Here is a 230484-nt window from a genome sequence, read left to right on the forward strand (position 1 = left end):
CATTTGCGAAAAGAATTTTTTCTTGTTTCATGTGAACTTATTGTAGCTGTAAACACTACAGAGCAACGATTTTTGTCTTAGTTGTCTGTAAAGTGCTAGGCACACCTTTTAGGCTATGTAAATGACTGATGTGGATGAAAACATGCAGCAAGCAGGAACCACCTTGTTAAAAATGCTTGAGAAGTGATTAATGATGACTATCTTACTGACTCATAAGACTCTAATGCTGAGGGGAATGTTTGTGATTCATAACCCAAATCACTTTGGAAGTCTTGAGGAGATAAAAAGGACACATATTTCAGTGTAAGTACAGCTTTTTTATTGTTTACTGTATTTTGATGAGCACCATTCAAACTCCAATATATACTTCTTAAATGTAGTCTATTTTAACTGGAACTAATTAAGCATCAAAGAAAAGAGAAGCTACTTTTAGACTCGTTTAAAAATAGCTTTCAGGGGAAGAAAAGTTTGAGATCAACATGTTCAGACTGCTACTGAGCTGGAGACATAGCCCTAGCAATATTGTTTCCTCCCCTTTTATGCTACCAAGTGCGTGAGAGGGGAAGGACATGTCCCATCACCTCGGATCTCCTGGCCTACAGTGAAATCTGGAGCAAAGAAAGGTACTTTCTCTCTCCTTCATTGCTTCTGACTGCTAAATTCTAGTTACAAGAAATTCAGTAAAAGTGAAGAATTAAAAGAAAGGTTTTAATTCCTGATCAATTTTTAGGGTGTTGCATGATGTCTTCTCAGATCATTGATATACACGGGGGGTTTGGAGCTTCAACCAGCTTCCTTTTTGCATGACATAATGAACAAGATGTTTTACTTCATGCTTTCTCTGCCTTCGTTTGGGAGTCTCTAGGTAAGAATACTTGTGCTAGGACTCTACTTCAGGTTTGAGGTTGCTGTGTGTAGAGTAGGAAGAAGAAAAAAACATCTCAAAAGCACCTCATTCCTTAAACCTGCTCTGCTGCTTCCTTTTCTGAGAAACAATTGAGCTCCTGCTCCTTCTCATCTTTTCAGTGAAGAAGTTAAGCTAAAGGAGAGCAACAGTGAACGTGGGTATCTTACCCCAACCTACCTTCCCAGTCCTCCTCCATGGATTCTTTTGACAAGATACTGATAGGGCTAAGAGTAGTAATCTCTGCTCTATTCCAAGGACATTCCAAGGCATTTTACTTGGTTAACTGAAGTGAGGGATGGAGACCAGTGCAGGACTTGTGACTAAGTGTGCTCAGCTTTCTCAAATTCGGCATGACTATTCAGATTACTTTGCATCTCAGCCTTCAGGGTATCAGGCATTTGCTCAATGGGGTACTGAGGCAGCTTCTACTAGCCTAGTAGGTTTGTCTCATTGCCCCACTGCACTGTAAAATAGTTCATGACTATAATGCTTCTTGCCTCACCAGGAGCACGGTTGTTGGAGTAGCCATAAAGTGCAGCTGAAAGCAAGTTGTGTACTCAATAAAAATTAGGATGTATCCCAGTTAGTCATTGTGCTTAAAGAAGGTTCAGAAAACAAGTTTATATAATGTATAAAATAATTTCAGGGAATTGATTCTTTAGAGCTCTCTGTGGGGATGGTTGTGGGTACTGTAGTCTGATAAAACTAGGTAAGGGGAAAAATAGTTTTAACTGCTTTAAGGTTTCTGCTAAAGTAAACTCTAGGTTTTGGGTGGGTTTTTTTGTTCGTTTTTTTTGTTGTTGTTTTTTTTAAAATGAGGGATGAACAAACCTAGTGGAAGTGTTTAAGAGCTACCTGGGACCTGTTTAATCCTGCTAAATTTAAGGGCTAATATGCTGGGCTACATCTTTGTGTGCTCTGCAAAAAAACACAGAGGTGACTTCAGATAACATAAATACAGACTGGTCCCGAGACGTGCAAACTGGTCAAAACTTATCCCAGCTCTTCTGCTCCGCTTCTCGGATATTGGCAATCCCTCTCTACCGGCAAGAGTGCCATCCATGCAGAACATGACTGACTGCCCTTCCCTGTGCTGGTGGAGGGGGCTTGGCAGGAGCGAGGTCCCCGCTTCCCAAGAGGGTTGCTCGAAGGTTCTCTTCAAACCCAGGCAGTGCGCTTCCCTGCTTGCTTGCTTCCCTCTGCAGATAGGTACCTGCTTCCAGAGATCACTGTGACCTTCTGTTTGATCTCCCTTATGTTATTGTATTTCCTGATAATGTTTGTTCTCAAAAAGTTGTGCAAGTTTCCTCTAGAATGAGCTCTGATTTTTTGCAATTAGTTAAGGAACTAATTGGTCTGCTGCCTTTCCTGGACCCCAGAACTCTACAGCTGAAATGCCCTTTGCACCTTGGATGCCAGACTGTGCCTTAGCTTTCTGGTTGTTCAGGGCAAAGCAGGGAAAACCCTTCCTTTGTTTGTACAGCAGATTGCATTGGGACCTGCTGTGAGATTGTGCCTGTGGATTTCTGTGATAAAAGCCTGCTCTGAGAGAGCTCCCTCAGCCTCTGGACTCGGAGGGAATACTTCTTGGCGTTGCCCCACGTGAGACTGCATATGCGCTCTCCTGCTGTGGAAATACGTAGACATGGTGCAGGACTTGGAGGAGTTTCCAGTCTCAACGCAGCGCTGAGACTTGTCTTTGTTTACTCTGCAGTGGAGGTGGAGACTCTTCAGTGTCCCCTGCAGCGTGACAAGCAGTAGGGATGGCAGCTCACAGGAGAAAGGATGGTTACCTACCAATTAACCACAGCCGCTTCACAGTGCGTTACTGATGTGCGTGCTCACATTGGCATTTAAGAGATGGTTACTAGCTCTTTCACTTCTACTTCAAATTCCCGTGAGAAAGCAATTCTGACTCTTCTAGACTATTTGCCTAAAAGAGCTCTGTTCCCTTTTTATCCAGTTTCTGAACCACCTCTTCTTTTGCACCCCAAGGGGTGTCATCCAGAGCTTAGAAACCCTCCCACCTTGGTGTTCATGTATTTGGTCATGTATCTTAAAGCCCCTCAGGTTAGAAGTAACCAACCTTCCTCACCTTTTACTGCAGAAGGCTTCATGTTCTTTGCCTTGTTGTCTCATTGCCAGTGAAACTTTACAAAATGCAAGACAGTTTCACGTTGCAAGGTGTTACATTAGGTAGACTTCAGCATGATAAGCCAAATGAAAAAGAATAAGCTCAGTTCATCTTGTTTGTCTTTTATCTTTGTGGGCCTTACAGAAACAGTTTTAATTTGGGGGGGAGGTGAAGAAGGAATATGTGTTGCAAATACTAATGGGAATGAAACAGATTTTAGGAAAGCAAAACTCTACGTTTCTCAGTGCTGTCATTTTTCTTACTTCTAAAGAGATGGCAAGTGTTGGATAACTAAACCCAGGCATTTATGTATTTAAATAGAATTTTAAAGTACCCCTAAGATTTATTCATGAGAGTATAAATTCCCTCACCTGAACAGAATGTAAATATTGTATTCTAATTTCTTCAAGAAAATTATGTCAAATTTCCTTGCCAGATCTCTAGATAATTTGCTGGGGAACATGATATTGTGCAAAGGCAATCAAGTTTGTATAGCCATGCTTAGAGGATGTGTTGTATCAATGCAAAACTATGTTAACTATGTGTGCTAGCTACCGTAGTCTGAACTTGCCAGTGGGATGGGGAGATCTGGGAGTCAAAAATTTCTCCCTGGAAAGTAAATGAAAATATGTAGCTGGCATTTTTTTTGCCTGCATTTCAGGAGTTGCTAAAACGTATTTGATTCCATTGGGACATTCAAAGCTGACCTTCAGGCTGCCATTTCAATTATTCTTTGTAAAAGTTTAACTCTGCATCCTCCAACAGTATTTCTACTTTAGAGCATGCACATACTTTCTCCCTGTAAACCATTTTGCATGCAAATGTTTTAGCTTTTCTGTCTTCTCTGCACTCTTTAGCAATTATTTTGGGGGGTTTTTGATATTTCAAAGTAGTTAATGGAAAAGCTTGAACTTTTAAAAATATTTGGTTTTCCATGCTTGAATAATTTTTTTTGCCAACCAGTATTGAAATTACACATTTCCCAAACTATTTTTAATAAGTAATTATATGTAGTATATTGAATCCAGATGGCTCTCATTATGTAGCTTTTATCTATACATACATGTATATGCACATGCACCTATGTATGCCAGTGAAATAAATTAATTCCAGTAAAAGAGCAATGAATACCCAAATGAGGATAAAACCCCTTGCATTTCAGTTCCCTGTCCCGCACAGAAGATATTCCATTAGCCTGCAGCACGGGATGACCTTAGCCTGATTTTTCTTCACCGTTTGATTTCATGATGCCATCTTAGATATCTTGCCACCTGTTTTTTGTGAGCAGTAGGCACGCTTCAGCCCTAAAAAGTAAGCAAAACCATGGAGCTGCTTCACAGCAACCACTACCCTGTCCCTCCCAGAGCCACCAGCTATAAGCCTGGCATAAGTGCGTGCGCACACCCACCCACCCGCCCTCTGTTTTGTTATTGACATCAGGGAATCTCACCTTAAAGCTTGGTACCCAGACATGTGTTCAGTAACAGATTTCCCTTGGCTGTAAGAGCCATGCTCTCTCCAGATAGTCCACAAATGACAAAGCAAACAGCTGTAATAAATAACAAAATATATGTAATAATCATAGAGGGAAGGAAATTAGAAATGCACTTGAAAGTACTAGAAGGCTTAATATTTGGTTTTCTGTGTGATGTTTTTTGTGGGCCAACATTAGGAAGTTAAAAAGCAAAATGAAGCTATTTTAGTCCAATTTTCAACTACCAGCCTCTTTATAAGAAAGAAAATGCTGATTTTTCTCTATCTGCTAAAAAATAGCCTGTTTATAAGACATTTACCTGGCTAGGACATTGCAGAGATGTCAGGCAAAAGTTAACCTTTTAATAAAGTCTGGCTCTCCCTGGCTCACTGCTCCTCCACTGAAGACTTATGTAGGTAACGTAGCAATTGCCTGCATTAATATATGACCTTGAAAATACTCATCACTCGGTGTGGATTTGGACTTGAGAAGTTTTTAGTTCAAATACGCTTATAGCCCAGGAAAGAAGGGGATGCTGATAAGAATGATTAATGAATTCAGTGAAGGAGTTTTTAGGTAGTGAGAGAAGAATGCTCTTATCCCCCTCAGCCAGGTACTCCTGAGTAGATGGGGCAATTTTGACAGAAATGTTTTTCTATTTCCTAGATTGGTTACATGTCCCTAAGAGGCCGTGCTCTTTGCAGGAGCAACGTGGTGTTGCTCCACTGACTGGAAAGGAGCTGTGCCCATTTGCACCTGGGGGAACCTGGCATGATGCTCTTTGTGCCAGGATTACCCCATGGCATGAAACGTGCACTGCTGTGAGCAGAGCATGTGGGATTTACCTGGAATTTCATTGCCCGGGGAAAATCAGCATCGCTTACAAGCACTATCAGTTATGAGCTATCCATGATGAGGAGAGGGCACAGCATTTTCTATAGGGAAATAGAGATGTACAGCTACGATTAAGCTTCTTGTTTGTTACTGTAATGCAAATCATTGTGGTAAACTTTGGCTTGCAATTGCTGTCCTATTTCTAGGTAAATTAATTTGATGTTTTATTAATTTATCCATATGAGGAGATCAACAAACGCTGGCTGTTTGAACTCTGCTCTATGGCTTTACTGTAAGTAACCTGACTTCTTAGGTTGTAAAACTGACAGCCGTCTCCTGCAAACTAGGATCTGGATCTCCTGGAGTTTCCCCTACCCCGTACCCACAGGCTGGAAGGAAGACTGTGCTCCTGCCCGTTCAGGAGCGAGCTGCCGGCCACTCCCCAAGCACATGTTCCCAGGGCAGCTATGGCCCACACTGCAGTTTCTTAAGTATGGTGATTTTATTTTCATGGTAAAAAAAAAACAAAACCCAAAAAAACCAAATAAAGGATGGGCTCTTCCACTTGGACTACACTGAGCCCCAGAGAAACAACTTTCTAGGAAGCTCTCAGTTCTTTTTGTGTCAATAATACTTGGTTAAAACTTCCTTTTCTTGCGTGTAGACTACCTTTCTCCCAACAGCATTGGTGCACTTCGTCTGCGCTCCAGATTTGTGTTCAAAGTCGGGCTAATCTGCAGCCCGCAGAACTAAGGCATGCCCCAGACTCCCTCCCTACCCGGTGCTGTTGCTCAGGCATTGCACTGACCCTCACCTGTTCTGCTGAGAACTTGCAAAATAATGAAATTACATTTTAGTGACCACATGGTATTTCAAAATCAGCTGGGTATTTTCCTTGCCCTTGTCTTGGAAAGCCAGCTAGCACCAGAACAGGAACTGGTCGTGTGGTGAACAACAGACAGGTCCTGCACCGTGAGCTACGCTCTGCGTTTGCTCTGTCCTAGAGACACAGTTTGCATTGCTGTTGGAAGGAGGAGGTGTGCTGCTGGGATTCCTCTCTTATAAAGTCTCCTGAGGGTATATGCACACCAGTGATTGATTTTGCATAGCTACTTCCAGAAAGAAAAGCCCCCCAAACCTACATAAATCTTGAACTGGGATTTTTCTGCTTCTCTATCCTGTTTAGTTTCCAGCGTGCTCTGAGCCGTTTGCGTCGCACGAGGGAGGCGTAGGGGGCTCCCAGAGGCAGGGCCGCAGCCAGGCCACCCTGAACCCTCACGTCCCCTGCGGCAGGAGCCGTCTGCTGGGGCTTTCCCAGACCCCTGGCAGGGGTGAACCCCAGCTCCTCCTCAACCTAAGCCACGATCGGGTGCGAACACCAGCACTAAAACCCAGAGTGCTGCTGACAAGCTGGTCAACGAAGGGGTGAACCAGGTGCTGCTAAGGACCAGCCCTGCAGGACTTACCTACATATCTCCCTTGCAATCAAGCGGTTGCCATTTGGAGTATGCCCGTGAGCAAGATGCTCTGCCCCGCCAGCCTTCGGCAAGGCTTCACACACATTGGGAATACACCTGTACTGCCGAGGCACCCGGCCACAGCCCAGTCCAGGGCTGGACACGAGGTGGAAAATGCCACTGGTAGAAAATAACTGCTGCTCCTCTCCTGGTGGGCATGCCACCATGGAAGCTGGGAGGAGATCTACTGTGCTCCTAGGCAGAAAGGACACCTTTCTCCCAGGTTTGTACAGGGATCAAGTGAAAATAATCACACCTCAGCTCAGCTGGGGTAAAGGAGGACATTATGGTAAAGTAAGAGCAGTAAAATGTTCAGAAATCTTCTTAAATGGTGGATAAAGGACCAGATCTGTTGAAAGATTAGTGCAGCGCTATGGGAAAACGTGAATACTGGGCGCTGCAATGGTTAAACAGTGTGAAAGAAAAACCTGAGAGACCATGGAAAGTAGACTGGGCAAGGGACCCTGAGGCACTGCAGATCAGGAGGAGTGAGGAACCCTGGCTGTGAAGTACTGCTGCCTGCTTTGGGGCCTGAAGAACTCTTGCTCAGGGTTTTGACCCCCAGGAAGAAGGATGACCCAGCCATAGCCATTCCCACTCTACCCTGGCCTGGGTGCCACCTCCTTCCACCCCTTCTCCTCTGGCCCTGGAGAAGGGAAAGATGTTGGAATGGAGGCCAAGCTCCAAGGGCCACCCAAACCAGCACTGGTGGAGCAGCGGGTCTGCCAGGTCTCTCATCACCCCAACATTGTCATCTGAACTTCTTCCACCCTTAGTTTTCAGGGAGTGCCAGGTGTGCCTGTTCATGCTCTGCTGTCAGCTGTACTCCTCTGCGCTTTCAGGTTTCCCCTAAGGTTGCCCACGGCTAAGGGTGTGGGGCAAGACACAGGACTCGCTGCCAGAGCCCCGCAGGCACCCACAGACTCCATGCACATTGCTCTGCATGTCAAAAAGATTGTGGGTTTGAAAACAGAAGTCATTGAGGCTCAGATTAGCAGCAGTCCACCCAGCTGCTCCTGCTCCCCTCCGTACTGCACCGTCTGGTGGCACCTGCTGAAATGGGATTGCCACAGCCACTGGCCAGTTGGAGAGGGGTTACGTCCAGCTCTGATCTCCACGGGGGTCTTTCCAGATGCACTGCCTCAAGTGCTTCATGCAATGAGGCAGCATGACCAGAAAACGAATTAAGCAAACCCTGAGGTTTCCTCTTTCCTCCCCCCCTTCCAGTAAACTCATGCCTCCTTCATGCCTGTGTCAGTATGAACCACCCGAAGCCATCCACCCTTTGAAGGCAACAGTAGATTGGCCTCAAAAAGGACCACAAGGTCGAGATTGGGCTGACCACTGTCAATAGCTGCAGCATCTCTGAATGTGCTCATTCAGTGTGGGGAAGCTGGAGTACAAGAGCTGGCTCTTAGGTTCTGTAACTTGCAGTGTTTCCCACAGCAAAGAGAAGGAAAAGCCTAAGTAGTTTTTTTCTAAATCTACCACATACCCTGGCAAAGCTCCTCCCATAAAACCCATGGCAAAAATTACTCATTCCCACCTCTTCCTTGCAAAGAAATGATCTGATTCTTGGCTATTATCAGGTAACTCTCTTCTGCACAACTATGAAGTAGCGATGTGTCCATTTATTATAAACAGACAACTTCATTTCCATGCAAATCAAGACAAAATTTATTTATAACAGTTACTACCTTAGCAGGAAATGATGTTTTCTCCTGGGTCTGACGTTTGCCAATGAAGTGGGCTCAGATTTAGCTGCTGAAATTTGCACTGGCCCAAGAAATAACCCAGCAGAGCTCAGACTATTCCCTGGTACATCTTACAGCCCTGCTACCAAGCTCTTAAGCTCTTGGTGAACTTTCCATCCAAGCCCACCCTCCACATCCTGGTGGGGCCAGGATTTCCCCCAGGAGCCAGGGCGGAGTCACAGCTGTCCCGCTGATGTGACCAAGGCCATTCCCTCCCTGCTCTCTCCTTCCACAGCTGAGCTCTGCTGCACGCTGGGGACAGCAGGGAAATGCAGGGTGGCATTGCAAGGAGGGCAATTTTCCCTAGGGAAAGCGGTGGCATTTTCCCTAGGGAAAGCATGAAAATGGACGAGGGAGAGGAGAGTGGAGGGTGGGTGGTGCTGGATGGGGGAGGAAAGGAGAAAAGAGGAGCATAGTGGAGAGATAGCCACTGCTCACGAGATGCCCGAGAGGTTTGAAATAATCAGCTGGTAATGGCTAATAGAAGAACAAAAGCTAAACTTTCTGGTTTAGCCTGGTGTTGGGTCCATGGACAATCTTCAAAGAGGAGCTACAAAATTTAAAAGGAATTAAGCTCTGGGAAATGTTAAATCTGGCACACCTGGTTTACAAAGGGGTTTGTTGGGTTTTTTTTCTGGATGCTGCTGTGTTTTCATTTTTCTGTCGGAGTGCCAAAGGCGATTCTCTCTGTCAGATGTAGACTCTTGACCTTCTAGTTGGGATGACGAGAGAGTTATCTCAGGGTGTGTCCACACCTGTCAGGCAATATTAGGCACAAAGTAGAGCTGTCTGTCTTCTTTAGCTAAAATGGTTTCACAAATACTTCATAAATGCCTGTCTTCACAGAGCAGAGAATTGCCTGTATTATCTCGGTGCATTCAATATTGAGATTGATGACAACTGGGGTCATCGGTTAAACTGTCTAATCCTGACAAGCCGAGGCAAAGGGAAGAGGCAAGAGAGCAGCAGGATGGCTGCTGAAAATACCTGCGAGAGAGATGAGACCGGCGAGCAGGCAGGGCTACTGAGGAAACGGCGGCTCTTTGCTGTGACTCACACATCACATCCCGCCATTCGGAGACGCTGCCGCTCGGACTTGGCTGTACTTGAGGATCACCGGTTGTGACATCGGGCAGGTTTACCTCGGCTCCCATAAAATAAAAGCAGAGCTTGCATCTGTAATTACGGCTATTATAAAAAGTCTAATGCAAGGGAGCAGTGTTCAGGAGATGGGAGCCAAAGTGCCATTTACACAAAAGGCTTAGCTATAATGAAGGGCTATTAAACCAGGAATAAATTCTCTTACACCCACCCCACCACCCCTTTCACCGACTCTGTGTTGCCAAAGGGGACCTGAAAGTGAGCACCTAGCCCATCAACCTTCATATTTCTCTCTTTGCTCTGAGTGAAAGGAAAATGATGGAGGAGCGGAGCAGCTAGCCGATGGCTGGCAGACACCGTAATCTCAATGTGCGCCAGTTCTTGGCACTCGCCTGACAGGTACAAAACCAGCGCTTGATGAGCTGCAGCCGGTCCTGCCGGAGAAGGTGGCTCTTACCTCCCTCCCCATGCACATGAGCATTTGCTGGGCTATTCCACTGCCCCTCACCAGTTAAAAGAGCAGAAGGGGATGATTCGCACCACACCGTAACAGGTATTGGACTGTGTTTAAAAGTAATAATTGTTTATTGTAGGCAGCTGTAGGGTGCCTGTTACTTTCATATTTGTAAACCAAGCATGGCTTTGACTGAACTAGCTCATCAAGGGCAAGAAACTTAAGGCCTGAAGTGAAGTGAAAAGAGAGAAGGTTATTGAACAGAGCAAACTGGATGAGAAATTTCTGTAAAAAGGAAAAAGAGAAAAAAAAATCCCATGTTGGTAATTTCTTTCTCAGGTCTATGTTGTTCTTTTCCAGAGGCATCTGTATCAAGCAAAGAAACACCAGAAATTGGTATCCTGATCAAAAAAGGACACAGATGTGTTAAATGCACGCTGGTAGAATGTCAGTGGCTGGAGAAGCAGCAAGCAGCAGCAGTGAATTAAAACTGGAGGCGGACATGTTATCCAGCATCCTTTGCTACATCCAGCCTTCCCCTACATGCAAAGACCATGGTAGTGGTTAGTCCCCTTTCCCACAGGAATTTTTCCTTGCTTGAGTGCAGAAATCCTCTTCCTGCAAAGCTCTGGGGGTTGGAAAGACATGCCCTTGGTTTAGGGGAGCCCAGAGGAAGGCTGTAAGCCTGGCACGCATTTTCTGAACTGAGTTGTCGTCAGTGGATCAGCGCACAGAAAGTGGAAGGATGTCACTGGCCAGTTACAGAGACCGAGCCCGCCGACCAGCCTGTGCTTTCTGGCAGGAAAAGCAAGAATATCTTTGCACAGGTGGAGCCTCCTTGTATCGTGATTTACTGTATCTCTCTGCTGCCTATCAGTATGGGTGCCTGCCTGCCTGAAAGGGAAGGCAAAATCTCAAAGGGCTTTTATCCAAAACCAGCAACACCGGTCGCTTTCCCTTTTCCTTTCCCCAGTCAAAAAGGAGGTGCTGTCATCCAAAATGACAGCCAAATGACAGTAGAGCTTCACCATCCTGTGATCTAGGAAAACCTCCCCAGATCTGTGCCATCAAGGGGGTCTCCGAGAAGCCAACATGCATCAACTAGTCCCTCCAGTGCCCCATGCCAGCTCCCACCATGCCTGAGGGCACCAGTGAAGGTCCCTCACCCCTGCCTGCAGGGGTGGACCAAATGGTTCCCACCAACGTGGTGTTTTATAGCTCCACAGCTGTGGTATTCTTATCCTTTTCAAGCCCCCATCAGAACTGTTCAGCTGAGACTGACGCCTACTCGTCGCCCACAGCTCTGCTGCCAGGGCAGAGCCAAGGCTGCTCATAAAGCCTGTGCCCAGCTCTGGTTCCCACACTCCCATGTGCTGATCACCCGGCCTGCAGAGTGGCTAGTCGTGCAGAATCCTCTTTTTAAAATTTTTTTTATTATTATTATTATTTTTATCCCCCCCACCCCCCCCCCCCGTGGGTATTGCATTAGCAGCCCCTGCTTAAATTCTTCTTCTGGAAGAGTTCATTTAGAAGTGGTCAGCTCTGCCTACTGCGCCTTCTTGCTTAGGCATAGAAGATACTTCCGAAATTAAAGTGCAGGGTGACGGGTCACCATGTTCTCCTTTTGGTCCCCACTCTAATGGGGTCCCTACAGGAAAATCGAGCCAGTACAAGTTGGAGCTCTCGGCTATGCATGTTACATGAACAACGATTTCCCTTTACCTCACTTTGCCTATGTATGCCATTTACATTTGCATACTCTTAGGGCTATATGTATTTCACTGTAATTTTATTCTCCCGAGTGCAGCTTTGCACTGCCCACAGCACTTATCCACAGGACTTGCCTTGCACTACATGGGAAGGGGCAGTAGGAGGAAAACACATCTATTCAAAGCAGAGAAATTTCAGATTAAAATGCCAAGGCTGGTGGACACCTTCTGATCTTTTTGGGCTGACTTTGGAGTCATTAACTCGGCGATGTGAGAACCACCGGGGATCAGCCACACGCCTTTGCTTGGCTGGGTGAGGAGTCAAGCAGAGCCCCCATGCTTCAGGCCACAGGCTGTGGAAGGAAATATGAAAAAGGGCAGAGAAATAGATTTTATTGCTCTTTCTTTCAGAGCGCTCATGAAAATTAATGGCCATTTCATTCACAATTTCTTTGCATTACTGGTAGGGGAATCATAAAACCAAACCCCAGTTCTTCTGGTGTATCAGTACCTGAGCTGCCTGAATGTGTTTTCAGTGGTTCTTGCAAGGCAATGCAACAAGCATCTATTTTAGGGAAACTGGTGTGCCATTTCCATAATTAAAATTGCATGCTACCTGCAAGTATTGAGTCCTTTATGGCTTCAGTAGAGCACAACTGTGGAGTTTGAAATAAAATCCTGTCTCTGTCAAATACATTGTCTAAGCCCCCGCCTTAGTGTCTGGCTGTAATCTGGCCCAAAGCAACCATCAATATCATAGCAGATAAGAGACAATTATAGGTTGGAAGGCACATAAAAATTTCTCTGCTCTAGAGATATAAACATACCCTTCTCTTCCCTCCTTATTAAATTACAGTCAAGAACTTCCCATGCAGGGAATCTATTCTGGCCCCTTTTACCTGTAGTGCTGTGATGAGCTCTTTACCAGCTTTTTGACTTCAAAATATCTGTAAGTCATTTCCCTCCTTGCAACTTCATAAATAAACAAAATTAAAGGGCTTCCCAATCCAGGGCTTTTAGTGCAGTGTTATTTACCCGTCTAAACGTAGGCACCTGAGTTTGAATGTGAGAGAACTGTACCCTGTATTATACGTGTCCTGTGAGTAAAGTGGGAACTTGTTTTCCATGTCTGCTGGGAGGTGATTTTTCTCCTGGTCAGCGTAACTTCCCCAGTATAGGTAGGCTATTGTTAAGCAGACAATAGATAGTTGTCTACCTACCAAAGCGGTAGTCACCTCATTGCAAAGATTTAATACCGTTGCCAAAGATTTTCCTGAAGAGGAAGATGGGCACGCCTGCCATAACCAGGGATCTCCTCTCCTCCCTCGGGCCTCATCCTGCCCCTGGGATCCTTCTTGATGCCAGCAAGTCTGAGTCAGGTAAAAGCACAGAGCTTAAAAATGATGCAGTCAGCTGTTTCCTACGCTGCTTATTAGTTGGGTGTTTAGTTTGGACCTAGCTCATCACTCCTCACGCTGGAAACTCCCATTGACTTCACTGGGAACTCTGCCTGAGCAATGACTTCTGAGCAGGGCTTCTTGATGGAGGATGGCAGGACAGGACCGAGCACAGAAATACTTGGCTCCTACCAGAGCAGAGATTGTTAAACAGCCATTTCAGGGATAATTTATAATAGCAGGTCTCAAGGGACGTTACAAACATGAGAAGTACTTTCCCCGTATTATAGAAACTGATTACCAAAACAAAAGGGTAAAGCTAAATGAGGTGCTGTTTTAGGAATTCTTGGTGGCAAATCAGTGTCTTCATGTGATGCAAACTAGGCAAATGTAAAGCTACATTTACCTACAAAAGCTGCCACACTTCAGGGAAGTATTTTAAGGAACAACTACTAACACCCACCTTCCGCAATCTTGCTTTTCTTAGATGCAAGTTGCCATCACTGTTCAAGATCTCCGTTGGTTTAGAGCATTCACTCTTCTAAGATTGCTCCTGGCTTTTCTCAGGGTGTGACAAGAAGAGCATCAGGCCTGCGTGTTACCAGCATACCTGCTCCTGGCCCTTCTCCTACCTGCGCATCCGCAGCGGCAAAGCCAGAAACCAGAGCCAGTTTACATCGACTCTGCGTCTGAGCAAGTCTGGCCGGGCTCATGTAGCTCTTGACTGGGGCAGGAGGAGGGGGCAACTCTTCTCAAAATTTATGATCAAGGTCTGTAAGCTCTGGTCTCATTAGGGCTGCAGGAAGTGCCGTATTTGACGATGGCAGTCACAATGAGCTCCGTGTGTCACTGGGCCCCCAGTGTGAGTCTCCAGCTTCAGTCAGCCTTCCACAAAGGAATAAGTGCAGGTATGTTCAAAAAAAGCCCTGAGAGAAATATCTTAAAAATCTGTCCTGTAGCTGGCAGTTTCTTGCCAAACACACTTTAACCACCCATGTAACGGTAAGAGCAGCTTCTTCCCGGGAATGAAGCGACTCGGCTGGGAAGTGTGCAGGACTTTCTCACCATGTAACAACACTGGACAGACAGTTAGGAGGGAAAGTATCATTTCTTCTTGTAGAAAACCACTAGAGAGATTAAAAAAAATAGTTTTCTGGTAGGAAATACTCTTTCAAAACCTCTCGCAGAAGAAATCCTGAGTAAGGCACTTGCTGCCTTACTGCCTGAATACTGCATCTGAAGCATATCCCTTGCTGACATACCATGTACGCTGCAAAACTGCATAACTTGCCTTACTACCACCACTAAATATATATATTTCACCTCAACCTTTCTTTTCCATTCTGGGGAAATGTTCTTTTCCCAGAGAGTTTTTAATGAGGCAACGTTTGCAGCAGGCAGAGGTACCACACCTGAGCTCTGGATCAGTATAGACAGCCAGAGAACACAGCTTCGTCAGGTTTGTTTTGGCTTTCTGCTCCTACCTAGAATAAACAACGCCTTTTGCTGCAGATCTGCCACCGCTGATGCATTTCAAAGAGTCATGTCTAAATCTTTAGGGGTTTCGCACTGCTAGCAAGGTAAACTTCTGCCTTTCCAAACACTTCAGAGGCACTTACGAGTTCCGCTTGACCCGCTTTCATTACTTGGCTGTAAGAAGATTGTAGGCTGTCTTCCTGCTTTTATTTCTATCGGGAAATAACAGATCAGCTTTAGTCTGCCTATAGGTCTTGATTGCTTGGGAGAAGTCCCTTGAAGTGACAGTGAATGAAAAGGAAGGAGATACTGTTCAACCCCAAACTGGCAAGCAACAAAACAGAAATAAACCAAAATAAACCAAACCCTCCAAGATTCTGAGGCAAAAAAAATTGTCTGAAATCAGTAAAGAGATGGGAAAAAAAGGGGAATAACGAATGATGAACAGTTTACTCAGTACACACTTGTTGTCCACAGCCATTCCCCCGGTCTTTAAACAAGGGGAGTCTCTTAACGGGGGCCTCGAGGCAATCCTGGCACTGGCTTTTACGGGGGTGGCACCTAACCCCAAGCACATGGTGTATTTTGATTCGTGCCACAAGCACCGTGCTCCGTCCAGCATGTTTTGGACAAATTATAGCGTGCTCTCTTTTGTTCCTTTGCCATTACACTTGTGTGTGACATGACATTACGTGTGTGCAAGCTGCGGCGAAGGGGCAGCGCGCCGATGGAGGGAGAGAGGGCGGGAGGGAGGACCAGCCTGCGAGCGCAGGGGAGAGGCGTGAAGCAGCGCGAGGGAAGAGGTGGTGAAAGCAGGGTGGGAGAGGATTAGCAGGCTGAGGACTAGCCTTTACAGGAGAATAAGCCAGGGATAAGGAAGATGTTGACAGCCCGCAAGTGTTACTGCAAATCCCTTGCAAGGGGAGGCAAACGACTGCGCGGCATGTTTCGCCACACCAATTGCTTCAGAAACTAGTATCGAAAGGAAAAGGAGCTCAGCTAATGGAGGGAGCAACGCCGGTGCTGTGACTGAAGGCTGCCAGGCGTGCTGCGCTGAACGCGCGCTTTTTCCAGAGGCGGCAGGAGGATCACAGATTTGGCTAGCGCTTGGGATAGGGGGGCTGCAGGCAAAATGTGGGGCCCCGGCATCTAAGCGCTCAGTAAGTATCTGGTGCAGAAACCTAAGAACAGTCAAAAGGCTTAATTTAGCTCCTTTGTTCTTGCAGGTAGGAATAAAAACTGAAAACCCATCCAAGCCCTTAAGTTACCTGATGACTCTGATCAGCGGTTGAGATGTCAATGTGATGTGCTCCACACAAAGGCAACACAAAGGTGAGCCCTGCCCAGGAGAACTGAAATGCAAGTATGATGGGCAAGATAAAAGGCTGATATAATGGAGAGAAGAGGAAGGCACAAGGTAAGAATAACATGAGTATGACAAGATCATGACAGTAGTTTCAACACACTAAGACTAGCTCTTTTAACAGGCAATCAATGGCTCAGGTGAACTTTGGGAAGCAGTTTGGAGGACAATGAAGATGCCGGGGAGGCCTCTTGCAAAGCTTAGGGCTGAATGACAACGCGAAAGCACTCCTTTGAAATATTGACGGCAGCACCATCAAAACTATTGCTGGCTCAGGCAAGGGGCACCTTGAGATCTTGCTGTGCTGGATATTTGGGAAGGGGTTAGAGACGGGTGAGCCAGCGTTAACAGGCTCTGCTCCTGGCTCAAAATGACTCACTGTGATTCTGGACAATTTATTTTACCTCTAATTTCCCCTTTGGTAGAGTTTGTTTCGTACAGCTTACCTCTTCGTAAAACCCTTTGGGATGCTGGTAAATTTGACCTTCCTTGGTACAGTGCCTAGACAGCACTGGATGAAACCCCAAAAGTAGGGAGTGGGAATATCAGTGGGGCCTGACTGTTATACAGTGCCCCGGAGAAGGAAATGGATGAAGCTAGATGGAGAGTGCCACAGGATTTGAACGAAGTTAGAACCGAACGGGCGATAATATAAGGGGGGGGGCAAAAGTGCCAAGGGATGTTGATGTGAGGGAATTCAGGAGCCACAGGTAAAACACCGTAGCTTGTGCACTGTGCAGAGTGTGGTGGCTGTAGCCTCCTCAGTTACAGCTCTTAAACCACCCCGCGGCAGCATGGCCACTGCCTCTTCTCTCCCTCCGCTCTCCTCTGCCCCTGCTCTTGCTCCTCTTCTCTACGGCACAGTTTTCTTCCTTGCATCCTTTGCCTTTCTGGTGCGTTCCCACGCTTTGCCGCCCGTTTCCCCAGTGCTCTGCCGGGAAGAACCTGGGTCCCTCCACTTCTGCTCGCGCCTTGCCTATTTTTGCTGAGCTCTCCCGCAAGCCTCACGGGCAGCCGGTGTGACCTGGAGCACGGAGGAGGCAAAATCTTAAGCTGCTAAAAAAAAGCCCCTTGCAGTGGCTCCGTCACTATCAGATTTCGGTACCCCTGAGACACAACGCGACACAGGATTGCTACGGGTGAAGAAGCAGCTTATGGACGTTGGGACACGGCGGGGTCAGTGCCGCTCGCTAGGTATTTTACCTACAGCTGCGTAACCACTGGAAGCAGCAGAAACCTAACGACCGCGAGAGACTTGCCGGGATAATCTGGAAGTGGCTGGGGGGATGCTCCCGTACAGTTCCACACGGGGAAGGGGCGGGTGAGATCTCCCGAGACCGAGGGGTGCCGGGAAGCCTACTCCACCAGCCGGGGCAGGCAGCGGGCTGGTCTCGTTCCTGGGGATGGTGCTCCCGTTCCCGTGCTAGGACGCGGAGGCGGGGGGGGGCGCGGGGGGGCGCGGGCTTCCCGGCCGGGAGGCGGCGGCCGCTGCCCGACCGGTACCCGCGGGATAACGTCCCCGCCTCGCCCGCCGCGCCGGGGGTGTGCCGTGCCGTGCCGTGCCGTGCCGTGCCGTGCCGGGGGTGTGCCGGGGGCGGAGCGGCCCCGGGCCGTGCCGGGCCGGGCCGTGCCGTGCCGTGGGCGGAGCGCGGACAGCCGTCCGCGGGAGGCAGCGCGTCCGCGGGAAGGCATGCCCGTGCCCATGCCCGGCGGCGGGCGGTGAGCGGCCATGCCGCGCAGGGCGGAGCGGTGCCTGCAGATCGCCCCGCACTCCCTGGCCATCGTCCTGGGCGCCGCGGCCGGGGAGCGGCCGGGGGGCGGCGGCGGCGGCGGCGGCGCGGGGCCGGCGGCGGAGCTGGGCCGCCACCGCATCGGCTACGAGATCTTCGCGGACTTCAAGCGGGAGAACATGCAGCACTTCTGGGACCGGCGGGCCACGGCGGCGGTGGCCGAGACCTTCTTCCTGGGCTGGATCGACGAGCAGGTGCTGCTGGTGCAGGGCAAGGAGGAGCACCTGGAGGTGCTGCGGCAGGGCTGGGCGCGCCGCTCCCTCAAGCCCCCCAGCGGCTTCCACATCAAGTGCCTGGGTAGGTGCCGCCGGCGCCGGGGGCCGGGGGGGGGCTCTCCGCCCCGGGCGGGGGGCGCGGCGGCGGGGCGAGCGCGGCGGCGGCCCAGCGGAGCTGCCCCCGGAGCGCCCGCCGCCGGCGGGATCAGGCACTGGGAGGGAGGGGGGGGACCTACCCCTCCCCGGGGGGGGGACGATTTGCGCCCCCGAAAGCGGGTGAGCCGGGACAGGACCGGCGGCGTTACGAGGATGCGCTGCAAGTAATTGGGGCTCGTCAGGCGACAGCCGTGGGGTCTGGTTGGAGAGGTGCGCTCCCCCCCGTCTCCTTCAGCGGGCGAGGTTAAAACCATAAATTGTGAATTTGGGAGTATGCCCCTTGCAGGCTGAAATGCCGGCTGTCCTTCCGCGGCTCGCTCCCCGGGCACGCTTGTCTCCGGCGTTTCGCTACAGGGGGATCCCACACCCTCCTGAGCTACGAGACCTTCACAGGCTTCAGGAATAACTGCTGACATTTACACCCCGAGCCTTTAATTAGAGTTACAATCAGTTCACTAAAAAGAATAATTTCCAGCCTTAGAAATTTTAAAAGTTCATTTTAGCATTTTTAGACTTGCTAAACCAATAGTTCGCTTTGTATTTGGAGCTACTTGGTAGCTCGGACTTGTGTCACAGTATTGCTGAGAAGGTGTCTTCCATAGCGAGGAGGAGGAGGAGGAGGAGATGAATGAATACCTTGGGCTTTCACGGTGCAAGGCAGGTGGCTTTTGGAGCAGTAAATGGCAAGTCTGTCGCGCCGCAGTGGGCTGAAGATTCAAGTTACGGTGTGATCCCCCAAGGGAGTCCCGCCTGTGTGCAGCGCGGCCTAGGAAGGAGCACATCTCTTCCTGAATTTTCTTCAGGGGAAAAAAAAAACCCCTATCTTGGCATGGACAGCAAAAATTTTTGCAGCACTTCTTTTGACATAGAAGATCTCCCCAGAAGAAATAAGGCTTGTGGCTATTTGGTGTATGTGTTGGAGAGTTGTGAAGAGCAACAGACCTGAAGTTTTCCTTAGGATTTAAGGTAACTTGCAGCCTTCACAGCTTGAAACACGCAGCTTCTCTTATAGAGGGAAGACAGATTGTGAGGATTTGTTTTATTGCTGTCAAGGTCTCGGTGCTTCCCACAGCCGCTGCAGTGGTGATGGTGAGGCAAACTCTCTTTTCCCTATGCACAACTTCTATCATCTGTGTCTTATGCAGCAGGCACCTGGAACAGGTCACAGAGCTTCAGATGCTCTTTCTGCACTGGGAGTTTCAGACCCTTAAAACGGGATACTCCCAGGCATTTCTTTTAAAAAATTATCTGAGTAAAGTTCCTGCAAAGAATGGAGCGTGAATATTCAGCGTGTCTCAGTTTCCTTTTTTATAATCTTGATTTTGAGTGGTTTTAGCTGTTGCTGTCCTTCTGGAATAGGCAATACAGAATCTGATCACTTCTGTTCATCTGCAGTCTTGCCTCTCACACAGTTTTCAGACACTACTCTGTCACTCACTCTTTCCTCATCAGACTTACTCAAATATTAGCATTTCTTCATGCTGAGGGGGAAGCTCAGGACAAGTTGCCCGTTTAAAAATTAATTGATGGATCCTTTTTTTTCCTCGTCATAGAGAAATTCCCTCTGAACCTGACAACAAACCAGTGTTGGAGAACAGGTGGTAAATCCTATTCTGGTGACGGAAAAGTTCTCTGCATTCCACCAGCGTTTAGAGGAGGGTAAAAAGTTGATAGACAGGTAGTGGACTTACTTTGTGGCTGTGGTTTGGATGGAACTGCTGTTCATGGCCAGCAAACAAGGTGAGAAAACCTGCATGTGCTTTCCACCCAAGGCTGTTGAATGCTTATGCCTTTACTTTTGGAACGAGGTGTAGTGGTAAGTGTGGGGATGTGGGCAGTGGTTAGTGCCAGCTGCTCAGTATAGCTCATGTGGGCTTTTTGGCTCCAGCTGAACCGAGGAGGAAGAGCTCCCGAATGGGTGTCATCGCCTGATGGAGCCTAAGGGTCAGTGTTTGATTTTTGGGGTGTCCCTGGACCTTACCCATCAGGCAGCATTCCTCAGCCTGCTGCGCAGGAGGGCTGTTGAAGGGTGCGCTCTGACCTTGACGTTACTAAAGCCAGACGTGGAATGTAAACAGGTCTTTTGTGACCCGTTTTAAAGCATGGAAACGCAACTTTTGCTAGAAGTTCGCGTTAATAAGTAAGCTCGCTGCTGTGTAAATAATATGCATTCCTTGGGGGGTTATCTTTGCTGTGAATTTACAGAAGACTGGAGCCAAAAGTTTTGGTTTGACTTTAAAAATAGAAAATGCCTCTCAGTATTTGATTAAAGGCTATGGCAGAAGAGCGGGGACCTGCTGGAGTCTTACTTGTTGTGCAGTGTCCTTAACTGTGGTAAATGAGATGGGAACATTGATTTTTCTTTTTCTTTTTTTTTTTTTTTTTCACTGCCTTTTTTCCACACCCAGACTGATAATTCAGGTCTTGTATCTAAGTAGATTCAGCTTGCACTTACTGTAAAGTTGGGTAGATAAAGAAGAGTCAAAGTAACGGGCCTGGCCCGTGGGCATGAGCATCTGCTTAAATGTGTGTAATTGTATTTTCAACATAATTAGGTGCCTAATGTGTAAATGGCCGTGACTTATTTAGGAGCTCTCTCACACTTTATTCTCCACTTTGCAGCATTAAAGCAGTGAACAGTCCACCTACAGACAAAAAGAAAAAGTCTCCATAGTTCCAGCTTTTAAAAAAAAGTGGTGGGTATCTTGGGCTGAGAGGAAAACCTGCCTGGCTGGGAGGTGAGGAGCAGTAATATTTTACTACTGTTAATAAATAACTGATGGGGTCAAGGGGAAAAAGCAGCACAGTATTTTTGCTGAAGGTGAAGCTGCTGTTTTCTGCTGCTCTGGCCCGACCCATAGCCCCCACGCTGTGGTGGGAGTAGAGGGTTGCCATGGCCGGGCCTAGCGGTGAGGGGGTGCATGGGGCTGACCCGGGGGGGTCTTTCTCTGCACCCCAGGGCCCTTGGGGTACCCAGGCAATGCTGTGGCAGACTGTGGGGTTGGTTCTTGCCTTTTCTCTTGGGTGTCTGGCTGCTTGCAGAGAGGTGGGGGTGGCTGTCTGCCCCAGCTGCCCCGAGAGGCCGACTGGGATGGGGTAGCTGGAGGACGAGCTGCCGGCCCCAAAGCGGTGCGGGGAGAGCATCCTGACCTCCCACTGCTGGCTGGCAGGGGGCAAGGGACAGAAATGTCTTCCTCGGCTGCATGACCTCCATGCACAGGCACCTGAGAGCCTTGGACAAAACGCTTCCCGTCACCTGCACCGTTAAGTGCTGATGTGACCCAGAAATTACGACCTCAGCCTGACTTTCAAACCTCTGCTTGTGTTGCTGACATTTCTCGTTCGTTGTGGTCCAGAGCCTTGGCTGGTCTGATGAGTAATGGGTTGTGATGGCCACGGAGATAATAACTGGAGGAAAAAGTAGCTGGTGAGGAGGAGGGAATACTAAACCTCTAAGATGCATAACATGTTTTCTGCTGCTAGGATTGTAAGATGTAAACCAGGAGGAGACTCGTCGCTGAATAGTCGTTTCCACACCCTGGCTTGCTAATGCAAAGTTCATGAAAGTGTAATCTGTAGTTAACAGGGACTGGACAGTCCCAGTATGCTTGGTGCAGGCGTATCTGAGCCAGAAAGTAAATGGATTAAAATCTATGTGAGATTCCAGCGTCTGGAGATTCGACTCTTGAATTCTAACATTAGACCCTACCACAAAACAGGGCAGGAACATGAAGCACATCAGAAAGTTGCTTTAGCACCGACAGCTAAGGGCTTGAGCATACAGGGGATGAAGTGTTTCACGTGTGACTTTAAAACTCACTACTCTGGCAGTTTTCTTAAACTAAATGGTTATGCCAGAAAAGCTTGCTCAGCGTCCACTTTTGCAGTGATCAGAGTTACTCGGGTATTAGGAAATTGGTGGGTGTATCTAGGTTCTTAAGTTGGCTGAAGGGGAAGCTTTGGGAAACATAAGCAGTCTTCGAATAAACAACCCCCCCAAAACAGTACATGCTAAATACGCTGATTTAGAGGGTCAAGGAAACCTTATGCAAACCTATAGGTCCCGTGATGAAATTCGTTGTCTTTGGTAAGAGTGATTTGAAGCTTTCCTGTAACTTTGCAAGGCTTTTGCAACTTAAGTCTTTAATGAGCGTTCTTATTTTAATAAGATTCCTGTCTTTGACACACCTTCCATTTGCACCCACTAATATTTGTCATCCTGGAAACTGAATTATTTTTTTTTCCCCTTTCAGCTCTTCTATGTAAGGCGCTGCTGGTGTAGCAGGATGCTCCACCTTGTTTTCGTGTCTTCATCGCCCTTTGTGTTCCCAGCTGAGACTTCCTTCTGTATCTCTTGCACTTGATTTCTGTGTCTCGGACAATGGGCATCTTTGAGAGGTTTTCATACGCTTCGTGGAAAGGCCGTGCCCTTTTGTAACGATTGCTTGAAAGGAAGTGACCAAACTTTATAATAACCCTTCGGTCATGCCCCGAGCGATTTCTCCAATTAGAAGCTGATGTTTCAAATGGAGTTTTCAAGAAATGTACGTGCAATAATTAAACTAACTAGCAGGAGTTATAATTCAGTGAAGTCAGTGGGGCCAGGCCGTTGTGCATTGTTCCTGCTTGGCCAGGCGTGGGGGGGGGGTGAACTTTTTTTCCGGGCTCGGAGCTGGAGCTAAGTGCTCCCTTTCTTTTCTCTCCCTGCCATGTTCTCTCTTGCCACCAAAAATTAAATTAACACCCCACCAGTTTAGGTTCAGTAATTTTCACAGCGAGTTTTCCAGTCATTAGTGGATGATTATGGTGCAGTGTAGACTGTTGGACATTAAATGTTATTCATCTATAGCCAGTCATAAAACATGAATTGTCTTTTTTCCTCCCAATTATCTCCTTTATATCATAAAAAATTCTTTTCAGTGAGGGAGCATTAGGTTTCATAGTAATAAAACCTCTGAGGAGGAGTTTACCGCACACTCATCTACACCTTTTGTATACCTCGTGGTATTACCATGGGAACTTCAGGGGTTTTAAACTACAGGTTTTTTCTTCCTTCTCTCCCACCCCAACTTAGAGCCAGTTAGAGATCCACTAAGCACTTTTTATATCCGTGAGGTCGTTATTGCAGCCTTAAAAAAAAGGGGAAGGTAAACTTAAGCTGATGGCCTGGCTGAGGTGCTTATGAATTTACTCCCAACTTTGAGCAAAGAAGTTCGCTGCTCAGAAGTGTTGGGTTGGGCCTTCAATGTACTTTGTAAAAGCATCTTTTAGAAACTGGGGAGAGAGAGGCAAGAGCTAAAGGAGTATGGACTGCATATCAAGTGCTTGATTTCTCAGCAAGAGCTAAAGGAGTATGGACTGCATATCAAGTGCTTGATTTCTCAGTATGTAGTTTGTGCTTGTGTTTTGGGAGTGAAATCTTGGAGTCGGAAATGCTTTTTGCTCTTTAAAGTAAGCTGTGGATGGTCTGCAAGGCTAATGCAGGTTGTCTAAGATGTATTGCGAAAATAAAAAACACACAGGAAGGAAAGATATGACCTATTAAATTTCATTTCTTTTAATTTTTTCACTCAAAACAGCTTCTCTTGAAGAAGCAAAGTCATATACACTGATGCATGGTATTCATTTTGCAACTCAAGTGAAGGACTTATAATGTTAATGGCCAGCTAGTACTGTCTCCCCGCCTCCTTCCCCCCCCACAAAGAGTGCCACTGTATTGTAGAGAGTCCTTCTTGGTGTCAAACAAGTCATCCAGCCTTGCACGTTAAGCGTACACTCGGTATAAAGAAGCAGCGATGCTGTAAGGGAACCACGGTGGCCAAGAGCAGTCCTTGGTCGCAGGGCTCTGCCGAAGCGGAATTGGCACCAGGGCCCTCGCTCCTTCCATCTCTTTGTCTGTGCGTGAGGGTCCGGTCTTTAATTAAATGCTCCTCGTTTCCCTCCTCAAAGGGCCCTTGTCTTTGCCGGGGAGCGGCACAGTGGCTGTGCACTGAATGAAGCCCTTGTCAGGTGTTATTCCCAGCACTTAAACGGGCTCCTGGCCTACCAGGATCACATGCCGCCAGGCCGCTCGCTAAATCACTTTTCCATCCGTCCTGCTCTTCTTTTGTACATGGTAATTTTTGGTTTTAAAAAGGCTGAGGTGGATGGGGTGCCCCGGAGCCATGGCAAGGGATGGCCATGGGGCCACCAGCCACAGGCACCCCCATCCTGCCCGCTCCTCTTCACGGTTTTGTGGCATGAAAACTCAGTAATGTGTTCCCAACTTTGTTTTGTCTTTGTAATTTGCTAGTTAAAGGCATGTTGCTTAATATTTTATTTATGGAATTGTAATGATTTTGGTGGACTAAGTTCAGACGTTCTATGCGTGTTGCCACAGCTTAAAACTTAGCTTGAAATGGGTTTTTTTTGATTCCTGGAGAAATGTGTGTTCGGTGCAGAGATGCTATAGGAAGGGTCAGTCTTGTATGAGAACACTGCTACCCCTGGGCTTGAGTGGCAGGTTTTTGATTCAGCTCCTTTGTGAAGGGAATGGTAACAAAGTTGGCACACTCTCCCAGCTCTTCTGGTGCTGTTGCCTTGGGCCGTTCATCCGGATGGTGGACCTGTCCTCCTTTCTTCTGGCCAGGAGAATTACAGCTTGTCCCCCAGGTAGGGCAAGCCAAAGCTTTACCACGTTCTCATCTGCATTTGAGACATTCATTTAGAGTGAGTAGCAGAAAAGATGCAACCCAGATGGATCGGGTGTCCTCCAAGACTCTTGGCATCCAAAACTGCCTTCTGAGCAACATCACACCTTCCCTTGGCTTTGGCAAACATGTGATGGCCAGGATCCTGTTTTCTTGGTAGTCAAGTGTCGTGGTTTAACACCCGCCAGCTGCTAAGCACCGTGCAGCTGCTCACTCACTTCCCCCCGCCCCCCGCCCAGTGGGATGGGGGACAGAATCGGGGGGAAAAAAAAGTGAAACTCATGGGTTGAGATAAGAACAGTTTAATAGGACAGAAAGGAAGAAAATAATAATAATGATGATAATAATAATAAAATGACAATAGTAATAATAAAAGAATTGGAATATACGAAACAAGTGATACACAATGCAATTGCTCACCACTTGCCAACTGATGCCCGGTTAGTTCCCGAGCAGCGATCCACTCCCCCTGGCCCACTTCCCCCAGTTTATATACTAGATGTGACGTCACATGGTATGGAATACCCCTTTGGCCAGTTTGGGTCAGCTGCCCTGGCTGTGTCCCCTCCCAGCTTCTTGTGCCCCTCCAGCCTTTTTGCTGGCTGGGCATGAGAAGCTGAAAAATCCCTGACAGTTTAAACACTACTTAGCAGCAACTGAAAACATCAGTGTGTTATCAACATTCTTCTCATACTGAATCCAAGACATAGCATGATACCAGCTACTAGAAATAAAATTAACTCTATCCCAGCCGAAACCAGGACATCACGGAAAGGCTGAAGAATTTGGAGAAAATAAAAGCTGCAACCAGATGGTAATTTCCCCTGCAGAAACTGTGGCTGTGAAACCTGAGGATGGGAGGAACTTCTTAACAGCCATTTTCTACAGTAGCAGAAATTTAATGGGGTTCTGAAAATTCAAGCTCTCTCCAAACTTTGTTTCTTTGTTTTAAATAGAAAAGCATACAAGTTTTGATTATTTTCTAACGTTGTTGACTGCTGGGACCATTACTGTAGTCTCTAGTTTCCCATATTGAAACTGCTCCCTGGGTGGGCCATATTTGGACAGGTTTTTAAGGATATTATGTTCTTCTTGGAATAAAATCCCTTCACCTAATACGTAAACATTCTTTCTTGTGTCCGGTGTACTTGATCCCTCAGTTTATTACCTGGGATTTCACCTGAGACCTGTGATGAGAAATATCTGAATGTTGAGAATGTACAAACATGTATATTTTGGTGAAACAAAAGTGCTTTCCTGTTGACATTTGAGCAGGTCTTTACAGCTCCTTTTTTAATCGAGCTCCTGTTCTGGGCCACAGTAGCAGTAGAGCATGCATTCAAAGGTCGACAACTACCCAGGGAGTCTGAATAGTGGTTCTTCTAGTAGGTTGGTTTTTTTTTTTTTCTGTAGCAGAAAAGCAATGGTGTAATATTGCCGTCGGCACTTACTAAGCCTATTTTTGGTTTTCTTATGAAAGAAAGTTACTATACTGTGCACTTAAATATGCACAGTATAATGACTTCTGTAGTGTGTTTTCTGGAGCTGGATATACTTCTAACCCATGCAGTATGAGACTTCGTTGTTCTTCTTCCGTGGGGGGATGGGATGAGACACCAAAACTTCAGAGGTCTGAGTAAAATACAGCAGACTTTATCAGACGATTAACAAAGGGATATGCAGTGTATCAAAGATTGCTCTTTTAGAAAGGCAAACCAAAGGCAAACCAATTCACTTAAACTCTAGGAAATGACTCCAAACTTGGTTCTTTAGAAAATATATACACTGTGACAGTGAAAAAAGTTTCTATCTGAAAAGCATGGTTTGGGTAGCTTAATGAAGTTTTAGTTTTAAAGCACTTTTTGCTACCTGTTAATGCTTCAGAAGCTACATACTCTAGCTCACGCTTGCCTTCGGAGGAGAGTGAGGATGCCGAAAGGGCCATTGCTGGCCCTGGTATGGGGAATTCCGCCGAAAGAGCGGAGACGGGCTCTTGGAAGGTGACACGTCCCATTGGCTTTCCCAATAACATGGCCAGCAGGACTAGGCTGGCCGTGGGGGAGGCTGATTCCTCCTTCTGGTGCAGGCAGAAGGGGAAGAAAGGTGTGTTTTGGGAGGGGAAGACCTGGGGCTGGACTGTGGCTGAGCAGTGGCTCTGTCCCCGCATTGGTAGCGAGGCACTGCACCACTGTGTCCATCCCCACCAGTAACTGCAGCTCCAGTAACTCCTGCTTATCTGCTGGTGCAGTAACGTATGCTCTCTCTGGGTGTTTGGAGACTCTAAAGAAGGAGTGAGACTGCAAGGACCGTGTTTAACACTGGAGCTGTAAAACTTGCAATGTATTATGAGCATTAGAAAAAGCTGGGTGCTGCCAGTGTGTTTGAGATTTAGTGGCAGAGCCTTAGATATTATTGTGGGGCTATAAAATGAGTATTTCTTTTTTAAAAATGGGAACTTTTCTTTGTCCTTTAAAAAAAAAAGCCTATACCAAGTCTAGTGAAACTTTTAGCTTGAGAAGAAAGACAAATTAATATTCACTCTTTCAGACTGTAGTTGTATTTTCCACTTTGGTCACCATATCCATGGATATCTTTCTATATGCAAATAATATGGAAGAAATAGACAGGTTTTGGGATGCATCAGGCTTTTTCCAGGTCATTGCGAGGAAGACTTAATAGCCTAATAAATATATCATGTCTACTTCCCCTGTCTTACCGGTATCCTTGGGTTCATGAGCTTATAGAGCCCTGCAACTATATCAATAGCAATGCATACAGTTCATTACCTATGTCCCTTCCCAAAGACATCAACCCAACATAAGTGGGATTTATCACTGCCTGTTAATTTATTGTGTTCAAATTCTAGAGAGGTAACCAAAGTCCTGCAAGCTCCATGTGATGCTGCAGAGAACTTCTACGCATTTGGTGTGTTTTTTTTTGTTTTGGGGATGGCGTTTCATTTTTTGGGTGGTGGTGGTGGGGGGGGTCCCCTTTTTTTAGTGGTGGTGTTTTAGTCAAAGGATTCTCAGTGTGTTATTTGGCTGCCAGCAGTGCTCAGCCTGCCCTCGAGCCTTCCAGCCACTCCTCAGCCCGTGTGGGAGTGGACTCTGCCCTTGTCTCCCGCTCCAGCAGACCGGCAGTAAATGTTTGCTCTCCCGCTTGCGAGTATTGCACAGTTAGTGCCCAGACAAGTTCCGTTTTCATTGACAGATGAAATAACAATAGCTGGCATTACGAGCAAGCTGAGTGTTTTCTTCAGGTTTCCCTGAAGGGCCTCCTTTGTCTTCACCGTGTCCGCTCAGGGAAACCCGTACACCTTGCTTATTCCAAGGGTGCTGTCAAGATGCTCTAACTTCTGAAACCAGAAGTAGGTCAGCACCCGTGTGAAGATTCCAATCCGCTCGGCTTGCCTGCTAGCAGGAGCCCCCCGGTGAGGCTTTGCAAATGGCCCCTGTCCAGCGGGGTGGTCCAGGCTGATGCGGGTAATCTTGAGAGCCCAAAGAAGAGGGTGAAATGTCCACAGCACTGGGGAGGAGAGTAGACAAAGGAAGTCCTGGTGGACTGTCACATACTTGGTGTTTATATGGCTGTTTAAGTCAAAGGAGGAACAAATTGTGGACAGTCGGATGAGCCTGAAGACGGGTTTTCAGGTGCCTGGTGTCACATTGTGTGTGGCCCTGGTCCAGCTGTGAGAAGTCAGCAACTCGCCTGGGCTGTAGGGATGTCCTAATTAGCTGCATGTTCACAAGGTGGTTTAACCAGTTGAAAAACAGGATTTTAAGGTCTATTTTAAAGCAAAGACAGTATCTGACATAGTAGACGTTATTAGCAGGAGGGGTTATTAAAAAATAAATAAAAGGGTGGGAATTTTCTCCCTAGTTTAATTTGAGAAAAAAGAATTTACATTCACCCACTGTTTCTGAAGTGGGGCTAAAAAAAGCTTTGAGGACCCTGAGCTTTCCTCCTGTTATTGCTGATTTGTCATAATTATCCTTTTGGTTATAAAAAAAAAAAACCTTCTTCATGTTACTGATTGAAAAATCCTATGCAGTTAAAGAAGAAAATGTGAGTTTTGTGAGAAGCTGTGGAGAACAGTCATGAAGGGGTAAACAGGCAGCAGGAAAATAATAACTTCCAGTCTCTGCAATCTTAGATGCTCTAGAAACAAGAGTGTTTTTCAAACGGGCATCTTTAGACCAGGTATCAGCCTTGTATAGAAGCCTCCTTTATGAATATGAACATTTGGAAGGAGTGGGAGACAGAAAGAGGAGGGGGGACAGCCAGGTTTTTAGATAGTCTTGGATGTAGTGCTTCATGTGGTAGGGAAGCAAGTCTGATAGGTGTCAGGTCTGCTCTGTTTTTACTGAAAGGGGGGACTTTAATAGTACTTAATGCATTTTCTTAGGAGGTCTAGCTACATGGTATCATCATCTTTCAGCAGGTTGAGAGGTGCCTGCAAGGTGGGAATGGAAGAACGTAGGACTCGTAGGGCTGTGAAACTTTGCAGGATTTCTCAAAGAAATTTTCTGTGCAAAAAGTAGGCAACCTGACCTACAATCATTCTGGTTTCTTTCCTTGGGAAGAAATTAGTGGCTATCATCTTGTTATTTTTTATTTATGGCAGTAGCTTGTAGTCTTTAGTTTATAGATTTCTTATTAATTCAAGTTCTTTGGTTTTGTTTCCAAGGTATCTTCTGCTTGTTAGTTTGTCTTTGTTAGAGGTGTACAGCTAGAGCTCCTCGGTGAAGCTGATGCCAAATAGCTGTTGCAAGGTCTGTAGGGACTTGTTTCTTGGCTACCTTTCAAGTGCAGTATGGCTGTCAAATGTTTTAGTGTCAGAATCACTACATCTATCATTGTTCTGCTTTTCTCTGTCAATAACTAGTCTCATTCAGTGACATATTTGATCTTAAAGAAGGAAAGCAGATTTATCTGTGTGCCAGCTCACGAGTCTTTTTAATTTTTCTGCTCAGATAATTGTTGGGCTTCAGGTTTCAGTGGTTACTTAAATTAATCCCAGCGCTGTCTTTCCAATCTCTTCAATGTTTGTGTTGAGAGAGAGGCCAAAACATACCCTGTCTGTTGGGAGCCACTAGACACCAATCATCTTGTGAGGTGGAAGAAAAGTGAGCTACAGACTTCAGAGCTGATATTTGTGATGAGTGATGGGGGTAAAAAGGAAATAGTTTTGACCGAACTTTCTTCCCACTAGCTAGGAAAACGTTGAACAACTGGGACATGCTATTGTAATTTTTTTCTTGTTTCCATGCTCGTGAACACTTTTGCTCAGTGGCTTGTGCGCCCATTTCCAATTCCTAAGGATTTTCCATTGCTTTGAATAATTTACATTGCCTCCTGTGCCAGCGAGTAATAACCCGTTAGTGTAATGGTCCTCAGCTTTCTTTAGTTTGCAGATTGCTGAGTTTCCAGAGGAAATACAGCAAATATAAGTGGCACTCTTCACTTTTATTTTTCGGTAGACCTTTTGGAAAGTAGTTCACAGATCACTTGGGGTTCTGCAGGCCCAAAGTTGAAAACCACTGACCTCACCAAGCCCAGCATTTAACACCTGAGTACCTGTGCAGCTGAAGCTTGTGCTCCCCTAAAAGCATGCTGCAGACTCCATCAAACCTTCCCTTCTCATAGTTTACAATTTGTCATCTACGGCAGCTACTCTGAACCTCGGTGCTTGCTCTGCACTTTTTCCCCTTCTCTGCTTTGAGGACACCTGTGGTGGTAACTTTTGGAGCAGCCCACCTAACCGTGTACAGGGATGGCTGGCACTTTGAGGGCTGCCTGGCACTTCGAGGGCTGCCTGCTGGAAAGCTTAGTCCAAATGTTGCTCCTTGTCTTGTGTTTGACAGCACAAGTCCTTTTGGGCAGAGAACTTGGTGGCTCTATCAGATCAATGTTGTGCTGGGCACTGCAGCGCTGACCTGGGGCTGAAGTCTGTAGGTGCTCTCGCAGTGCAAACCTTGAGATAATTATACTCACATACGAGGTTACTTGTGAATGAGAGGTAATAACAGGCAACCAGGCAAAGAACTCTTGCTCCAAACCTGCCTGGATTTGCTTTACCTGTTTTCTCACCGCTTGGGCTGTAGTAATTACTTGTTGTGGCACCCTTCAGCCTGCTTCATGAATGAGTTTCATGCATAAGTCTTTTGAAAGCTTTAGTAGAGCTATGGTGAATTTGCAATCACAGATACTTAGATATGTGTTTGGCTTGTATCTGGAGCCATACTTTATTTGCTCTGGTTGTTCACCTAGAAAATGAGTGCAGGGCCTATCAGGACAGTAGACATAAGAGTAGGCATGTCATACTGTCCCGGTCTGTGGTCTTGCATGCTTGGTATATGCCATGAGAACACCAGCAGTGATTGCATGGAGTGTTGCCGAAGGGAACTGGAGCCTGTAATGTCTTATATGGTGTTACTTTCACTAACCTGCAAAATAATGATTCTTGTGTGATATTACCTATAAATTTCAGTACTGTGTATGACTTCTCTTAGGCTTGTTCTTTCCTAATTATGATAAGAAAAGATGAGATTTGCACCTCAAGGCAACTCTATGTCTTCTACTGAAGCATGTTTGTCAGTACTGTCCAGTTCTCTTCTCTCTGTGGCAATGCACAGAAGTACATCTGGGGAAGTGACCTACTCTCATCCTGGAAAAATGAGAGAGGGGAAGTGGTATCTTGTGAGGTTTTCTTTTCCCTTCCTGAAGCCATAGGTATCAGCGCTTTTGTAAGATGACGAAGCTTTGTTTCATCGTTGGGCTCCTCGATTGTTTCCTGCATGTGTTGCAGCTGAACATAAATGTATCTGAGCTAGTTTTGAGCTAGCCGGCTCAGGTATGGTTTTCATTCTTCAACTCCAGCAATGATTATGGTTTTCAGCAGTGGCTAACTCCCCTTGCTGCTCAGGCAGCCTGTGGTGAGCTGCTGCAGTAAGTGACTTAAATGGTTAGATTAAAGCTAGCTCAGGCTTATCTAGACTACACTGCAGCATTGGGACACTGTAACCCTCCTTTATAAACGGAGCTGTTGCAGTGAATTCCTCAGGGCTTTCTACTTCCTGCCTTTTGAATTTCTTTTTCTGTGAACTTAGCAATTGTGGCTTTTACCTTTATTCCTGACTGACCTTTTCTCAATGCTATCTCTCTGCTTAAAAGCTTGCAGCAGCATGCAGGCTCTTGTCTTCCTTTCCACTGGTGGCTTTGTGCCAGGATCACACCAGCCTGATGAAGTGTCGATAACAGCCTGTCCCTTTCCAGCCTACCTGCCACCCCGCTGCTTGCAGCATCGTCATTCTTCTCTTGGCTCTGCTCTAGCTGCTTTTACAACCTCCACCTTCCTCAGAGACATCTTGTCTCTCCTGATGGCTCCAGAAATGTCATTGGCTAAATTTGGTGATAGCTGGGGTTGAGCCTTCAAAAGTTGGCTCTTGGAATGGATATAGTGCTATTTTGCTTTGAAGTCAGACCACGCTTTTTGTAAATGGCACATTTTTGACCCTTAAAAACACGAGAAGGTTAAGGCAAGGCATGGTGCTGAACAACGTGGCAACAGCAGGGTTGAGAAACCATCTGTTGGGACCTAGTAGGGTCGATATGGAAAGTGCTTGACTCAGTCTTTACCAGTGTTGTCCCTAACTTCCCTTTTTTATCTCAGCTTCCTTTTCATTGAGGAAGGTGCAGGTCCATTTTCAGATGTTTTACTACAGGAGTGTAGTCCCTCCTTATCGGTTTTAGCAGGAACCGAACTTGACTCTGCATCTGCACTGCCACAGTGGTTTGAGCTGGCGTGGGCCAGCACCACAAAGGTCTTCCAGCCTTTGCTCTCCCTTTTGCTCTGACAGAGGAGCCCACAGTGAGCCAGCTCAAAGGCAAAAAACCTAACCTGGGGTGAGGGGAGAGGAAAAGAGAGATTGGGATAAATTGCTATGGATCTGCAGCCTTATCTTCTCTGCTTTGTAGTCTGTGAACGGATATTTGTGGGATCATAAGGTAATTTGGGTGGGAAGGGACCTCCAGAGGTCTCTGGTCCAACCTCCTGCTCACAACCGTGACACTGGGCCAGGTTGCTCCCATCAGCTAACCCGTAATGCCCTGTTGAAGCCCACAGCAGCTAACAGCAGCTCTGGTGGATCTCGTGTATGGTTTTCATATTTCCTGCATGTTTTGCTGTGGACAGGTCCTTTTGTAACTCTGGCTCCTGCATAACAGGTTCCCCTGGTCCTCCTGCCTCCAGTTGCTCTGCGTAATGGGAGACTGGGGAGCACATAGCGCCATTGGGCTGGCTTTTCCACCCACGGTGTTTGGACACTGGCTTTTTTGAGGCAAATGGGATACCTTCTTGAATGCACAGCTATGAACAAGATTAGGCAGCTGGTGCCTTCGGTTGCAATGTGCTTGTTTTTTAAAGAAAAAAAATCCCCCAAAAGCACACACACACATTCCCCCTCAAATGTTGGCCTGCCTCAATTGTATTTGTCTGTTTTGACAGATCCTTAAGGTTATCGACAGAGCCATAGTTGCCAGCAGCTTTTTATAGGAGGATCTCTTCTTACTGTGCTGCTTGTTCTTGGGAAAGACTTCTTTTTTTGCCAGTCACTTAATCCATGGTTTAATTTTTTATTTTTTTTTTTTTGCCAGAAACCCAGCAATAGCTGCTTTACGTAATTGTGGTAGATGTCTTGAAATGGCCAGTAAGGCTGCCCTTTCTGTAACTTTAAATGCTGAGAAATTAGGTTGTAATGACTTGGTGAATGGAAGTTACAGAAAACCAATTAACGAGTGCTCTTTTTTTCTGTCATAGCCTCATTTTCCCACTTCTTTTGTGACTTTTCTATCTGCAGTTGACCTGCTGCTTGTGCTACCACAGTCTTTTTACTCAGCTCATTAAATCATGTTTTCAGTCTGGCTTTAGACTCACGAACTACTCTTGTTAGTGGGCATTTCCTTCTTATCTCCTTCCTTTCATTCTTATCTCCTTCCTTTCATTCTTATCTCAGCCTTTTGGCAGAAAGCACTTAATGGAGGCTGCGAGCCTTGAAGTTGGTCTAGCTGAATAGAGGGGAGGAGGAGACATTGACCATTCACACTTTAATTTCAGTGTTTGTGCAGCCTTACGGATACCCTCTGGGCTATGCAAATACCTGCTTCATTGACTCTCAGAGAAGTAATCTTCTGAATAAATAATTAAAATAAAAGAAACCTTAGTTATGTATTTATGCATAGACTGTGATGTCACTAAAAACACAGAAAACATACAAAGTTTTAAGCTTTTTGGCCCATCTACTACAATTCCTAATACAACAGATCTGTTAATCTGCTCCTGATGCAGGGTAAGACTGGTTTGTTCAGTGTGGCTCGTCAGCAGATTTGGGTGACTACACCACAGAGGGTGTGGAAAGGGACTATTTAAAGGAAGATGCCAAATAGATGGATGACCCTTCTGCTTTTAGGAGCTGTTCCCTAAACCCGGTGGGCTGCTGGAGGAGGCAATCTTGATAACTATAGAGCTTCCCATCCCATCTTACATAAAAGATCCAACTTTTATTTCCGTCAGTAGGAATTTTCCAGTGACCATAGGAGTTAGACTGTGTTTCTAGTGACATGAGAAACAGAGCTGCCTGAAGCTAAGAGGAATACAAGAAGGAAAGAATATATGAAAACATAGGCTTTGTGATTTGTCTTATTCTTTCTTCTAGTATTCATTTCCTCTCTTCTTGCCCCCCAAAATATGTTTCGCTGTTGAATTACTGACAGATCAGCTTCTGAGGGTCCAGCCAGGAAATACTTTCTCAGTCTCCAGAATGAGAGTGCTCTTTCAGAAGCAATTTACAGCTTTCATCATGGTTGTGAAGATAACATGAATAATGACAGTTGGGTAAAACTGTTCTGTAAGTGCTGGAGCCAAACTCACCCTGGACTCAGTAAAGAGGGGAGGTCACACACCTTTTTTACTGTTATTCCAGGTTAACTATGAAGGGTGCTGGTAAAGTTGAATGTTCATGTTATTTGGTTGCTAGCAAGAGTAAATACATTATCCTATTATCTTCTGGACAAACTGTAGCTTTCTTTGTAGTGCCCTAATTGGCTGCTTTCAGAGAATTGTAAAAGATAAGGTGGGATGAAACAAAGCAATTCTCTGCTCATGTGTTCCAGTTATTCTGCTTTACATTTAAACAGTTCAGAAGTGTGTGTGTGTGTGTAAGCAAAGTTTACTGCCAGTGGAGTGAGATGGTATAACTCATACAAAATATGCTGCCCAAAGCATCGCTAGAAATACGATATAGTGGCATTTGCAAGCCCAGGCAATTATATACAAGATTTTCTAAATGTAGAATCCAGAGCTGCCTGTCTGACTAATACATTGGTAAGGGCATGCCTGACTTTATTAGATAGGAGTCTATTCTTTGGCTTTATTAGATAAGACTATTCTTTGACTTTATTAGATAGCTTTAGTGACTTAATCAAAGAATAGTCTCTTACCTTATTTGTTTTGTTTTTCTTTTTTCTTTCTGACTAGCTAGCAATGTCTGGGCAAGCTATCTTACACTGTTAACTCCTGACTCCTTGAAAGTAAAAGCATTGTCCCGTTTCTTTGGAAGTTTCTGAAATTTATTACTGTACATTGTAAACAGGGAGCGGAAAATACAGGTGTTGTGTTAAAAGGATTATTGTTGGTGCAGTTTGTATTTCCTTCTCTTGGTCCGTTTGCCACTTATTTATATTAAATCTCTCTTCCTTCCCCATCCCATCTTTGTGTTGGGTGTCAGCGTGTGTAATATTATTTATGGTGGTGGCGCGGGGCATCCCATACTCCTGGCACTTATGACCATGAGTTCACGCTGATGACTGGACAACGCTGAGAAATGCAGATGCACAACAAACATAATTAAAATGTCTTTGTTCCTTTTAAGAACAATTTTTTGTTAGGTATGTTTAAATGCAAGGGTGTGAATTAGCTTCCTAACTGCAGCTGGGGGTTTTTGGTTTTTTTTTTTTTTGAAGGTCACAGCTTTTCCATTGGAGGAGTTCTTGTGTATTTATTCTGGCTGAGAAGACAACTGGACCAAAGGTTTTTGCTCAGCCTTCTTTAGGCAGCAGCCCAAGTATTCAGGCACTTTCTGTATAAAGGATAGAAAAACATTTGAGAAACAAACTTAATTGATAACAGAAAGGTAGATAGAAAATTGCAGAAACAAAGGTAGGAACTTAAGATTCCTCTTTGATTTTTTGAAACTTACAGTGTTTTACCAGTTTATTTTGAACTTAATATATGGTTTTTTTCCTGTAAACTTACGGTTTTAGAAATTGAAAATAAAACTGAAGATGATAGGATACCAATGTATAACCACTGTGGTGCATAGGTATGTTGAATACTGTGTGAAGTTTGTTTTTCCAAGTTGGAAAAACCCACCACCAAAAAACAAAAAAAAAGAAAAAACACATGAAAAAAGCCAGACAACTAGAGAAGATGCAAGGAAAGGTAACAAGAGTGCTCCAAATAATGGAGCAGCTATATTGTGGAAGCTGATTGAATTATAAGTCCTGTGGAGAAAATGAGCAGAACAATGATGTTTTTCTGTCTTTTCTGGTGTAAGGATTTGGGAACATGAAATTAAATTATTAGGAGGTAAGCTTGAAACAAACAAAAGAGCTACTTTTTCAGAAAATATAAGAAAACAATGAGAAAGTTATGTTTTAATCTTTTAGCATCCCTTGTATCTTATATGAAAGATTTCTCTTAAAACAAAAGAAAACTAAAAACCAAACCAAACAAAAAAAAAAAAAACAAAAAACAACAAAACAACCTTTCCCCCCAAAACCTGAAAGTTCTCCTGTGAATGTATCTATTTACTTTTGAACAGAAAAAAACCTGGCATACACAAGAACTTCTTTGTGTGCTGCCAGACCTTGTCTGGCTTCCCCTGTGACTAATGCGGAGCCGGTTTCTGTAGCCACAGGTGGCTCCTAGAAGAGTTCACAAGGGGAGTCACCTGTGGAGAGTGGTCGCCGAATCCCTAGGGCTAGGGGGAAGTACCGTGCCAGTGGTCTCAGAGCAATGAGAGTTTGCCATCCATGGTTTGACTGGGCTAAGAAGGTGGGCAGTAGGCGCTGGAGACAGGGAGTCCTTCTCACTGAAAGCCAAAGAACGGGGGTGCGTTGAGTGGAAGACCCCAGCCTGGAAATGCTGCATTTGAATTCCCCATCGTGGGTTGAAGGGGGTCAGTGCACTGGTATGCTGCCTATTATATGATCTTCCTTCTACTTTTACAGACACATCATTTTTTTCATCTGATAATTTGCTTCAGGGACCAGAAAAGTGAGTCTGTGGAATTTGCCCCCGTCGCTGAAAGAAAAACCTGGGGACCTCCCAAGAGCTTATTATAGACTTGTAAGGACCTATGTGAAGCCAGGGGCTCTTGCTGTCAGGGGCTTGTTACAAAAAGAGATATTTACTACAGCATTCCTTTAAAAATGGACTTTTACTTAAAAATGCTGAGCTTGGAACAAACTGAGTGCAGCACATTAGTAGTTTTGGGGTACTGATCTCTGCAAATGCCTGAAGAGGAGATGAAATGTTTCTTCACAGGGGTAGTTATAATGACTTTGGTGTGATTACTCATGTGAATATTTTCCATAGCGTGACCATAAAGTACAAACATTTGGGATAACGTGTAATCTAGGGAGGTGGGGAGAATTCTTTTGTCACCTCTTTTGAATAGCACAAGCAGAACAAAGATAACATAGTTCATTAATACCTCCAGTAAAAGAAAAAAAAAAAAATTAATGCTACCTGTGCAATGTGAAACTATTTGACAAGTAAAAATATACCTGCTGAACTCTTGTGGAACATAGGGTCTCACATAGGGTCTCATTTAAGATTTTGGCTCATTTCTGATTGTTGCGTAGGGGTTTGGTCCCGTCCCCCCCCCCCTCCCCCCCCCCCCCGCCAATGTTCCTGGTGGAATAATTCAGTGTGGCAAATAACATAGTATGAAACAGTTGTAGTGGGCTCGCTTTCTGTTGGTATCATTCCTTAAGGTTGGATCCACCAGTGAGAATGATCTCCCAATTTTGGTTTATTGTATAGGGCTATATGTAACTGGTAGTAGGAAGGACAGCAGTGGCTGGGCCCTCTGTAAGTAATGTAGGGAACACCAAGAAGCAAGATGCTCACTAGAGAGAGGCCTATCTTACGCCCTCTTATGTGGTGGTTTGAGAAGTAGTTACTTGGAAATCTTTCTCTGCACAGATCAGCTCAAGGGGTGGTTTCATGGGATTCAATGAGCTGAACGAACAGCTCGTCAGCGTGCTCCTGCCACTTACCTTGTGTTGACATGAGCTATAACGGGGTGTCCCAAGAATTGCTTTGCTTTGCCAGCCCTAAAGAAAAGAAACAGCTGAGCCATGCACATCCTTAACATGGCAAAAATGCCAGGAGCGGTGGGGACAGAGGAAGGGCTCGTTCCTGCAGATTGGGGCGTAATGTCCAGCCCACGTAGGGTGCTGGCAATTTGTTGGGGTAGTGAGGGGGGAAGCTGAGCATGTTAGGGACTGTGCCCTTAGCCACTGTGCTTGCGTGCAAGACAGGCTGATGACAGTGTTGGGAACAAAGCTTGCTGATGTTGGTGTGGCACGCTGAGGAGAAAGAAGAAATTTTTGAACCGTTAGTCCTTTGTAATAGCTTTTCCTTCCTGTGATGGCTTCAGCATGATTGAATATTATTCTCAAAATCACACCCTTGTTTCTTTTCTTGCATCTGCTAGTGTGGCTCAGCCAGACCATGTCCTACAGAGGCAACGCACCTTGTGAAATGCTGCATCCTAGGAGAAGGCTGTAAATCCCAGCAAGTGTTTTGGGATAACCACTCCCGTATGCTTCAATCTGCTGGGCCGTGCCCAAAACTAGATTTTTGACAGAGCATTTATTGCACTGATACCTGCAAAAGCAAAGTAAGACTGTATATGGAGGGAATCAGGCCTTCAAGCCTAAGAAAACTAAAACTTTCAGAAGCAAATCCTAATGTCAGAGCTTAGTCCTTTGCGTGACCCAGCTGGCCCAGCTAGCCAGATTGGTGGCAGAGAGACAGACAGCGTCTTGATATGGGATGTGTCTAGTGTTAACTCAGTGTTATAGAGAACAGAGGGAAGAGAGAATGGAAAGAAAGGAATTGGACAGAAATAGTAAAAATGAAAAGAACGGTTGGGATATACATTCATTTGGAGAGGAAAGCCAATGTAAGTCATCCTCTGGGTCTGGTACATGTATGTGTGTATATTGTGCTGTGGTGGTGGCGGCCATATGCCCCGATGTGGCTGGGGTTTCAGTGCTTTGGCCTTCCTGTAAGCAGCATGTCGAAAAGGCTCTCTATCCTAAAGATTTAGAAATAACTTGTAAGTTTAATGTAATATTGAATATAGAGTATTTTATGATCAAAACTTGAACAGAGTAGGCAAGGAGTGGCTTCTTGAGGATCTGGGGTTTATCACTGGATTTTGGCTTCCCAGTCTCCTTCCCCTCCAAACTTTTCTTCCCCATTCAAAAGCTCAGATGAGGTAAGATGTATTAGTGTGGAATCCAGGGGATTTCCTTGCCATCACGTAGGGTTGCTCTGCTGAGTATTTTGGAGGATTTATCCCTGTGTGGTTCTGTTGACATTATGGGTACTTGCCCTCTGCTTCTAAAACAGTGGCAGAACTTCATAAAGTAGGGCCTTTATCTTTGCTTTGGGTGAGCTTTTTTATTACAGGGCAGCAGTCTAGCAAAGTGCATCTTCACTTGCATCGATCTATATAAATGTACTGGTTTTGTCTTCTCTCTTGCGTCTGTCTTTGTCCAGCTTATTAATTGCCTTGTGGAAGGAGAGATACATGTGTCTTGCTGGCTGACTGGTAAAGCCTAATTAATTTTGCTCTAAGCCATTTCTTGAGTTTATGTTACAAAATGTAAAGCCCTTTGACGCAGTGCAGAGCAGAGTTTCAGCTATTATGGGCGTAATGATAATTGGTGAAGAATGCAGGATGGTTAAGTGCTGCTGTCAAGCTGGGCTGCGTTTTAGACCGATCTGACAGGTAAGAAGGCTAAGAAATAGCTATATTTTGCTGCCCCGACCTCATTTAAAGGTGATACAGGACCTTCCTCCTCCTGCTTTTTCTCTCCTCCAAAATACTCAACTTTTGGTTAAGAGCTGAGCTCGCTGCTGTCTTCCCCCCGCCGTCATGTGAGCAGTTTCAGCTCAACAAGGAATGCTTGATGTAATCTTCTGAAATTAGGCACGTAGGTGTGTTGTCATTATTAGTCTGCTAGTGGCCGTTTAGCTATTTTATCTTAGTTATAATTAAAAGAGTGTTACCTGGAAGGGAGTGAGAGGAGGTGGGTCAGGAAGCTGGAGCTGGATCCAGGGCGGAATCTGTTTGGGCTTGTGGATGGGAAGTGTCTGGCAAAGATGGTGCCTGTGTCTTCTAGCTATCAGACTACCTTTATAATGAAAAAGGAAATTTCTGGTACCAAAACGTCCCATTTACCCTGTTGTTTGAAGAGGTTTTTTGCCACTTGGTGCAAACTTCTGCACAGCTCTCCTCAAATCACCCACATCAATGTATGGGGTGTTTCTGTCTAACTGAGATAAAGCATTTTCCTCCTATAAAACTATTTATTTTCCCCTACAGAGAGGTGAGAAGGTGCATGGAGTTTAAATATGACCAGCAAAGTGTGTCTGCTTGGTTTGAAGTATTTTGTTTTAGGATCTCGCACAACCCACAGCTTTCCTTGTGAGCTGTGACTGACTCTGCAGGCCTCAGGGAAATGGACTGTGTCTTTGTTTCAACCTCCTTCATCTACAAAATTAAAATAAAGTTGAAGTCTTTGTTGAGTGCCCTTCTATTGTTACGGCTTTCCCTTGGAGTGAATTTGACAGGGACGTCGATGGAGAGCTCTTGAAAATGGCTGGTGCTCTCTGGCTTCCTGTCTATACATCCCTGGAAGATCTACAGACAGCGGAAGCTGAGCAAGTGCAAAATCACATTAAGAGGTTGGGAGGTCCCTTCTGTCTAAATTAGTGCATTTGAAATGATGGAAATTTATTGGTAGGGGTAAAATTACCATCCTTTTAAAAGCAACTGGCAGTGTCATCAAGGGAGGGGTAAATGTTATAGCATCCTGAAGTGACGAGGACGCTAAACCAAAGCCTTCCTTGCCAAAGGTGCGCAGGAGAACAGTGCGCTTTGCTTCACAGAAAAACACCCAACCTTGTGATTACTTGCGATGGGCCAGATGTGGCTTTCTGCCAGAAATTAGTAATGATTTAGAGAAGAACCAAAGTTTGCAATAATGGTGTAAATGAGATTTTTGAAATGTTCTTATAAATTATTTTAGCAAGTGTCAAGTGAATTCTTCAAATGAAATTGTGGACTAAGTTGTTTCTGGCAGAAAATGAAACCTCATTTCTTTAGTGTGGGGGAAGGGGACTGGGACAGTAGCGACAGACCCAAAAAGATGCTGAACATCTGCAGGTCTCTGGTAAGGAAGGAAACTGGCTGTAGCTGTTGTCAAGGAAGGGATGCTGCTTCTCATAACCCAGAGGAAAGGGTGTGAAATGTGGTAATAATTGTAGGAAACAATTGTCGTTGTTGTTCTGGACTGCGCCCTACATGGTGTACGGAAATAAACATGGATCTCTCTGAATCTCGTCACTGCGCTGGGTCAGCCTCGTGGTGCGATGAGAAAGAAAATCATGAAGTAAAAGGGATCTTGGCAGGCTTTGGTTTTCCTCTGCAGAGAGTTGGGAAGGTGAGCAGAGTTTAAATGTACCCTGCAAAATATGTATGTTTGGTTTGAAGTATTTCAGAGTCAGGCAGAAGGTAAAACACCTATATAAACTCCTGACTTCTTGTCCCTGTGGGCTACCTCTGTTTGGGTTTCTGGTATTAACACCATGTAAAAGTTTTGGTTTTTTTTCCTCTCTCTAACCTATATTCTTTCTCCTGGGCATGAGGAAACCTTTCTCCTTGAACTCTGACTTACCTTCACATCTTTTCTGTCTCAAGACCCTTTCTTGGTCAGGTCAGTACCTTTCACCATCTGCGTTTGGCTGCTTTGCTTTCGGCTCTCCTCTTCTTATCCCCTGATCTTCTTTGACCTCTCTGGCTGTCCTGCCGGCACCTCCTTGGTTCAGTTCTCGCTGCCCCTTTCCTGGGCTGTCCTGCACATTCCCGTTGGCTCTCTGATCCATCAGGCCCCTTGCCTGCTGTACACCAGCCTGTTCCAGGGTCTCAGCTACCATTTCCATATTGCTCACCTGCTCTCCCTTGTTCATCTCTTTCCCTCTAGCCTTTCATTGCCTTTCTTGTGACACTCCTCTCTATGGAGCTTACTGGTGGTACGAGCCATCTCCTTACCCTCCCTCCCAAACACCCTTTCTTAATCCATCCACAATTTTTGCCTGTCCCATCCCATTTGGGCATGTAGTGAGTAGTTCTTCAGTCTCTGCCTCTTGCTCATCCCATGCGTCCGGACTACGTGCACCATCTTCAGCTACAAACTTTCGAGGAAATCTAATTCTATCTCCATGAGCTCAGACCTTTGCAGGCTGTAATTACCTCTCACTGTCATCACTGAGACCTCCTTCCTGCTAGCTCACCTGATGCAGGCACGCACGCACACATGTGTACATATACAGCATCCCTATTTCCCCCAGGTCTTTAGCCCGCGCAACCGTCGGATCACCTGCGCTGGATCTTTGCTGTCGCTGCCTCTTGGCACGCCTCCTTCAGCTGCTTGCAGGCTCTGCCTAATTTTCCTCCCGTCTGCTGAGCCAGGTATCATCCCCCACGTTACCCTTCCCCACCAAGCTGGTGAGGAAGGACTCGCTCGTGAGTGTCTGTGGTGTCGTTCTGGGTTGGCCAGGCCTTACTTTTGCCATATTGAAATACCCGCGGCGGTTTCCTCCTTTGAATACCTTCATAACCTTTGCATGGGGATGCCTTTTCTTCAGCATCTCCAGCCCCCTGTTAACGCCCAGCCTTGCAATAACTGCTCTGTTTTTGTTGTTCCCTTAGCTCTCCTGTGGTCTAAGGCAGGCAGGCACCCTTCTAGGTAAGGGTGCTTTCACGTTTCAGTCTGTCCTGGGCAGTGCACAGCATCCTATTGGGTACTGAAATACTTGTTAACACCTGTAGTGAACTCATCCCTAGAGTGACACTGCCTGTCAGTGAGATTAAATTCTTATACTGACCTTTGTAAGAAAAAAAAATATAAAATAGCACTTTGGAAATCAGTTGCAGGGGTGTCTGTGAATTTATGGAGGGCATAAAAGGAAAGTAGGCTTTCTTGGAGAAACAGCCTTATGTCAGTGTACCTGCTTTCTCCCTCCCTAGATGCACAGTCAACATTGTCACTGCTGTTCCTTGGGTTAAATGCCTGAACCATTAAAATAGAGAGGAGGAAAAGCCGCTGGATGTGAGGCATGAAGTAGCATTGCTGCATTCACTCTGGCTTGGACATGCTTGTCTGATTTCAGAGTCATTGGAACAATTGTGGTATCACCCTTTGTTTTCTCCCTGCTTCTCCTTGGAGGGCCCCGCCTGGCAGGTCTCCGAGGGCAGAGTTTGCAACCCAAGATGGTTTGATCCTAGATTTCAGAGCAGAAACCCAAGGAAGTGTCATTTTAAACATACAAAAAATCTCTGCATAACCAGCCCATCAGCACAGGGCACCCAGGTGAAGGCTTCCCTCTCCTGTCCTTCATTCCCTGGTTCATTTTCCCCATTTCTTGGTGTACATGAGGTCATATACTTTGAGCAGTGGGGCAGCAGAACAAAGCAGTTTTCAAAGGAAATAAAGATAGTTTTTATCCAGTTTTCATTTCCTTTTTCTTCTATTTGGTAAACTGTACAATATTCAATAATAAAAGACTTGCTAGTTCTTGTATCACAGATGCTGAATTATTAAATCTCAGAATCTCTGATTTTGCTAAAGTGTAATTAGTGTGTGCAGTATCTTCCTGACACGTGCTGGAGATGTAATCGGGAACCAAGGTGCTCTTAGCAAGAGCTTTGTTAAAGCATACTTTAAAACACAATCTTACCAGGAATGGAAAGAGCCTGTAGTCATATAAAAAAACCACTCCTCTCAGAAGCTGAAAGGTTTGGGAAGATGGGATCAGGTATATGTAGTGTTAGAGACTGCGCTCATCTGCTGGGTTTGTCCTTTGTTAAACTTTCAGCATAGATCCTCATAACATAGTGTCAGCAGAAACACAGGCAAAGCTTTAAGGATTACTCTGAATAATACGAGGATGCAAGTTTTGGGTTTTGTTTGTTGCATTAGAGCTGAAGGAGTCATTTGGGTGCTTAGCTTGGACTCGTGCCCACGTCTAACCATATGGCAAAGCAGTTGATGGAATGCAGATAATAACTTCATTTTCTTTGCTATTTACGTTCAAACTTGTGCTAACAGGTCCCCTCCCAAGCTTTGTTTCGACCCACTATGTGTACCTAGTAGGGAAATTAATCTCTCTGTGCCTCAGTTTCCCCGTACTGCAAATGGCAATAATAATACGCAACTTCTCTGTTAAAGTGTTTGGAGCATACGGATGAAAAGCACCGAATATGAGCTTGCTGTTTAATTATTTGGCCTATTGCTTGTACTCAATTTGTCTGACCGTGCAGTGGGAACACCCATGATTGGGAAACCTGGGCTTCCCACGTCTCTCTGGGCAGCACCGGGCAGTGGTGCTAGCCTCCCCAGTTGGGCCATGACCCGCAACGCTGGCAAAGACGTCTGGCATTAGCCAGCTGGCCACTTCAAAGGGTGAGGGTGAGAAGGGAGTGAGAACTTGCAGGGGAGAAAGCATGCTTTGAACCTGAATAAAGCAAAATTTTCCTCTTCTGACCAGGGAGCCTGAATACCCAGGCAGTGCTGCTTCCTAGGTAATTTGAAGCTGTATTAATGCTTCAAAAGAGAAGTGAGTCAAACCAGCTAATCCATGTCAACTGTTGTCATAGGTACGTGGTGAAATCCATGTCCGTCAGCCCTGAGAAGCTGTTGTGTGGGGTTGGGTCAAGGCATATCGGAGCCCCCGTTTCCCTGAGTGGTATGGGAGCAGGGTCACAGGGAATGGGAATACTAATTTCTCTTTCGCTAATGAATTGCTGATGAATGACCTGTCAGATTTGGGGTCCTAAGACACACTGTGAACATGAATAGCGTGTTTTTACTACTTTTTACAGGATTAAATTTAGCACAAGAGGAATCTGCTTTGGAAGGTACTTTGAAATTTTGTAGGCAGGCTAAACCAGCCCCTGGAGGGCTGATAGTAATGTGCGTGCTATCCGGATACGTCATGATCTTCTGAGGATAAGTATAGATATTGTATGTACATTAGATATTATATGTATATTTTAAATCTTCCCATTTAAAAGTAAATGTTTAAACCCTGCAAATAAACCAGTAGCTTAGAAAAAAGTGTAATATGGAGCGATTGTACAAAGAATTGTATTGTGATGTAGTGTTACACCAACTATACTGAGCCTATAGGCAAAGGCTTATGCCTTCGATTTAAGGAGTATATGGTGTGTCTTGGTCTCACTGTAGAAACTGCATGTAGGAGGAGACAGTTTCAAGATGCAAGACCTCTTGTTCTCAGTGATTCCTCAGTCTCCTGACTCTAAGGCTTCTTGGCCCGAAAGCAGCAGGCAATCGGTGAGGTCATTTTAAGGGGTTTGGAGCTGACCTTCAAAGTCACGTTATTTTTATAATGTTTTCAAGGAGAAATCTGATTGTGGAGTCACTCCGTGAAAAGTTTGGGGATTTGATAGTGGTCCAAAAAGTTTGCATAGATAGATATATAAGAGCATAGTTTGGTAAAATGAATATTAAGTATAAATAGTTCAGAGTGTCCCTAACTTTTAAAAGCCCTAAGGTGCTTTGCCATCTAGCAGCTGATGAAATCTTCACTCTCTCTTTCATGTTTTTGTCCTGTTGCCTTGCATCTTTTATTTGATTTCATTGTGCTTATCCAGTGTATGTAAATAGTGGTATCTTCCAGTAACAAAGTTATGTCCTTCAGATAAAATGGAGAGCCCTTATTTCTCTTTTAGGTAGGTGAAATATAAATTCATTTATGTGATCTGAAAAAAGTCTCCGTATCAGAGTACTGCTGATGTGTGCGAGCTAGTTTCAGTCTAGCCATTTTCCTGTGTAGTGTGACCTATCTGACATATTATGTGCTCCCTCCACCCCGCTACCCCCACCCCCCAGCTTTTCTCCTTTTCCAGTTTTAGTGCTGTTTTGCTTTCCTGTCGTGTGGAGATGGTGCTGATGATATTTTCTTTTCTGCATGTGTAAGCTGCCTTCTTCCCTCCTCCTTCTCTGTATCACTGCTGTTGTCTCTTCCAAGCTGACTGACCTCCACAGCTTCTACATGAAATGGAAGTTATTAAATGTATCTCAACAGCCCTTTAAAATTTAAGTACATATAATGAAATTGGTTTAGCTGTAAAAGAAAAAGGGGAAAGTGACCCTGTACTTGGTTTTGATGCCGTAAGTGATTGCTTGTTTATCTGAGTGACCTGAATAACTTTGATCTAGATTCTGCTAATGCATATGGTCTGCAGATACCTAGGTTTGGAGAATTATTTGTGCACCAAGTAATTCAGGATGATCACAAAGTTTTTGCAGGAATGGTGTTAGAATATCTCGCAATAACTTTTTCAAGCACCTAGCCTGCACACAGTGTTTTGGGTTTGTGGGGGTTTTTTTAGTTATGCTTAAAACCCAGCCTCAGAACTTGTTTTTAAATATTAGTTAAATATTTTCTTAGTGTGCAAGCTGTTTTACTAATTAAGACTAAAGTCACTGTAGCATTAAATCACAGTGCAGAAAGCCAGAAATATGCAGGATCCAGGCCATTAGTTGTACATGGTGAGGGAGGAAAACCCTGCAGTATCCCACACTTAAAAACTCCCATTCAGCAAGCCCTCAATTTAAGACCTGCTGCCCCCATTTGCGTTGTGTGGGACACAGTTTATACGCCAAGAAGTGGAGAAACTTGCTCCCGTCTGTTATTTTGACGTTGAAAAGAAAACATCACGTCTGGTTCCTCTGCATACGTTTCTCCCAGTGAAGCAAGGTGTCATAGTCTGGTGGAGCGAGTGAGAAATGGAACTGGAAGCGTCGGTCACTGCACTCCCCAGCTGGTAGGCAGCTCCATGCCTTGCTGTGGTCTAGACCAGATTTTTCTTGGCGGATGCTTCCCACTGGTGTTGGCAGTGATGATGGCAAGCATGTAAGCGAGGCTTACTGATTCCTGCCCTCATTAGTCATGTCACCGAGGTTATTACTGCTGGCCTCAGGAGCCCTCCTTGCTTGGCCCTGCCAGCCACCTCCACCTCATGGGACAGGTATGTTGGGAAGTGCTCAGCTGTAAAATGGTAGGGTAGACGCAGTCTAGGCATTACTGGTTTTTAAAATTTATTTTATTTATTATTTTTTTCCCTGCTTAATACCTTTCCAATATTTTCTGAAGGTAAGGAGCTGCAGAGTGCTTGCCGTCAAGCTTGCACTTGCTCTGCTGCTTTTGAAATCAGAGCTAGTTTTGCCTTCTTCCAGACTTCCTGAATGACTGCAGGTCTTGGAGGTTTGGTGCTTCAGATCACTGAATAACTTACTGCTACTTGTGATGTACTATCCTGACTTTTGGGCATGATTCTGCAGGCTCGTTTCGATGCCTGCTCTGTTTCTGAGGGATGCTCATTCAGGAGGCAGCTTTCGTCCTTCTCCAGTAGGAAACATCTCATGTGGCCCTTGGCGATGCTGTCAGGGGCTCGATGTGGCTGGCTCGGTATTCCTCTACAGGGAGAGTGAGCGAGGAGGTGCGAATTTGCCTTGTAGCATCTGTCATGGTTTGGAGCTGTTTGAACAAGTCCCAAGCTCGCTGCCTTTTCAGGCCCTGAGATCCTGGGAATGCTGCTGTGGTTGCACACTGGGAGTCGTTTGGCATCGTGGCAAACACCATAGTCTCTGTGAAATGCATGCAATAATGTTTGCAGCTTCTGCGTGATTGGAAGGACACAATGTCTTTTCTCTGGCCAAGCCCTACGATAGCTAGTGGCTGCAAGCAGGTCTCTTAACTTGCGGAAATAAAATCAAATGCCACCGTCAAAAGGTCTTGCAGACCTTCCTGGGTCTCCTCAGCCTGGTTGTACCTGGCCCTGTCTGAAAGTCCAGCCCAGAAAAAGCATTGGGCTCTTGAGGATGTTAGAAAGAGGGTTTCACGTCAACCCGGGACCTTCCATGTTTGGGGCTGTCCGGGGCAGCCTCTCGGGTAGACCATCACATGGAAAGGCCACCTCTGAGCAGGCTTAGCAAGCTGGTGTGGCCACAATGCCATTTTGCTGACCTTTAAGCGAGCACTCCTCAGTGCTGGCCGCAGAGAGGCCATCCATTGGAGACTGCTCACGCCAAAGACAGGTTTCATCGGTGCGCAGAAAACCAAACTGGGAGCGTGATGGCGTAAAAGCATCCCCCCATGGGAATGGATCTGGAGTACAGATTTATACCAACTCGTTTGGGTAGTGCTGTCACCATGACCCTTAAACACTGCTGTTTCCCTGCTGCTGCTGCTGGATGTCATTACCTGTCAGGAAACAGGTGGAAAAACTGTCCAGGAAAAAAGGACCAGGTTTTTGTAATAGGCAGTTTGGGTTTTGGCAGCTGGGGTAAGCAGGCGTGTTTCCATTCAGCATCTGTTTCTCCATGCAAAATGGCAGGAAATCTGGCCTTTCAATCCCTTTGACACTTTTCTGTGCATTAACTCAAATGCCCCAAATATTTCACAGCTAAGATAATATCAATAACAAAATAATGTTTAATTTCAGTGTTGCAAAAATCTGAAGCAACATTTTTTGAATATTGCTCCCATCCAAAGTGGCCATTGCCAAACCCGCACTCTGTGTAGCCCTGTGTCATGCGAAGTGGTAGCTAGAGAAAGCGTTAGCTCCTCTCCTCTACCCATTTGTCTTTGCCTCCTGCTCCCCTGTTTGGATTTGGACACCCTTCACGCTTCCCCATAACAAATCTTTCTGGTTCCCTTAATCATAGGAGTGAGACAAGGGAGCTGAAGGGTGGTTGGTGGCAATCCTGTCCAACTCCCTTCCTCTCCCCCAGATTTGTGCCTGCTTAAATGTGCTTTGTGTAAGTGGCAGATGGGTAAGTCTGTGTTCCTGTGGAGTCAGGAATGAGAGAAGCATCAGGAAGCTCTTGTGTTATGAAGACTGGTGGAACTTCTCAGGCTCTGCTCTCTACTTCTAGATCAAGATGATTGCAGAGCGCTAATGCTAACATTTTTGCTTAAGGCTCCTTGATCAAGATGAGGGCTAGGACTGTGCAGCTATGAGCCTTGAGTCATTTTAGGTATGGAAGAACAAAGCAGGCCCCTGGAGGGCAGGAGGGAGAAGGCTGGTCACAGGCTGCCTTGCTTCCTTCAATAGAAATACCTTGTTGTGTATTTTTTTTCTACCACCCTGGAAGGGTCCCTAGCTGCAAGCCTGTGCATGTGTGAGCTGAGCAGGGTGGTGTGTGTCACACCACCTAGCTTTGTCCCATTTACAAAAGTAGCATCAGCTTCCCTCTCCCTTCATGATCTTCTGCATGAAAGTCCTGGGCCCAGCTGACACCTCTGCAACCCAGGAGGTTTGGTTTTCCTTTGCAAATCACTGAGATCCTGCTGCAATGCAGTACAAACAGCCATGCAGCTTTTTCTTCCTCAGGACCAACCTGGACAGAACTTCACTTCTTAAGTGCTGAAAACCTGCAAATGTAACTTTTCTTTTTATTTTTTAAAAAAGGAAGCAATTCTAACTATGTAAAGTTTATGAAACATTGAAGTTTTCAAAATGCACCGTGTACAAAACAGGTGTACTTCCAATTTCAAACCTTTTTTTTATAGCGAGGGGGTCAGAGCTTTCCTGCAGTTATCAGCAGGGCTGTACCTTTCAATAGCTTTGAAAGGGAGCAAACGGTTCTCTCTCTATAGTGCCTTGCTAAATATTACACTAATGCAGTTTGCATACATTTAACTGGTATTGTGAACTGAAGCGATCCCCCTCCTCCACTTTTTTTTAACCTCTTTGAAACTGCCCTGGAGCAGAGATAAAAACTACTAAAATGAGAACATGACAGAAACACTCCACAAGTGAGCAATCTAGGATTTCTTTTTATTTTTTTCTCCTTGACTGACTAATCTGCAAAAGCACCTGGAATGAAAAGCATCCAGCTTCATGCTTGGAGAAAAGAAGTCTTTGGGTATTTTGTAGAGTAATTGCAGCAGCAGAGATTCGGAGCTGGCTGTAGGGCCCCTTTGCTGTTCCCATGTACCTATTAGTCAGTCTGGACTGACCTCAGTGTTTATGGCATGGGCTGAAAGAAGAGGCTGGTGGCAGAGCCCTTGTGCAGAGGCTGAGGGTGCTTGCTAAGTCTTCCTCCTCCTGCTCCTCCTCCTCCTCCTCCTCCTCCATCACTGGGTGCTGCCGCTGAGCCCGGCCACTGAGGCACCTGGCAGCCTGGTGATCTGTGCGGCTTTCAAATGAGCGGCCACTCCTCTCCGAAGAATGTGCTCAGGAACACTGGCCCTATTAATTTATTTTATTTGGCATTATTAGAAAAAAACCCCATCCAACCCCAAACCCTCTGTTGTCAGGATTTTCTTTAAATAGCCAGCTCTGGAAACAGGAAATTCCTTTACCTCTGGAAACAGGAAACAGATCTGACTATTATATATTTGTTTTAAATCTTTCAATTATCCGCTGCTGCCCCTCACCTCTGACTTTCTTTCCACTGCTCAGCGAAATTCTCTATTTATTTTTGATTAGCCAGTATCTGTGGGTATTGTGCAAGACTCAAGGGTATGCTGCTATAGAATAATTAAATGTATTTTGTTACAAAGCTGTCAGGGCTGGTGTTTTCTGTATCCACCATGTTCATTATACATATGAACACAAGAAGTTCTGTTCACTGAGGTTTGATACAGAGGTATGGTCTGATGACTCAATAAAATAATAGAAAAAGAAGGGAGAAAATGAGAATTGGCATCACAGAACTAAGTGAAGGACAAGATTTTTATTTTTTTTATATTTTTTTTTTTTAAGGCTGATAATCACAGCCGACTGACAAGAAAGGACATACCAGTGGAACTGGAGTACTTTTTAGAAATTCAGGGCCAGAAGGGACTTCAAGAGATCTTCTAATCCATCTCCTTGCCCCCAAGAAGGATAGATGTTTATCTTCAAAACCTCTGATGAGGGTGATTTCACAACCCGTCAACAACTTCTGTGCCAGGCCTTCACTCTCCATGTAGTCAGAAAGATTTTTCATAATACCCTCAAAACTTATTGGGTGTAGAGTAGGGTTTTGTTTTTCTTTGTGCAGTAGAACAACCGATGACCGTCCTTTTTGCGCAATTATCTGGTCTCAGGCCTGTGTATTCTCAGGATGTATTCGCCACCTCTGTAATCTTCTCTCAACCTTCTGAGCTTTTACCTATAGATCATGTTTCCAAATGTCTTTTGGCTCTTGTTGCTTGCTTCTTGGACTCTATCCGAAATGTACCTGCCTTTTTCTGAAAGGGTTATTTCCCAGGCTGGGCAAAGTCTCCGTCTGAAGCCTCACGGCTGCTGAGTAAAGAGAAATAGCTGCCTCTCAAGCTGTGCCTGTGATAACCTGTAAGTCTGTGCTTTGGTGGCCTTTGCAAAAGCTGTGTGTCATTGACCCCTGACTCGTTTGCAATCGTCTCCGATTGCTGCTTTGGTGTTTTGGTGGTACTGCTGCCTCTCCATGTATTCCACTTTTGTTTCTGTGGAGTCCTCCTTTCCAAGCAGAGCACGGTGCTATTAACTGTCCTGGGAATGTGTTGGCTCTTAAATAATCACAAGCGGGGCCACTGTGCCAAGTTTTGGTTTGGAGTAACTGTTTTTTCTGCTTCCAGACCTTGATGTAGCTCCAGAAAAATAAAGGTGTTTACGGATGCATTATGAATTAGCACCCTGGTTGCCAGCCCTTTGTAGCTGGGTCCCAGCTCCGGCAGGGTACTGTGACGCCTCTCGTGCTGTGAACATGCTCGAGCTGGTGGGATTCTCTCTGTTGATCCCGTGGCGTTCATGTCCAGACCCTCTCCCTGCCATGGTGCAGTGGCTTGCTTGTTCTGAAAGCCTTTTGGTAGCCTCTTACACACGTGACTCATCTTTGCTCACCCCAGACCTGCTGCTGCCCTTGACACTGAATTGGTTACCTCTTGCTCATTCCCTTCAAGGTTGGCAGGGCATCAATGCCTCGTTCCCTCCTTCCCAAAGCACTCCAAGATGCACAGAGCTGCAGGGGTTGCAGAGGATCAGCGGGGTGTATTTGCTGTCCGACCTGTGCGATGCTGGGCTGCAGAGACCCCCTGAGCCGGAGCCGGAGGGAGGAGGGCTCCCCGCTGCCCCCTAGCACTGCAGCTCGCCCCCCATGGTCCCAGGACACAGTGTCAGCATCCATCTCACGCTCCCTGTTTGTAACCTTGCTTTATGCTTAGCTGACTTCTCCTGTAAGAGTCTTGGGAACAGAGATGAATAGGTAGCGGTTAATGCTGTTTAGCAGTGACCTGCTGCCAGTAGGTGCAGCTATTCATCTCTGTACACCCCACTGGGTAGCCAAGTAGAAAGTAGTTAACCAGCAGGCTTTAAAACCTGGGGAAGCCTAGCTTGTTCAGCAAGCAATCCCCCAAATGTATGAACAGTTTTAACTCCTGATTAGTACAGAATCTATAGTGTCTCGTCCATGCTTTAAACAGCATGTTGGTGCCAGGCACAGTGTGCTGCACTGCTCAGCCCTGCAGCTTCCACCTGATCTCTGGCATCGGTCTGGTCCAGGACACAACTGCTTTTGATGTTAACTTTATTTGCTCTCAGCAAAGGGTAGCTGCTCTTAGCAAAGGATCCTAAAACAGTCACCACATTAGCAAGGAAATAAAATAAACCAGAAATAACTCTTTGTTTTAATTCCAGCGTAACGTGTTGGAGCAGTTCGAGTATGCTTTGGCATGCTGAAGCGTAATGGAGACTTTTTCTGCATTGGTTAGTTTGAAAAATAACAATTGATGGCAGCTGAAAGAAGGAAGGTGTGTGTCTTCCGGATCAATAGCTTTATAGCTCACGGACAGCCTGGACAGCCCGCTGACCATTCTGATACCTCCTTGTTCTCAATTAGTGTGATGTTTTTCCCTTTGAAACATAACCAATGGGGGAAAAAAAAAAGTGATTAGCTGCTAGTTGAAAATAAGCTTCCAAATGATGTCGCCAGAAACGTAAGGAAAAAGAAAAAGAAATAACTTTTTTTTGCATCCAAAATAGTAGTGGTATTAATTTTTTGTCTTTGCCAAGTTTCTTTGGAGCCTGTTGCGGTGTGCGGTTGAGTTTACCTGAGGTCGATGGGAGCCTTGCCGGTGATTTCATCATGTCTCAGTGCAGCTCTGAACTGGTGACAACTCATCTTTCCAGCTTGCTTGGGAAGCAAGTTGGAAATCCTGATTCTGATGTGGAGGAGCGGAGTAGCCAGCTAACCAGTCTGGCTGGGTGGGTTTGATGTCGTCTTCCAGGATTGCAGAAAGGCAACTGATCTGTGAGTTTTATTCAGTGTCCCTGAGCCAGGGTGCTGTGCTCGTGCCTACTTTTGGGTGGCGGCTCTTGTCGGTGTCAACTCACTGAGTGTGCTGAAGTAATTTTGCACAGAGGCTGAATTTCCTCCTTACACAGCAATGACTTGCCAGGGCACCTGAACACATACATGAGCTGGGCTTGGGTGCAGTACTCGCTCTGGCTGGCACTTCTTAGCAACTCTGACCAAGGATGTGGCTCGTGGCCATAGCAGAGGAGGAGGACTGCTGCCAGAGTAACCTCCCAGGCTGGCCAGATATGCCTCCTGTGTTTGCTTCACCTGGGAGTTTTATTCAGGCCTCATAATATTTAATTATTGCCATTCCCATCAATGTATATGAAGGTGCTAATCATTCTTCCAGTTCTCCCCAAGCGCTAGGCACTGAGCACAGTCTCTTGGACTGCAGCGTGTATTTTTCTCGTGACATCTGTTTTGCTCCAAATAATTTACCTGCATCAAATGATCATTATACTCCTGTTTGGTATGTGAATCAGAGTTTTGGTATAAAGCACGCTAGCATTTTGGAGCATGACTCATATTGAAGGCATTAAGTTTTCAAGGAGTTAAGTATATTCATGTGTATTTCACAGTAAGGCATGTGAAAAATGGTAAGTAGGTTCCCTCTGCTGCCTTGAAGGAGACTTGCCCTTCTTTTAAACCATAGATGATCTTTACTGTCTGCCTTTCCTTTAAACAAATGCATAGCTGTTAAGTTTGTTGCTGTTGTTTTGGAGAACTATTGAATCTTTGACCTGTGGCTTCACATGTATATTTTCACATTTGTTATTTTCTATAAAATATGAGTAGCACATCATGTAAACCAGTCAAATTGCTGGGTTTTCTGATGGCCAGAGGCCTGGAGCACATGCTATGGAAGAGGCTGAGGGACAGGGGCTTGTTCAGCCTGGGGAGGAGATGGCTTTGTGGGGGACCTTACAGCAGCCTGCCCCTACCTACGGGGAAGTTAATGAAAAGATGGAGCCAAGCTCCAAAGGACAATGGTTGCAAACTGGAATGGGATTTTCTGACAAAATATTCAAAAGAGAAAATCTCCATGAGGATAATTAAGCATTGAGAAATTGCTCAGGGGGGTTCTAGGAGCTCCGTCCTCAGAGGTTTTCAAGGCCCAACTATACCAAGCCCTGCACAACCTCACGTGAAGTCAGGGTTGGCCCTGCTTTGAGCAGGAGGCTGGAGACTTCCCAAGGTCCCTTCCCACCTGAACAACCTTATTTAGTGACATTACCCATAAACATGGGCTGTGGAGGTGAGTGAAATGCAGCGTGGCCTGAGCTTGCAGTCCCTCTAGTATTCCACATCTAAATGGGAGTAAAAAGGGACTGCACCTTGATTGTGCTAAACTTGGTGTTAGTGGGAAGTTCTGTCACAGCAAGTGTTTCCGTAAGCAATTGACTTCTACCTGCCTAATTGCATCCTCATGGGGGAGCACTGGGAGGCAAGTGATGCAGCAAATACAGCCCTGAAGTCATCCTAGCCTTCAGCCTTGCCATTATCCCCCTTTCCCAAATTGATGGGTGAACGTTGACAGACTGTATGACTTGACCGAGATTGTGTTGCAAATCCAGATTTTGTTGTAGGAAACTGGAAGAAAAAGTAAATCAAATAAAAATAAAATAAAGTCTTCCATGTGGGCCGGAGCCTGCTCACCCCGAGCACGCTGGCCCTCCAGTTGTTGCAGTGCCTCTTCCAGTGGTCAGGCATTGGGCCATCCATGCGGGGGGGGGATGGCAAGCCCGTGGCAAGCAGGCTGTGGCAGAAAGCTGTTCTACGGTGGTCCCAGGGCTGGCGTCAGCGGCTTGGGTGGCAGCTGCGGGTTGATCAGCATCCTCGCCAGCACCGACTAACGGTTTTGCAGTCGTGTTTTCACCAACTCCGGGGGCCGGTTCTGGAAAGCGAAGTCTGTGGAGCACGTGGGGACCTCGCGGATGCGTTTATGGATGATGCGCGTAGTTCAAAAAGTCATCGGCAACAGCTCGTACGTCCTTGGCGTTTGGTTAAAAGCCGCAGGGCCGCTGGCGCAGAGAAGGCGACGGTTGGGAGCGGCACTGCTTAGAGAGCAGAAATCGTGTGGAGCTGCTGCTGTTGGGGTGGGTGGGGAGAGGGGTGCTGGCGCGGAGACCCTTGCCACGGCGGTGGGGCTAGGGGGCGTGGGGCTCGGTGGCGGGGGGTGCCGCTGGAGGCCCCTCCAGGCACGGGGTTGGTGCGGGGATGGCACGGCTGTGGGTTCATCGGCTCCCCTTAGCACAGTCGTGGCACTGCTGGGCAGGCAGAGGAGAAAGGGTCCCGCAGGCAGATCCAGGTTTTTTGTGTTTTAAGTTAAAATCTTCTCAGCAGAAGGGAAGAGGGAGGCGATGCATCGTGGCTCTCTGTTTTTTTGTGGGATTGTTGGCACCGGCCCCATGGTGATCCCCCAGACAAGCCCCACATGGGTCGAGCCGAGCTGAAACAGTGGCGATGGGTGCATGTCCCGACCCAGTGGGGGAACGAGGCAGATCCCCTTCCAAATCTGATCTGCGGCTCGGCCTCAATAGATCCCGTGTTTTGCACCGTTTGCTCTGAGCACTGGTCTTTCTGCTGACACACAGCACGAGATTGCGGAAACACAAAGTTGAAAGTATTACCTTTGCCTTTTTAGCTCTAGATTATTTTATTCTGCCTCCGCGTGTCATGTTCTCTGGGAAATATGTGCCACTTTAGGTCACTGGTACTTATATTATTCCCTATTTTCTTCTTTTTTGCCCAGTCTCTCTTATCTTTCTTCTCAGTCGTGAGGATTTTAAGGCAGAAATTACTGGTGGTCTGAAAACTTCAGCTGCATAAATTTATCATACAGATTGTGTTTGGCCATTGCAAAGTGTATTTGACAGCGCTAAGCTAAGTGGCTAAATGCCTTGGTGATTTATAATTCACTTAGGGTACATAGTTATTCATTTACCTCATCAAAACAAAGAAGTTCACCATTAATGAGGATAGTTCATCACAGCTTGGCTGCCCTGACATAGTTTGAGGTGCAGGGATGGCAGTTGAGATCTGGGGAGGGCACAGAGAGTGCAGCCTGGATGCTCAGCGTGTTTGGGGAAGGTGTCGCTGGCACTTGCCCTCTCCTTGCAGCCTGCCCCATTGAGGCTTGCAGTAATTCAGAGTGAAAGGGAAGGGAAATACTTTTTCTTTCTTATGTGAATATCCCTGGATATATTTCTACAGTTGTTGGGCACTATCCTGTTAAGTGTAGTGTATATAGTTCAGATAATAGCAAGCATTTAATGCATTTAAAAACTGTCCAAAGCTGTTCTTCAAATGTAGGGTAACCCAACAGTACTGATGTACTTCTTCACATTCAGAAGCTTTATCGAATTTTGGGTGAACACTTTTGTGAAAATGGTAAGTATGGAACCACTTACAAACAAACAAACAAACAAAACAAACAACTGATGAAAAGCACGTTTTATACTGTTCTTCCCTTTCTTACCTCTCCAAAATGTGTGGATTTGGGTTTGGTTTTTTTTGTTTAGAGGTACACCAAATCAGATTTTTCAATACAGCTGAATTAGTTTTATAATCTTAAGTACAACAGCACTAGGAATGAAGTTTTGAGCTGAAACATGAGCTCCCAACATTCTGTCTCACAGCGAGACTTTGTATTTGCATTTTTAAGCTTATAAAAACTAGGGAGTTAGAAGTTCTGGCAAACCGTGCTTCAGCATGTTGCAATAACACTCAGGCTGCAATGCCTGTCTGCACAGCTCATCACCATCTGCCTGTTTCTTCCTCTCCGCTTTTTTTCCTCTTTATATTGTTTAGGTTTGAATGACTGTGTCTAAACAACAGGCTGGCTTCCTATACACAGTATCTTCTGCTGTTTTAAAGGAAAAGTTTGCAGAGTGGAAAGTCAGCAGGAAAATGTTTTAGACATGAGAAGAATGGTGAAAGGGAGGCAAAGCCTTCTTGATCCATGACTTTTAAGGGATAAAAGAAAGATACATTTCTCCTAGCTCTGGTTCCTGAGGGTTTTGACACAGCCTTTTCCATCTTCTTCTTATGATGGGAGATCTAGGAGAGAAATTGAACTCCCACCCATCAGCAGTAGCTTGGTTGTTTCTTCCCCCATCCTAACTGCTTGGTCTTCAGCAGCTGGGTTGCTCTTCCACAGCCTTTTTTTTTTTTTGTTCTTTTTTCCTTTTTTAGGGGCTAACTTCTGTTTCTACCATATCTCTTCCTTCCAAGCTGCTCCTCCAGCTTTTCACAGAGCTGTCTGTCCTCATTCTCCATCTCGTCCTGCTCTCCAGCTCTCTCAGACGTGCAGTGTCCCATGGCTGGTTCCTCCTTGTGTCCCACGGTTGCGCACCTTGTTCCCGGAAGGGGGAACGGTCCCTGGGATCTAGCGAACAACCTGAAGGAGTCAGGCCAGCACGCAGCCTTTTACCAACCCGCAGGTGAGCGCGCAGTGTCAAGGCAAGACCGCAGGAATGAAGGGCAGGAGGTGTGATGGAGCACAGCCAGGTCGGGGATAAGGACTGGCGTTGGCCAGGTTCCTGCAGCGGTGCTGCCTCCTTGCCCTCTCCTGGGGTCCCACCCCGGGCTGCGGCACCGATGCCTGTCTGGCCCTTCGGAAGCTTGCGTTAGCTTCAGCATAGCGGGCTGAGACGTAAATGTCCCTGTCCCGCAGAGGGGAAGAAAAAAGACATTTTGGAAAGCTTCTCGCTGATCATCTGGCAGCAAGTCAGAGCAGTCTTGGGCTGGGGCTCAGCTTTGATCTCCCAGTGGTGGTTACTTTCTAAAGCACTGGGATAATAAACACAGCAAAACGTGTGAGAGAGATGGAGACAAAGAAAATCTCCCCTCCCTTTCTATCTCTGTGTCTAGCTGTGCTTTCCTTTGGTCCTGGGAATGTTCCTCTTCAAGTGAAGAGGGTATAAATGATGAGATTCACTTCTGAGCAGCCTATGGCATGGCCCAGGGCAAGTCATTCCTAGAAGACACTTTCCCCTTCTTAAATGGGTCATTAATGTTTGGAGCTAAATACTGCAGCAGGGAGATGAGACAAACAAATGGGGAAATATTTTCCTGAAAGGAGGAAGAAAGAGCTGTTATTCGTATTCACTCATCTGTTCAGGATATTCTTAGATCTGCGTGGGAACAGCCTAACAAAAGGAGGAAGCTTGAGAGAGGCAAGCCAGGTGACAGTGATGTGCATGGGGACAGTCCTGAGGGAGTTGGAGCCATGTCATCCTTAGGCAGAGAGATGGTAATTCTTCCAGAAGGAGGTTTCTTCCCCATTTCCCATCTCCGTCCCCTGCTCCCAGTAGAGGGGACTGGAGGGAGGGGAGGTCTTTAAAAAGAAACTCGGTAGCTTTGATCGCTGCCGTGCAATTGTCAGTCGTGAAGTTGCTGTTACTCTGGTGCAAGGAGCTCAAGGGAGGCGTCGTGACGCAGAGCTGATCTCGGGTTGCTCTCCTGGAGATCCCAAAGTGTTCATCCGCTCCGATGCACTCTTCCAGGATGGTGGGATTTAGCCAGTGGAGCAGGGGCAGGTCTTGTTGAAGTGATGGGGGGAAAATGTGGCCCATAGAGAGTTGGACAAATGCTGTGAACAAGGAGTCCGTGTTGCCTGCAGGGAGAAGAATGAGCTCCTGCGGGGTCTGGTTTGAGGCTTGCGGCAGGTTTGCAGAACAGCAAAGGATTAGAGCTTGCCGGCTCTCTCTGTTCCCTACTGGCAGATCACTTTTGACCCCAGTCAGATTTAATTACTTTGGATAGGTAATTAACAGACACTTTTATTTAGTAATTAGGGGTGTGTGCTTATATTCCCAAGGGGGGGGAAAAGTTGTGGCTGAAAAGTCCAACTGGCAGGGCTGCTTTCATCTGCCTGCAGCATCTAGCAGTACAAGGTCCTAATACCCCTGCAGGTCTTCACTCCCCATGGCAGCAGCTGTGGGAGGTATCGCTACAGACCACTTGGATGTGGGTTTAGGTTTTGTTGTTTTTTTTTCCTGATCACCTGAAATGAAAGAGTGATAAAATAGACCTTAAGGAATGACATGCAAGAAGGGTGGTTTCTTTGTGGAAATTGTGGAGATGCTGGTGTTGCTCTGCCTGGCTGCCGAGGCTGGGGGAGGTGTGAAGGGTTGTGCTGAATTTCTGTGGCAAGAGAAAGTGGTCAGTTTGATGGTCATCTCTCCAAGCTTTCATAAAATACTAGATCTTGGACTATAGCAGCTGCATTAGGATTTAAATGCCATGTCTGTTATGCTGTAGCTAAAAGGAGGCAAAGTATATTAATGGATAGCAAGGTTTTGCACCTGCTTAATCAAATTATCTTTCCTTGCCATATTTCACTCCTGTAGATGCTTCTAATAGGTGCTGATGGATATACCATGGCAGAAGAAAATAACATTTGCATTGCCTGTTGCACTAATTTCTCTGATAAAATGAGGCTACCGGGATGACCCATCTGACTCCCATGATATTTTTATAAAGAACAAAATTGAGTAGTGTTGTTATGATTAGCGTATTAAAAGTATTAGGTTTGTTGTCTTAGCTGTGCTGTGTTTTCTCATGCTCTCTCTCATGCTGATTGCTAATGACAGGCTTTGGCAGGAGCTAGCCTAGGCAGTCTTTGCTGTGATGGGAACCAGATGGATGGTTTTGCTCTGGCTGCCCCTCCCATTGAACACCAGGAATGGGAGGAGGGGGAGCCCTTTTGGAGGGGTCATTGGTAGAAAAGTAAATGAATGGCGGAGGACCAGTTCTCCTCTATTCCCCGCTTCTCTTCCCTTGAGGCTCCCTGTTTTGCAACTTTCAGCCTCACCCTTGGCTTTGAATTCTTGGCTTTCAAGGGATTGTGCTATATGCTACATTTTCATTACTGGTACAATTGATGGAAAATCACATTTTATTATGTGAAAAATGCAGTGTTCTTGACTGTCAAAGTTCCATTCAGCTGGAAAAAATCTCTGTGAGGCACTCTTTTATATTTCATGTATTTTGTGCATTGGTTGGAATGAAAAAATAATGAAAGGCTGTATTTTGTCAACTTTTGCATCTGTCTGACTGGCAGCGCTGACTGATTTGTTTTTTAAATGTATTTATTTCTTGCACTGAGCACTACTATTCTCCACCCTTTCACGATAAATGCAAATAATATGTGGAATGTTGGGAAAAGATAGATGCAAATTATTTGGTTCCTCCAGGTAGGTCTGTGAAGGAACTGGAAATGTGACTGCAGTGTGGAAAAGTAGTGTCTTTAAACAAGCTGCAGCAATGATAACAGGGCTGCTGTCTATATGTGTTTCAGGTTTCTGTGGACACAGCTTTTTTATTTTTTTTTTCTTCTCTTTTTCACTTTCCTCTCCTGCTGTTAAACTTTAAATGGGATCTGGGGACTTTGAACATCTGAGGTACATCACTCTGCCCCTAAATCCCTCTGCCCCTCGTAGGACCACTGCTGCTCAGGCATGATGTGCCCAAGCTGCTGAGGCTATTGGGTTGGGCGCTGGGAGGGAGCTAAATAACCTTGGTGTCAACGAGAACAGGCAGATACCTCTCCTGAGATCCAGACTGGTACACCTTTTAGCGTGAATCAAGCTTTCCCTTAGGGGAGAAACGTGTCTTCCCTCCCTGCGCAGCCATGCGCCAGCTGCATTGGTACATGGGCATGAGTCAGGTGGAAGGAAGCCAGACTGACTTGGCGCTGTGGGATGCTGCAACTCTTGGGATGTCTTTGTAGCAGGACTAGCTTTTGTTCCTACCTCGCCGTCGCTCCCAACTGTGCTTCTGCCCAGGGGAAGATATCATGCCACTCTGCTCTGCTGAGCGGTGGGATGTGGCCCCAGGCGTCTCCACCATGCCCTCAAGTACCACATGAGCCGGTAGCCTGGGAAGGACTGTGCGGTGCAGCTGACAGACCCATCCTGCCAAGCGCTGGAGCGTACTCCATGGCTCAGGCATACCTGTGATTCAGGATCTCCCCACAAACTGAAAAACAGCATTTTCTTTTCTTACAACAACTTTTTTTTTTTTTTTTTAAATGTCAGAATTGTCTTTGTACCTAGATCACTATAATTGCAATTTCAAGTGAAGAGCCTGTGAAAAGAGGTGTCAGGGTGCTCCTTCTCAGCATTGTTTCATTATTGCCACTTGTAAAATTCAGTCCTGATTCCAGTTAAGATTTTAACGTGACACAAATTTTCAGTTATTCTAAATACTAAAAAAGTGATGTCTTTATTCTTGCTAGATCCATATGGGTTTTCTTTCAATGCGAAAAAAGTAAGATGAGCAGTAAAATCTTACTGCTAAAAGTAAAAGCTTACAGAGAAATCTAGAAAATCCTTCTTTATAGCTGAGACATTGTTTATCTCTGCACTTCTTGACTCCCAACCCTGTATGTGTTAGGAGCTCTTCAGTGGGGCCACTAGGAGAACCTTGCTCCAGAGATCTTCCTGGCTGGAGGAGGGTACCTCGCTCTGCCTTTGTAGTGAATTGGCCCCAAAATCCTTGCAAGGGTGTTGGGCTTCTGAGGACTTGCTGGCCTGGATAGTAAATGGTCAGCAGCGCTCTGGTTTGAGTAAGAAGGTCAAACAGAAGAGGATCCCAGGAGAAGTCAGGTAGGAAGAGACCTCAGGAGGTCTCTGGTCCAACCTCCCACTCAGGGCAGGGACAGCTGTGAGATCAGACCAAGTTGCTCAGGGCTTGATCCAGCCAGGTCTTTGAAAGCCTCCAGGGTCATGGATAGCACAGCCCTGCTGGGAAACCTGTTCCAGGACACTCTTGGTAATTTGCTGTTAATTTGCTGCTCATTACACCTGGCACATAGAGCAGTCAGAGATGGTCAGAGGTAAATACGTGCGGTCATTCTCTCGGTCTGTAGAAGATGTTCCTGAGACTCTTTTTGTTTAGGAGGCAGTGTAAGCAATGACCCCACAAGCCTGGGACACTTCTACGTGGCGCTCCCTGCCATGAAGAGGTGGATGTGAGGGATGAGGACCTGCTTTGTCCTCTTTTGGGGGCAGGTGTGGGGCAAGCAAAGCCATCCTGCCGATCAGGGGGGCGAGAACCAGTCCAACCCCTTCTGTCCCTGGTTCTCCCTGACCTTTTTGCCACAGTCTCATCTAAGTAATGGAGTAGGGACTGTGGTGCTCCTGGGCTGTCCTCCTTTCTCCCTGGTAGGCTATAAATCTGTCCTGACTGAAACAGTTTGCCCTGGATTGGTGACGTGGTAGCTGTTACTGCGGTTAATAGCAGGGCTGAGCCTTGGTGTCTGCCTTTGGCAGAAGTCATTCTCGCCATTTGGCTTCAGACACAGGGTTGGGACATGGGGATGTTGCAGCACCTCACTTGATGCCCAAGATGCCCAGCATAAGCCTTCAGAGAGGTGGGCACCTCCCGAAGCCTCAGCTGGGGATGGAAAGCCAAGCCTCACCAGGCAGGACGCAGCCCAGGAGGTGCCTATTGGACTCCCTGTGCATTTGCATTTTCTAATCTGCTGCCTAAAGCATTATCTTGCTTGCTCAGACAAGTCATTCACCACATCAGGAGCGTGTGGGAAAATAACCCAGTCGGTATAACCAGAGGAAAATAAATGATTGTGTGGTTGGCCATTTGGAGCTGAACTAGCTTGGGATTTTTTTTTCTTTTAGCAACACCCTGAAAAAAATGCAGCGTGAATGGGTGTGAAATATAAAGAGAGTTTGCTTCCTTCTCACATAGGCATACATCCAAGAAAAGGCAAAAGTAAATATACAGACAGTTACTCCTAAATGCTTTGGCAGGGCTTTAGAGGATCCAAAGGCTCAGTGTGTTTGACTGGTAGGACATCGGATCTTCTCCACTCAAATTAGCTTTGAATATAAGGGAAGCCTCTGACACAGGAGAGAGGAGAAGCCGTGGTGATCACCTGGGGTGCTTCAGTGTGCTGCTTGGTCATCCAGAGTCTACTTCTCCTCTTGATTCTCCATTTGTATTTGAAGAGAGGACCCCAGACGTAATGTAAGTATGGAGGGGCAAACCATGTCCTGCGGTGGAGGCAGCAATATGAGGCTGCAGTGGGTCAGATCTGAAAAGGGGCTGATGTTTGTTACCGGGGCAGGGAAAGAAGAGAAATGTGTCCAGGCTAGGGAATTCTGAATTCCTGCTTATTAAAACCCTAGAGTTATTTTGCTCCTGTGAGATGTAAACTGGATTTCACAGCTACTGTTTGCTGTCGCTATTTAAGAGATGGCAGCAAAACAGAACAGGATAATGTCTTCTGCTGCAACAGAACTGCCAGTGTAAATAATTTATTTGCTAATCGGTAGACATTGCTCTAATGACAGAGATCTTTAACAAGTTATTTGTATCATATCAAACCCTGTATTCTAGAGGTGGCTTTTTCCATCTATTGGGTGTTAATGCAGTTGTGTGGATTAATCACACTATAATGCAGCTGAACAGCTCTTATCCCTGCTTCACTCAGGGAGCAGAGGCTTTATGGCGTGATACACGCATGAGAAAAATCACATCCAAGTTTTACAAAGTGTATTTTGGAAATAAAGGCTGAAGTTTAATTAAAAAAACCAAACAAACCACTTTTTTTTTCCCCAATAAATGAGGTCATGCAGCCTGATTGCCTGGCCCATCTGTTGCTGTTCATAATTATGTTATTTTTTTAAAGGGCGATACTAAATGGTATTATGTAGTTATCTACTTTCTTATGCCTCTTGGCTTGTCAAGCACTGTCATTATATCGACCGCTGTTCTTAAAACAGGATTTTGGTTAAAATAGTATATACCTGCCATCTGGTTGAAAAATGTAAGCTTCCTACACAACTAAGTGGAGTTGTACTGCAGTATTAGGAATAGCTCGTGTTCTCTTGAAAATAGCAGCTGATGGCAGATTGCAGAAATCAGCCAGTTATCAGTTGTCATTAAGCTATTTGATATGTGACACACATGGAAAGCATGCTATTTATAAGTATGCAATTATGTTATAGAACTATGCCTCTTCCCCCCCCCCCCCCCCTTTTTTTTTTTTTCTTTCCTTTACTCATTTAAATGTGTTGGTTTGACTGGACTGGAAAGCAAAGTCCCCCTTAATAACCACAGAATAGATGTGCTGCAGACTGAAGGTGTGCCAGACTGTGGGCAATATTCTGCCATCAAAAAGTCTAAGAGGGATGTAGAAATGAATTTGGTGTTCCCGTGCTATATAACTATAGGTTTCTGAAGAGAAATGTCAGCTACAAAGAGCCCAGGAAACAGAAGTGCGTGGAACCAACTGGTAGAAGACTGCACGACTAGAAATTGTAATGGAAAAGATGCATTTTACTTTAATATGCATTTGCATTTCTGCTAGGAGAAAAGAACTCAAGTCTTAGGATCAACTAAAACAGAAAAATGAAAGACGTAATTATTTGCTAAACCTGAGCAAGGCGCTGAAGGCTCTCAGGGCTATAGGCTAGTCACTAATATGGAAGCTTAATGCTAACCACTAAGTAAGGGTTCATGTACAATGCAGGGCAGAGGATGCTGCTGGAGAAGGCAGTGAGGCATGGTGATGCTATGACCCGTTCCCTTGTAATAAATGTTGAGGTAAATGATGATTACAGAAAACAAGGCAGAAAAAGTCAGCTGAAAAAGAGGATTAAGTATTACTTCTATGAGTGGAAACGTCAACAAGAAGAGCAGTTAAAATAGACTGGAGTGCTGCAAGGCTATTAATTTTACTCAGAGATGGTATGAGGAAGTATTATTTTCATGTGGGTTGGGGGTTAGACCATGATTAATCTGCCTCAGTGACACTGAAATCTTGTGAGCACATCCTGCAAGATTTTGGTCAAAAATGCTATAAATAATAGCTGATTATTCTCAAAATATCTCAGATATATTAAACCAGAAATGTTTTGAGAACTATGAGGAGTTTGTTGTCCCCACTGGGAACCCCCATGATCTCTTCTCCTATATGAGGGTTGACTGGAAAATTAAGGTCTTTGCTCTTTTGGCTTCAGCACAATCCAGATTAGGTTTGAATCTGTTGGGTTTGAATCTCAATCTGAATCTTCTTGGCTTTTCAAATGACATCTGAGTTTCTGGTTGTGAAAGGTCTCTAGTCATTTTGCTTTTAAAAGTTACTTCACCCACAACCATCCATCCACGATGAAAATGCATTCAGCTTCATAATTATAAATTTTAGGGTGTTACAGTCAACAGAGGTATGTTCTAACAGAAAACTGGGTAGCAAAGGTGTAGGTCAGAAGTTGTGGTTTGCTCTTTGTTCGTTGGCTTTTCCTCACTAGAGGAGTATTTGGAAATTTTATTATGGAGACTAATCACGTCTCCCTTGCTTCAGGCTTTTGGAGACCTTCTTGGGCCATCAAAGCAGCTTCAGCAATCTCAGCTTTTTAGCAACATTGCAACTACCTTGACCATCAAAAGACTTGAAGCTGGTGCGGAGAGCACTCCCAGCAGAGGAAGGTTTGCAGGAGCGGGTGGTGCCCAGGAGCGATTATGGCTCTTAAGCACTCTTTTCTAGGTGTGTGCACACATGCCTGCTCCCTGTGCTTTCCTGCTAACCGAGCTGGTGTTCCCAGTGAAAAGCTGTGGTCTGCAGGTGCTGTGGACAAGCCTTCTGCTGGCACACATGAAAGGCTGGCGGAGGGGGACGGGGAGGGTGGGGGCAGAGACCCTTGCAGAGTGAAAAATGCAGATGTTTGACAGTTCAGGGTGGTTTGGCAGAAAATCTCTTCCTCTCCACTTCCCAGATGGCGTACAGTTATTTGCAATTCCTAGCTGCTTATTCTCTAATTTAGTAGCTAACCACTCATCTGCCCTGGTGCGCTTCTCCTTCCCTCCCAGCCACCAGCTCTCCCTGCTTGCTCACTTGCTCACCAGCTGACAGGAGCAAATTTGCTGCCTGGTTTGGTCCCCTTTGGCTCAACCTTCGCAGGCCATTTCAGCTTCCCCACCCTGGCAAAAGGTTAGTGAAAGCCCATTTATATGCTTCTCTTTCTACAGTTTGTAACTTTTTCATGTGTTTATCTGCACTAATACAGGTCCAGCAGATGGCTAATAAAAAAAAAGTAAAATCAAGTTATCTAAGTTTGTCCTGTGTGGAGGGATTTGCAGAGAAAATTGGGAGGGAGAACAAGCACTCATAGGTCAAAAGTAGCTGTGTAGGCAATTCTGTTGAAGGACGGAACACAGTATGGTGTTTTGCTTATCACAGTTGGGAAAAAAAAAGTGTTAAAAACAGTGATTATAGTTGAAGAAAGCATTTTTAAGTGTATCAAAACTTGTAAAGACAATCAGGAGTGGTGTGTGATAATTAGGTGTCAGTGTGAGAAGCAGGCAGCATCCTGGCAGACAAGGATGTTTCTCAAAGAAACTCAATGGTTTTGCAACTGCGGAACAAAGTTTTCCTTTCTCTGTACTGGAGGCAGATGCCAGTAGTACTGGATATGGTGGCGTGTTACTCCTAGCGTGTAAGGAGGTTAGGAAATGATGTAAGAACGTGGTAGCAAAAATAAGTTGTTTCTTCAGATGGGTTCTGAGAGCATTGCGTGTCCAAATGAATTCATTGTGTCAGGTGTAAATGTGAGAACTTACTCTCGGCAGTCCCAAACTGCTAAACTTTTCCAGTAGAAACTTGTCTTGGAAATGAGCTTTCTGGGACATTGTCCTGGTGCTGTTCTCAGGTTAATTATTCCAGGTCAATTTTTCTTAGAGAACCTTAAGTCATTTTCTCACCTTCTCAAATTCTGACCTCTTTGCATCAGGGGGGAATCTGGTAACACCCATACTTAGGCCACCAAATGTACTGTGTTATGAATGTTTTGGGGTTTTTTTCCCCTTATTTTTAGGGGAAGCAGGGGGTGGGGGAGAGGAACTCTAAAACTGGTTTTGTTTGCAGCCACATATAACTTGCCTTTGGCTTAGGGGAGCATCTCTTCTTCGACTCAGGAAGTTCTGCTCTTACCAAGAGAGAGCTAGAAAGTGAAAATTTTCTTACCATGGCCTACATCCCTTGAGAAAACTTTAGGCGTGCCAGAAAATACGTACTCTGACCACACAGCCTTCAAAGCAACAGCAGCCAGAACAGCTCTGGGATTGCCTCGGAAACTGTGAGACAAAGGAGGGCTTCCCAGCATCCAACATATACCCCAAGTACCTTGCTGAAGGGCACCAGGTGATAAAGGACTCTCTCATCTTCCAGCTGGGAGTTGCCCAGGAGCACCCTCCAGGCCCTGCATTTAGTGCTGGGGTTGCATCTCTCCCTTGTTCCTGCTTCCTCCCAGAGTAACCACAGCCTTTCCCTATCATCTGATGTTGCTCAAGAGGACAACATGTGTGCTGAAGTTCGGGATCAAGTTCAACAGGCAACGTCCAATGTAACATAATGTGAAGATTTTTTTGGTACAGTTTAAGTTTTTGATGAGTGTCATGTAAGTAGCTGCTGGTGCCAACAAGTATTCTGCATGTATATTACTGAGTATATTACACAGAACATTAGTGGTTTGGCTTAAAATGAAAAAAAAAAGAAGAAAGAATAACTTTTACAGTATGTAAACTTGGCACAAAGTACTCTTGGTGGCAGCAGCGGTAGCGGCAACATGAGATTAGCTTTCAATAATGAGGCCCATCAGGGCAGTATGTTCTGGAATAATGGCTTTCCACAATGTATGAAAGCAGATATTTAGGATTGTACACATATAGTGTAGGGTATGCATATGCATGTAGTTAGCAGCCTTTCTGTTTTTCTTAAGATACTTTAGGAACTTATGTGCTGAAACCTAAAGTTAAAAGCTCTGAAGCTCTCAGTTTAAGAAACGGCAGATTATAATTTCTGGTACAACCTTAAGTTTTGACACTTTCCTGCCTCTGGGTTATGACAAACAAAGTTTTGGGTTATGTGTATGGACCTTGCTATCTCTGTACCAGAACGTATATGACAGTTTTCTGTCTCTGTGATCACAGAAGCCCTTTGGGGAAGGATGTGTTACTGTTGTCATTTGACAGCTGAGAGCAGGAGAGAATATGTGACCACATACCATGTTTTTCCCCAGGACTTCTGCTTCATACTACCTACATAGTAGGTGTATGAGGGAAAATACAGCGAGGGCCACTTGAATCTGGGCTGTTGTACTAGGAAGGGTGTCCTGTGGCAGTGCACTTGTGGCATTATTGCATTGCCTCAGGTGTTCATACATCTTCTCACCAACTGGGTGTCTCTGTAAGAAGATACAGGGAGAGCTGGAAACTAATATGCTTTGCCTGAAATTACAGAAGGATCCTTGTTAAACACTGTCTTTCTGCTGTACAGGAGACTCGTTTTGTGACTGTCATTATGTGCAAAGATATGGTTGTGAAGTGCTCATTGTGCCCTGCTGAAGAGGATGGTTCTCGTGTGTGGGGTTCCTGTGGACTTGGGAGGCAATGGGCCTGTGTTTCTGGGATCCTGTACCATTCTGTGTGAAAGAGAGGTATTTCTCCTCTAGATAATATAAGGAATTAACATAGAGCTTTAAAAGAGCAAAGTCCTTTGGACGTTTTCATCATGAAAATATAATTAAAATTTCTCGTTGACTACAGGAAAGATGCAGGCATTCGCATGTACAAGCAGTGCATTACATTACATTCTCCTGTAGCAAGCAGAAGCCCACGCAGTGCTGTACTTGAAGACTGATTTGGGTTGCCCTTGGATCAAGGTTTTGCCTAGATTAAAGGCTCAGACTGAGTTATGTGAGGTGCTGCAACCATGTGCATACTCTGCTCATGACAAATGCAAGGTTATTTGACTGATTTTACATCTCAGGTAAAAGCCCTGGGGCTAATAGCACAGAGATAATGTTCAGCTGATGCCTGGTAGCTTCATTACAAATTGACTATTGAGAAAAAAGCAGGGGTGTTGGTATATATGCTACTGGCCGCTCCCAGCTGAAGCCCTACTTAGTGATGACATGCGGGTTAGCTCGTTTTAAACAGGAGCAGGCTGAATTCAACCAGCCAACACAGATCTAAAGCAGACCTGCCAAATGCTTGAGGGTTGTCTGACGTGTGATGCTTCTCAGCCCTGCTTTAAATGGATATTTGGCAACGCCGTCGCGTTATTGCTGTAGCCCAGCAGAGATGCTGTGCGTTCAGCAGAGCTGCAGGATGAGCTGGCTGGGGTGGCTCGTGACCATGGAGCAGAGGCCCAAGCAGCTCATCTCACTTTGGATCATCAGGGGGAACTCAAAGGAGGGAGAGATGGCAGAGGTCTTCCCCCTCCTCCACTGTAGTGCCTACCATGCTCTTCTTATTTCAGATAGACCCTACTGGAGCCCACAGATCTCTAGGAAAAAACATATGGAAAACTTAGGACTGGGCTATCTGGCACATTGCCAGCTTGGCTTATGGCAGAAATGAAAGAAATGGGAAGGACGGCTCCCTCGCTTTCCTCTGGGGGAGGGAAGCCAGCCGCAGCAAGCTGGCTGGCTGTACTTCTTTTTCCTTGTCACTTTATTTAAAGGAAAAATGAAGGAGAAGCCTGAAACTTGGCCAGTTACATAGATTCATACGGCAGAACCAAGCACAGCGATAATACTAGCTGTCTGCCTTGTACTTGGTCTGTGTAAGACAGAAAAAAGGATGTATGTATGAATTCTTCCCTCTTCTCTGGAGTATCTCCTTTCGTTCCAGGTTAGAGCAGAGATTATCAGTTTGGGAAAATTTTTTTCTACCATAACATCTTCATGCCAGTTTTTTGTTCAAGAACAGTGTGGAGACCTTGAATGTTTCATGTCTCATGTAAAATAAGATACCTTACATTTTCATGTCTGTGCATGTGTGTGACATGCCTGTTTCATGCAGCATGTCTGCATGCAAATAACATTTTTTATTAATGACCTAACTTCCTTGAAGAGGTTTTAGTCTTGATCAACTTTGTTGAATTTGATTTTGAGTAGAATGCTAATAAACTAGTTAAAATGCACAAGCTTTGTTTCTGAAAAATATTCCTAGTTCATGAAATGGATCAGAATTCATAGTCTGCTGCAAGAGAATTTCTGTTAATCTTCTTAAAGACAGCAGATAAGATTTCAGAATCGGATTAAATATTTGTATTCCATATTAGGAGACCTCCTCAGTGCTGTCTGACAATCAATAAATCCTCTTCAGGCTCACGGTTCCTCCAGTCTGCGTTTACCTCTTTCATGTTGTGCGTGAAGGACCTTTTATAGACTGTTAATGCACATTTATTTGGAAGTTGAAAATTACATCAGAGGTTTGACCTTCCCTTATGTTTGTTTGTCTTTGTTTTGTTTCTTTTAGCTGAGGGTAGGGAGAGATGGGCGCTTCCAGCTCACTTGAGTTTAGGAAGCACAGCAAGGGCAGTGTGTAGACCATATCCCACTGAGCTGTTTAGCCATCATGAGTGTCTCGTGATTAAATCTCATGCTGAGGATGCTGTACGCTCCCCCCACCCAGCCGCCCAGCGTCTCGGCTCACTCTCAGCACGAATTTCCCACTATGTACATGTGGGAGTCAAGTTGACAGCTTGCTCGCAGACAGAACACAGGATACTAGATGGAAAGAGAGAGTGTAAAAAACATCTGCTTTAAGCTGGTACTGAAGATGTTTGCATAATTTGTTAGTATTTTTAGAAAACAAGCGTAATTAAGGAAATAAATATTTGTCATACATACAACGTATCCTGTTGTTTAATATCAAATGATGTCATTGTTCAGTGGTGCTTCGCTATTACCTCTGTATGCAGCAGAGGGCACTACATGGTGCTTAGCTGTTAAAGTACAGCAAAATTCTGCATTTTTTTCTTCATTACCCAGAGAGCTGCCGTAAGAATACTTCTTGTATGTTTTAGTTACCATCTAGCACTTTTTTGTGTGCCTTTCTCAGATTCTTTCCATTGTGTCTTCATAAAATCTAGAGAGATGGCCCATCCAAGGGCAGTCTGTCAGCAGTTTTACATGTTTTGAAAAAAAATCAAACGTTATTTTCTTAGTTCATCTGCAGTTATCCTTGTTACTATGACTCATCATAAGTTTCCAGGCACAATCGTGATGAAACTGGGGAAGACCTAGACAGATCCCTCATCCTGCAGTGATGACGTAGGTGAACTAGAAAAATAGGGTTAGAGTTTGAAGAATTTGCCAACTTAGAGCAACCACTGCAAGATTGGAGACTGAAGTATTTTGATTATTTCTACAGGCAGGATATTTTGCACAATGCCATAACCACTTTTCAACAGAAAAAAAATCTAAAATAACTTTTCTGGAAGCTATATATTTCTATATATATATATTTCTGATATAAAAAGTGTGTGGGATGCTTCATTACAAGTTTCATAACTGTACACTAAAAAGTAGTTTATATCACTACCATCTCTTGAGTACATTCAACTTGCCTGGTTCAAAAATAAATTAAAATAAGGCAAGAGTTCATTGTATTTAAATACAACACATCAGGGATGAAAACATTCTTCACAGTAAGAGATGAGGAGGTGAACTGTTTATTCTCCAAAGAAAGAGCATATTGTGGTCAGCCTTTGTCATGCATGTTTGTGCACGCAACCTTGGTTATAAATTCCAGTATTCAATAATGCCACTGCTGGATTCTTTCTGTATTGAGAGCGATGCTATCCTCAAGAAATAAGACTGTTTGAAGTTCCCAGTAGCCACTATCCCATCAAATCAGGCAAGGTCAATAATGCTGGATAAATCTGTGCTAGTATATAAAGACAACATAATCATAAGGTGCAATGACATGATGCTTCAGCTTCTAGCCATAATGCATCATGTGATACACTTTAAAATTGTTGCTCATCTAGGTACTGCTTGTCATAGCCAAAATACTTTTTTGGGGAAATAAAAGTGAAGGGAGCTGGGCTCAAAAGGAAGAGGAGGTGATTCTTCATGCCAGAGGCAGTAACCTGCAGGACTTCTGGCTGGATGATGCTGTGGGTGCAAGTTTACATAGTCTGATGGGGAGACAGGGCAAGCCTTTGGCAGAGAGGTCTCACGGAGACTACTCAATAGAGGAATCACAGCAGGCACAGCAAATCCCTTGAGCTGAAAATGGGGGGAGACACAGAGATTATTAGGCGGAGGTATGAATGCTGCCTTATTCTTCCCAGGCTGTGCACTGCTGACCTCTTTAGGAGGCCGAATATTGGGCTAGATGTGTATTGAGGATCACTGGTGCCTTCTATTTTAATGTTCTTCTAATGCAAATTAAAAAAAATGAAGCTGTTGAAAGCAGTTCTTGTGCAAATGAATCATAAATGTAAAGCAGTTTCAGGTGCCTGATGAACTGCATTCATTGCTTGGCTATCAGAATATAAATCATAGTTATAAACCCACGCCCGTGGAAGATTTCTGCTGTATTTATTCAGATGGCTTTCAAGCCTCACTTAAGAATGTGTTTCTCTAGATGTTTTCAAATGCTACCTTCTCATATTTTTATTTGTTGAATAGCTGACTAAATTGGTATGAACTGAATCACTGCGATATATTTCCTCCCCCTGGCCTCCCATATTCTGTCAATTGCCCTAATAGATCTCCAATTTGCAGGATGTTAGAATAGTAAGTTGAATAGTTGCTTTTCTTTCATGTCTTATCCTGAGCGTCAAGGTATTTGAGCAGGTTACAAATGCTATCTGCTATTCAAATGACCAAAATGTAGAATTCTGGACTAAATAAAAGTGCGTTCATTGCAGGAGTCCTGTGGCCACAGTACTAAGTCCAGTCTTTTCTCCTAGTGGAAGGGCAGCCAGTTCCGGCAGGGAATTACAGCTGCACGTCCCGCACTTGCTGCATCTCTGTCCAGCAGAGCGTCGCCGGCATCAAAGGCGTGTCTTTGAAGGGAGTATTTCAGTTAGTCGCCATGTAATCTTCCCAGCCTGGCACTGACGGGTTTTACTGAGCGGGGGGAGCCCATCTCATCGATGGCAGCTGCGGCTCATGCAGGGCTTGGTGCAGGAAGATGAGGCGCACCAGCCTGCTGGTGGGACGCTCCCCTGCCCGAGCAGGGCTCGTCTTCCCTGCATCGGCCAGGGAGAGCCGGGTGCAGAGCAGGGTGTGGAAATGCCAGGGGGTACCAAGATGCTGTGGATGCCCGGAGCAAGCAGGCACTAGCTTCTGCTGGGTGGTGCGTGCCGTATTTTTGCCAGCCTCTGGAGGAACAGCTTTTCCCTTGGCTGGGTTTTGCTGCGGCCGGCTGGCCTGCCCGGGCTTGGGAGAGCGCTCAGAAGTACGCGCTCCGAGGTTTGATCTGCATTGCTTTAATCATCCCAAACAAGCCAGTCCTGTCCACATGCAAATACTCATTAAGTGTCAAACTGTGTCATCCTTTTGCATTTAACAGTTTCATATTTTTCTTCGTTTGACAGCTGCTGTCTTACAAGAATCAGAAACAACCCCCTTGCTTGGAGTTGGCCCTTTTGCTTATTTGCATATATGGTTTCAGATAAGCATCAGTATTTCAAATCCTTCTGCTTTCCCCTTCTTTCTAGCTCTGAGCAGAAGGTGCCAGGGGTGGGACTGGTGGGATGGTCTAGAGGCACGCAGGCATGCCTGCTGGGAACTGGGCTAAGGTAGGGCAGAACAAGTTTTCAGATGTAAGCTGATCGCAGCTTGAGCCTGGGGCTTGTGGGGCTTCCTCTAACAGGTGAAAGGTTTTGGTGTTGTAATGAGCCCTGTGAGCAGTCTTCATTCTTCTTCCTGCCTTAAATCACTGCTGCATTAAAAGTATGTTCCTTTTTTCCAACGCCATTCTTCCCCATGTCAAACAAAACTGTTTTATCATAAAGTTGAGAAAAAAAATAAAATCCTTCAAATTATTTTTTCAGGGGACATTGTACAGATAGTTTAGCATTAAAGATAAATGAAAGATTGGGATCATTTGTATCTGTGTGTCTCAAAAGCTACCCTGTCCTTCTGTCTATGCTTGTCGCTTTAGGGAAAGCTGACATGTAGCCCACAGATAATACATGCATGAGGAACGTCTTTTTGATGTCTTGTTAGGACGCAGGGCTGGCACTAGGAGATGCGAGTGCTGTTTCTAGCTGCTCCCTGCGTGGTGCTGGGCGAGCTCCCTGGGATGCTCTGGAGAGCAAGCAGCACGCTGGTGTGTTCCCCTTTAGGACTCTCAGCTGGAGCCTGCTGGGAACTTATTTTCTCCCTGTTTTTTCCCAGGGTGCTGAAGCCCAATGAGAGCCAACTGGCCACATTTGCAGTTATGGGACTTTGGACTTCTGCGAAAAATAGATTTAAAAACATTATCCTTTTCACTATGAAAGATGAGGCAAGTGAAATCACTGGACAGCTTTTAAAAACAGAGAGTACTACATTGTGTGCCTCTATCTAACTAGCTGCCATATCTCCCAGAGCACAGGGAGGCTATTTCAGTTACTTGTATTCCAAGCTACAGAAATGATGTAACTAATATATTCTATAATTAATAGACCATACTGTCGTGTGGGATTAATAAACCCCACTGACATGACAACTCAAGTACTTGGAAATTTTTTTTTCTTTTAATTTTAAAATGTGGATGTGAATAGGAAGAAGATGGGTAGTGACTTCACATATTTAGAAAGAAGGGGTTTTTCCTGGTCTGGATTGAAGTTTTCACTGTATTTGCATTAATGTATGAAATTTAGTGTTCTTTCTTCACAGTAGAATGAATAAAGATGCCATGAAAAAAGTTGTTTCCTCTGTAGACTTTACGTTCCTGTACAGTTGTCAGTATTGCGCATATTTATGCCTGTTAATTTTTATTGAAATAAGAGTTTCTAGTTAAACTTCATGCTTCCATAGCATTTCTAACCTCCCCCGCCCCCCTTTTTTTTTTTAAGGAAACAGTGCAAGCAAATTCAGTTGGAAAACTAAGAGCAATGTTTTGGGAGATGAAAAGTACATTTTTACTTTGTTTTTCCTTCACGACATATAGAAATAGAAAATGTAGGATTGTATTAGTGCACTTTGACCATCTCAGACTATTACATGCTGGAGGAAGGGAGTCAAACGCTACAGCGAAGCAGATGGTGTTCGTGAGTCTGTCTGTGTAACACTTCCTACACCACGGAGTGGGTGGAGGGATGGGGGTAGACTTCTCTGCACTGGCACAAAGACTCAGATGCTGCACCACATAGAGCACCGGGCTGTCTTGCACCAGATGTTGATGGGTCAGATGTGAGTGTTCCTGCTTGGAGCCTGGCTTTCCCGCGCTGTACCTGCTTCCTTCTTCTGGGCTTCAGTCTCTGGACTGCTGCTGTGGGATCTGCCGTACCCACAGTCCTGCGGAAGTCCTCAGGACTGCAAGGGTACTTATTGCAAGAGGAGTTTTTTGGAGCTCTAATTTATTCAGAGAGGCTCCCCTGTCCATCCCCATGGTAATATACCTATGGATGTGAAAATGTGATCTGTAACCAGCTGATCCATGCAGCCATCCTGCATGGATCTTTTCAGCACATACTGGCCTGTGAGGGCACAGATAAGCATATCCTGTATCACATTTACATCCTGGTAATTTAAAGAATCTACTGAAAAATGTCTTGCTCTACTTTTAGGACTCTTGCTAGTACATAAAATGACACTGACTGCTTTTAATCCTTTACTCACTTTAGTTGCAGTACAAGAACACAGTGAAACTTTTGCTAGTGGGAAAATAACGCAAAAGTTCTTTGTCTGGAAAACATGGGCTAGGAAGTGGTTGCCAATGGCCTTTACAATTGTAAGGCTGGTTATTAACCATAGCTGAGGGCAGTAGCATTACTGTAACTGCAGACAGAAAATACTTTCTGATGATTGTCGGGGACTTAGACGGTCACACCTTTCCTGATTTTCAGCAGCTAATTTGTCAGTTGAAATATTTTAATTCTTTTCCCAACACTGTATTTACACATAATTGGATTTTATGGGCTTAGAATGGCTGCATTATTTTTCCATGCCCAGAAGATAATGAGAACAATTAAAGAGAAGATAATGAGAACAATCCTAAAGAGGGGGTGAGATGATCTAAGAAGAATCTGTATTTTCAAGAATGGTTCATATGGCAGGGCTCGCTGATACACAAACAGTGTTTTTTGCTTCCCTACCACATGACTGTGGTTTCATCATGCATCATACAGGGTTAGCACCAGGGTTGCATCGACAGGGGGTAGTGAACAGGGAGTGATAGCAGTTCTTGGATAGTGTAAAGGGTACAGCCAGTAATTACAGGCTCACTTCCCTGCCCTGGAGGGCCTGAGCGACTTCTGTCCTATACCCAAGCCAGTGAGCAGGGCAGCTGTAAGTCTGTGATCCCCTTTAACCCTTTCTTGAGCTGCAGTGTTAGGCATACCAGTTACTTAACTCTCTGGCTGTGAGAAGGGTCAACCGTGACTTTTGTCATTGTAGGACAACACAACGTAATTTGAGGGTACATACTTGATCCCTTGATGTTGTGTGTAGGTAGCTGTATGTACTATGTATTTAATATATACATAATATATAATGTAGCTGCCGCTAACATAAGGAAAGTTTCTTTTTTGCAAATATGCGAGTAAATAAACAAGTTCAGCCCACACAAGTCATCAGACAGAGAGTGATAACTCATTGGCCATCTGCTTCTCTCTGCGACATTGTTTTCCTTGCCTGCTTTTCGGATACAAAAATGTATGACGGAGAGCTTCAGCTTGCCATCTTCAGCTAACGCAGTTGTCGCAGTCATCCTTGGGTGATTACATTTTGTTTCTGACCATGAAAATCATGATATCCAAGAAAAAGCTGACTTCCAAAAAAGTCAAGCAAACCATGAACTCATACATGAATTATGAACAGGATTTCTCCAGTTCATCAGAATAACTATTTTGTTACTGGAGTTATTTATTTTTAATCTAAGACCAGTAATTACCCTTTTCGGTAAATGTGGAACCCTACCTTGTGCAGGAATAGGTTCAAACATGGGTAAACATAATTAAGTTTCTTTAGGGGCATTCAAACCCGATAACTTGCCTCCATCACTTGGGAGGTGTTTCTGCTTGTAGTAGCTATAGTAATTTGTATGCACGTTGCTCGATACATCTCCATAACTGACTCTAAAGCTATGCATCCTGTTTTGGAAAGGACTTGTGTAGTTCTTTACATTAAAGGTGTGTAGCGTCACCTTTTTCTTCTTTGAGAGGGCAAAGATAGTCCAAATGTTCTCTGAATTTGTTCTTGTTTTGACCACTGAATTTTCTCACAGTTGGTAAGCTCAGGTCTCTTTTCTTAAACGTTATTTTATGAGTTAGAAGGTTTGAATGTCTTACATAATTGTTCTAGGGGTGGTGGAATATTGTTATTAGAAGATGGATATGGTGAAATATGTGTTTCTAGTCATGTTTTCTCTCGGTCTGTTTGTTGCGAAATCGCCAGGCTTTGCACTGATTTTCAAGGCATAGCAATCAGGGAGAATGCAGTTTTCTGAAGTGGTGCAGATAAATAGGAATCTGTTCAGACACCCTCCAAATCAAGATCTTACCACTTTCGAAATGGCCTGCTCCACATTTCAACTTGCTAAAAGAGGAATCTGCGTTATTGTAGTCCTGTGCTCGGAGATCAGTGTTCTTGTTTAGTTTGGGGTTTTTTTTCTTTAAATATGGAAAAAGTAAAATGTGTTGGAAACTTCTCTAACTGGTTACACCAAAACAAGAAGTAGAACTAACTATTTAAGTGAGTTGTTAACAGCATAGAGTTATGAAAAAAGTCATACTTTTATAATGTTAGTGGTATATGTCTCATTAAAATTGATGAGAAGTCTTACTCATCAGAAATACATAACTTTTAAAAAATATATTAATATCAAATCACTAACATTCTTTTGCAACTAATGGGTAGTTGGTTACTTTAGTTGAGGACAGAGAGTACTAGTAGTTTTGTTTCATATTGAATTTTTTTTTTTTTCCTCTTGGACAAACCTGGCTGACTGACTGTAGTTGATAGTGCAAGCAGTGTGAGTCAAGGCAAGCCTGAACTGTGTCAGTGAATCATTCCTTCTGACTCCCAGGAGATTTGTGGACCTGACCTCCTCTAACAATAAACTACCTACCTACCAGGGTTCCTCTAGGGACACTTTTCTAGCTGCACACTTTGCTGAAGCCTAGGTGCAGGTTACAACCACCTGGAGTTTGTTCTTACTTGTTTTATAGGAGTAAGGAGTCCAACAGACAGGCAGAACCACTACCTGTCTTGTGTCGATTCCTGCCATGAAGAGTGAGGATTGAATAAGAGGAGCATTTTTGCCTGCCAGGGCTATGTCCAGCAGTGCCTGTTCTTCAAAGGCTTTCTCCTGCTTCACTGGCCTAAAGCAGGGTGTCAGGGCAGGGCATCTGTTTCAGAAGAACCCTGTCTTCTTTCAAACTGTGTAGAGACAATACTGCCTGTGCAACTAATTATTGAGGCATGTTCTTCTGTGTGCTAGTCTGGCATGTTATAAAAGATGTCTGTGATCTGTAATCATAGTTTCTGTGCTTGTTTAATCATCAAGGAACAATAAATCTTATGCTTACCCTCCTTTGCCTTTCATCCTCCTCCATCCCACCTTGCCAAAAGCATGTGATGTTCCTGAGCTTGCTATAACTTTTCAGTCCTTTTCTGTAGCTGGAACATTTCTGCTTTCCCTCCTGTGAACGTACCCAAATAATATACTTATGTCTGGAAGCAGAGGACAGCAGCTTGTCAAACATGCATGTAGTCACAGCAGTGGCAGTTTCTGTGGGCTGGGCTACACTAATTTGCAAATAACCCAACATTAAACAGCTTGAATAACTTCAAACTGCAGTAGCATGGTTCTTCAGGATGACCGGTGTTTTAACCACACATTTGCTGCTGGCTGGAGCACTTGCTTCCATTAACCACTTCATCTAATTAAAGGGATTTTTCATGCTTGGTACCTTTCATGAGACTGAAGTCCAGAGGCTCCTCAGACTGCGGACATCACTGTGGCAACTGGTTACATTCCTCCTCAACTACACAATCTCTAAATCTGGACAGGGATGTTTCTGTGGAAGTCTGGTGGAGCATCTAGCCAGAAGCTACTATGGACAGGGCTTGTGAGACCTTGCGAGACCTTACGAGACGAGCAAACCAAACACAAGTTCCTCAAAATGAATGTAAAACTCATTTTTCGTTGAGTTTAAGACACCCAAATGAGGAAGTAGAGGCATTGGGTGTTCAGGGTGGGGCAGGGGCCAGAAATAAAACTCCTACCGCCCCGTTTACCCCCAGGGGAATGCAAGTGGACGGGAAAACTTGACCACTGACCAACAGTTTTGAACGACAAAGCTCATCACTTCCACCTGGGGCCTATGTCAGTGGCAGGGCACCTTTGTGTCTGCCTGCTCCCCTGTCCTGCAACTCTCGCATAGTTTAAGCTGACAAGTGCTTCTTGGCGAAGCTGGTATGCTAAACTAATTTTTTTTTTTTTTAATCTACCTTGAAAATCCCATCCTCCTGCAAATACAGTAATTACCTGTATTTGTCAAGAAAAATTGCAGCAGACAAAAGGCTTGTTAGTTTATGGGATAAGAGGGGATAAAACAGGTCTCACAATCCTCGATCCTTTTGTGTGCACTGGAAGGCTCTTGGCAGAAAGATAGCTGGATTTCCAGTGCAGCAGGGAACCACACTGGCTTCTATTGAAATAATTGGGCAGATGCTGCAGAAGATTATGCAGTAAAACCTGTATGTTACTTTTAAGTGGCTGGGTTTTTGATAATTGCTGTAGGACCATTTATTAGGTAAATAATTAGTCTTTGCAGATAAGAAGTAGGATACACTGTACATTGAAGAGATTTATGAGAGCTAAAAGGTAACACATGCAGATATTGGCAGCTGTTTACAGCACTAATTTGTGTTTTTCATTTCATTCCTGAATTTTATTTCAAAAGCTTCAGACAATGCAGGATTGAGAATACAGTGGCTGAAAGCAAAGCAACTAAGAAACGTATTTGAAAAGCCTGCGTATGATATCCATTCCTTTTATAAGGAGTATTTTCTTTATGACCTCCTCCTGTTTTGTATTTAACATTTCAAAGAACTTTGGGGGACTGTCTGTAGGCTGTGTCTTCATGAAGCCAGTAGCCAAGGATTTAAAGTATTGTCATTGCTGGCCTGAAGCTGAAAACTGCAGGCGGTTTTAATCCTGGGGTGGGGTGGGGGGGGGGGTAGCTGTTTAAACCCAACCTTTTGTGTTCAGATTAGGAGTGCAGGAGGATAGACTTAAGGGGTGTTAGTGAGAGTTTTTTCATTGGTAGCTCAGTAATAGCATCAGGCTTTGAAACTACTTTTTTCCAATTCTTTGTTATTTCAGTAATTACTATGTGGTGGGTAGAAATCCATAGGGTTTGTGTTTTTTTAAGTACCACAGCAATGACACGGGGATATGGGCAATAAAAAGAAGTACTTCTTTTTATAACTTTTAACTCCTTGGACAACTGAGGGCACTTAAATGCCTTCTCAGATAGTCTATCATTGTTTCAGTCCTGGATGTCTGTTTATTTTGTTTTGGTTCCATCAGCTGGGGTAATAGTAAGATCCATCTTTGCAGAGGAAGGAAGTCGAAAACAATTTGGCACTAGCATCATGCTCTGACAAATCCAAAATCTGCCAGTTGTGAAGGCAGATTGCCTGATCTACCTTACACTGTCTGAGAGATGGAAAGGTTACCAAACATCTCCCCCATCAAGGAAAAGATCAAAGGCAAGTTGCTGAGCACTTGCATATGGAGTTTCTTTTACTTTCTGTTAGAACCTAAGAAACATTTGTCCTGAATATTTGTTGATTCCTGGAATAGCTGGGGGTAAAGAGCACTTGAAATTTTTATGTGTGGAAACATGATGACTGCTTGCAAGAGTTTCTGAGATGAGCACCATAACTAATAAGATTTACTACAGTTTGCTTGTGTAGGTATTGAGTTCAGCTCAATAGTGATCAGTTTTAATGAAGACTAAAGACTTTCTAGCTCTTCATTTTGTATAGGATTCTTTCAAATAGAATTGTAATGCTAGGAAATGTCACACTCATGTAACTTGTCTCACGATGTTTGCTTCTTTTGAAAATGATCTTTTTAGATTTCCAAAATTTTAAGTATAAGTGGTTCTCTCTGCCTTACAAAAATTCATTATAATATGAAAAGCATTTTGAAAGAAACCTTATCCTATGCCAGTTCCATTCACATGCTTTAAAGGATGTAAGTACTGTTTTGTGGTGGGAGTGAGGAGTATACTTTTCAGAATTAGAAGAGATTTTTTCTCTATTTTTCTAATTTGATATTAGTTTACTTAATTTCACTATTTCAGTTTGGCTATTGCAACTATATTCCTTTGTAATAAGGGATATTTTTCTTCACAACATCTACTTTTCACTTGTTCTCAGCCTTGACTCTGGTAGGAAACTTGTAGGTTGAAAAATTCACACCAGATACTGCTCTTCTATCCAGTGTGATGCTCAAGTGCTATGTTAGAAGCAGTTTGCTAAGGTGAGGCTTTGGGTGCTGTTTCTACTCAGCTTCACAGAGGACTTGAAAGATCTTGCACTGACCTTCAGAAAATCTGCACAATAACAGTACTCTGCTGGCTTTACATCCCTCTATGTATTTAAAAACAAATTAATTAATAACAAAGCAACTGACAGCCACCCAGTAATATAGAAGGATATATAGAAAGAAGTAGTAGAGCTCCCTGTGGTTGATACATTTGCTTTAACAGATTGCACTGTTATGTAGGCCGTCACTTAGTAAGACAAAAATTATTTTGTTGCACTAGTCCCCAGCTGAAGAATTTTTCTTACAAGGTGATGGGAGAAGTTTGAGACCCAGTGCTGTAAAATGTTTTTTTCTTGTTCCTCTACTAGAATACAAAAATCTCTGCACTCAGGAGAAATGCTCAGAACAGCTTCTACAGAGAGGCAAGTGCAAGTGGTGCCTGCATAAACCTTCATCTGAACAGGGCAATGGGAAATTGTCTCTGGGTGCACACAGGTGGGTATTGTCAGAACTTTGAAAGCCAAGCAGAGGGTGGCAGCAAGCTGTGGTAGCCAGGAATAGGCAGAGTAGCTGTCCCAGGAGTGGAGTCTTCCTTCTGATGGGTGCTACTGTGGCATCAGAAGAGAACAGAGAAGCTCCAGGGTCCCACTGAAAACCAATGACTAAAGAGTACCACCTTCATGGGAACAAACTGACTCTGCAGCACTGCAGTCTGGTCCAGAGAACACGCAGGCAGATAGTTTTGCATTGAGTTTCCAGAAGCCTTTGGGTCAGGCATGTGTTGAGTCACCTAATTTCTGACTCTGTTTATGACTCCTCTCTAGAGTTTTTTCCTGCCCAAATACTAATAGATGCCAATGAGACAGCCTCTGAATCTCTAAGACTATAATAAAATATGCAAGGAGTAATTGAATTACTTTTCTGTGAGGTGATGAATCAGTGCTTTTTCACTCTTGGGTTTGTCTCTTGCTTGCATTCTTTTCAAACTGATGGGTGGGAACCATACATTTTCAGCGCTAAACCACTATTTTAAAGGTCTGCTTAATATAGGCAGAGCTTCATGCACATATGGAAGTAAATTCATGACAAGAGGTTGTTTGCAAAGGGTGGAGCAGCCTATTTTCAGGCCTCCCAACTTTTCTAAGGTTTTTAAGATCTCTGCCTGTTATACATGCTATATATATATATACACATCTATAAAACATACCTACTATATTGCACAGCTGTATAAGCAAGAATTTTGAGAGGGAGCTTAGTACTGGGTTGTTCAGCAAATGCTCTGTGGAGTTATAGCAGCTGCTGGGATTTAGTTCCCTTGGTGTGCTGCTTCAGTTTTTAGGATTGCCCATCAAATATGTTCATTGTCCCATTTGCAAACATGCCTGCTTTTGTGTATGGCAAGTAATTCTTCTAGACAAGAATTTAGAGTTTAATATACTGATACATAATATCCATGCAACAGGCAAAACAGTGCCCACTTGCTATAGCCAACGGCTTCCTTTTCTTTCTCAATGGATTTTTCCTTTAAAGGTACCTACCTGAGACACAGAACCTGCTTGTTGTTTTTGTTGCTGTAGCACCCAGGAGCTTCAGCAGAGCCCAAGGCCTGCTCATGATTGGTGCCATCTTCACAATCTTGTGAGGTGTTACATGAGCGTAAAGCAAAAACACAGGCTCTGTGGAGGAATGGGAAGAGACACAGAGATGTGTGAATTAGTCTTTAAAAACATAATCTGTAATGGCTTTTACTGCTGGTAGGATCTACATTGGCTACTTACTTCTCGCTCTCTATTTTTTCAACTCCCAAAGCAGAAGGATAGGCTGTCTTTCTAACTTACAGTACAGCTGGCCCCCATATATCAGTATGTTACTTAAATACCAGGGTACTAATGATATGTGACACCAGTGGAAAACAAGAAAGTTGAGGCCAACACTTTTGGCACATCTTTTACTACTATATTCTTTGGAAGAGCAGCCAGTGAATGAATTGAGTTCCTGTAAATCCACTTCTCCAAGTTTTTGAACTCTATTATATGCGAGATGTTTAATAAATACTTGACTCTGTGAAAATGTGTGCAGGATTCATGGCTTGCTTCCCTCTCCAGTTAGTTTTGTACACCGAGGAGTTACAAGCCCAGCTTCCATCCGTTTTAACTAACCAGCCCTGAGTCAGTGATAATAGGAGAGGAAAAGCATGCATCAACGCAAAGGCTGTATCCTACAGCCTGTATTCCTTCTGGTACGCTGGTATGTTTTTAGGTAGTTTGGGTACCCAGATTTAAAACCCTTCTGCATCAATTGTCTTCTGTGCAGAGGAAGCACAAATGCAGTCAGAAGGTCTCACATAAAAAAAACAAACAGGGGAGCCTTTCTTCTCATAACAGAGGCAGGTTTTTCTTAAAAGTCATGCAAGTTAAAATAAATACCACAGCGCATAAGCCAGCACACAGAAAAATGAATCAGTGAGCTACAGCATGTGTGCCGCAGCAGTACTGCATTCCTGTCATCACACATTCCCAAAGCATAACAGTGAGAGAAATATGATCCGAAACTGGTTTAAGTGGTGCTGTAATTAAGCCAGGATTACTACCATAGTATAACACAACCTGATAGCGTTCCAGAGGTAGACTGAAGACTTGCTTGTGATAAGCTCTGAAACATTTTCCTTTTTTTATATTTGGAAGTTTTTTCACTTACACCTTTGCCCTTGGGATTTTTTCTTTCCCTTTCTGGTGGAGTTTCTCAAACGCTCTCTCGAAGGAGAGAGGGTTGTTTGAGCAAGCCCAACTTTTCCCTTGCCAATAAATCCATCAAGAGAGGCTGCCTTACTTTGTGACCTGGACCACAAGCACAGAGTACAAGTACTTGGCTTCTCTTGCATATTTGAGTAACAGTGGGTACCAGAGAGAGGTGACAATACTGTTAATGTCAGAAATCTAAGGGCTGGTGTGAAAGAGGATGCGCTGCATCATGAGTTTTCTGGTTTGTTCTTGCCAGTATATCTGATTACAAAGACCTGGAAGGGAAAACTAGTGCTTCCTACAGCCAAGGACAGTTGCAGGCTGTTGCCAGACCTCCTTAATTAGTAAGGGATTGCACAAAAACATCTTTTTTAGAGTCTGAGTTCTGCACATTTGTTAATATAGAGACACAAGAATCCATGCATGCAAATGGTGAGTTTATGCAGCGGACAATTTTCTCACTTCATGGATTTATTAATATTAGAAACGCAGGCAATGTATTTTGTCAGGAAGGCTCTTACGCAGAGCTGTAGATCTAATAAAACCATATATTGCCAAGGCCTGTGATGTTATACCTGAGTTTGGTGTTTTCCCCAAGTTCTTAATTACATTTTTTCCACCTCTTCTCGCACTCAACTTTCCTTCCCCCTCCTCTGCTTTACTGCTTTTCAACTGCTTGTACTACAGGCTTTTTACCTCTTTATTTTCTACTTATTCCTTTCTGCTCTCCCTCTTCCACTTTCATAGGCCCTGCATTTCCTTCCCAGCATCTTGCAGCATCCTATCTCCACCTTTTAAAAAGTTACAGAATTTGATGGTTTTGTTTTCATAGGCCACAAAATGGCTCTCTGCTCCCTGTTTTACGTGGCTGCCGGTGACTGTGGCTGCTGTTAGGGCAAAGTCTCCTTTGTGTCCCAGTAATTCCAACGCTATTCATAGTCTTTGTTTCTGAAGCTGGGGACCAGGAAAGGACCCTTATCATAGACCTGCAGGGAGTAAAGCCACAAGGCTTTGTGCCGAGCACTCGGTATCTTGACATTATTGGTTCTTCTGGTGGTGTTGGGCGCTTGTCAGACACCAGCTCAGCTGACAGTAATAAAGCAAAGCCCTTTTAATTTCCTCACTGCAAGGCAGACAGTTGACGACGTGCAACAGGCAAGGTAGTGACAGGGTAAGGGAGAACCCAGGCTTTGAATGCGTAGTTTGAGACACAACGATTTTAGAGGTATAGCTTGTCTTAGCAAAGAGGGGGATTGCTTTCCTCCTTGTGTGTCCTATTATTTTGCCATTTTTATTTTAGTGTTTGGCTTGCATGCTTATTTCGTTTGAAAACCTCATGCAGTCAGTGCCCAAGCCAGTCAAGCTGAGGCGGTAACACCAGCCCACCCTGCTACTGAAGCCTGCTTCTCTCCCACTATGGAAACTTGTTTGTCATGGGGAGGAAAAAAGAAGTAGCCCCAACTGAAACTTGAAATACCACATTACATGAGAGCAATTACCATATATGCACACGTGCACAAGCACGCACGCACACACACATGCAGAGAAATATATATATACAGCTCACCATATTGTACTCTGCTACAGAATTCTTATTTTTCAATTGAGGAAAAATAAGCCTATGAAATCGATGCTGGGACCCTTGCATTTTAAGCGTATTTGCCACTGATTACCTACACTCTTCTGGGCCAGTGATGTCCTTTTCTTTTTGCCATTTTCCGTCTATAAAATGGGAACAGACCTGCTCAGCAAATAATAAGTGAGTGTTTATGAAGATCAAATGCAATAGAGATCCTTAGTAATATTTGTTTTCTCACTTTTTAAAAGATAATACAGAAGGTTTTCAGAAGCTAAGATTTTGAATTGCTTCTCTGAAAGCCTTCAGGTTCCCTATGAACTTGGACGGAAGCAGGGTTATGACTGAAACCTTGAACACATAAGAATCCTTTGTACTGTCTTATATGTACCTTAGCTTCTTTTTTGAAATTCATAATGTTAAATCAGTGCCTTTGAAATGGCTACTATTATGTTGCCAATTCCTGATAAGGAGTTGTTAGGTTAAGAGGGAGGCAGGATGCCTATTTTTTGTTTAGTTCAGACTTTTTTCCCCACATCTCTATGGTCTATTCATCCAGGCCTCACCTATCCCTCTAGTAATTCAAGAAAGAGATGTTACCTTTTGGACTTTAAATACCAAATGATAAAAATAAATGCTCTATCTGATTCTCAACAAAAAGCTTCTGTAGTAAAAAAAAAAAAAAAAAAAAAGCTGGGGGTGAATAAAAAAAAAAAAGACAGCAAAAAGTTTTGAAACCATCTCCCTTTCCTCTTCATCATCGATAGCAAGTGATCAGATTCCCTTAAGTTCAATTCCTGCTTGGAAGAAGTATTTTTCCTTATTCCTAGCAAGCCCCATCAGGCTATTTCCATACTTCTTTTTACAATTAGGCAAAACTTTACCAATGTGTAGCAGGCAGGCAAAGATATTTGTAAATTAAAGCAGAATTTCCCAGTGGTTTCAGCCAAAGAAAACTGGCGTCCCTGCCACTGTTAGAACTGTTGGATTAAACAGTGTATTTTTATTTATTTCAAACTGTGCTTATAAGGGTACTGTACTATTGTTCACCAAGCAGGATGCCATCTGTAGCTGGGAACATTTCTTTCTCTACCCTGCTCTAACATAGCTGTATGAACCCAGACATTTATTTTCTTGTATTAAAAAAAACCCCTAATTTAAAATGTCTAAGAGTAAAATGTTGTGGGGTTTTTTTGATAGCCCTCAAATTTTAGCTTTCAGTTCATATGAAGAAAATGATTTTATTTCAGTTTGGCCACCGAAGCAAAAAATCAATTACATTCACAGTTCTAGCTCTTTTTCCAAAGCAAACAGCCAAAACTTAAACTTGGTCTTTAATTATATGTTTGATTCATCCCAGTAACAACACTTGACTTCAAACAATGCAAGAGCAGGAGGAAACTTGCTCTGAATTCCTCTCTTCAAAGAGAAGAACTCTTTCAGATACCATGTCAGAAAACTTTAAGCTGAAACCAAACAAGATAACTGTGAGAAGACTGAATACAGTTTTAGCTGACCACAGGAATAATGTCTCAGTACCGAGAGGAGGCCTCCAAAATTGCTTTTAAACAAATCTCCCCACATTTGGGAAAAGAAAGTTGACCTTGCTAGATGGATTGCTTATTCCTCTCATTCCCTCCTCCCCCCATTTTAATATGAAAATAACTTTTCATTGTTGTAGGAGCAAATTATTATTTGCTTAAAATTATCACACAACGAAAATGCATCCTGTTCTCTGTGCCCAAAACTATGAACCAGTCTGATTCCTACAATTGATTAAGTAGAAGGTACTGTGTGTTAATCATATGTACTGTATTACTCTCGTGACCATTCCCACAAGTGTACAAATTAAATAAAACTACTTGATAGTCACCGGTTCATTACTGCACAGCAAATTACTCAAAAAGAATTGGGATATGTGCGCTTTATCCAACAGCTGCAGAGCTATCCCTTGGCTTTTTATCCGATACTTGTTACAATAGCTCTGGAACTAGACTCAAATCTTTTTATTTGGGAATAATTATGCAGAAAGCCAGCATAAGGATCACTGTGGTCTTGTGTCTCCCCCCCCCCCCCCCGCCTTGCTTTGTTCTTTCTACTTCTTGACCTCATTTTTCCTCCTCATTGCTTATTCCTATTTGTCTCATGTCTTTTTTAATGGAACAGATTGATATTTAGGTCTGTGTCTAGACTAGGAGAAAGGTTGAGTTTAGTTCAGCTGTAGGTTGAAGCTAGCTGGCCAGCTATATTCAACCACTTCTTGATAGCTGGAAATGCACTGCCGCAGTTGGTTCAACTTTTTCAGACAGTGCAATAAGAGTTTATGCTCCTGGCTAGAATTTAATTTGCTTTTACATCTGGTAAAATGGGTAAGTTTTTTAGGTTTGACTTAGCTAGGTAGTGGTAACCAATTTATCCCAACCTCAGCCTTTGATGAGAAAAGTTGAACAGTTCTAGAAGTTCTCCTTACAGTTTTTCTGGTCTGAGGGTGAAAACATGTTCTATTATAAGCTTTGCGTAGGTTGATGAGTAAATTGCTAGATGAGTAAGTTGCATGATGGAAAATATCTTATATTTTTTATTAGTGGAGCCCTAGGCCATTTTTTTTGCTCATCTTTCTTACTTTTTCCTGGTTGCGACCAGTATACAAAGTATCAATGGAAACATGTCATTCCCCGCTGGCTTCTCACACAGTTGGAAGATGAGGCTGAATGAGAAAGGACCCCATAGTATTTAATTTTCAGTGTTCTTGCTGGGTTTCATTCACATCATTTCTACTCATGTGAGAGGGATGGCTGCATATGAAACCCTGAATCATTCTTTGGCGTGTGTTCTGCCCACAGTAGTATGGCTAGCCAGGCGAGCTGAGGTGGATACTGAAGTGATTAACCCAAAGCTGTGCAGCAAGGCAGCAAAGGGGTAATGTCTCAAGGTCCGCTGGCTTTGATGTTCAATTCATTCACCGACGGTCATCCTTTCACGGGTTCACCACTACTGAAAAATTTCAATTACTGACAAAATGACAGCCCTCTGATTTTCCACGCTCTTAGAAACGTGACACAACCCACTCTAAGAAAGGTTAAATAATTATAAAAACGTGAACAGAAGTAACTTATTGGCAGCATTTTCAAATCCCTGCGTTGCAGTCGTAACGCTGGCACCACCTGATGCCAAGCGCGCTCAAAGCTGTCCCGTGGAGGAGGAACCGAGTCCCCTCCTGCCGCTGTGGTTAACCGGGGTTCACAAAACCCCGCTTCCCTGGCGGCCTGGCCCAGTTCAAGATGGCGCCCTGGGCGCAGGCGCCACTGGGGTGAGAGGGTGGGCGACCGCCTTCCCACCGGCGAGGCGGGTAGGCTGGGTGGGTGTCCTGGATATCCCTGCGGGGTGCAATGCTTTTTTAAGGCGGTGGTGTGACTGACCAGGCCCTCCTGGGGGGAGCCGGAACGCAGCGGCTCTTCAGGTGCCGAGGGGGAAAAAAGGCAGCGATGTTTGAGGGGGGTGAACCCCACCGGCTCCACGAAGGGATGCCCCAGGGGTACAAACCTCTCCCGGCCCCCTTCCCTCCGCCGTATCCGGTCGGCCCGGGGCGCGAGCGGTGCCCGAAGGGGCCCGGCGACGAGACGAAGCGAGGCGAGCGTCGCCGCCACGGCCGCCCTGCCCTTCCGCCCCTTCCCGCCGCTCGGGGCGGTGCGCGCCGCCGCCGCCGCCCCCTCCCCATTGGCTGCCGCGGGCGGCGCCCGGAGCCCGGCGCTGCGGGGTGCCCGGCGCTGCGCACCGCGCTCGGCGCCCGCCTCCCCCGCCGGAGCCACCGCCGGGAAGGAAGGAGGGAAGGGAGGACGGACGGACGGACGGACGGAAAGGAGGCGGGGCGGGCGCGGGCAGGAGGGGGCCGCGCCCCCCGCGGTGCACGGGGCTTTGTACGCGGGTGCCTGCGAGCCGGCCTGAGCCCCGGCCGGCGCCGCACGGGGGAGCGCGGAGCCCGGCGGGACCCGCAGGCCGCGCCGGGACTAGCATGAGCCCGGGCGGCGGCGCGGCGCCCGGCGCTCCAGCAGCAGCTGCTCGCGGCGCGGCGGGGCGGAGGGAGGGCGGCGGGCGGGCCGGGCAGGCGGGCGGTGCGGCCGGCGGCCTCCCCGCTGGCCTCGCCCCCCGCGCCGGCCGCCCCTAGCGCGGAGCCGGCGGTCGGTCCAGCCCCGGGGACAGGCGGGCGGGGGTCGGGGTCGGCCATGGCGAGGCGCGACGCTGCCGGGGGACGCGGGCCGCTGCCGGCCGCCCGGGCGCCGCGGGCCTGAGGGGAGCGGCGGCGGCGGCGGCGGGGGAGTCGCGGCTGCTTCCGCCGGTCCCGCGGCCGGGAGAGGCGCCTGCGGGCCGTCCCTCCTCCTCCTCCTCCTCCTCCTCCTCCTCCTCCTTCTCCTCCTCCTCCAGCCGCGCCGGGAGGTGCCGCCGCCTCCCCAGCGCCGGGCGCGCCGCCGTTGGGGTCGCAGCCGGCGGCCGCGGGGTTTCCTCGTTTGTTTGGGCCTTTTGTGTCGCGGCTCACAGTTGGCTAAGCACGGCCGGGCTGAATCGGGCCATTGTTCGGGACCCCCGAGCTCCCACGCTGCACATCTCTCATCCCCCGACCCCCACCCCCCCGTTTTTTGCCTGAGAAGCCACATAACGTGCCTTTCCTCCACGCGAATCTGGGAGCTGTAAGCCGGACCGATTGCAAATGAAGTGTAATGCATTGTGGGACGTGTGTAAAATTGGATCATTCGAGGGGAAAAAAAAAAAAAAAGGAAGGGACCTGCGGCTGGCGCCCTAGAAGAGGTAGCGGCGAGATGCGCGCAGGTTGCGCCCCGGCGGTACCCGCGCTAGGCTGATGCCAGGCAGCGCGCATCCGGCGAGCCGCAAGGCCTGACCCATGCAGCGGCGGGAGGATTAGGCTCGGGCATCCTCAGGATGAAGAAGACGCGGAGTACGACCTTGCGGCGGGCCTGGCCTAGCTCCGACTTCTCCGACCGGGCCTCAGACCGCATGAGGTCCCGCAGCGAGAAGGACTACCGGCTGCACAAACACTTCCCACCGGCTTTCATTTCCCAGGCATCACGGGGCTACATGACATCAGGTTCGTAACGTTATTTGTGTGCGTGCGGGAGAGCTTTATTGCGAGGCCGGTGCTCCGGGATGTGTGTCTGGCCGGGAGGGCTGCGTTGGTGGGTACGGAGGGGAGCCTGCGACCGGGAGCTCAAGTTGTTATGAATAATGCAGCAAAAAAAAAAAAAAAAAAAAAAAAAAATAGCATACATCCACCATTTTGTACCTCTGCAGGATTCACAGCGGGGCCCTCACAATATGGTGTTTAAAATCTATTAGTGGCGTGAAATAAACGTACGAGAGAAACGGTCACGTCTGTCGTGGAAGGGCAGCTAAAAATGACTGGGTGCGCAGAGCATGGAGCCCTTTGCTCCTTTTGTGCGTGAAAGCATGTGCTGGGTATTTACTGCTGCCCCACACGCTCCCCTTTAAATGCAGTTAACTCTAGTTAACTCGTTGGGGTTTCGTGTTTTTCCATTTTGGAAAGGAAAAGGGTCACCTGTGATTGCAAACGCTTTCGCCTTGTTACAGTCTCTCTGGGTTTCAGCTGCATGTTTCTGCAATGGCAAAGCACGCTTTGGTGCAAATGACTATAAACACATTTGGATCTGTTATTTGAGGTGTAGAAGGAGAACAGACCTGTGTATGTGGGGGAACGCACACGTGCCTGTATATTTGTTTGTCGATTGCTTTCAAGGCAGGCTGTAGGGAAATAATGGACACTGCACCAACATGTTTGTGCATGGGAAAGAGAGAGCTCAAACAAAACAAAAAACAGCGCAGGGAAAGGCAGGCACTGGGGAGAGGCTTGGCCTCCGACGGAGTGCTGGTGCAATTTTGGAAAGCCTCAGTACTGTTCGTGGAAGCTGCTCCATCCTGAAACGCATCTTAATGGCCTTAGAATTCAGACATTTCACAAACACCCGAAAGAAGACTTGGGAAAATGCTGATGGGGAGGGGGCTGGGGGCAGAAAATCCTGGAAACCTCCTTTGTTGTTCTGCTGCCTGCTTATTGTGGTGGTCGGACATAACGTTTCATTACTGTGATGGCAAATTCCAATTTATCATGAAGGCACGTTTTCCTTCTGAGGCTCAATTTAGGTTGAGTGGGCAGATTCCTTTAAATGAGAAAAAGAGGGAGAGGGAGAAAATGAAGGTATTTATTATGCATTACTGAAAACATTTCCAGTCTTGTGCCCTGTCCCATTCCCCACCTCCCACCCCCCTATTTCTGCTGCAAAGGTTGAGCCAAAGATTGTGGTTGTCAGTTATGTGCTCACTTTCCTATCTCTGGCCCTAATAAACATATCTCCTTGGTCAGGATTGGTTTGTCATGGTTTAAAAATGTCTCATGACTGTTATTTCTTTAACGCCCAAGCACAGGGGAAATAATACACATTTTATTGAAAAATCTGCCTGTGTAAGAATATTGTGCTATTTTGGCAATAGCTGCTCTGATTTTTCCCTTTCCTGGGAAGCCACATATTGAGAGAAAATGACAAGGATAATTTATGCTTGAACAGCTGAAGAAGAGGAGAATGGTGGTGGTGGTGGAGGGGTGATTTTGTTTCATTGGTGCTGCAGGACCTGGAAGTGGCTGGAAAGCCAAATCTGTCCCTACTGTGAAGATTTTTGTTCTGCGTGAATGTCCTGATATTCCCACTGTAAGATACACTGTCAGTTCTGGTGAAGTCGGTACTTAAGGCCTTTCTTACAGTGTAGAAGCCTGTATTTAAAAGAGAAGGAGCTCACGTGAACGTTTTGTGCCAAGCGGTGTGTTTTTTTGCTTGGTTTTAATTCTTCAGGGAAGCAGTCTGGCTCTGTAAAAGCTTTATCTTGGCAGGATTGGTACAATCCAATCAGACGGTCAAACACCAGCAATCTGCAAAATCAGATGTGTCACCCTGCATTTTTTTGGCAGATACGTGTGTCCTGAGGGGGGCTGGGGGGGCTAGATTTGTAATCTGCTATAAATGTTTTAAAGTAATCTCCAGAACCCCGGAATACCGTGTTTATGAATATACAGTGCATTGATTTCAGTTGCAACAACTGAAGAAGAACAAACATCATGTTTAGTTTGAGTAATTTGCAAAAGTTGTTGGAGGGAGAATACATTGAAAATTAAAATCAGCATTTTTTTTTTTTTTTTAAACCAAAACAACAAGTTAGTAGGCTTTTAGCTGGAAATGCAATTGTTCTCTTGATGGATAGTTTTCACATTCATTTATTTTTAAAGGATCCTTGTCTGCTGCCTTTCCAAATATTAGTTTTGGGAGGAATGGCTACTGTATCTAAACATTTCTCACTATTTGAAGGAAACTCACTTCCTTGCAAGAAATCTATAGGATGTCCTCTGGAATAAAAGTTGTGGGGTTCAAGAATACAAACACGTTCTTTGTCACGCAGAACGTGGTAGGGGAGAAAGTGTCCCAAAACACATGGGCTTTTCAGAGGGCTGCATTCTGTTTATCCCAGCCATTTAACCTCATCGCCATTAGCATTGTTGTGGTTCTCTTTTAATTAAATGCCGCATTGTTTGGGATGGAGGTGGAGAGTGGGAAAGAAACCTTGGGGTTTTGCCTCAATTACTCCGCTTACGGAAATATGAAAAAGCAGACAGTCAAATGGCCTTCAAGAAGATGCTAAAAAGCTTGAAACGTTAATATTCGAGTATGCCTGAATGGTGCATGGAGAATTGTATATATATTTCTTTCAGCACAGAGAAATACTGAGTAATGGTGTTGCAGTCAATGCTGTGGTGTTTTATCTGGGGAAAATACAGTCTCTAAGCAGAACTGTGTTTATAATGGAAGCGCAAACCTCATGCAAGAGTGGTGAAGCACACCCGATTTTAAGGAGCCTTTTCAATAAAACTGAGTAAGGACCAGTTTGATTAGAAGCAGCATTGGTGGCTGGCAGTCACATTTTCAATACTTGGGGAACAAACTGCCTGTAATTACAGAAAATTGATGCCGATGCAATTCATCTGAAATTTAAAGATTGTTTGACAGATGAAGGGAGATGGAAGTAAGAAGGAAAAAAACCTGGGGAGTTTAGAAAATCACACATTTTTACTGCTGAATAATCTCTTGATACATGCTATTAAATCGGCTGTACTCCAGGGTTTCTTTAGGCCTCCTAGCAACCACTAGGTTCAAAGGCCATGCAAGGAGTTCATTGTTCATGCGGAATATTAATTTCCCAGTGGAGGACTGACTTGGAGAAAAAAACACTGAAAAAGAAAACTGCAACAATGTAGAGCTTTGACCTTGCGTGAAAAGAGATGTTGAAGAGTTTGAATCCAATAAAATTCATACACATTACTGAAAAAGGGGAAATGTACTTGAAGTTTTTGATAGATTGCTGCTTAATTGAAGGGAAAATAAAGAAATAGTATGAAACTGCCAAGCAGGATAAAACTTACTGAAACTTAGGAGGGCTCCAAACGGTCACACGAAGTAATATGTATAGCTTTTGAAATGTAAAAGCTTCTTGCTTTTTTTTCTTTTTTTCCCTCCTAAATAACAAAGGCAAATCCTGGATTTTGTTTTAGCGGAGAGAAGAACTGCACCCTGTGGTTGACTGAGACATTAAATGTTACCAGAACTGAGTAGCACTCTGGAAAGAACTATTTTTTTCCGCAGCCTTTCTTGAGCTACTGTAATTGAAGATCTTGGTGTTGGAGGTAATGTGTCAGCTGGAGATGGGGGTGGTGTAGGGTAACAGTCTAGCACATGCAGCATGAAGGAATGTCTGAAGAGCTTTCTGCAACAGTAAAAACTAATTAATTCCAGAGCATGCTTATTTGAAGATTACCTTCTGAAGAATTTGCAATTACTTTATTGCTCTTTGCTATAAAATTTCCCTGCAGAGGTTTCAGTGCTCCAAAGTTGAAGGGTAAAATTCAGTCTCGGTGTTGCCCTACTGTTACGGGAGTCTAATGACCAGGTTGAAGCGGAAGGGAAAGGAGAGAAGTGTGTAACACTGCTATCCAACTGATGGCATCTGTGTGAATTAAAATTTGTAGGAGGAAAAGATATCCTCGTTCTCTGTTTCAAGGATATGTGATGGAAGGTCTAGGACTGCCTCTTCAGCCTCCTTGAACAGTAAGAAGGATCTTGGGAGTCATTTGAGCAAATCCGAAAGTCCTGAGTATTATTATTTTTTTTTTTTTTTTTAAGCTTGAACCTGTAACTTTAACAAAAACTAATATTTGGAGATAACCATCCGTGGTCTGAAGAACTCAGTTTAATGTAATTGAGAAATGACAGATACGTACAAAGCCTTGAAGCTCATTCAGTTCTCCTGTCCCTTAATTCAGTTATCCAAAGGAATACGTTCTAGCTTGAAAGTAGCTGTGTTGTGATTAATATTTAACGGAATAATCAGTATTGCATCACCTTCTTTTTCTCTCAGTGTGGTATTAAGAAACACCTTCCAATTTGTCTGCTTCACAGTAATTTGATCTATGTGCCTCTCTGAATTCTGAGTAGCTTTAGGCTGTCTTAGACCAGACCCGTTAATGGGACAGTAAAAACTGAGACCGTGTAAGGTGTCAATGCCTAGCAGGGCTACCTTCGCTTCTTGGCTCCTGCTCCGTCTCCTTTGCTTCAGTCTGTGCTGACCTGGTGAACCCCAAGTGGGTCACTCTGTTCAGTTGCTTCAGAGGCTATGCTTGCCTTATTGCTTGGAAAGTTGCTCCTGGGCTTGCTGTGCCTTCCATTCCATGTTGGCCTCTGCAGCATCCACTTACCCTGACGGAGAAATAGGAACTTCTACTGCATCCTGATCAGGGGAGGGGGTCTAAGTGTGCTCTGTCTTCAGACCATAAGCTTGGTCCAAATTCATAGACCAGTCATTCTTGCACAATTTGTAGCTCATTTCCCCCTGAATGAATACAAAAAACATTCTAAAGAAGCCTAAAAGAATACAAAAGGCAATCTTCTTCTCCTTCTGTAGAACCCTGGTTTTCACTCCTGTGGCTGGTTACCTGTGCAGTATTAACTCACATACAGGGCTGTGCCCATGCCTGTGTGTTACACCACTGTCTCCACACCTCGTCCTTTCCCCCCAGATACCAAGAGATTTTCCGCTTATCCAAGACTTCACCTTTAGACCAAGCTGCGGAATGAATATAGGAAAGAAACAGAAGTCTGTGTGTGTGCCTATCTTACCTAGACCTGTTCATGTTTCTATCTCAGTTCAAAGCACTCATCCCTGCAGGGCTAAGTTTCGGGTTATTTTTCCTCCCCGGCCTCTGTCGCTACTTGCATTCAAAGTCCCTGCGTTTTCTCTGCTGGTTTGCTTGGACCTTTGGCCGGGCTGGTGTGCATCGAGGTGCTCTGGGATCAGGTCACGAAAGGGTGTCAGTCTGAATCTGAATACACTTCTAGGTGTGTTTTCCAGTAGTCCCGTGATTGAAGTAATTTGTTATATGCACACCAGACATGGTGGTAGCCTACTGAAGATACAGGATGCTCCTCTTTCAAGTATAGACAAGGGTTCAGAAGAAACACAGTACTGATTCATCACAAATAGCTCCCAGTCTCTCACAGGCGTAGAAACTCTGTCTTTGTTGGCAACATTTGATAAACCTGAAGGGTGTTGAATATCTTGCCATTTTGGAATTGAATAGCAGCCACATCTTTGCAAAATGCATTACTTGTTGGAGGAGGCTGAAATGTGAGGATTTTGCAGATCACCTTGGTTTAGCCTAGTGACCTGCTCAGTTGTGAGCAACAATAGGCCTTCATTTGTATGCAGGAGAGTTCATCCCAGAGTAAACTACCATCTTTGTAACATTCTTTGCACAGTTTAAAGAGTTGTAAGTACAATTAGGTATGAAGACCAAAAAAATGATATTTTGCTAAGCACGTTGTAGAAATCCTCCAAAAATAGGGGGTTTCTTTTCAGTATTCTGGGGAGCTTCCTTAGGTGACTCTGCTTCATAAACTGTAGCAGATTGTAGAATATCTCTGTGAACAGCATTAAAACCAAATCATGCTATCACCTAAACTGGGCTGTGATTCAAATAAAGCAGTGCTGAAAAAAATTCGGGATACAATTACTCTTGACTCCTCCTGAGCATGTTTTTACCTGGTTGGAAGAGGCCAGACAATATTAAAGCCATGATCAAAAATTGTCAGCTAATTCAGAACTTCAGAATCGCTAAATAATACAATATTAATTGTGGGGGTTTTTTTTGCTTGAAAGGCATGATACATTACATTATTTTAAATTATAAAGCTACCATTAAATTACCAGAGCTGGATATCTGGTGGGTTTGGTGGAGTAGATATAAATCTGAGCCTAGAAATATGGGTTGCCCTTTGTAAGAAGTGTCTAATGAATACTGTATGCAATTCTGCCTAACTATTCGGTTTAATTTTCACCAGAAAAAGGAAAGGGAGTGGTAACCATTGGAACTGAGACCTGATTGCCTGAACTTAACCAGAACGTATTCAGTTATAGGTCTTTTTTTTTCTAGGTAGATTAAATATGAGGACAGAAAGACGAAATGAGGGCTAAAAGCTTCTCTAAAAGTCTCAAGGAACTGTGAGTTTCTGTACTTGTCCTTGCAATAATTTTTGGTGTCAAGGCCAGTGGCAACCAGGGTAGGCCTAGGGAAAATGCTTGAGTATTGAAGCTGCAAAACTCTCCCAAACCAAGCAGTTGTTGCTCCCAATTGACTGCCTCTAGCAATGAGGGGTATGAAAGTTGTTTATAGCTACTGGCTTGCTTTTTTTCAGCACATTTATCGAGTTGGCTTGCTCTACTGATGCTGTTTTGTATCTCACTGTTGGATGACATATAGGTGCTGGAATTATCTTGCTCAAATAGACGGGGGGGGGGGGGGAAGACCTGGCTTTACAGGAAGCATATTTGCACATGCAGCGTGATGGAATGGGTAGAGCAGTCTAGTTTAGACAGAACCCTGGGCTCTGTTGGCAGCTTTTAAGCAGTCTGCAAAAGGTAACCGAAACAAGAAAATTTGATTTTCAACAGGCTTGAATTCATTATAAAAAGGATAGCAAGTTTCCCTTTTCCTTCCTCCAAAGAAAGATTAAAATCACTGGGTTTGAAAGTCAGGAGGTGAGGAAGGTGTTCCCAGTTGTGTCAATGGTCACCTTTGTTTTCCTGGGCACTTCAACTGTTTCTGCAGTTCCCTATGCTTATATTGTAATCTGTTCAGTAGGAGAAGTGTCTCCTTTATTTTGTACTGGAATATTGCCAATCACAAAAAATGTCCTATCTCAACCCAGGCCTTGAATTGGTAACGGTGGGTAAGAGTGAACATCCAAAACCAGTGTGAACAGAGCAGTCCTCATTCCGCAGCTGGAATCCTGTGTTCAGACAAACCTTTGGATGCCATTGTGTTCATAAGAATTTTCCATCTCACCTTCCTGCAAGCTGAAAAAGAAGGCCTGCTTATAATAGCAGCAGTAAATGATGTGTTATTCAGTACTGTTATCACTTCTACCTTGTCAACCAACTCCTCACAACCCAAAGATAGTTGTTTTTTATCAAATTGTAGATCATGTGATTCCTATAATTTTTAAAGTATAGGAGTGGTTCTTGTTACTTAGTGGGAAATGCTGTCTGCAGGAGATAGCTACATATGCATGATTCATTAGAAATCTCAAGTTTTGTTGTTGAAAAAACAGATCTTGACGGTTTTATTGGATCTGATACAGTGTGAAAGCATAAGACAAAAGAGGATGAATGAACAATATATTTGAGGAACTGCTTTTAATTTGTGGACTTATATGTGGACCTATGCTTCTTGAGGGTAGGGACGGCCTGTGTATTGCACAAGGATTTCAGGTGTTGTGAATGAGAAGTTGGTTGTATTTCGACTAGGTCTTTTCATTTAATGAAAGTCGCAAGAAGAGAAACAGCAGAGGTGTCTTGCAAGTCTTTCATTTTGTATCTGTCATGTAAAGTTACTCCTAACTTTTGTTTCTCTGTGATCCATTAGAGGTATTGGTGGCTAGGCAGTACACTGCATACTTTAGCTTTCAGCTGAAACAATTATGCAGTAACTGCTTCTGTTTAGCAGTTTTTCTTTACAAGAGTTGTCCAGATAGCCTAGATGAACTGTAGCCCTCTCTCTTCCTTATGCCTTGTAGACCAGGGGGTTTGTTTTGAAAAGTATGTCTAACAGTAGAGTAGAACGGTCTCCTGGACACTAATCGTCATCTTTCCAAATGTGATGGAGAATGCAGCTGCAGTTTGTCTGGGATGCTGGAACTGAAGCAATACGAGAATCCCTTCTAGAGTTTGGGTACTGTCCTCAGTGCGGTATGCATGTCCATGAAGAATCTCGCACACCCATTCTTGAGGTGCCGAAAGTGAGTAGAAATCTGCATTTAGTGATCTCAAAACACCTTTGCCAGCTACTATTTTCTTTCGCAGCTGTATTATCTAAATAAAAAAAAAAAAAATGAATAGGCCTTTGTAGTGAATTTGACCTCAACATTTTGAGGCCCGAAGAGTATAATAGACAATTCAGAAATACTTACTTAATGTGGCCTGGAAAAGGCAAAGTTCAGTATGAAAGCCGAGTTCATCATAACACAGGAAGCTGTACTGGGAGAACCTAGATTATATAAGCTAGTTTTCTTGCCCATTTGTGTTCTTTTAATTTCCTCCATATTTTCCTATGAATTTCCTGTTGATGACCTGTGACCTAGTGTCAGAAGATGAACTTCTGACCATATGTGATAATGTTTTAAATGCCGTAAATTGGACTGTTTATCTTATAAGGCAGTAAAGATGATGTACTAAATTTCATTGTGGTACTTTGCCTCTTAAATTTTCACAGTGTTTTAGAGCAAAGTACCGTTCTTCATTTTCACAGGATGTTCTAAATTCTGCCCTCCTGAGAATTTACATTCTTGGATCAAACAGTGACCTTGTTTTACTACACGTAAACCTTAAACTAAATATTTTTTTAAACAGGGTGAAACGGAAATATTTTTTACAAGGTTTTCTTAAGATTTGTGTGCTTTTAGGAGTAAATGCTGCATGGCTGGCTGGGTGAATAGAGGGAACAAAAATTTCAGAGGAAAAGTTTTATTGGCTTTAACATTAAGTTTGAGACAGCTGCAACCCCCACGCGTAAATTGGGCATGTCTGCAGCACGTGTCTTTTGAGAGACAGAGGGCAGATACCACTGGCCGTGGGAAGTTCACCCAAGGTCCAAGTGGTCCCTTAGCCTCTGGTGTTAACTTTGGGGCGGGTTTAATGGTGCAGAGACAGGATCACAGGTGGGAGCAGCATGGCTCACTGCAGTTAGTCCACACGCTGACTTCCTCCCTTTGCAGTAGTCCAGTCCAAACTTACGAAGAAAGGAAATCCATATTTCGGGGTTTGTAATATGTTCCTAGGTCTTTAGTCTCTGCTTTCATTGTGGATAGATGTAGTTACTTTCTTGCTCTTTACATACAAATGTTTTACAATTGTACATATTATATTGGTTTGTAATGGAAATTGTGAAAAATTCTCAGGGAAATTATGGGGAGTGGTATGTATGTTTGTGTACACTTAGTCAATAGGATCATTGTATGGAAGTACTGTGAGACCAGGGCTTAGTGAAAATCATTTGGGCTTCTGTATGTGACAAGCGTCCTTCCATAGGCATTGAATTTTAGGAGTGAAATCTTGAAATCGTATTTGCGTGGGATATCTACATAAGAATGGATCTGGTTGGAATATATTCAAAGAACACAGAAGCAAAAAATGGGTTTCTACATTTTTTTCCAGCTAGCTCTAATGAAGTCTCAGCTTCTGAACAGCTCTTTAGAATCTTTCTGGAAAGAGATATAGCCATGAATGAAAATTTTGCAGAATTTTTTAAATTTTTTTTTTCTTCCTAAAATCACAAGGTGTTTTCCTTTGAGTCAGTCTTAGGTTCGGTCTGTATAATTATTTTAATTGCAGAAATGTTCTCCGGTAACCATGAGTGTAGAATTAAGGCATCTTTTGGAAACCTCATTTTAAAAAACATGTTCTTAACTACCTCTTTTCACAAGAGGGTGGAGTAGCCGTGTAAGGTATTGTTTATTTTAGAGCCATGTGCAATAGTTTTTCATCAGATACATGGTCTGCTATTTTGCCTTGTGCAGCACAGAAAAGCATAGTTTATATAAGTTTATTAAATTTTATATGTTGCAAACCTGTGCTCTGTGTGTGTGTGCTAATGGTTATACATGAGAATGCATGCTAAGTCCTCAAGGGCCCGATTCTGTCCTTTAGTGGGAAAAGCGCACAAATTTTTGGTTGACTTTTCAGGTAGAGAACCTTAATTCCAGCAGTGCTGCTTCCCAGAGTGATACACATACCCATCTCTCTTGCCCCTGTTGTTTGCTTATTCCCCAATTTCCATCAGGGAATTGGAAAGGCTGAGGAGAGCGTAGCTGTAACTGCTGAGTAATGCTCCCTTTTAATTGAAGTCTGCTTTTGAATAAGGGCCATAGTTTGGACAGCTAGAGAAACTGGGGCAAGCTTACCAGAAACAAGGGTGGGTGTGATGGCAACGAACAAAAAGAGGAGTCGTGGGCAGAGCTGCTGTTCTGCCAGAGCAGGCTTGTGTTCTTGCATCTTGGCCACAAGAAGTATGCTTCCCCAGCTCACCCTTAGATTTCAATTTAAGTCATTTAACTTGCTGGATTTAAATCAGGACCATCGCTCCTTCACTTGCATGTCTCTGAGCTCATTTCAAAGGCTAATAATTGATACAACTTTTTTCTGCCTACCAGGTAATAATGTCATTCTGTTTTCATCACAGTGCTGATTGTTCCAAATAGAGCAATAGGCATGCAGCAGTACAGTGCATTCAGCTTTTTATGGTTATCCCTTTTTATCCTAACAGAGTTCTCTTTTTCACATCTACAAGAAATGTGCTAAAGTAAAATGAGTGTTTCACTGTAGCTTGCATTTACAGTTAAATCGTGAAAAGGTAAGTTAAAAAAGTTGTGAAAAAAACTTTACCTCCCTGTGTCATCATAATTCATTCACTAGTTAATGGGGCAATTGAATAGGATGGTATATTTCAAGCAATGAGGAAGCATACAAAATGATGTTGATGTTGGATTTTACTCATGGGCTGGTGTCAAAGCAAGCTCTGTCAATACCAGGTGTGGCAAAATTGTCTGGCAGTGCAGCTGCCCTTGGGAAGTGTCATTTTATCTCTGGTAGCAAATTAGCTTCAAACCCAACTTTTCAGGTCAGAGGATTTGACCTGTGTTTTGTAATCCTAAATGGATGTTGTGTATGTGATTGCTGTGCATAACATTGCGAGGGCTGTTTTGTTATGGGGGACCAGCAAGGAGAAAAAAAAAAATCTAAAAACTGCTGTGGTATACATTGCCATGAAATGACAGTTTTGGATGATGGCTTTCCAGCAAGAGCTGGAAGGAGTGTGGAAAATTTTTCTTTTTTTACCACAAGTGAGAACCCAAGAGTGGCTGTGCCAGTTTAGACCCAGGTCTGTCTTGCCCACTCTGCCGTGTCCAACTATGACCACCAACAGGTGCCCAGGGAAGTGGAAGAAGAGAGCGAGTGCATGTAGTGCTTCCCCACCTCCGGCTGGTTCAGGCAATGTGGTTTGTTTAGCAATCCTCAACAGGTTTCTCTTGCAGGTATACTCTGTGGTACCTGTGGGAATGTTAGGGGAGTTACAACTTCTCACCTTGTGTATGAGGAGCTGTCCTGTGGCCATCCTGAGTTGTGTGCATTATCAGTACTAAACTTGTATTAGGTCTCATCCTGTCCTGTTTTGCAGCATTTCTCACTAATGAGGAATATACGCACATGTGAAGAAGGTTTTAAGGCTCTTGGTATTTTTGGTGGTGGAAGAGCAGCAGATCAGCTGTCAGGTCAAGAGGCAACATCAATCCCCTCTCTACAAATACAACACACAAATTCCAGATTCCTGTAACTGGGATATTAATAGTATTCAAGTCATCACACATTCTCTTCTGAAGTCATGAAAGAAGCATTTGTTAATTATTTCTGCAATTCCACTTATTCCTTCTTTCACTTAGTTTTATTCCCTTAGTTCCTCCCTTTCCTTCCCTTCTGAATCTGGGCATTGTGAGCCATCTCATCTTGAAGGTGACACATGCCTAGATGAAAGGCTGGCATTAAGAAGGAGTTTCTTGTTATATCAACTCTTGACATTCCAAAAAATGTCAACTCCTGATTCACATTGCAAGCAGGATCTGATGCCAAGATGTTAGTCGTTTCCAAATTTTCTGCTTATTAATAAGGTAGAACTGCTGTTTCAAGACAGAATTGTCATGAGGAACTCCTGCAGAAGCAGATCCTAACATTTCATGTCTCCAAGGTATCCCCTTTCCTTATTTTGTAGGCACTGGCTGGCTCACAAGATTAATCTTGGTTGAGAGGTCACTGTTCAGCTAATAGCTAAAGGCCATGACTTTCCAGCATGGCTTCCTGAGCTTGCGACACATTGGGTGTCTCAGTGAAAGCGCTGGTTTTTGCAGGAGCTGAATGTTCAGCATCTCTGAAAGCTGGTAAATTGAGCTGTGTGGGTTTCAAAGTGCATGTATCTGGGCCTGAACTGACCTCATCCATGTGCTCAGCAAATAGGCTGCCTTTGAAAATGGTGGTGGAGCATAGAGCTGAATAGCTGTCCAATTGCTATCATCTCTCTGAACAGCTGCCAAAGCATCCATCAAACGTATGTCCCCAAGCCCTGTTAGTTCATAGACCAGCATCAGAGAAATGTCTTCTGAAATAGATTTCAGGTGTGTCATGTAAATGTGGATAGAGACAACTGCATGTGATGGTTCTTCTAGTGATGCTGTGTGTGTGCACTGCACATGGTCCAGCCCTCCCAAGGGACTCTGTATGCACATTCAGTGATGATCATGGGAATCACCTTTTTGCTGTCTATGCGCAAAATAAATTTACTGTGCGTGCTGAGTGGCCTAATATACAGGTTATAGATCATTTTACCTTATACTTATGTTCTTTTTAAGACTGCTTTCTTTAATCTTCACCCTTCTGCTGAAGTTTTTATATTCTACTTGTTAATATAGCATCAGAGCACATCCATTTCTTATATTCTATTTGAGGAGATTATATTGTATACCAATGTGAGTGTATTTTGTTTATGCTTTGTGTACATCCGCAGGTCTTTAATTTAGATGCGCATGCTGTTAGTAATTGTAATTGATGTTGCAGGTGTGTTTCCTACGAAGACTAAAATATAAACATTGGAAAAACAATGAAAATGGTAGAAAACATAGGATTCAAACCAGTAAAAATGATAGAAAAGTGATGAAATTTTAGTAATAGGCTTCAGTTAAAAAAAATTTAAGAATTCACTCTCAGCAGTCTTTGAATTTGTCACTTCTTGTTTCATCTGTGGAAGTGTTGTTAACCACTGTTGTAGCACTGAGATTCTCACAGGAGATTGATTCGTGTCCGCTCCGGTCCGTGATCTGATCTGTCTAGTGGGTGCTTAATCAGAGTAACTCCACAGTAGATGATTTTAGAGGCTAAAGTTACTATTGCAAATTACAAAATTTAGGATTTTAAATTCTAGTGCACAATAAGAACATATCAAATGTGCCTTACAGGATCTAAAACCTTTAATTTGTGAACTCTTGAAAAAAGCACATGCTTTTAGTCTGTATTAGCTAATCTAGAAGCAATAGCAAAGGTCAAATGTTAAATGTTTAATTTGACTTCTCTAATTGTAGAGTCATTGAAAATGACCTGATAGACCATGGGGTCAGGTTATTCTTTGTATACCAGTGCAATTCTATTGATTTTTAACAGAATTGTTGCTAGTTTAGTGTAGCGTGTGAGCAAAAGCAAGGCCTTTGAGTCCATTGCTGGCACCGGTAGAGAGTCAGGCAACAAAATTGGACTTCACTTGGTGATGGTGAGGGAAGACCAAAGATCATCTGCATTATGAAAATCAACACACTTGTCCTCTGTCTGTTAGTGGTGTTGGTTTATTCCTAATTGTCTGATTTAGAGGGAGATACTGATGGGAGATACTGATGCTCACATTGAGTAGTACCGTATCTTTGCAGTAACATTATTGAAATGAACAATGTTACTAATGTGACGGTGGTCTCAGTCTGGTCTTGCATGTGCGTGTGGGCTGGTGATCCCCTGCTTGCACAAGGGGCAAAAGGGGACCTGGAGCTCTTGGTGCTCAGCTGGAGGCGAAGGAGAAGACCCTGGGGTACTTACCTCAAAAGTATGTAGGTGGGGGAGGGGGAAGAACTGGAGCCTACAGCGGTTATTGCTGAGTATTACTTTGCAGACAATCCTAAAATTAGGCCAAGGTGCCAGATTTTGTGGTAAGATGTCATGCCTTGCTGAAGCGTGCTCTGGTGTGGCACCATAGTTTACCTTTCCCTTCTGCCGATGGGAAGTGGTGAAGGAATTCCTTGTTTTGGTTTGCTGCATGTGTGGTTTTTGCTTTACCCATTTAACTATCTTTATCTCAGCCCACGAGTTTTCTCACTTTTACCCTTCCGATTCTCTCTCCCATCCCGATGCGGGGTGAGTGAGTGAGTGGCTGCGTGGTGCTTAGTTGCTGGCTGGGGTTAAACCACAACATAGTCCCTCCCCTTGATTTTACCGATAGTTTGGAGGACAGGGAGTTGGACCAGAGGCTGATATTTAAGTGAAGCAAGAGTGAAGCAGGCAGAAAATTCAAGTGTTCAAAGGGAGGTTTCTCTGAGTGGAGGCTGCAGGGCTTTCCGTGGTAGTTACTCACAACTAGCTATTAAAGCAAAGAAAGCCAGGAAGTTTTTGTGAGCTGTGTTTTCCCGTCACTTTCTTTCATAGAGCTTCTTTCCCTTGTGGGTACTCTGTTGTCTCTTTGGATGGCTGAGCTTTGGCTTCAGCGTTTCCCTTGTGATGGGTCACCAAAACTTGTGGGAATATAAGACCTTTGAGACTGCTCCCCCCTCTGTCAAATTTGCTTGATATTGTCCAAGAGTTACGATGTGGAAGAACTGACAGTGCAGGGCTAAGGGAGACAGCAGTGTCACACCACATGTTCCATCATGAAACCAGACGCCCAAAAAAGTCTACAAACATGTTTCCTAGAAATGTAGGGGGGCCCTCATTTCAGAGTATTTCGTTTACTTAGTAGTTAGATTATAGAAAAGTTATGGTTAACCCCAAAGCATTTTATTAAGAGCAAAAGGTTTGTCTTGTTAATCCCAGTTTCAGAACTCTTCACTAACAAATTCTTTTAAGATTTTCCCCCGCCTCTTCAGCAGTGGAGAGGAATAAGCTGGGTAACTGCTAGAAACCTGTAGGCTATGATCTCTGTTGCAAGGCGTAAGTGCCCCTTTCTACTTTGTGGGTAGGATAATTTATTTACTGCAGCATCAAGGGGAACATTGGATGTGTAAATATTAAAGGAATGGGCAACAAATAAAGTTGGAACATTCAGCAGCATTTCACAACTCTGAAACAAAATGTATGAAGTGCATTGTTAGCAAATGTTTATATAAAACATGCTACGGTATTACACTGAACAATTAAACTTCGCTTATCTCAGGCACTTATCTCTAGCTGAAGCCAAGTGGCTTGCAGGTTTAAATTGCTCACTATTTTTGAAGTCAGTGTGGTAATGAAATATGCTAAGCAGCTGGGTTTTATGTGTGAGCATTTGGGGTATTTTTTTTGGCCTGACTACTTTGAAGACACAAAAATAATGTAGGCAGAAGGAAAAGGCCAAAGTCTAATGAGTTTAATTGCAAAGAGCTGATGTTCGTAGTTGCATTTAAACCTTGTCTTTAGCATTTGCCTGTCAACTTTGCTGTTTTTGGAAGTCTCTTGTATAGAAATATTTATGAGTGTAAATCCTACACCCCCCTCTTGTAACCTCTTTCACAGCCGCAAAGGGCTCTGATGACAGCGGGGTTGCTGTTCCCACGGTCGGGGCAGGGTGGTGGGACTCTGAGACCCCTTGCACAAGGAGCTGATGGCCTGCCACCAAGCCTGTCTGACCAAGCATTTGTGAATGGATGGGAATAGTGTAAGCCAATTTGTTGGATACCTCATGGCTCCTGCTGTGTTGTATACTTGTAAAAGCTGCCTGAAACCAGATCAGAGCAGCAGTGAGAATATGTTGAGGCAGGGCTTGTTTCTAGAGATCTAGAAATCAGTTATGCTCAGATCTTTCTTGGTACGTGTGGGTTCGTTGTATTGGTTTTGTTCTGTAAAGAGCAAAAGGCATAACCTGCTTTTGTAGCTTGCATTCAGATAAAAAGTTCATGTTTGCTGTATAGTTTAAAATGGCAGAGATTTTTTCTTTTAGTGTGCGACCCACAGAAGTTGGAATCTTATGTTGCTTGTCCTCACTTTCATGATTATAAAAGACTATCATCTCTTGTTTGCAATAATGTCTCCATTGTGATTGCAGCTATAGTTTACATGGAGGAATAACATTAGGTAACAAATTAATGTTAGATTTATAGCTTTTCTTAGGAGATTTCATCAAACAAGACCAGCCAGCTCTTCATGTGACATGAGCAAATGCTCTGTGGCTCACCAGTAGAGCAAACCTCAGAAATACTGTGGTCTGGCTTTGGAGGTCAAAGGTGGGATGTGCTTTCTGGTGGTTCTCAAGGCATCAGCAGTACAGAACAAGTGGAGGTGTGTTTTTTGTGGTCTTAACGGTAAGTGCACATGCTTTTAAGTGGTTTCTTTTTTATTTCAAACCTAGCACTCTTTAAGTTCCTATGCTTCTCATCCTGACTAATCAAAGGTTAACTTTTTTTTTCCCTTCCCTTACTTCTCACTCTTTTCACTCTTCACTCCCCACATTGCAGTTGGGAACAAGTAGAAAGTCCAATGTCAGATTTCCTGAATTTTACTCTGTATTGGGACCAGTGAATCCAAAGAAGCAGGTACTACTTTGTAGCCAGAGACAGGAAACCCAGCAACTTGCTGGTGTTGAAGTGCTGGTTCGTAGCTTCTTAATGTCACCTTCCATGCTTACCAGTACTTTGCCAGCTTCCATGTTGTGATTTTTTTTTATTTTTTTTTTAACTACCCTTCTAGCCTTGCCTCTCTGGGCAGTGGTCAATTGGTCAAGTGGACCACGGGTCCAATATGACATTTGAGAAATTCTGATTGTGCCCCTGGCTCTTGAGAGAAACAGCTTAGCATCAGTATCAGTTTTACAAAGGCAATTTGAGTCTGCCTGGAGGGAGCTGCGTTGTGGTACTTGGAGGAGCAGTCAGACAAGCGAGAGTAGAGAAATAGCTCAGGAACCCTGAAGCCGAGAGTACTGACATGTCAAAGAGTTTTTAAGCTGCGTTTTTGCAGGATTTATAGCTTTTTTTTTTTCTCCCAAAATGTCACTGACAAACCTTCCTCACACCAAGAAAACAAGGTATGTTTCTAAGATTGTGTCACCAAGAGGAAGACTACATTTTTATTTATTTCCTTTGTTGATATCCTAATGTGTCCTTTAAAACACCTTCAAACATCTCAGGATTGTTGGTGTCCTGACAGTGAATGGCTCTATTCTGAGTTATTTCCAAAATAAAGCTTTTACCTCTTCCTGTGGACTTTGCCAGCAACTTTCAGATAGTTTCCTGTGACATTTGTAGGAAATTTGATCTGTAAAATGTCAGCAAGTATAAGGAGAATTTCAGAAAAACAGATTAAGCCACTGATTCTGAGCTACCAGCACATGTGCTTTACCTCTGGTTCTCTCAAATGAGAGTGCATCTGTGCAGCAGCAAGACATTTTTTGCTCCTGGCCTTTACCCTGAGACCCTTCTGCTTTTATTTCACCCTCACCTCTTCTGGGCTCTCTGCCCCCAACTGATGACCCTGCTTTCAGAAAAGGTCCCTTCCCACAACTTTGCTTTCTGCTATCATACCACGTAGGCAGAGCTTGGAAGTGTGAGGCTTTGAAGGTTTCAGGAAGCAAGACCAAGTTTGTTTTCACAGGAGAATCAAAATAGAGCTCTGACTAATCAACATAAGCAAGATATCAAGACCTATTGGATTTTGGGGTACAAGCAATTGCTCTTCAAGTTACCTACTGTGAATATTACAATACTGTAATTGGAGAGAGAATATTTGTTAATTTTTTATTATTAGGTGGCGTGTATATGTGTGTTGTCTCTATATGGATACATTTACTTGTGCCCAAAAGTAGTGCTACTTCCCTCATACCCAGTCAGGGTGTTTTACTGGGATCTGTACAGTGCATTCAGACCAAGCTTAATGCAAATCAGAGCGCCTTCTCGGTAAAGATGCCACAAAAAGTTGTAGCAAATTGGATATATGTTGAGTTTTTCTTGCTACCTTTTTATTAAAAACCAGCTTGATTTAAAGATCAAAACCAAATATTGTGCACTGATCATTAGCATGGCTTGTTTTGTTATTTGTGGGTAAGCTGTTTTGTTGTTTTTACTGATCTGAAGTCTTACGGTTTGGGGGAGAAATAAGGTAGTTGTGTTTATTTTTTGCACAAGCAATGTGATATTTTGGCTTCCAAGATGACAGTGGTATGTTGAAGTAACAGTTTAAAACTATTTAGAGGCAAATGCATGTTTGTTGTGTAAAAGTCACTGCTAGCTGACAACTGTAGTAAAATAATCTTGAATTTGTTGACCTAACTTTACATAGCAGATAGCAAAGAAACTTCATCCCAGAAATATAAATTCAGATGTTAAACGATCTTGGATGTACCTTTCCCCCATTCTTAAGCCATTCATTAAAAAGAAGGAAAAGAAGAAAGAAACAAAGAGTTAAGGTTAAAATACTCTGACCTTCAATCTAGTCATTCTTCTGTGGAAAAAAAAAAGATATTTAAAAATCATGTGGCTTGCTTATGTTGCACCTCTGTTCCAGTTTCAAGAGTACTTGTTCGAATTCAGAGCATTCAGGATTTTAAAGTAGTTTAGCCAGACTTTTATATTTGAACTAAAATAAATAGGCATACAGCAAGTGGAAGAACATATAGTCACTCTGCTGCCTGAAAATTCTTTTGAGGTCAAGAATTTGAAAACAGGAACCTATAGCGTGGCTTGTGGACACAATAGGAACAGCTGGTGCTCAGCACTTTTAAAAATGAGGTCACTTTATTCTTGGTTGAAATGTGCAAAATGGGTCATCTGGGTATAGGCTTAAGACAAAAGCTAAGCACGTGGCCATTTATAACCAGGTTGTCCACATTTCCAGAACTAGTTGGTTAAAAGGATTTAGTTAAGGAAACACTGGGATAGGTCTGCATTTTCACCAACTTTTCAAAGCATAGCTCCCACTAGGAAGATAAATCGCTGCCATGTATTTTCAAAGATCTGCTCATCCTAAGGATGACATCATCTGTATTTTCCACAGTCACCCCTCCCTCTTGTGCCTTTCTGCTCGTCCTTCAGATAACCTACTTTAGGAAACACTGCTCTATTGTAGAGTCCTTGGGAACGCTGCCTCTCCACCAGTCTCAGCCCTGGGACTTCCTGGTCCTGCCAGCAAAACAAAGGAGAAAATCCCAAACATGCACAAAACTCATAGCATCATCAGCAAAATCTAAAGATGCATTAGGAAAGATAACAACAACTCTGCTTAGATTTGACTGTTGAGTTTTCATTATAAATATTCTGTTCACAGTATGCATAAGTTGATAGCATTGAGGCCCAGATTCTGCACTTCTGGTTAATTGAACTGTGTGAGTCACAGGATACAGGTATATCAGAGTTTGCAGATTTGAGACCTGATACTGATCATTGTTGACTGTTGCATGACATGCATCAGAAGTTTAGCATGAGAACTGGTAAGTATTTTCAATAGGGGTTTGCAGATCTTGGATTCCAGACCCTGCCTCCAGTCATCCCAGTAGCCTGTACAAATTGGCATCCGACTGAAGACTTGGAGGGTCAAAATCATAGGAGAATTCAGATTGGAAGGGATCTCAGGTGATAACATTCCAACCTCTTCCTTGTGAATACAGGCTGTTTCTTTCAAGTGGAGTTGAATATTTGTGCACAAACAATGCTTTTAAAATTAAATTGTTAATTTAGTTGGGGAGTAGTACATGCAAATCACACTGGCCTTAAGCAAAAGCTTGAAGCCCATGCTAAAATAAACTGCACCCCTAATTCAAAGACTACCTGTTTTTGTCATTAATGATCTTACCTAGAAGTATATTTTGTTAATCTAGGCCTGTTTTATGCCATTTCTTCCTTTAATTGCAAAAATACTGATTTCATGGATTACATAATATGTATGTATCATTGTCCTCTTTTTTTGTGCAGTTTTATGTCCAGTTGATGGAATAACCCAAGAAAGGATGTAGTGACATAATCAAGAATAAACAAAGCAGAAGGAGAAAAACCTGTTCTCGAATCTTGTGCATTTTGCCTTCTGAGGTGGACCTGTGCTAGAGTTAGCTAGGGCTGCATCTCATAGCTAGCACCAGATTTCAGATGTGCTTGTGAGAACGGTTCTCATTATTTTATTATTATTGTAAATTTAATTTACTGAGGCAGGGTTGGTGATTGCCTTCATAAAAGTGAGGCAGCTTGCCTGTCTAAACCAAGCTTACATTTTGGCTAGTTTTTAACAAGACCTGTCAAAAAGAGCATGGAGGAAGACAACAAAGTGGTGATAGCAACAGTGCATTGAATTCTAGACTGGGAAAGCAGAATATAAGGAGGCAGCTCTGTGGTTGGCAAAGTGCAGCCAGGGCTGAGCTGGGATATCAGCACACATCATCACAGAACAGTGTTTTGCTTGTATGACATGCTTGTTGTAGGTTTGGTTTTGAAAAGTGTTTCTCTTCACATATATAGTTCAATGAAAGTTTCTTCAATGGATGTGATAAGTATTCAGTGGCAGCTAAGTAGTTAATATGAAGTTGCATAATGGGTTGGTTTTTTTTCTCTCTACCACTATGTCTTGGATATCTTTCAGGAGTCAGAAATACTATCTTGTGATACCACATGGCTTTACTACTTTCAGTTTCACTAGTAGAGGAAAGCACTTAAAAGGTGAAGCATAAGATTCCCACAGTGTCTTTCTGTTTCCAAGGTTTGAATTGCTGCACTGAAGAGTGATTAATCACTAGCCAGGCGGTGGAACAAGGGTGGCTGGCATAGCAGACAGAAGCAAAATTGTCTGCTGGATGCCCAGATGAATGGGTTGTGTCTGGAGGAGCAGTGGTGGTGTCTGTTTTGTTTTCATGCCGTGAATTTTGTCTCTCTTTTGACTTCATCCCAAGTTCTAGTAGATGGTTTTCAGGTCATGAGAGAGACTGCTCCAGCTTTTGTAAGCACTGTAATTGATTCTTGCTTTGCAGAAGAGGTATTTAAAGTGTAACAGTAGTATTTACTAGTCATTCCACAGTGCATTTTGTATTTCATTTCATCCTCAATTGAAGCTGTTGCTGGACTAAAAAAAATAATGATTTGTAAATTACTTCTCTAGAATTTCACATGTGGCCATTTCTGTCCTTGCAGGAGTGGCATGCTAAAGAAGCTGCATATGGTGTGGCTTCCGTTCAGAAAAGAACCATTTCTGGCATCCTTGCAGTAGCTTTTACATGACCATGGTTTTATTTTCTTACAATCCAGTGTTCTGGATTTATATATTTATATTTTAAACAATCTATATTTATCAAACAACCCCCCTGCCCACCAACTCTGCCCAATTCAAACTTAAGGTGCTTCGCTTCCTTATGTACCTAAGGTAGTGGCTGCATAACAGCTCTGATGTCTTCCCCTGTGAAATGCAGTATTGCAGCTTGCCATACTTAATGTTGGATGAGGTGTCAAACCCCTTGATTTAAACAATGTTCAGGGCATGAGTAGCTTTGTCTGCAATACTCTAGTATTGGCTGTCAATAAGAAATGGTACTGAACATCTTACCTGTGCTAAAATCTTTCTCACCTGCTCCAAATCTCACCCCCAACACTTATGTTGTCTGTAGAAGAAAAGTTTATTCAACAAGTAATGCATGGTTGCATGTATGTGTATATATCAAAAATACACAGACATATTTGATTCTGCACCTTTTTTTTTTTTTTAACTTTTCTGTGCTTTTTTTGTTCTGTACCACTTAGTTTATTCAAATGCATTGTACTGTGGTACTGAACACTGTCTGCATCTGCTTCGTTAGATTTTTGTAGTGTTTTTAGAGTTTTAAGTGAAAGCTGTGGGCTCCTATATAGAGTCTTTGTCATGCATATGAGGACATTATGCAGGCTTACTTTTTTCTATCTCCATGAGTCTTGCTTGGAGTGTTTTCTGTCTGTCTTTTGCTTTTTGCGCTATGGGTTAAATACCATATGTGATGCTTTTGTTTGTTTTGTGGACAGATGACTCCCAAATTCTGACACCCTTCATGATTTCCCTGTGAACACTGTCATTGTGAACACTTAACATGAATACGTATTTTTACAAGCATTTACTATGCTTTGTGTCTCTGAGCAAAATTCAGCTGAAATATTTTTGGAGATCAAGTGCAATGTTTTGTTGATACTACTACTAATTTTGTTGGGCTTTCATTCTTATTTCATTGAATTAATACACTTTTGCCCAACGATAATATTGAGGTCTTGAAGTATTTGGTGTCAGATACTTTTGTCTCAGCCTTTTTCAAGAGTACTTTGGCCAACAAACTTGAGCCTTTGCTGTTTTAACTTCTCACAGTAATTCGTAGGTATCTGTTGCATTGTAGAAATACTTGTTGGTTGATTCTAAGGGGAAAGAGTGGGAAGGACCTAAGGAGACAATTTCTTAGGACCCACAATGATGGTGAAATTTTGGTTTAGCCTGACCTCTGCTGGGTAAGTCTTGGGCTTGTCCCTTCCTCTCTGTCCCAACCCGACCCAGCTTTCCCTTTCTATTGACAATGACCTGCCCATGACCAGAAATGCAAGTCTTTGGTCTGCAAGCACAGAGACTTCACCAAGGTTCACATGCCTGGTGTGCAGCTGAAGAGAAAATGCCGATTTATTCTTATCGTAATTATTTATTTGTATTGCAATTGGGTGCCATTGTGCTGGGCGCAGAAAATAAAGGATTATAAATACTGTGAAGCCTTAAGCTCTAAACAGTGTACTCAGAGAGAAGTAAGATGCAAAAAGAGATGGAGATGCAAAATATATGCAGAGTAAAATATTTTCCTACATTTTATACTGCCAGTATATTCTGTCAGTGAAACAATAATGCGGCAAAGAATCCATTTATTAACTACAGTTTGCAAGAGAGACCTCACTTTGGAATTTGGGGAGTGTGGAATAAATCATCCTTTGGGAGTTTTTATTCCCTTTTGTGCAGAAGAGCCATTACCTTTCCTATCCTTGTAGTTATGTGCAGAACAGCTGAGTTAAAAAAACCCCTCCATAAATGATGCATAAATGAATTGATTTTTGTTTAAAAAATATCAACAAGAAAAAAAAAAAGATTGGAGTGATTCTTAACGTTCTGTCATTCAGCCATTGTCTGATGATGAGAACCTGTGTGTGTGTGTTAGAGAGTATGTATATAAATGGAGAAAACTGTTGGTAAGGTAGACAGAGCCCCTCCGTTCTGTAATGAATGGTCCTGTCAGCAGCAAGGATGTAGTATGTTTTTTTAGCATTTGGGTCACCTCTCTCTAGTGGTTTGATGTTAATTTCTGTTTTCCCAAGACATTGGGAAAGCAGAAGGCAAAATTGGGAATTGCCTGTCTGCCTCCAAATCACTGTGGCTACCAGTATAGCCAGAACTGTCTTAACCACAGTGGCTAGTGAAGTCCTCCATGATGTCTGCAAGGCTAGACTCAGTAATGTTTGCCTGGGGGATGTTCAAGACAAAGCTGGGTTACAGACCTGCTACCTGTCATCACTGAGGCTGGGAAAAGGGAAAAAATGGAAATGTGGGGTACCATATTCTCACATGTCAGCTTGGCTTGACTGAGCAGTGCTGTAAGGGAAATGGTGTGCATATGCTGTCGTGGCACACGTTCAATATGGATCACTGTGCTAGGTGATGGGGATGTAAGTGATACTTGTTTTATGGGGTTTTAAGGAACTTTGAGAACTCGTTAAAAGCTGTGACTATAACTTGCTGATCTTTTCTTTTCTGAGCACTGACACCCATAGAGTGTGAAACTAACCCACTTTGTTAACAAGCAAAAGAACTGGAAGGAAAAAAAAAAAACCCACAAAACTTTTGTGGTCATTCTAGCTGCTTGTACTCGGTTGTATTGTGCTTTAAATATGCAAAATAAAGGAAGTCCTAGTGCATGGGAAAACAAGGTTTCTCATTTCTAACTAAGCTTAAATTCCTCATGGGGGGGGTACAGGCCATGGTATGAGGAGGATAGGGTTCATGGTGGTAAAGTATAATACCTGGTTATGTGTTCACAGGAGATGTTATTTGTTGCCTTTGTAACTAAATATGTAACAAGAAATGGAGATTGGTAACCCATGGAGGCAACCACCAGAAAACTAATCTACTTGGGGTCTCATAAACTGTCTTGAGCTTCTTAATGAAGAGTTCTCAGGTGATACATGCCTAGATTAGGAGAGATTATGGGGTGGATATTAACAGGATGTTGAGCTAATCGCTGACACAGAGCTGGTTCCCCTTCTTTCTTCACTTTGAACCTTAATTACATCCTGAGAATGGAGAGTGAACCAAGAAAGAGGAAAAAAAAAATCAAAAAAATCAACCAACTGAAAAAAACCAACACCACCAAAACACCCCAACCCCCCAAAAAAGCCCAACCCATAAAAGAGTTCCTGGGAATCAGTTTTGGATAGCAGGTCATGGGGATGAAGTGAGAGTGCTGCTGTCTGGAAGGTATTCTGACTTCTGCAGTAACCTGGGTAGAAATCCTTCCTCTGTTCACCAGGTTGTCCCACAATTGGAGTTGCTGAGCAGTATTTGGAGGCTGTGGACTCCACCTCACTGCCAGTCCTGCCATTCCCCAGGCTAACAGTCCAGGCCTGTATCCAAATAGATGCTTGGAATATGCATTCAGGATGCTCAGCCTGTTCAGCGGTGCAGGCCAGCCTAGGGCTTCTGCTGTGATTTCTGCGCATCATCCCCAAAGAGCCATCCCTTCATTTCCCATGGCCAAGTAAAGAGCTTGTTAGTTTTATCTCTTTGGTCTGGGTAGCAAACTGTTGTGCTGACGGACCATTGTGCTGATGTTGGTTGCTTGCTTATAGGTCTCCACCGATCATAGATTTGTCGAGTTTTTCTTTGGAAAAGAAGCATTTTCCAGACACCTTCCCCTTTAAATGCCAGCGCTTCATAACAGATAGTGTCAGCATTTACTGGGAGCCCCCTCAGGATAGGTATCTCTCACTTTCTCCTTTAAATCTTTTTTGTCTTCTAGCTTAAATTTTAAAAAATTACATCCATTTCCCTAATGCTATAGATGTTTTTTTCTCTCAGGAATTTAAAAACTGGCAGTTCGTCTGTTCTCCCTAACTCTTCAGATCTCCCCTCCTGATCCCACTCCCCTTGTTCATCTTTCTTATTTCCCCTTTCTCATTATATCATGTGTGCTCTTTTGTCCCCCCCCCCCCCCCCCCCCCCCCATCAGCCCTCCCCCAATCCTTTCAGGCAGGATAGAGTACACTTCTAATCACCCTTAGTTTTTATCTTCTTTCTGAATCTTAAGCAAAGCCTTTCTGATCTCTGTGTGTGTTCTGGAACAGAACAGGATCGGGACAGGGTGAGGCTGAAAGCAAGATCATTGAAGCAACGATTCAGAGTCGTCTTGAAAGCAAAAAGTTAACTTTGTGATTCATTATCTTCTTATGAGAGCTAGAAGGTTCTTTCCGTGTTCCTATGTTTAAAGTGCTTGCATTTTGAATGAGCTCAGGAGGTTTATTTGAAGAGGTGAGGTACTGGGATGAGAGTTTTAAGTGCATTGTTTGAGCACATTTACGTGTTTTGGAGTCTGGCATTTGTCACATCAAAACATTTAAATTGTTCCCTGTCTTTTTGGGGGTGTTTTGGCTGGTTTTTTTTTTTTTGCTTTTAAGGGGTGTGCAGGGGGAGTAGTCAGAGAGTCAGGATAATGGCTTTAACAAACGGAAATAGTTTGTGTGAATAACTCCAGAAGCAGCTCCTCATTTGAGCATAATTAGAAACACATTTTAAAACACTTTCACCCATACAGTTTTGTGTGCATCCTTTGGGTTTGTAATAGAAGGTGGCACAAAATTAACTCCCAAATTGAGGGATTCTCTTCTGAAGAGGCTACATGGCTTCATCCCTGGTATTCCTGAAAGACCTTTTTTTTTTTTTTTTTTTTTTTTTTTTCTTTCCAAATGCTCAGAATCTACCTGGATTTTTGTCGCAGCTCTCTACAAGGTACAAGATCCAGTTAGATACAGTAGGAGTTCAGGATGAAGTTTCTAGCTAAAATCCTTGTCTGCCTCTTAAAGTTTAGGTGTGTCTTAGTTTGCAGCACTTTCAAAAAGTTGGTGCTACTTTTTAATGGACTCTTTTCTTTTTTCTTTTTTTTTTTTTTTTTTTTTTTTTTTTGGCTAATACCTGGTTAATGAATAGCCCTGACTGTTTCAAGAATGATGCACAATTCAACAGAGGCATGGGGAACATTCCCAGTGGTATGTCTACCTTGTTTTGTGAGATACTACCAATCATTAAATTTCCATTTAAAACAGCTGGTGTTAGGTGCTGATCTTTGTGAGAGGTAATAAGAATGTCATAGGACTTTCTTGTTTACATCTTGGTAATAGATAATTAATATTAAATGATGCTATTAAGGATCTGGGCTTGAATAAGATACAGTAGAAAGACTGGCAAATAATCTATATTCTTGACCACAGAGCTCAGGCATAAGATCACAGAGATGACAGACAAATGCCTGAATGTTGTGTCCAGGTTTCAAGAACCTGTCCACCAGTTAGATCCATTTTTCACAATGTTTGTTTATTATTGCTTTTCGATACGTTCACTAGCAGTGAGAAAATGCCAGCTTTTCATGGGCTGTGAGTGTTGATGAACTTTAAGGCAAAACCACAGCAGATCTTTAGAACAGTCTTGGAGTTTTTGCCACGCAGCAACCAAAACTTGTTTTTCAAGAGTATTTTTGTATGCATTAGAAATTGGTGACACAGAATGTTTTCATAGTATGATTTGTTCACTTACAGCAAGGTTACCGTTTCTGATCCCTTGAACATCAAAGTAGAACAAACGGAGGGCTGGCAGTCCCTTCCTACAGAAAAGCTTGGTTAGGCACTCCAAATCTTATTCCCAGGAGCAAATTGTCTGCTCCTGAGACTCCCGCCTCACTCACTGAAGTTGCTTAATCTGCAGCCTTGTACCAGGTCCCAGCCTGACCTGAAAAACCCTGCTAGCTCCACATTCTTCCAGCAGCAAGCCTGGGCTGCTAAGCTTGACAGTGTCCTTCTGAGCTGATAAGCAACTCGCAAGGTGGGGAGGATGAAATCATGCTCTCAACAACATTGCCGTTCTGGTTCCTTTGCTTGGGGCTTGTCTTTATTACTTCAGAATCAAGATTTGAAATTAAAAATAAACATTTCCAAAGCAGTCCTGTTGCCCCACAGGGGTTTGTCTTAATGCTTGCTCCTTTGTAGCCTGTCTTCCAGGTATTCAGATGCTTCTCCAGCTAACACGGTTCCCACAGCTGCCTTCTGGTAGGGGCCTGAATTTGAAGACAGATGTATTTGGGGTCTTTTGAGTCCCATCTCTTGCTGCTGCTGCAGGTGACTCTTAAACCTTTTCACAAATGGCTCTACATCCATTTAAAAACTAGATTTTGTCCCTGCTGTTCCTGTTAGAAGGCTGTACTGTTACCCTGCCACTGTCATGGCTAGCAGTCTTGGTCTTGGTTCCTGTCTGAATTTGCTGTCTGCTGAAACACCACTGTTTTCTGGGTGATGCATGGTGAGCGTCTCCCCCAGCACTGGCTGTCTGGGATCCTTGCTGTCTGTTCTGCCTGAATGCATAGCTTAGCATAAAGAGTGGTAAACTTCTGTGGTGCAAAATGAGGTGTGTTTTAAGGTTTACATTTTTAGATTAGAAGAAGAATTACTGTGACAGTCATTTACGTTGGATGCTGACTGAGTCTTTGGAAGTAATCTGTTCTGTAGTTTATCAGCTGTTTCCTTTTGGTTTCTTTTCAGTTTGTTTTCTCTGTGAGTGTGATGGACAAGATCTCTGTCTCAGACTTAAAAAAATTCCTACTTTGTTTTTGAAACATTTCTTCAAGCTCTTTTTTTTTTTCATGCATGAAGTGCTTAATGCCCTCAATCTGCATGAAAATGTTTTGTATATAACTCTAAAAGCTCCCTTAGGACTGTAGACTTTTTAAAATGGAACAATTTAAACATTTTCCACACAAATGGGCACTTGGGGCAAATGTCATTATAAAAATTGTAAGCGTATTTGTTAGATATTTTCACTGGTGTTTTGGGTTTTTTTTGGTTTGTTTTTTTTGTTGTTTTTTTTTTTTTCTTTAAGACCTGCCTTTCCAGTCACGGTGGAAATTATAAGCAGTGGAAATTACAAGTCAAATAGAGTCAGCATGTTTTCTGCTACTGGCAGAGAAGTAAAGAGTTTGTAAGGCTGGGAAGTTAGACGTTAATAAGAGAGAAACAATAGACTGTCTTCTTTGCTTCAGTCAACATGGTGCAGGTGTTGAGGCTGATGTAATGGTGTTGCTGCTTTCCTACTCTGAGTTGTACATACATATTTATAAACACATGCAAATCAATCAAGTATTGCATTCGCAAAGTAAACTAGCAAAACAGGGATTTAGATGCAGGACAATTCAAAAATGCTTCACGTTCAAATTCTGCTCAGACCGAATGAAAGTTTTCATTCTAAACTAATGTGTTAAGATTCTTAAGTTTTGCATGAGGAAATACATGATACTGGATATTCTTGTAGGGACGTGTGTTAAAACTTGAGGCTTGCATATGGTTGACTAGTAGACAGAAGCTCTATTTTTGTGGAGGTATTCAGATTCTAAGGAAATTGTTTTCTGGTTTGAAACAGAGCTCCAAAGTAGTCAAATTTCACGTGGAAGAAAATCCTAAACCCAGTATTTTTAGATCAGATGAAATACTAAATTCCAGCAGGATCAGACTGTTTTGTTTCAAATTTGACTGTTTAACTATTGTTTCACTTAATGCAGCCTTTCAGAACAAACTAATTTGAAGGGAGAGAAAGAAACATTTCATGTAGGAATGCAGTAACAGGGAGTTCTGACATTTGTCATAGTATTTCTCCCTCTCTCCAAAATTAGTATTTCACAATATCAGTATGGTTTTCTGATACATTTTAATATCAGTGGAGTTGTATTCTACACGGTAGGATGTAGTTCATGTGAAGCCATTCTTCTGACTGTGTGTGTCATCCCTGTTTTGGGGAGATACTCCAGCAGCAGGTGGAGAAATGCAGCATTCTGCCTGTCTTCTCCTGCATGTTATTTTCCACTAGAATGATCAGTATCTGATGTCTAATAGACTGTATTCCTTGGGAAACTCAGTTATTGCTGGTGATGGATTTTAACAGATCCTTGGTACTACTGATGAAAATGGGTACATGCTGTCTCTGTCAGAACAGCACTATTTTTAAACAAATTCTTGGAATGTGCGCTTGCTACTTATACCCTTGTTTATTCCAGTTATGTGTCCTTACTTTGTTCAAGTCTCGATGGTCTATTGGATATGACAAACTATGCTTGCTTTTGTAAAACTTGCCCTTTGTAGATAAAACCAGTGCTGATAGACATGAACCCACATGCCATGAAAACAGATGGAATTTAGTAAGCCTTTTTAAAGCCCTCTGAAAATTCCAGCTGTCGTGTGGACTTTTTGTCAGGGTGGTGACTGTCTCAGTCATTTTTGTGGTGAGTGGCCATATTACAATGCAGTTTCATGATAACTGAACAGTTCTTACATACAGCCAGTGCTCTCCCCCCCTAACCCCCCCCACCCCGAGCAGGAGGTCCTGTTTCTCCATAGCTGCATTGCCTGTGGGCTGCTGCCTTCTACTCTGATCTGAGACAGGGCCTCCTCTGTCTCAGAGGTGCCCTGACTCAGGGCACCCAGTCAGGGTTTGGCATAAAACATTGAGGGTTTTTTGGCAGGACTAGCCTTTTGCTGGGTTGGCTCCCTAAAGTAACTCACAGGGGAGGGTCAACCATAAATGCTGTCTGTCCTGGGGATGGGTAAAGAGGGCAATGGTTAGCCTTTAGATTGGTTAGCTCTATTGTGCAGTTAGATCTGTGACTGCTTTGGCAAACGGTGACTTGTCTGTGTAAGGGCTTCCAGTTTCCTATGAACAAAGGAGAAATACCACAAAATACCATCGGCATGGTGATAGATTCCTCATGCCATCTGAAGTAGCAGCGATGACATCCAGTCAACAGCATTTTCAGTATTAGTCTGGAGGATCTAGCTGAAAATAGTTGTTAGCAATGGCTTCGTTTTCCACTGTAGGTTGGGCTGGGATGGTTTGGTCTTTTTGAGGCTTACCCAAATGTACCTGTTGGCAGTGCAGCTGAACAAGGGTTGAATGCTGTGAGCTGATTATGAGCACCCAGGTCAGCTTTGTTTTCTCCAGAGCTGTTGAAGGGAGTTTGGTTCTGGTTGCACTGCCAACTTAGATGTTTTGCCTGATCTGCTTACCTGATTTCCTAGTAAGGTTTTAAGCACAGACAAGAGTATATAATTTCTAATGTATGCATCTGACATGAGTGTTTCAAGGGTTTTTTTTATGGCCTGTTTACCTCTCTGTTATAAATGGAAGATTTCTAGCATGGGAGAGACCATTTTGCATAAACTATTCAGTAAGGTTTTGTAGATGCTAAGATTTCAAAAAGTCTAAAAGGACCAAATATATGTCTAGGATATGCTAAGTACTAGGGGCTGTAAGCATGACTTCATTTTGTATAGGCAGGCCAGAGCTAACTCCAGCCTAGTCAGCTCTGTTAACATAAGCAGTGTAACTGCTGCACCACAGTGTTCAACACAGACCGTAAAAACTATTTGAATGGTCAGGGAGTTACCCCACATGGGTAGCATGAAGCTGACTCAGGCACATTTCCATCAGTTACAGTCACAGCACTAAATGTACCACAAGCATGTCAGATAGCTTTCTGTCTTCTTGACCACCCCTTGCTTTTGAATCAAAGCTGTTTTCCTGGTGCCGTTTGGGGAACCCTGACAATTAGCCTGCAGGAATTAGGTGTGCTGAACCTGTCCTGGAGCTTTTCCTGGTGGCTGGAAGAATCCAGGTGTGCTGTTTGAGAAACTTCTCCTGGAGTTCTTACTGGTCAGTGCAGGGCCTCAAATTTGGTTCTTGCTGTAACTAATTTGCTTAATGATCGTCTGTTAGTTCAGTCCAGGTTGATGTTTTTGAACCTGCATCTGGGAGAGGTAGGAAGTTGGAACAAATTGAGTGCCTAGCCTAGTTTAATCTTTGCCATAATCTTTCCTTTTTAGCAGTGAGGGAGAAAAGAGCAAAAACGTGTGTAAGCTTCCAGCAAAAATCCAGAATTTTAGTATCTGGGCAGATCCTGTATGTGGAGGTAGTAGTTAGATCATTCCAGGCTTCCAGTTAACAGAAACTATGTGGAGACAGCTGAGGAATCCTTTGCTTTCAGATACTGCAGAAATACATGAGCACCAGATTTTTCGTTATGTTCTTTAAACACAAACAGGAGATGCCAATAGAGGTGATAGCTTTTGATTGTAGGCTTATCATCCTTAAGCTAATAGTCGTGGCACAACTTCTATGGATTGTGCAATTTGGTTGAGCAGTTGCTAGTTTAGCTGTAGACTATTGTCAGTCATCTTGTCCTCCCTGGTTGTTTGCCAGGTTCTTCCTCCTGTACTTGAGGAAGAAGGGAATCATGAATGTTTAATAACTGAAAGTACATGGTTGGTCCCAAAGCCAAATACCAAAACTGATAAAATCATCATGAGCCTTTTTTTTCTTTCTTTTTTTTTCCAAAGGAACCTTTTAAATGGAAGCAATTGATAAGTATGTAAAGCTGAAGATCACAAGGAGGAAGTGATCTCATGCTTCCGTGGCCTCATAGATTGTATCTGAAACATGTTGGCTCTGTATGAACTAGGCTGTGAACTCCTTGGGGCAGGGCCGGTCTTCTTCCAGATCTTGTAAAATGCCAGACACTGCTGATGTCATCCACTAAAAAACTATTTCCTCATACCTGACTTGCAGAGGAAATGATGCATTTCAGTGGCATTAGTGAAGGAAAGACGATTGCCAGCATTTAAAGGTCCCAAAGATTAATGGCAAACAGAGAAGTCAAAGCAATACTATGGTAAATTGATGTATAGGCAAGAAAATGCTTTGGACGCAGTATGGTGGTACGCCTTTTTAAAGACCTTTGCACTGTCTTGGCTTGTAGCTTCTATGCTGAGCCTTGCCCTGGGATTTCCTGCATGCCAGAGGTTGCATGATCGTAGGAACCACCTGCTGTTGCTTTTTTTATACTGCCTGGCATGGGGAAATTGGATTTAGAGGGTTGCGTTCAGGTTTTTTTTTTTTTCTTTACTCTTTCAGCTATTTTTTTAGTATGAAAGGGCTGTGCCAGTGGTCTTGTGGATTGTGTGTGCGTTTCCAGTGTGTAGTTGCAGGGCAAAGGAGATCCTAGCAATTCTGCTGCCATGCAGCAGTTCTCCGTCTTGCTTAGAGTGGTAGCAGTTGCCTTTCAGAATTGGTATTACTCTGCTGCGTTAGCTTCTTGATCTTTTTTCCCATTGCTCAAGCAGCAAGTTTCCATTTCTTTCAAGTTAGCCAGCTCCAGTAATAGGTTGCATGTCAAAGTCTGGAATAAAAGCATTTGTGCAGTTTCCTTAAGTAATTCAAACGATGAGTGAGGTCATAAAGGGAAGAACATTGAAATTCAGGCTGAGTCAGTGGTTAATTGGCTGCTAGTCCAATCTTGGCTTTCCTCGTGCCTGAGCGCTGGAGGAGAATGAGGTCATGGTGCTGATTCTTGACCACAGCATGCAGACCTCCCATGTCTTACCAGGGCTTGCATCAGCAGCGTCCCAAACAGCAAGTTACGGTGACACAAATACTGCTTCAGCTTTCTCCTAAACATCCGTCAGCATGGTGTGGTTAGCCTGTACATGTCACTGATGCCCATGAAGCGTGAGACACACAGGCCCTAAAACCCAAGGTGCCTGCCCATTTACACTTGTGAAGAAAGCCTTCAGCCCAGGTTCAGAGCAAAGTTCAGATTCATCCTCAGGGTCCACAGCAGGCAGCTTTTATTACCCTGTGATTTGCCTTTATAAACTAATTCTCTTGCTTGCTTTTGATATTTATTTTTTTTAAGACTATATAGTCAGACATAATTTCATAAGCAGAACCAAGAGAGAGAATGTGATTTGTTTTAGCTTTCTGATTTGCTCTACAGCTTTGGTTTTCAGCATATGTGGGCTGGTCACTATTTTTACAAAGCATGTTTGGGTCATAGAACCTCCTGCATCTATTCAAGGTAGAGATATCGGGACTTTGTACCCTTCTTGGGCAAAAACATTTCCTTTCTGGTTGTCTTTTTAGATGATAACTTATTTTTAAAAAGGTGGAAAAACGGCCTAAGTTTCTGTATAAGTTTAGGTTTTCTACCTCAGTAGCAGCCAGAGGGGAGTGTTTTACTGTGGTCCTTTGTTTTACCTTCTTAAACTTTAAAAACAAAACAACAATGGATGCCTTGGATCAATTATGAAGCCATGTTGAGTTACAGAGTTGCATAAAATACTTGAAAGGTTTAGCCTTTTGAAGGAGGAGGTGGATTTGGTTGTGGTGACTGTTCAGATTTACTTCTGGCGTCAGCAGCACACGTCCCGTCACGCCGCCGCCCTCGGGGAGGCAAAGGGGTTTTTGCGCCTTTACCGCTTTTTTGGAGTACCAAGTCCCCGCCGCACCCTCGCTTCAGGTGGGAAGGTTTCTCATGAGGCCAGAGTGCTGATACAGGAATTGGATGGAAACCTGCTTTTCCACCATGTAAAATTCCCAACCTCAAACGAAAACACAAAGAAACCCCGCAACCCCAAGCCCAAAGAAACCAGTCAACAAAAAACTTCTTCGTTTTTGTTCCTGAGCTCCACCTGGCTGAGACCCGGGTGGTTCTTGAGGCGGCAGCAGCACCCAGAGGTGCGTCTCCCATGGGAACTGCTCCCGCATCCAAAATGGCGGAGGCGCGGGTGGCCTTTGCTGAAAGAAATCGCTGCCCCCGGTTTTGGCTGAAAACGTGAAAATGTGTGGCGCAAAGGTGGGGGTAACGTCGCGTCTTCGAACTGGGTGAATGCTGCTGTTCTGCCTTCTTTGGGGGGGGGGGGCCTGAAGGCTCGCCAGCCTTCCGTTAAGATTTGGGCAGGGAGCGGTGGGGGCCGGGCACCACACGCGTTGCCGCCACGCGTTGCCACGGCGACGGGCTGCCGCGCCTCCGCGCGGGACATGCCGGGACGGCGGCGGGGCGGGGCGGCCGCGCCTCAGCGCCGCCGGGGGGTGCCGCTGGTGAGGTACCGCGTCGCCGGGAGGCCGCCGGGCCGGGCCGGGCCGAGCCGAGCGCTTCTTCCCCGTTTGAGTCGATTGCCCGCTTTGCTGCACAATAAAAGCTTCGTCAGCAGCGGCGGCGGCGGCGCGGGGCGGTGGGTGGCTGCGGGGCGCGACCCCCTCGGTCGCGCACGGGTGTGGGTTGGTGTGCCGGGCGGGCCCCGGCTGGGGCCCGGGCGGGCCGGTTGTACCGGCGGGGCTGGCTCCCCCCCCCACCCCCACCCCCCCCCCCGCGGGAAGCGTGGATGGTGCCTTGCCCTTTGTATTCCGGATTAGCACGGGGTGTGTTGGCGGTTGAACGTGCGTGGTGCTGCAGCGGGCCGCTGGACAATTACCGTTGTAGTAAAGGCCGTGTGTTTCTCTCCAGTGCAGGTTGAAAGAGGCGGTCCGGGTCAAAGCCGGCTCTGGCGTAAAGCACACTGTTCGTTTGAAGGCGGTAGTGTTTTGCAGCACGGCTGAACTCGGCCGCTATTTACAGGCCTAGAAAGCTGTAGAGGTTAGTGGCAAAGCGAGTAAATCCGGTATATCTAAGCACTTCCTTTGAGAATCTTTATTGCTAGTGCTGGAGGGCAAAGAAGCAAATAACGTTTTTAAATGGCTTACAAAATCTCGAAGCATATTTAAAACACTGTGAAACGGCTCACTCGTCTGTCCGTGTTATTTCGTCTCACCATTTTTAACAGTCCCCCAACTGCAAAATAGAGACCTAAATTTTCCAGACCGGTGGGTGAGACTCCAGATGAAGTCTTGATCAGCTACAGCAAAGTTGTCCAATGTTTTCTTCCAGTCCTAGAATGGAAGTTGGTATTAGTGCCTACGCTCATAATGCTGGAAGTTTCTCCTTCCAGCTCCAGTTAGCTGTAAGTAGGTACTTAGTCAAAATTTGCCTGAAGTTGCAAAATGCTCTCAAGCTGTACAACTGCTTAATGGTTGCATCACAGCTCACGTTGGAAATTACAAATCAAGCTGTTTTAGGATTTTTTGATCTTAATCTTAAAATCTGGGACAATCCCTGACAGGTAAATAATGCATACATAGTACACCTGATGTGTTGGACCTGCTGCACACGTGAGATGAGTCTATATGCCTGCAGTATCCAGTTTCCAGACATCAGGCAGCCAGCGTTGCCAGGCATCAGGAAAAGTGGGCAATTACTTCAAAAATGTGGGAAAAGTGTTTTCATGTGTAAGCATGCATGGGGCATAGGATTTCTGTGAATAATGTAGTAAGTCTGTTCTCACCTGGTATCATCCTTCTTTTTGTTCCCCCCTCCCCCAGTGGACTATAACTCCCTTTAAAAGCTGAAACTAAATTAACTTTTAATTTGTGCTCTGGATAGTTGCATGGAAGCCTCAGCGGTTCCTTGAGGGGCCAGGAAGCGTTCATCGGGTGATTGCATTTGTGCTATTCTTGATTTGCTCCATGGAGGGGAAGTGGGGAGATAAAGGTTTTGGAATAGTTTCAAACAGGTTCTGGAATTCTGTGTTTTACGAAACTTTTAAACAGGGCATTCACTGGGGAGTAAACCAGATAGTGTTTAAAAAAATGAACCACTAAGAGTGTAATGAAATTATTCATACAAGTGTTTTATTCTAACAGTAATGTTCGTGGTAAAAATTCTTGTGACTGCAAGTATATTTTGCAGGGAAGGTTCTTCTAAATAATCACTGTTTCTTGCACTTTAAACAAGTACTTAAAGCACTGTAACTTACAATGCATATTTTCTTTGATCTTTCTTAGGAACATAGACTCCCGGTTTGGAATAATCTTCAAAAATCCTTGCCTAAACAGTAAAGTGGTCTAAGGCAAAATGTTTCCAGACTTCCTTTTCTCAGGTGGTTTGGTGGTGGGTTTGTTTGGGGTTTTTTGTTACTTTCTGGAACTTACTGCTAGCTGTGAACATGTGTGAATAAAATAACCAGCAGACAATTTGAGGAGAGTGGTCTGACTGCTGTCTCTGTACCTGCAAAAGCAAATGACTGAGGAGTCAAAAGATATGGATGGAAGTTGTTTCGGGATTCATCTCCCATGTAATAGCTCAAGAGGCAGGCCGCAGTTCACTCAGTTACTTGGGAGCTGTCAAAGAAAGCAATATCTTTACAGTATTATTGAAAAAAGGGTGCATGCCAGACAAAGACAATTTACAACCCATTTATTTTCAGCATTCTCCTAATTCCCATTATTTGAAGTAAAACCCATCTTCCCGACAGAGCAGCGTCTTAGTTCCCTTAATCCTGCATCAAATTGATAATCCTCTATTTGTGACCTCATAGGCTGTTGCTACGGAGAATGCTGTGATATCACAAAGTCAGCACTGTGACTTCACTGTTGGTGGAAGCCATAGTTGAAGGAGATGGTCCATTCTCTGGAGGCCTGGGGGAGAGTTTATGTACTTCTGGTATTCTGCAAGTACTTCCTAAGGAGCAGTATCTGGCAAACAGGCTTGCATAATGTCTGTCTGCGTAGGTGATGAATGGTACAGTCAGAGGCTGCATATGGGGGGAAAATTTGTGGTGATTATGTTTGGCAAGGTTACTCCTGCCCTTAAAAGAAGTTATGTTATCAGGAGGAAAATGTCACTGGGAAGTTGCACAAGGCTTTTGCATCCTCTGTCTCCAAAGATATTATGACAAAATGACTCTGAATACTGGAATTATTTTTGCTGAAACCAGGACCTCCTTACTCTGTATCCCTTTTTCCTTTTTCTTCATCTTAAGAATATCATTTTGCAAACACAAAACTTTTCTTGGAAACACTAATTACATCAAAACTCCAATCAAAAAAAGTTTGTCAGGAGGAAGGCAAAAGAGCTGTAAATCACATTCAAACGGTTATGCCCTAAAGTAGACTTTTGGGCTCTTATTTATAAATGGAAGTATGAAGGAGATGTGTAACTTAAGGCACTGTGTCTGACACGTTCACGTATTCCCAAATAGCTTACGTGCATGGAGTCTTTTCATGTTCCAAGTCTGAGCTTTTATGCCAGGTTCCAGAAATGAGTGCCTAAAATTAGGCTCCTCAGTAACTCCTGATTTGCAGAAGTACTGAGAGTACAGCAGCACTCAATGGAGATAAAGGGAAGTGCAAATCTACATCAGTTTTGGAACTCAAGCTGTGACTATTAGAAACAACATATGGCAATAGGAAGCAAATTTGGCTCCTTTAATATCTCTGCCTTTGACCATAACAGGAAGTTTTTAGAGAAATAGTTCTTGTAACTCTAAATGTCAATGGTTGTGTACTCTTCAAGAGTGAATCTATCAGAACTCAGGAAAAAATACTAGTAAAAGAAAAGGGTAATTCCTTTGTTTTAACATTTACTTCTTGAATACATTAGGGAGCATACAGTTGAACAACAGGACAACACATTCTTGCACCTAATAAAATGAGTATTTTACTTTTAATATTGATTATTCCATTTTTAATTTTCACTTTTTTATGCGTGGTATGAAAGGTCATGCAGAGGAATTTAGCAGGATTATGCATGTACAACTGTACCTATCATATAACTTTTGGAAGTTATATAAGCTAAATCAGGTTAAAAAAACACTCTTATTCCAGACTAAATGGTAATTAACATAGGTATAATTACACCAAGATAATTCTGGCAGTGAATTAGTCTTTTAGACCACAGCCCTGAGATCAGTTTCCATCTTATCCCTGCTTACAAAGATGTTCTCCAAGTTGTGTTCAGAGAGCATACCAGACTGGATGCTGCATAAGAGATCAATGCCGCAATGCCTCATTTAACTGTAGTACCAGAATTAAAATAAAAATACCACACTTTAAAGAAAAAAATCACAAGCCTCATGCAGAGGCTTTGCAGACCACACATGGCATGCAGGATGCACTTTGGGCAGTCTCACATTTTCAAGTTCTTGTGGATTACACCTTCCTTCAATGAAACTACATGCGCATGTGTATTTCAAAGAGCTTGTTATAAAGCAGCAGAACACTTCTAAAGACAGTATTGGTGATGACACGCTTAACTGCTTTCACATGTTTTGGTGTAGGCTGCCCAAACCATTAGCATGCTCCCTCAGTGGAGCAATGTTGCATGTGTGTCTTATTAGCATGCACACTAATTTACTCTCAACTCTCTTTACTGTCCTGTAAGCTCCTATCCTTCCCTGACCTTTGATCTTTCATCATAAAAGCTTAGGAGCAACCCTTTGGAAAACAAGCTAAATGTTTCTTTTTAGCTATTCTGCCTGTTCCAAACACTGTCAGGGCTCATTCAAAGCCACTGTAGGCTGCAGGTTCCCTCGGCCAGAGCCAGGATCTCTGGCTTGCGCCTGAGTTGCCTGGGATGCTCCCTCTGCTGTGTGGCACTTGGGCTCAGGCTTTGAGCTGCAGCAAAAGATAGGTTTGTTCCTTCAGGCTTTTAATTGAGACTTTGAACGGAGGATTTCATTGAATCCTTTGTGTGGCATGGGGTGAAGGTCAGCCTAGAAAACAAAACAAAGGCAAGCACCAAGTGGATGCAGAGCACATGCAGATCGCCGTCACAAAACAACTGTCCTTTTGTTCACTTCTTTCTTCACTGATATACGCAGCCATTCCCACTTTGCTTATTCCAGCAATCCTGTAGACCCTTCTATTTTCCCAGCCTTCCTACAGCTGGAGGTACTAATTTTATTTCTTACCATTTGGTTATTATTCCTCCTTCCGTTTAGCCCCGCTAAGCATTTGGATTCTTTTAACAAGTCTTTTTTCATCATTAACATCACATATGCTGCATTGCCTGCTTTAGGAATCAAACAAAAATCATCTCTTTCCTCACATTTCCTTTTAATCTTTCCTGTGTTTTTTTCTTACTTGTATTGTTTCTTGTTTTTCTCTCCAGTCTTCTTCTGCTGCTAATTCAATCTTTGTAGCCTAGGTTTTTCTTTAAGTAGCCTCTACATCAGCTCCTTAAGACTAAAACTTGTAGCTACCAAACAGGCAGGAGGAACAGCAGAGGTTTCAAAAAATGGTTAGGGCTACTTACATCCCCTGTAGGCAGCAGTTCCAGCCTCCCAAATGGGATGGCCAGGTGAGGAGAGGGGTGCGCACCATCCCCTTCACCATGTGGGATGCAGTGTTTACTGATGATCAGAAATGCTTTTGAAGCAGAGTGCCTTGTCAAGCTCTGGCTGTGACGGAGACACTTTATACCCTTCTAAATAGGAGTCATGTGCCCTTGGGCCCGTAAGGTCTGGGTGAGTCAAAGTACTGCCTATGGGGGTAGCTCGTTGAAAGAATACAGCAGTAACTGTAAGCCCTTTTTTCATATGCTGCAGAATAAGGAATGACAAGATAAGGAATGACTTCTTTTGTTGTTGTTTTAATGTGTGTTAAGAAAATATTGTCTTGCTATGAAATAAAACACAGTCATTCAGAGCTTGGATTTATATATCCCCTATGCTTTGATCTCAAAGTTTTGTTATATGTGATTTTCTTTCTGTGTCCAATGGTTGCTTGCCAAATTTGTTCAAGAAATTATCCCAAATCTCTCCTTTTGCTAGCCTTTTGGTTTAGCTCAATGTAAGTTGAGATCATCATCAGCTCCTGAGATTGTCTCAGGAATCTAGTCTTGATATTCTAGTTTAGGTCTCTCTACTGAGTAAGAGGGCAAAGACACTACTATTTTTATGTTTCTCATCTTTCAGAAAACTGGGTCATAGTGACACTTGGGGAACACAAGGACTCTTCCGTGCTCTAGTGCTTTGTAAATGCTTGGTGAAAGTCCAAGAGAAAAGTCTTGTTGAGCTCAGTTTAGAATACAGAGGAGAAAAAAAGAATGGCCAGTTCTGGTCCCTGGAAAGGGTTAACAGTGTTCTGTGCAGCAGGGATCAATACCAAATATTTGGGGTTTAATAGCTATATTAGAAATCTGAAAGATGGAATGGATAATGAAGTAGCCCCCCTATCTGTCAGATCACAGTTGTTCAGGTTCATTAAGACTGCTGAGGAGGACTTCAGAAGGCACTAGCGACAGCTGAGTAAAACAGCTGAGCAATTCTGCAAAGTGGTGACATCAGCAACGTAGTGTAAGGCAATGCAGTGAACTCTGAAAAAATCATGCTCGAATATGTTAGGTTCCATACTGTTTTTTAGGAGCATGGTCTGCACATTGCTGGAATCAGCAGTGAATTTGCTAGATGAGTGAGGGGCTGGTAATTAAAAGCCTAAACATAAGACTGTAAATTAGGAGATACGCAAGAAGTCACGCAAGAGAACTCTGTGAAATTGGTAATTTCCTCCTTGGTTTTGATACCGTGTTTGGTTTAATGGCTGCTGTACAGGGAGATTTTCAGATTCCTGCATTTTCACTTAAAAAAAGAAAAGAGCGGGAGGTAGGGAGGTGTTACTGTTGTAATAGTAGTAAAATGCCTGTTGTAGGTTTTGGTTTACTGCTTCCTGTAATAAAACAAGTGCTCAAGAAAATTAGGAAGCAAAAACTATGTAAAATGAACGGGAGGAAATATTTAATCTAGTGAGTTGTTTAATCTCGGGAACTTCTGGTTTCAGGTATTGTAATTTATTTGGGGAGGTAGGTTTTGATAGCTGCATTTGCTGACAGTCATGCTAATTGGGAGAAAAAATGAAAATCTGCCAGTCCTTGAGGATCTCAAAAGAACTGTTTTTGTCTGTAACAAGGGCATTTCCCTTTAAGATGCAGTATACATTAGTGGCAATGTGTGCAGTTGGTTTTCTAATGCTTCCTCTAAGATGCTTGACCAGCATATGAGAGGCAGCAGATTTGGTGAGCTGCTGAACTGTTCTGCCATGGCATTTCCCATGTTCCCATCCTCACAGCTGATCCTCACACAGGGGAAACCAAAGGACAGAATTCAAAAGTGTTTTGAGCCATAGTGGGAAACAGGGGCCACTACATCTACCCCATGCAGGTAGAGAGCATAGGGGCAGAATATGCTAGTATAGCTACTTCATGTATTAGGGTGTAAGATATTTTAATTTCATAAGTGTTAAAGTACATCATCTTAAACGTACTCCAGCCATAGTGAAAATTCTGCTTTCCACCACAGGATAAAAACTGACCCAGTAAACTCTCAATTGCTAAGTCTTTGGAGTGTCTAACCCTTTCTTTTTTAAACCACTTTGGCACTATTTTAATTGATTCCATCCCTGGCCTTTTCATCAGTTCTTTCGTAGCCAGGAAAAACTGGGATGGTAAAGGCTGCTGCAGTACCATGGGACTTGTGTTCAGTGTTGCAGGTTCTTATTTTAACCTGGAGTTATCTGCCAGTCATCACTATTTGTTTGAAGAGCTGTAGCCACTGCAGTATCATCTTTGAGATGAAAATCCTTCCATGGTTACAGCAGTCAATATAAATGAGAGAGCACACACTATGTCGTTGGGTTGTATTGCTAATCATCCCTTCACCTTTCAAGAATTTTAGCTGCTGACTAGTCTCTTGCTGAACATTTGCTGCAGCACCTCCAGCCGCACTGAAAATGTGTTCTGCCTAAACTGAAGAGGATAGTGAAGCCACTAGATAGTGGCTAAGACAAGCTGATTGTTACGTTTCAACAGCCGTGTTCTGTGCTTTCAGGAGCATTTGTAAAGGAATATTTTTCTCTGCCTTTATAAAATTTCCACCCTAAAAGAAAATAATCTAGATTTATCATTGGTGGGGGTTTTTTTCCCTTTTGTTTCTCATGTGCTCGCTCTCTGTTGCCAAATCCCCTCTAGTGTCAAATTTTTTAAATGCTTCTATCTTTCCTTGCATTTACTGTTTGCTGCCAGAAAACTGGCAGGCTTTGTTTTTGAGGGTGTGGGGTGGTGGTGTGGTCGATGACAATATAGCTTTAACATTAATCGAATTAATTTAATAGTAACAGGTTTCTATGCAAAAAAAAACCCCAAACCCTCCTCCCTTCCTGTCCCATGGTCCTAATTACAAAATCTGTGAGATAATTCTTCTGTGTGGTTTAAAATACCACATACTTTACAGTGAGCTATAATTTAAAGAGGCCTCTTTCAGCAGTCGAATTCTAAAAAGGCAATTGTTTTACCTACTGGACTTTTGGGGGAGGGAGTTTTGTTGGTTACTTTGTTTTTTCCTGTTAAGACTTGATGGGTTGTACTAGCAAGTATGGCACAGGGTTATGGCTCTGTTCTGCATTAGGTAACGTTTAAAAAATTTTTTTTTTCATTTTAGTTTTTCTGACTCTTTTTAGCACGTGATAAAGTGGAGATGCTTAAAAGATGGATAACAAAGAGGAAGAATTGGATGGTCAAAGATCCTTAATCATATCCACAGAGTGAGCTGTTAAAGTATAATGGGCAAGATCGTGGTCTTGGGAGTCAAACCAAGGAATATTTGCTTCAAACTCATTAGCTGCAGGTAGCATAAAAAAGATGTCTGGCACTGGTTGTTCAGTTGTGGGGTGACAGTGAACCACCAGTGTAGTACAGCTGTGAAAAAAAGCAAGTTTTGTTCTTATTGTATATAAGGCAGGGTATTTCCACTAAAAGTATGGAAATTTCCATTTCCTTGCACCTGACACAGGTGAGAGGTTAGCTAGAACACTAGAATATGGTGCAGAATTCTGGTTGTTGCTTTCTAGAGAAAAGTTACCTAAGTAACAGTAAATGTAGAAGTCCTCTAGAAAGATTGAAAGGACAGGAAGGGCAGACATATGAAAGAACATGTGAGAGTGTGCTTTTTTTGAAGCCAGTGGAAGGAGATCTGAAGGAGGGGAGGTGTGTTCTCTGCAAATACATTGGGGTGTAAGCAGTAGGAGGGGAAAAAAAGAAATAATATTTAAGCTCCTAGACAACATTAGCACAAAAATAGATGAGCATTACTTGTTGGGATATTGCTGAATTTAATACCCTGATCATGTTCCCTCTTGTGTTTTCTTAAGTCATTTCTTAAAGAACCAGGAGATTTGTTCAGGTAAGCCAAGAGGAACTCACTAGTGTACTGCAAGTAAGTTGTTAGTAGTGGAGCATTAATATGTCAAAATTCTTAGTGAGAAGATATTTCCTAAAGAAATATAAGTGTAAGTTTGTATCTTTCTGATGTTCCTTAGTCTGGTTTCTTCTGGGGCTACAGGATTCATGGGTTGTGTTCCCAGTCCAGTATTTGGGTGCTTCCTGCTTTCTGAAGTTGGTTCTTGTAGAAGTAATCAATAATGCTAGATGACCATAGTCTCTGCAGCTACAGACTACAAATGCTGAGTGCTGATGGCTGATTTTAGCCTCCAAAATTTGGGATCCACTGAAACTGGTATGGGCTAGTCTGAATTTTCTCATGCTCTGGATTACCTTTTTGGTGTCTTTTGGTGATATTCTTTTTTAACCTTTTTTGTTCTCTGCCCCCCATTTGAGCACATTCCTTTTCTCCTCTTGAGTTTCCCTCTGGTGATGGTGAAAGGGCTGTGGCAAAGGAAGGGAATCCCAGGCTCTGGCTTGGGAGGGCTCAAGGGATGTATGCAAGCTAATGTGGAGTTTGACAAAGGAGTCTGTGTTCAACTCCAACACAATGCTTGTGCAAAGGAAGAAAATGGGATCTTTACATTATCTGCTTTCTCAGTGTATGATAGAGATCAGTCTCAGGCTACAGTGTATTCTGTACTGGTCTATTTGGATGCGTGTGCATGCATGGAGTTATACAGAGAGAAGTATATGGTGTATTCATGCCGTACGCTGTCAGTAAGGCAGCTTTGGTTCATTACCAACTTCTGTCATGTGCTGGGAAGGAGATGTAGGATGGAGGAACAGAGTAGCTGCCTTGATTGGGAAGTGCATGTAGTATTTTGGCTAGGCCTTCCTCTTGTGAGGTCACGCTGCAGTAACATCACTGATGATGGCAGCACTGGTTTATCCATCAACTTCCACTCTTCTAAACTTTCTCATTTACATTTTTCCCACTGCTGGTCTCTCCTTTCACTTTTGCTCTCTGCCATGCTTGAGGTATCAGGCACTTCTTGCTGTTCTTAATACTGATTAAAGGGCTGAGTAACGGTGCTGTGAGCTGACGAATTTGAATAAAGGCATGCCTAGGTACATGTGCACACGAGATGTATGTGCACCCTAGGTACATGTGCATGCTCAATGCATTCTAGGTGTCTCTAGGACTTCACACAGGCAAGAGGAATTGTCTCACTCAAAGAGCTTGCAGTTGTATTAGTCTGTTCAGAGTGGTCAAGCTGGTCCTGAGTATATAATTTGGGTTCAAGCGCTAGAGAAATTTGTTAGAGAGAAAGGGTATTCAGGTTGTGGTATTACTTTTATCTTCTGCCAGTATTTTAACTTTCGTGATAGTAGCATGACTACTGCTGCAAGAACTTACGCATGCGTGTGAAGACAGTACTGCATGCACAAGCCCAGCTATTTAGCTTTGCATGAATGTTGCCTGGTGCAAAGGAAAAGTGGATTGGAGCTCTCATTTTTTCTTTCAGTAGGTGCCTGTTGTAATTCGCTTTTAAGCCCACAGAAATTTTTCTTCCTGGAATGAGTTTCGTTGCTGTGAAGTGGGTGTGGGCTTAGCAGACAAACCAGAGTTTCTGCAGGATGATCCTAGGGGACCCAAACGTTGCAGATGCCAAGTTAGATTCATTAGAGGCTTTGTGGTTGATCCTGCAGCCCCAGGGAAGGCAAAATGCCTGTAAAGTTGAAGGAAGATTTCCTGGAATGAGGCCTTTCAGGGAACACGGAAATTGATGACTTTATGTATAGTAAAAGCTGAGCTTTTAATGTTGAGATCTTAGCTACTGTGTAACTACAGGTGTAGCAAAGCACCCAGCTTACCTTACACTTGTAAATTAGCCTGTTTATAATATGGCTTTGCTGCATAACAATCACCATAGACCTGTAAACAAAAGTGGTGTTTGTTAGTTGTGTAACCCAGCTATTTACTTGTCCTCTTGAAAGACTTACATAGACCTGTTTTAGGCTGCATTTGACTCTTTCTCTACCAGGGTAGTTGTAAGGCTGAGGCTTGCAGCATAGGGAAGTGGTGACCTTTTTACTTCAATCAGTCCTAAATACCTGGTGTGTTCATTTAGGGGAGAAGCTAAGAGAACTGCTTGTTCCAGCACAGCACAGGTGAGCCCTAAAGTGCTGTGTTTCAGGATTTTATGTATTATGTGCCTACTGTGCTTCAAACTATTTCAGAGTGCTTAGGAACCTTTAAAGAAGTGCCTCGTGGCAGCACTCCTTTTTTTGTTTATCCTTCCGTTTCTGCATATCAGGTCTTCTCATTTTGATGACTAGATCACGGCTAGAAATAGTTCCTTCGCAGTAAAGGCAATTTTAAATGTTTCCTTCTCTTAAAAGAAAATCCCCCCCAAACTAAAAATGCTTCTCCAAACCAGCAGCATCTGTCTCTCATCACACACTATTCCTACCTCTTCTTCTGTGTTTTCCTGATGCGTTAGCTTAGCATATCCTCAGCAAGCAAAGGAAAACCTAGCACTGGGAGTGAGATCCTGACACAGTGACCTCGTTCTGAGCATTACCTTCTTTGTCAGTAGCAGCAGAAGCTGAAGCAGCTCCACTGGCTCTCGGCACTTGGAGCAGTTTGACATTTTCTGTCTGGCGTGGTTTCAAGGGCTCACTTTGTTGTGAGCCCAAACAGTGAATGGGGTGATGAAAAATGAGCTTGCAAGAACTTGTCCACTGCTTCTAATTTTTTGATAAACAGTTTGTAGCAGCACAACTTTGATCCAGTGTACAGCAGAGCTGTTTGTTATGTGCAGGTCTCCAGCATTCTTCAGGACTGACAAAGGAGAGTAAATCTTTCTTTTTAATCAATAGAGTAAAAACTGGTAAGTGTCATGGTAAATAGTGAATAATTTAAGAAAATATTGCTCTGTGTAAGTGTCTGTGTGCGCACTTGTGTCTGTGCATTTGTGTGTTTGTGTGTTGGGGGGGTTGTGTATTACAACAGGAAGATATATTAGGGGTAAATTTTTTTGTCTTGACTAGAGGGTTAAAGCTTTAACTTGTCTTTGCTAATGCATGTAAATAGCGTTCTTGTCCACTTAATGAGGAGGCTGGCTTGTCATCCTGTACAATGCAGCTGGGCACCGTTCCAGAAGCAGAGGCACTTCGTTTCAAAGACAAAGAAGCCAGCGCAGACGTAGGGAGAAACCTGGAACGTTGCGCCGTGGATTTTTTCAGAGCGATGACTCATTTCAGTTCACAAAGGATTCTGGGCAGGGTAGTGAGAAGTCAGGTTGGCTGATCCATTCCTATGACTTCACTTTGCAGAGAGCCAGGGAGAAGAGGAGTGACACTGCAGAATCCTGAGGCACTGCAGTGGAGAGGTGCTTTGCAAAGACTGTGAGTGCCTTCGGAACAGGGGGTGGTGTCAGAATGTGATTCCAGCCATTCCGTGGAAATAGGGCGAAAAGAGAGAGATGTTTTCAAAACACTGTGTGGGAGTTATATTTGTAGTCCCTTTTAGATCATTACCTCCGCCTCCTCTGTCATTTCTTAACCATTTATTTCTTGTGCTTATGTGAGAATTATGTGAAATAGCATTCCTTTAAGTGGACCTGCATAGATACTGCATTATTTCTTATTTTCTGGAAGTCCCGATTTCCAGCTTTAAGAGGTGGGTGTTCAGCATATTACTGCTTAAAAGCATGCTTTGTTTTTCTTCTTTCAGGTCCTGTGGCACTGACCTATGCTGCAGCCAGCCAGCTGCCACAGTGATATAAAGCCCCAATATGCACGTTGTTGTTACATCACATTTACTCTGGACTGTAATGGAGCATGGAACCAGACCATAGGGGTTCAGGTAAGTCCCCCTTTTTTAACATATTGTGTGCCAGGAATACAGACATGGACATTTATTAAAAGATGCATTTAGAAAATATTGTTTGAGAAAACACATTCTAAAGCACACAATATGTTAAAAAACCACAGTTCCACCCTCCTCCTTCCCAGGATAAGCAACGCCACCAAAATCTCGTCGACTGAATCCTCTGGGAAAGTTCCATGCTCCAGCAGAAACTTTTTGTGGTCATAGTCGTGACATGGGCTGGGATATCACTTTGGATCAGGAGGCAGCTGGCCACAGGACATGAACAAAGAAAAGGAAATTTAAATCACAGGAAATACACAGGATGAATGCATGTAAGACAAGTCTGCTGACTGTGGGCAATTTAGCACCTGTTTCTGAAAGTTAGTGCCACTTGGTGAACCTGGAGATCATGATTTTTAACTGCGTCTGAACAATTTAAAAGATTGATTTACATGGTTAAAGTTAATAACTGGCAAGGAACTAGAACTTTGTTCAGAGGCAAGTGTTTGTCATATGGTTGGTCATTATTAAGGTTGCTGTGTTTTCTTCAGGCTGGTTAGAATTGGAGTGGTCACATTGCCAGGTCACATTCTTGAACGATTCATGATCTGTGTCTGCAAGGGAAGGTATGTTTTGGTGTGCATGCATTTCAGATGTGTAGAAGGAGTTTGCTGGTTAGCGAATGTGTGTTATAGCATTTGTTGAGCCTTTGTTTAAGCTGCTTTTAAACAGGAATAAATGGACAAATCTTTAATGTATTTTTTTGTATTATTATTGGTCCTTTGATATGTGTAACTGTCTTGTAAACACAACCTGCAGCTTTGTTCATAAAATACTCCAGGAAATGTGGTTTAAAGGAGGATTTAGCTATGGCTGAGAACAGCGCAAGCAACACACCTTCTAATTGTCTTTATTTCAGATTTTGCTAGTAAAATGTGTTCTTTGCTGTGTTGGTGTGCTAGTGCAGATCCAACATATTTCAGAGTAATCTGGGTATTACCACAGAGATCTACATATTCTTCCTGTTCCCTTCTGTTGTTTAATCAGATGGAAACATAGTCTGGCTTAAAATGGCAATTATGCATCATTGTTGTGAGTTCATGTAAGAAAGGTTTTGTTTGCTACATCTATGTAAGTATAATTAGAGTGATTGAGTCAGGTTGGGATTTGGGGGAAAAAGGGGTAATGTGCAACCCAGGCCAGACATGTAACTTCTTAAGCCTCTGTCCCTTCTTTAAGTAAATCTGAAGATACGCTTTTTTCTAGAAGAGTCCTCTTTTTGCCCATTACCTGTAGTTTTGGTTTTGTTAGCTATCTTTTGTTGGAAAAGGACCTTTCTGTAGTTCTTACCAGACTGAAATCATAGGTGAATGTTGACCAGAACAGTCTGTTGGCAAGAAAATTTTTGTAGGGGGTTTCCGTTGCAACCACCACTCTAATCATGAGGTGCCATGAGGTTACTGTGCTCTAGTTTGATGTTTTCTGATTAGTAATGTAGTTCTGTAAGGAGCAAAAGTAGTGAAGTCAGATTTCCCTTGACAAGTGTTTTTTGACTGGATTGTCTGCTGTCTAGTGGGAGGTGGCTATGCCTGAAGTTCTGTGCAGTTGCAGCATGCATAGCAAACACTCTTTTAGAATCTCTGTTGTCTAGTGAGGCTTGACCTCTCTGGCTTATGCACACGCACAGACTGTGATTGTGCAAGCCTCATTTCCTGTGGAAACCAGGCTAAAAATCATGTTTAAAGTTTGTCTTGATCCATAGGAAACAAAAGGTTAAAAAGGTGTTGAGAGGCTGGATGGAGAAGAGAAACTGGGCTTTGGCTTCCTGTGTTTTACAGGATGCAGAGTGTAATCAGAGGGTCTCTTCCCCATTTCAGGGAAATGGTGTGTATAAATGCTAATATAGTGTGGCTTTGCACTGTAATTTCCTTAATTTTCCTTCACAATGGCTGTACTGAAGTGGTTCCATTTATAAGTCAAGAGGTGATTTTTCAAACAGTCTTCATGCAAACTTCATGAGACAGGGAGTTTGACTTCCAGGTCACTTCTTTCCAGCAGCAGAATCACTAATAAAAATTCTGTCATCAGTATGTAGTGGGTAGTTTAATTGATGTTACGTGGTGCAGAATATAGTCTACCTCATTTTCTCCCAAGATGGTGGTACCCAGACTTCAGAGAACAGAGACTCTAGTTGAGCTGGCACAGGAAAGGTTCTGGCTGGGCTGGGTTCAGGATGTGTGAATTTTTGTTGCCAGCTCTGTCACAGACCATCACTTTCTCATCTGTATGTTAAGGATAGTTACGGTTACCCATTTTTTTGGTATGTTTTGAAATCCACTGAAGAAATGTGGTCTGTAAGAGCTAAGTGTTTATTTTATGTGCTACATAATATTTTGTTCTAAGTAACAGTAATTAATTTTTTCCCACAGGGCAGCGCTACAAATCCTCAAGGCATAAATGAGGACAAATCCCATTCATTGTTTGTTATATGCTTAGACATTTTTGAAAATTAAGTGCTACTTTAGAAGTCTAGAAAACTTTTTTTTTCAATTCTGTAGAGAAAAATTTGTAAAAACACTGCAGAAACAGAGCTAAAACTATATATATAGTATTTAAACAAAACATGCAGTCAGCTGATGAAAACTGCTTTCTGAGCTCCAGTTTTCATTTAATTGGGAACATAAACATATGAAAGTCAAGGATAGTAATTTGATTTCAAAAGAAAGCTGCTTGAGACAAGCATCAGTCAGAGCTAACAGGAGCCATATGCTAGATGTTTTATGTAAGTGATGTGGTCTTCAAAAAAAAAAATTGGGAAAAGCATATTTGACTTTTTTTTAAGCAGATCTTTCTTAAATAAGTGGTAGTAAACATTCTGTTCAACAGGCTAAGCAGTATTTATGCGCGTAATTGATCTTAATATATTAAATTGTAGACGCAAGATATTTTCTGTTGTTGTGCATCAAAGAAGTTTGTTCACTTAACTATAACCACAGAGTGCTTGTAATTTCCCAGAGCCACAGGATAATTAAGATAAAACTTGGCAAATTAGAGCCTCCCTGAGTGAGGGGGTTTGGGCTTTCTACCGCCAGGTGTGATGAAAGTTTTACAGATGTGTGCTAGCCTTTTTAAACCAAGAGGCAGTAATTATCTCCAGCAGACAGTTATGGACAGCAAGCTATGGAGGTAATTCTGGCACAACAGAGGTGAAGCGAGAGTTCTCTTGTCATAATGAAGAAGGTTGAAAAGCACTCAGTGGAAAAGAATAAGGCTTAACTAGCAATAGTCCCTTACAAAACAGAAGGAAAGGCTCTCACATAAACCAATATTTGCTGGCCATTTCTATTGCATTTAAAGCCATTCAAGTTATTCTTTTATGGACGTTTATAGTTGTCTGTATATTAAATGGTTGTTAAGCTCCCAAATATTTGCAAACAGGATGTATGTTACTCTGACATACTAACTATACCATGCTTTGCTAGAGACTGTGTTAACATTAAGGAACTGATACTGAATGTTTTATATTGATGAGTTATGTGAAGTATAGTTAGCATTTCGGTGGAAGCTCTTGGCTTGTTCCTGTTGACAAGAGCCCAACTGGCAGGGTTCAAATGTGCAGACTGAACTGCACACTAATCTAGAAAATCAATTCCATGCTGGAGGCCTGCTTTGAAAGGGAAGATTGTGCAAAGTGCAAGGTCACTAAAATTCAGGTAAACTTTATTATTTCTTAAGTTGTACTTAGCAGTTTTAAGGTAACAAGTCTTTACTGGGAGTGAGCCCAGACATGGATCTCTGCAGGCTCTTGGCAGTCAGGGAAGACGGATGGGCTGCTCCCCCAGGGGGTGAGCAGAGTAACTGTTTTGAGTTCTTGTCCAAGCGTCTCTCTGGGGGCAGCTGGTAGGCTGCAGAGCAAAAAAAAAATTAGCAGCGCTTGCTAGGCTTCATGTATAACACTACTTGAGTCCCTTTGCCACTTCAGGAAGCTGATTATGGTATTAAGGCCCATTCATTACATTCTAAATGTCATTCTGGTTAGCTGTGAGTGGATCGTTCCAGGTGCAAGGGAAAGGAAGAGGTCTTCCTCCTGCTCTCCCATCCTGGCACATGCATAGGTGGCAGCGCGAGTGCGTGGCTGGGAGTAGGCACAGGGAGACTCTTGCCATGGTGCTTTGGTTTAAGAATTTGCTAGGTCTTTGATGATCCAGATAAAACAATTCAGGAAGTTCCTGCCCTTCACCTGGATGCCCTTAAAGCTACTCAGAGAGCCCATTTCAGTGCCCAGTGAACCCGATAAGGTTAAACCTCAACTGAGGATAGTATATGGCAATCTGACATTGCACTGAGCTGAACTTAGTGTTCAGGTAAGAATGAGGAGGATCTTGGGGTGCACTGTGTTGAAGCTGGAGGAATGCTGCTGTGTTGGGATTGCAGCATTGATCTGGTCAGGCCTGATTAAGCAGAAGCAATCAGGAGACAGTGTAGCACAAATGTGTATGTTAAATCATTGTTGCGTCTTGGGTAATGTGTATCACTCTTGTACAACAGATTGTACAGCTGGTCTATTGAAAAATATTGCTCATAAGTCTCACTGAAGCAGTTATGCAATTTGCTGCTCCCACTAATTCTTTTTTCCCCCCCAAAGTGCTGAGTATAATGCAAGACTAAATGCATTTTGATAATCAGTTTTAGAGACGGCTGTTCCAGTTTAGTGGACATAATAGGAATATAGAATGAATAGGGCAAATATTAAATCCTCTGAATTGTGGAGGGAAGTGAATTCGAATTAATTTCCAGTAATTTGATTCCTGATTTGATCACGAGATACTGCTCCATGATAGCAGAAATAGGGTGATTTTCTTGAGATCTCAAAGGCATTTAGGTAAACCTTAATCCCTAGCTGTTGACTGACCTGTGGCCAAAAAAGGATTTGTCGTCAAGCACTCCTTGTTCTGGCTGTTACTCTTTATTGTTTCTTTTCCACTGGCAAAGGAAATCCTTTAGCCTGCTGCTTCCCTCTATTTGAGGTCATTGGGGAACTGTTAGCACTTCAAGGGGAGGTACAGAGCAGAATCTAAAAGCATTTCTGTATTTATATAAAGTATGTTAAAATGCACATGTATCTGTGTATTTGTATAGTCACGCTAGTATTATCAGATTGTAATTTCTCTTATAACTTTAATTATGAAGATCTTTCCATGATTTTTTAAGTATGGGTTAACGAATTATTTTTAAAGGCAACATGAGAAAAGTTACAACAAAGTTAATTTTCATGCTATCCTGGAACCATTAAAACTTCTCTTCTGAAAAATACGTAGTCCGTACAAAGACATTTGACTTGTATATCCAGGAGAGATTTATTCAGGGTATCAATCTCAAGGTGTTTCATGCTTTTGTGCCTCTAAAGAGTGTTCTGCGCTTTATCAGCTGAGTGAAAATGTTATTCATTAACTAAGCAACATTGTTTTCTGATCTTTGTTACTATGAAGAAAAAACATTCTATCAAGTGGAGGTGGTGGGTGATCCATATCACTAGCCTTTGAAAGGGGAGTGAAATCTCCCTTTATGTTCAGAGAAATACATGCAACTATTTTGTTTGTGTCCTACCTAGTAGGATATTCAAGCACGAGGTTTTGCAATCGTAAGTGCTAATTTGTTGGCATTTTTCTGAATCTGTCTATTGCACCCTTTGAAAAACTTAATGTCCACATAGTGTGTATATCCCATTTTCCAAAGTTCACCATGTCTAAGTTTTGAAATAAGCTGTTGGAGGGTTTTCCATTGTAAGATTTTTATCCCCAACTCAGTACAAAGACTACAGAGCTATGTGCATCTTCTCCAGTTGTATCTCTACATCCTTGTTCTATGAGCAGATTTTTAAACAAAACACTTGATTGCACATCTATTGTCTTTTTACAGGTGATGTATCACCCATCAGCATGTCTCCCATCAGTCAGTCACAGTTTATTCCACTTGGGGAAATCCTTTGCCTGGCAATCTCAGCAATGAACTCTGCCCGAAAACAAGTCACACAAGAAGCACTAATGGAGCACCTAACAACCTGCTTCCCAGGTAACTGGACGTTAATAAATCATCAGATGGGCTTATGTCTGTAAAAGGGCAGTTAAAGAATCTCCAATTCCTACCCAAAAGGTTGCTTATCTTTTTGGCTTCCTTAAAAGAGGGAGTTTCAGTGTTTGGTAGTCTGTTTTAATTCACTCTTCTGGATGGGAATATTGATTAATCCTGAGATGCTACCAAAAGTAAAAGGAGCCTTTAGGGTCCTAATCTTATAACCTTTTCTTTATTCTTAAACATACATAGAATTGAGTTGTCTTTGACAGGGCCATTCATGTGAGATGCATTTTGCAGGGTTAATTCCTGACTTTATGTAAATGTCTAAAATTACTTGAGGTACTAAATAGCAAACTGTATTGGCTTGTTTTCTTCTGTTCAGACTGATATCAGAATAAGCTTGTTCATGATTTTTCTCACAAAATAACCTTCTTTATCATCATAGTCAAAAGAGTTTAGGACTTTAGTAGTTACAGAGAACAAAGCATGTGTCATAGCCAGAGCACACTTATTCCACCTTGCGGCTTTCAACCAGTTGTAAGCTAACTCGCAAGAGCTCTGTTGACATTGTTCAGTCAGTTCAAGTGGCATTGTCCAGTCTCCATAAAGGTAACCTCATGGAGGTCTCTGTGTAGAGCATTCTCTCTTAAAGAACATGTTTCCCACATACTGCAAGTCTTTCTCCACCTAGGACAGGCTCTCAAAACTGGTGTGGCATGATGCAAGTAATAAGAGTCTAATGACAATGATGTGCCTGCTCCATGGAGAGGTTATATTTAAACTGAAAAGACGTCAGCCTGGTTTCCAGGGGTTTTCAGAGTCTTCTGGGACACAGTTCTGGCTTTTGCTTATGTACTGCCTTTGCTTGAAAAATCTTTAAATTGTATTTTTTATTTTTTTTTTAATACTTGACAGCTCTCTCCATAACTAAAAGGTTTGGAGAGCCATAGATACACTTGCTGTGTTCATAAACGCTGGTGTACTGTTCAGAAGATATTCTTGTCAGCATTTGATAATATTTATTAAATGGTAAAAGTAAAATGTCTTGGATTAAAGATACTGTAACATCAAAAAAAGGAAACCTATATTGGGAATGTACTCTTGAGTATGCTGCTTCCCTACTGGCAGTCTGTATCTGGAGTTGGTGAATCATGCAAAATGCATCTTGTAGAGACATCTAAAAGTGTGGTGTAAAAGCACTGGACAGAGATTTACTGCTCAAGAGGGCACAACTTTTTCACTTGTGCTTTGTATGATCCTGGGCAAGATGTTTAACTGTTCTGTGCCTGAGTTTACAATTCTCTAAACTAGTTGAGAAACTTCTCTGTTGTACCTCTGTTACAGCTGTAAAAGGCAGCTAATTAAAAATGCTTCAGTAGGAGAACTACTGAGGCATCTGTCTCATCTAGGCAGCCTAACCATAGCCATGTTTTGATGTCTTTCATTTTTTTTTGCTTACATTTCAGAGCAAGAGTTACTTAAATCCTTGAAGGTTATATGGCTTTTGCTGTAAATGGTACTAAGTTTTGAGATTTTAAAATATAATACTGGATTGAGTTCTGTGTTTGGAATGAACAATTCTGTCTGACATTTAATAATTGCACTTTGGAAAAAAATACTGCAAGTATCTTTTGTAAATATTGGCTTTCTGTCCCAATTTGTGGTTTTGTTTATCAGTGGGTTTTTTCAGTATGCTTAGCTGATTTTGAAAATAGCGGTAAAAGTTGTGAGGGATAGAATGCAAAGAAGACAAAGTTCACAATTGTAATTAAAGTTTAATTCGTTTTGATGATTTTTTTTTTATTTTTTCCCCAAGTTGTGTTTTCTATACAGGTATGTACTTGAAAAGTTCCATAGATTGCAAGTATTTTTCCAATGATTCTATCAATATTTTTATATAAACATTATTGCATGGTGGAAATGATAATTTATTGGTGACATCCCTTGGGTTTTCTGGGAGTATGATTATCAGTTGACTTGGTGTGTTGTGCTATTCTTGCTAGACAGAACCATACATCAAAAACAATTCAACAGGCTGGATTATTTTGTAGACTCTGCTCAAAAGAAGCCTGAGGCAAGTTAGCACACAGTCTTTTGCTACCTCTTTTTTTTCCGGTAGCCATGAACATGGGCATTTCTCAAGTCTGAGATTAAAAAAAGAGCAGCCTCGTCTTTCCTATCTCACTTCCCAAAATGTAAAGAAAATTATTTGGAAAACAAACAAACAAAACAATCCACCTTTTGTTGTCCATTTTTTTCCCCTCTGTAGAGAAATACCTTTCTCTCCCAGCCATGACATGTTTAACATAGCAAACTTATATGTTCTCTCAGTGTATGAGGATTATAAAAAAATTTTGTCTTTTCCAATAAACAGAACCTCTTCTTGTGCTAAGTGATATTTTTCACTTGTCTGCCCAAACTCTCTCATAAATCAGCCATGGCTTTTTGAGCCCTTGTATTCACTGTGGCTACTTTAAAATACCTGATGTCCTCCCATATTATGATAGTTTATTTTTCCTGATTAAGTGCTGATGCTCTGAGAGAGAGGAGAGCATTACCACTGTAGATGTATCTGTTATTGTCACATAACCTCTCTGTATCTCACCCTGTAGCAGCACTTGTCTGCCTGCGTTGTTTGTGTTTTAATGAACAGATGCTTCACTGCGTTTCATGGCATGTATAAATTTCCTAAGACCCCAGATGCTATTCTCAAACTGCCTAAGAATAATAAACCTCTTTCCTCAGTGCAGGATCTTACACTAGCAGTCTAGCCTTCTAGTTTGCTGAGCCATTGTGCAGGCATAAATCTGGGCCATGGCTCTATCTGAAATAAGGTATGCTAATTATTTATAACATCACATAGCAACCACTCCACATCCTTAACTAGTATTTCATGAGCCAATCAGAGTATTTCTTTTATCCCTTGTTAAGCCTTAGCATCAGCTCAGGAGAAAATCATTTTAGCAGATTTAACACCATTTAAATACTACTTCAGATGTATTTTTCATGAATTTATTTTATTGAAAAAGTTTGTAATGATAATGCACATCTTATTTGTGCTTTTTTTATTTGTTAGGTTTTTAAAAAAGCAAGAGGGCTCCTACTGCATGTGCTCCCATTATTCTAACTTAGAATTAAACAATGAGATGTTTGTACAGCTCTACTTTATAATTTATTGACCATGGTTTAAATCCTGTACATTAAATGTAAATCTTTGAAATCCAGTATAAGGAGCTAAGAATGTAACCTCTGTTCCTCTGGCAGCCAGACCCTCTTATCTGTATGAACCTGGCTAAAGAAAACATCAAGCCTGAGTCTATGCTGCCTTTAGTAAGGTTTTTTTTCTTTTTTCTTTTTTTTTTCCGTTCCAATTTTGTCCATGTACTTATTAAAGTAATTTTAAGGTGTTCAAAATTTCAGTGTAGGAAATACGTGTGTATTGGACTAGGTTCCTTTTGAAGTGAACAGTTTTCTGAAAGCTGGCAAATTCCTGTGACGTACACCTTCATAACTGTTCACTCTTTAAATATATGAAATGTATATGTAGCACTTAAAATAAGTGTCTTACATTAACAGAGTTCACTCTAGGTCAGTGTTCTTTGTGAGCAGCAAACAAGACATAATCTTCTGTCTGGAGGCTCAGTGGATGGCATAGCAGACTCTCCTGAGATGCAGAAAATGTACATGTCTGATGATTCAGTGTCCAGACAGTTTCTGCTTTTGAATTATTAAACCACTACATAATCTTAAATAACACCACTGCTGTCATGCAATATTTTATATGCTAGAGTCTCTAAACTACTGGGTTTTTTCCTGTTGTTCCTATTTAATGGGGAAAGGGAGACCATAAGGAGACTTCAGAATGCAGTGGGGTAGGTTAGATATAGACATGATGTGGGCAGGTTGCTGTAAAGAGAAGAGTCTTGAGAAAGCCAGGAAATCTGTATTTAAAATAGCAACAATGGGAGCCAGAGTAGTGTCATTTCTCCTGTCCACTGTGCAGGAAAGCCTAAGTTGAGTTTGGGTCTGTTTCTGCTTTTGTAAGTGCCTGAAAGAGATCTGAACAAAACCTGTAGCTACCATTAGCTGGCAATGCTGAGCTTCAAAGATCTGCATCTACCATCATCATTGCTGGCTTAGTGAACCACAGGGATGTACTGTATGCTGGGAGTGATAAAAGTGATAAGTCTCCAACTCCAGAGAGAAGGCTGACACAATTAACTTTACAGCATCATTGACTGCCCAGGCATGCTATTTTTTTTTTCTTGGTGTTTATTTGCACAGTCTCTATTCACAGGACTTAGTCAATTAATGTAACTACTGTGCATCCAGTGTTTAGAGACTCATTTACCCAAGACTTTGTACTCATTATGGTTTACTGGGTGAAAAATACATATTATTATTTTTACAATGTATTTGCAGTGCATTTTTGCCTAAGTTAGTGTAAAACATCAGAAGATCCATTTCAGTCTCCTTCCCTAACTTTTCTGTAAATTCCCAGGAGAATGTTTTCCTCTCTTTTATTTTTGTTCTGATGTTTTTGAAACAGTATGTTAAAAAAAGTCTTTAAGTAAAATAAGAATGAAGAACCAAGTTCTCACAGACAAAGGTAGGTATGTGTTGAGGTATATACGTGTAACCTCCTGGAAAATGCAGTGGATCGGTCAGGTTGTTTACGTAGAGACAGGAAGGGAGATTGGCTGCTGCACAGCACATGCATCTCGGTTGGACCGGGATTGGACCCTGCAGTGCATTTTCAGCCCAGGATGGAGAAGCACATGAGCTTGAGTTTGGGGTCATCCACTTCTTGTGGTGATGGCAAGACATAATGTAGAAGGGGTGGTGTTACATAGCAGCTCCACCACAGGAAAGAAGAGGTTAGGTGATGACTGCTGGTTATGGGAATTGAAATCACTCTTCGTGTTCCTGTGCTTTTCTGAAAGCTCATGCAGAGGGCAGCCTGCTCTCCAATTGCCACTGCCTCATGATCCAGAGGAAGCTCAGCATTTTGTTTACTTCAGTCCAGAGAGATTCAGGACTCTGGGCTAGGGAGGGGTAGTCCTTTTTTCCCCTGGCTCTCTGGATTTCAGCTTTTCCCATCTGTTGCTATTTCTGGCATGTTTGCTCATCCAGCAATTCTGGGGGTCTTTGCTACTCTCTCTAGAATTATCACATAAATTGTGGACACCCACATGAAAAGGGGAGAAAATGCATGTTCCTGATTCTCCATTTCATTTGCGTATTCTTTCTAATTTTCAGTCTCATTTATTCTCTCAAATTATATCCTTTCTGTACCTCTTTTACTTCCTGTGCCTGGATTGGCCCCAATCTTTCAGCTCTGTGGACTGTGCATGAAATATATTTACTGCCCCCGTGTACTTCTCCCTGGCACCTTGTCTGTTGTAACTGCTTTCACTCATGTGTCCATGTTATTCCTAACACTTTGCTGTTTCCATTGTAAGATTTTTAGTTACAGATATTACTGGATGTGAGCAGTATGGTCATGTCTCTAAATTCAAACAACATTCAAAACCAGACATAAGAATACTTACTATGTTGCCTGCAACCCAGTAGCAAGGAAGAGGGTGAGTTAAGGAATTAGTACAACTTCTCTATTTCTTGTCACTAATCTTTTGATGGGGTGTTGGTCATAGTGCCAGAGCCCTTGCTGTCATCCTCATGTTTGCTAACACAAGGACATCAGTGAGCTTGCATGCTCCAGCCTTTGACGTGTGGGAGAAGAGTTGGTGACCAGACACTATGTGCTACTGAAGATACTTTGTCTGGGGCAGGTACACCTGGTTGAGATTTTTCCTTGAAGTATTTTTGTAAAAATCATATACTTTGTTAAAATGTTTTTGCATGTATAATTCAGTGGAATTTCTGTTCTTGAAGATAGTCAGAGTTTGACTTGACAAGGCCCTGGCCAACCTGATCTAAGTTGTCCTGGCTATGAGTAGGGGTGTTGACCAGATGACTTCATGAGGTCCCTTCCAACCTAAGTTACTCTCTGATTCTACTTTTTTATTCCTAAATTAGTTTTCTTGAAAAGAAAACTAAGACCCAGAGTAAATAATATTAACTTTTTAAAGTCTAAAATAGACCATCCAAACTTTTGAAAAAGATTTCTCTAGTTCTATAAATGTAAACCAGGTTGGTACACAGCATTAAGTTAAAATTAAAATGCATTTTAGTTCAACAAAATGTATTGATTGAAGATAGCGCTTTCCACTGAAAATTTTGAAGGATTTTTATTTCTTACTCAGCCTGAACGGATTTTTTTTAAAACTAGCTCGTGAGCTAAATCTCTTGTTTCCTGAGCTCTAGATGGAACTTATTCCTATGTACAGCATGCTAACTTGGTATTTTATCTAATAAAGTATTGAAGACTTGGTTCTGCACCACTGAACCCAGCAGGAGTACTGGTAGTGGGAAGGACCAGGCTCACGATGCCAAGTCTACCATGTGGCTAATGTTGCGTTGATGCAGGGTTGTCATACTTGTCCCTCTCTCAGTATGTGATGTATGCCCTTGGGTAGCGTCCCTAGCATCTCACATGAAAGGCAGGGAACTCTGAGAAGAAAATTTTTAGGAGCTAAATCTGAAACTTCCGGCAAAGTGGAAAAGTCTGTTTGGTTAAGATGAACTGTATCATTGGCGTGTCTTTTTTGGAGCAGCTGATGTAGTTGAAACATGTTTCAATGGGAGAGCAAGTCAGTTCAGCCAAGTTTGTGATAAAGGGGCAGTTTGGGGGAATGCTTTTTCTTTGGTGTCGTATTCTTCTGTGGAAAAACAACTTAGGCATACAAAATAACAAATAACCACTGTTTTATACGTGACTGGGCATTATAATAAATAGTTCTGGTGAATTGGGATATAAATATTTAGTTGGAAGAAGGGTAAAAGTGAAATGTTTCCCGACACCCTTTGATTTCCAGGGATTCCATCTTGTAGGTTAAGGTCACCTGTGCAATGGAAGTGACTAGAAGTTCTCTCTTTCTCTTTTTTTTTTTTTTTTTTTTTTTTTTTAACACTCCATTAATGGCCTCCTTTCTATTTAATTAATAATTGATATGTCTGAAGTGTAGGAGATAAGTGGAAAAACAAACAGACAAGAGAATGCCTAATGAAGTGCTTTACTGCATTTGTTTGTTCAGCATATTCCAGCTTGCACATTGGAAAAAATAGCTTTTTGCTGGGGAGGGGGGAGCCAGAGTCCTGCATGGTTTTATGCACTCCCTGATATGTGTTTGCTGTCATTTCTAGGAGTTCCAACACCCAGTCCAGAAATCCTTCGACATACCTTGAATATGCTTGTACGGGAGAGGAAAATATACCCAACTCCGGATGGTTATTTCATTGTAACCCCGCAGACTTACTTTATAACACCATCTCTCATAAGAACTAACAGTAAATGGTACCATTTGGATGAGAGGATACCTGACAGGTCTCAATGTACCTCTCCACAACAAGGAACTATAACTCCCTCCACCTCGGGATGCGTCAGGGACCGAACACTACCCAAAAACCACTGCGACTCCTGCCATTGTTGCAGAGAAGACATGCACAGCATGCATGCATCTACCCTACAGAGGAAATCAGCAAAAGACTGTAAAGACTCATACTGTCCTCCTTCATTATGTCAGGTCCCACCTACTGAGAAAAGTAAAAGTACTGTCAATTTTTCTTACAAAGCAGAGACACTCACAAAGCCTAAGGATGTAGAAAAGCAGTCTAAGAAATTTGGACTCAAACTGTTCCGGTTAAGTTTTAAGAAGGACAAGACAAAACAGTTGGCAAATTTCTCTGCCCAGTTTCCTCCAGAGGAGTGGCCGCTAAGGGACGAGGACACCCCTACCACTATACCTAGGGAGGTAGAAATGGAGATTATTAGGCGCATTAACCCAGACTTGACTGTGGAAAATGTCATGAGGCACACTGCACTAATGAAGAAACTTGAAGAAGAAAAAGCTCAGCGCAGCAAAGCAGGATCTTCAGCTCACCACAGCGGACGAAGTAAAAAGAGCAGGAATCACAGAAAGTCTCATGGGAAATCAAGGTCACACAGCAAGACTCGGGTATCCAAAGGAGACCCATCAGATGGCTCTCATTTGGATATACCTGCTGAAAGGGAGTATGAGTTCTATGATCCCTTGACTCGATCCCCACGGGAAGGCTGTTTTATAATAGAACACAAGGGAGATAATTTTATAATGCACAGCAATCCTAACATGATTGAATCTCACTTTCCCATGACACCAGAGTGGGACGTGTCTGGTGAGCTGGCCAAAAGAAGAACTGAAATGCCTTTCCCTGAGCCTTCCAGGGGAAGCTCACACTCCAAGGTCCATCGGAGCCACAGCCATACACAGGATAGAAGATCAAGGAATGAGCGGTCCAGTAAGGCTAAAGAAAGGTCTAGATCTATGGATAACTCCAAGGGACCTCTGGGCTCAGCTACCTTAGGCACACCTGAAGATATAGGTGAAGGCTGTAGCCCAGATGACCAAACAACTAGCCAAACTTACATTGACGATAGTACCTTAAGGCCATCTCAGTCGCTCAGTCATCAAAGGGCTCTGATTTCATCTGCAAGCTACAAAGAGACTTGCATCCCTGAAATGGCTAGTGGCAGTGTAGAAACCCCCAGTTCTTGTAGCCTGTTGGAACAAAGCAAGCCTACAGAGAATTTGCCATCATATAGCGAGCTCAACTCCTGCACAACAAAATCTGCAGTCGATGACTATTTTCAGTGCAACACATCCAGTGAGACTGTGCTTACTGCTCCATCACCACTGGGAAAGAATAAAGAGGATCATGATACCCTGACAGGGACAGATGGGCTCAAAAAAATGACTCCTGCAGAAAGACAGTCTCAACATATTGCTAGGGAGCCTGGGGTGCACAAAGAGGAGTCCCCAAAGGGCCCAAGCAGTGGTTCAGCAGTTGCTGGCCAAACTCCAGAGGTTATTGCAAATGGGCGGCTGGTTCAACATCATAGCGCTGAATCAAGCAGCCTTGATAAAAGGAAAGAAATATTTAGCAAGGATACGCTCTTTAAACCTCTGCACAACACTCTTTCTGTGAATAGTTATCATAAGTCTAGTGCACCCCTGCTAAAGCCCCATCAAAAGACCCCCTCTGACGCATTGCCAGTCAGATGTGAGAAACTTGAACAAGCGATAGTAACCTCAGTCACACAAGTCATGCCCGTTTCACAGAGACAGCAAGAGACAACTGGGAACCAGGAGGCCTCATTTGACTACTACAACGTATCTGATGACGATGACTCAGAGGAAGGAACCAACAAAAATGCTGAGGAAGAAAAGAACAGGGATGATGTTGGTACAATGCAGTGGCTCCTAGAGAGAGAAAAGGAGAGGGATCTGCAGCGAAAGTTTGAGAAAAATCTTACTCTTCTCACCCCAAAGGAAACAGAAAATAGCAACAACCAGAGAGCCACCCACTCAGCCCGCCTGGACAGCATGGACAGCAGCAGCATTACTGTGGACAGCGGGTTCAACTCTCCACGGTAGGACTGTCACATTCATTGCAGCTTTACAGACTAGAAGTTCCATTTATAGTTATATGTGTGTGTGGTATTGGTGACATAATGTAGGGTCATATTAAACAATTTCACACGTTTGCAGACAGTGTTTTCTACAGCTCTGGAATCTGCTATTCATAAGTGTGGGTTTCCCACCATACCATAAGCAACCAATGACCATTTGAGGCATTGACTCTGTATTAGTTTGTTTGCTCTCTGCTGAAAACCTCCCTGTATCTTTTTTTTCCTGTATTAAACTTGTGTTTGCATTTAGAATAGGAGGGATGAGCTCCTGCATACTCCCCCCGCTCCTTCCCTTTCCCTCTAAGATACCATCAACAAGACTAATCAGAAGACTAGACGTGACTAGGTGGCATAATCTTTGGCTCAGACAAAAAAAAAAAAACAAAACATGATGATTGTTTTGGGTTTGGGCTTTTTTGTTTGTTTCCTTCAAAAATTTTGGAAGTGTATCTATCACCATTCCAGACTGGTGAGACTGGAACAGCTGCTCCCCCCACAAGGCTGAAAGTGCTCAGGATATTTGAACATCAAAGGTGACCCAGCGCTGCATCAGCAGAGAGAGAGGTGCCTTGCCTAAGATACTTGGGAAGAGAGTCCAGACATTTGCGTGTAGTAGTGCTGGTTAGTCATTTCCATTCCAGGGATCTCAGACATCATGGAAGTCTCAGTGTGCTAGGAGTCTTACAGGCATAGGGAAGAGAGAGTTGCTGGTGTGTTCCCTGTCCTGGAGATTTCACAAGCTCATTTCCAGGCTAAGAATCCTTCACTTGAGCCTTCTTCCTCCTCTCTCTGACCTTTGAAAGTCCTAGGTCTGTGCTGGAATGGAGCCTGACTGGTTTTGTTTGCCCTGGATAGCAACCCATCAGAGTTCAGAACAGTGACTCCAAGAACACAGAAATAATTTACAGTAGTAGTTCTTTTATAGTGTCTTATTTAAGCCTAAATTATTTATTGCCTGTGGTTAAAAATAAAACCTCTGAGACTGGATTTGTATTAGGTGAAAGAAAATGTTTTGGGGTTGTTTTTTGGGGTTTTCTTTTTTTTTCTTGTGAGGTTTTTTCACTGTAAAAGCGGTTCTTATTCCTCAGAATTACATATTTTTTTTAAAGCAAAGGCTCTCAGAAACGCATGTGGAGGATTTCCTGCTTCTACACAGGACTAAATTTCATTTTCAGTTTAAGTCATGTCACTCTGAAATAAATTCCTTTGGATTTGATGGCTATTCCCACTTGATGTTAATGTCAAGGCAGCAATTATTGGGCCTGCTACAGCATGCAGTGGTTATCAAACTAGAGCAGGCTTTTAACATATGTATAATTTTTCTGAGTAAAAAAATTTGAAAAATAATTGGAGTAAATTGTACCACTTACACTGAGTCCAGCGTAAAAAAGAAACTTAAGGTTTTGAAATTGTTCTTGTTATTGATTGTTCTGCAGATGCTTGGCATCTTTCTTACATACAACTGTTCTATGAGGGTATTTGCACTGTTCTTTTTTAAATGTAATCTCTTCTTTTAGTTGAGTTGCTATACTTGCAGTCAGTTTTTGGGGGGGCGTATATGGTGGTGTTTGCTTCTTACTCAGCCTGTCTCACTCCACAGAGTGCATTTCACCTCCAGGATTGGATGTCAACTGGATAAAAGTCAGTTCTTAGACTACTATTTTGCTAGCTGTATGCTAGCTGAATATCATGCTTGTGTTTCTGGTTAATGCAAAGGGAGACATTTCCTTCCCTAATTATTTACACAAAAGCTAAAATTTCTGTTGATGCTAATCTTAAACTTAGCTAGCAAGAGAACAGAACGTGGTGAGCATACTGGATTTAGTGCTGCTATACCACTTTCTTTAGATCAAAAGGGAAACAGATAAGCAGCTTTTAATAATGGTTGTGTTCCACACATCCCTTTTTTTTATTTTATTTTACTGTTTACTTATTAACAATGTCTTTTTTTGGCAAGGCCACATAAAATAAGCTGCTTTTTAAAAAAAAAAAAAAAGAAAAAAAGAAAAGGCAGCATTCTGTAGGGTTTTCTTGTGTATTTGTTTTGTAGGACCAGTGTATAGTTTGGATATTTCAAAGGCTTTTTCATGAGCTTTGCATCATAATTTGGATGATTTTGCTGAATTTTGGTCACTCCTTGGTATAAGTATAAAAATAAATTGAGCTGTGGGTGAATTCAGCCCTTTGGCTATAATTACCATGCTGTCACTACTTTCCTACCTCATAGCAAAAAATGTACTTCACAGCCCTTTTCCAGGAAATACAGAAAAGCCATCCAGCATCCATCTGATAAGATTCACCTAGATCTGACAGTGTCCATTAGCAGATGCCTAGGGAAGAGTACAAGAACAGGATGTGCATGTAGTGATACTCCTTAGGTATACTCTTCTAGTCTCCACTGATGTTGTAACTCGCGAATTCCTGAGGTGTGGTGGTATCTTTTCATTTAAACTGAAGTGTGCCATGTTGCCTGGGGAATCAAAATTACCAATTCCACACTGTGAAAGAAAAAGTATATTTTTAAAGTGTGACAAATTGAAAAAAGGGGCATTTAAAAAAAAGAGGACGTAGTTAAAGAGATTTGCAATGGTCATTTGACTTGAAAGGTATTTTATGTGAGAAATTTGTGAACACATCATCATTGGAAAAACAGCCTCACAGTATTTTCATTGCTAGTTCATTGCTTTTATGAAAGTTGTATATAGTAAATGTTAGCTGTCAATATTAATTTTATTCCTTTATTTTTAGAGCTTATGTAATACTGCTGCTCTTTTGTCATCTAAAGAAAAAGCTAATTTGGGCATTACTCTGCATGCAGAATTCTCACTGCAGTCTTTCTGTATACATGCTGTAATGGTCAGTTTGTAATATCAGAATTGAAAATGTTTGAAGATCTGGAATTGGTGGTCCCATAAAGAATGATATAATACTGAATGATCTCTGAAAAACAAAGGTTGCATCTATTTTCATTAAAAAACAGAGGGAGAGGAATCAAAAAATGAGCAACAGAAGTGCACCATACGTCATTGCAGCTCACAGAGATCTCTTACTATGCGTGTCACCAATCATAGCTGTTTGGAACTACTGACAATAAGGCGATAATTGGCAGAAGATGATCAGTACCATTTTGATCAATTTAAAAGATCTATGGGAGTTTTCATAAAACTTCACTATATTCCAGATTCAGTCAGTTTAAGATGGTTTAAATCTGCCCTACAACTAAACAAGGTGTTTCTTCCTTCCTCTGTGCCGTGCACTGACACATTTCTCCCCTGCCACATCCACAGCTGTGCATTCCTACTCTTCCCCTGATGCTAGCACTAATTTTTTATTATTTTTTTTCTTAGGGCTAGTATTTAACTGCGAGCGGTCCCTGATCTGGCTGGCTGCAAGGCTCAGCATCAGGGAAGCAGCAGGAACATGTGGCAGGGTCAGGTCCACACAAGGCAGGCAAGAGCTGCCTCTTTCAGTAGCAGGTAAATTTAGGTTGACTTTAAACTGACTATGAAACTCTGTCACGAGTATCTTTGTTCTTAGTGCTTACTTAACAAACCCATTCAGTCCTCTAAATGTACTCTGTAAACATCTCCATAGCAAGTGGTGGTGTCATTTTGTAAAGAAGTAGGGATATAGGTGAAGGACACATAACCAGGGGCCACATGGCTATTTGAAAAACAAATCTCTCTCTGCACAGGAACACATTATTTGGAGATCAAAAATTATTAAGAGCAGAAAGAGAACAAGAGTAGTAGTACTGGTAGAATTAGCCTTAGCATATCTTGGCTGATTTTCTTAAAAGCTGTAGACTAAAATACAGGCTCCTCTGCATTCATAATAAGATGTATCATTAAAAAGCTTAGTCTTTAAAAGTGCCAAGTGTCCTGTCACTCCCGTGGATACATGATATATTAGAACTAAAGGAACATTGTCCATTTTATGAATGACATAGCAGCACTAGTTGTTGTTTAGGGCATGACACAGACCAGGCAGTTAAGATTTCTCAGCATCTTGTAAGTTGCAATTGTCTCAGCTGCAAAGCAAAATTGAAGTGTTCTGTTTAGAAGCATTGTGGGTTTAACATAAAATAGTGGGTTTAGTTAATATTTTTTGTACAAAGACATAGATAGAAGAGGAGACAACAGAGGAAGCTGTGTTACACAATTGCTCTCCTAGCTCTGCCTAGTCACGTAACTGATTTGATGAAGTTACTTTGTGCAAAAATGCACCATTCAGGAAAGAAAATTAATATGTTCCATGTGCAAGATGGAAGCTATTTCCTTGGGTGAAAAATCCAGATGCTTGATACTGGTTCAGCTTACAGTTTGTGTGACGGCTTCAGCTCTGCTTAGTGCTATACCTGTGTTACAGTATGGTGACTGCTGAGTACCTCTGGAACCCGTTTTGGAGGAACATATGTGTACTATCAAAATGAGAGGTTCATTGATGTGACATTACATACAAACACAGGAAGCCTATTATAAAACACTCTATTCTCCTTTCCTGTCTGGTTGATAAATATATAGGCATGTCATATATGAGTGTGTATATATATTTCTTTTCCGTTCTAGTACTCGTGAGAGCCTGGCATCCAACACTTCAAGTATTGTTGAAAGCAACAGACGTCAGAACCCCGCACTGAGCCCTGCACATGGTGGCGCAGGCCCAACATTCAACTTCCGAGCCACTGCAGACCCACCAACAAGTGAAGCTGAGAAACTGCAGAAACCTGCTAACTGCCTGCAAGCTTCTGTCACTAGTGTCTGATGGTCATCCTGTCTCAGATCTTCTGTCTCATCCTATACAGCAAAGTTTACGACACTGGGACTGATGTTTACATCTTCGGGGAAAAATTAAAAAAACATCTCAACCACAGTTTTAGTGTTTACTTAAACTGTGCTGCTACATAGACTAGGGGCAACAAAGAAATCTTTATTTCAAGGTATTGCTTTTCACATTTGCGGCTCTGTAGCAACAGAATAGCAGTAGGGATAATATGTACACTTTTTGCTTCACTTAATTGTAACTGAGCACATATATGAAAGTCTAGACACTGTAAGTGTAATCTGCATTTTCAATGTCCATGCAGTTGCCAACTTCATTTTAAAAAAATGCCACAGATGTGTGATGCCCCTGGTCAGAGGCTAAACTCTGCTGCAGAGTTGATCATTTTTTACTTAAAAAACTGAGCCACTGCTGAAAGTAACCAGCCAGGATCACCATGAGGAAAAACAATGCCAAACATGACAAGTGATGACCTCAGCTCTATCTGTGAATTATTAATACTAATCAGTCATTTTCACTGTGCGTTTTTGTGACACAATTTTGCAAATACCCGTTTAAGCAAGTAAAAAGAGGTTTGGGTTTTGGTTTGGTTTGATTTTTTCTAAGTATGGAGGGTGGGAAGGGAGGCGGCGGCTTCTTTTGTGTTTCAAAAGTATAAGAGATGTTTACTTACTGAGACTTGCTACTTGACCTTCCGTAGTCACAAATGAGGAGGTGGGCCTTTGCGTAGAGGGGGGAGTGGGGAGGGAAGGGAAAGTTATAACTGTTATGGAGCCACAACGTGGAGTGACACAAAAGAGAACAAATGTCTTCAGTATAAATCAAGTATTTAAAAAAAGATAATCTAATTCTTGGGTCACTTCTGGTATTGCAACTTGCCATTAATATAAGAATCAGGATAACTAATTTCTTGGAACAAAAATATTCTTTATGATATAAATGACAAGTATGGCCTGAAGAATTGATTTCTTTCTAGTGGAAGGACATAAATCTATTTTATGTAGCTTATTAAATAGAGTGCCTAAATTAGGCTATTAAAAATAGCATACATTGTAGTGATTATCAGAGAACAAAATTTAGAGAATTATAAACTTCTGGCCTTTTTATTCAGTGGATGTTATTTGCAATTTAGCATTTTATGGACATGTCTAGTTTCTAGAAATTAAATGTGTCCACATGGTTGACAGTAGAAATCTGAATTCTGTAGGTATGGTATATCCTAATTGCTCTCCCCTAAACTGTTACTCCAAAGTAATTAGTACTATGCTGATTACTGCAGAGTAACTTCTAAGGGTAGTTAAACTCCAAGAGTAATTTTTAGGTATAGGGTCACATTCTGCTCTGTTACTCATGCAACCTGGTAGTGCAACAAACTGACTTCAAATTTAACTTCTTTTTTTTTTTTTTTTTTTTTTTTTTTTTTTATCAGAACAGATGAATTGGTGGAAGAATAACAAAGACACTAAAATGTTCAACAGCCCAAATTGTTGCATAGAAAAGGGACATTTACATTGTCTAGCTCTTGTAGTACACAGGTATGAAACCCAACTGTACATATTAGAAACCAGTATTTTCATCAGGTTCTGGTGACATGTATTACTCTGTACACAAAGTCATTTGAGCTTCACTCATATTCTCTATTGTCATCAGAAGTCTTTACTGAAGATTCAGCCTTATGTTATGTAGTTGGATATAGTTCATTTACTTATAAAATGGCTTTCTAACTCTGGACACAATAAGTTTCAAGTTCTGTCAAGAACACCCAGTCAATGCACAGGTCTGTTTTCCTTGGTTTCAGTGTATAATTTCCATTTCATAGGAGCAATAAGACCTTTCAGTGCACATAAAGGAAATTATTGTGCTTTTGGTTGGTTATTGAAGTCACTTGGCCTTTAGCCTTCTGCCTTATCATACCTTCCAAGATGTGCTCTAATTACCATATAATGCTTTGCATGACGCATCTTATTATTCAGTATGTAACTCCAGCCGTACTTATTCCATGCGAACTGTAGAGTCAGAGTTTTTGTGGGGAATTGTCATATACTATGCAGTGGCTGACTGTGATTTTGTTTCTGAGATGAGCTCTGACATCAGTAGTATGTATCAATTCAGTAAATAAAAATGTCGAAACGATTAAAAAATTTACAGTGATGATCTGAAGTACTAACGGCAGTATTAAAATGTGAACAGCAAAAACAAATTTCACCTTTGGGGGAAATATTTATTTGTCATAAACTAATCAGAATTTACGCAGGCAGCTGGTTGTACTGAAGACATAATTCCAACAAAACATGATAGTACATACCTATAAACTGTATAGTATGTTATTTCCTAAAGTTCCCAGAGACCAGCAGACAACCTAAATGTCATATTAATGTTGACATGGCATTGTACCAATACTAATGTGACTCTTGGAATATGGAATGTAAACAGAAGTTTCAAATAGAAACGTTCTAATCTTGAATTATTATTTTTTTTCCTTTTAAAATCAACAATGGAATATAAGGAAATTCCATCTTGAGGTTCTGGTAACAAAACCGCAAGAGTGGAGCTTGAGTGCTTTATGTCACCCTGATCCTTTGATGAAATCATAGCCTTGTATTACATGGTTGCTTATCTATCATTCTTCTTCTAATGTATCAATTTAAAGGTTTACAGAGTTAGATTAGGTTGAATCTGTGTTGTGTTCAACTGTAAAGGGTCAACACAAATCTGTCGGCATTTTGCACACTTAATATGTATTATTATAATACAACATGTTACTTTTATGGTAATTTTTTTTACACATATAACTACCTCCATGAATTTGATGAAATGCAGCAACATGAAAAGTGTATTGTACAAAGCAAGGTTAAAAACTTTGAAGCATTAGGTCATGGCGTTCTCTTGTGTGTCAATGCTTGCGTTCGAAATCATCATGTTTCCATTGCCACAATTTCCTTGTACAATATTAAAAATCTGGCTTTCAGATGAGTCACTTAGAGTTTGACGAGGCTGCATAATTGGGATAAAAGTGAAAGGGAGGCTGAAACCTTCCATCCTGTCCCCAGTTACTGCTAAAATTTCTGCCTGGTAGAACTTGAAAATGTATTTGTAATTTAGCAAATTAGGAACATCTACAGTCTGTGAAATATGATTGACAGTTTGGGGTTTAAAAGAAGACACTCTGGGTATTTTCTTGGCAGCCTTCAAATACTTTGGGCCCTATTCTGCCTCCATCTTTGTCAACATATCAGGTCGTGGCTTCTCTGAACTCACAAGGGTGTTAAAACAGCTCTTCCTTTAATGATGAGCACTCTGTTCTCTAGATTGTGTGCGACTGAAACACTTGCTCCTATAGAAATTACCAACAGCCTTTAATTGACTTTGCTGGGAGCAGTATTAGGTTCCCTACTTGAGGTATGTGCCTATTGTTCAAAGAACGTGGGCGAGTTTCCAAGAAAAATGAAGCTGGCTTTTGAAAAGTAGCCAGCTGCAACAAGCCACCTTTCAAGAGGGAAGAACGAAAGATTTTTCCAAAAACCAAAGGAAGAAAGTGACAGTTGAACTTAAGCAGATCACATTTATATACAAATCCCGATTTATGAACACCTCTTTCAGCAAACCTAGTACCGTTATCCTGATGCAAATTAAAATACAATCATCAGTTGAGCTAATTTTGCCATTTTAAGTATTTCAGTTAAAAATTATAAGAAATCATTAGCCATTTGACTTCTTGCACCACTGTAAAATGTCCGTTGCACGCAAAACAATGTTCACTCAACTTTAAAAAGTAAAATGTATTGGAAAACAAATATTTTAATGAAAACCATGGCCTAAGTGCTTGCCAACAGTGGTCGTTTTTAGAAAAGAGAACAAGCAAACCAGTATTCAGAGGCCATCATAAACACAGATAATACTTTGCACTTAAATCATGCCTTTTCGCCTGAGGGCCTCAAAGCACTTAACGTGGTACCAGCTAAGCCTCGTGAGCCTGTGAGGTAGGCAGAGTTCACTGACCTTACTTTATGTCCAGGCACATTGGAAAAAACAAAGGCTAGGAGTCTGCAGAGTAATTTATTAACTAGTTGCTTTCTTGAAGTTACGGGAATACGTTTAATAGTTAACCCAAATGTTTCATGTTTGTACTCTGAAGTTACTCTTTTGATGCATTCAGTTTGTTTAAGCAAGAGAGAAACTAATTTGCAGTCCTGCAGAGGCTCTTGGATTAGCAGTGCCAAAACCAACCAAGTTTTCAGTCATATGAGTACTGCCAGCCGTGGTTTTAGAAACAGTTACTTTAATTAAAAATTTGTTTTTCAAATACATTTTGCAGAGCTTTTCCCAACACAATTGTTCAAATTGTTGTGCTGAGAAGGCAAATAGCACTCCTAATCTGGTGTCACACCCACAGTTTACAATTCTCTTTGCTCTTCTGAAGAAAACTGTACAGTATTAGAGAGAAAAGTTCTATTTTTTACAAAATTCTTTAAAAAAAAAAAGAAGGTATATATCTAAACCGTTCCCCCCATCATAAGTAAAGTGCATCATTACTGCATGAGAAGCATGCAGTGGACCCACCAAAAGCCACGCTGGTGCTAGAAGAAAACGGGACTATCACGTTTCTTTTATAGCGGCGCTCTAAATGTTGGTTTCAGTTATGCGGGTGTAAATCTGGTGTGACTCCCCTGATCTCCCGCGGATCTGACGGAGATGGGAATGGGTCGTTAACTCCATTGAAGCTCAGTTCTGAGCTGAGGGTTTCCGTGTTCCTCCCCCCGCCCCGAGACACTAAATGCAGAGAAGGAGCAGAAGGCCACACGCACGCACCTGGCTGTGGAAGGGCAGCCTGGGTTGAATCCCTGGTGAAATGCACAGCTGCCCAGCCAGGATGCTGCGACAGCCACCACGCGTTTCACACGTCGGAAGGGCGGTCTTCCGTGCGGTAGGCTGCCCTCGTGTTGTATAGCGGTTAGAGCCACCCAAAGGATACCCACCCAGAAGTATGAAAGGGCCCTTGGAGTAATTGGCACAGATGTTACTTTTATATGTGGAGGAGACTTAAGTTTAAAGGGATCATAATTCTGCAGGTAATTTTCTGTGAGTGACTGAATGTGGCTGTTGCATTAGGTTTAAATGAGTTAATAAATGCAAGTGGGACTTACTGTATGTTAGAAGGGAGTTTTGCAGCCAAGACTGCCTTGTATAAATGTGTTTGCACTGAAAAAAAAATTAAAAAATTACTTGGTCTCTGGTTGCTGTAAAGGTCATCCAAGATGGATGTTCTGTTTATATTGTATAGTATTTCATATGAAATAATTGCAGTTCATGAAATGTCTTCCCTAACGTTACTGATTTATAACAGCACATTTGTAACATGGTTTTTATTGTGTCAGTGTACCATATTGTAAATGATGATTACTTGTCATGCTTAGTATAATAATTTAAAGGAAAAAAAAGGACAGGGATTTTTGTAAGTCTATATTTGAAAGTCCCTCCATATGGTAATATTGTGTTCATGTTGTTTATGTAGTGTTGTGTGAAATATCCATTTTGGATTGTGTTACTTTTTAAGATATTAAATAACATTTGGTTATATGTTTTAAGTGGATTCTTTGCACCCATCAGTGCATAACAAACCAGAAATCTCAGAAAAACAAGGATCATAACAACTTGCTGTGCTTCTGTATGCTTCATAAAAAGTCTCTGAGCCATTCTAGTAAGAGCGCAAGGGAGAAAATTCACCAATTTTGAAACATCCTGGTTTGGACTGGACATGAAGGTGACAGGTGCAGGGGGAAGCGCGATTCCCACTGAATGCGTAAGTGCCCAGCTGAGATGCACCTGAGCTCCAGGAAATTAGAAGTTCGTTAGGGCAACCTGATGCCAAGATCAACAGGTGTCAGGTCCCTGTTTTCCTCTCCTCTCCATCCTCACGAGCCAAAGGAAGACCTGGTGCACACACCCAAGAGAAAGGGCTCTAGCAAGGAGTTTTTGTCACATTCTTCAAAAAATTACTAGGGGGGGGGGTTCCACACTGTGACAGCAGCTGATTGGAAAGGCCCAAGTGGACAGTGTAACATGCAGGTGCCATTTCCTGCCCTCTACCACCACCTGGAAGAAGGTTTTGAGGAGGTTTAGGCTTCAGGAGCTTTCCCAGAGTTTTGCCTTGAGAACTGCTGTTTGCCAAGGTTGTTTATGAGTATTTACAAGATAAAAAAGCAGCATCTATTGGAAGTAGGTGCTGTCATAAGCACCTTGGCTTGTCACCTGCTAGTGGCACATGCTACTACCATGCTATTTCTAGTCTTTGCTGGTTCCCCTTCATCCATCTCCTCCCTTTGTAATCCATCTCCTTGAAATTGTGAATTTTGAATTATAGGCGGGGAAAAAAGCCAAAGCCAGGCAGCATTCGGTTAGGGCTTTATGCCAGCACTGACCTAGTGCCTTGCACAGGCAAAGCTAATTTTGGGTGGTGGTCAGAATCAGACTTTCAAGGCCTTTTCAGTATTGCTGGAGAAATTTGCAAGCACTGTTTCCCCCTCACAGAAAGCTTTGTTTCTGTTTCTGTCCTCTTGGTGGGCTCATATTTTAGGTGATAGATTTTAGGCTGATCATTATCTAGAAAGAAACTACTGTTGTCCAAATGCATCACACCTTGCACTTTAAAACTTGCGTAGAAACATGGCTTGAATTTTCTTTATACTTATTCTGCTGACAGGTAAACTGAAGATCTTAAGGAAGTGACGTCTTGATGAAATGTGGTGTATAACATACTTAAAACGTTTAGGGCCACTGCTTGGCTGAAGAACTATTCTCTTGCTGTTGGATCGTGCCTTTCTGCTGAGAGCACTGAGTCAAAACAGCAGATTTCTGTGTCTCTGTATCTACAGATACCTTACATTGATAAGATAACATTTTTGAAAGTTCTCCTTCCTCCAGACTTTCCCTCCATCAGCCTCTCAGCTGTTTCTTTATAGAGTATGGTTTTTGCCTCCCAACTTATAATGTCCTTCTTCAATTTTAACTTTTTTTTTCCATGTCTCAGAATCCCCTCCTCTTCTGCTCCATTTTGACATTTACTCTCCTTCAGGTTGGGGTTTTTTTCCACACATTACTTGACATGAGATGTCCTCTGCTCCCTTTCTCACCCTCCCCTCTCAAAATATCATCGTAATCCTATAGTGTCTTTTCCTCACTTTTCCATTACTTTTTCACTCTCCCTGCTCATCAGAAAGACCTTGGAGAAGAAAAGGTGGTCAGCTGCTTCAGGATAGGCACTCCTGTCAGCACTTCCCTTCAAGCCATGTTGTTGCAGGTTTGTGATTTTAAAAAAGTTAGGAGTGTAAATATGCCCCTGCTTTTAGTCCCTTCTGTTCTCTTCCTCCTTTTGATTGCTGCTCCTTCTGTTGACTATGTGCTTTTCTGCCCAGCATCTCTGTGCTTTGAGGGCTCAAAGAGGAGACCCCAAACCCTGAATAGCACTAGAACAACAAGGCACGTTTGTCTTCCTCAGGGCACCAAGCAAGGCCCCAGGTAAGTGCTTAGAAAAGCAATTCTAAAGATATCCAGCTGTGTTTCTCAGAACAGCTACTAGGGGAATGGCCTCATCTTGCTAGACTTTCCTAAACTGCACGGAGGGAGCCCACTGGTCCAGCACCCATTCACTGCAGCTGGTATGTGAAAGGAGAAGGGTTTTGTAGCAGTCAAAGATGCTGGGACTGTGATAGCCACCAGTGGTTTTGTGTTGAGATGGCTGAGCTTGCATTTGTAAGCAAGTTCCTTCTATGCCTGTAGGTCCTCAAGGTTAACAAAGTATTTTTAGCCCAACTGTCACAGAAGTGATGAATGGGGACTGGGAATGGGAAATCCCATGTACTATTTTTTTTTACATCTTTTATCTCTCATCCTAATAAGCACAGAAAACCTAACCCTATGCTGCCAGCTATTTGAAAATAAGCAAACACAGTAAATAAATCTACCAGCATGTCTGCGCATACACTAAAATAGTTATGTACCCTATTTGCTTGCTTGCTTTTTTAGGGAAACCTGGAGAGTTTTGGTTTGAGTTCTTTCTCTCTTCTCTTGTCCCTCTGCTTGTCACTGGTAAAATTGGACTGGTTGTCTAGTAAGTGCTAAAGAGGGTCAGTCTGGCAGGAAGCTGCAAAAGTAGCAGCTTCCAATGCATTCAGACTTTGCACCCGTAGTGGGAAAACAAGCAGGAGCCAGCGGCCTCTCCCATGTGTGTCAGCTTTCCTTGTGCAGAAGACAAAGGGTACACCAGCACTGGCGCTTCAGCTCTGACTGTGCTCCAGCAAGGGCTCTCCTGGTTGCCCACGCTCACCGTGCTGCAGCTCCTGTTGCAGAGCGGTCTCGGTGCAGGAGGGCTGCACCGCTTGGTGATGAAACTTCTGCATCAGAGGATGCGCATCAGGAGCACAGCCACAGCACTGCAGCTCTTTTGGGTCCTATTGGCTGGGTTTGTTGAAAATAAGGCCCTAGACAATTAATTTTGCAGGGCTGCTTGTGTGCTGAAGGGATTTGAATGCAAACCACGTCCCACGTACCTGGAGCCGGCCATCGCTACGTAGCTGTGGTCTCCACCACGTGCACACCACTACTCATGTACCATTTCCAGGAGCAGCCATCACGGTTGCAAGCTTGAGGCCGCAGAAGCGCAAACCCCGGAGCTGGGTGTGCCTTGGGATTGTGGCCAGTGACCAGGACAGGGACAGCAGAGAGGGGCATTTGTCTTTCTGGCTATGGCAGATGAATGCTGCCACTGCCTCCGTGGCGAGGCCCCCTCCTCCCTCTGCACTGCTGCTTCTTGCGGCCCGTTGTCCAGCCCACCCCAGCTGCCTTGAACCAAAACCCCAGCCTCGGCTCCCTCCCAGGCCCTTGCTGCCGGTTGCCCCCAGCACGGGGAGGCCATGGGGAGAGAGGCTCTTCTCTGTCCAGTTTAGTGCTTGCCTCTGGCTCAGGCCCCAAGTGAACCTGCCAGAGAAGTCCTGTTTAGCATCCAGCTGCCGCAGTTTAACATGCTTCTGCTGGACACAAGCTGGTGATGATTTTCAGACGCTTGTAACCAGGCCAGCTGTAACCCTCATCTCAGGGATGGCCCTGGCAGAGCTTCTCGGTAAAATGGTAACCACTTTTTTTTTTTTTTCTCCTTTTTTTTAAACCTAGACAATGCAGTATATTTTTTTTTCTTTTCTTCTAAAGGAGTGCTGAGTCACCTTCCCTGAAACTTCCCAGGAAACTTTGGGTTGAGGCAGAGGTCTCACCGTCAGCCTAAGTCTGCAGCGGAAGCATCAGTCAGGGGAGGCACCCGAGGAGGAGAGGGGCAGGGGCCGATTTGTCCATCACGGTGCAAGTGCACGAGGCCACCCCGGTGCCCAGCCTGAGGAACAGAGCCCACAGAGGGACCCCAGTCAGAGCCCAGGCCACCTGCCTCGTCCCACAAAGGGGAGGGACTTGGCCAGCCCACACAGTAGGAGAGGAAACCCAAAAAGCTCCCCAGGTCTGTTGTTGCTCTGCCGTCCCTTGGCTCCTGCACCTGGCAGGCTGGCAGCCCCCTGGGAGCCCTCCCCAGCAGCACAGGCAGTACTAGCGTCCCATCTTCTCCTCCCCACTTACTTCTGAAGAACGTAATTTTATCTTCCAACCATAGTGTTTTATTTGTAAGTAGTCTCCAGTGGACCCTGGAGATTTATTATTCATTCACAACGAAGAAACTCAAGAGTCCTCAGGCCTAAGGCAGCCAATATATTTATTGTTCCTCCTTAAAGGTAGACCCTTCGCCTGTTACGGTTTTATTATTACCTATAACCCAGTATGGAGAGATGGTATTTCTCATGCTTTGCTGTTAGACAGCAGATAACAGTTTCACTAAATCACAGTTTGTACAGAAAAAACCCAAAATGAGTAACCCACTTATTTTTGAAGACAGAAGTAAAACAAACAAACAAAAAAATCCCAGAAAAAACTAAAGCCTTACAGAATGACAAACAGTTTTGAAAAGCTCTTTCGCTGCATTTAAAACGTTCGCCTAGAGACGAGTGGACTTTCCTTGAACCAGAAACTAATAAAAGACTATTGCCTTTAAATATTTAGACCATTGCAGATTTCAGAACTGTTTGTCTTTCTAAAAATGAGCTGCTTGGGATGTTGCTGAAGAGGGAGCTGCATTTTTGACACCAGATTAGTAGCAGGGCTAACTAATCATCAGGTCCAGCCAGTCAAGACCACCAGCTTCACTCTCAAGACAGAGAAGACTGAGCTAGTCCCCCATGTCAGGCTAAAAAGGAAGACTGTTGGCATTAGCTTTTTTTGTGAAAAAAGAAGAAAATAATCGCTGGACTATACTGACATGCAGTGTGTGAATTTTGTGTCTCATGACTGCTGCCTTGTGCCATGGATAATGCAGACAGTGGTGCAACCCTGGTGTTGGTCTCCATGAACAGACGGGTCAGCAGGTGACCAGCTTCTGCCCAGATTTCTTCCAGACTGGGGTCTCTGCAATTTGAGGGGAAGAGAAGGAGGGTGGATGCTTTTCCCCAGAAGGAGAATGAGAGAATTGGAGTATCACGTCTTAAAAACTTGAGAGATTTTACTAAAACAAAGAGGAAAACTTGAAAAGAGGGCAGAGGAACATGAGAGTGTACTTCAGTAGCAGGGCAGTCGCTGTTGGGACCAGCTGTTTGAGAACATGTCCATGGTTGTGCTGTAAGGATGGGGTGTCCCTGGGCGATGCCCAGCTGGGAGCTGGGATGCAGCGCAGCCGCTGAGAGCAGCCGGGGCTGGCTCCCCCGGAGGTGCACCCTTCACAGGCGGAGTGGGATCCTGGAAGAAGCCCTGTGGGAAAGGATGGAGAGGGATTCTGGCAGCACCTGCCTGGCAGCGCTACCATGGGTGCTCCTCTTGTCTGCTGCCCAAGCGCAACGGCCCTCCTTATTCCTGGTTAACTCCTGACCTGAAGAACAACTTGCTGTCCTTCAACCTTTAGGTGGGAACTAGGCATAGCTTGCAAAACCAGCAAGGTACTTGGTGCTCTTGGTGGTATTCCCCTCTGTTCAGACAGCCTTCTAAAACACAAATCGTAATTGCTTGTCTCAAGCCATCAGCCTTCCCCCTCCCTGTGTGCACAGGATGTTTCTGCTCGTGAAGGTTTTGCTCATCCTCAAGGCTCCCACATTCGTCTTGGAATCAAACCTTCTCCCTTCTTTCCCTCCATTCCTATCGTACGTGCAGTAACTTGCTGTTCGTTCCCTTGCAAAGGCTGCGGAGTGCCTCCAAGCTTAGTTTGCGTCCAAAAAACCATCTCCTCAATTCAGCAGGAGAAGGTCCGTGATGCATCCCAGATGTTTGCACGTGGCAGCAGCCTCCAGACACAACAGATGATGGTAGGGAGATGGATAAGCAACAAGCAATTGCTTCTCCTTGTGCCCCTTCTCAGAGGCAGGGAAGTTTTGGCACTGACTCTATTTACCATGCTGGTCTATGAAACCTTTTGAACGTCACTCAGAGGTGTCTCTGTTGCTAGCTGTGGTTGTCATGGGGAACTGGAAGGGGGATGCAGAACAGTTTCAGATCATTATATAAGATTCATCTTATATCCTCTCTGTGGTTACCTACTGCCAGCTCCAAATTAGCCCATTCCTGTCCCTTCAAACAGAAGAAAAGTGCTGGCTAAAACCGTCTCTGCCCTGCAGCTGCTGTTCATGTGCTCAGTATGGCCTCGGGCTGCATTCAGAGCTCTCTCTGGTTGCCTCCTTTTTCCCACCCTTGCAGGATTTTTGGCAAGGACTGCTTTTTGGGGCTGGGTTTGTTACCGGCCAGCTGGGGCCCTCTTCCCTGGCCGAGGCCCTGGATGCCGAGCTTATTATAAGAGAAATTATTCAGTCTTAGGATGCATTTTTTTATACGAAAGCTGTTCAGCCAAACAGAGTCTCCGTGCTGCAAAGATTACCTATGCCCAAGTGTAGAGGCACTGTGAATGGCTATTTCCCACAGTGAAGCTGCCCACCCGCTTTATTATTTGGCATGCTGGCTAGGATGGCACTGTTAGGGCTGTCACTACCCACGCTGGTGACAAACAGCAAGGCTAGTGGGGGGGTGAACACAGAAAGAGAACTCCTTTTACATAGAAAATATCCCATGCTTCATGAACACCATGCTGGAAATAGGCCCATCAAAAATAAGATTATTTTTTTTCAGGAAAGAAGTGGCTTAAATACTCAGCTTCACAGAGGCAGGCAAGGGGCTGAGCGGCTCTTCACTAGAGATTTTTTTCTTTTTATTTAGAGGTTGAAATGGGTAAAGACCTTGCCCACTCTACCATGCTATCAGCAGCCTCAAATGAAACGCTGTTGTGCTCAGCTTCCCAGAAGGATTACTGTATGCCAAAGCTTAATGTTAGCAGAAGCAATCCTTTACTAGGGACAAGGGGAGAGAAAAAACCAAACAAGTCATTTCTAGCAATCTGTATCGACAGCTTTTTCAGAGAAATAGTCCATATAATTCAGAGCGGGAAAGAGAATTGTATCAACAAATTGCTTCAGAAGAACAGACTTTGATGAGGCAAATGGGACCAGTCCCCCAGCCTGCACTTCAGTAGAAACTAATTTCTACAAAATGCTGTCCCAGTGATACCTCACACCGGCTGGATGTGTGGAGAGGGGCAGGGTAGGAGTAAATGTGGGAGGAACAGCATGGCGAAATTGTGATGACAATCATGGCGGCATCCTTTTTCCAAACTGGATGGGGAGCTCTGGCTTGTACTGATTCATAGTTTGTTTTCATGGCACTATTTATAAATCTGCTAACACTTCCTAAATGGTAACCCTAATGGCAAATTACAAATCCTTCATAATTTGACATGTATCTGAATTATTCTATGTGGTTTTAATGGGAAAAATAACCATTTCCTTGGCTGATTCAGAACAGCAAACACTGGAGACGGTGAACTGATTGTGAATGATGAAGCACCGTATGCCAAACCTGGCTGGATATTGCCTATTGGATCAGAGCAGACGTGGCTCTCATTGGAGCTGATTTGGGAAAATCCACCCTCGACCTCAGCCCCCTTGCCTTTTCCATCACGAGGTACCGCAGGCATTTTCAGAGGTGCCCAGGCCACCAGCTTCAGACGTCTCCAAATGCAGCTCTCCCCCAGGCACCAGGGGAAGCTGTGGGATGCGTGGGGCAGCAGCTTCTGCAGTTTGTGGGGTCCTTTGGTGGGGGCTTTGTTTGGACCCTGTCAGTGGCAGGCACAGGGCAGCTCTCCAGGGCAGCGGGGACACGTGGTTGTCACAGCTTTGCCTATCCCACACGACGAGATGCTTCACCCGCCACGGAGCAACCCCTTTTGGAGAGCAAGGCCTGTTTCATTCACCTCAGCTCCTACACCATTAATTCCTCCATCCTCCTCCTTTGTATTCATTTCTTAAGCTGCTCCAGCTGTCACATCTGCACACGTACCAGCTGGTTTCCCATTTTTAATTGCCCTCAGAGGGCTTCTTCAAGAGCCACACCTGCTTTTGTATGGGCCTTAATTTGTCACTGTCCAAACTGGAGCAGCAAGCATTTAAAATTCGGCCTCTATGACCGTGTTGTATTTCTTCAAATGTGTGATTAATTGCTGAGCCTTTACAGGCTGCATTCAGCTATTTCTGCATAAAACAGAGTCTGTCTTTTGCTGGAAAGCTCACCACATCATGGATATTAAATATCTTCTTGTCAGTGGGACTTGTGTCTGTTCATCCCATTTGTTCTTGCAGAAGGAGGTTGTATGAAATGCAAAGAAAGCTTGGGGCTCTCTCAAGTTTATTCTGTTTAGAGGGAAAAAAACCCCAGTTATTTTCCTTTGTCAGAACTATTCTTATAAGGAAGCATGTGAGATTAGGGCAGGAGGGGATGTTCCAGGTCATGCCATCCAGCCCCTGCAGCATTGGAAGCAAGCAGGTTGTATAATCCAGCTCGTAAATTGCTTGAACTCCACCTTAAAAAATATTCAGCTTTTTTTTGGGTCCTCCTTCACAGCTGCTATGGGAAGGCTGCTTTAAAACCTTATTTTTAAGCCCAAAGTGATTTCCTTATCATGTCCATGCTCGGAAAAGCCCTCCATGGCTGGACAAGGGTGCTTTCCCTCTCTCTTACAGCATCTTCTCAGCCGAGATGTGTGCAAGGTGTGGGATGTGGCCAGCTGGGGTTACCCCTGTCCCACCCCACATGGGTTACCCATCTCCCACCCCTCGGATCCTCGGGCACAATCAGTGAGCTGCGATCTGAAAACCATGGTGCTATCTACTCTGGCAAACACAGAAACAAAGTCTTGCCCCCAGAAGCCCCACCAATATGGGGAAGATACGGAAGGAACAGCAAGGCATAGAGAGATTTACAGGTAGATGGATGAATGGATGGATACATGGGCAGGCAAATATGCACCTTTGAAAAATTAGTTTTGAATTTGCCAGAGCCCCCTTCTGCCCAGGGATCATGTAGAGGGTGGGAGGCTCTTCAGAAACCGGAAGCAGGCCCCTCCTGAGTCACTTTGTATGGCCATGGCCTGCAGGGGCAAAACTAACCTGAATAGGGGAGCACAAAAGAGTGATTGCCAATGCACTGGTTGTTTTAGTACCGTACGATAAGCAGCACATTTGACCACTGAAGAAATGCTAAAACTCCCTGTTATGGACAGGTGGCTCAGTTATATACATTTACATGGCATGGAGGCAGCCCAGTGCGAGCGGCAGGTTGGCCGGGTGTTCAGTGGGGATTGTGGCTGATCCCCTGCAAGCTCTCCCTGTGCTCCACAGCCTTCGCAAAAGCCGGTGCCACCTAGGCCTCCCTTTTTCTACCCGGCAGGGAAGCAACGCTGGTGTCTCCAGCCAATTTTGAGGGTTACTTAATATTCACCATGCGATATATCTAAGTGCTGAGTAATGTTTTAACGTATTATTAATTTCTCGAGAACAACAGAAGGCTGCTAGAGAGCTGTCAGTGCCCACTCCCGCAGTCACAGAAAATTGGTCATGCAGGAGATGCCCACGCGGTGCCGGCAGAGGATGCTGACGTTTGGGGGGCTGGCTGCCCACGACCCCTTGGCGCAGGACACAGGGGCAGCTCCTGTGCACACGCCGGTGCCCCTTGCTCTGCAAGGCTGCTACAAGCCTGATATTAAAAGGCCTCGTTCGCCGCTGCTGAGGGAGGAACGAAACGAGCTCCCCGGAGCTCAGCTAAGCCCTGATCCGTGCTGGCGTGGGAGCTGGGCACTACGTCTCCCCTGCCTCAGCCCACTCTCCTCAGCCCTCCTTGCTGTTTTCTTGCTGTCTTTTATTGCTTTAATCAGAGTCCTCCTGAACAGCACTGCTGGGACTGCCTGACCGGAGGGTGCCACGTGTAACCTCGAGTGAAGCTGTGAGTGAGAACGAGCAATGGAGCAAGGAGCTGCGTCGCTCATCCCTGCCGCCCTCTTTTGCACAGCTATTTTGTTTCCCGCTAGCGGGATCAGGCTTTGATAACAACCAAAGCAGCTCCAGAGGCAGCCCAAGTCCTCTGTATTTGGAAGTGTATCCAGCTGATTCCTGTCAAGCATCATTAAGGGCCATGTAAAGACCCAGCTCTCTCTCAGGCCACCCTCCATCCTCCTGCCGAAATTAGGGCAGAAGCAGGCAGGAGGCTCGCTCAGGAAACTACGCAGAGGCAGCAGGTTTTTTTTGGGGGGGGGGCCGGCCCAGTGCTGCGGGAGGAGGAATCAGCCATAGAGGGAAGGGTAATGGAAAGAGAATTAGAGGGGAGAAAGAGAAAAAAGCTGCGATGAGAAACACAGGATGAAAGGAAAGTCCCAGTTCTTACCTTGCTCGCTACAACCCTCCTGCCTAAAAGGTACCGCTTTCTCCCGCCCCACCCCAGCCCTGCCTACTTAAATCACCCCATTTTTTAATTTTTTTTTTTAATTTTTTTTTTTTTCCAGGAGGGCTGCGTTTTCCTCCCTGTCTCTCCTCCAAGGGGGAGGGTGGTCGCGCGGCTCCCCCGGGCCCTGCCGTCCCCGGAGCCTGTGCCGCGCAGGGCGGCCGGCAGGGGGCGCTGCCGGGCCGGGCACGCCGGGGCCGGGGCGGCCCGGGGGTCCCCGCCGACACCACCACCACCACCACTACCACCACCCCCCCGTAAACGGGGGCTCCTCGCTCCACTCCTGCCCCGGCACGCCAGCCGCCATTTAGGAAGCTGCACCCTTTGCTGCTGCTGCTGCCGCCGCCGCCGCCTTGCTGGCTGTCGACACGAAAAAAAGGGGCAAAGGCGGCCACAAAAGCCACTTCCAGGTCCCGTAGCGCCTTTTCCCTCAGGGGGGCCGGGCGGCCTTCCCCCTCTCCTCAGCGCCCTCCCGACGCCCGCCCGCAGAGAAAATACTGTTATCTCAGTGCTGCTGCTGGTCGACGCCTTCCACCCCGCCCGCCGCGGGAGCTTATCTGCAGGCCCAGTGCACCGGTGAGGCCCCCCCCAGCCAGCCAGGAAACCGGTAGGAGCGGCGGGAAGGGGCGGCCTTGCCGCCGGTGTGGTGGTGTGGCTTCCAGGCGGCCGCCCCGCACCGGCCGGGGCAGCCATCCCACAGATGCCGGGCAGGGCGAGGGAGAGACCAGGGCAGGTCTGCTGGCAGCTCGCGGTGATTTTTCTGATGAAATTGGGCTGGTAGAGCGGAAACGGTGTCACTGACACGGACCCGCCAGATCTGGGGTAGCGTTTACACCAGTTTGCGAGTCCATGGCGACTTGCGTGTAATTCAGATTTCATCAGAATAATCTATACAGCTATAAACATCTGGACGAAGCTTGAGAATTACAGTGCCCTGAAGAACAGAACTGAAATGCCGATGGTTTTGAGCACTCCGCAATAACCTTCCCTTAACGTGAATGTATTTCAGTACCTACACAAAAAACGTTATTCCATGTCGGTGAAAGTTGCCTCTCAAAACAGCTGTTAGAGACTCATTATGCTAAAATGGAGGGTTTCAAACTTCTCCCTTCATTAGGCTGTGTTTTCTTAAAAAATTCCCATTGGATTTGCAGCTGCCTGCCCTCTCTGCCGCATCCTTACAGGGAAAAGGAGGAGGGGGAAATGTTACCTGGAGCTTTTCCAATGCCTTTCACTTCCCAGTGCCCAGAGCTCCTTCGGTCTGCATCTCCCCCTGAGGTGTGGGGTTTAACCTCTGACAGATGTTTCACTTCGGGTTGGGGGTTTTTCCACACAGTACTTGACATGAGATGTCCTCTGGCCCTTTTCTCACCCTTCCCCCTCGAGATGTCATCCTAATCCTATGGTGTCTTTTCCCCACTTTTCCATTACTTTCTCTTTTTCGCTCTCCCTGCTCATCAGAAAGACCTTGGAGAAGAAAAGGTGGTCAGCTGCTTCAGGATAGGCGCTCCTGTCAGCACTCCCCTTCAAGCCATGCTGTTGCAGGTTTGTGATTGACAGAGTTTTGACTTCTACTGAGCAGTTAGGAGATGAGGAAGGTGGCCAGCTCCACAAAATCTTTTAATTAATCCCTTAGCTGTGAAGTCCCCATACTTGTGGCGGGCTCTGGCCAGCATCCAGGCCGATGGGAAAGTGTCTCCATGAGGCTGTAGTCTGTGTGGGCAATGCGGGCTGCATCCCGAGAGATGCTGGGGGGCTTAATCTGCCGAGCCCTGGCCAGCCGTGCTATTTACATGGCTGCCAAGCTCATTGATAAAAAAAGGCTCGGCTTATTAGGTGGGAAATTGCCATTTTTTGGCACTGCTATGGGGAGCTGACTGAGACTGATTCCGTGCTGTCCCCATGCAGGCAGTCCCTCAGCACCCTCCTGTTCACGAGACCTGTGTTCATGGGACACAAGGGGAGCACCTCTGGGCAGACCTTGGCGGTGCTGCCAGTTCAAAGGGAGTCCTGCTGTGAATTAAAGGACTTGTTGGCGTACCTGCACTGCTTCTCCTCCATCATCCCCTCCCTGCCCCTGTGGTCAGTTAATGTAAGGAAAACAAGGTAAATTCCACGGAGCAGGTTTGGAGACTTATTTCTGTTAAATCAGTTTCTTCCTCAAACATAGTTGCTGGTTTCTGGAGCTTAAAGCAGGAGTAGGACTCCTTGTCCTTGAGGCCCTTCGTGTTGGTTTTTGAGGTCTCGTTGCCATTTGCACCACCCCATGCTGGGATGTGGGGTGTACCGTGAGGGCTTCAGAAAGCCCAAACCAACTGAACCCTGGTACCAGTGACAGTGCACCTGACTTCTGCACAAGCAACTGATGTGATGGTAGCACGGTGGGCTTGGAGAAGTGGGTCTGGAGAGAGCATCCAGGGCTCACCTCTTTACTTAGGAAAGCAAAATAGTTTGTCATGTCCATTTGCTAGTGTGAATTACATGTCCCTGGATGGATGTTCAAAAGGTTAAATATTGAAATGTATCTGGAAAAAATGACTGCATATACAAGCTACAGTATCTTGTGTGATGCATTTAATATCCCTAATTTACATGCTGACAACTTTGCCATTTCTAAACAATGTTATCATTCATCTTTCTGATGATTAATCAGCACAAGCTTCAAACACTGTTTATCACACTTCGATGCAGCAATCAAACAAGAAAGGCAAGGTGTTACAGGGGTGTTTTTTGTTTGGGTTTTTTTTTTTCAAAAATCTTAAAGTTTTTACAAAAAGATGCTTTATTTTTTCTAACACCATTCTTAGAATTATTCACTCATTCACAATCAGTCATTGTATAAAAACATCATTCAGAAATAGGTTTTAAAATACACCCACCCCTGTTGCATAGTATACAGAAAAATAGGCGAGAGTCAAGACACTTGATTTTTGAATGAGAATGTGAACTGATTCAGAGGTACAACATTTCTGAGGAAGAAAGATGCACTTCTCAAAAAATGATCAGCTGTAGTTCTCCTGATGCTAATGAGCTTCTTGCAGGTCTACTATCAAATTTCCCTTTTACAGATCAAGTATCTTTTGAGGTGTGTTGCCATACACACAATGCTTGCATTAAGGTCAAACAAATCATATTGCAATTAGATTTACTCTGCAGTATTTGCATCTGGACACTGAGTACTGTGAGTTACACAAAGTACTCACAAGGATCAATGTTGGTTTCATGTGTCATGGCTCATCCCTGGAACAACTCAGTGGACCTGATTTGTTATTTCCAACTTCTGTTTGTATAATTGGGAGTCTGAATATACCCTTATACTTTGAGGATCTTTTCTTCTGTAAGAGGACCTTGGGTTCTGTTCACTGTAAGAGTTAAAAGGGAAGGCTGTGGAGAGATTAACAGGCACTGACTGTATCTATCTATCCTGTTGACTTTCAAACAAAACTTGGTAATTTAGTCATTTGGTTGTCTTGTATACTGATAATTTTTTTGCTTTAAAAATGTGCTCCAGTGAATTCATCGAGCCTGGTCCATTAAAGAGCAACAGGGAACTCTGAACAATAGGTGCTTGTTTTACAGCTACTGCAAATGCTTCGAAAGCACTAAATTGCCTTTTATACTCAACAGTCTAATAACAAAGACTGATTTTCTCCCTTTTTTTCCCCAATTGATTTGATGGTTCACTTGAGCTTTAAAAACACATTACATAAATCTTTATGGTTATTACAGAAGTCTTTTGTCAAGTTTAATTTGGTGTTTGGTTTTTTTTCCACGGTGTAATCATTCACCCTTAAACTCACGGTACCACACATACCCAGATCGTGCTTGACTCTGGATCCATAAGAATAGTAAGTCCTAAAGGTTTATTTTGCATGGGGAGGGACCTATATCCTTCCAAAGGCAGTTTGTCACTGAAAGCTCTTGGTTCAGAGGTATATCAGAAAAAGCGCCAAGCACTCCCAAAGGCACCTCTGACAACAGCTCTATCCTCTGCTGCTATTTAACTTTACCGTTACAACTTTGTTTGGGCTTGATAGGCTGTGATGGAAATATTAGCTAGGATTAACTGAGAGGGTGGGAGATCCATCAGTGTAGACCTCTCTCCCTGCTGCAGAATAAAGGGGAATGTGCTGCTCACCGGGCAGATGTGTAGAAAGCAAGAGCTGGTAGAAAAGCAGTAAGTGTTGAAAAACCTTCAGGAACACAATTGGGTACAAAACCCTAAAATCTGAGCAGATTATATTCTCTTCACCAGAAAAAGCAGAGAGGCTGTTAAATGCCAGGCTTCCTTATCCTACTTTCTCCTGACCCCTGTGTGTCCAGATGCCTCTTCACTTTCCTCCTGTTTTTGAAGTGGAGGAATTCTATCGTTCTCCCCTTTCCCAGCACCACCCTCCCCCCCCCCGCCCCGCCGTGGTCCGTGAGGAAAGCCGGGCCCTGGAGTTGTGCAGGGCCAGGTCTCACTTTGGGGAAAATGAAGAAGGGAAGGCTGGGAGAAGTAGGATGCTCTCACTGCAATCCCGCCGATCCACCTCTCTCAGCATTATGATCGCTCAGCAAAGCACTTGGGTCTTTGACGAACGGGTTGGTATAGACGGGGCTTGGCTGGCACTGTAAGGAGAAGGTGGGGCTCTGCTGGTGGTGGAGCTGGAGCTGAAGGAGTGAATCAGAAAGAACCCAGTTAAATGCACAGAGGTTTATCTCCATGCCTGAGCATCTCAGTACTGGGAGCCAGGGTGAGCCTCTCAGTTAAAGATGCTGGGGCAAGATGTGTTCGATGCTCAGAGATGTCCACGTGCACACACCAGAAAATTTTGCGGATAGCCAGCCGGGATTCTGCTCTCATTGCCAGCGCTATAAATCTAGAGTAGCGACACCGACTTTTCTGGCTGTATTTGGAGCAGCACAAAACCCAGCTTTACATTGTAACCACTGTAAATGCAGGATGGGTCAAATTCACACCTGGTGGAGCACGACGGAGGAGTGGGGGACAGCACTCTATTAATGAAGCTATTATTCAAACGAAGAACTTTAAAAAAAAAAAAAGAGAAGGATGGAGTTGCTGGTGACACTGACCAACATTGTTCGGGGATCACAGTAAGGAGATCTGCCGGGCGAACAGGGAGAGCAGAGCTAGCGCCAGGGCGCAGCTGCCGCCCGGGGGGAGCGGTGCCAAGGGGGCCGTGTTTCGGAGCATGCACTCCACCCTGGACCAGGAGCCATTGTTGGGCAGCGGCTGTATTCCTGCCAGGCTGCACATGATGTTGTAAATATCCACGGATCTGATGGGAGGCGCTCGGAAGTTGGATCGGAAATCTGTAGGGAAAACAGGCAAAGAGAGGAGTTGGCGTTGTATGGTTTGGGGTTAGCTCCTGAAATGCGGGCCGCTGCGGGGCAAGGGCTCCTCTGCCTTCCCTCAGACTTACCCAGCAGGCTGGGATGTGGCACACTGTACAATTTACAATATAGCTCAGCAAAAACATTTTAAATGTTTTTATTCATTATTTTTACTTCTAGTCCAATTTTATTCTGAAAACAAAAAAAATAAAAAATTAAGTATGGGAGCTACTTTACTGTGTGTGCTTGGTAGAAGATTTGATAGCCTCAGATTAATTGTATTGCACATTCTGCTTTCCTTTTGCTCCTGTCTGCAGTTGCAGCCTGGTGCTCAGCAGTGTTTAAAGGGCCTGATGAAGTGGAAACCAGGGGTTTTGTGTCTGTCCGTCGGACAGGTGGCTGAGGTGTGCTGCAACCTTCCCAAAGAAAGTGCTCTGTGTTAGTGAGTCCGAGTCCACCAACAAAAAGAGAATTCATGTGTTTCAAAGAGAATTAAAAATTTAGGCCAAAATTTAGGAAAATAGGGCAAAGGTATAGAGTTACTGCACTGAGATGTCGGAGAGAGGCTGACCAAATCCCTTCACATCTCTCTGTCCTGTTTCTCCAGCTACAAAACAGATACAGAGCTAGAAACCTTCCTGGCATCCAGCCGTAGTGAGGAAATCCTGTCATCTCTTTGTAATTTTGGGGTGTCACAGAGTGTCACATCAGGGTCCTGACGTGCCAGGGGCTGCAGGGATGCTGGAGCAGGGGCTATGGGGCTGTAGGTAAGCGGGACACCAAGGACGGCGGCATTGTACCTGGCCCATATGCAATGAAGAAGGCTCTCATGTCCATGAGCTCGTTGTCATAGCCGTGCCAGCCGTTCTGCCAGGCCTCCTTCCTCCCCGTCCCATTCTCCCAGAAGGGCAGCTTGTCCCTGCTCTGGGCGAAAACAGCAGAGCACAGTTAGTGCCCGCCTGCCGGGCTGCGCGTGGGGTGCCACGGTGTGCCATGTTGCGTCTCCATGCGCTGTACCACCCCATCAGGCCCCTGCACCATACTGTCAGTTGCACAGGGGCTCATCACCAGGAGGGGTGATCCTTGGCTTTGCCATCTCAGGGAGTAGCCATCTCCCAGCTGAGCAGGGAGGACAAATTTCTGCCTCTCGCTCATCTAAATTTCTGCCCTGAGCTCAAAGTGTCACAGCTATATGTGACACCTGTAAGCAAGGTGGTGTCCCTCTCCTGCTGCATGCTAGTGGTGCTGCTCTCCCACCCAGCGCCACACACTCCCGTGGATTTGATCGGGTGTTGTTCTGCCCAACATGCCATTGGTACCATAGAAAAAGCAGCCATTTTTGCTCCATTTGACTAGTCAGCCTAAACAATACAAGTACCACCCCTACCATATACTTTCTAATAATTATTATTTCTTCTCCCTGCTCATTTTAGTATTAAAGCAATGAAGTTCCTTCCAGGAAACACAGGCTTGGATCTAAGATGGTACCCCTCTCCCTGGCATACACCACTCTTAGTTTTCTCTCCCTGCTTAGTGGATCCATGCTTTAATAATTTGTCATCGTAATTCTTGTTTTTCCTTGGCCATATTGCACTTAAGTTGTACTTTTAAATTCCTTCCTTACTTTCTCCTGCTCTATATTAACAGCTCTTACCAGACTACCTACAGTAGTGCCATATCCTGGCCCGCTCAGGAGCAGCGGTCCCTACGGGCTGCTCAAAATGCTGGACCAACCCTCTCCATGAGTTTCTCTTGTTCCATGCTCCCTAGGGGTGGCAGCAGGTGTGACACTCCAGATATCCCCAAAACTATGGCAGGAATTTCACTTGGACGAAGAACATCACCTGACAGTTCATTAGACCCCTGGCATTAATTTCTCTGATGGTTACAGAGAAGTAGCTACAGTTGCCTAAAATGACCAGGTCTGGGCTTCACACTCTATCACAGGAGCACAGAAGATGCCCCAAGAGTCTCCTACATTCCCACCCTGGGCAAGTGGTGCTGCAACCCCTGCAGATGGTTAATCAGATTGACCGAGGATCCCTTTTCTTTTACAAACATTTGTTTGATTCTTGTTTTCCTCCTCTGCCCAAGAAGAAAACTGACCGTGTGCAGGAGCACTGAGGACAGCAGTGGTTATGGCTATGAGGTGTAGTTCTTCCGACTGCTTTCCAGGGGAGCTCCCAGAGTATCCCTTGCTTTTCTTCGTATGTAATAGTCAGCAGATGTACCAAATAATTAAACAATTTTAGCTGACAAATTAAATCTCTGTCCTTGTCCCCATCTATTTCACTGACAGCACTCAGAGCAAGCCAATGAGAAAACAGACTCCTTCCCCCTCTTTCTACCATAGCACCTCCTTATGCTGTGGCTCTGCTTGCTGTGGTTCCCGGGGACTAATTGTCACTGGGCTGCTCACCATTAGGCAACCCGTACAGCATTTGGTAGCACCAGCTCCAGACAAGCCAAGTCACATCTAATTTGCGGTGTTTCTTTGGCAGTATCATGACATTGCCGAACCTACGCCCGTCCACAGTCCTGTCAGCTGTTGTGGACTCAGCTGCTTCCCCAGGAATGTCAAACGCAGGAGGTAGGATGCCTTTCCATCATCCACCCAGGCACCAGGAGATACCCACTCGCAGCTAGATGTGCAGTCAAAGGCACAGTCATTTCCGTTATTTTTGCTGCTAGTTGGGTCAGAAAACACTACTTTTTCTTTCACAACTGCAGCTGAAGTGAGAGCTTGTGAAACTAATGTTAACAGCAGTAGCTTGAGGGAAAGGGCTGTGCAAGCGTCTCAGCGCTGCCCTTCTTAGAGCAACAGGCTTTGCCTTACAGCAAACCCCACAAAGCCCTGGGGCATCTCTGGGACCAGGGCGCTGGCAGCACCCCAACATGCCTGCCTTAGCAAGCCCAAATGGGACAGAGGACTCAACCAAGATATTAATTTTTCACGCACAGCCTAAGCTTGGGCTAGCACTGCTCCTCAAAGATGAAGCAGGGGTGTCTGGGACTGCTGACGATGGACTTCTCCCTGCATGTGCGCAATTAGAAGCTGTACAGCAATTGTTCCCTAAAACTTGGGAAAGTACACTGGGATGGGTACAGGGTGAGCGCACAGCCCTGAGGGCTAACGCCGTTGTTGCATGCAGGGGAGCAGCTGGGGGAAATTCAAGGATAGGGATCACTCACTCATGTGGAGGGAACAAGATAATATTAGCAGACCAGCATCAATACAGCTGAAGATGTATGGAATCCTTCCTCATCCTGCTGTAACTGAAATATGGATGGACTTTTGTTCCTATGCTCCTTGCTGGGGAAACCCCACAACTTTCCAGATACATCCTCTTTGTCTCTCTCTCTCTCTCAAAAAAAAAAAAAAAAATCCCCTTTTTCAAACAGCTTATATCTATCCACTAGCCAACAGAGAGTTAAAACACCCCATAAGCGTGATAGGGAAGAGCTGAATATCCTCTCCTCAGTGGTTTGGGCAGGAAATATAATAGAAGGCTCAATTATTGCTTTAAAAATATGACAGGAAACTTTCATTTTCATATCCCATTCACAGATAATGAAAATGTACCGAGGAGAAGGAAAATCTGACAGCATTAATGAGAGGACATTCTTGAAAATCAGAAACAATGGGAAGGAATGGGCAGAGAGACAGAAATAATTACCATAGCAGCAGTGTTTGCTGCACTGTTATTAAGGTTTGTCAGAGTTTCAATGATTTTTTTAAGTGCTTTTTTTTTTTACAGACTATGTAAAAAATGTTCTGTGTTGAACTTCTGTACAAAAGAGTTTAGTTGTAATTTTTTAAAATCATTTTGACAAAAATGTTTCAGATTCCTACTTTACATGTCTGAATCTTAATTCTGGCTTCTTTTTTTTTTCTTTCTTTCTTTTTTAACCAGAAATGTGGTGCTCACCCATCCATACTCAAAAGCAATCGGGGTTTTTTAGAGGTGCACTTTTTTTCAGGTGTAGAAATTATTATCCTAAAGTCAGGTTGGCTAGCGAGACGTGGTGGTGTGGATCACCTTCAGCAAAGCCTGGTAAGCAGTAGCTCTGAGGTACAAGAAAGAGATGCTCAAATGAGTGACAATAATCTGCAATGCAGTGATGGGCAATGACTATGCTGGGACACCGAAAAAAACCAGGACGCCTTGGTCCTGTTGCCAAGTTACTGACTTAATGCATGGCCTTGAGCAAATCACTTAGTACTGCACCTCTGTTTACCCACTTAGAAGATATACAGGTTGCCTTGCCCTCCGAGCTGTGGTGAGGCGCAGTTAATATCCGCAATGTGGAGATGCTCAGTAGCGATACAAGTACAAAATAATAATAACAACAACAATAATTTAAAGTAACACAATAAGTTGGTATGAAAAATCTCTTCATGTGCAAGTCTAATTGATTTGCTGCTCAACAAGCTCTCAGATTTCAGTGTATGCACTGGGTATCTCTGAGGAGTAAACCCCTGTCTGACCCTCCTGAGACTGGAGGGCTTGGGAGAAACAGGACATTTTTAGGACAGAGTCTGGTGCGTGGGAAGCCAGGCAGAAGGATAAGTTGCCACAAAGTACTGCTGAATGGAGAGGCAGTAAGAGCTTGAAATGGAAACACTATTTTGTGCCTGAGATGAAGGTAGATGGGCAGGGGAGAGAGGAGTAAAGCAACAGAACTGGAATGCAAAATACAAAAACTCCTCCTGCTTTATGATGACACAGAAAAAAGAACCGTCTTGACTATTTAACTTTGTCTACCTTCAGCATAGCTGCCGTGCCTTTAGGCTCTTCTAAGCACACGGCAATACTTGACATTAGCTTTGTAGTCAGCCCAGGTAAGTGATGTAACACTTTAACTCAATGCCCAGCACAGACTTGTACATTTTTCTTATTGTTTTCATATATTGCACCTTTTCACATTCATGTCTAAGTATTTTGCTTCTCTACTTTACCTCTACTATGAACCATCCTTTCTCGGCCACGAGAGTTAGAGGAGACACAAATTTTCCTTTTTTGTAGAAAAACCTGTCTGGAATATCCTGTATGTTATAAACGTGCATGTGTTCCACAGCTTTCAGTTTTTGATATATCTGCAAAGAAAACAAATGTTAGGACACCATATGGCTGTAAAGAGCATATACGCAGCTATGGATACATGGAAATACCTGAATTTGTAAAATAGCTAATTCCTTTTAATGGCTAATCATCAGCATGTTCAAACTGGGACTTTGCCGGTCCAAAGATGACGGCTGTGCAAAACCTGTTTATGCGGTTTAGGAGGTTCTGAAAACTTGGATCATAAACACATAGGAACACATGAATTCATGTATGAAATGTATTTATAATACATGCACTGACAAATGTATGCATGTGAGTATATCAATGTGCAGTGATAGACCAGCAGAAACCAAACCACCACAGGAGACAGTAAGCTAAGTGGTGAAAGATGCTCAGAGGCACCACGTGGACTGGGTACAGATGCAGAAAAGGGATATTGCCTTTGGCCTTTGCCACTCATTCCCTCTTTGTGCTCTTGAGTGAACAATTAGTGTCACCTCACCTGTGTTTCTTACACTTAACCAGTCAATCCCTATCAAAGGGATTGATAGTGCTTAATTATCTGCTTCATAAGGATGCCGTGAGATTAATCAGCCAATGCCTGCGGCTTTGAAGCTGCACAATGCTGTACAAGTGGTTTATTAATATTAATCATACTGTCTGGAATATAACCACACAAATGTGGTTAAACCCCAAATTATTCAGAAAAATATTTTAAATGTCTAAAGAAGATGTTCATATGGCAGGAAGGCGGCAGTTATTGGAGTCCCCAGAGTGTATATTGCTCTTTTGCTTAAATATAAATAATCTTTAGGAATAAATAGCTCGATTCTGCAAAGAATGAAAGGTCCTTCTTTAGCCTTTTAGCTAAATCCCCCTTGCGTGTATATGTGTGCAAGAGATTTGCACTGATATGCAGTTGCCGAAAGGACGGCACCAGGGTGTGACGGCACGACTCAGCCAGACCCTCCCACCATGACCTGGACTAGAGAGTGGTCCTGATGTTTCACCAGTACTTCGGGTGCTTCAAAATGGAGTAACTCTTAAAGGTGATAACCACTATGTTATGATATGATCTAATTCCTAAACATGGCTCTTTAAAGTGAATTAAGAATAGAGGAATCTGACTACTGGGAAACAGAAAATCAACTTTATTTCGCTTAAAAAAGCAGCACTCCACTAAGAAGTCCTAAAAAGAAATTAAGAAAACAAAACCATGGTGCGATGCATTGTACTTTATTATCCTTAGGGATATTAGGCTGTTTAATGAGAGAGAAGCATGTGCTTAAGAGCTTTGTCGGATGAAACCCCACGTCTGCATGAAGTCGCAACTTATACTTGCCCTTCTTTGAATGCCTGGCCTACAAAAATAGGGATCTCTGACTTAAGGCTGAGGTGAGCATCTATAAACCCTGTGATCCCCTGCAGGAACTCTGCGAATTGCTTACACATGCCTCTACGACAAATTTCAATTCTGGCACTAATTTTAGATGTTCACAATATCACAGCTATACAATTCCTGGAGAGCCTGTTTGGGTGCAAAAATTAGCAAATATTCTCTTAAAAATATTTGCCCAAGCTACAATATACTGTAATTGGCTAAAATATAATATAGAAAACAAAATTATTCACCTGGAGCATGGACTGCCAATTTTGTACATCCACTCATCTATATTCTGAGGACAGCAATAATGACTTCTCAAGCACTGGTTTCTGGTTAAACTATAATGTACTACTCTATTAGTTACAGATGCTGCATTTTCATTCTTTTAAAGTGGTTTCCAAATTTTTTCCTGTATTGTTTTAATTTGTCCCTTAAAATCCTGCAGTTCTAGCCTTGGGCTTTTATGGTTGATTCAATCCCACATGCTTGTTCATCAAAATTCTTCAAAGGAGAATATTGTAAAAAAAATTGGTTTTTGTAATTCTGGTCTAATGGAATTAATTCCTCACACTCTATGGGAGTTTATTGGAATATGAATGCCTGACCTCCTCCAGATCATTTGAAAATCTCAGCTAGAGTGTCAATAAATTGAGTCTTATATATATAAAATCCTAAAAATGGGTTTTGAGCTAAAATCTTTCAGCTGTTTATCAGATGCACATAGTGGTGGGGTTTGAAAGCATGTATCTGTGCCAAATAACAGTCAAAGTTCACGCTTTTTAATTTGGCTGGTGTGACTTTCTTTCAGAAACCAGTGTCACAAGAGTGTCACAGAATCCAAGTCTGACTCCCGATAAGAGCTCAGGCTGATTTTTACACACATATCTGAGACCAGGTTTTGGATGTTGCGAGCAAACAAAAGACATAATTGTCATAAAAAACAAGGAAACACAGAACTAAATAAATACGAATAAGCTGTACTTACCTCTGCGTGCTTCTCTGGAGCTGGCCAGAGGCTCACAACAGGACCTCGATCCTTCATTTGTATGGTATCACTCATATTGATATAGTTTTTCAGCTCAATCACTTTGTCCGCCCAAGAGATGTCTGTCATCCCATGATCAGAGAAGAGGAGGACGTTGACATCGTGCTGAAGACCCATGCTCTGTGAAGCGAGTGCATGACAGCCATTATGGCCAGAAATGTGTTTTGCTTTGCCTGCTGGCAAATTTTAATTCCCATTTGACTGCCACTGATTTAGTGGAAGTCGGCCAGAAGGAGCATGGTCACAAATGCCCTTCAGTGTGGTTTGCCACCACCCGTAATGGTGGACGTCCACTCTCACTTGCTGCCCTGGAAGAGTCTGAGAGGTTAGCGCCAAAGACAGATTTGCCAAAATAAATCAATGCCTCTGCTAAATAACTAGATGCTACATCCCGGTCCCACAAACCAGTTGTCCCAGTTTGTCTTAGACAGGATTTTATCTAACTGTTCTTCATCTGTAGGCCAAAATGGGGGGGGGAGAGCAACTTTTTCATGGTACACCTGTGGTAGGAGTATTTCTCTCTTCCCCTCCCAAACACAGGCATTTAGCATTAGAGCTTTCATAATTCAGTGAAATTGGAAATACATATTCCTCTCCTCACTGAAACACATAAAAAACTCCAACGTGCATTTATCATTGTTAGAAATATTCACAGAATCAACATTTACCAAAAAACTTGGTAAAAAACTCCTTTTCTCACTGCAAAATAGTTTAGATAATGTTTTTTAAAACAAAGTTTAAAGTACAAAGTTCTGAGTGGTGCCATAAAAAACACTATAAAAGTTAATCGTCTGATTCCACAAACCTTAGGAAGTGAGTGGTTCTGATTTGTTCGCCTACTATAAAGCCCAGCCAGCAACACATGTTATAAACAGAGCAACATGTATATCGGTTTATGGTTTCCTGGGGCTATTGGTATAATAAGCCACTAGGAAGATTATAATGCCATCGACAAAAATAAAAATCAGGGGAATGGTGCCTTGACTTCCACGTGATCTCAGTAGCCTCTTTTTCTCAGGAAATAAAAGTTTACAGCCAACGCATCCAATTAACAGGCATTAAATAGGCTCTTGGCAGTGCCACAAAGAGCAGTTTGAAAAGTCCTTTCCAAATGCACCCGGGAGCTGGGTTTTTGGACACCACTCACCTTGATGAGCGTGATCATGTTGCTCAAGGCTTTGTCCACCTCCTTCAGAGCGTTCTTCCGCTGCTGGGACGAAGGGCCGTAGTGGTGGCCTTCCACGTCAATGCGCTCATAGTACACAGCAGCCATTTCGGCGCTGCCGTTGCTGGAGGTGGGAGGAGAGGAAGGAGTGAGAGGCTGTCACACATGGAGACCTCCTGGCTGCCGGCATTATTGTCCTCACCGTCACGTAGAGCCACAAAACCGCCAAGGAACATTTTCCGCTTCCAGCCTGGGCTTCCTAGCCGCTCTCGTGCGGCTGGGCTCCTTACTCATGCCCAGAGTCGCCTGGGTTCACCTGAGACTCCCATCAGAGATGACAGGTAGAGACTGGCATATGCAAACACAGGCTGGCCTGGCAGCCCTCTGCTACCTTTTGAATTAGGAAGGAGGCTTTTCCTTTAATGACAACGAAAGACCTAGAAGAAATACTAATTTCTGTGCTGAATGCCCTTATTAAAAGTATTGTGGGAATTACCCATTGAATCTGCTTTAATTAAAGTTTGGCACTTCTGGCTTTCTCCTGTGTGAGGTCTTCCAAACCACCGAGGTCAACTCAGGATGTGTTCTTCCATGACCTTGCAAAATCCCGAGTGGTATGAATTGAGGTGAAATTTTAGATGGGTTTTTTATTCAGGAATATGGCCAAAGGAAAACTAAGGTAATCGCAGAGTTGCACAAGTTTAGCTGATCACACGTTTCTGCACTGAATGCCCTCAGCCTAATTAGTGGGGATTGCACATACATCAGTGCTTAATTACATTTTCATGACCACTCTACAGTTCACTGTAAAGCTCCCTGAGAGCAGTTGTGTGGATAAAATTGCAAATCCATGCTCATGAAGTTCAAACCCAGTCTTTTTCTACTGTACTTAATATACGACAGGGTGTGCCATCCATAATACATGCCCTCATCCAGATCAAGATCCCTACAAAAAGATGTGTGATGTCCTGACAGGTCCACCTTCTCTGATTAAAGATACCCGAGTAGTCTGGTGTAATGAGTGAGACAGAAGAGAAAAAATCAGAGGTGAGGGACTGACTGGGTCTGTCATTTGCATTTTTAAGTTTGCTGAAGGCCTTAGAGGAGCAGTCCTGTGGGAAGCTGAAGGTCTCTGCTGTGGTGGGAATTTCTCCACTGATGGCCCTGAAGAACAGTGTTCTTTCTCACTCTTCATGATTTTAAAATCATTCAAATGAAGCAGCCCTTCCCTCCCCCCAGTTTCATTTTAAGCATTACTTTCCATCTGTATTAGGCATAAATTCATTTCTAAAATGTAACCCTGTGATTTCTATATTGCAGGCACACTCACTGGACCTATTGAAACAGTTTTCTTCTGCTGCAGTGTCTATTAATTAGCTATTTAGACTGCTTTGTGTCACACTGCTTTGTGTCTTCTCACCTGTAACTAAATGATCAGAAGCTAAGAAAGAGATTTATTGCATAGAACAAGTGGTCTTATTTAGGCTGTGGTGAGATTTCTCAGTGAGGGCTCAGTGCAGTAAGGATGAACATTCAACTTTTTACATGACTTCAGTGGGACAAGGTCCAGTTATGTGGCATGCTTAGGAGTTTGCAGGATTGGGTACAGCACATCCAGAGCTTGTAAGACTGAGTTTGACTTTGTTTCCTGTTTTCCTAAGAAAACTAGGCATCTCTGATCTTGGCTTGCATGGGAGAAGTGCTCTGTCTTTCTAACTGTGTGTTAGTCCTATCTTCTCCCATCAGCAGTAATTTTCAAAAGAAATGGCTAAGGAAAGTTGGCTGAAGAAAACTGGATGGCATCGATGGCAATACCAAAAAGGGTTTCGTATTTTATCAACAGACTTTTGCAAACTTCATGACACCTGTCCAGGATGGAAGGTAGATTACCACAGCCCTTAAATTATAGTTGTGGAAAAGACATACGGGATGTTTTAGCTTTACTTGCCAAAAATGGGTGCTTGTCTTTCATTTTTTAGTATTTTTGGTCTAAATAATGGTCTCAAAGCACCTGTTTGAAGAGACTGGAAAATATTCCTGAAAGATGGTTTCCTCTGGTTGCCAAGAGGAGCTCAGTGGCTCCCTGATGAGTTAGGTACTCCTGCCCTTGCAGAGAGCATTGATAAAACTCCCTTTGACCCTGATGAAGTTAAGATAGGTCAGGACGTTCCTGTGCCCAAATTCAAGTTAATCCTAGGCCACCATGCCACAATAAAGGGCTTACTTTCTCTACCTTGAAGTCCCTGTAAGGTTTGCTAATGGTGGGAGCATAAGTGCAGTTCATTAGCTACTAATACCTGCCATTAGGGCAACTGACCTTGCCACAGGCTGTTTTCCCACCAACTATATGCTGGTGCCAGCCTCAGCCTAATGAGCTTTTTCAATTAGTTGGGGTGTGGAAAGGAAACAGGCTGGATTTGCCAGCCTTTGAAGATGTAGATGACAATAAAACACAGCTCAAGACTCTTCTACCCAGAGATGCTAACTCCTGCTAAATGAATACACCTGCAATAAAGGCATTTCAGAGGCTTTACTTCTTATGGGCTGGCCTAGCAGCACCGAAAATTGTTTGCTAAATTTCAAAGGACTAAACAAAGAGGATGAATGAGAGAAAGGATAAGGAAAACCTATCTGATTTTTAATCTGTTCATTCTCTACCCTCCTTTCTTACTATAAGTCTCTGCAGTATTTATACCCACAACTGATTGTTAATTTTATCAACGATCATTCTGTTTTCCTCTTTCCTGCCTTGCTGCAGACAGGGTGCTTAGTTTAAAGAAAAGGAACCCAGGCAGAAATTCAAGAGGGATGGTGTGTAAATGGACACCAGAGACCAGACCTCCCACAGCTCCAGGATGATCTGTAGGATTTGGGCTCTTCAGCAGGCTGTAGCTGGTGTTTACGGCAGACATTGCGGTGGCAGGGATTTGCTCTTTTCTTGAAATCACTAGCTTTCACCTCTTGCAAGCTGCCCCACCAACACTGTTGTGTCTCTGCCCTTTTCTTCTTTTCTACGGAAGGCAGCAGCAAGCAGCCTTGTGATTTAGGCTGAATTAGCTATTGAAACCTTCTCAATGGGCTCCAACTACCCAAAAGAGTGGCTTGAAGGGTTGGAGCTTTTAACAGTTTGTGCCTCGCCTTTAATCATGCTCACAATTACAAACCTGCAAACCGTCCTGAGCAGCCTTATGCACTTTGCTTCACTGAAACCAGGCAGGAAGCTTCAAGCATATCTTGACTTGTCCCCAAATGATACCTGACCAAAAGCTTTCTATGGTAATTCTGGGTTTCTACCAGAAGTCAGAGCTGGTATCTGTATTCAGTTTCCCATTCCCTTTTTCATTCACTGAATTAATAGTGTTGCAGAAGCTCCAGAAAGCCTCCTATGGCACATATGACCTCCTCATGTCACATGCAGATAGCTATCTTAAAATCTAAGCTAAATCATTTCAGGATCAAATGTCTCTCACATGTTCTGAGATGGCTTCTCTCTAAGCCCCATGCTGTAAACGACAATATGATTTGTGAGCATCTGTGCAGCAGGACCCAGTGTGCAATGGGAAGCAACATCTCCAGCAGCGCTCTCATCATTTTGGAGCCTTTATTTCAAGGACAAGCAACACTCAGCATCTGAATACAACACTTTTTGGATTTAAATTGATATGGCAATTTGCAAGTAGTAAACCAACGAGGTTTTAAAAGAGAAAGCTTAGTTATAGCTAAGGTAAGGCATTGGCTCCTCATGTGGTGGTGCAATCTTCCCTGATTTTACAACCTATGTGGAATTGTCCCTTGTTAATATTTGGATGAGAGCTGGTAGAACTGGAAAGCTGGCTGTGGAGCGTATGTTATTCCTAGGAGTTGTCTGAGAGATGTGTTCCCGTCAGTTGGGCTAGATGATCGTTGTAGGTCCCTTCCAACTGAACTAATCTATTCTATTCTATTCTATTCTATTCTATTCTATATATATGCATGAAATGAATGCCCGCGCCACAATCATTTTGCCTGAGATGTTCTAAAATGCAGAAGGAGCCAAAGCATTGGCCTCATAAACAAGTGACTGGAGCTGTGTCCTGATTTCAGAATTTCCAAATTCCCAGGAGCTCTCTCTAAAACCAAGCATTTCAAAGTCTGCTCTTGCAGGTCAGTGAACAGATACTCACAGACTGATCTTGAAGTTGTTTGAAACAGCAAATTAAAAAAAGTAAGTTGGGATGTCTCCTCTGTGTTGTAACCTACACAGGAAGAGAGGAGCATGTCTTCCCCTCCGACCTTAATGTAAGGCCCTATTTCTTTTATGGTCATGTTTCTATGACAGTACTGTAAAGCAGTCTTGGCCCCCATCTTCCTACCTGGGAGCCAATCCTGAAAATTTCCTTGGAGCAAGGCTGATAGTAAACCCAAATACTCATCCTTGAGCGAGGAAACCCCACACCGCAGAAGCCTAGTAACGTACCGCAAAGACTCGAGAGCATCACTGATGGCATCTGCAAAGTTTTTGTCTGTTGGGACGCTGAAGTATTCGCGGCAATAACTTGGTCTCACCCCAAGGATTTCGACCTCGCAACCTACGAGCAAAAAATATGGTGAGCTCTGCTGTTTCACCTTGATCACAGACCCCACACCGTGGGGTCCAAGTTCAGGTTTGTAAATTCCCTGTGACATTACTTACCTTACACCTTCCCTGCAGGAAACCTTGTGGTTGGGAAGTGAAAAGGGGAGAGAGGTTGGTTTGACGAGTGCTTGTAGCAAACCGTACATTGGATCCTTTTATTTCTCTCTCTAAAAGGAAGGTCTCTGTGTGACCTTCCCACAATAAAACTCTTGATTCCCTCGTGGCAGACGGTTTCCACCTAAATCGCTAGCTTGTTCTTATTTTAACTGCTGCAGCCACATAGCCTCATTTCCAGGCTTCCAACATAAAAGATTTAGATATTGTTCCCTGAAAGTTCAGCAAATACTTTCCAGTTAGACACGCTGTATCTTACGTCGTAATATCCTCTATAAACTGTATTTTATTATGTGATACTGGCATTCCACTATTAAATCTGTTTCCCAGGAGGTCTTATTAAAACAGTATAAACCAATTAACTCTCTTGGTAACTTGCAGCCTTCCTTGCAAAATACAGTCTGTTTTGTGGCCCAGAAATTTATGGCAACAAATCCTACAGGAGAACATGGCCCTGAACACACTAAAACATGTTTTTGTGGGGTTTTTTGCCCTTGTGCTCTCTGGTTACTATGCTGCTGAATAACATTAATATTTAAAAGAAGTGTGCTTTCAGAAACACTGGATTCATGCAAATTATCTTTTGAGAGCCCCAGAGTCCTCCCATCACAGTTAGGCATTTTCTGGTGTATTCCTGGGGCACAAGGCGGGGGGTCGGGGGGGAAGGGGGTTTTCTTGCAAAATGGCCTCTGTATATAGCAATATAGTCAGGGCAAAAAGGCAACTCTAAGCCATAGCCTGAATCTGTGTACATGTGGGTCCCTTTTCTCCTCCTTTGGGATGAAAAGAACAGGCATTAAGGACTGTCATAAGTTGACTTGTTGCTTGGCGAGGGGAAGAACGTTGCACAGGAGGTTTAAGTACAGAGAGGGCACTAGAGCAAGCAGAGCTACTTTCAGAGATGATTTACAGTGGTTTGCTTACTGGGACACTCAGTAAAGAGAATTTGTCAGTGTCTTGCATCTCAGCCTGCATGAGCTCACATCGCTGAGGTGCATTACGGGGACACAGGGAAAAAGCACACTGCTCGCAGGCTAAGCTGGCTGAGAGATTTCTGATCGTGCCTTCTCAGGAGTACCATGAAAGGTTAAAAATACTTAAATATTTAAGCTTAGGGAATTTTAAAAAATCTTCACTGATTTGCAGAAAGCCAGATAAGTCAGATGGAGGTTACCCTTTCCAAAAGTTCAAGAGCCCTAGCACACATGACAAATTCAGTCTTTTTACCCAATGGTCCATGGTAGTGACTCCCAGGTCTCCACATTCTTTGTGTGTTTCAAGTGATCTCATCTATTTTAATTGTTCGTAAGAATTAATTATTTGCAGTAATAATTAATAATAAAAGTAATAAAAGGAAAATGTAGTAAACTAATTTGTTTTTCTGTAAAAACATATTTACTTAATTTTGAACCTCTATGTAATATTTGTTTTTATAAAAATTGTGGGAGTGTGTGATGGTGCTCACTTTTCATTCTTCCCCTGTTGCTCCAAACTTACATGACTTAATCCTCCCCTTTCTGCATGGAGATACTTTAGTATTTATCTCTCCACCACGAAAGTAATCTGCAATCTGGATGAACAGCCTGGAGATTTCTTGACAAGAACTGACTTTCCATACCGTCCTACAGTAAAACTTCTGTACATCTGCACACAGCACTTTGAAGAAATGACGTTGTGCAACAGAGACAGGTCCCAGCTGCTACCTGACCAAATCATCAAAAAAATGTATTCCATGAATTACCTGAAGTAATCTCCAGGAAGCAGGAGCCCTTTCCCCTTGCCCTGAGGGCATGCAGCTTCAGTCTTCTGCATGATGTCCTGGGTGCTACCAGCAGCAAAACACGGGCTTTCAGCTACCTTGGATGCTAGTGGTGATGCAGTAGTCCTCTGCGAGCTTTGCCAGTATTTCAGGAGAGAACTGGAACTTCAAAGCCAATTTCTCCTCTGACACTTGAATGGGAGGGAAGAGATTGGCTCCAAAGCCAGGCAAGAAGTTAAGGACGCATTTGGAAATGCGTTGGAAACACTTAGTATTTTAGTTCGCGTGGATGATTGCTCATAGCCAATGACTAATATGATGATTTTGCCTCTTTTTTCCTCTTCAGATACTGACATCAGATTATAATTTTCTCAGGTAACCTTCCTCAGAATTACTCACAAGATAATTTGAACTGAAAGTATTAACCTCTTGGAGATCTGGGATATTTTAGTTGCTGCGATATCTTTGCTATTTCTAGATTGTCAAGTGATGAGCATGACATAAAAGACTACAGAGGCAGCAAAAATTAGGAATAATTTTGGCCACTAAACGTTGGTCTTCCAGTGTGCAGTTCATTGGCAATAACAATGAAAACTCAGGCTGCTTAGATACCAAGAGCTTCCTTTTTCTTTTTTTTTTTTTTTTTTTTTAGCCTCTGTGATGAACAGAATTTAAAATTGGATTTTTGACATTAAGGCTTGTTACAATTCCAAAATACTGGCCATGAAGACCCTTTAATATTTAAATTTCATTTTGGTAGAGGCCAGGACAGATGGTAAATTTTCTCATTTAAATATTATGGGAAAGGAAATTTTAAAAAATTTGGAGCCAGACAAAGGGAATGTTAAGTTTTTCTTGGTTAAACTACAAATAGATGAGCTGTATTTACTAAGATGTAATGTTAGATACCTTTCTGCATAGTTTTGTATGACACTAAACCTTTATTTAAAAACCTGAACTACTGGAGCAGGAATAAGGATTTCTTTCACAGTGATATATAGGCTCCTCTTTATCTATCTGACATGGAGACCTGAACCTCTGCCAGCTTTAAATTGCATTTCTAAACATTGATTTAACAGTTGGACACTTCGTGTCATAACAGAAGGTTTTGAAAACTTTCCAGACTAGCTGCACGGTCTGGTAAATGTTGTGTTTAAATGGCAAAATGTTGGTGTAGAGTCTTTTTTTTCCGCTTTCTCTCATTTCAGTGTTTAGAGAAGATGTCACCGCACTTCAGCTGAAGCAGTTGCATAGGCTGCCGGAAAATGGAGGGGTTGGAGGGTGTGGGGTGACACCACTCACTGGGCTGAGCGTGAGGAGTGCTATAAAGCTTTGACTTTGGTGGTACCACCGGGATGCTCTCGCACTCCTCTGGGGCATCTCCATCCGCTGGAGCTGCAGTGCTTCAGACAGGCAACCTGGGCGTGAGGCTGCACATTTCACCCCACGGATGGCGTTAGCTGTTGTGTTTTACTTAGCAATCAAACAGTCAGAGGATACATTTTTCCCCAGGAATGATGTGAAGAGCAGAAACTGCCTAATAAACACCGTGAAGAAAGGAGAAAGATGTCCCTACAAGCCAAGTGCTTATATTTTGGCAGAAGCGGCAGTTGGGACCCCTGGCACCGTGGAATTTTGGCTCCTCCGCTTCTAGAGGCAGGAGAGCCCAGATGAATTCTGCCCATGAGTTGTCTTTGCTTATGTTGGGCCCACCGATAAAGCTGTGATGGATGGGTGTTCACATCCAACAGCCCTCCTGCTCTGTGTCCCTGTTTGCTGGGGTCTGGATGTTCTTCCTTTAAGCACTCACTACGCATGAGAGAGGAACATACAGAAGAACACAAAGCAGCAGATTTTGCGTTCAGACTTTGCAAAGCTTGGAACTGGCTCTGAGGAGGAAATGGCAGTGGTGTAAGTTAACCTTGGGAATCAGCTCGCTGGCATTCACAACGTGTTTCTGCTACATTTGATCAGTCTCGTTTGTCTTCGCTGCTGGCTGGAGAGAAAATAGCAGCTTCCAGAACAAAGTGTGATGAATTTGGCTGTACATTGCTGTTCCTATTAAGAGCTCCCCAAACTTTTCCTGTTCGGATCTTTTTCAGATTTGCAAGATTCATTACTAAGCAGCAGTATATCCTCAGGCTGGAAGTTAATCACTAATAGCAGATCATATGCAGTGCAAATGTCTGTGGCACCTCTACCCACCTTGGTTATTAAACTCTTATTTTTTTTCTTTCATTTTGTTTGGCATCACTCCCCAGTCAAATGCCTTGTTAAGAATTAAAGCTTATCATAGATCTAGAATGTTTAGAAAGGATTACATCCTTATTATGGAACTAGAAAACAGTTCAAAAAAATTGTATCGGGAAAATGTAATAAATACTATTGCATTTGGGGTGACTTCTGTTTAATCCAGTTACACCTGGAGTCCTACTGCAGCCCAACTGCCCTGTGTTTTAGTTCCATAGTACTGCATTTCACCCTGCTTCCTGCCCTGTGCCTGACCCTGTATGGCCGATGTCTCCTTTGAGACCATGAACACCCCTAAAATAAGCATGTGCTTAAGCGTTTGCTGGACTGAAGCACTGATAACTTTGCCAAAGGTTGTTTGTCACAGATAAATAATTAGTGACAGACAGATGTACACGTCACAGTCCACAGCTAAAATACCAGATCCACGCAAAAAATTCCTCCTCTGTGTCATAAGAGAGTCAATGTATACACTTGGCAGCATAAACACTGGGAAAAGGGAGTTTCTATTGTTCCTTGAAATTTTCCACTGGAAATAGTAGACAGAAAATTGTAAAGGGTATGCATATGTATACAGGGATACATACATATAGACCTCATATGTCTTTCTCCCTGGGAGACACTGCTCAAAGGGCAACAAGAGGGAGCTAGGTAAAGTCCAAAGGCACTTAATGGAAAGTGATACTGTTCTTTTGGATTTCAGTAGCTCTCTGTAGACCGTTACATCTATTCAGTACCTAATTATACCTATTCAGTGTAGTTACATCAGTTAACAATTAATAGTCTATAGAAACAGGTCTTTTTGTAAATCTTTAGAAGAATTTCTACATTCTTGCATAATTTCTGTATCCTACTTTGTGCATTGCTGTTAGGTCACTTGGGCGATCTTCAATAAGAAGCAGCTTTTTTCTGAGGGCTGATCCAAACCATTGTATCTAGTCTGCGATTCCAGTCCCTTGGACTGCCTTTGAGTCCATAGGGCAATATTGTCACCCTCAGATCTTTTTGCTCTGCGGTACTGCAGAAACACTCTGGATGGCTTTTCATTGTTTTTCATCTTGGCTCGCTCTTTCTTCCCTTTCCTGAGAACTGTGGCCTTTTTTTCTGGGACACCATTAGCCACATTGCATGGAAAGACCATGACCAGGCACACGTGCATTGGGATGCAGAAGACGAGCTGGCCGGGAGCCCACAGCATGAGTCAGCTGCTGCTGCCCTACCCACTGGCACTGGCTGTATTCAGTACGGCTCTTCTAGCATGTGGTCCTCTAGCCTGCAGTTACATACAGGAGGATATTTGCATACTGCTTAGGTAGCAGAGTTAAAAGGTCAAAAAGTTGAGAAGCTGGGTACCTTGCAAGGGATTTGGTCTGGCTGCACAGCTGGAACATTTATTTCCATGTGCGTCCCTAAATGGGCAGCCTAAGTGTATATTCCTGTTTGTTAAAAAAAGACTTGTTATTATACATTCCTAGGGATTTCAGTTGTTCAATATCCACAAATGAAGAACGAAAAGGCCAAGTCCCTCCAAATGAATGGCTCAGACTCAGAGCAACTGGGACCTCAGCTGAGTTAATGATGAAGGAGGATAAAAGTGCTCACTCCAGCTCACCGAAAGATGCTTTGCTTTCAGCTGTATATTGCTATCCCCACAGAATAGATTGTCTTCAGCTCTCAGCTACGAATTTCCAGGTTGAAACCAAACAAGCACTGGGGGAGGATGGTTACTGTTTAACTTTGATCAGTGACATCCTCTACAACTCAGCACATCAGAAGCTACAGGTGGGCAAGAGGAATGAGCAGTTGGTGGAGGAGGGCATGCTTTGCAAGCCAGCGCTCCCCTGAAGGTAACGTTTGGTGGAAAGCTACCTCCAGTGGCACTCCAGTCTCTTCCTTTCTAAGCATATGCAAATTGTCATGGCCTAAGAAAAGATAATTCATTTCTATGAGTGGTTAGTAAAGTACTCATAATTCTTGTCTGTAATTCAGAATGGTATTAAAGAGCCATCCTACAGCGTATGGAGTCCTTAGATGTAAAGATGCACTGTTAAGATGGTAGCAATTTTTGACATACTAACCTGGCCAGTAGTACATGGAAACATTCTTTTTTTCTTTCATCATTGTGACCCACAAAGGCTCCGATCCATTCCACCAGAGAGGCAGCATGCTTTCTTTATTCACACCAATATCAAAAGATAAATTTGTCTTTTGGTCCCACATGTAGTTTCCAATCATCTGATGGACTTCACAGTGGCGACCTTCAGGGGTGGAGAAAAAAAACCAGCACAATCAGATTGGTGTTCTCCAGCAGAAGGATGGCACCAGCACCACCACTGCTACCACTGGATCATCCAGATAATCAGCTGAAAAGCCCTGATTTGAACTCAGAGACCTCTTACCTTGCAACCGCTCATACGATCTTCTTGACTCTGTTACCTTTTATTGAGGTCCTCTAGGTAGCTCTCTATATCCCCCCGGTTCAGCCACCTAAAAGTTAGTTGCTGAAGCTTGTCAGCCACCTGTGTTCCCTTCACAGTCAAAGGAGAAGAAGAGGCACCTCTAGAAAGCAATCCGTGCCATCCTAACATAGGCATCTAAGGGAGGCTAAGGAGGAGTTATCCTCTGGCGGTACATATTGCTCTCTATTAGTTGTAGAGAAAGATCACATCATTCACTTAGCTTCAGACAGCCAACTTTTGGACAGCTGAGGCCAGAAGAAACAAATCCCGCACCTCGTGGCCTGTTCAACATGCCATACCGAGTCCGTACACACAAACCGCGGCAGCCCATGCGGGTGCCACGTGTTTGGCTGATGCCTGGCTCCTTCTACACACACAACATCTGCCAAGTCTGAGGCCATTTTAAGGTACCCGCCAGCGCACAGACCCAGAGAGCGGCAGGAACAGTCTGTGAATGGGAAGGGGTAAGAGCACGATCTGGAAACATAGAATAAAGTTTGGGAAACTCACATTTCCCCTCTCCTTTATCCATAGGGCACATTGTTTTTCTGCAAACCAGCAAAAACTAGGCTAAAGCCTTTATATATTACTTTTATTTTCCATTATTGTTAGTTTGGGGTTTTTTTAAATGAACACACTTTGGTCTTGGTTGTGGGGACAGCAAACATTTCATCAGACATTTTCAGCCCTCTTACTGCATCTTGGGGGCCCTTGGGGGACGTTGTATTACAAGAAACCAGTATATAATAGCTGAGAGGTGTCTTCCTCTTCTTGTCATTGTCAGAAGAGAAGATACTGTATTTTAAGAGTTAATCTGCAGGTGGATTAACAAAAACAGGAAAATAAATGTTGAAGATTAAGATGTACTGGGAATTCATAATTTCCATACCTTAAAAAGCAACGACTGATGCATGTGTGAGACACTGTCATCATAAGCTGGTGAGTCACGATATTGCAAGGCTTTGATTATTGTGAGACTGAGCGTGGTGATCAGAACTGAAATAACCTTGGCATGCTTGTTTTGAAAAGGCATCATTTTGAGCAGAGGACTCTGTATACTTTGGGTACGTGTGACCTTGAAATGGATTTTGAACTCTCCTTCCCTGCTATGAAGTATTTCAATTATGCAAAACATTTCCTCTTCCCCAGTGGAGAAAAGCAGTCCCAATTTGTGGCAGTCACTATTTACTATATTAAACCAAACAGATTTAATATAGGAGAACTGGTGGATTGGATGGGCAGTAATCTGTCCTCTTTAGGCTGCCAAGTGCTTTTTTCACTGTAAGTTTCAAAAGAACTTGAAGGAAGCCTCTATAGTGCGTTTCAAATGCAGCCTTCCTACTTAGAGAACAACCCTGTCTCTTCAGCTTCTTGAAGTCCACGTACTCCTGAGCATATATCAACCTGCTAAGCTGCGCACAGGCAACTGGTGCCAGCCTGGGAAACCTGCAGGTCAGTGCTGAAGCTGTTAGGTCACGTATTTGTATGATGTATAGTGCAGTCTTCATATAGAAACTATGAGCCCTAGCCGCTACTGCTGTGAGCTCCCTATAGGATTTAAGGTCTGCTGTCAGTTTGCCCACCTCTTTAAGGAACAGAATGGAGACTGTTCTTTGTAGCATTGTTGGGAAGTTTAATTAACTGTGTGCACTAAAACAGAGGACAGTATTCTTCTGATCTCCACATCAGAGAAGTTCATTCTTCTATGGACTCCAACTCTCTTTTTTATATTGAAAAAGAGGCCTAGAAGACTGTAAGGCATCAGTTTTCATTGCAGACATCCCTGGTTCACAGGGCCAGAAGGGAAGATCAGATGAGCAGACAGACCAAAAGACATGACCATTTAATGCTGCCTGGAGCCATTCACATCTGCTTGCCTGAAGCCTGTCCCCCAGAAAGACCCTGGACCTCACTGGAAGACATCAGTAACCACTGAATCAATCTCTTCCTTGGGTTGCTCATCTCAATTATTTATCATCAGTAAACACTATTCAAAAAGTATGCCTGGTCTCTAATTTTGTTTTTGAGATTTGTTAATCTTCAACAATAGCTATTCTGTGCCTTGCTCACTAGATTAAAAAGCCCTGCAATAGCTGGCATTTCTGCCGCCCCCCCCCCCCCCAAGACAATCGTACACAGAATTGAAGTCACTTCTCAGATGTCTTTTGGGTCACCTGTACAACTCCAGTTCTTTACATCCCCTGTTGAACTTATTTTCTCTAGCCTGAGAAAATGACCTTTGATGATCTCCTTTTTAATGATTATCAAAATAGCAACATGGTGTTAGACAGTCACCATAACACGCTGAATTTATTATTGCTTCCATTACTGCAGCTTTCCTCTGTAATCAAACATTATCTTATGAGTTTCAAAACTAGAAACAGGGCAAAAAGCAATTTCAGCATAACGATGTCATTATTTAAACTAACTGCAATTATAGTAAGAAGCACCCCTTCCTCAAGCAACAGAGGAAAACAAAGAGGGTATAGTTCCCAGGAATATGATAACTGCTGTATCCTTCTGGAAGAGAGCCAGCAAAAGCATTTGCAAGTCTGCATGCTACAGCTTACTTGGACACTCCATTTCTTACAGCATTGGCTTTGTCAAAAGCACATTCCCATGTCTCCAGGCACTTTTGTCAGCATTCAAATGAATCTATGCAACACAAAGATGAAATTAAAAAAAAACCCAACAAAACACACAGCCACTTGGCCACCCACAACAACAGCACAGTAATGCGGAGTGCTGTGCACCCTACATTGACCATGTGTGAGATTTGGAAACCAGAGTGTGTGCTCCTGTAGCATTTGCTACAAGAATGACCTCTTCTTTCTTTGGTGGTCTTTCACTGACTGCAGGGGTAGTGCGTAGGATCACCAGTCGGCATGATATATCATACAGGGACCACCTGCATCTAAATCTACAAGAGAAAATGCTTTTCTGAGACAATCAATGATCTTTTTTTTAAAAGAGAGGGAGCATGTGGCAGATGCACAATGCTATATCTGGTGCATCGGGCAATGAAACAGAGCTAAACTGTGTCTGCACTGAGCAAATCAGATTTATCAGTCAACCCACAGTGTGTATATTAGCCAACACAGCAAAGGTACCATAATCTGTACCCATGTGGTATCCACCTGATGATGAACATAAATACATGCATTTAGCTAAATGTACTGTACTATATAATATTATACGCATGCCTTGCCGCTACGGTGAGACCTTTCCTCCCATGTCCCACCAGGATGTCCCGACTCCCCAGGAAGTGACAAGAGCCAGGAGGGTGAATGCAAACACAGGCTGCCATGGGGCTATAAAAGCTGGGGAAGGGTTAATTTCCCTCACACGAATAGCTGTGCACACATAAGGTAGGTAGGTTTTAACAGCCCAAGTGAGACATGCAGTTGCCTTTCTCCCTTTCCTTCCCTCCCCACCAGGTCTTTCCTCTGCTATTCCCTTTCTTTAAGTCACCTAAATGCTGACCCAGACCTGCTCATTTCTCAGCTCCTCACCCCACTTCCAACCCTCCCAGAGACCTGCTGGATGACTTGTGCTGGGAAACGCTCTGCTTGTGCTGCCTGCCATGAGGAGGAAGAGAGCAGGACTTTAAAGTCACCAGCACTGTATTCCTGCTCCGGAGCAGATATCGTGGTGTTGCCATCCCCAAGGACTGAGGCCAGCCTGCTGTGAGCGGAGCATCCCGAAGGGCCCAGCTCTGCCTGCTTTGATGCCCTGCTCTGCTCTTCCCCTGCTGGGTTTCATCTGCCCTGCTTTGAAAAGGAAGACTACAGGGAAAAAACCAAAACTCATGTGCTAAACCTTAAGTGGCCTGGAGAAGGCTCATGAGAAGTTGGGGAGGGGGAGCGCTGGTCTGGGCAAAGTGGCCCTGCCATCTGCAGGTCCCCAACACAGCAAGATGTGCATGGACAATTTGTGGTCCCAGAAGAGCTTGCTGGCAAAGTCTTTCCGATTTTTTACGACTTCCAATACCAGACAGATTCAAAACAGAAACACCTTAGCCTATGTCAGGCAAGACTTTGCAATCCAAGTAGGATCACATCAAAAGGCACAGAAAAATCTCTGCTGTACACAGCATTATTTCTTTCTCCTGAAGGGGATTCATTTAATAAGAGTGTGAAACTCTTAACTCAATGCTTTCATAATGGGGCCGTGGATGGGGTGCATGAAAACTGCTTCCAGCGCATCCAGCTTAGGCTTTGCAGATGCTTGCTTGTGTGGGAAGGCAGGTCTTGTGTCCCTGGAGAGCAAATGCTCCGAGCTGTCTGAATTGAGTGGCAGCAGTGGGCTGAGGGACCACGCTGGGACCCCTGACCAACCACAGCTGGGTACAGCTCAAGGGCACTGCAGCTCCAAGCACTACAGAGGGCCTGAACAAAATGACGGGCAATGCTGCTGCCTGCACCGTTAGAGGGGGTACGAGCCTCTGGCAGTTCTCTGTTTATCAGCTGTGACTTCAGCTCTGGGCAAGGAAATACCTTGATACGTGAATGTCCACCTACTGCTGCTAATAGCTGGCAGCAGGTATACTAGTTGTGAGCTGTGAGGTTGTAGCTAGTAAGAAGGAAAAAACTATGTGATTCAATTTGTAGCATATGAACTTGTGTTAGAGAAAACTTTCTGTTCCCCACTTTGAAAGTGTTTCCATTTTTCTAACTGGTAGAAAGCAAACACAGATTTTTACAACATTTTGTGTACGTGTGAAAGAAAAATCTTGGCACTTGGCATTGCAGCCTTTCTGCAGGCGGCAAGTAAACAAAGAGAGATGAAGAATGAGAAAATGAAAAACCCTCCCAGTTCCCACTCTCTTCTCTAGCCTGTCCTTGCTAGGATAGTACCCCTTCCCTGCCAGTTAATAGTATTACCACAGTCGTCTTTGGGCTGCTTTGCTTCCCAACACACAATTTTAGAAATAGAAAGCTACTGAATCCAGGAAAAAGAAGAGACTATTGATTTTAAAACTGTATGTCACGAACAGAATCTTTTAAATCTTTGCTGCTGCTGGCATCTGCGGTGGTTAAAAGAGGAGCAAAAAGAAAAAATCCTATTCCCTTGTCACTCATCATGCTCTTTGTGTCCTTCTGGCTTTCTTCTCAGCTTGGACAGTGAAGTTGAGATAGTTTCAGTTCATGTGTATGCATAATAAATTTCCCTGTTGTACTCCTATCCCTCCATTTTTTGTGCCTCAGACAATATGCAGGTATTGTATATGTAGTTAAAAACTTGCTTAACTAACTGCTAAACAGAAATTGTCAGCATCCTTTCCTGGACGAGGCTGGAGTCTGGATACCATTAACTGGGCAGCAGAAAAGAGGCATCTGCTAGAGCCATCACCAGGCAGGGCTTCCTCTGGGTACCAAGTACACAGAGAGTGGAGATGCTGTGCTGTAAACCAGGAGACCTCTCACAGCAAACAATAAATGTAGTAGTACACGTGCACATCAGCCAGACCCCAGACTGGCTATTTATCAGACTGCAACGTCATCCACCAAAGCCCCTCAGCTGCCAAGTATGGCAACACCGAGCGCGAGGAGTGGAGGAAGGACGGTAGAAACACGGAGGATGGGTGAAAGCTTCAGCCTGGCAAAGTAGACCTTGACCGTCACCCATCCCTGGGACCTCTGCCCTGTTGCCCGTCTTCCTCCTGCCACGCAGAGGAGAAGGTGATGGCACATGCAGGGCTGAGCCACAGCAGCTGGGAAAACACCACGCACAACCCCTGTATTTTAGAGAAGCCCCAAACATGCCATCACTGAGTTGCGGCAAGCGTGGGACAGCCCTGCAAAGACCACAGCCCTCACCTTGGGTGCAGGAGACTGAAACGTCCTCTGTTCAACCTCCTCCTCCACCCTGCAAGCTTCACAGGACCTCACAGCTTCTCTGCCAAGTATTTAAGATCAGGTCCTGTCCAAAGAGGGACATGGATGCTTCTCGCCTGCTCCTCTCCGAGCAGCTCCCCACCTACCCACCTCTGCGAGCAGGGACTCCCTCCGCTTCCCATGAAGGCCAAAAGAAATACGGCTCTTAGACGTGAGGCCACACAGCTGACCGGGCGGCTGGCACGTCCTCACAGATGACCTGCCAGAAAAGATCTAATTTGTTGTCGTTAGAATCTTGGAAAAAAAATCCTGCCTGGGCTTCCAGCTCAGATGTGATACCGTCCGCCCGTGTTTATGCTGGCTGGGGATGGAAATGTGAGGGGCCCCTGTGTGCCCTGAGCTGGCGGGGGCTTCAGGGGAACTGGGGTGCAGGGTGTTCCCCAGCACACCCCCTGCCAATGCCTGTGGGTTGGCAGGTGAGGGAGACCCAAACCCCTCAGTGTGAACATCTTTTTTTGAGAGATCTGGCATGAAGGGCTCTGAAGCAATAACTCATGCTTGCAGCGGTTACGGGGGAGACCTCAGACTTTCCATTTAGCTTGGCATGAGAGCTTCCTGCAGAGCCAGGCCACGGCAGGGAAAGGGAAAAATTAAAAACTCCCCACAGGATAAAAACCCGAGGTGGCTTGTGGTCTTAATTCCTTTCTTTGCAAAACAAACAGTGCATGGTCTGATTAAGTGATCCTTTTGGGATACGCATGTTTGGACTCCTTCTTCCCGCCTTTGCCAAGCCCGCGTCAAGCCCTGCAAAGCTCTTGCACACACACCTGTGAGCAGCCATGGCTCTTTGTACCCAATTCACCATTTTATGTCACGCCTTTCAGGTCAACAACCGCAATATCCTAACTGGAGCATGGAGAACGAGGACACCAAGTAGGATTCAGCCTGGCAGCTCAGAAAACAACCCAACCGCTCAAGAAACAGTCTTTACACCACTGGGGAAGCCAAAACTGGGGAAGGTGGCATGAATGAAGTTGTTAGAGACGATTGCTTTTCAAAGAGTGGGATTTTAAGCCGGTACATCCTTGGACTACCTTGCACACCACCAGATTTTTGTAACAAAACAACTTCTCTGACTGTGCGTCGGCAAGATCCCTTTGCTCCAGCAATGACTTGGCTGGTGTTTGGTGCTTCTTCAAGCAAATAGCATTTGTCTTTCAGCTAATTCAGGGCAGTGCTTTGTCTTCCTGTTGAGCTGTGAGTGCCACCCCAGCCCGTCCTCGCTGGGAGACCCCGCAGGGTGCTGGGTGGCAGCTGCGATGCCCAGTGTCTTTACACTGGGCAAGGGGAGCTGGAGGAGGACAATGTGACCCAGGACCGCATGGCGGGTGCAGTGGGGAGCCCGGGTGCCTGTGGGGGGGATGCCCCGGAGCAGAGGGTTAGGATGCGGTGCCCTGGCTTGCAGGGAGACGGGTGCTTTTCGCATGCCCTGAATCACTCAGTGGCTTTACATGAAGACAAACCATTCACGTTCCTCTTGTTTTTATGCTCTGCTTTTCTTTCTCATAATTGCTGTAGAGGTGGAGGAAGGGAAAAGACCTCTAGGTAGGCCCCGGGCTTTGGGCGGAGGCTTTCTGTGTCACTCCGGGAAGCTCCAGCAAATATTTTCTTGCAGGTTAACAGCAGCAGCAGATTTAAGTAGGAAGGTGCTCTGCCACGGAGAGCTCTGCCATCGCCCTGCAGCGCTGCGTGACCGTGGGCAAGTCATCTCCCTCCTCCTGCTTCCCTTCCAAAATCTGTTTTGTTTACCTAGGCTGGGCCCCATTCCTCCATGTCTGTACTTTGCCTAGCACCTAGTCTCAGCAAAACAGGGTATGCTTCACATTAGCCTACATTAGTTAGTTGGTTTTAGATCCATGGCTCTTGATCATCAGTTATGGTTGCATCTGTTTGGTTATAGCTTTGAAAAGCTCAGTAAACTTGCTACTTCTTGTGAGTATTAAATTCAGTTAGGCTGCCCTCTTGAAAACATCAGTAAAGTAAAATATAATGACTAAAAGATCAGGCAGATAATCAGGCGGCTGCGCTGCGTGCCGTTGCTTGCTAGTTGCCCATTGCAGAGGAAAGTTACCTTCTGGCAGGGCTGACGGGTGCGGTTTGGTGTCTGCACTGAGATGCGGTGGGGCAGATGCTGCTGACCTCCATAACCTCCACCTGTAGCTCTGGGCAGGAGGAGGAGGTGAGTTCAGATTTGAGGGGACTGACTTGTCCCAGTGGTGATGGTGTCTGAGGAGCAGAGTCCACTGTCCTCCTCCAAAGCCACCGAAATGAGGGAGAACATCCCACGTAACAACTACCCCCTCCAGAGTCACGAAGCTTGTGCAGATGCTGGGTGAAGGATGGTACACAGAAAAGAGAGACCTTACTCACGTGAATGGATAGAGGCAAGAGAGAAATACATCCCAACCGCAGGGTTTTCATGCACACACTCTCTGAGACCTGGCAGCCGTGTATGCTCCTGAATGGATGCGGAGCCACGAGACCTTGTGAACGAGCAGGTAAGGAAGGGACAGGAGTGTTTATCCAAAAGAGTGGTGGGATATAACGAACAAGTCAGGGGGGAGAGTGTGCAGGTGGGGTCAGAAATTTCTTAAGCTGATTTAGCTGCAAAAAGCTAATATACTATGCAACAGCACTCACAAATGCTAAAATACAGCAATTTGGAGGGTAAAATGTGACTTTCTTAACAGCTCATGATACAACAGTTCAGGACAAGGCATGAAAAACAGCCTGTCCTTGGTAGTCCCTGATTTCCCAGAAGAAACTGTGGCAACATTTAAGTCCCACACGTCCCACACGTGCAAATGGAAGCAAAACCAGTTACAGTCCCCCACCCCCTGCAGCAGAGATACACGAACGGTGAGATGTGGTATAAGCTTTCCCATGCTCATACAACAGCAATGGGGAGATGGTAACTTGCCCATCCCTAAGCAGGTTGCTACAGCACGACGCTCATGTCACCCCCTCATGCCACATTTTTTCCAAAAGCTGTCCCAGCTTTCCGAATCGAATGTGCACAGACTGAACACAGCTAATGCTACATCTGCCACGCGCCCCATCCTCCTAACCCCACCATTGCCTAAAATGTGTCATCTCCTTTCTGTGGAGACGGCACCACGGCATTAGGAGTAAGAACAGCGCAGCCACGGGATTCACCCTGCTGTTGTGTCAGGACACAGCCACTGGGTACACTAACACCCCGAGGGCTCAAGTGCAATCTTGGATCTTCCTTTGGGCATGGTCATCACCTAAACTTGGTCCTCAGCTGGTTCCTGACCTATTTAACACTGCTGTGACTCATGTGTTATGAAGGTGAATTGTTATTTGCAGTTAATTTGTATGTGCATTGAGATCCTTCATTACGAAGGCCAGGAGACTTGCAAGAAGAGTTGAGTTTGGTCTCACAGATTGTCTCATTGCTTCAAGCTGGGGTGTAGAAACTGGTTCCCTAAAAAATGTGAAAAGTCTAGTAGTGGTGTTTCATCATCTAAACCAAAACTCGTTCTTTGTGAGTACGGAACAGGATGTTTTCAAAACTCCTTGAAAGGCTGATTATAGACTTCACTCTACACATGCACACTTAATAGGAGTGATGATGAAATGTGGTAAGGAGTGAAAGCAGTCGCTTTCCCTCTTGTCTTTAAAAACTCCATCCTAAGGCTTTTTGCACACATGAAGTGTTAAGCTGGTTTGCCTACGTACGCCTAAAGAACATGGTCTGAAGTGGAAGGACACCTCTATTTTCCGTCGTGACGTTTGCTCTGCATTCATGCCTTTGCACCGCTTCATGAAAAAAAAACTGGGGCGGTTTTGCACTCCTCTGTTCAGAGATGAGCAAGAGAAAGGCATTCCTCTTGAGACAGAGGGAGGAAGGGGTTAAGCAGTTTCAAAACAAGCTGGGCACAACTGATGTCAGATTTTTGTCTTACAATGGCATCTGTTTGCTTTCCCAGCAAGCGGTGTACGGACCGCTGGGCATTGTATTGTTCTAAGGACAGCAGAAGATGCCACATATCTTAGGAGAGGACAGATTTTCTCACTCCTCCTCATTAGGTGGAAGGTCTTGTTTACTAAATAACTCCAGAGAAAAATCCAGTTGGAAATTCCAGAAAACCTTTTCTGATTGTTTTGGTTTTTTACTTAACTGTTGTTTCCAGGGTGTCTCTTGCTCTCTGATGGAAATGGCCCAGCTGTACTCCGTGCACCTTCCTAGCGTCGCTGTAATCATGCGTGGCTCCACTTAGATTAAAAGCAAATCGGCATCATGAAAACTATGAGTATCCTCTCAATTTTCTGAAAGCCTTTCCTGGGCATTCAGAAAAACCGTAAGGGACCAAAAGCAAAAATCCTTAATGTTTTCCTCTTCGGCTATTTCAGATTATTACAGATCTGAGGACTTAGGGCAAAGTTAAGACAGTGACCTATGAAAGTCTGTTAAGTTTAAAAAGAAATTTAACGCTGAACTTGCCAAAGCAGACCTGCTGACTGAAAATAAGTTCTTATCTTAGCCGCCCTCAGTTCACACGCCTTTTTATTAACTGGAAAGGCTCTGAGCAGGCTCCGTATTAATTTCCCGTGCGTTTCCCACTCGTTTGTACGTTCTCTATGCAGTAGCCCCCATCAGTGCTCCCACCAGGGAGTTCTGGACGGCCGTGCCGCTGCAGCGGCAGCGCTGTGGGAGGGCGAAAGGGGGCTCTCAAAATCAGCTCCACGCAGCATTTCCAAGTTCAGAGCAGGTTTTAGACAAGCAACAGCGAGCTGCAAAGAAACCCCCAGCTAAAAGCACAACTTGTGTTACTTTCACGCCGCCTTTGGAGGACAAAGTCGCGGGGAGCCGCCCTCCGCGTTGGCACGGGGAGCCGTCAGCCCCGAAGACCATCCCGGCACAGACCCGCGAGGACTCACCCGTCATCAGCGTGTAGTAGTTTGGGTAGGAGAGGCTGGGGAAGTCTGGCGTCACGTAGTCCACCTTCACCCCCATGGTCACGATGTCCCGAAAGCCCGGCAGACCCTCCAGCTCGCTGTCGTCGATGTAGTCGAAGCGAAAGCCGTCGAGCAGGAACACCAGGAGCTTGCGGTGGCCCGAGGGGGCGGCGGGGGGCGGCAGGAGGGAGGCGAAGGCAGCGGCCAGGAGGGCGGCCAGGAGGCTGCGGCTCCCCATGGCGGGCGGCGGGGCCGGGGAGCGGCGAGGGCTCTGCGGCGGCTCCGGGGCTGGCCCTGGCACTGCTGTCCTCCCGCCCGCTCCCGCCGTCCAGCGTTAAAGCTACAGCGCTGCCCCGCGCGGCCGCGGGCGTGGGAGGTCACAGGTTAATTGCAAGCAGATGATTAACGTCGAGCGAGCGCGGGGGGGGGACGGGACGGGACGGGAGAGAAGCTGGGTACTTCCCAGCTACAGGGAAAAAAAAAAAAAAAAAAAAAAACCAACCCAAAATAAAATAAAATAAAACTTCGCAGCCATGGGGAAAGCACGGCGCAAAAGTAAGAGGAGCCTGCGGGGATGCTCCGGAGAGCCGGCCGAGGCGGGAGCGCAGCGCCCGGCCCGGCCCGGCCCGGCCCGGCCCCGCTCCGCTCCGCTCCGCTGGGCTCCGCCGCTGCTGGCAGGGAGCAGAGCCCGCCGGGCGGCCAGCCCAGCTCCGCGGCGGGGCTGCGGCTTGCGGAGGTCCCACCAGAGAGGGGCTGCTTGCTTTAAAAGAGAGCGTCACACCTCCAGCCGCGCCAACGTGCGCTTGCTTGCTTGCTTGCTTGCTTCTTCTCTTTCTGGCTGGGGCTCGTGATGGAAGCTCAGGCTGAGATTCAGGCGAAGCATCTCCCCAGGGTGGGAGGTGGAGTAGGTGGGCCGAGGTCTGGCCTTTCGGTGGCACCGCCGTACCGCAGAGCAAGCTCACCTCCACCTGCCCCCAAGCCCCTGCAAAGGACCCTGTCCCCTCCACTTGCTCTGCGCTGCCGTGGGACTAACGCCGCTCCTGATGCGCTAGTAGAAAGACCGAGCTTTCAGCATTAGTCGGAACAAATTACACACTTCTTTTCGGGCCGCTGATATTATTAAGATATCAAGAGCTGGGTGGTACCAAATTTCATATTAAAAGTGAAAAATTGTTCACATTTTAGTCATGAGTCACCACCAGCTGCTTCTCCTGCCAGCCACAGGAGGCCTGACTATACCTCTCATGCAATGCCAGCGCTTGTTGTATAGTATAATTACATATTAACTCACTTCACTTGAACTGTTTTGCCCAAATAAAAAAAGTTCATAGCGTTGTCTCTCTCATCGTGGGAACGGCCCCCCACAGACGTTTGCACCTGGGGAAGGCTGCAGTAGCTGGCCGCCACCCCGATGTGGATGTCCGAACCTCTGTTTGCTCCTTACCAAGCTCCCAATTGCACATCCAGCACGTCTAGTCGCCTCTTACCGATCACCGGGCTGGCGCGAGCTCAGCAAGATGGCTTTCAGCCTCCCTTGCCCCAAACGCTTATTTACCCCTGTGCAAAACCCCCTCGCGTCCTGGCTTGCCTTTCGCACGCCTTTGTACCGGGTGCCAGTGCCCGTGAGCCAGAGCGGCTGTCTGCAGGTCACCGCTGCCAGAACGTGGCTGGAGAGGTGCTGTCCCTGCCCTGCTCCCACGGGGCTTCCAGCTCAAGAAAGAAGATGCCCTGGCAGAGAAAGGGGTGCTGGGATTATTCTGGAGGAGGGAGTCAGTCGTTCAAGGCAGGTGGAAGAGGCCGGAGGGGGAGGCGGCCGTCGAGCAGGGCTGCTCAGGCTCTTCAGCTGGCTATGCTCGTGTTCACCTTCTCAAATTCCTCACGCTTCCTCCCTCCCAGCGGACTGAATGCGCTCCTCATGGTCTCTCCCTCTCTATGACTTGCCCAGCCACTCTTTTCCTTCCTTTTTTTTTCATGTGCCCCTTTATCCATCCCCTATCTCAGAGCCCAGCACCTGGGATGTACCCTCACATCAGAGTTACACCTGAGCCGAGGACTCGGAGCATTCCTAAGCTCCAGCCCAGGGATCGTTAGAGCAAGGTAGTGACTGAACCAGCCCTTCAGGGGTTTATCCCTTTTCACATAGCACTTACTTTTGCAGCCTTGCATTGCTAGCTATCATCGTCTTGCCAACTTTAATTCTGTCTTACGTTTTGACTTTTCTTATCTTGCCTGGCTTTAGTTCATGTATTTTCTCACAGTGCAGCGGCAGTTTTCTCAACAAAACCAACCCAGGGTCGCACAGCTGTGCTGCGCCTCGGGTCAGAGACAGCTGAGGCCTGGGGCCATCCATACAGCCCCGTGCCTAGGAGAAGGACAGATGGACTGTGGTCCCCAGTCTGCTGGGACGATAACAGGTCCCGGATCCCCCCCAGCCCAGCCCCTGGAGCAGACATCGCCCGGGAGAGCCGGGCAGTACCAGTGTGCTCTAGCCTAAACTTTGAAGGAAAACACCCAAATCGTGCAGCACGATGGGAAAGCCGCAAGGCTGCGTGACCCGGGCAGCCGGGCTGCGTGTCGCAGGCGTCCCAGCCTGTGCAAGGCTGCTGCTGCCCTGCCCGCCGGGGACGAGGCTGCAGCGCAGCTGCGTGCCAGGCTGGCAGGCGACGTGACAGCCTGGGCAGCGGTGCGGGCAGCTGCCTGCCTGCGGGACGGCACGTGCTGCCTGTCATACCTATGGAGAGGCACCGCTCTTCTCGGCCATCTCCAGGCTCACTGGGCTCTCAGCTGAGGATCTGCCTCTTCACCCACCTCCCGAAGGGAATATGGGAATATGCACATCCTCCTGCTGCTGCCCTTGCGGGGCCTCCAGGACGGGAGGTGGCCCTGCAGAACCTCCGCCGGAGAGACGGCACTTCTACCGGTGCTTACTGAGGATTTTTACTATAGCAAAAACTATATGAAATGGGCTTGGAACTCCCTGTAGTGTGGTGTTTTGGCCAAGTCACTGCGGTTATTTGCTATGTCCATACTTATGTTGAATGAACTCATAAACATGTCCAGAAGTGGGGAGGGCAATATGATTATACACCCCTTGGCAAACCCATGAGGACATTCACACTGATATCTTGGCTTGTCCTCTAATGGGTGGCCTCTGGTCTTGCCAGCAGGGCTCAGCAGAAGCAGCAGCTACTGCTCATGAAAGGATGGGATAATCAAGGAGAGACAATCAAGTGCCCAAGCGGCACTCCCACCTTGAAAGGATGAGCAGGTTTTTGAGGTGGTTAGGACAAGAAACCAGGCTTCCATCATGAGATGGTACAAAGATATGTCTTCTTATCATTTCATGGCATTAAGAAATAATGCCTTCCTTTCAAGAGGGTTGCAATCTACTGGTTGACATCTCCTGAGGGAAAGATCTACCTGAACCAACACAGCAGCATGAGGGACAACCGGTGCAAGGCACCAGAGCCCAAGGTCTGCTCTAAGAGTTGGAGGTTCACAGGTTTCCACTCAACAAATAACAAGAGCGGAAGGCCTGAGAGGGGTTAAAGGAGTAGTGAGCCATGTAACCATGACGCCGTACAATACCAAATTGTGTTTTGACAGACAATCCCCCTGAAGAGTGGGACCAGAGCCAAACAGTCTAGCTTGGCAGAGACAGACCCTAGCAATACATTTCATCCCTGCCAAGCAATGTTGATTTGCTTTGGTTCACATTCATTTGTAAGCACCCTGTCTGCGCAAAGCCCCAGATGGCCTTGGAGACTCCAGCACAACAATATTTTGATACAAATGCTCTTACAAAAGCTATCAGAGCCTGAGCTGGTGTCCAGAGACAACAGTCCTCACTAGCGAGCTGTAAGACCAGGTTTAGAAAGAAGCATATATAAAGGAAAGAAAATCCCTCAGCCCAATTTGTACACGAGAAGATACCCCACAGATCAAAACTTCGTTTGAGACAAGATCCTCAATGACTTAGATTGCTCAGGAAATCCTCCTGGCAAAAAGCAGGTTTCCGTTTTCAGAAAACTGCCTCCAGTGTCCTTGAATCTCTCTTTTTTTTTTTTTTTTTTTTTTTTTTTTTTTTGGTCCTGCAGAAATCACAAGCACAATGATAGAAATGAAAGAAAATTCTCTGGGCTCACACCAATGGTTCAGTCTGGCTTGTCAGCTGTACCAGGCTCCCCCGGAGCGCAGCTCTATCTGTGCCCTTAGGTCACGCACACACAAGAACAAAAGCTGCTAAAAGTAAAACATGGTTTCCCTTTTCCCCAGTGAATTAGAGAATCTAAAGGGAAAACTTGTCCTTCTTTCTCTTCTGGAAGAAAGACAAGAAGGCATAACATGAGTCATTGTCGGTTTATAATTCCTCTTCAGTTCCTGTTCTCCTTCACACACAAGAGTAGTTGAACACGTTGGCCAACACAGCCTGACTTACTTGTTTGGTTGTTTCTTTTCTCTCATTAGAGAAGGAGGCATGGCCACCTCCAGACATAAAAGCCTTGAGGGGAATGATAAGCTGCTTGCATCTCTTTGAAGAAGACGAAGAGAATTTGTGCCAGTCTGAAGTTTTAAGGTCAGAACTCTGCTGGACTGAGGTCCTTCTTCCTCTTCTCCCCGCCAAACCCAAGCTGACAACATCACAGGTGGTACCAGCCCCTCTGCTGACTTCCACATAAAACCTCTGGCAATGCATGTATCTGCCTTCTGAGCTGACAGAAGGTCTTACCGTGGTAGAAGTCATTGGCTGCAGAAGTTTAGTATCAGCTTCTTTGCTCCTGCACTGTGCATTCTCACCAATGAGAAGCATGGAGGGGCACATTATGCAAGGCATCTGCTGCTCCATCAGATCTTCCTAGATGATATTTAACATAAAGTCCATTATTTCTGCAATCTTTTGGTGTGCAGTAGTTCAGTCATGAGGAATTCAAGACATAGGAAATGGGTTGCTCTTGCTGTCAGTCATTCACAGGTGTATATGATAAAGTCACACACTTGTTAGCTACAGAGCTTTTCAAAGCTAGAAACTCTAGCTTTCCTGGAGGAAAGCAGTGATCTTTCATAGCTTCTAGAGGCACAGTTTTCCTCTAACCTACCTGGCTGGTATAAGACGTGCCTTACTGGAAGTATCCACATGCCGGATAATGAATACATCAAAGCGGGACAGTGGTGGTCCTGATCGACAGCCAGGGGCTGATTAAATGTTCTTTGAAGTGCCTCAGTCCAGGCAGTTGTGATGTTTGGAGAGCAGATCTCACTCCATCCTTCACTGTAACAGTCACAAGTCATATTAATAACTTTTCTATTAGAGAAAAATCTAGGGGAGATAAAGAAACTTAACGACCCAGTGGAGTCCCCTCAGTGGCTCCCAGTTACCTTGCAAGGAGCTGGATAGACTTGGTGCATCATCGCCGGCACTGCCCTTCCCTGTCAATGCTCCCCGACGATGTTCCCCTTGGGGAACAGGCTGTGCTTCCATTAAATGAAACTAAATCAGGTTCAGAACGAACAAAGCAGGTGGCTGTTCACACCAAAGTGCCATTCAGGTGTGCAACGCCTTGTCCCTGAAGACCGTGACTGTTAAAATGTACGTGGGACAAATTCACAGGAAAAAACTGCACTCAGGGCTGGGAAACACAAAAAGCACTGGCTCCAGCCATCCTAGCACTTTACGTTCTCACGGAGGGAGAAGAGCAGGAGTATTTATTTATTCAGCAGGAGAACCTCTTAAGTGTTTTGCTTAGTACCTTTCTTAACCCAGCTGTTATATGACCAGCACCCAGGTCTCTGAGAGCATCTTCTCTTAATGTTTTTTCTTGGGCAGTAATTGCAGCTCATTCTCCCCCCTTCAAAAACACAAATTACCTGAACTGCATACATAGTGAAGGAGAAAAGAAAAGGGTTGGGGGGTGGGACAGCAGCAGGGAGTGATGTGTCTCCAACAGGACTGAACACAGTCAGCGATGCTCTAAATCTGCTAGTTGCTGCTGCCCAGCAGAAAAGGCTGCACATCTGCAGGGCTGAAGTAGGGATGCGCAAACATCACATGGAATAAACCCCCAAAAGGTGCCCCTAAGGAAAAGCACGTTTCATATAGCTCGTGTGTATTGGAATAACAATTTTAACCTGAACCTTGCAGAGCCATGGAGATTTATGAGTTACTTTCAAGTGGTCATGAATGCAATTAAGAAAAATAAGCTGATCACCAGTGCGCTTAAACTCACTACGCAGTGAGTGTCTGCCACTGGAAGATATGAAGGAACTCAGGTCAGGAAAGACTGGGAAGCCTGCACCAGGTGATGGCACCTCATGGCTGCATACGGCAGAAGACCACCTCCTCCTCACCCCGTGGTGTGTCGGCCTGAGCACAGGACCGTCCGGCTTGGGGAGAGGGTATCATCGTCTTACTGAAACCAGTCTTCACTCCTTCCAAAAGATTTGAGTTTTGCTTGGATATCAACCCATCTCCACCTCCAGTACCTCCCCAACATTTCTAACTCATGTCCCTGCAACATCATTACTTAATTAGCCCAAGACTGTGCTTGCCTGGACGCGGGTGTCCTGTAATGCAGGAGTTTTTACCTCATTGAGAAAACCTTGCGCAATGCATTTCTTTGTCGCAATCACCTAGTCAAGCTTGCTAGATGGCAAAACCAGATAGTCCTGAGTAACTGGATACTGCATTTTCTGCTTCATCTCTGCTGTCTGGTCATTTCTCTGTATGGTGGGGGACTGTGGTGAAGGATTTTACTGCTATTCTAGAAACAGGGGTCAACATACAAGGGTGTGGGTGGGGATGGAAATTTGGCAAGCTAAGCAAGTTGATCAAGATTAGTTTATTTAGTATAAAAAACCCCCCCGTAATCAGCAAAAATAAAGTAGGTGTTACTAATCCTGCTGTGCCATGACATTAACATGTTCCTCAGGACACGCTCAACACATCAATTCATATGCCAGTGGCTCCTCCAAGAGAACAACTGGGTATTCTGCATGTCCACCAGTGCCTTGCACAGCAGTTTCTGCCAGTTTGTTATCTTGCTTGAACAGCAGCCTTAAAGATGAAAGTATGAGCTGAAAGTCTAGCAATCTTGCACAATCTTACAGTCATCTAGTGCTAGCCAAAGGTAGACCTATTTCAGCAAAGTATTCGGATTTCAGTCTTTCCCATTAAAGGAGGGGTAATTTGAGAGGCTAAATATCTGGCGAATCAGTGCCCATGTGCCTGCTTTCCAAGAATAAAATAATATTCTATGTTTGATCTTTCTGCTACACTTCTACATGGACAACAAAAGAGACTTAAAATGTTGGCTTGAACTTAGTATAGGTACAAAGTAAACTATCCAGGGCTAGCATAAAATGTCATTTTAAAACTCCCAGATATTTTGCATTTGGCATCCTTTATAGCCCAGAGGTTATACAGAGTTCAGCTTTAACTTCTGACATCAGTGCTTAAGGACTGTGGGAGTTGGGCTTGCAGCATGACCTAACGAAGAAAAAGGCCTTTATTCTGACAGTAGTTATTTAAGCTAACCTGAGAATATTTATAATTAGACCCCAAAGGCTGGCCTCTGCCAGGCTGCCTGCAGCAAGCGTGTATTGCAGAGAGTTTCCAAGTTGCTGCCTACAGTTGCTGATGCTTTCATCATGTGCCACTGCACTTTGTTCATTTTGGCTTTCATATTTTTTATGTCATCCATCCTGATTTTCAGTTACCATATCTCCTTCATCAGTAAGGCTCTGCTGGAGGTTGAAGCCCTCACCTGGAGGACACAGATTGAAGTCGCGGCTTTGCCCATCGTGCAAAAACAATGAGTGTCTGGTTCTCATCCCACTGACTGCTGAGTCACCTCTGGAGAATTTGTTCCCACAGAGAAGAGACAGCTGTTTTACAACCCAACCCGTGCTCTGGGTAGAGCAATATTTACCCGATATCTGTTTCCCAGCTTCGGGTGTTTCTCCATCAGCAAGCTACAACTTCTCAAGCAAAACCAATCTGCATCAGATTTTCTTACAGGTAGGGTCCCAGCCCTGTCTAAATACCATCAGTGACGTCCTTCCCTATAGGAGGGCAAGGTCATATCTTTACATCAGGGTCAGCATTAATTTCTTTCACTAGCTGAGTGCTCAGGTTAGGAAATCCTAACATGTTGCTTACAGCCTGAGCCGGACTCAGTGACTGCAGGAATCTTTTATCTGAGGACAGGTGCTAGGACGGCCTTCAGCCCTGGGGAGACCTGGTCTGATTTTTCCATCTGGGTACTCCACAGGTGTCTGTCTGAGATAAATTGCCTTGATTCCTGTCCCCTTTATCTCTACCTTAATGCAACCCAAAGCAGGGTTTAGCAGGACTTCACTGGGATGTGGACATGGCGTAGTGACTTTAGTCTGCTCTGAATTCACTATGCCACAACCGCATCCTCTTTCTGAGTTGCCTCGACTTAGTGGCATTAGATCATTGCTCTTCTGCCACAATCCTGAGATTTACAATCACATCTTCCAATTCCAATAGTGGAGACAATCTATCATTTGACATCCTGCTCCTGGCTGTTCAAGCAGCTTATCATACACTTGAGTGAAATCATTTGTTTTCCCTGAAATCTGTCCCCAGCGTGGAGCCTCCTCTTTAATGCTCCAGCTTTAGCCAACATAAAAAGTGCTCTTCTCTTTGTATGGACATCCTCAAGTCAATATGTTTGTAACTGGCCCTACCTTTCCTAGAAATACCTAAAGCTCCACCTCCCCTTTGCGCTGCTGGGAGAAGCTGGAAACCTGGAGAGCCTGCGTTCTCCTTTTCTTCTTGCTCGGTGAATGGCTCTGGACTGTCTCGGGGCCATCTACTGCTTGCAGAGGGACCTCGCTGCCTCCAGCAGAAGGGATCCTGCCTGTGCTGCTGTTTGCACGTCTTCTGGCAGCACAGCTTTTCCTCTAGCCCAGTGCAGCCCATCTGTACGCTGGCAAACAAGGGAAGGGAGAGCACGTGTAAAGCACGGCTGGACTTGTACGTTGTCACTCCTTTAGTGTAAGCGGCTGGCCACTGCAGTGTGCTGCTCTTGAGTTGTTCACTTTAGACTGAATAACTCAGAGGAGTTAAGGATGTAGGTAGTTTTGAGTGGCTCTCTGGTTTTCTTTGAGAAGAAGCTAAAAAAATCTCTGATCGCCTGAAATGAAACAGTGGGAAGGCTTGCTCCTTCTTGGGCAACCACCTTCCCAGCCAGTCTCAGAACGCACAGTGCTTCGCTTTCTTTCTGGCTTCAAGATCCTTCCCTCAAGAGGTGCTTTTCTTCTGGGACTCCTCCAACCTCAGCTGCCTTATCAATCACCCTTTCGGGGGCAAGAAAGGTTGTCGTGAACAGAAATCACTTCAGGGGCTTCTTTTCCCGTACTGTCCTCTGTAGATACACTGGGGGACCTGAGGCCGATATGGGGCGGGGAGTAGCGGTGGTGGGCTGGAAGGCACCACGCTGACCGTGGACAGAGAGAGGTAGGTGGGAACATGTCCTTTCCACTGCTCAGGCAAACCAGTAAAAACTTTCCTCTTTCATCGTTCCTCTTTTAGCACCAAAACAAATAGCACATGAAAACAGCACGTGCGTCTTGACAAAATGATATGCCATTCGCTCTGAGCAGCCGCCACAAAAGGGCATGGCAACGTGGTGGTTATCCTGCACTGAAGGTGAAACCTTTGCTGCCTGACTGACCGAAAACAAGGTCTGATCCCAGGCCATGGAGCTGGGGGCTTTGCTCTGCGGAGAAGTTCATGCTTCCCCAAATTCATTTTCACCTTGTTTCCAGGGAAGCGTGGGCTGTGCCTGCGAGTGCTGGAGGCCACCACTGGCTCCTTTGAGGATAACGTTGTCAGAAGCAGCCGTGGCTTCCCTACTTTTGTTGGAGTCCAAACTTATTTGAAAAAAATTGCTTCTTGTTCGCCCCAGGCCAGGGCTGACCAGGGCTGCAATACCGGGCTCTGGACTGCATCCCGTTCATGGCTCCCTCCCACGAAGGGGAGTGGAAAATTGTGGCCGAGGCCACATAGGCAGAGCAGAGGCAGCTGGTGGCCCCAAAGTGGAAAGCATGGGCTGTTCCTCCAGCACCAGTCCCCCGGGACAGCCCGACGCCAGCAAAGCTTTCCGCTTAATCTATTTTAATAGCACATGGGTCATATTTTCTACGTTTTCCCTCCTGACATTATGCTGATGTGCTAATCCACTGCGTGGCAGCAAAAAAATTCTGAAATTTCCTACGGTGCTGTCAGCTGCTGGAACTGGACACCCTGTAATAATCTCCAGGGCCAATGGCCCGCTGCCTCTAATTCCCAGTGAGGACTTATTTTCCTTGGCATGGCCAACATGTGCAAAACCCCACTCTGATAGTTTTTTGAAAGAGAAAATAGGTGGCAAAGTACTTAGCTCTTTCAAGGAAGTTTGGAAACGATGGAGAGCAACTTCATGCCGGGTGAGCACTGAGTGTGGCTGTCCAGCTTCCAGCACAGAGCAGTAAATCATCTCCTGAATGGCTGTCACAAGCACACCAGATCACCACAAAGAAGCTATTTTTCTTTCATCGTGACTGCCTGTTCAAGATAAAACACTGCTGCAAATGAATTTAGCAGGTGCAAGAAACATTTGAAAATTGATAACTTTTTTGGTTTTCCCCAAGAAATAACGTTAAGAGTTTGTTTGCTCTGCTTGTTTGGAGTTTGGCTTATTTCGTTATACTCCTGCACAGCTGCAGTTTCCTCCACATGCTGGAAACGGTTGCACCCGCTCAGAGGCAGCAGAGTATCAGGGCAAACAGGAATATTTCCAGTACTGCAGGCAGGGATTTACAAGGTGCTTTAATGGGGCATTCCAAACTGCGTCCAAACATTACTGCCTCCACCCCAGCTGGACTGGAGATGTACAGTGGTCCCCACACCTGGGTGCAAGGCCCAAATCCAGGAGATGGTGCCCTGCTGTGGAAGCACTGCCTGTGCCCAGCACTGGAGTTATCCACTCCTTTACCTGGGGAAAAGCATCAGTGTCACTGTGGGCAACACCGTCTCGGGTGTCCCTGACGTGGTCTCCTCTCATCTGACATGCCAGTGGCTCCCGCTGCCCCTTGCCGGTCACCATGCTGTTCCCCGGGCAGTCTCTCGTGCCCAGCAACCCCAGCATCCTTCATGGCTCTGCCTCCATGGCAGACTGGGAAGGTGATTTCCAATTTCTGTTCTCACTTGGGAATTAGTATTGCACGGGGGTCGGGCACATCCCTTGGGACTGCCGCGGGGTCGGGCATCGCCAGCAATAGCACTGCTGCCACAGTGGAATATGCCACAGGAGTAACCTGCAAGTGGAAAATTGGACCAATACTTCCTAAAGATGAGTTACAAGCATGTTATTTTAAAACATATGACATGAACATCTGTCAGGAAGACACTGGATGAATAGTAATTAAAGATACATTGCATGAGCCATTAAACACTTTCCTAGTGACACCACTTTGAGCACATCTGAAGCCGAACATGGAAAACTGGAGGGGAAAGGCTGCTCATACCCCAGCATGGGATGGTTTCCTTAGAAACTATCCATGTGGGGGGTCCCTCCCACCACAGCATCGCTGCTGCCAGCCAACACGCAAGAGTCAAAAGTGCCCTGGGAGCAAGTTGCCATCTCCTGGCAGCCAAAATGCTGAGCTGAGCAACTTCGTCCACAGGATACCAATCAGAAGAGCTCAGGAAAGCTCTTCTGGAGAAGGGAAGCGGCTGTTTCTGAACCAAGTTTCGTTCTGGATCGCCCATAGGCAGAAACTCATGATTACTCATCTGAAGCTGTTGTGTTTTATGTGGCCCTTGTGCAGCTGTTAGTACCCCTTTCCTCAGAACAAAAGCATTATATGGTTTTATGAAATATGAAACCAGTAGTGTTTTATAGCAGTTGCTCTAAAAGCATACACTGTAACAGAGAAGTGGTTTTTGTCTTCTCCTTTTGAGCCAATGCACCGGATTTTATCGTTGAGGTGTGCTTTCAGAACAGCCCCTTCTGCCGTGGTTTGCCGTGGCAGACGCAGTGTTTCCCCAAGTGGGCAACTCCAGCAGCAGCTGCCTGGCAGGAGAGCTCCTCAGGAAAGAAGGCTTTTGGCTCTAATTCTTTGAGTGCTAGGATGGCCTTGTTATAATGGAAGAGGATTATGAAACCCCAAACCCTTGATGAAAATATGCTACGTCAGACCCTTTTCTCCCCAGGGGATCCACCTTCATAGTAACATACCCCTCAGCATCAGGGCTGAACCAGGAGGAGGTCTGTCGCTAATGGATGCTTTCAGTAACTAAGCAGTTGGTGTAGGTCTTGTTCGTATTCAGGGCTTCATTTGCAGTGGCTATTTCTATGTGCCAAGATCAACTTTCTGCTATTTTGGTTTTATATTGGGGAAGGGGATTGCATGTGACATGACAGCAGCAAAGAATAATATCATTAATGTTGTCATGAAGAAAAAGAGAGGGACAGTATCAAATATAAACAGTGGCCATAAATGCAGACATGTATATATTTGAACACTGCATGAAGTAAAATATACTATAGCTAAAACAATATGAGGGAATACTTTGCCCTTAAATGGTTCAAAGTTATATAAAGTATCTCCACGTACTTTCAGGAGTTCAAGTATGTGTACAGAACAAATATTTTCTGCTTGGACAAGATGCCCTGTACCATCTGAGCTTAAGTATGAATTCCCTGGTCCTCCGAAATGCTTGTTCGATGGGGAAACTGAAAGGAAAGACCGGGTATTTAAAGGTTAAGCAGTAGCAGGGAACTTCCTGAGCTCAAAACTTCAATGGCAGGGTGCCTGCGGTGTCATCACAATAAGATCTGTTAGTTCCCTGACTCCATCTGCACCCTTTCAGAGTGCCAAAAATCCGACTCCTGTGTAAACACCACCGGCTTTGACCAACTGCACTTAGGGAGCCCTCTTGCACCAGACTCCCTCCCAGTTACACGGAGAAAGTAGAGCGGGAACATATTTTCCTTTTTCTTCATGTATTTGTAAGCCTGAAGACCATTTCTACAGCTTTGGATAAAACAGCTGTTAGAACTGGAAGGAAACCTGCCCCAGAAAGAGCGGGGTGAGGAGCAGAGAGGGGGCCCGGGCTCTGCGGGCCCCCAGGTGGGAAGTGGTTATCGTTCCTCTGAAGCTACCACGGGGGCCTTCACCCCGCCGTGCCAGGCAGGTAGGGTAACCATAAGGAGAGCTGATGGCCTTCGTCTCCTAGAGAGGTTAAGGGGGATGGTCAGGCGGCACTGTTGGGACCATCGTGGAGAAACGAGGTGCAGAGGGGAGAGGGGAGCCAGCACAGGGCACACGGAAAGTCAGGCAAAACTGAAGCCATGCCTTCTGCTGGTGCTCAGAGTATAGGGAAAGGATGTGACTTTCTGCATGAAACAGCGATATTCCTGCTAATAGCATCAAGGCAAAAATAAAAACAAACTTCCCAAGTGCACTCCAAGCAGGTTTGTCCTGTGTTATTCTCCTTTCCCCCATTTTTCCCCTTTTGCTGATTTCTGCAGTCCCAAAGATCCTATCTGCCTTTCAAGGTGGGAACACAGGAAGGGGTATATTTAGGAGAGAGCTGAAACTGCTTTTGTTTTGGAAAAGCACTTTTTTCTGCCTGTGCCACGTGGAAGGGTTAGAGCAGACCTAAGTTAAAAATAAAAAAAACACCGATAAATGGTGATACCAGTACAGACCTTCTGGGCCCAACCAAAGGGTCATCTATAGCCCAGCACCCTCCTTCAGAAAGAGGACAAAACCATATGCCTACAGGGCAGTATCAAAACAGGGCAAGCACTTGATGATACTTCACCCAGATATTTTCCCAGCCTGCAAAAATTCAGCTACTGTCTGATCCCCTTTCTGTACTTGATTATCCTCATTTGATGTCTCTTCCTTGAACTCGTTCAGTCATTCCTCCAGCCTTGTGAACTTGAGCTTTTGGGTGAACTTGAGCACCCAAAGCATCTTTTGGAAAATATTTTCACAGTTGAGCTGCATTTTTTTCCAGTTCATCCTTGGATACATGATTTTGAGAGGTATTGAGCATCCATGTGAGCAGCTTTTCTCTTTCTCCTTGTGCCAGATGAGCAATGCCCACCCCTGTCACACTCCACACATCCGTGAAGGCGATCAGTCCCTGAATGGCTTCTGACCAACACAGAAGCTCTCTGAGGAAAGTTATCTCAGAAGTAAGATAGTATGATGGTGAACCTACTTAAACTTTTGGGCTGGCTTTTGTGGAAAGATCTTGCAACGGTTAGGGGAGTATGAAAAGGGTGAGGCCACATGAAATGTGGCCGGTAAGCACTAATAATGACACATCAAGGCAGCAGCAGTGTGGTTTTCTGAAATTTGTCATACCAAATGCTTTTGATGGGTAAGTCCCTTGAAATCATATCCAACTGTTCAAGAGTACGTCATCAAGTGTCTTCCTCCGTATAAACAACCTGTACTGCTCAAGACCTGCAGCTAGTCTTTGTGACGCTTCAAAATGGGGAGACAACAGCATACCTAAGCACTTTGTGCTGTTTTTGTGCTTTCCAAGCCTAAAACTCCTCGTCCACTTAGATTTTTTAGTGTCCCATTATTATTATTTTCTTCAGTAGTTAATGGAACAAAGATACTCGTGGGCTTATGAGTCAGGTCTCTAACCAAATTAGAAGCACTAAGCCAAAGAAATGTCAGCTTCCTTCCTTGCAGGTCACCACTGACACGTTGGGAGAAATGAGTCAGCTGGTTTCTCTGGCCTCGTCCACGCCGACACTAGATGTCAGCCCAAACCCGCGAGTGCTTCTGCTCTGAACTGCAAACAGGTTCATGCAAACCCACGGAGGAGCTGCCTGGGCCAGCCTTTGGCTACGCTGGCAGTTCTTCACCCCTGAAGGAAGGGGAGTCGTTGCATTGTAATGGCAAGGGGAAAAAAAAGGAAGGGTAGGCTCTCGCATCTTTGCACAAAGTCCCTTTTGTAATAAACATGTTTTGACACAAGATGAAAGGAGCCACATATTATGGGGTGAAAACTCCCACCTGAAGTTCCTGCCCTTGTCCCAGAAGTGCTGGAAGAGGGTTAATGTCTCACGGGGACCATTAGCAGCAGCGTCCCTGCTCCCTTCACATGGCTCTTTGGGCAGGCTGGGGCTGTCCCAGTGGACCCTGCTGGGGAAGACTGACAGCTCGGGGGGGTTTATTGCTATTAAAAGAGAAAGCAGCTATGACCATTACCTCCAAGCAGCTACGAGCTGCGGGCCGTCCTGAGCTCAGACGACAGGGCAGAGCAGGCACTTTCGGTTTTACGGTGAAGTGAAACAGGTGGCAGGGAAACAGGACTGACCAGGGTCCTTTTTTGCAATTAGTTAAAAGTTCCATTGGCGTGTTGTCTCCTTGCAGCATTGTTGCCCCAGAGCATTTAGCTCACAAACACTGGTAACCAAGGCTTGTGTTGACCAAAAACCCTGTGAAGACAACAGAAACTGCCTCATGAAAAAATAGCATTTCCTCTTATTTTCACTCCGGCTGGGGACAGAGGCAATTTCCCCTTCCCCTGTTTAGAAAGCATCCTTCCTTCCCCATTTCCACCCCCCCCCCCCCCCCCCCCCATTCTCCCCAGCTCCCACTGTGGCAAGCCAGCCTGGCAAGGGCTTTAGGCTGCAGAGGTGAGATGCCCTCATGGAACCTGGGGATTAAAGATTAAAATTTAGCAGTGAGCTTCTGCTCCCACACCTCTGTTCCTGCACTCCCACCTCCTGATTTTAAAAAATGAATGTCTTGGTTTCCATGTCCAGTCCCTGCCTTTCCTTGTGCCAACCCCATGTGAGCTGAAAACATTGAAACGAGAGGCGGGCAGAGATCGCCTAGCCAAAACCCAGCCGGGCTGCAGCTCCTCAGGGTGTTTCCAGAGCACTTCCCTGGGACACCCCTGGCCTGGCAAGGGCTCACTGTGGCGGGGATGCAGTTTCTGGGACTGAGCTGGCTGGCTCAGAAAGGGCCTAGGTATCCCTGCACCCCTGGGAAATTTGCCCTTCATGGAGACAAACCTATAACCAAACCAACCTGCAAGGTCTGGCACTTTTAAAAATACCTCTGTCTTTCAGCGGAGGGATTTTCAGCAGAGCAAACACAAACAATTCTGGCTCAAAATAACAAGTATTTAAGTCGTTCCAGTCTGGCATCCCACAATATGTAGCCTGTTCTGTCGCCTTAACTGCTTAGTAATACGTGTTTCATTGTCCGAGCCACTTCCTTAAAGAACAACTAGATGAGCAGTGGATACAGTTTGTTCTTGTTTACCATGGGGGAGAAAGAAAACGGCAGCACAAACAAGCACGCGCGCTCCTCCGAGCGGCGATTCTTCAGCTGCTGGGACCGGGATCAGCCATGACAAGGCTGGATTGCAGGGGGCCAGCGTCGAAAAGTGCGTGTGATGCCAGGCAGGAGGGGTTCTTGGATTTCAATGTCTTGACATCATGCCTTTCCCTGGTTTGTTGGGTTTGGGTTTTGTTTTGTTGGGTTTTTTTATTTCCTTTACGAATCTCTGCTCCTGGCCCAGTTCCTGGCAACACTTCATTACACAACGACAGTTGCCATGGCCACTAAAGGGGAGGCTGCAAACAGAGCTGCCGCAGCGCTGGCAGGAGCTGCTGCGGCTTCCCGGGTGCGCGGATGCATGGGTGCGTGGGTACGTGGGTGCAGGGGTGTGCGGGTGCATGGGTGCACTGGTGCATGAGTGCATAGGTGTGGGAGTGCAGGGTGCATGGGCAGGCATCCCACCGGGGGCCCAGCGTCTCTCAGCTTGCTGGCAAGCACGAGCATCCCACAAACTGCCACCAGCCGTGAGCAAGCCGTGCATCACAGAAAAGTTCCAATGTAAATGCGGTAAAATATTTTGCATGGGCTCAGTGTGGGCAGCTGCAACTTTATGTCTGCTTTGGAAATGGGGATGAGTGTTAGAAAGGGAAGGAGTGGAGGCTGTGAGGATGCTCGGCGTGTTGCCAGCTCTCTGTGCACATTCAAGTCATGAAGGTGATGAGCAAAAGCCAGCACCCAGCGATTCAAGGAGGAGTGTGCTTCCCTGCAGAGGCAACCCACCCTTCCTGCTGATCATCTCTCCTACGGTGCACAGGGCTTGTGAGGGAGGGGGAGAGATCGGCTGAAGTCGCTGGGGCTCACACGGTCTGTTACGCTGCAGGTAACACAGCCGAAGAGGGAAGCGATGCCCAGCAGCTGCTGGCCAGGCAGCTGTAAGGAGCAATTGAAGCCATGTACAGTACATACTGGAGCCAGCTGTACTGAAAAGAGGGGGTCTGGTGTGGGACATCCACCCGAGCAAGGTGTTTGTTCCTGTTGCCTGACCCCCGTACAGATTTCCTGAGGTCCCCAGAAGAGAAGCTGCTGCTGGGGGTTACTCATAGCCTCAAGAAGTTCTTGCTGGGGTAGCTGTGGAAGTTGCCACCCACTGTTTCTTTTTCATCCCTGCGCTGCTGGAGATATTGGGGCAGGAGCAATGGTAGCAGACCTACACCGGCCACCGGAGCTCACAGTTTGGTGTGCAATTTTAGCGTGGAAGCTAAAAATTTAAACCTGCCATGCAGTGGGCTGCCAGTGGAGGGGAGACTGCACTGCCTGCCTTGCTACTGCCCCAGCTGTAGCAGAGGTGCAAGAAAAAGGACTGGTAACTTAAATAAATGCAGTGAGACCAGGTAGGATTAATTTTCCAGAGCCCTTGGTTACTCATAGCACGTTCATTTGGTTTATGTTCCGTTCTGTAAAACTAAATAGTTCCCTTCTCTTGGTGGCTTTATATTCTCTAAATAGCTCTAGCACATTTCCCATCCCTAGTTTTACATTTGCTTGCTTCTTTCTCAAGCCAGTTCTTCCAGTGTCTCTTAAATCATGTCTACTGCTGTTTGAATACCTTCCAGTTTCTTGCCATCTGTTCAAATGCTAAAGTGAACAAAATGTTCATGGTTCATAGCAATATCCACTATGACACAGAAACAGGAGCCTCCCCAGTCAAATAACATCAAGGTTAATGCATTGATCTTTGTGCCTCTAGTGACTGACTGCACCTTTCTTCTTATGCTTTTAACTTACAACAAGTACTTAGGATTTCCATGGGTGAGCTTTTACACCTCTCCTCTTCTCTTCTCTTCTCTTCTCTTCTCTTCTCTTCTCTTCTCTTCTCTTCTCTTCTCTCTCTCCTTTCTCCTCTCCTCTCCTCTCCTCTCCTCTCCTCTCCTCTCCTCTCCTCTCCTCTCCTCTCCTCTCCTCTCTTCTCTTCCCAGAATCCAGGGCTTGCACTTGTTTTGAGTTAACAACCCACTAAGGCAAAAATTCAGACCTCAGCTCGTTGCCTTTTATGCCGTTTTTGATCTCTGCAGCATGATCACTCATTTGGATAGTGGTATTGTGCTCTGTGGTCTCTTAATTGTAACACTTCTTCATGGCATCAGCCAAGAAGTGCCCTGAAATCAATCTCTGACCTCTGTAGCTCAAAAAATCCAGGCAGACCTTTCAGTTGCTCTCAACTCAGCTGGGGTCCTGGGTTGTCGCCTCTGATCTTTATTTTGGTTTTAGAGTCCCAAGAGAAGCTGTGTTCCTTACAAAATCGTGAGCAAGCCTCTCTTTTGATGGGTCTTCAATCACATTTTTCTCTTGCCAGATGTTAATAATATAATGTTCACAAAAATCAAGCCAGCTGATCTGACTGTTCACCATTAATTCCTGGAAACTGGGAAAATCACATGTTTTCCTTTAATCCTGAAGAGATCATTGTGCCCAGGCTCTCTGCCTAGTCACGTCTCCCATTTCACGGTGAGGGACCTTCTTCACACCCAGAGCAACGCAGCCTGTTATCAGGCTCCTGATCCCTGAAGCACCTTTTCTGGGAGGATGAAACACAAGCCTTCAGACGTCACTGCTCTTACCTCAGTCAGCTAAGTGATCTTCTCAGCTGTAGATGAAGCTCCTCAACCACACCGACTTTCATGATGCAGTGTCAGCTTTCATCACACCTTGCAGCAGGGCAAGGCTGACCCATCAGAGGCAGCAGCTCGGTCCCTTCAACACACACTAAGCACAAGCTCCAGATTTTGCTTTTCTGGTGGTCTTGCATTTCATAGCTGTTACAGGGCCAGGCAGAAGTCTCTGTAAATGCTATTTACTGTAACGTCTAACTTATTTGACAGCAAACAAAAGCCCACATGATAGTTATCCCTTCCCTCAGAAGGTAATGTCAATCTTAAGCCT

At 44.2% G+C, this 230484-nt stretch overlaps 2 protein-coding genes across 3 annotated transcripts; one reads left to right on the forward strand and one right to left on the reverse strand.

Annotated features, from left to right (window-relative positions):
* Positions 1 to 17849: 17849 nt before the first annotated feature.
* STOX2 (storkhead box 2) lies at positions 17850 to 164853 on the forward strand. 2 transcript variants are annotated; one of them, XM_049796746.1, is made up of 4 exons: positions 17850 to 18207; positions 144799 to 144951; positions 152221 to 154486; positions 159094 to 164853. In XM_049796746.1, exons 1-4 carry the CDS (start codon positions 17850 to 17852, stop codon positions 159287 to 159289), a joined length of 2973 nt encoding a protein of 990 aa, XP_049652703.1. In that variant the 3' UTR covers positions 159290 to 164853. The 2 variants fall into 2 exon arrangements, with proteins under 2 accessions (XP_049652703.1, XP_049652708.1); XM_049796751.1 differs by lacking the exon at positions 17850 to 18207 and adding an exon at positions 91117 to 91583.
* A 12938-nt stretch (positions 164854 to 177791) lies between these two features.
* Positions 177792 to 211471, reverse strand: ENPP6 (ectonucleotide pyrophosphatase/phosphodiesterase 6). Its single transcript, XM_049796955.1, has 8 exons — positions 211195 to 211471; positions 200012 to 200191; positions 193652 to 193763; positions 189178 to 189319; positions 187971 to 188150; positions 185496 to 185633; positions 181336 to 181459; positions 177792 to 180514 (listed from the first exon to the last, which is right to left on the reverse strand). Exons 1-8 carry the CDS (start codon positions 211448 to 211450, stop codon positions 180291 to 180293), a joined length of 1356 nt encoding a protein of 451 aa, XP_049652912.1. The 5' UTR covers positions 211451 to 211471; the 3' UTR covers positions 177792 to 180290.
* Positions 211472 to 230484: the final 19013 nt, after the last annotated feature.

The sequence above is a fragment of the Accipiter gentilis genome, chromosome 3 (assembly GCF_929443795.1).
Source record: "Accipiter gentilis chromosome 3, bAccGen1.1, whole genome shotgun sequence".
In the NCBI taxonomy this organism is placed as follows: domain Eukaryota; kingdom Metazoa; phylum Chordata; class Aves; order Accipitriformes; family Accipitridae; genus Astur; species Astur gentilis.

Bases quoted from the DNA above. Each gene is read 5' to 3' on its own strand.
- STOX2 (XM_049796746.1), top strand. From the start codon at position 17,850: ATGCCGCGCAGGGCGGAGCGGTGCCTGCAGATCGCCCCGCACTCCCTG. The intron at 144,952-152,220 runs GTAACTGGACGT...TGTCATTTCTAG, and splicing joins CCTAACAACCTGCTTCCCAG to GAGTTCCAACACCCAGTCCA. The intron at 154,487-159,093 runs GTAGGACTGTCA...TTTCCGTTCTAG, and splicing joins AGCGGGTTCAACTCTCCACG to TACTCGTGAGAGCCTGGCAT.
- ENPP6 (XM_049796955.1), bottom strand. From the start codon at position 211,450: ATGGGGAGCCGCAGCCTCCTGGCCGCCCTCCTGGCCGCTGCCTTCGCC. The intron at 188,151-189,177 runs GTGAGTGGTGTC...CTCGCTTCACAG, and splicing joins ACATGATCACGCTCATCAAG to AGCATGGGTCTTCAGCACGA. The intron at 181,460-185,495 runs GTAAAGTAGAGA...GTTTTCGCCCAG, and splicing joins AAGGATGGTTCATAGTAGAG to AGCAGGGACAAGCTGCCCTT.